Raw genomic sequence first — 260,249 nt, 5'->3', positions numbered from 1 at the left:
ACAGTTAACATTACGCAAAAAACAGCGTTACTTTTAGCATATGAGATACTCCCTATACTTGTAAACGTTACAATGCATTACTGTGTAAGAGAGTAGCTGGAGATACTAACGAAGTTACAGGCAGTGAAAACGAACTTGGAGTTCCTAAGAGACTTTGAAAAAATAACGAGCTAATCGAAATTTCACTTGCTAGCTAACATAACCTTTCTTGGACTTGACCTCTCAAGAATTAATTGAGGTCTTCATCTCACAACTTGCGGTGCAACACGTTCTACGCAAATAGTCTTATTTATACGAAAGCTACGGTATTTGATGTGATCAAAGAAGTGTACTTTTACATGCTTCCATGCATTTGATGATTTTGATGCCGGAATAAGATTCTTCAACGGTGCACAAGCAACCATTCAAAGCTCAGGTACCATCAGTTGTATTCTAGACAGAATATGTTTAATGAACGTATGAGATAAACATAACGTGATTAAGAACGCGCAGGGGCAAGGACGACACACCTCGTCCCTCCACGTTCTTTATCATGTTCATTCGCAACCACCACGCTATACACCTGCTCGCGCTGGACATAAACATAAACAGTACGATGCGATAAGTTGTCTTCTACGCACATAGAACAGCGTCAAGTTTTCGTCTTGGCACACAGTGCTCTCTGTGGTTACCAAACACACAAACCAAAACACAGCTCGTCGACATGATAAACGTCATCTTAGTCTCCTAATGTACGACCAAAACTGACTTTTATTATTTATACATGCTGCAGCCTTGTTAAGGCTATGGCAGGAGCAGGCTTCCATGGCACAGAAAATCCATATGAATAGTTCTGTCTGCACCAGGAATCGAATTCCAACAAGAACAGCTTTATTTACTGACGTTTATTGGGGAGCTTCATCGCCACGGGCGATACTTTACCCCATCGATGATGGCAATATGGTGAAATGAAATAATGAATTCCATAAACATATTGTGCATAGGAAAAATAATATTGAAGTATATCTATGAAGCGGGCTGAAGGGCACAGTGTTCAGAGAATGCACACTTTGCAGTGGAGAAGGCCCGCCAAATTAGAGTATAACGAGGAGTTTAAAGTGATCTGTTTGTTGAGAATTAAATGAAGGCACTTCAGCCTTTGAAAAGCTCGCTGCTTACTAAGCACCGTTAGATTTGTAACGTGCAACTACAAGGAAGCGGGGTCAAACGCGCCGTGCATGTACGATGACGCCGGGTACGTGGCTGTCATCTCAGTGAGTGGGAGGGCGCAGCTTGCGATATTTGTATACCAAAATCAAACAAGAAGTTCCTTTGAGAAACTTACGGAAAAGAATGACACACACAACCTTGCACTGTATTTGTTTTTCGTAAATGTCATGAAACAGGACTAGTCCGAAGGTATAGCGAGTTCCGCGCACTGTTATTACATAATATACATGCTTTGAATGGAACTTTGATACGATTGCTTTTCAGTGGTCGTTCGCTTTCATTTTTCGTTTTGTTTATAAATTATAAACCCAGGGTGAGGGAAAAAATCCACATGTTGTGACTTGAGTCCTATCCCTAGGACAGGCTACTACAACAGGACAGCGCTGCTACAACGCATACATATAGATGACGTATTGATACACAACAGGTCATTGAAACTTAGAAAGAGCAAGGCATGGATATATGTTCACCAATCTGGTCCACATGAAAATAAAAGTAAAATAAAACAAAGAGCATAGCCATCATGATGATATCAGTTACCATCACCACAAGAAAGAACTAAATTTAGGAACTATTTACATTTAAGAAATTGCCATGTGCATATGTTTTGAATAATGTAGGAAATTAATATACTGTTAGCTGTGCCCCATATTCAATTTTTGCAAGCTGAACGAGCCAAAGTCAGAAGAGAGCGCAAGTATGTACATATTCATTTTCCACTAGGTTGATCAGATTATAGAAATTATGTTCTTTTATAATGCATACGTATATGAGTTATAATTAGCCGATATTTATACAATTATCTCGCCTTGATTATAGGTAAGTTGAAGGTATGCTTTGTGGTCGATTTGTATTCTAGGTTTGCAACTGCTTGTATTGCTTTCTTTTGCTGTACGAAACGAGAATCAATGTTCTTGTGGCTTGAGAGCTCCCATAGAACATGACAGTATTGTATGTAGGAGAGGAATAAAGCATTATCTATTATTAATTTAATTTTATGTGGCCGATAGGAGTATCTGTAAGGTTTCCTAGGAGCTGCAGAGGTGTATGGCAGCTGTGGAGCATCCAGATTCTGTTATGCTCTTTCAAGTTCGAGACTAATATTGACGGTTATTTTGGGGTAAGAAAATTACGGTTTTGGCTTCGCTAGAAACGACAGGAATTTCATTTTTCTGTGCATTGTCTGTGCAGTGCCTGTGGTGTATGCATTGTCAAGTACCTTGTTAGTTTTTTTATTTAATTCTTCTGTACAAGACCCTGGTAGTAAAATACTGACATCATCAGCGTACATGACATGTAAAACCACATTAGTTACCTGTATAGTTAATGTATAATTTAAAAAGGAGGGGACCCAGAATACTTCCCCTGAGGCACTCCCGTATTACGTATTATTACGTATACCGCAGTATTACGTATAATAATATACTGGACAGCCTCGGCTATACTGGGTGTCCACCCAGAACTGATCGCGCGTGTGAGCTTACATAAGCCCCTTACAAAGTAAAGAGCCATCCTCCCACATGCTGCTCAGAATGGAAAGAACATATACCATACTGGTCTTCTGTATCTATTTGAAATAAAAGCGGTAAATACAACCACAATAACATTGTATTCAAGAATGGCCAATGGGTCGAAAATGGGTCGAAGTCTGTGTTTGCACTTGCTCTTGCCTGTGCTCTGTCTTTGTTCCACGAACACTTCGCTCTAAAGGCGACATTCCTGCCGATATTCTGCGAACAACCCCGTGGGTAAGTTAACTACCCGACATGAGCTACGTGCTGGGGCAGTAAACCCAAACCTGTAATTCATGGTTATGCTCCTGTCGTAACCACTAGCAATGTTGTCTTCCATATCGCGCAAAATCTTTCAAAATCTTGAGCTGCCGTGGCGCCTTCCTGTCCACTTCTAGCACTGTACAATGCAAACAGAAGTGTGCTTCCTTCCCAACCGTGGCTCCTGAACCGGTTCGTGAACCGAACCGTTTAAAATACGGGTCAAACCATTGTAGCTGTCCTCTGGAGCTGAACCGGAACTGAACCGATAAACGTCTCGGTTCGACCCTCTGGTGCAGACACACCTGCCGAGATCCATAGTCCTGTCTAAAATGGGCAGCACATATTCAAAGTTTATATATCCCGAAATGAAGCTAACTTAGCTTCCCAGTGCAAGCGGCTGAATAAGCACATTATTGAAGCCCTGGATAGCTAAGTGGAAAAGTGTCCAGCTTTACTGCTGGATGCCGGAACGCATACAATGGAACTAAATTCATCACTTCCGCGAAAAATAACTTCTTGTCAGCTCGCCAAGTGCAAAAATGGTCATACCAATGCGTGACGCAAAACACATGACTGACGCTAACCGATGAACAGAAATTGAGTGCAACCATTATTTGTGTGTGTGCACGTTTGAAACATCTCACTGTTAATGTCTCATATGTCAAAGTTTCCTGGGCCAGCTAAAGACGAGCACAAAGCACAACCACGTCTCCACTGAGGCAGATGCCACGAGTGCGGCTTCCGTGAACAGCATGCCAGAGGCATCTCATTGCTGCTCTTAACTTTTATGCACTGGTGATGGTGATGTTTGATATGTTTAACGATTTTGTAGAACTCAAAACAGAATAACATTACTGATGGTGTGCTAGACGTAAAAAGAGAAATATATTCTACTCTGTGGGGAATCTTCAAAGCAAAAAAAAAAAAAATCAACATCCGAGCAGTCATGAAACACATTGGTTTTCACTTTGCAACTTTTTCCAGACAATCCCTCTCTTACATGTAAAAAAAAATTGCGTTCACAATTCAGAGAACAAATTGGAAGCTCATCTTCTGCAGACAACGTTGTTGATCTCCCATAGGGTACACGAAATCTGCCATGACGAATAAACCGCATAAGAATAACTCGATATAACGTTCGACCCTCGTTATATCGAGGGTCGAAATGTATACAGCCACAAACTTGACGTTATGCTGGATTATAGCTGCTGTTTGAATCAAGAAGGTTGCACTGTGCGGTTTTTTTCATCGTGATCTTTTATGTTTTTGTTTGTCTTTTATGTGAGACGTGCCGACCGTTGTGACATTTTCGGACAGCCATCGAGGGTCGAAATGTTCTATCGTTGTATAGAACATTTCATTGCACTGAATTGCAAACGAATCGCGACCTACGCGCGTGCTGTACACAAGCGCCCACAACTCCCGTTACGATGCGGAGAAGCCTTTCCGTGAAAAATTACAACTACAAATACAGCGCCAAAGGTCACCGGCACCCTTCTTGCGTGAAACTGACTATTATTCGCGTCTGCGTCGTGCCAAGTAGACGCGGTGTGACCCATTGTCCGAACGCCGCCAAAGCCTCCGCAGCTTTCTCCATATCGTGTTGCGATCCCGCTAACCTTCTAAGTACGTCTGTGGTAGTGCGTCTTCCATAAGGCTCTCCGTTGCTATGAGATGTTTGTCCCGGTCAGGAAAATCAGCTAGGCTGATTTCTCCACGTACGCCGCCGTGCGAACGAAGGGTTTCCCACGCGCGCGCGCAATGGCGCCATGCCTCTCGAGCTCTCTGCTGCTGTCTTGACATGTACTTGGCTGCAACCGGAGTTCAAAACCAGCGTGGAAAGAAGAAGCATCAGAAGGAAAATCTCTAACCTTTAATGACCCAGACTTTCTTTTGTAGGCACCATGTTGCATCATAACTACGCTCTGTATACGAAAACAAAGAACGGTCCGAGCTAGCAAACAGTTATACCTTTCCTGAACCATTGGCTTTAACAACAGGCATAGACGAGCGGCGCAATGTCAGTACCAAGAAACCAGAGTTCGAGGTAACTCGTTACTGTAACTAAGTTCCTTTTTTTTGGTAACTTCTAACCTAACTCGGTACTTTTGCGCCGTGGTAACTTTCAGAGGAACTCGTTCTTTTTCAGGTAACTTTGCCAATGTAGCTTAAGTTACGTTCCAAGTTACTTTGAGCTCATTTTTCACTCACGTCCACATATTTACTTGCTTTCTCTCCGGTTCCTTCATGGCATTTTTTGCCATAAACCGTGATGATCAATCAATGACAGTATTTTATTCAGGAAGTAAGAACGGCTGCCATTGAAATGAAGCTGAACCATTGTGCGCCCACAGGGAGTAAGATGCAATGCGTTCGAAAAGACCTCTACCAGAGAAACGTCATTATGACATTGGTAAACAGACCAAAACCAAAACAAATCGGAAGGAGAGGGCTGGGTTCCACGTACGCGCACTTGAAAGAAAAGACCGTGGCTTTCGGGCGCGACCTTGTTCACCTCTAGCTTCGAGCGTAGTTCAATTCTACCAAATTTTGGTGCTGTCGAACACTATGACGTCATTTGTTTACTAACAGGGAGAGGTCTATTGTTGGGTATGAACGAAAACGATCTAAGCCTGTTGCACTCCTCCGCAGGCAACTCAAGGTCTAACTCAACTGCTCGCGCGCGCTGCACCTGCGTAATGCTATTTTGTGTCCGAAGTAACTTGGAAGTAACTCGTTCTTTTTTGTAAGTAACTCAGTAACTACGGGTTACATTTCAGACTGGAGAACTTCGTTATTAACTTCGTTACATTTTGCACACGGTAACTTAAGTATTCATGAGTCTTGCTACCTACCTGTTAACTCATTCATTGACCTCATGTTGACACCACCTGGAGATGGCTGTCACACTTCTCTCTACAGTTTTCAATACATTGGACGACGAAGGCGGTTATTCCATCTTCTGCTGGATGATCTAAAATAGATGTTCATCTTCTGAAATTAGAAGCAAATCCAGGAATTAGCAATTGGAAACAGGCAATGACCCTTCAATCTTTCTTTTCTCTCATTTTATCTTTGATTGTTCTATCAACTGAAGCTGGGAACAAATTAGTAAGGGCAGGTGCTGTTTTAGAACCTATGCATATTCCCCAAATTAGGACTAGATTTACATTTAAGGTGAGTCAGCCCATATGCCTTGCGATGTGCTACACGTGCGACAGGTGCTAGCGTATTCCTGTTTTTTACACTTCTTCAGGTTTCGCAGACGTAGTACGTAAATACTCTCTAAGGAGCCACAATCTCGATCTTGAAAATATCGACAGATCTTCTCCCACGCCTACGGTATTGGGAAATCCTACCCTGTTCAAAAGATCAGAGGGCCGACTGTATGAGCAATCACATACAGCTCATATATATGTGTCACATATGCTTATTGTATGAGCAATCACATGAGCTTTTATGAGCATGAATGAGCTATATGAACACTCATACAGCATATGAGCTACACAAGCATGCACGTACAATCCCAAGAACGCACTGCTACCCCAGGGCTATCCTAAGGTTGTCAGATGGGGACAGGGATGGCATCCTTGGGATGTCAAAATCTGATTCCCAGGGTATCATAATACTGTGACTTTGACATATGAGATTACGTCTCCGAGGCTGTCCCTCGCACATGCTCATGGAACAATTTAGAACATTTTAAGTACACATGGAGTAGAAAGCTTTCCCTCACTTCCCGGCTTTGATTCGCTTTGCTTTGCTATTTCTGGCACGCACACCCGCCAAGTTCTTACAGAAGTTACATCAAATTGCAATGACACCAGAGTCATCGCAGCATTTTTATTGTTCCGGAGATAAATAAAATCTTGTCAGGGGCACTAAGCTCGGTAGTTCGTGCATTCTTGTATCAGTACCGCGTGCCCGTGCATTGTAATGCGGAGTTCGCACACTTTTTGGATTAAACAGGAATCGACGTTCACATCAGTAGTAATGAATGACCACGACTATCCGGAAACGCTACAAGGCTTCTGGACACGTTTAATTAGCTATTAGATCTAATTGGGACCCCCACATTATTCAGCATCATCCAATGAGTCATCACACTAATTGGGGAGCATCTAACTCGTGTCCAGACCACCCTGTGCATTTCCGGATAATCGTGGTCATAAAAAAGAAGAAAATAGATAGAGATAGAGTGGAGAGAAGGAGTTTAGTTGGAGATCAACGACGCCATCTTGAAGAAAGCGGTACGGAACGGGCGCTGACCATCGCTGGGCGACGGAGCACAGAGGCAGGTTGCAAAGCATTGCAGCTATGGCCACAAGTTCCGGACATCCTGTGACGTCATCATGACATGTCTGCGCAAGTTAGAACAGCTCTGGAAATGCGAGGAGAAAAACACTTGTAATACAGAGGCTGGGAAAGCAAGAGTAAATATGTTAACCATCAATTGCTAATAACAAAAATAATTAGTTACACAACAAATGAGCCCACCACAACAGCAGTGACGGGGAGCACAGAACGATGTGACTGCTCTATCCGACAGCCAGGCAGAGAACTGACTCGTAATGTTTTTTTCTCCTGTATAAAGCCCCGCAGCTGCACCCCCAAGCGGTTACTTTCTCAACTAATCTCATGACAAAAGTATTAAGAATCACGCCAGCCCTACTCCCGTTCCCAAGGCAAAAGACGACAGAAAATGGCGGGGATGCCCGAACAACAGCAACCAGCACCCGACGTGCACCGGCATGAAAATCGCAAACAAAGCGGGGCAAAGTTGGCGAAATAATTAGTTACACAACAAATCAACCCACCACAACAGGAGTGCAGACCGATGCGACTGCTCCATCCGAGAGGCAGGCAGAAACTGAGCGAGCGCGGGGACTGCGGAGCAACCGGGCGCACATCTGCTCTCCGCGACAGCCAGCGAGAAACTGACACCACTCCGCGGCCGCTACGTATGCGTGCGCGCTCTTAGCGCCCTCTGCGGCGACCGCCTGCGAGAGGCTAAGAGAGCAGAGCATTCCTACACCCCCTTCTGGCCGTTCTCATTGGTCGTGCCGTTATCCCATTTTCCCAAGGTACACCGTTTTTTTTTCACGAGGTCCACACAAGTGGACAAGGTCAATCTGCAATGAAGCCGCGGTATGACGTCATCATGCACCTGCGTGTCTCAAGGACGCGTACGCTCTAGACAGGGGACCTATTATTTATGGAATCACTATCCCAAGATTATTTCCTTTATTCTTCTATAACGATTGCATAAGAAACTATTGCAAATTCCAAAGTCTTACTAAATGGGACTTGCAAAAGAACAAAATATCCTAACACGTTACTCCATCAATGGCTAATAAGAGGACTAGGCACTCAACAAATCAATACAGAGTACGGGTAACAAGGAGCGCAGAACGATGCGTCTACTCCATCCGACAGCCAGGCACGGAACTGAATCTTAATGCTTTTTCTCCTCTATAAAGTCACGCATGTGTCCCTCTTGTGGTTGATTTCTGAACTAATTTAATCGCAAAATTATTAAGAATTGTTCTAGCACTATTCCCATTCAGGGCAGCACTATCGACATCATGAAGACAAGAATGTTCCTTGTCAAAAAACAAAAAATACTAAGCGTCAACAAAGGAAAGCATGCATGTTGGGGCATGTCAGGACACGTCAGGACAAATCGTACAACTGCTGGGCAACAGAGGAAAACAAACACAGAGACACTCGAACAGAGTGAAAAAGACACTCACCATCATTTTTCACGTTCACCGCATTCCCTCATTGTAAATCCGTTCGTCACAAAATCCACCACAGTCGTCACACACCATTCACCACTGACGAACCACACATCCACAACCCATCAGAGCAAGACGGAACTCCACCGGAGCTACACTCTTCCACTGACGGCCAACGCAATTCCTAGGAGCAGAATTAACGTGCCCACACCCACCAGTGTCCAAGAAAGAAGTGAATCCTTGCGCCCCCTGCAGGCTGTGCTCATTGGTCGTGACGTCAACCTATTGTCTCAGGGCTACACTGGTTTTTCCACTAATGCTCCTCTGGACAATGTCCACCTGAAACAATAGTGTCGCGGTATGACGTCATCATGCAGCTGCGTGGCTCAAGGACGCGTACGCTCTAGACAGGGGACCTGTTATTTATTGAATCACTATCCCAAGATTATTTCTTTTATTCTACTATAACGATTGCATAGGAAACTATTGCAGAAAAACACCATACATGAGAGGTGATTGTAGGATTTAAGCATTTCATTCCCAAAGTCTTACTAAATTAGACTTGCAAAAGAACAAAATATCCTAACACCTTTAATGCCTACATACAACAAGCTAATCGAGACATGTCCATCCCTTCCGAGAGCCAGGCAAAAAACTGAATAATGTCGCTTTTCCTCGACTGGATAAATCCATGCACCTGCCCCCTTGCGGTTACTCTCTGAAATACATGAATCGTAAAATTATTAAGAATAGCACTACTCCCATTCAAGGCAGCACTATCGACATCGTCAAGAATGTTCCTTGTCAAAAAGAAAAAACTACATGTAGAAGGAAAACATGACAGAACAGGTCAGGACATGTCAGCACATGTTTGTCAGACAACAAGGGGGAAAAAAGCAAAGAGAAACACCAGAAAACCAACATCAAACTATTTCTAAGCACACGCATTCCTCTTATTCAAAAACAGTGCTCATCATAAATCCGTCCAGAACAATACACACCATTTTTTTCTATTGCTACACTTTTTTCCAGTAACAGTCAATGCATTGCTACAGACTGTGTGACGTCATCACATCCTGTCTGAAGAAAACAGCGGCAAAGACAAAGACTCCTATTATTTATTGAATCGCAAGATTATTTCCTTTGTCCGATTCTTAATGACGTTCACTTTTACAATAAAATTCAACAAAAAAGCACCGTCCATACCCCAAAGGCTCATCATGGTCATTAGAATCACAGTAAACTACCACTGCTCTTTTAAAATAATAAGTGAGTCCACTCAACATCACCTCCAGGCTTATGTAATACATGACCCTTTCTATGCTCACACATTCGTTGTCTGAGGCCACACCTGCGAGCAAAAAGGCGTGAAAGTCTAGGGGCAAAGTTCCATTCGCGTGCGAGCAAAAAGGCGCGAAAGCCGGCGAGCAAAGTTCCATTCGCGCACGCCAAAGCACAAGAGAGAACGCCTTTACTGGAACATGATGGCATTCCCACCATATTAATGATTTTCTACCTTGCATTGCAGTTTAGAAAAACAACTACAAAACTATAATTTTAGGAGCCTATTAAAATTCTACTTTCTATGGAAACTATAATTGCCCTATTACTTGGATCGCTATTAATGAAGCGCTCCAGTTTTTTCTCTCTTCCCATTTCAGCCTTGTCATGCAGTGAAGCAGACACACATCCAAAATATTTAGTTTCGGCGCTGTGCTTCAGGAACACCTATCCTGCGCTCAGATGCAAGCATTTCTTCACGGATACCTTTAACAGCCGACTTCTTCAACATACCAAGCTCCTAACAACATCTAACAAACAATCAGAGGAACCCTCTTCTCAGCTGTGTCATGCGACTTTCTTATGCGTAAAATCGGTGATTTGAGGAAGAGAGCAGCAAAAAATTGCGCGCACTTGTGCTTGACTAAAAAATCCTGAAGCATATGCTAATAAACTAAGAAAAAGACACTATAGTCTGGTATCTGATAGTGCCACATACACAGACGCATTGCCCTTGCGTAAAGAAAGCACAGGACAGGGATACACAAATCTCCTTAGGTGAGCAGGAAAAAGGCTTAGGACCTCAGGTCACCACACATCGCCACGCGGCTACACAACATGACACCAACAAGATACTAACAGCGGGAAGAACTGCAACACTGCTAAACAAGTCCAGACATGCCATGATGACGTTACAAATCAGGAAAAAAGCACGCGCACGCACGCACAGAAGACAACGCATCAAACACACGGAGCGCTCAGGAACAATCGTAGCGTTACCGCACATTGCTACGAAGCTCAACGTCTAACACAAGACGACAGCAACAAGATATTAGCGAAGGGTAAAAATTGCAACACTACTGAACAAGTCCAGACATGCGACATCGCATACAAAACACTGCTCATTGGGGAAAAGGCCTAAGCCTCCAGCGGATCATCATAGAGCATACACAACTTCATTTTTCTATTTCGCGTAAACTAAACGCGGTCTGCTTGGAAAACGACGTACAAATTTTCTTAGGGAGCAGAGAAATATAGAAATTTCTACTCTGTGCTCAGATACCAGCATTTCTGCTCAAAAACCTGCAAAATTAAACACTGCTTACTTCGTCAAGATAGCGAACACCCAACAAAATCGAACAAACAACCCCACTTCCACTGATAGAACACTACTCAGCTTTTACGCAGGAGGCTTTCTTCTACATAAAAGTAGAGAAAATAAGAAAAGAGCAGCGAAAAATTACACGCACTTTTGCTCGCATAGCTATAAGAGAAAAAAAAATAACGACGCACTCGCTAATAAACTGTGACAAAGACACCCATTTCTGCTATCAGATAATTATTGCATAATTTTAAATACTCATTTGCATTGTCCCTGCGTGAAGAGAGCACAGGACAGGGATACACAATTTATCTTAAGCGAGCAGGGAAAGTCACTTCTACTCGAACAGCTTAACACCATAAAGTCTGAATTTTTGCAAAGAAAATAAAGCTTGAACAGCGCTACGAACGTGGCAGACACATACTAACAAACAAACAAACACTTCTATTGATTTCTATTCATAAAGGCGTAAACCACACTACAAGAACAAGGCACACTGCTTCAGGAAAGCGTATCAAATGCAACGCAACAGGACCGGCTCTCATAAAATAGCCTGCCCAAAAACAGACTTCACCAGGTCCCTCGAGGCAATTCCATTAAAAACGCTCTCGGTCTATCCTACAGATAGCAATGCAAACGCGACTACCCTTATTTTTTAAACCACGATTTCGCTCAATAGTACATAAATGTATCACTCGTGTCACATGAAAAGGCACACACAAAGAACTTACTTGTCAAGTGGAATCTCTGGTTCAGAAAAGCGCGCGCGCCCGCGCGCACACCCAGACACACACTCACATTTTCATACTCACAAACACAAAGTCTATTCTCACAACCACATAAATCCATATTATTCCTCAGGTCAATAATTATCCTACCATCCTCAAAAGATGACCCACTCTTGTATGCGATCGCAAAGCGACAGGTCCTCGTTCCGGATGTAATAGGATATCGCCACTCGACCGACGCGAACCAAAAAAGAAAGAAATGAATGTACGTTCGCTATACCTCCACGAAGAAAACGGTGCCGTGCTTCTACGCAGCGATCATCATACAGGAGTGAATTCTCTTCTTCATTTTCCTTTTATTTTCTTGCACCCATATATTTTGCAAGAATACTATAGAGACCCAACTTGGGCTGGCCTTACACACCCGAAGCCTTTTCTGAATACATTCTGCTGGCGCTGGAATAAAAAGATTTATCGCCAGGGTACTACAATGTCAACTCTGCTTCTGTTTAAGTGATAAAACAGTGCGCCCGAACCGCGCCCCACGCGAGCCGCACGCGGGCCCGTTCTCGCGGCTTGGACACGCGACGCGCGCGATTCCCCGTGCGAGCGCAACGCGGGCCCCGCGGTTTGGACGCGCGCGATCCGTTACCCCGGGTAGGCGCACTGTTTTATCACTTAAACGGAAGCAGAGCTGACATTGTAGTACCCTGGCGATAAATCTTTTGATGCCAGCGCCAGCAGAATGTATTCAGAAAAGGCTTCGCGTGTGTAAGGTCAGCCCAAGGCGTGTTGATAGGAGCGCACTGCTCTGTTGTGTCTCTATAGTATTCTTGCAAAATATATGGGTGCAAGAAAATAAAAGGAAAACGAAGAAGAGAACTCATTCCTGTATGATGATCGCTGCGTAGAAGCACGGCACCGTTTTCTTCGTGGAGGCATAGCGAACGTGCATTCCTTTCTTTCTTTTTTGGTTCGCGTCGGTCGACTGGCGATATCCTCTTTCATCCGGAACGAGGACCTATCGCTTTGCGATCGCATACAAGAATGAGCCATCTTTTCACGGTGGTACGATAATTATTGACCTGAGGAATAATATGGATTTATGTGGTTGTGAGAATAGACTGTGTTTGTGAGTGTGAAATGTGAGTGTGCGTCTGTGTGTGCTGTTTCTGAACCAGGGATCCCACTTGACAAGTAAGTTCTTTGTGTGTGCCTTTTCATGTGACACGAGTAATACATTTATGTACTATTGAGTGAAATAGTGGTTTAAAAAATAAGGGTAGTCGCGTTTGCATTGCTATCTGTAGGAGAGACCGAGAGCGTTTTTAATGGAATTGCCTCTCGAACCTGGTGAAGTCTTTGTTTTTGGGCAGGCTATTTCATGAGAGCCGGTCCTGTTGTGTTGCATTTGATACGCTTTCCTGAAGCAGTGTCCTTTCTTCTTGTAGTGTGGTTTACGCCTTTATCAATAGAAATGAATAGAACAGTTTTTTGTTTGTTAGTATGTGTCTGTACGTTCGTAGCGCTGTTCAAGCTTTATTTTCTTTGCAAAAATTCAGACTTTATGGTATTAAGTTGTTCGAGTAGAAGTGACTTTCCCTGCTCGCTTAAGATAAATTGTGTATCCCTGTCCTGAGGGTGTGCAATGCAAATGAGTATTTAAAATTATGCAATAATTATCTGATAGCAGAAATGGGTGTCTTTGTCACAGTTTATTAGCGAGTGCGTCGTTATTTTTTTTTCTCTTATAGCTATGCGAGCAAAAGTGCGTGTAATTTTTCGCTGCTCTTTTCTCATTTTCTCTACTTTTATGTAGAAGAAAGCCTCCTGCGTAAAAGCTGAGTAGTGTTCTATCAGTGGAAGTGGGGTTGTTTGTTCGATTTTGTTGGGTGTTCGCTATCTTGACGAAGTAAGCAGTGTTTAATTTTGCAGGTTTTTGAGCAGAAATGCTGGTATCTGAGCACAGAGTAGAAATTTCTATATTTCTCTGCTCCCTAAGAAAATTTGTACGTCGTTTTCCAAGCAGACCGCGTTTAGTTTACGCGAAATAGAAAAATGAAGTTGTGTATGCTCTATGATGATCCGCTGGAGGCTTAGGCCTTTTCCCCGATGAGCAGTGTTTTGTATGCGATGTCGCATGTCTGGACTTGTTCAGTAGTGTTGCAATTTTTACCCTTCGCTAATATCTTGTTGCTGTCGTCTCGTGTTAGACGTTGAGCTTCGTAGCAATGTGCGGTAACGCTACGATTGTTCCTGAGCGCTCCGTGTGTTTGATGCGTTGTCTTCTGTGCGTGCGTGCGCGTGCTTTTTTCCTGATTTGTAACGTCATCATGGCATGTCTGGACTTGTTTAGCAGTGTTGCAGTTCTTCCCGCTGCTAGTATCTTGTTGGTGTCATGTTGTGCTAGCCGCGTGGCGATGTGTGGTGACCTGAGGTCTTAAGCCTTTTCCCTGCTCACCTAAGGAAATTTGTGTATCCCTGTCCTGTGCTTTCTTTACGCAAGGGCAATGCGTCTGTGTATGTGGCACTATCAGATACCAGACTAGAGTGTCTTTTTCTTAGTTTATTAGCATATGCTTCAGGTTTTTTTAGTCAAGCACAAGTGTGCGCAATTTTTCGCTGCTCTCTTCCTCAAATCACCGATTTTACGCGTAAGAAAGTCGTATCGTACAGCTGAGAAGAGGGTTTCTCTGATTGTTTGTTAGATGGTGTTAGGAGCTCGGTATGTTGAAGAAGTCAGCTGTTAAAGGTATCCGTGAAGAAATGCTTGCAGCTGAGCGCAGGATAGGAATTCTTGAAGCATGGCACCCTCAGTGTAAATTAATTATTTTGGATGTGAGTCTGCTTCACTGCATGACAAGGCTGAAATGGGAAGAGAGAAAAAAAATGGAGCGCTTCATTAATAGCGATCCAAGTAATAGGGCAATTATAGTTTCCATAGCAAGTAGAATTTTAATAGGCTCCTAAAATTATAGTTTTGTAGTAGTTTTTCTAAACTGCAATGCAAGGTAGAAAATCATTAATATGGTGGGAATGCCATCATGTTCCCGTAAAGGCGTTCTGTCTTGTGCTTTGGCGTGCGCGAATGGAACTTTGCTCCCCGGCTTTCGCGCCTTTTTGCTCGCAGGTGTAGCCTCAGACAACGAATGTATGAGCATAGAAAGGGTCATGTATTACATAAGCCTGGAGGTGATGTTGAGTGGACTCACTTATTATTTTAAAAGAGCAGTGGTAGTTTACTGTGATTCTAATAACCATGATGAGCCTTTGGGGCATGGACGGTGCTTTTTTGTTGAATTTTATTGTAAAAGTGAACGTCATTAAGAATCGGACAAAGGAAATAACCTTGCGATTCAATAAATAATAGGAGTCTTTGTCTTGGCCGCTGTCTGCTTCAGACAGGATGTGATGACGTCACACAGTCTGTAGCAATGCATTGACCGTTACTGGAAAAAAAGTGTAGCAATAGAACAAAATGGTGTGTATTGTTCTGGACGGATTTATGATGAGCACTGTTTTTGAATAAGAGGAGTGCGTGTGCTTAGAAATAGTTTGATGTTGGTTTTCTGGTGTTTCTCTTTGCTTTTTTCCCCTTGTTGTCTGACAAACATGTGCAGACATGTCCTGACCTGTTCTGTCATGTGCTGACCTGTTCTACATGTAGTTTTTGTCTTTTTGACAAGGAACATTCTTGACGATGTCGATAGTGCTGCCCTGAATGGGAGTAGTGCTATTCTTAATAATTTTGCGATTCATGTAGTTCAGAGAGTAACCGCAAGGGGGACAGGTGCACGGCTTTATCCAGCCGAGGAATAAAGCGACATTATTCAGTTTGCTGCCTGGCTGTCGGAAGGGATGGACATGTCTCAATTAGCTCGTTGTATGTAGGCATTAGAGGTGTTAGGATATTTAGTTCTTTTGCAAGTCTAATTTAGTATGAGTTTGGGAATGAAATGCTTAAATCCTACAAACTCCTGTCATGTATGGTGTTTTTCTGCAATAGTTTCCTATGCAATCGTTATAGTAGAATAAAGGAAATAATCTTGGGGTGGTGATTCAATAAATAACAGGTCCCCTGTCTAGACCGTACACGTCCTTGAGCCACGCAGCTGCATGATGACGTCATACCGCGACAGTATTGTTTCAGGTGGACATTGTCCAGAGGAGCATTCGTGGAAAAAACAGTGTAGCCCTGAGACAATAGGATGACGTCACGACCAATGAGCGCGGGCTGCAGGGGGCGCAAGGATTCACTTCTTTCTTGGACACTGGCGGGTGTGGGCACGTTAATTCTGCTCCTAGCAATTGCATTGGCCGTCAGTGGAAGAGCGTAGCTTCGGTGGGGTTCCGCTACCTCTGATGGGGTGCGGATGTGTGGTTCGTCACTGGTGAATGGTGTGTGACAATTGTGGCGGATTTTGTGATGAACGGATTTACAATGAGGGAATGCAGTGAACATGAAAAATGATGGTGAGTATCTTTTTCACTCTGTTCAAGTGTCTCTGTGTTTGTTTTCCTCTGTTGCCCAGCAGTCGTACGATTTGTCCTGACGTGTCTTGTCATGCCCCGGCATGCATGCTTTCCTTTGTTGATGCTTAGTATTTTTTTTCTTTTTTGACAAGGAACATTCTTGGCTTCACGATGTCGATAGTGCTGCCCTGAATGGGAATAGTGCTAGAACAATTCTTAATAATTTTGTGATTAAATTAGTTCAGAAATCAACCGCAAGAGGGACACATGCATGACTTTATAGAGGAGAAAAAGCATTAAGATTCAGTTCCATGCCTTGCTGTCAGATGGAGTAGACGCATCGTTCTCCGCTCCTTGTTACCCGTACTCTGTGTTGAATTGTTGAGTGCCTAATCCTCTAATTAGCCATTGATGAAGTTATGTGTTATGATATTTTGTTCTTTTGCAAGTCTGATTTAGTAAGACTTTGGAATTCGCAATAGTTTCCTATGCAATCGATATAGAAGAATAAAGGAAATAATCTTGGGATAGTGATTCAATAAATAATAGGTCCCCTGTCTAGAGTGTACGCGTCCTTGAGTCACGCAGGTGCATGATGACGTCATGCCATGGCTTCATTGCAGATTGACCTTGTCGAAAGGAGCATTTGTGGAAAAAAACAGTGTAGCCCTGAGACTAGGATGAGCCCTGACTACCCCTGAGAATAGGATAACGTCACGACCAATGAGAACGGCCAGAAGGGGGCACAGGAATGCTCTTCTCTCTTAGCCTCTCGCAAGTGGTCGCCGCAGAGGGCGCTAAGAGCGCGCGCGCATGCGTAGCAACCGCGGAGCGGCGTGCCAGTCAGTTTCTCGCTGGCTGTCGCGGAGAGCAGACGTGCGCTCAGTTACTCCGCAGTCCCCACACTCGCTCAGTTTCTACCTGCCTCTCGGATGGAGCAGTCGCATCGGTCTGCGCTCCTGTTGTGGTGGGTTGATTTGTTGTGTAACTAATTATTTCGCGAATTTTGCCCCCGCTTTGTTTGCGATTTTGATGCTGGCGCACGTCGGGTGCTGGTTGCTGTTGTCCGGGCATCCCCGCCGTTTTCTATCTTCTTTTGCCTTGGGAACGGGAGAAGCGCTGGCGTGATTCTTAATACTTTTGTCGTGATATTAGTTGAGAAAGTAACCGCTAGGGGGTGCAGCTGCGGGGCTTTATACAGGAGAAAAAAAACATTACGTGTCAGTTCTCTGCCTGGCTGTCGGATAGGTCAGTCGCATCGTTCTGTGCTCCCCATGACTGCTTTTGTGGTGGGCTCATTTGTTGTGTAACTAATTCTTTTTGTTGTTAGCTATTGATGATTAGCATATTTACCCTTGCTTTCCCAGCCTCTGTATTACGAGTGTTTTTGTCCTCGCATGTCCAGAGCTGTTCTAACCTGCCCAGACATGTCATGATGACGTCACAGGATGTCCGGAACTTGTGGTCATAGCTGCGATGCTTTGCAACCTGCCTCTGTGCTCCGTCGCCCAGCGATGGTCAGCGCCCGTTTCGTACCGCTTTCTTCAAGATGGCGATGTTGATCTCCAACTAAACTCCTTCTCTCCACTCTATCTATTTTTTTCTTTTTTATGACCACAATTATCCGGAAACGCACAGGGTGGTCTGGACACGAGTTAGATGCTCCCCAATTAGTGTGATGACTCATTGGATGATGCTGAATAATGTGGGGGTCCCAATTAGCTCTAATTGCTAATTAAACGTGTCCAGAAGCCTTGTAGCGTTTCCGGATAGTCTTGGTCATTAATTACCACTGACATCTCGAAGCTGAGACCAATATTAATACTGTGTGAACAGATGAGTGCTATGGTCCATGTTGCTGGCCCCCAGGAAAAAAAAAGTTTTCGTCATGGCATGACCGGTCATGACAGCGTGAGTGTCAGCAAATCAGCTGTGCACCAAGGATGCCAAGTTTTTTTGCAATGGACACATTATGACCACTCACAGAAGAAATACGAACGGCTAATCACTACGTGTACGTTTAGGTCTATGTGAGGAGTGGACATTAAGTGAAATTTCCTGTTTATTTGTGGTTATCACGTACCCTTCGTCAAACACTGTGATAACTTATGTATTTTGAACTGATACGTGTCATTAAACCTGATATGATTTATTTTTCTCTGTTCTCGTCTGGTATTGCTGGCCTGGGTGATTAGGTCGTTCGGTTAGGCTAGGTCAGGGAAAGGGGAAGGGAATACAACACAAAGGAAGTACGCAAATCCACACACGTGATGGCTAATTATGCACTTATTATTCATGCTGCTAACGTCATATCTGACGTAATTTATTTACAAAAGTAGTAGTCCACGCAACGGATGCATGGCGCTGACAGTCTCTATTGTGGCGTCATCTGAAGACGCAGGGCCCTATGGGAGTTTCGCTGCCTGTCTATATATACCTTGGTACTGCCCCGAAGACCTTTTTATGGGCTGAGCATTTAAAGACATGGCCCATCCGGGGGCGGACCGTGGTATCAAGGGGCCCTGACATGAAGAACTGGCTCCTCTTTGCCTCCCTTCACCGCTTATGCGGATTTGAAGAGAGACCAGAGCACTTCGAAAGGTACTAGATTTCTCTTCCAAAGCCAAAACTGATGCTATTTATTGCTTATAAAGGGACCCTCCATAAATTCGGTAATCCTGCTCGCCTGCGACACAAAACGAAGGGTGAGCTGTCCATACTTCTTTCGATTACGCAAAGAAAAAATACTTAAAGCGAGAAATTGCTTCAAGTATTGGCTCTGCATCATTTCAATGTCTGTGTTTCGCTGATTTGTGATATTCAGGTAGGACTTTTGAAAGTCAAAAGCAGTGCGAGGGAATCGCGTCTTTCTGTCCTTTCCACGAGAAATGCTGCATGTATCGTAGACGGTCATCCTTTTCGGAGGCAGAGAATTTTACGTTGGGCCACCCCTTATATCAGAGAAATGTCAATCAGGTCCCTGGATCAGCCCGATAAACAAAACAAATGTGTTTAGAGAGTCTGAGCAGGTAAATCAAAGTAATATTTATTTTCACAGTCCGCGAGTGTTATCCTCAGGACGTTCTGGGCATACATCTTGAAGGACGAGGACACGATGACACTATGGGGGCACCCTGAGGACCGTGTGTGTTATTGGGGAACCTATGAGCCATATGAGCGTTCTCATACAGCCTATCCGTGGGCATGAATGCACATAAACCGTCTGAGCAAACGCGCAACACACCAGCTCCCGTGGCATAGTGGTTAGAGTGATCGCTTTCCACGTCGAGACTGGGAGGTGACATGGGTTCGAATCCTGTCACCGGCTGTGCTGTCTGAGGTTTTCCCTGGGTTTTCCGAAGACTTTCTAGACGAATGTCGGCACAGTTCCCCTTGAAGTCGGCCCAGGACGCATACTAACACCCCTGTCCCCCACTCCTTCCTGCTGTCCTCTCTTCATCTGTCCACGTCTATACGCCGCTCATAGCCACAGTTGCTTCGCGGCGCTAACACGGAATTAAAAAAAACGCGCAACATGCGTGATTAAACTAAAATAACAACACGTGTTTACAAAATACGTTCCCGTTCAATCGTATACACCAGCTTGCTTGTTTCAGCATATTTGACGAAGGTATCTCTTGAAAAAGAAATAACAAAATTAGAACTGCGCAAAACATTTTTGCTCATAGAAGTACTCCTGTTCCTACAACTTATGCGACCGTATAGGTCCAAGCTGAAATGGACATGACTAGAGCCTATTTCTCATCCAACACGCATACAACACTTTCAAAGCATTACTTTCTATTTGGTCAATCAGAATAACGCACGAGGCCATTTTGCCGAATAAAATTGAACGGAACCTTCCTCCTATGCTGGTGACGTTCAATGAACGCGGTGCTGAAACATATCAGTATCTTTGTGCAGTGCGTCGAAAACTCTGCTTGTAACTTGCTTTTCTTTGTGGCATCCAAATACACACTTTCTTTTGCATAACGTGCGATTTCGGCGCGCCCTGGGAGCACGTAGCCCCATAACTTTTGTACAAAAACTCTGTGCGCGACTTTATTTTAAAAGGCACAAATGTAACGGCTATCAGCGTGCGCATTGCTCATCGAGTCACAAACCGTGCTCATATGACAGTTGCAGTCGGCTAACCCGGTAGACATCACGAACGATAACGGAAAACGGAACTGCAACGTATCTGTAATGCGCACGCGGCTCCGAGGGTTTCCTTCTGAAGGGAGAGGTTCCGAGGAACACACTCAAAGCGCCTTCAACAACAACAACATAGATGAATGGATGATGATGATGATGATGATGTGGGATGTTTAAAACGCCTTCAGTGGTCACTGAAGCGGCACAAAAACACTGTCCCAGCGCGGAGACGGCGACGAAAAAATGAGCCACGCAGAGCGGAGCAAAGTACGTCCGGACGGCTCCGAGAGACAGGGTAGAATGAGCAAGGAAGCGCAGAAGCACTGAGACGGCACTCGCAATCGCTTACATTAGAACCCAGGAGCCCATTAGGATGTTGTAGGCACGGAACGGGCAACGGGCACCTAAAAGTTGAACGGAATCGGACGAAGGGGAATGGAGTTACGGCATGGAGGAAGGAAACACAAGGAGCGGCCCCTCCGACAGTTTTCTATCGGGACGAGCGTAGGCGGCCTCGCATTGCATTCTGAGATGCTCCTGTCTACCACGTGACCGCTCACGTGACCCTCCAGGCAGCACGGCTCCAGCAAAGCAGACGACGCGAGCTGTAGTTCTGTCGCAGTTCAGATGGCAATATTACGTTGAGCGTGTGCTTGCACTTCATTTCTGTGTGTTCGAATGTTTACTCTTCTATTAGAAGACCAGTCACAGTGTGCGGAACGCAAAAGGGGTACGCGGGACCAGAAACATCACATGTGGCAACGGTTACTTCCAACGTATGTACTTTTCTTGACTAAGTGGTAAAGAATGCGGTTCCATTAATCAGATTGTACAACAACAGAAGATATGAAATGAATCTGCGGCAGAGTTTGAGGTCCCAAATGAACCATTCAAGATGACTCGGGGACACACGGGCGACTAAAGCAAGTTACCGTGTACTTACGAACAAAACGCGTTCCCGTAACAGACTGATTTCCGTTTAACGAGAGCCGCAGCCGGGACAGGAACACATTACCATACGTCGTTTCTAAGACGGTGCACACATTTTCACAATAAATTACTTTCAAAAGCCCAAATCATACGGAGAGCAGCGCGAGAAATAAAGCCTTGCAAAACCGAAACTTTAGACGGGATCACGTGGTGGACAGGAAGCAATGACGATTTTGACTCGAGCGACAGCTAGAGGGTGTCTACGCTTGTCTGGGGGGAAGAGCCACTCCTTGTGTTTCCTTCCTCCATGAGTTACGGCCTTTACGGCCCGCCGACAGTGACGAGCGTCTCCTGAAAGGGTATTACCAGACGCTGTGGCGCCTGCACTCCAAGGTGAATAATTGGTTAACTAAACGGTCCGAACTCGTACCTTCCTCATACCGCTCAAGATGTATCTCATACTGCCCATAACGTGCTTTTCTCATATTGCTTATATCTGCGCATGCTCAAATAGCGCGTCCTTGGCCTTGCCGTGCGGCTCATAACCTGAGGAGGCACAGTAAGCGGGTTTCGCCGCCGCGAAAATAGCGTCGCCGCTGGCATTTCTCGCCAAATACCCGCTACTTCCTTTTCATTGGCTCCGGTCCCCTACTTGACCATTCTCGATCATGATTGGCTGAGGCTCGTTTAACCGGTGGATTAAGTTAACGCGTTGGTTTCTCCTAGGCGGAGACCCGTCTGACCGTTGTGCAGCTGGCGTCTTTGTGGGCGACTGATTTCTTTTCGTGGATTTGCAAGATGTTCGAGCCATAGAAGAACGCCGGAATGAAAGGTAATCAGACAAACGTATGATGCATGTCAGTGATCATACGTTAAATACTGCCGCCTAGCAGTGTGCATAACTGAGGTACGCCATGTCCCGTATTACATCACTTTCTGCCGATCATCAGTCATGACCTGCTTGATGTGCTACTCTGTATTTACTATTTGCTTTTTGTTCTGCTATTTGAATGAGTTTGATGTGTAATGCACTGGTGTGCATACAAATCAAAACAGCATGTAGCGCGGACGCCTGGCTCCCCGAATTTTTTCATATTAGTCGACACTTCAGTGCGTAACGATAGCATATGTCTTACATAGCGTATTAAGTCCGTTAACATTGCTTATGCTGTGCTTTACCATATCGTTAACATGTTCTTTTTTTTACATTCAGAAATTGACAGCTGTTCGGTGGCCATGTGATGCCGAAGCCTGTTGCCACTGCCTCCTGAAAATTCTACAGTTGTGCTAGGCTGAAGCGAATGGCCCCTGCGCTTCATTAGGTGCTATGTATATGTACAATAATATCTACTTTCTTCAAAGCGAGTAGGTTCTCCTAAAGATTGTATAATATGTCAGTCACGCTTTTTGTGGTTCTGCAGTATTTATTCTTTATTTATTCATGCTGTAATAATCGTGCAGATTTACTTCCAATCACATGTTGGTTCTTGTCTATATGTTTACCGTGTCAATAAATTTGTACATGCGCATCCCTTCGTCTTCTGTATTTTCATTTTCTGCTCCCCGATAATATTAGCAGATGGCCCGACGAACCGTCGGGAACAGAGGGGGGAGGGAGCATCTAACTGAGAGGGTATAGGAGACGGCACGCGGCGCACATGCGCAGCTCGATCAAGCCAGCACGCGCTTCTTGGCGCTATTTTCCCACCACCTCTTCGCGATTCGCTACGGATGATCATGTGGCCAAGCGGGGCGGTGGTTTGCGTGGCGAAACCGTGCAAGCTATACAGCTGCACTCCACAGCTCACAACATTGGTCATACTGCCTATAACGGTGCTCATACCGCCCATAGTGTTGCTAATACTGGTCATTGCTTTTCTCATATTGCTCATTTATTTACACCTGGAAAGTTAAATGTTTTTTTTTTGTTTTTTTTTCAACAGGATACTATGCCATACTTATCAATCGACCTATTTACTTCCTCGCAAAACTTACCTATCGTCAGGGTATAGTACAGATCAATATTTCCCAGGGATAATATCAATCATGTTTGTATACCCGTTAACACTTTGCACACTTGATCCTACTTTCTGTGTTGTGCATTATGTGTTCGTATTTTTTGCGCTTTAATCGCCGATGAAGCAATTGCTATATACAAGCCTCTGAACCCAACTGCATTACGTTACGTATGCCCGTGATAAGGAAAAGACAGAAAGAAGGACACAATACATCGGTACTTTCTGACGCACATTTTTCTGATATGTGTGTTTGATTTCTTGGGATGCGCTATATGTAGGTCACATAGAATTCAGCTTAGCGCATTAACCGTAAACCTTCTGCACGTGCTCTTACACGACTGGCAGCGCGAAACGAGCGCTGTTTGCAATTAATTTTCTTTTTTTGAGTATGTTTTCCAGAGTTCCCATAGCGCTCGGTAGATCATTAAGTTTCCGGGTTACGTGTGCGGCTAGCCTCGTATTTGTGTTGTGTGGTGACGTATTCGTGCCTGTTTTCCTTGGGCTACACTTCACGAAACCTGGCCTCTCTTGTCTTACATTACAGTGTTCCCCTTGTATTTACATTTCCTCTTTTGACCAGGGTGCTCATATTTTACTTTGCAGATAATACTTTTCTTCGGTGAAAATGCGTTTCCTTGAAAAAGCGACAGATGCTTCGTGTACAGCGAGGAAACAATGGCTCCCGTCGCCGGGGAAAGGTCGTGTGTATAACAAGGATATACTGGTTCCTAAGAAACCGTATGCTGCCCAATCTATCAAAACAGACGTAGGTTCGCATGCAAAAGGTACGATCTATGAGGTGTTCTTCGTACAAACGATGAAATAAGAGCAGAATCTTTACGAAACAATCGGCTTTCGCCGTACTGTTCTGCTTACAACGACATCAAAAAAAGGGCAACATCGTGTCTTTCTAATTAGACTGATGCTAACATGTTGCATTTAAAAGTACCCATCCACGGAAAATTCTACTAGATAGTGCACTGAAAACATTCAAATACAGGTTACGGTAATGCAAGAAAAAAATCAACACTCATAAACAAAGTGCCTAATGCATCAAGCAAGACAATAACAGGTTTAGACGCGGTACATAGCGAGAAAATATCAATCCTACTATCATGTGAGGATGCTTATAGTTACGTTGAATAGAATGCAAAGGGCTAGAATTAAAATGCACAGAAGGGTAAAAAGTCGGACAAGAACAAGTGTGTTTACTTGGCGCATAAAACCAAACATTGTTAAGGAGACTGAGGGAATCAATCACGTTATGAATTAATTTATCTAAAAAGAAAAAGACTCGAAGTGTTCTCCTAGAAGACAAAGTAGACATGTTAATCATGTGAAGTACAGTGACATAATTATAAGAACAATCACGTTCAAATTATCTATCATATAAGATGCCAGTAAACTTCTTCTGTTCTCTCTCAATAGAAGAAGCCTGAGCCAAATTTAAAGAATTCCATATATCTGAAGCAAATTCCAACCTACTACGCACAAATGATGCATACAACCTAATGAAACAAATAGGGTCTCGGAAATCACGCGTTATCCCTGATATTAAACCATGGACACGCAGAGCAGCACTAGAAATAGATGACACATGCTGACGAAACCGTAGAGCGTTATCTAAGAGTACACTCTTAGAAATGGATCTTCTATCGTGTCTTCTACAGACACCCAAAAAATGGTAATTGGGGTTTCTACATAGAGACCTCCCCGCGTGCTCCTGCTTCCCCTCTCCCCCGGCGCAGGCTTGGAAGGCAGGCTTGGAGGGCAGGCTTGCAGTCAACAGAGTTTGTTTCAAAGCGGATTGAAGACTTTATTTCGGCAAAGTTGTGAAATTGTGGCAGTGACACAGTGAATATTGACTAGACTTGCAAACTATGCAAAATACTCTGTTCACAGAGAAATGACTCAGAAAAAATAAAAATGAATAAGAACCTCACATAATCAAAATATCACAGACTGCACAAAACGGCGCGGCTCGACGCCGCTGCTGCGAAACTATTTGCAAGCTTGAAACTCGCTACGAAACAAGTTTCGCTGAGAATCAGACCTGTTTGTCGCTCAGGGCATATGATCACCATATTTCTGCGGCTCTGCATCCCTTTGTGGGGGCTCTTGATATGGCCGTTATCACCGGCTGTGCAGCGTTTCCTCCATGCTTTTCATCCTGGCCTCGAATCGGAATTCTGCTTCAAGGCATAACTGTGACAAAGTAAACGACGACAAAGTGGGTAGGAACAACATTAAGTGTAATAAAAGTCACTATCGACAACAGTGAAAGGGTACGAATTATAGCTTATACTAAAACGATGATAGGTGAGGCAGCGAGGAGAGAAAAATGGTACATTGGTACCACAGCAGTGACAAGTATGTAGGAGGAGAGATCAAAGAGGTATCTTACTGAATGCGGCTGAGATCAACACGCCAGTCAGGCCGAGCTATCCATGACGAACGAATAACTACAATCAACTCGTCTCGCATGCAAGGCGAACGACGCAGCCACTTGTATTACCTTGCACATGGTCGACAGGTGAGTGTCAGCATTGGACGCATGTTCCGGGTACAGGGTCGGCTACACTTAAAAGTATCGCGGGAGCGCATGACCTGCAAGTATGCCAGCGCCACGTAACGGATGCTCCTGGGTTTGAGACCTCGCGCCTAGTGAACATTCGCCACATCTCGGTTGGGTCCGTCATTTCTTTCGTGGCGCCGGCGGGCGGGGAGACCTATCTGCTGTTGCTATTCAACCTCTGCTGACGATGTTTTGATCAGTGCGTAGCGCGACGTAATCTTCGTCTTATCGGAATCGAGAAGAAAAGTGAAGCAGGCGCATGTCGTGGCATACGTTGTGTTGTTCGCCGAAAATTGCATGATAACAGTACAATAAACAGACAGTAACACTGGATTACAAAATGGAAAGATTCAACAGCACCAAACGGCCATTGTTTCAGCGTGGCGAAGTGCTTTCTCTTTCATTAACAATTCGGGGTTTACGTAGCGAGACAGCTATGATCATGAGCGATGCCACGGTGGTCGGTTCGTGGATTAATTTTGCCCACCTGAGGGTTCTTTAACGTGCGTGAAGCTCATTCATTTACTTTACTTTATATATCCTTTATTATTTACGGGATACCCCGGGGGGCGTCTCTAAATCTACCCTCATTTACGTAAGCACGGACGATCATGCTCACAATTGCAGGACGGCAATGCATGCCAGATGCAATTTCGCGTTGGGACATCATGCCAGCCATTTCAATAATGGCTTGTCGCTGGGTTTCTGTTAACCGAAGGGGCATGATTGCAATTGAGGCCGCGGGATACTTCAATGAAGCTTTTATAGTTTCAATTTAACCTTCCTTTGTCTCCGCATATAATTCCCGGTTCTGATTTGTTCGTGCAGCTTATATCACCTAGAGCTGCTAGTCTGTGGAATGCGTAAGGAGCTGAGAAAAAGAGAAAATGCGAGCAACATTGAAGTATACTCAGTTGATATGTATGCACGTGTCTGTTTATTCTGATAAAGGATAATATGAACGGTTTTCCACATTGTCTCTAAAGCGAACGGGGATTCCTCGATGAAAGGTGGAAGATTGAGGCTTTGTATGTGTTGTTCCAGCCTCAGCACATCAGTTCTCTCATGGGGATTCCTCGTCGTCAAGCCTACGGTGAACTTTGTTGCGCACGGTTAGTTCGCCTTTCCGTAGGGATGGGGCCTATTGTTTTGGGCGGAAAGTGATCAGTTCAATGAGCCTGTACATGCGAGGTTACTGAAAGTCACGAATAAAGGCTAGCACCGACGTCGGAGTTTGGCGCAGAATGAGTGTTCGGTGCACTAATGGATGGAAGCAGCCCGACAGGTTGATCCACGAACATTTTCATTTAGAGGTGAATTCAGCTACAAGTTACTCAAGTTTTCTATTGCCGAACACAATTCAGAGCTGGGATGCCCTGAATCGCCAAATCCGCATCTCTTTTGTACACATGTCATCAATCCATCCTAAAAAATAATCACGAATAGATAAAATTAAAAGCAAGAAGGCACTCTCCGCGCGAAAACGGTGTTAAAACGGTGTTGTTAAATCTTCCGATTTTGTAACTGTAACTGTAGTAACTGTTTATTGTAATGTATAGTTATCTGTTCGTCTGCGAAGGATGCATCGTATGTCATCACATGCATCTGTTTCACTTTCCTTCTTGATCCCGATAAGACGTTGATGTCGTAAAAGATTACGCCGCGCCACGCACTCATCAAAACATCGTCAGCAGAGATTGAATAGCAGTAGCAGGTGGGTCTCCCGGCCCGCCGGCGCCACGAGAGCAATGACGAACCCAACCGAGAGGTGGCGAATGTTCGCTAGGCGCTAGGTCTCAATCCCAGGAGCATCCGTTACGCGGCGCTGGCATACTTGCAGTTCATGCGCTTCCGTGATACTTTTAAGTGTGGCCGACCCTGTAACACTTGTGCCGTGTACCGGCTAATATCGGTCAGTCATCGGTATGAATCGCACGCACATTGCCTCCAGGCGGCACGTTGAACACCAGTGACGTCTTCGTTGGTGACGTCCATACCCACTGCGGCCATCTGAGACAGAGAATGGTTACTCAGAGAATTGAGAATGAATTACTCAAACCAGAGTCGAAACGAGCCCCCGAAAGACAAAAACATGCTGCGCCACACACAAACGTTAGCGTTCGTGAAGTCCACGTTTAGACGCAATTCTAGAAGAGCTACAAACCGGATACAGCTGATAACACATTAGCGTCTCTCGAATACCTTCACTACTCAACTTCTCAAGCATCACCACATAACTTTCGTTGACGTTCTGTCACGACCGCCATGACACTTCCATTTGCACCTGCACCTTCCAAATGCTCGTTAGAAGCGTGGGGAAGTAACAGGTAGCCACTACAATAGTAGTGCTGCTAGCATAGTTATTGCAATAAAATTTATTAAACGGAGGTATCTTACCTGTCAAAGAATCCCAGAATCAGCAAAGCGAGGAAACGCTGGCGGCAAGGTGTGACCAGTGGCGCGCCACCAGCATGTCTCGCCCCGTCACATAGTTCACGTGACTCCGGTCCTATTGCACGCGACTTTCAGTACATTGTGCTCCTAAGGAGGGTGTCCCAGAAAACGTGTCATTGAATCATAATAAAAAAAAGCTACGCCACCTAGAATCATGCGGTGAACGGCATTTGTTATTATTAGATTTTTGCCACCTCCTGATGTTAATGTCATGTGTTGTAAGTTTAATTATGTAAATATCTGCGAACTGAACTCGAAAATTTGCCAAGTAATTAAAGATCACTTTTTACCTTACCAATATGAAGAGCGTGCCGAATCCACACACATTCATGATAACGCAATCGCTCTCAGTCCCACGAAAGACGGTTCCAAAGCCAGCCCACAGAGTGATAGTAGAAAAAGTAACAGTTCCTAGAATTAGAAGAGGGAAAGCATTATCCCAACGAAAGTCTGACGCGATAAGCCATGCCTGTGTTATCTCTTTCTACGATGCCTGGGTGGGCTGGGTTTGTTGTGGAACTTCCACACCGTGACTGTAATGACCGCGACTACTCCGATCTGTATAATCGAACCTCTTTATTCCGTGGACAAACGAAGACTAACTAGAACATTCCTAACAAAAGGAAAAAGAACCTAGAAACCTCGTGTTGGCAACTGTCCTCTTCCTCTTCGTTGCCCTAAACCATGACATCCTCCCGCGCCCAAAATGTGCAAACACAACACAAGTCATTCTTCAATCACTTCGAGAGGATACAATAGCTGTACGGGCCGACGAGTAACCGCACCACTGGGAAGCATCACTTGGCACGACCGCACGTTGCCGTTGCGCCCCTTGTACAGCTCAACCATCCTTACGAGTCTCCATATTTGTCTGGGGAGCTTCTCTTCGTGTAGAAGAACCACATCGCCTTCTCGAAGGGCCGTTGATTTGTTTGGGGTCTGGCACTCGTGAGTCAACCTCAACTGAAGTAAATATTCTCTTATCCGCCTTTTCCAGAAGCTGTCAAACATTCTCTGTCGGTGTCTCCACCTTTTAACTGTGCCGTCGGCTGTTGAAGTCGTTGCTTCCGTTGGTGGTTGTTCCGGTAACGCCGTTAAAGTTCTGCCCACTAGCAAGTGCGCCGGTGTCAGAGCAGTTGGTTCTTCAGGGGATGAATGTAGATAAGAAAGAGATCTGGAGTTCACCGTGGCTTCCACCTCGTGCAGGAGTGTTGCTTCGAACGTAAGGCTCTGTTTCCACAACGTGTGCCGTAGACAAATCTTAACTGTCCTCACCATGAGCTCCCATATGCCGCCCCACCAAGCCCCCCTTTCTACGATGAATTTTCAGCTGATTCGTCTCGTGGATAAGAAGCAGCTGATGAAAGTTCCCCTTAACTGTCACATTTAAATGTTGAACAATGCAGCAAAAATATTAACCACGAAAAGTCTAACAAAAACGTGGAAAAAAGTCATTTACATGGCAGTACTGGAAACGACGGAATCTCGTGGTGGTGGTTCGTCGTCCATGGTGTCCTAGGTTCCAGTGAGTCTCACAGCTATATAAAGCCTTGCACAATCCGCGTATGGAAGCGTATACCCGCGGATATCCGCTACAAACTTCTGGGTTCGGATGAAGTATATGGACGCTTGTCACCGGATCAGGAGCGGGTCAGACTCGGATATACCCCAAGATTGCGCCATAAGTTTGCTTCACACTAGGTACAGAACATAGAGTACAAGGTGTACGCACTGACAAACGCTGAAACACAACATCCTCATCTAGCTTACACTTTAAGTGCCAGCACCGCAAACACGCCAGAACACACGATGGCATCAAAGGGGACCACAACGACCAGTGCACCCACGCATACACACGCGGCAAACGAGAACACTCCAAATACAACCCGCACACACACAAAGTTCACGCAAACTGTGACACGGAAGACCACAAGCACGCAAACACAGACAGATGACATCGAGGAACACAGCGCGTCTCCACAGCCACTGACACCATGCACAGACACGACGCACGCGCACATTACGCAGCACCGTTGACTACCTAATCACCAGCCTACCATGCAGTCAACGAACTTTCTACGAATGCAAAAACTCATGGAGAAACGTAGCCGATACCTACATCATCTACGGATCTACACCCACCACCTGGCACACAACACAGTACCTAAAGGTCTCACCCCTAAAACAGTTCCTGCATTTGGAAAACTGACACCTGAACTAGAGCTAGAGTGGGCATCAGCCCTTAGCAACACAGCCAGTACGTTTCTAGAAATATTAAAGAAAGAGTGCCACGCGCAACTCGCTACGATCCAGGCCCATATGAACAATATCAGTCTCACCGACACGGAGGCAAACACTCTCGAACTACACATTCAACAACTCAACCGCGAGCTAGCTAACAAGGAACACTCAAAACTCGGGAAACCTAATTCGAACAACGACACGGATACCGGACCCACTACCGGACACACGCAGCAGCCGAACAAATCATTTCCAGCACCACAACCACAACTCTCCGCAACATCGCTGAGCCACACCGAGAAAACGCTGACGCAAGCACCGTAATAGATATATCACGCTCACTAACCAGCGACGAACTACAAGTCCTCTCTAGGGGGTTAACATTCTGCCCTACACTCAATGCTGTTAACGAAAACGAAATCCACAAAGACATATCAGACCTTGCGAGACGGCTACGCCTTAGAGAATTCTTCGCTGATACAACACAAGAAAACAAAAATGACCTCCAACTACCTTCAACCTGGACACCAAATCACGGCCGAGAACCCGCATTAGACCTCTACATTAAACAAGTAAGCAACGATATCATTCGCGGGATTTCCCAAAGCTCGCGTGGTCACAACCTCACTAAAACACAGCGTGACATCATCAAAGTGCTAGCTGTCAGAGATGATATCATCATCAAGCCCGCAGATAAGGGTGGGAGTATCGTCATCTGGCCCACAGATAAATATATTTCTGAAGCTCATAGGCAACTCAACAATACGCAACACTACCTCAAACTGGACCATGACCCAATAAAGGCGTACACGGCGCTAATAACCCATACCATACAGGACCTCCACGAACGAAAGCTCATCACACGTGATGACCTCAGATATCTCACCCCATTAAACACAGGCGCAGGTCGTTTCTATTTACTGCCCAAAATCCACAAGGTACACGCCAACGAGCTCTATACGGCTGACATCCCCGGCAGGCCAATTGTATCTAATAACAGCATACCAACAGAAAGACTCTCGAAATTCCTGGACCACTATTTAAACCATATTCCGACAACACTCCCGTCGCATGTACAAGACACACCCCACCTCCTCAGAATAATCAGAGATATAAACAACACTAGTACATTTGGTAGGGACACAATAGTAGCCACGCTGGATGTGACACCACTGTATACTAACATCCCACACAACGACGGAATCACAGCCCTCTGCAATACCCTTTCTACAACAAACACCAGAAAAGACACGGAAACCATACTCGCTCTAATGGACTTGGTCCTTAAACTGAACTACTTCCAGTTCAATGGCGAATACTACCTACAAACCTACACGTACCTACAAGTACACGGTACAAGTATGGGCACACCTGTTGCACCCACATACGCAAATATCTTCATGGGGTTCTTAGAAAACAAAGTTCTCAGCGCCCTCTCATTAAAACCCACTGCGTACCTTCGATACATCGATGATATACGGATAATATGGGAACACGGTGAACATGAATTTCAAAAGTTCGTAGATCTACTGAACACCGCGCATAGCAACATAAAGTTCACATCACAACAGTTAACTCACCTAATTAAGTTCCTCGACACCACAATATCACTAGACAACGGCAGCCTCATCACAACCCTGTACAAAAAGCCAACTGACAAACAACAATGCCTTCACTTCAAGAGTCACCACCCGCGTCACTGTAAGGTTGGAATTCCTAATGGGCAGAGAAGTAAGACTACGCAGAGTTTGTTCAAACGACACAGATTACGCTGAGAAGCTTGACGAACTCTGCAGTACACATGCCCAAAGGGACTATCCAGACTCCCTCCTAACCGAATTCCGTCGCAAGGCACTCACACTCGATCGAAACGAGGTTCTGGAAAACCGAAAAAATCCCGACGCGTGCCAAATAAGCTTCATCACAAGATATTCCAACGCACTTCCAAACATCAGAGCCATTCTACAGAATCACGAGCCCCTCCTCCAAATCAGTGACCGACTTAGCAATATATTCACCCATCCCATACAGGTGACATACCGACGCGCGCAAAAAACCTAGCAGACTCCTTGGTCAATGCCCAAATCAGCAAAACGAGCACCCCGTACACGGGAACACGACCCTGCAACCTTCCCTGCTGCAAAACATGCAAGCACATTCAACACGATAACTCCATCAAAAGCACTGCGAGCAATTACACCCACCCCGTTAACCACGCATTCACATGCACAAGCTCCAATGTCATATACTGCAGTGAATGCGGCAACTGCTCTATGCAATACATTGGTGAAACCGGCCAACAAATGAACAACCGCCTTACCGGACACAGAACCGACACGTCCAACAAACTCCCCAAAGCAGTCGCGAACACTTTAACGCTCCTGCTCACAATTTTGACAACATTAAACTATATACTCTAGAAATCGGGTTTAGATCCACACGTGACGGACGTGATAGGGAGTCTAACTTATATGCAAGTTCAACGCTTTGGACCCGTCCTGTATCAACAAATCACAAGGCACCCTAGAAACACTTCACAAATAAAATATGCTTTTCCCTTCTACCTCCATTATCATTTGTTATGTTCTGCATGGCCACTGCTTTCTTTATTGCATGCCACAACATTGTATTACAAAAAAAAAGAAAAAAATCTTTGCTCATTCTGGAATTTTCCCCACGTGACCACCAACCTCCTTATCTTTCGCTATGCTTGCCAATTCTTGCCTGTTGTCCCGTTTCGTCCACGTGTTCGTGAACCTTCCATTTCGTGAACCTTCCATTTTCGGTGTGTAGCCTAGATCACTACGTTCACATAATCCCCTCCACACTCTAACAAAGCAGCCATTCACTCCGGCCGTAGGAGCCCGTACGGACCCTTTCTTCCCTCCGGGCTGTTGACCCACAATAGGAGATATGCGAAATAGCGCCATCTGTCGAGTGCGCCGCTCCCGACCGCCATGGCTAAGGCAGATCTCTCACGAGCTGCAGCGCGGCTTGACGGGATTCCGCTAAAGAGGAATCCACGGCCGCGATTTTTGAAGCACGGCTTCTCGGTGGAGTACAGAACATTTCGGCGGAATGTACGAATGCCAAACTGTTCAGAACTCTAGTCTCAGCAGCAGAAATAGTCCTACAGTTTTGCGGTCGATTCCATTTTTAGCGAGATCTCACACGGCATTTATCATCGACGTTCGGCATTTGCATTTACTTTGTTTTCTGTAATACTTCACTTTTTAGTTTTAGCTGATATTGTGATGGTAAGATTAAATGAGATACTGGTCTTATAAAAGGGAATATTTTGATGCAGGAGTTTTTCATACCATTTGCCGCACTGTGCCGAACAATCTCTTCCTTAACGTTTTGAGATTCTGGTAACCACGCCACGGTTGTAGTGCTGCTGCATTTCGTAGTTGTGATATATAATTAGACTATATAGTGCTAGGTTTCAGATTTAGATGTTGGAAGGTATCTGGTTCTATCATTGCTGCTTGCTCTCTTTAAGCCACGACTTGACCTGTTTGTCGAGCATGTGACTTCATGACCAACATTTATTTGTTATTTAATAAAAAAAATTATCAATATAAATGCCATGATTCTGAACCTGTAATAAGAGTGGTTTTATCCTACGTAGTTCAACTACAAGAAGTGATCTTCTTTAACACACACACACAAACACAAATAAGATTGAAAAGCAACTATTCATAGATTATGTCCTATTCTCGCGTTCTGGCCTATTTAGTGGCTCGACTAATTTCTTTTCTTACTTTCCTTTGTGCACGAGAAACTGGAACACAGTAGAGAACACATGTAGAGACCGCAAATTATTGTGCACATGCTTATTTGGAGTTAGGATGTACGTCAAGAGAGCGCACTAGGTACATATGCAAAACAATATTCCAATCTCTCACATTTGACAATTCACCTGCGGGTTATGATATAATTCACCATAAGTTCAGTGATTTTACAAAAAGAGTCAAATCAGGATCACTCATATCAAATTATGGGTCTGCCTCTCAGGTTCTGCATCAGTGGTGCGTAAACGAGCGGTAAATGTCTGATTCTAAAGTGACTGCATACTCGTATTAATTCTGAATGATCGAGAATGTTAAGCTTTACTCGTTAAGCTTTAGTCTGGTCCGATAGTAGCCTCAACTACAGGATACTATTTCAGGTTTTTTCTTCATGTCATTTTCTTCCTAGTGCTCAGTTACAGCAATTCATGAATACGCACCCTTTTGTCGTTTTATTCCTCTCTGCTAGTACAGCAGTGCGGTGACACCTTCATCATTACTGAATAACATTGTGTTTTGTTCTTCAGAGTTTCGACATACGCTGTCCTTTTCACGACAAAATGTTGTGGTAATCAGACGATTCTTTACTACGCAGAACGAAAAGCTTGCAGTGTCTTTTACACTATGCTGCCGGCTGCTGCCTTGCTGCACAACAAACTTTTACTAAGGCAGTGGTACACGAGGCGCATACACATATGATGACAACAGAAGCCCTTTTCAGCTGTCACTGTTCAGTCAAACTTACTCAGGGGCAACGCAAACCGTGTACACGGAACAGCGGGGCCATGCTTTCCAAGCATCGCCTCGACGAAAATGGCGCGAGCGCATTTTCGCTAACGGGCAAGAGAGGGCGCTTCATTTCGCATATCTCCTATTCGCATGAACCTTTAAACACGTCACACTAAACCCTTTAAATACCATGCCAATGATGAGGACGGTGCCCAGAAGAAGAACAGTCTCTGTTCGAAATATCGGCGGCTTCTGTCTTGAGGCAACTCCCTTCCTACATCTCTACCGGTTCGCTGGATTTCTACCCATCTAAGATGTACGAAAGCCGCTCGCGCATCTGAGAGAGATCTCTGGCGTCTCGAGTCGAGGTGCGCGTTCGGCACCGATCTTGCATTTCACTTGCATTAAACTCTATTAATCCCGTTTGGTGCAAAATGTGTTGCTGTGCTTGGTGCCGTATAATCTTTCGTGGAAGCTAAATCTGTACTTGCTGTCGTCCTTTGGTTGCATCATGAACGCTCAGGACCTGTCCTAGCTACAAAAGCTATGCCGTTCCCGGGTTTTCACTGTCACAACGAAAGCGAGGAAGTTGCCTGTGTGGATGAAGTTTGGTGACAGCTTTTTTTTGTTGGCCTTTTTCTTTTTTTTTGCTGTTTTGTACTGACGGGAAATAACGTTTATTTCCTAGAAAATGGACCTGATATATCGAGCATGTGGGAGACGCGGATTTTTCAGATAGGATGCGGATGTCAAAAAGCTCATCCGCGCAGGGCTTTAGCTCACACGACAAAAAGTATTACTTAGACCTGCTAATCCCCAATCTCCGTTGCCGGCACCATGCACACCGGAAACAATGCCATAAACTTAACCACCCAGGATTGCAATACGCGTCTTATGACAGAAGCAAAGACTATGGTAACCTTGCGGAAGTCTGTGCCACAGCATATTGCTTGCTCATTAAAACCCAACCAGACCAGCGAAAAATTGAAAATAAAAAGAATTAAAACAGGAGCCCAAGAAACAAATATAGCACCCCACTGGATACATGCAACGTGGGTCACTGTGGTCGTAATACCCCCTACTACTGGAGATTTTTTAATATGTTGTAGAGGAAGGCTCGTTCTATAAAACTGCGTTGGTTTCAGACGTCTCTTCCGAACTCTTCATTGCGTGTTTTACGCTCGATTGGAGCGAATTTTGGAAAAATCGCACACTTCCTCTTTTTTTCCTGCAATGACTGTGAAAGTTACGTGTCTGGCGATTTTTCCTGTTGAAGTATTCCTTGGGGCCTTGGCAAGAAAAAAACATTGATTAAAATTTAATGGTTTGATTTTCCACAAAAAAATCGCGAAGTAGGAGGAAAATTGCGAAACTTCCGGCCTTTGTATACCTGCACCGATTACAGCACGACAACAGGGATTTGGTCGCTGTGTAGAGCATAGTTTCCTCTATATGCAAAAAAAAAAAACCGCACAGTTCTAGGTGCTTTCTATAAGCCGCACCTGCCGTTCACGCCAGGCACGGTTTTCGCCAGCCCTGCGAACTTTGCTCGTGTCTAGCACCCGCCAGATTGAGATTTGGAAAAAAATGTTTCGTGGTGTGTCGTTTTCCACTATTAGGGACTGCTAAAAAAGTTTCGTAAAAATTCGGGATCGTCTTGTGGGGGTCGAGCAGGTCAGCTGGGTCATTTTGCGTGGAATCGCCCAACTGCTTGATGAAAAACGCGAGACTGTGGAAACGAAAAACAGACGACGGACACAAACTCTTAATTTCAACGTCTGTTTTTCGTCTCTTCCCGGTCTCGGGTTGTTCGTCATAGATCTTTTTGATTGTTATTTGTTTGTTCTGCTTTGTCAGTTCCTTCCTTAGTACTTCCTTCATTATTGCTGTCGCACAGACTTTGGGGAGCCCGGTAAAGGCTGCTTTATATTTAGCTTTATGCTGCTAAGAACAAGAGACGTCAAAATAGAAAGAAAGCCTAGTTACATTCCCAGCAGCGGTAACATTTGTTTAAAAAGAAAATACAGAAATACCGCACAGGGCACCTTTTGCACGACACAGCACGCGTGTGTCCAGTTGCAATCATTCGAAATTATCGGGGGAAAGCAGCTGCACGCGATTTCGAAAATGCAGTAGGACCTCTCCAAACGACGCTGCTATTCCAGTAAAGAGACAGAAAAACGAATCCACAAGAGGTAGTGTGGCGCTCAAAACACGACTTAACGCCAACGAAACTGTGTTCCCTATTCTCGGGGTGGTATACCCTATGCAACAATATAACGTGACCGCCTGAGAGAGTCATGACTTATCCGTAAGGTCCCTCATGAAATAGTCGCATGCCCCATCTGTGAGCTTCTTCATGGTAGCCTTCATACAGGGTGGTTCACCAACCATCATAGAAATTCATAGCAAAAAACGTAGGCCCCGGAGAGACATGCGGTCAAGGAATTTTTTTCTGCCAAAGCTTTTTCACATATTTGTAATATTTTTATTTCATTTCAATTGACGGAAAGTTAATTTCTTGAATTAAACGCCGAAATTTCCCAAGGCCATCTAGCGTATTATTTGCGGAAATGGGTCCCCCGTCGTCATTTTACTCAGTATAGCACGTAACCCCACTCGTAATACAATGGCAATTGCCGAAATAAATTCGCCGAAAATCCGTGGAAATGAGAGCCCTTGCCTCCACCTATTTTTTGACGGCTCAAAGTGTGCGAGCAAAGCTGCGAAGGAAGGAGGTTGCATTGACACGCCACACGGGGGGAAAGGGTTCCAAACCCAACCCACAGAAGAGTGCAGCCGCCAGGTATCAGCTTTGCCCAGGTCAGTTTCAGGGTCGCGCTCTTTTTCCTTTATTCGTGTTTTGCTCAGTGTGTTCGTTTGCTTTTGGGTGCGTACGCCGCAGTTTTCACTAGGACCGCTGATAGCGGTCTCGCAGTTTTTCTGCGCCACCTTATTGTCATGAACCTGTGTATGTATGTGTGTGTGAGAGAGAGAGTTCCATGCACGAACGCCTGTCAGCTGTCTGCTTTTTTCAATTCGTTTGTTTCAACATGCTACGGACTTCTTCACATTCAACACACTTCCTGTGTACGTTTATTAGGTTATCATTAGCGACACTTTCAATACAGAACAGGATATGCTTCCCTGAACAACATAAGACAAACCAACCCAAAACAGAAAAAAAAAAGAAAAAAAAACGAAAGGCGTGAAAGCAAAATATATCACCATGCACGAAGTATGGGTAAAAGTGTTCGAACTGTTCGCCATCTGCTGCAATGCACAGGTGAGCTCTCCGAATTGTGTCTTTCACAGCCCTTTTTATTTCGTATCTGGAAAGCGACGAGCAGAAAGCATTTTCCCCTGCTCGTCAGCCGGCGATTGCGGTTCCCTTTTGTATACTTGACCCCAGATGTAAAAGTCCATCGGCGTTAAGTCAGGAGACCTGGCGGGCCATGGCACTGGACAAAATCGACCAGCCCACTTCTCCCGGAACATGTGACGGAGCAGCTGTACTACACGAACTGCACGCCACGCGCTGTGAGGTGGAGCCCCATCGTGCCGGAACCATACGCGACTCTGTTCAGCAAGAGGCAGGTCATCAAGAAAGCTGAACACGGCATCTAAAATTTCGCTAGAGTAGCGGCTGGGATTTAGGGATCCCGTGAAACAGATTGGCCCAATAATGGCTCCGTTATAAATCCGTGCCCATACATTGAATCGCCACTCGTACTGACGCTTGCAGTCCCGTAGCCAGTGTGGGTTTGTTCGGCTCCAATAATGCGCGTTGTGGCGATTCACTTGAGAGCTATGGCAGAAGTGGGGCTCATCAGCCCAAATGATCCTGTTCACAAAGGTTCTGCTTTCCTCGGTCTGACATAGGATCCAGTTACAGAAATCCAGCCAAACTTAGCTCTCGTTGTCGCCCGGCTGGAGTTTTCTGCTTGTGTAGTATCCTCAGCCACTTGACTTTGATGTCTGTACTCACTTTGTCAGGGTGCGCAGACTTTTCGTGGAGATCATCTCCTACTTCTTTCAGGGTCTTGCCTGTTTGTCTCGACCTACTGGCAGTGATTGGGTGTGACCGGCTCTGGGTGCCGGAATGGAAACTTCCTGTTGTGCACAGTCTCAAAAATGCACGTCTTATGGTGGAAGAGCTCACCACCCTAGTTCCTGGAAGCATTTCACTGTATTTGAGGACTGCTCTGTCATAGTCCATACCTGCAGCCCCTAGAGCAATGATCATTATTGTGTTTTCTTGGTTGGAATGCACGGTGCTTGTCATCGCTGCCGTTTACTTGTTCACAGCTTTCACTGAGACCGTGAGAGTGTAAAAGGCTCCAAAAATATATTTCCTTACCTACCTGTCACCACGTCGGGTGACCTCATTTTTGATAAAATAGCTCTGATTCCCGCACTCACCGCCCATGTTTGTACCGTGAGTAAGGCTTGCAACCCTTTACCCCTCGTGCAGCGTGTCAATCTAACCTCCTTTCTTCGCAGCTTTGCGCTCGAACTTAGAACCGTCAAAAAAGAGGCGGAGCCAAAGGCTCATCTCTACGGATTTTTGACAAATTTATTTCGGCAATTGCCATTACATTAAGAGTGGGATTATATGCTAAACTGAGTAAAATGACCACGGGGAACCCATTTCCGCAAAGAAAACATCAGGTTGCGTTGGGAAATTTCGGATTTCAATGCAAGATTTTAACTTTCCGTCAACTGAAATGAAATAAAAATGTTACCAATGTGTGGCAAAAGTTATTGGCGGAAAAAGATTCCTTGACCACATGTCTCTCCGGGGCCTACGTTTTTTACTATGAATTTCTATCATGGTTGGTGGACCACCCTGTATATGGAGGAATGAAACCTAAGAACGGAACATGGCAATCCTCGAAGATCTTCGAATTTCCATTGCCCCTCGCGCAGAGTGATGTCATTTGCCGCGCACATTCTTCAAGCGAGGGCATACGGTGGCCCCCCTTCATTCGTGAGGCTCTTTACGAATGGACCCATGAGCTCATCCGTGAGCTTCCTCACGAAAGGCCCCACGGCCTCATCTCTGAGCTTCCTCACATAGGACCTCACGGCCTCATCGCTGAAACTCCTCAAAAGGGCCTCACGGCTTCATCTCTGAGGCTCCTCACGGAATACGTTGTACCCTGACGTATTGATGGCCTCACGACGACTGACCTCAAGAGGGCCCTCACGGTGGGCCTCATAAGGGGCAATGCCTCACGACTGTCCTCATGAGGAACATTCAGCGTGGTTTGGCCTCACTCACTCTCACCTCATCGTCGTGAGTTGAGGGTAAGGCGTCCTTATGAGTGAGGCCGCCCAGCTATGGGAGAGGCAATTTGTTTCAAGCGGTAGCGCCACTGTGCTGTGAAAGTAACATCGAGGCGCATTCGATGAACTAATGCGGCATCTTGACGAGATATATGTTCAGGCATGCGGAAAGCGACCGCTGGATCAACTCTGCTCAACATGGCGGGTGGAAAATGTCAGCGGTGCGTTGGCGTGTAGCCAGAGGATGTTTTATTGCCGTAAATCCGATATTGTTAATAATTATCAGACATCCATTTCTACACATTTTATCCTTGCTGGGTACGCTTTAGGCACTGACCTCAAAATCGTTATCCTTGAATCGTTTACAACAGTGACTTCAAGCGTAAAAATCACGAATCCCTTTTAATCAGAAAATTCCAGTCTCTGAAGCCTCACGATTTGAACACCCGCGCAGGCCCACTACATTAATTTAACCAGTAAATATTCTCACAAATACCATTTTTTGTATATCATTTTTCGCATAAAATAAAATAATACAATGATACACACACACACAAACTGTAAAACACCTCTCCATTTTGCTTTCCATATTTTCTCAGTTTTGTCTCTTTCTTGAGACTAGCTTCGTCTTCACGTTCTCACGGTCCATTGGTCACCTTTGTACTCCGCACCTGTGCCCTCATTCCGTCGTCATAATTCCTCGAACGTCACCTACATGCGTTCTCGCTTCCTGTGTAATTCCTTGGGCTCGCGTTATGTTCCACTTCTGATGACCCTGCTTTTGTATTTATGTTCTTTTGATTTGTACCTGTATTTGCATCATTTCCATCACCCTGTTACCCTCTCATGGCACAACTCCACCGGTCAACTGTATATATGTGCCTGTACCATGTTCATATTTTTTTATTGATTGATTTATTTACATACCCTCAAGGCCTTCGGCAATGCATGTTGTAACCTGAATTAGTGCAGTCTCGTGCATGAAAGTATTGTTTACCATGTGGAAATAAATAAATTGCTCCTATATACCGTTTAATGTCGCTCTTTGAAAATAAGGTTTAATTTTAGGGCTTTATATCTGATAATGAGGTAACCAACTGGACACTGTTCAACAAAAATCATCTCTTGCCTCAGTTTTCCCTGTCAAAACCGCTCATAGTTTCTTAGAAATGATATTTTTAAAGATATCTTGTGCATAAGTGAGTAGATTGAAGAATAGTGCATAGTCAGACAACGCATACAGCAAAGAAGCATGTTTGAATATCTCTATGCATTCAACGCTAATCGTGTTGATTTTTTAAAACTTTTTCTCAATATCTTTTTTTAATTAAACATTTCAGGGGACGCGTAGAGACGACGTTGCGAAGTTTGAATATAAATTATAGTAATATGTTCAGGTATACTTGAATTTTAGAGGTTTGCATCTTGTAATGAGGTAACCAAATGCAAACTGTACACCAAAGATCATTTCTTGGTTAAGTTTTCACCGTCGAAACTGCAAAAAAATTGTTACAAATTTGAGATTTTTCACGATACTTCATGTACAAGTGGGTAGATTAACATGTTGTGCATAGTCAGACTACCTATACAGCAAAGAAGTTTTGGAAATTAAGCGTTTCAAGGAAGACAGAATAAATGAATGATAGGGTAGAATTTGAGAGAAACTATATTAAAAATGTTCTTTCGTAATCAGTGTAGTCAGTGACAACACAAGCCATACACTTCGTCCGCTCCCACACAAGAATCGCTCCACGCGCGCACGCGCGCGAACGTAGTACCTACCGGCCAAGTGCGTACTGGGGGGAGAGAGAGAGAGCCGGCACTAGGTCGCGAAGTGGGGGCGTCGTGTAAAGTCTGGTATCGCAGGATCCTCGACGGATGAGTGGCCGGTCCCAATTGTAAGACAAATTGTCACTGACTATAAGAATTATTATTTTGCGTTCGACGTATTACAGACATCTCGCAGACACGCACATTTATCGAAACAGTTCCAGGAGAAGTGTTTGGAAGCGGAGACTATCACACATAAAAAAATGTTTAATAACATTTGACCAGGTTCTGCAGTTTGCGAACGCAATACCTTTAACTAGTTGGTGTGATACTTGACGACACAGAAAGGTTTCGAGAAATCTTTCGCGATGACACAGTTTTTATTCGATTACTATCGATAGTGATCAGGGGTTTGATACAATTTTGGTCTATTCTATATACACTACAACACACTGTGAATTCTCATTGCCATGCAGTCTGATAATGACAAATATTTTTCAGGGGGGAATATATTTATTAGACGAAACAAAAAACAAAAAAAGAACAGGGAAAGGTCGGCCTAACGGGACGTCGGCTTGCTATTCCGCAACAAAAAGAAAATTAATGAAGATGAAGAATGAACAAAGAAGAAGAAGAAATTTTCAGGGGAAATTTACATAACCAGTTATTCAAACTTGAAGAAGGGTCATCTACATGACACGCGTGCGTGAAAGTGCCCAGCGACGAAGTCGTTTTCGGAAACAACCAACAGGCTCTCTTGCGGTTGAGGATATCGTGTCAACCACAGGGGTGACACAAACCCGCCATTGTTGTAACTACCCTCAAGCGGGTGCTATTGGCAAAACTGCCATCTTGTCCTGGTCTCACGTCATAGAAAATATCATTCTGAGGTCATGCGACTTTGTTTACATGTCGTTCTGCAGCCATCGACATATTTCCGTCGTCATAAAACAAAGAGATGAATGTATTTTGCCAGCGTAAACTATGCGGTGCTTCTTCTGCAACATGGTAACCCATTTTTCCTTAGTATATGTACATCGCATCGGCTTAGTGGGTTTTAACGCGCTGAATTCACATCTTTGGAAGTCGTTAACAGTACGAGGCCTTATGTGCAAAACTGCGCGTTTTACCGCGAGACTATCGGATACAAATAATTACAGTAATCGAAAGACATCGAAAACGTCGCGCAGAAACAACAACCACATTGTTTACAGACGGTTTGGCCGCCGATCACGGGCGCCGCCATCTTTAAGGTCACCTGTGCCTTGACGTTTCCTGTGACATGCGACTAGGACATGTACAGGATGCATTGCGTTTGCCTAGCACGCTTTCGTCTGCGGAGCAATGCATCGGATGCCACCCCAGTGGTGTCAACGCACATGGCGCGGAACGCGTTCGGTTGCGGGAGCGTCAGGAGCGTCCCGGCGTATTGCCAGAACGTTTTCGACGTCGGGCGCCTTCACCTACGCGCGTCTTGAGATGACCCTTCTTCGAGTTTGAATAACTTGTTAAGTAAATTTACTCTAAAAATATTCTTCATTAACAATCTTCATAAGATGGTCGGGTAAATGTATGCCCCAATGCGAGAAGTAAAGGCGCGCCCGCTCATATCTCTTCAAGGGGAGCTCCAAATATCCTCCTATATCGTGGGGTTCTTGCTCTATTGGGATGGCTCTTAGTATCCATATATGAGGGACTGACCTTTGGAATCATTGGGTCCGTACTGCTGCTATATATTTTTCTTTGTAGATCATATTTCTCCACGCAGAGAATGCGTCCTTCATGCAGAACAGATGTCCAGTGTACAGTGACGAAACAATGGCTCCCGTTGCCGTGGAAAAGTCATGTGTCTAATAGACAAATTTATTCCTGAGAAACCTTATCCCGGCCACGTCCAATTCCAGCCATCAGCCGGCACAAAATGTCAGCAAAAGGCGTATGTTGGCATGCAAAACACTTGATCTATGTAATCCTCTTTGGAGAAACGGCGGAATAACAATGGCTTCCCTCGTACTGCTCTAGTTACCACGCAGAAGGTCAACACGTGCCTTTATAATTAGAGTGATCTTAACATGTTGAACTCTTTGCACGGCAATACAGCAGACTGCTTTGTAAAGAGAGTTGCGCCATATCACTGGCTGCATGGGGCAGATCATCACCGAAATCAGTAATAACCAGCGGCTCCAATTTCGAGGTATCAGAACGGAAGACGAAATCGCACTCAAAATGAACTTAATCATTGTCACTCTGGTGGTTTTCCTTATGTCGGGACCTGCACAGTGAGTATGAATTATTTATTTGACAACATGTTCAGATATCTATGCAGGCGGACGCACACGGATATAATATGGCGGTTATAGCTTGGACACTAATGAGTGCTAGTGTTACAAATACTCTCGTTAAGTCAGCTTCGTCACTGCTCTACTTAAGGCTATGCTCTCCGCTCCTTGTTTGCGCGCTACCATCGAGGGATGGCAGCACCGCTGCGAAATTGTTTTCTTCATATTTTTTTCCCTCGGCGCTGGGGGCGGAGCATCCCGCTTGCGCATGTCCCATGTGTCGCTGTCGCAGATCGCAGTGGCAGTGGCTTTGGAGGAAATTGTCTTCTGTCTCTCGCGCGGCGGTCTTTCCGAAACCTTCGCTCGGAGGGAACGTGGCAACGAGGCTGCCCTGTCGAAAAAAACCATACAGCCATCTGTATGAGCAATCATATGAGGCTCGTATATGTGTTTATTGTATGAGCAATCATATGAGCTATATGAGCATGTATGAGCTATATGAGCATGTATGAGCTATATGAGCATGTATGAGCTATATGAGCATGTATGAACTATATGAGCACTCTCTCAAACAGCGTATGAGATATATGAGCACTCTCATACAGCGTGTTCATGTACATGAATGCACAACCGTCTGAACAAACGTGCAACGGCGTGATTAGGCCAAAATGACAACACGTGATTACAAAATACCGGTTTATTCAGGTACTGGCGCGACGTAGGTCCTTCAGAAAGCTTGCCAAATGCTTTTGATGAGCTTTTTTCGTTTCTGTACAGGCACCTTTGATGTCGATAGCTTACCGTTTTCTGCATATTTGACGAAGGTATCTGTTGAAAAGAACGAACAAAATTACAACTGCGCTAAATTTCTGCGCCTACAAGTATTCCAGTTCCCACAACTTATACAGCCGTATGGGTTTATGCTGAAATGAACATGACTAGGGCCTGTTTCTCATCCCAACGCGTAGATCACACCTTCAAAGCATTAAGTTGTATTTAGTCAGTCGGAATAACGCACGAGGTCATTTTGCCGATTAAAATTTAACGTAACCTTCCTCTAATGCTGGTGATGTCCAATGAACGCGGTTCTGAAACATCTGAGTATGTTTGCGTTGTGGTTGCAAAACTGAGTGCATGTACTTGTTCGCGCAGCAACGGGTTACTGACACAGAGTGTTCGTGGCTTGCTTCACTTTGGGGCATCCAAATACACATTTTTTTTCATGCTAACGTGCGATTTCGGTATGCCCTGGTGCACGACTTTATTTTAAACACTCTATACACACATGCAAAGGCTATCAGCGAACCGGCTTTCCACAAAAAGTAAAAAAAAAGCACGAATATGGTAGTTGCAGACAGCTAACCCGACAGACATAAAGGGCGATAACGGAAAAACGGGACTGCAACGTACCTGTATTGCGCACACACCTGCCACGGCTTCTGTAGTTTGATTCTAAGGTACACACACAAAACATCTTCAGTGATCACTGAAACGGTACAAAGACGCTGTCACAGCATGGAGACGGCGACGAAAATATGACTCCCACGCAGAGCGCAGCGAAATACGTCCAGACGGCTCCGAGAAGCAGGGTAGAATAAGCAAGTAAGCGTCCAAGCACTGAGATGGCACTCGCAACGGCTTGAATGAGAATCCGGGAGCCAAAGAGAATGTAGGACACGATCGGAACGGGAAATATGCACCTAAAATTTGAACAGAATCGGACGAAAGGAAATGGAGCTGCGACCGTTACGGCCCGCCGACTGTGACGAGCGTCTCTTGAAAGGCCATCACCAGACGCTGTGGCGCCAGCACTTCTAGGTGAATAATTGGTTAACTAAACGGTCAACCTTTCTCATACTGCTCATACTGCTCATATCTTTCTCATACTACTCGAAATGCAGCTCATACTGCGCATAACGTTGCTCATACTGCGCATAACGTTGCTCATACTGCGCATAACGTTGCTCATACTGCTCATTGCTTTTCTCGTATTGCTTATATCTGCGCACATAGCGCGTCGTTGGCCTTGCCGTGTGGTTCATACCATTGCTCATACTGCCCATAGCGCTGCTCATACTGCTCATTGCCTTTCACATATTGCTCATTGCCTTTCACATATTGCTCATTTCTTTACACATATTGCTCATTTCTTTACACATAGAAAGTTATATGAGTTTTTTCAACAGGGTGGTTTCACACAAGTTTTCATGGGCCGAGCACGAGCATATTTATGTGTATGGGACTGTTCACACAACTGCTGCTCTCAATTCCATATGTTTCAATGGGATCCGTGTTGCGTCTGTGAGGCGCACAGACGAGAAACTCTCCTGACGCCGCTATTGCGCCGAAACTTTTCTCGTTTCATTGGCGCCTTTTCGTTTTCTGCAATGTGCAGTCCAAGTTGGCGGACTTTGTTTTCGTCGGCCATGACGTCGTGCATGCGTCCAGCGTGTTACATCAACCCTGGGCTCGTAACTCAAGTTTCTGCTCTGCGCATCACATTCTCATTATGATCATCATTGCAGATCTCATAACCCCCCTGTGAGCCATGGGGTAGTGGTCCAATATTGTAGTGTGGAATTTCCTCAGTCATCATCATCCCGTATGTGTTGTTGTGGCTGTTTGCAGACTTGAAACTCTGGAGTTTGAATGATTCGGGAAATATTCTGATTTTTAGAGGGTGGAATGAAATGGTGACAGTATCAAGAGAGGGGGAATATACGCATACCGCTGCTTCAACAAAATGCAATAGCCTTGGTGGCCCTTTGAGAATCGTTCTTTCGAACACACGAGCAGTAAGTGGGATCCCCTAGGCTTGTGATGCAAGGCTGTAGATAAAAAAAAAAAATCGGTGTATAAAAAGCAATTTTTTTTATGCTTCGCTTTTTCTTTTTTTTTTCTTTTTTTTCACGCTCCTTGCTCTCCTTTATGGAAGTGACGGTTTCCTCCTAGTAAGCGCGGAGCCGTCGAGAGCAAGCGGGTTGCGGCCTGACCTTGAGGTATGATTCACGTATCGTTTGCTCCTACATTTGTCGATGCTTTTATTGTTTTTAGTGGCGGTGCGTGCGCGAGATGTGGCGTGTATGGCTCAACTGCTCCGATCGTCTCGGCTGGTTTGTCATCGCTTCGCAGTTTTGCTGACCGCTTCGGGAACGGCTTGAAGTGATAATACATTTGGACTTGCTTACAGAATGAGGGACGCTAATTGGGGAGACGGAACTGAGCAAAGCCGAGCGACCAACTTGTGTCTGATTTTTCGTTCTTCGCAATTTGGGTGATGATAACATTGTGCACAATTACAGCATGCGGATTAGGCGATACAAATCTATCAAGTAGCTATGCGTGGCGTATTACAGAGAAAGCACAGTATTCTGTACCTGTCTGCTGCAGTCCCAGTTGGAATCACACCTATATGGCTTTATGAGCAACGATAAAGGTAGGAATGGACATAGTCACTGGTCATGTCTCCTGTTTATATGTTGGTATCCGGCTTTCTCTTCTACTGCCCACGCGTTGGAGATAGCGAACTTGGGGAACCAAACAACCACTACATTCTGACTGTGGCTGGAGACACAGTACAGGCTGCACAGCGGCGCACAATCGCTATGATTTCACGTGCCATGCGCCTCACCTTATTTTGAGTGTGCGTGCCTGTTTAAGAATAGTGGAACACAAAACAAATAAATAAAAAATAAAATAATGAAACGAAGCGGTCTTCTTGCTTGACACATACTCTCACGCACACACGTAATAATGAAATGACGATGGAATGGGAAGTTCACGGAATGTGTGAACGTTTTCAAGTGCACTGGAAACACGAAGTAATCTTGTTCTTTCGTACTGTTTTTGCACTAATGAAACGCATCAATGACTGATATCAGGAGGTTGAAGAGGTTGAAAAAAATAAGCCCACTTCGCATATGTAATCATAAAGGTCAGAATGGAAAAACAACAGGCGCCTGCGACAGATTTGTATCTGTTCCCGCGGACAGCTTCTGCTTTCGACAATGCATTTTCGAACAAAGTACAGGGTGACCTCTTCTATTCCATACATATTTTTATATTATTAACTAATACTAATCGTTTGTTTTTCTTTCTTTCTTTTTTGCCTTGAACCACCAGCAAAACTGTCTATATTGTGGTGTGATATATACAGTTGTACAAAGAAGTCAGGGTTGGACTTATCTCCACTCTGGAGTATCGTTGTTCCAAGTTACCTCTGTGCAGTTTCACTCACTTCGTGTGGATGGAAAAAGTGACCGCCACAAACGACAGCATAAATTTTGATTTTGTTAGAGGATGCCTTTCCATCGGGATCGGGTACAGGCAGGCACAAGAACTAACAGCATCAGTCGGCCTCCCATTCCTGTCGCGTAAGCTCTACCAGAAATGTGGGAACACAGTTGTGGAAAACCTTCAGTCAGCGACATTAGACTCCCTGAAGAGAGCCGCGGCCGAAAAGGTTGAGCTTGCCAAACAACGGAAGGAGTGTCGCGATCCCGACGGCTTTTCGAATATCCCAGTCATTGTAGATGGATGGAGCAAGCGATCTTTCGGCCATGGGTGCAATGCGAATAGCGGGGTGGCTGTCATTGTCGGTCGTTACACGCGCAAGATTCTCTACATCGGAGTACGCAACAAGTCTGCACAACCTGTCGACGCGCTGAGTAGGAGCATAAGGAGCCTCTACCACACTCGTGTTCTTGCAACTGGTAATCGTCTTCAACGTCCATGGAGCGAGACATTATTGTACAGGGATTCAAAGAAAGTGAAGAAATGTACGGCCTTAGGTACACTACATTGATTGGAGATAGCAGTGTTTTCGTTGCAGTCCAGGAACAGGTTCCTTACGGCTGTTCAGTATCCACAGCGGCTGTCCAAGCGAGCACTGATCCGTCAAGGGGGGCGAGATGCCGTGGAACTTGAAAGCAGAACGGAAAAGGGCAATCTTCTTCTCAGATCCAACATGATGACTGAAATCAAGAAAGCAATAGACGTACTTGCAGACAGATCCGATATGCTGCTCCTCGACGCAACAAGTAATGCCGCTGAGACTTACATGAGCATGGTGGCGCGTACAGTCGGTGGCAAACGCGTTGACTAGGCAAAGGGTAAAAGTTACGGTAACAGATGTCGCGTCGCAGCACTTGCATACAACATGAGAGGTGAAAGATGGCACGACTTCTATCTGCGCAAGTTCGTCGCGAAAAGTCCATCATCCGCTCTGAAGAAACTAATAACATCAAGACAAACGCGCAAAGGTTCCAATGTCGAGAACAACCAAATTCGCAAGTACTGTTGAAGACAAGGGCTATGGAGGACAGTCTCAAAGACCCGATCTGGACAGGACAGTTTTTATTGAGAAAGCTAAAGACTCTGTGCGTGGCATACAGTTGACCAGCCAGGAAGCTCACAGTCTGCAGAAGTCTACACTAGAACAGAACAAGTCCGACCTATGGCACTCACAAAGAAAGATGAGGATATCACCAACCTGAATACATAGTATATGTCGCCCACATAGAAAAACATTCAAGCACTCTTCTTTAGTGAAGGTCATAATGTATCCCAAGTCGTTCCGCAGCAAAGATTGTCAGAGTGTCATCGACCACGAGGAAAACGCAGCATCATCATTCCAAGCGAGATGCCCGAACGTTGAAGTGAAAAAATGTGGCCTTTTCGTCGACCCTGATAGTATGCACCACTCCTGACAGCCTTATCAACAACGACGGAATCCTCGAAATAAGATGCCCTGTAACAGCAGAGAATTACATGACCATCGCAGAAACCGCTCGCAACCATTCCATCGGCGTAACAATATCGAAAGACGGCAGCTTATATCTTCCAGAATCACACAAGTACTTCTATCAAATACTAGCTCAGCTAAACATTGCGAAGAGGAGCTACTGCACACTCGCAGTGTGGTCGTCGACGGACCTGCAAGTTGTAACCATCAATAGGAACCTTGCGTTCTGGCAAAAAATATTGCCTGACATTAGGAACTTTTATGTAGTATATATGATTCCTGAGCTAGTTGATCCACGATTCACGAGACACATGGAACTACGGGATAAAGCAGTGGACATGAGCGAACTGGACGAACTTTTTAAATTCTGTGGCAACTTCATCATCCTGGCAAGCTGCATAAGAATGCTATTCGCGTGCAGTGAGTGTAGATATCGTGTGTGTATACGGTCAGTACAGACTAGTACGTATTTTGAGTACTGTATTTAAAATAATGTCTTTCAAATACCATTAGCGGTATTTTGGCACTCTACTTAATACGTTTTGTTTTGTGTATTTGTACGCTATTTAAAATGCATGTTATGGTATTTTCTACTCCATACCCTAATTACATATTTTGGATCTCCCTCTCAGACTTTCTGTGTCTCGTCTTTCTATTATCTTGCTTGTTCAGTGGAAATTTCCTGAGTGCCTCGGACTTGACCCGGAAATTGGCCCTTCTTGGAAGTCTCCATTTAGAGATCTTGCCCTGTGTGTACTAATCCTTGGCCAGTGAGGGTTCAATTATGTGTGCCCTGACGCGGTGACGCCGAATTCTGACCTCGTCGAGCAGGGACCTGCTAGAAGTTGGCTTTGTTTTGGGTCACATATACTTAGTGGAGTTATGTGGTACCTCTTTGTCATCTTTTTGGGACTTATGTTTAGATGACTTCTACCACACAGAGGCGGCTAGCGTAGTGCGCGGAGTTTAGGTGATTCATGTCACATAGCAGCAACTTGCCGCATTGACCAGTGACTTTTTTGCGTTCAAGGATGAATAGTACCTTAATTGTATTTCAAATACCATATGAAGTACTTTACCCTATCTTAAATACTTCGATTTTCATGTGCTTATACTCTATCTTAATTACAATCTAACGTTAGTATTTATTGTATTTTCTTAAATACATTTTCGAGTATCTTGTACACGTCTGACTCAGTCTGCATGCAATGCAATCCCGGGCTATGCACAACTGTATACAGGGTGTTTCAAAAAACGTGTCATTCGGACTTTATAAAAAAACGGGGCGACGGAAAAATACGGGGTAAACGGCATTTGTGTGGCAACTGAATTTGCCATCTTGCAAAAATATTTTCATTTGATTTTATTTAAAATAAATTGAATTTCTTTAATTGAACTCCAAAATTTCCCAAGTCAACCTAACGTTTTTTTACAGAATTAGAGAGCCTGTAGCGAACTTAGTCAGATCCACCAAGAAATCCGCTCGATATTGCAAATGGAACTGCCCAAAAAAAGTCCCGAAATTGAGGCTTCAAAGTTTCGGGTATTCAACGGCGCACGAAATCAGACGCAAAGATTTGTGGAGAGGAGGACTTGCTCCTGCCCACATGAAAGATAGAAGGTCAAAAAAAAAAGCAGGGCGGGAAAAAAGAGGCGGAATCATTTTTGTTTGCCGCTTATCAACGTATGGTGGAATGTCGCCCGCCTTGTTATCGGCGCGTCTTGTGCTGGACGCCGGTCCGGCGATAAACTGTTCTAGCTCCATGGGGGCAGGAACATGTCCTGCCCTTCGCGCATCTTTGCGACTGATTTGGTGCGCCGTTGAATACCCGAAACTCCGAAGCCTCAACTTCGGGACTTTTTTTGGGCAGTTCCATTTGCAATATCGAGCGGATTTCTTGGTGGATCTGACTAAGTTCGCTACGGACTCTCTAATTCTGTAAAAAAAAAAAAAAACGTTAGGTTGACTTGGGAAATTTTGGAGTTCAATTAAAGAAATTCAATTTCTTTTAATTAAAATCAAATGAAAATATTTTTACAAGGTGGCAAATTCAGTTACCACACAAATGCCGTTTACCCCGTATTTTTCCGTCGCCCCGTTTTTTTATAAAGTCCGAATGACACGTTTTTTGAAACACCCTGTATACGCTCCTGTTTGTGAGCGCACTGCGGGAGCAATCGGACTGTGCATGGCTGGCGCTTCCCTTTCATTCTTTATATATATATATATATATATATTCCTTTCAATATATCCGCCCTCCCCCCATCCCCCCATCGAAATGTTTGCAAATCACACCATGGGGATAGGGTGACGGCAGGAATATCCCCATGACTTGCCTGCGTCTGTTATTTCACGTATCATAATCGCATAATTCAACATAGGTACACGGCCGAAAATATGATGTGCTGAACCATCGGTGCAAGCACGCGAATAACTGTGGATGAAGCCGTGTGGTAGGTCTCACACAAATCCTGTAGCTAGACCCGGAAAAACTCAACGGACATCCATAACGATGAAAGACACTGAAAAGGTTAGCCAGCTGTAGGACTCGAACCCACATCTTCTGGATTGTATGTATTTGTCCCTTCTATGTTGTTCCAGCCTCAGAACATCAGTTCTTTCACATCCATAACGAGCAAGGCGCAGGCAAGATCAACCGTCGTCTTATATGCCCAGTGTCAATAACTTTAGCTGGATTTTTTTGTACCTCTTGTAGTCACGGTCACCCGCATACATGTTATTTGCGCTCACCTGTGTGTACGTGGTGCAACTAAGCAGAAATGAATAACACTTGTCTATGCAGATGAACAGTCCATTTGATTGCCTTTAATTTTGTCCTCTTGACAACTAGTACACATAGCTCCCACACTTAGGAATGACCCAGAGTACATAGAAGTGGCACTAAGGAACGAAGAGAAGCACATGCACGATAAAATTCCATAAACAGATGGTCTGATTTATGACGAACAGAACCTGCTGTTGTATATAAGGACAGCCGCACACGGCGTTCGAAAGGTCCTCATGAGTGGAATGCTACACAATAATAATGGTACACAATTCAAGCGTCTTTCCGACACACTTGTTCAAAATCAAGGCACGTCTTCTCGTTCTCAAGCCACATTTCACGGCGATCCTTCCCGTAGCGGCAGCTTAGTAACATCCTGGACACCTTATCACGCACACCTCATGTTATCGTGCACTTGTGTTGGTCGCATGAGATGTCAGCACATCTGACCATGGCACTTGACCATGCCAGATTCAGCTATGAATACTGTCCTTCGCTCCATATTTAGACTGAAGCATATACTGGGTCGTGAACCAGTGTAATAAAACAAGCGCATCCCCGAAAACATCACGCAACTGACACACAGAAAGTACAAGACGTACCTTCTCTTCAACACGTATTTGTATCGTGCATTACGCCACGATTACGCCAATTTATGTCCTACTGATTGCAGCCGAGGTCGCAGTAACAGGCCATGCGTGAGGAATATCGATGCACGACGCTGACGCCGGACAGAGCAGGCAAAGTCATTCACCATGATAAGACACGCGCCGTTCTGTCCCGTCGCCAAGGCAGGTTGAAACAACAACCTCACGCAGTGCACGTAGCCGTTTGCCTTCCCTCTCGCTCTCGCACCTCCCATCTCGATGTATCCCCTCTCCCGGAGCGGAAGCCCACTGGGGGCAGCACAATGCAGCCCATGCTAGCAGACGACAAATGTCCACACATTTGTCCCGTTCTTCTTGAATAATACGAAGGTTAAAGTTGCAACTTAGCTTGCACTGTCATCAGGGGACACAGATGCACATCCTGACATATTTTTCAGGCGTTTATTTCGTCGCTGAAAGATCTGAGGAAGTGATTTTTGCTGCTCCCATAGGACTCCATGTATTCGCATTCACAGAAACAAAAAATCGTTTAAATTCGCCTATTTGCTGTATTCAGATAAAAAAATATGTCAGGACGTGCAGAATTTGCCCATGTATTACCAGCTCGGCGTACTGCTCCATTACTGCGGTAGTTTTCGAGATGAACTTCCCAAAGCAATGCCCATAGAGAATACATTGGGTTGATTCCGCCTTAACGCCTTTTTTTCTTGAGTTAAAGTAACAGCTGTTATAAATTTTTAAACAGACTGTATAGTGCAATATAACCACCATGTTTTAAGGTACCTTCATGTAGAACTCGCCTTTGTGATGACACATACAAGCCCTCATCTCTCAGTCCTTCATGCTTTTCGCACTAATGAATTTTGAACACTGCTGGAAGCTGGACTGGGTGCCGACTAGAGCACTGCACGAGCCCGGGCCGGGCGGTGCTTTGCTCTTTGGTGCTTTGCTCTCGGTGCTTGTTTTTTTTAGGTGGGGCTGGACCAGGCTCGGGTTTCACCGATCGAGCCCGGGCCAGCTACGAGTTTGGCAACACCGGACATGGTCCGGCATGTACGCGAATATATTTCACGAGACGGGACAGCTGAATTTTCATGTTACTTGTTTTCCCATTGGGTATGAGATACTATGGTATCCTCACCTGAGAACTATCACTTTTTTATGTGATCATGCTTATTTCGTGTGATGGGCCTGGATTTCACACGGCACTCACACACATTTGGAGAGGATTGGTGCAGCGGGAGCGCTGCCTCACGAGTGTCAGTTAGGTTAGGTGTTGGGACATATTTCGTTCCTGTGAGGGTCCGGCACGAGGGTCAGCTAGGTTAGGTGTTCCGGCATATCTCGTTCGCGTGAGAGTTCGAGAAAGGGGAACTAACACCGGTGCATGCGCAATAGAGCGGAGACGAGTCTCTCTTGAACCGCAAGGTACATACATATTGCCCACGCGCCGCTGCATGCTGCCTTCTCAAGCAAGCCGAGCAAGCACCAAGCACAGGGCAGCTTGCCTGCAGAGGAACATAGCCGCGCCACTCGAGTGTACCTCCTCACTCTCCTCCAATTAGCTGCGTCCTTCTCCTCGATGCGCTGTGCTCTTTAGTACATCCAAATACGCCTTCGGGCCTCGAGAACACATAGAGCCAAGGCAGACCTGGGACCTGGCCTGAGCATGAAAAGAGTCGGGTACTGACTGGACCCTGGCTGGAAATGTATAGAAGACGTCTGGCCCGGGCCGGGTGCGGACCGTAGCAGCCGGGCCTGGGAAGGTGACACGCAACCACCATGGATGATTGGTGACTCCAAACTAAGGTTCAATGACGCGAATTTACAGACCTGTTTCTTTGTTCCTGTCTTCAAACGCGGCGAGCGTCAAGACCCTGGAAATTACCGCCCCATCTACTTAACGAGTACATCGTGTAAGAGTGGGCTAAGGCGTCCGCTCGTTGGTGGTAACCAAGGTCGTGCTGAAGACTGGGAGGTGGTGGGTTCGAATCCTACCACCGGCTGTGCTGTCTGAGGTTTTCCCTGGGTTTTCCGAAGACTTTCCAGACGAATGTCGGCACAGTTCCCCCTGAAGTCGGCCCAGGACGCATACTAACCCCCCTGTCCCCCACTCCTTCCTGCTATCCTCTCTCCGTCTGTTCACATCTGTACGTCGCTCATAGCCACAGTTGCTTCGCGGCGCTAACACCCAATCAAAAAAAAAAAAAAAAAAACATCGTGTAAGATCATGGAATAACATTATTCACTCGCTTATACAGGGTGTGTGCAGATAAACCCAACCGGCATTAGCGCACTTACCTTTTTGTCTACTTAACTGATGAAGTTCCGGTGGCGCACGGTGGCGCATTTATGCGTGCGAAATCTACAGAAAAATCCTGGAAGCCATACTCAGTTTAGAAAATAAACAGAGCGACGAATGCGACGGCTTCTATTTCCTCTTCACCACCTTCTTTGTCCCCTTTCTCTGATGTAGATTAGTATAAATATCTCTACCAAGTGTTCAATGTATCGCACCTGGTGAAGGACGGACACTGTCCGACAGCTTGTTTTTCATTAAAATAAATATTTCAATGTCGTTAAATACTTATCTTACCACTCTCTATACCTTTAATTTACTGAGTCGCTTTATTTTTCCCATCCAGGTCAACGACTGAGGCCAGTTCGAAAACTCTGCCCCATTGCTTTTGAACTTGAGTGTAACGCTGTATCGTGTGCCGCCAACACTCCTGTGCTATACAATTAACTCAACCCAAATTTCCTATAGATACCTCCTTTTGTTGCGGCGTTGGCATATTGTAGATTCATTTAACTAATCTGGTAATTTAAATTTAATAATACCCTCCACTACCCTGAACCTTCTACACTGCCACTGTTTCGCGAAGTTTTGTGCTCCTAATCTTAGCCACTCCCTCCCAAGCCATGTCCGTACGTAGTATAATGATTATAATGATTATATTTCTCATTCGTTCTTTGCTACAGCAGTCACCACTATGTACTACTCTACACCTGTTTACCCAAACCTGGTATGTCATTTCGACTGTAACTAACATGTAAAATTTCCGGGGGCAATTTCCGGGGGCAAGCAAACCCGAAAATAATGCAGCTACTACTTGAAATAAAAAGAAAGAAAAGACACTTTGACGACTGGCAAAAAGTCGGATGACAGTTGACCAACGACTCTTTCGGCGACCCAATGTTGGCGCAATGTTCCATAGTGATAGGCAGAGCGACGTTTGCAAGCCTCCGGCTAGGGGGCACATCTGTACCAAGAAACGAGCTCGGTGACCAAGCACTTGCCGTGCACGGCTGGGTTAGCGAGCCAAGCTCTTGCCAAGCTTGGTTCAATCTCGGTGTGTGACCTTGGGGAGAGGGAAACGCGGAATGGTGTAGCACTGCACAAGTTCTTTCGATTGCCTAGTAATTGTCTCAAACCAAAAGCAGTAAGAAACAGAGACCTTATCTTCATGGTGAGCTAATGCGACAAGCAATTCCTCATTTCAGTGTTGTTTGTGTACGCGTAAAATTAAACTTAGGCACCTCACCCTTCATTTTGACTCACACGCGAGCAGGACTCGCGAGCGAGCAGGACGAATTTGTGGAAGCTCGCGAGACAAACCTATGTATAGTATCTGTTGCTCTTCCTCAGGAAAGAAATGCTATTTCTTTTCTTTGTAGTGAGCTGTTTGATTCTAGTGATCTCGCGCATATTGCGAGCTTTTATGATTCTCATCCTTCTACGCCGTTACCCAACGCCGCGACAAAATTCAGTATGAATATGAGCGACGCCACAGGACTGCTTTAGACTAACTTGGCACAATGCAGGCTGGCCAGTGCTTGGTAAGTCATTGGACAGGGTAGAGATCCGTATCAAGAAACGAGCTTGTTGGCCGATGCACCATCCAAGGCCGAGTAGGCCAGCCTAGTTATTGCATAGCTTGGCCCAACCTTTTTTGCAAGGACGACCCAACGACTTTTAGGTCGCAAGCACACGTCGGCCCGGCATTTTGCCGACGTTGTTTTTCTCCTCGGGGGGCAGCCAAAACTGCATGGTGCGACGCGCTGCTTAATTGTTGGGTCATGCATTTTTGTGCAACGGGCCGTGGCTGGCCCATGCACAGGTGTTGTTCCATGGACCATTGTAGGGCCCACATTTACCCAGTCCGTACCCAAGCTTGGTTCCTTATTGGCCAGACATCGGCCCTACATCTGTCAGGTCGGCCATCTACATTGGCCCGAGCTTGTGCTGGCTAAGTCGGCCCGAGTAAGGCCATTGTCAATCCCCAACCTTGGTACAGGCTTTTTTTGCAAACTTGGCACGACAACTTATAGGTTGGAAGTAGACGTCGGCTCGGCATTTTGCCGGCGTTGTTTTTCCCTCTGGGTTTGGGTACATGGGGCATGTTTGGGGTATGCTGCACATAGCTTGTTGCCTACCTAACTAACGAACTTCCGGTGGCGCACGATGGCGCATTTATGCGTGCGAAATCTGTAGAAAAATTGTGGAAGCCATACCCAGCTTAAAAAATAAACGGAACAACGAAAACGTGGGCTTCCGTGCATCAGAATAGGGCAACATGGTGGACAACAGGGTGTATGTGAAAGGGCAACATGGTGCACGTAGGAGAGTTGTGTTCAAGTACCGCTAGGGGAGCTATCGGTGCATAAATCGAAACGATGTCCCACATGGATGCTCATCGGCAGTACCCCTAGCGGTACCTGCACATAATTCTCATGAGACGGAAATGCACTACAATGCACTGTCATGACCGCCCTATTCTAATGCACGGAAGCCCATGTTTTCGCGCTCTGTTTATTTTTTGACACTGAGCTTCCAGGATTTTTTTTAGCTTTCGCACGCATAAATACGCCGTCGTGCGCCACCGGAAGTTCCTCGGCTAAGTAGACAACGAGTTACATGTAAAAATTCGGGTCATGTTTTTCTGCACACACCCTGTATATGCACAACATTTAGAGCCTCGTGAATGTGCTGAGGCGTGAAGTACCTCACGGGATCGAATGCGCGGAACGGCATAATGCTCAGTAGCCGAGTATCAGAAAATACCATGAAGGGGTCCTTGTTTGCACCGTGCATGCATGAACGTACAGCATTCAGCCAACACTCTCGACCTTAACTCCGTTACTAAACCGTGCTTGCCTGCTTGCCTGCTTGCCACGTACTCATTAAGGTCAGCGACTCATCAAATCCTTCAACAATACAACACGATACCACAATGAAAGATGGCACCTTAGGTGGGTGGATTTTTGGACACTTGAGGCTTTGTATGTGTATTTGTCCTTTCGATGTGTTCCTGCCTCGGAACATCAGTTCTCTCAAGATATCACAGATTTGTTTCTACTGCAAAGGTGTCCCAGTTGTTAGCAGGCTGCTAATTCTTTGCATATAGTATACTGAATAATCGGGAATAGGAACTGACAAATACGTGTACAAAGCATTCTATATTATGGCTACCATTGATGATGCACATTTAGGAGAAGCACGCACACTGCAATATAGAAGTACAAGAAAGGTGCAATGTCATTTCTTCTGCATGTGTGAATGCATTACATGCGCTAGCTTTATACTTTAGAAGAGCATAGGCGACTGACTCTTCGGTCACATTCAAAGACGTCACACCAACGCCCAGTCGTCACATCTGCCCCGTATCCACCCCTTGCTTTTTCTCGACATCTATTTCTTCTCTTTCTGTCTCTTTTCTCGAACACAGGTGAGAAAGCAAACTACGACACATAACCCTATTGAAAAAAGCGACATCAGGTCTGATCTGATTTGGGTCACTGTCTTGATGCTAACACCAGCTGATGTTAACATCAGAGCCGCTCTGATGCTGATGTTAACATCAGCTGATGTTAGCATCAAGACAGTGTCCCAAATCACATCAGATCTGATGTTAACATCAAAGCTGCTCTGATGATGATGTTAACATCAGAGCTGCCCTGGCTGATGCAAACATCACATTTGCCTTGATGCTGATGTTGACATGAGAGCTGCATTGATGCTGGTTATGGCAATCTTGAAAATGCTGCAGTCTTTGTTTTCTGAAATGTTCTGTAAAGACAGCGCCTCATGTCTGCGGTAGATGAGTACCGACAAGAACCCTCACGAAACACAAGATAGCAGCAACAAAGCATTTTACTCACCACTCCGGAGTACGTACCTTTCAACGCATATCCATTTGTCATCAACGTACCTGAGCGTTGAACTCACGGGGGCACAAAACTGGTAATGATCGAACGGTAAACAACAACGAAAAAGAGCACATCTTGGTCCTCATTTCCGGTCCAACTTGTCCGTCTTCCGAAAAAGCACTTCGAAGCGTTGTCATGTTGAGCAAGAGTCCCCACCACAGTGATCCCCACCGCATGCGCGACACTGGTTGGTGGCATGGAGAACAAGCAAGGACACGCGAGCGCGGGCCTGCCTGCGTTGAAATGGGCATGGAGCCAATCGTACTACCTCTTGTGATTGTGGTCGTTCCAGGATGTTTCTGGAAATGCTCGTTTTCATAAGAACCACTGAATGTTGTGTTTGAAGCACAATTGCAACTTCAGATTGCCCACGGCTAAGGTATTAGTTAGTTATGATTGTCAACAGAGCGTCAGTGCAATCGGACAGCGAGAGATCGATAGAACAAAAAAAAGGGCACTCACTGTGTTGCAGACCGTTTCTCTATCGTTTTTTGTTATGATCAAAGTGAGCAAGGTCAAATGCTACACTTTTTCTTGACAGTGTGCGATCGTGTACATCGCATGTTCCTAACGTGTCATGAAACTGCTTAAAACCAGCTGATGGTGTGAGGGCATCACATCTTTCTGATGTGACATCAAGCGGGACGGTGTTCGCCTGATGCTGGCATCAAAGCATATCGAGACACCTGATGCTAGCACTAAGAGCATGAAGAAATCTTGATGTGACACGAGAAAGTTCTGATGTGTCTTGATGTCAAATCTGGGAGTCTTCATGTCACACGAGAAAGTTCTCATGCTTTGATGTCTTGATGAAAAAATCTTGATGTGACATCAAGAATCATCATGAAACATCAGAATTTTCTGATGTTCATTTTCAATAGGGAATGCAGAACTTCAGAAACACATATTTAAAGTTGTTCACATCTGTGCGCTGTTTTTATGTTGAAAACCAGGAGCAACCCAACATCAACCACCACGGCCAGCTCGTTGAATTCAAAACATACACTAATGCCGATGGCGCTGTCGCCGTCAAATGTGACAGTGAGAGCGTATTCTTCGTTTTCCAACTCCAGCGAAAGCCGCAAAAGCGTGTCTATTTCGACACTCAATGGAATTATTTGCGAAACAAAGTACGATTCTTTTGTAAAACAAGTTGTGCTGACGAACGCAAGATAATTTAAATTGCGGTTTTCACAGTAACAACGCGTAGTGCTCGTACTCTTGCACCTGTAGGTCTAATGTCTGGGAACCACACCAGACCGCTCTAACGGTCACATTCAAACACTACGTCTGTCTAGGGTACACACAAGGTATTCTAGAAGGAGGAGGATATTGAATAAATGAAAGCTGGGTGGGAGTCAGGGTGCCTGAAGATTATAAATGAATGAAAGGAAAGAGGGGAAAAGTAAGTGAAGAGGCCCCCGTGCCACACGAGGTATATCAGAGACGAAATCACTAAAAATTAAAATAATAGATAGGATAGTAAGGGGAGTGAGTATGGGAGGGAAAGGGAGAGAAAACTAGCGAAACCACATGGATCAAGCACAACAGGACCGGCGGGGACAGAAGACCCCATCAAGCCCGACGTCCATTGATCTGCAAAGGTAACCACTGTGTTGATTCAGGCCTGACAAACCCCCATAAGCGGGACAAGTCCCGCGGAGGCGGCCAGGCTACTGCAGTGGTTTTTGTTTCTTTTGCACGTGAATTCGCCCCACTGTCAAGATAGGGACAGTGGGAATCTAGCAGAATCATTATGGTGTCGTGGTAGGCCACTCTCGTGTTCACAGCAAGATAACTCGACATCAATAGAATCGGTCTCGTGTCACGGCAGACATTTTTGATGTGCACATTACAAACGCCAAAAGAGCCTACTCTTAACGCTACGAACACCAGGAAACACTAAAATAATTATCTTGTCTTTTTGCTTTTTAAATCTGGGTAATGTCCATCTTTGATCTCAGTAGATGGCGCTCAGGGTTGCCCCATCTTGGAGTCCTCAAAGTTTCTTTTGTTTGATTTTTACTGAATGCTAAAGATGCACAATGTACAGCAAAGCTATTACGTATCTGAAGCGTCCAAGACACAAACTTCCAGAAAAGCACGCAGTTTCTACCACTGATCTCTATCTGTAATGGCTGGCTCGCGCATAAGACAGGGGCTCTTGGGGGAGAGGCACGAATTCCGGCCGCCATGTTGGTGGGCCCTAAAGCGCTGTGTGTGCCCATAGAAAACAACGGGAACCAACCGAGATTGTGAGTATTTATTGCCCTGTAAGCGTTGATCGTTGTTTGTCATCGCACAAGTTCGAAAGGCACCAGTACACAGATGTATTCTAACTGTGTTTCAAGGGTGTCCTACCGTTCGATTCTTAATTACGTTATGTTTTCTATTCCGAAACTGAGACCGTCACTGCAATGCAGAGCTGTGGCTTGTGCTACCGCACGTTTCACATCCCATATTTCATTAAGAAGCGACGTGGGTTTCCCAACAACCATTTATGATCTCCCTTGCTGCGTTTTCGACAAAAACTGTTCAAGAAAGAACAGTCCCTGAAAAGATATGCTCGCATGGTAGAAAGAAATGGTCCCGTAGAATCACTATCGTTGTTTTAGACAGGTGCATCAGTTTAGTATGACTGATATCAGGCATCGCCATAGAAAGAGCCTTTTAGTGAATTACAGTGGTGTCTTCAACGTAATGCCTCGCAAAATGGACACACCGAAGCAGCCCAAATAATTACTTTAGGAAATTAGATCACGCCCGTTGGGCTACTTAATCTAAGTACTGATGTGAGCTTGATCAAGTTACATAGAAAGTGTTAAAGGGGCCGTAAACAGGTACAAAAGGTGCACATTTCTTTGTGTTATATTGTTGAAACTTAGGCAGTGGAAACTCCTTGCAATTACTAACGCTCAAAAACAAAAGGCGCTTGCATAAGGATGAAATATTCACTGCACTCTTTCGCATTTTATCTCCGCCCCGCGCTCTAACTTTACGTCAATTTGACGTACCGCTTTCCTCACCAATTACGATCGAGTGTTCCCCGTATGATTTTATTTCAAATGCGGAATTGGACTAGATGAACGTGAATCCTCTTCTACTCAAAATCTAAACAGTTACAGCCTCAAACTGGAAAGGAATGCGTTTAATTTAGGTATCATACGCGCACTACGTTTTCTGAGCAGTAGCACGCAGCACACCACGACCGCGCCATGTGACGTATGCGTGGTGGAGAGAGGCTCGCTGGTTACTCATCTTTGAAAGCAGTTATATGGGTCCATGAGCTGGCACGAGCCGAACGAAATGTATATTTAGGTATTATAATCTGCGTTCTCTCATGGGGTATCATTATTTGAGAAATGTTTGATGGCCTGTTTACGGCCCCTTTAACGACTCCTTGAGACACAAGACTTTCCTCATTTTATAGTACAACACTTCTTTTTCTTCATGTTTCTTTCTTCATTCTGTTCTGATTATTTGCAGGCGTGGTTGTGCCAAGTTGAATGTCCTTCTTGCTTACTCACACGTTTTTGCTGAATAGAACTGCAGCGTAAGAGCAAAGTAGCGTAGGGACGGGGGCTACCACCCACTGAAGACTGGTCATGTTTGTTATGTCGAGCACTTTCAGGGTTGTTCGGATTTAATCCACATGGATTTTATTCACAGAATTTTATCTGGATTTTTTAGAGATTTTCTCCAGATGTGACGTGAAAGACAATCTGAATTCAATGCCACACAGAAAACTCCCGGTATATTTTCTTGTAGTGTTGGCTGTTTGCAAAAGCCCAGGGACGCGCAAAATTAGCTGTTAACTTTTTTAACTTTGTTACTTTTCACTTAACTTTTTTTTAATATATAACTTTTGAGGTTTAACTTTTTCCCGTTTTCTTCTACTTTTGTCCATTCAGGGAGAGACTTTCTTCCGCTTACTGGAGGCACTGTAACTGAAGTGCGCCGAAACACGACAGCTAATCCAGGCGTGTAGGCAGGGCCGGTGCTAGGGGTGTGCGGGGGCTGTGTCAAAGGCACATCACGGGGCCTGTTTCACACGATTAAGTGCATACTTGATATTTTAAAAAAGTAATCCCTGGTTGAGGGCTTCGTGCGCGGGGCCTATGCAAGCGCGGGACCTAAGGCGGTCGCCTTACTCGCCCCCCCCCCCCACTCCCCTATCGCCGGCCCTGCGTGTAGGATCCACACCATTCAACCACGCATTCAACCACTTTTCGGAAAATAATAGAGGCTGATACAATGTTGCTGGGACAGGCAGTTCCGAAAACGAAAACTATGAGAGGTCACCCGAAATCAAGAACAGCAACTCTGTGTCACTCAATTCTAGCCTTGTATATATTCTCCAAAAATATCCAAAAATATCCGGGTTTTATCCAAAAAGCCCACTGGAGAGGATCTTTTTAAAAATAGCCGGATTTTTTTCAACCCTGAGCACCTTGCACCAAATGTAACTGCACATCTGAAACCCCAGTCATTATCATCTTCATCATCATCTAAAAGGGAGCGTCGTAGCACTGCCTTGAAACCAGACACGACTTCTGAAAATCTTCAATGGCACTTTCCGCTGTTTCCACGCCTTTCCTCAGCCTCGAAGTCTCTCAAAGAAGTTACTTTGCATCAACTCCCATCTTACATCTTAATGTGCGAGGGCTCTCTTGCACTACATATGTATGGTCCGCAACCTGCAACAGGATCATGTGGAGTTTGAGACAGCTGTGCTTATGACCCTGGTGTACCATGCCACTGAGTTGTTTGCGTCCTTGACAGGGATTGAACCACTCCCTTCGAGCAGGATACTTACTGTTCCATAGAAACGAATAGACAGCTGAAGTATTTGAATATTGGATACCCTTACACAAGCTTTGAAAATCCTTTTACCAACAACTGCTGTACAGAGAACTTGGATAGATTGCATTAATGTAGTTTTATTTGATTCTATAGAGCGGGGTGCAGCACGGATCCTTTACATGGATGCATAGACCATGGGGTAAGTAAGCGGTAACTCCTGATTTTTTTTTAACCAAAACTGAATGGAGAATGCCGAAGAAGCAAATCAACTGCTATGGATGAGATAACCGAGACTGACCTGGGTTCGAATGGTGGTGGATTTGAACAGTTTGAGGAATGGTGATAACCCAGCCTAGGCAGCACACCCCATTGGGTGATGTGCGGGAACGCAATCGGGCTGTCGGCTTCTCACCGGCCGGTATCGTCGCCCGATTGTTTCCCAGTCGTTTGGGAAAGCAGGAGGTAGAGCGCAAGAGCACACACGGTCGTTCCCCGACGGTGACGGGACGGTCTCTTGCTCTTACTTGACTGCCAGCAGAGGTGGGCAAATGCCCTACGATCTTTGCCCTCACCTCAATTTTCGTCCCAGATGTTTTTCCTCACCTCACCTCATTTTTGGTGGGGACTTCGTTCCTCACCTCAACCTCCTTTTAAAATAATTTTACTCACCTCATCTCAATTTGTTTCTGGAAAGTGTTCGTCAACTCATCTCAGCATTTTCCAGAACACTTTTTCCTCACCTCGCCTCTTTTTTTCTCAAAACTTTTCCTCACCTCACCCCACCTCAACCTTCTTTCTAAAACATATTAATCTACTTGTTGTAATTTTTTGCCTCGTCTTACCTTAACCTCTTTCTGTAAAACGTTCTAACTTCGCAATTGCACTTTCAATTAGGAGTGGCGTCGCCCATAGCCACAGTTGCTTCGCGCTTGCTTTGCGCTAACACGAAATCAAAAATAGTATTAGGAGCGGGTAGGACTTTACGTTGTAGTTGATTTTTACTGCTTTGTTGGTTTATTCCCGACAATTTACAAGCACCTACAACTAAGATTCATTACCTTACTGGGTTCGTCCTTCTTGTAAGAAATATTCACTACATGTACAGTCAGTAAAAATTGGGCGTAGGGTACATGGGTAGAGAAGTTGCACAAACCGAGCGATTTTGAGTTGCTTGTTTTTCATAATGGTACAGCAGGAATGGCTTTTATCGGGTATATCTCATGCGAGAATGATAATGGAGCTGCGGAAGTCGTTTTCGGGATGGTATGCAGCAATGTTTCGAATTACTTGTACATTTTGCATGTTTGTCTGTTATGACTTTATAGGTCAATATTATTTAATTAGCAGACGTATTTATATTTATTTGTTGACTGAATTTGGGGACCTTTTCTTCAAGGCCTTTGTTTTGAAGCAATCAGGTAGACGTTCTGTACGGATTGCTACAGTAACTTATGTGTTGACTTACTAGCTAAATTACTGTATGGAGACTCAGATCTCTTGTGTTCACCTAACTTCATTGCCGTACTAAAAGTCCCATTGTTCAACTTGTGGCAATACGGAATATATGCCAGTGTTTGCCCTTATTGCACTAAAAGCGCATGTTGCTGCCTCTATTTCTTATACCAGTCTCTGGCAACGTCATTGGTTGTCATGTACTATTAGGTACCATAATATGTGAAACACAACAGTAGTACTTAGTCTGGTCCTATTAGCGGGGTGGCGAAACTACAACCTGGACCCCTGACCCCAGCCCTGAGCCCTGCGCGTATTTTTCCCCGCGCGGCGCGTGTGCGGAGGGTTGTCCACGTGCTTATCGGCAGAGGGAGGGCTGCGTGCGCGCTTACCCTCTCACATTTTTCAACCTGGGCCGACTTCTTTCGACATTTTTGAGCCTTGGCCGACTCGGGTGGCGTATTTTTTCTCGCACCCGGCGGGCGGCGCTCGGGTGGAGGCGCTTACCGGTGGATGGCGCGTGGCCGGAGGGCTGCGTGCGCGCTTACCACTCACATTTTTCAGCCTGGGTCGACTTCTTTCATCATTTTTCAATCTGTGCCGAATTCAATCATAATTTTTTTCAGCTACAACAGGTGTGCAGTAGGCTGTTTCCATGCAAAGGATAGCCATACACAAAAGTACAAGTGAAAATATATTTATTAAAGTCATCAGAAATTATGTTATGGCTCTGCGTGAATGGGAAAAACTTGAAAAGTTGAAAATCTGAAGCAGAAGGAACACAATACACGTAACAAAGAATATACTTATTACAGGTACGATACAATAGCATTGAATAGGCATCACAAATCAAACACAATATTTTTTATTATCTGTAATCACGCGTTTTCAATGAATCAGAAGGGATAGCACATTTAATCAAAGAAGAGGTTCTTAATCATTACGATTACAATCAAAATTACAAGTTTTATTATAACAATTCTCAGACGTGAGAACATGGTAGATGTAAGTAATTTCGAGCACAATAGCTAAGTTTAATATTCCAATATGACATAAATTTAATTAATCAATTTCTATTCAAGCGAATAGCGCAGACATAAGGCAATAATTCGAATCAACACGATCAACACATAGCATTAATATAGAACCAATCATCCAACATGTAGGGAAATAATAGCTACACCATATCAAAACGAGAAACGATCACCACATTTAATCAGAGAAGATATTCTTAATCAATATGATTATAAACAAAATTATAAGTTGTGTTATAAAGTCTTGTTATACGTGAGAACCATCAGTGCAATAGCGGGAAGTTCTGATAGTTGTATGTAATTAACTTGAATAGCTGACACCCTGGAAGACTATGGGACACAAACACAAGAGGAAATAAAATCTATACCACAACAAAGAAGTCATTCTTAATCAAGACAACATAGTAATCTATCATTCAGAAAATCAGAAGAAAAAATCCAACACACAAAATAGATATGTTAAAAATGAACTTCACCACATAGCACGCTCCTAGCCAACAACCAGCTCTGATGACACCTGCACTGATTTGTTGAAGACGGGTGCCGATAGATGTATGTAATTAATTGTAAACAGTACAGACCCTGGAAGACCATGAGACAAGAACGACACGAACACAAGAGGAAATAAAATCTATACCACTACAAATAATTTATCATTTTAACTATCATAAAATCACCCTCGTGACATAATCTAATCGAACACTATACAATTTTCATTCTAAGAGACACTACAAACATTACTTTGTTTTATGAATCCAACACAGAAAATAGATTTGTTAAAAATGAACTTCACCACATAGCACGATAGCCTAGCCAACAACCAGCACTGATGATATATGACCTGATTTGTTGAAGATGGGTGCCGTTAGATGGATGGAACACGAACGACAAGAACGACACGAACACAAGAGGAAGTAAAATATACCGCTACAAAGAAGATATTCCTAATAAATATGATCACAATCAAATTACAAGTTGTATTATAAAAAGTCTAATATTCCTATACCTGAGAACCATCATTGCAATAGTGTGAATATCTGTCGTAACAGTTCAAGCGCAATAGGGAATCTAAGTTTCATATTCCATAACTCTAATTAATCAATTTCTTATTAAGTGAACAGCATAGACGTAAGAAAATAACGAGAAACAACACAATCAACAGCTACAAATAATAGAAAGCCAAACATGCACACCATCCAACACATTGAGAAATAATAGCTAATCAATCTATCAAAAGGAGAACTATTACAATATAGCACAGACTTAACGCTGAAGAACAAGGGAACACGCGGCGACATGTAAACAACAACAGAGGAAAATAATCTATAATCGAACCATCATAAAATCGACCAACATACAATTTTCATTCTAACAAACACTACAAACCTTGATGGAGGTATCCAAGGCATATAAAATATGCACTGATCGCTTTTCCTCAAAGCCGGGAGACTTTATGTCTCTATCTATATGACCAAGCTCCCATGCTTTATCACTCAAAGGGTTGGCGGCTATATTCCTTCGTCCAGCAAACAGGACGTTCTAGAGGTCAGATAAGATAGTTCAAAGGCGATATATTTTATTGTGCAGCGCAAATAGATGTCGATATTATTCGCGGGGATCACTATCTTTTCGTATCCTTTCCTTGAAACGAAAATTTTTCGTCCAAGTGGTTGACAAGTCGACTAAGTTTGTACAGATGCGATATTGTTATTGAACATGTAGAGAAAGTCCAAATTATTAAATGGTAGCAACAATACTCAATCAAAAACGAGAAACAAATTTAAGTACAACAATTTTTGTAATATCTTGCAATAGAAAGTTCTATATAGATGAACCACACAGAAAATTCAAATGTGAAACACAACTCAGAAATATAAGGCATTCCCAACTCAGAGATTATTTTTACTTATCTCAATCGAGTGAACAATTGAAACAAATGCGACACAATTATTACATCATGCATACATAATGTCCAACTCAGAGAATATCAGTCGAACCTGAAACAAAACAATAGTTAATTCAGACAAAATCATTTCTAAGCAAGCAGCGTGAATACACCGTAGAATCTGTACAGAAACTTGCCATTTTCAATGAATAAACATGATCAACTAGTGGATTCAAGCGATAAAGTGTGATGAAACCTGACGACCCCCAACACCAACATCAAATTAGGGAGGGACGGGCTCTAGTATGGCCTTGTACATAGAATCAGCGCTCTGCGCTCAAAGCTCTTCTGACATTTCTGGACACCATCGGACTTCGATCGTTATTGTGAAGGGGCTCGTTATTTTATTCCCCCCATTCCATCCAGCAATGGGGTAGAGTATCGCCTGTGGCGATGAAACTCCCCACTCTCCAAGGTCGAAAATAAAGTTGTTGTTGTTGTACATAGAATCATTGAAAGCGCACATTTTTGTTCTTACTCATCACATCTTTTTTGTAAATCAATTTCCATAACTCTCATGGCATGTGGATATTAATAACATTCTAAAAAAATAATCAATAAAATGAGCATAGATATGCTTTTAATGAAGTGTAGACACGCACTTGAAAACAGAAGAGACAATTGTTCTACATTGAAAAGATGGACAGATTTTGTACTCGCTACCATAAGTCATGGGAAGATGTGATAAAACACTGCTTCGAAAAGGAAGAGCCGCGAAACGATTCCATTATCGCTGCATTTCAATACGTCCTAGACATGGTCGTATTCGGAGATATGATACAAACTACAGAACTGAAGATGCAAGAATTTATATGCCGAATCTACAATACTTATAAAAATATCTGCACATCAACGTCGGAAGGGCCACTGGGATTGATGGCGGAGTTTTTGAGATTTGCTAACGAAGAATTGAAATACACTAGACCAGCCGTAATTATAATCATTGCAATGGGCATCACGTTCATCAAGAAAGCAGTCGGATCAAATTATCATATACAAGCGGTCTATATCGCACGATTCATTATGGATTTGTTGAAATTACACATATCTGAGATGGAAAGTACATACAATCTTATCATGTGATATGTTCCAATACCACGGCAACACATTTATTTTATTCTACCAGTCAGCGATGTCCAATGAGCAGAAGTTCAATATTGTCGTGCAAGGTCTGATGTAGTATCACCTGTTGAAACTCAACAAACATATCAATTGTGGTGGACCACCAGATGATTTTCATCTCATACTCTCCTGTACACCATTCAAGAGTGTTCATACAAAGAAAGGAAACATCAATAAAAGACTGTGCAAGTTCATCGCGACAAAGTGCAAGTTGTTGAAGCAATACAAACACGGCGACAACATAGCGCCTGCGTTAATCAACGCTGGATTCAAGCGCCCAATAATCTGAATAAACTACTTGTTGTCTTCGGAATTCATGAATCAAGACAACAAACGAAAACTTCAGAGTTTGGAATAGAATTGTAATTTATCGGAATAAACAAGCCTATAATTGAAATAATAATTGTATTCTTTGCCATCATTGTAATGTATTCTACACATCGCAACGAAAACAGCTTATAATTAGATTGAAGATTGCTAAGGAGACGAATATTCTACACTGTGTGTAAGAATTCTCATATGGAATGAGGCCTGACCATCAAATAGGTTTTACCCGACTACACCCTGTACAAATTCAACATCCGAAGGATATAATTGCCGGAGAAGGATCGGTCATTGAAATTTAGAGGCATGATACATCAGTCTATGATTTCAAAAAAGGATCACTAATCTCTTGTGAAAAGTTATCATATTTCATGAATTAAATTCCACAGTGCATGTATATTTCTCAATCAGTTGCACTAGCCCAGACGTAGTAAAAGAAGAAGAAAAGGCGTCTTTGACAAGCAACCCGATTGGAGTGCGGAATAAATAAATAAATATTTTCGTCAACACAGTTGTCCGTTTTATGACTGGATAGGACAAATGAGCCGTCCAAGATAGGGCAAAACGGGAAATAAGACAAGATAACTGATTGCGGCGGGATAAGTCAAAGCGTTCGCGACACAGTGTCATCGATTTTTACAATCGCATTCGGGTTCAGTGCTTGCGAGATAATACAAAGCCTTCGCGAAAAGCGAATTTATTATCAAATGCCGCGATGCAAATGGAGGATTTTACAAGCATGATGTGCAGGCGAAGTCTACATTTCTAATCACGTAATCTTCCTAACACACGGCACACAAAGGTATATGAAATAATTTCCAAGTGACAATCAGATTTTGGGAGAAACGGATCACACAACCGCCATCAGAAATGATTAACCAGTATACAATGAACTTGAGCGTTATGCATAAACACAATGGAAGATATGTTATATTAATTATAATAAGCAGATCAGCGCAGGTCACACATAAACGTAGATCCACTTCACAAAATATTCTCGAGATTTCACGTAGCCATACAGAAAAACTGTCACATTATTTTAGTGTCATAGCATCCGGGCACTACAAATGGAAAGGCCATACTTTAATTTTATAAGTCTTTAGCTCATAACGTTGTAAAACGCAAATTCCACACTAAAGATCATTTTATTCTATAAATTTTCGAAGTCAAAACTCCACGCTATTTCTTGCAAGATATATTAAAAAGTTGTGGATATACTCACACATACTATGCAAGATATTTGATTGTGACTTAAATGCTAAAATTTATCGATTCGCATTCAGGAGAAGTGGTCACTACCACACATCAGTAAGAGTTTAGAATTTGAACAGGTGTTGCGATTTACGATCAGTGTTGTAGAATGTGTAATTTCACAATAGGCAAGCTTTAGCTCGCTCACTTTGACGAGCGCTCTTTCACGATAACAGAGAATTTAATCGAATGGATTGATCTGTTCTATATACACTATAACACAATGTGAATTCTCTATGTCGTGGATATTAAAAGTTACGAATATTTTCCGAACGAAATTTACTTAAAACTCGAAGAAAGGGTCACCCGCGTCCTCGAAGACGTTTCGGCAACACGCCGGGCCGAGTTTCCCAAATGCCGTACCCGAAACCGAACGCCATTCTGCGCCCGACGCGTTAACGCGGTACCGCACGCGAGCGTGTTGCCTTTTGCGGAAACGTCTTCGAGGACGCGGCCTCCACAGGTAGTGCCGTCACCGTGGAGCATTGACGTCTCGCCGAAACGCATTCTTGCGCCGACTCAAGATTGTGTCACTTCCCTGCGCAAGGCTGACGAGCTCCAAGTGGAGCGAAACAGCTGTTCTTGGCTGGGACTGCACGATCAAAATTGTAAACACGTGCTCAACGAGCAGCTACCGAGCTTCGGCTCTTTTCACTTTGTATATGTACTTTCTGGTTCGCACTGCGGCCTCCACAGGTGGTGCCGTCACCGTGGAGCATTGACGTCTCGCCGAAACGCATTGCTGCGCCGACTCAAGATCGTGTCACTTCCCTGCGCAAGGCTGGCGAGCTCCAAGTGGAGCGAAACAGCTGTTCTTGGCTGGGAGTGCACCATCAAATTGTAAACACATGTTCAACAAGGAGCTACCGAGCTTCGGTCTCTTTTCACTTTGTATATGTACTTTCTGGTTCGCACTACGGCCTCCACAGGTGGCGCCGTCACCGTGGAACATTGACGTCTCGCCGAAACGCATTGTTGCGCCGACTCAAGATCGTGTTACTTCCCTGCGCAAGGCTGGCGAGCTCCAAGTGGAGCGAAACAGCTGTTCTTGGCTGGGAGTGCACCATCAAATTGTAAACACATGTTCAACGAGGAGCTACCGAGCTTCGGGCTCTTTTCACTTTGTATATGTACTTTCTGGTTCGCACTACGGCCTCCACAGGTGGCGCCGTCACCGTGGAGCATTGACGTCTCGCCGAAACGCATTGCTGCGCCGACTCAAGATCGTGTCACTTCCCTGCGCAAGGCTGGCGAGCTCCAAGTGGAGCGAAACAGCTGTTCTTGGCTGGGAGTGCACCATCAAATTGTAAACACATGTTCAACAAGGAGCTACCGAGCTTCGGTCTCTTTTCACTTTGTATATGTACTTTCTGGTTCGCACTACGGCCTCCACACGTGGCGCCGTCACCGTGGAGCATTGGCGTCTCGCCGAAACGCATTGTTGCGCCGACTCAAGATCGTGTCACTTCCCTGCGCAAGGCTGGCGAGCTCCAAGTGGAGCGAAAGAGCTGTCTTAGGTGGGAGTGCACCATCAAATTGTAAACACATGCTCAACGAGGAGGTACCGAGCTTCGGCTCTTTTCACTTTGTATATGTACTTTCTGGTTCGCACTACGGCCTCCACAGGTGGCGCCGTCACCGTGGAGCATTGACGTCTCGCCGAAACGCATTGCTGCGCCGACTCAAGATCGTGTCACTTCCCTGCGCAAGGCTGGCGAGCTCCAAGTGGAGCGAAACAGCTGTTCTTGGCTGGGAGTGCACCATCAAATTGTAAACACATGTTCAACAAGGAGCTACCGAGCTTCGGTCTCTTTTCACTTTGTATATGTACTTTCTGGTTCGCACTACGGCCTCCACAGGTGGCGCCGTCACCGTGGAACATTGACGTCTCGCCGAAACGCATTGCTGCGCCGACTCAAGATCGTGTCACTTCCCTGCGCAAGGCTGGCGAGCTCCAAGTGGAGCGAAACAGCTGTTCTTGGCTGGGAGTGCACCATCAAATTGTAAACACATGTTCAACAAGGAGCTACCGAGCTTCGGTCTCTTTTCACTTTGTATATGTACTTTCTGGTTCGCACTACGGCCTCCACAGGTGGCGCCGTCACCGTGGAGCATTGACGTCTCGCCGAAACGCATTGCTGCGCCGACTCAAGATCGTGTCACTTCCCTGCGCAAGGCTGGCGAGCTCCAAGTGGAGCGAAACAGCTGTTCTTGGCTGGGAGTGCACCATCAAATTGTAAACACATGTTCAACAAGGAGCTACCGAGCTTCGGTCTCTTTTCACTTTGTATATGTACTTTCTGGTTCGCACTACGGCCTCCACAGGTGGCGCCGTCACCGTGGAACATTGACGTCTCGCCGAAACGCATTGTTGCGCCGACTCAAGATCGTGTTACTTCCCTGCGCAAGGCTGGCGAGCTCCAAGTGGAGCGAAACAGCTGTTCTTGGCTGGGAGTGCACCATCAAATTGTAAACACATGTTCAACGAGGAGCTACCGAGCTTCGGGCTCTTTTCACTTTGTATATGTACTTTCTGGTTCGCACTACGGCCTCCACAGGTGGCGCCGTCACCGTGGAACATTGACGTCTCGCCGAAACGCATTGTTGCGCCGACTCAAGATCGTGTTACTTCCCTGCGCAAGGCTGGCGAGCTCCAAGTGGAGCGAAACAGCTGTTCTTGGCTGGGAGTGCACCATCAAATTGTAAACACATGCTCAACGAGGAGCTACCGAGCTTCGGCTCTTTTCACTTTGTGTATGTACTTTCTGGTTCGCACTACGGCCTCCACAGGTGGCGCCGTCATCGTGGAGCATTGACGTCTCGCCGAAACGCATTGTTGCGCCGACTCAAGATCGTGTCACTTCCCTGCGCAAGGCTGGCGAGCTCCAAGTGGAACGAAACAGCTGTCTTGACTGGGAGTGCACCATCAAATTGTAAACACATGCTCAACGAGGAGCTACCGAGCTTCGGCTCTTTTCACTTTGTATATGTACTTTCTGGTTCGCACTACGGCCTCCACAGGTGGTGCCCGTCACCGTGGATCATTGACGTCTTGCCGAAACGCATTGTTGCGCCGACTCAAGATCGTGTCACTTCCCTGCGCAAGGCTGGCGAGCTCCAAGTGGAGCGAAACAGCTGTTCTTGGCTGGGAGTGCATCATCAAATTGTAAACACATGTTCAACGAGCAGCTACCGAGCTTCAGCTCTTTTCACTTTGTATATGTACTTTCTGGTTCGCACTACGGCCTCCACAGGTGGTGCCGTCACCGTGGATCATTGAGGTCTCGCCGAAACGCATTGTTGCGCCGACTCAAGATCGTGTTACTTCCCTGCGCAAGGCTGGCGAGCTCCAAGTGGAGCGAAACAGCTGTTCTTGGCTGGGAGTGCACCATCAAATTGTAAACACATGCTCAACGAGGAGCTACCGAGCTTCGGCTCTTTTCACTTTGTATATGTACTTTCTGGTTCGCACTACGGCCTCCACAGGTGGCGCCGTCACCGTGGAGCATTGACGTCTCTGCTAAACGCATTGTTGCGCCGACTCAAGATCGTGTCACTTCCTTGCGCAAGGCTGACGAGCTCCAAGTAGAGCGAAACAGCTGTTCTTGGCTGGGAGTGCACGGTCAAATCGTAAACATATGCTCAAGTACCAGAGTGTACGACACTGAATTGAAAACACCCTTTGTGAAGGTTGTGTTTTTTCTTCTTGTAGGTTTACACCCTAAAGGGTGTTAGTTATGCTATCGCGTGATTACATCGTAAAGGGTGTTTAAAACTTGACAGTGTGGTATACTCCGGCTTAAGCGAAACTTATCGAACCTGTCTTTGCGCAGGCTGTGGTTTCGTAGAACAGTATGTCATGCGCTTGTATAGTTTTCTGAGCTCCCGCCCCTTCCCCTTCACAAAATTGTTTGGTCCCTGGCCACATCCAGCACACCAACGCTCTGCCCTCAAGGCCCTCTTCACCTTTCTGGACACCACAAGACTTCGATCCTTATTGTGAAGGGGCTCATTATTTCATTCCCCGCATCACCATCAGCAACGGGGTAGAGTATCGGCCCCAGCGATGAAACTCCCCAGCCATCATCCCGTAATAAAGTTGTTGTTTAGTTTTCTGCGTTTATGAGTGCCTCTTTTTATCCCGATTTTGCGTAAGGCCACAGTGTTACGTAGTTGTAATTGAGCTCACAATCTCCCTGTGTCCTGTCTTCATGTTTCGCATATACCTAATGTACATACGCCGTTGGAGCCTCTCAGGTACAGGCCTCGGCCGTACTTGAGTCATACAGAACTCGAATCGCCACCATCATCGCCTTAGGCAGTCCAAGACGACTCCGTTTTACTTGCCCTGTAATTTATGGTCCCGATGCTGTTTCACTATCACCGTGCATAATTACGGCCGATGGTAGCTGCGGGAGTATGCATTATGAGCCGTAGTTTTGTACGAGGCTTTTCCGCCTGCAGTTCCCCTATGTAATTCGCCTTCCACGTGCATTTCACAAGATGTCAGTAATGAAGATGTCTCATTTCTTTTTTCATTTTTTTTCAGTGTAGAAACGGAACACGGGAGTGCAGCGGGGGCTGTATGTGCACTAACTTCATATGCTGGTTTGGTGAGCATTACTATTGCCAAAAAAGCCACCATGGCTGAGAGGTGGTCAATAGAAGAATACGTAGTCCTGCCCTCCACACCGGGAAAATAAATGGTGCAGTGTATGTCTGTCACGTGTATCAATCACGATTCACACAGTTTTCACTCAACTGCTTCCGGAGCTATTTGGCGAGATGAAGCATTTCATTGAACATAATTTTTAAAAAAATTGTGTATTGGACGATGCTCTCATCGTGTCGCTCATCATATTACATATCAGCCCCGAAAGTTTAGAACGCTTTGCTGACTGATTGAATGATGCACGATTGGGATGCACAGACATGTGGAGGGTCGTCTAGTGCAGAACAGTTTTCCGCGTCAATGGCTGCCGCTGTGCGACAAAAAGCACCTTTATACCTGAACTAGAGTATGCATAATGCATTTAATACGATCGATATTCCAATGTTCTTGTCTTTCCACTGGGTTCCCTATGCCACATATTCCAACATAATCGCTTCCCAGACAACTATGGATATCCAGAGGATGAGCACAAATTGTGCAGATGTCCAACGTCATTCGAGATACCCATACAATCATCCTTTGAGGAACGTAATCTTCAAGATATTTATTTTTGTTTATTTAAGACGGATTGTCTTCGGAGGCACGGCTAAAGGACACTGAGTGCCTGACGAGGCCGTGACACCCTACGAAGTGCACATGACAGAGGCAAGCGCATACATGTAATCACAAGTGTCCTCTCAATTGCTTTGCAATAAATAAATACAGCAGCTTATGTAAATAGGGATACATACACGTCCTACACATATGGTAGGCAAAAGACATTATTTATTGAATTTAACCGTAACCCAACACTAGGTGATACCATGAGCATTAAAAAAGAAAAAAAAGAAGCACAGTGAGACACACAACATATGTGAGCATATTTGCGCGATGAATGCGATCTTAACTTGTTTGTGTAGCTATACAAGCTGCTCTTGTTTCATTAGTTTGATTATTTGTTGATTCGAGGCGTCGATGTGCAGAAATGCCACTATGACTGAATATTCATTTAGTCAATCCGGGATCTGACAAGTCAAGCTTTGGAATTCAATAATGTGTGCGGGAACGCGGTTTGGGAACAACACTTTGGCTAGTAATTTCTCTTGTACAGCTAAACACGCTGAATAGTGTCAAGTATATAGACGATTAATTCCCATAGTTAGTCTACATGGATACAGTTGTTTCACGTTAAGTATACTGTAGCTTGCAAAATACGGTGTACAGTTCGCAGACATCCTCAAGTTACGAATTGCGCTAACTGCTCGCTTCTGTACGATTAAAATACTTGCAATGTTTGTTTGTGTTGTGTTCGACCATCAGAGGCAGTACATTAAACGGGAGTGATAGAAAGATCTCACGGTTTGCTTGCGCTGAAAGATAAGCTGTCAGTTTAGTCATTACGCCAACTGATCAGCAGAGGTCAGTAGTGAGTTGTGCAGTATGGGGGACTAGAAAATATTTTCGTGAAATATGACTCCCGAAAAGTAAATTGTTTGTGCCTCTTCATTACGAAACGTCAAATGTGTTGGAATAGGTATTCAGTTACCTTGCGTGTTTAATTCGAGTCTATTTCGTTTTAGCCACGCGGTTAAAAGGCGCATCCAGTTATTTGCTTGTGGCATGACTTCACGCGCAAAAAAAAGCACGTTTTTATGAATGAGCGTCGCAGGAGCAGGCAAGCTCGCTGGTGTTGACTTGATGTTAACATAGGCTTGAGTTTGAGGGAAAACACGGGACGAACACAGGACGAGACGAACACATAGACGATCAATTAAGCTTTAATATACACAAGGTACAAGGGAGACAGGGCAAAAAGAAAGTGTACACTTCGGCGTCTCGGCGTAAGTGAATATGATGCGCGTACACTCTTAAACTCTTAAACCTTTTATTGCAACTTTTAGAAACCTGTAACGTCTATATAGACCTAGATTTCAAGATTTCTTATAGGTTACACAACTCTAACGTATATTTAGAGGTTAAAAGCGACCGAAGTCATGTCATTATACAACAGCAATAGAAGTTACAACTCCAAAAAAAAGAAGAAACCAGTTTGGTGGTCCTTATAAACGTACCCTTTACTCCGACATTGTAACTTCTAAGCAAAATCTCCGGTGGCTATTTTTTTGTTAGGTCTTTTCGTTTGGTTTTCTTCTGTTTTGCAGCATAATGCCAAGTTTCATCCTCTCATTCGGGACGACAGTTGCGAATAAATCAACGTGCACGCTATTATTTTGCATCTGTTTCAGCGTCATCTGCGTCGACTACATATTACGAATGATGTATCAACACGGATTGTAACTCTGCAGTCTGACATACTGTATGTTTCTTTCTGGAAGGTGGAAAACCGTTGCCAATACCGCAAACACCAAGATTTTCGCATTTTCGACAGTTTGGATTTCGCTGCGTAGTGGAGCTTGGTCTAGCCACACTGAGAGCGATTTCCTTGAAATGCCCAACGGTTAACGTGCGTCCGTTGGCAGGTGTAATCTGTTTGCATCGATGGTTTTGCTCGTCGATGTACCTCGCGTTTATCATAGCACCATTACGAACAACTGAAATGCGAGATGTCGCTAACAAATAAGGATATTTTCGGCGTTCTGAGGGGAAGGTGTAGTGAGTGCGATGACTGCAAATAATACATAACCGAAAACGAACGTGATCAACCACAGCTGAAGTGCCTATATTGTAGCCACAGCTAGCTACAAGCTACAAGCTAGACTGTAATGGTATAGCTCCTTTGTGCGCGACGTCGCCGATTGGGGTCTGCTTGGCCACTGGCTTGATATTTTAGACAATCGTGTCCCCAACAGTACATCTGCAGCCAAGACGTAGACATTTTTTAGACCAAACCTCTACGTTGAGACAGAAATTATATGGACTTCCAGTGAGCCACGACGTTGACATAAATTAGCCAAAATGCCCAAAATTAGACCAAGATTATACCTTAATTTAGCCGAAATATCTACAGTTAGACATTGTATACACATTAATATTCTCATCATTAAGTGTGATTTAGACTTACTCTAGACATTTATTTTCGTTCGCTTTCATGTGAGATGTGTCATACATCTATATGAACGCAAACAGGCAATGTAGATATTTGGTACAAATATATTTATTTCATGTATCGTATACATACAGCAAGAACTTAGTATGGGCTTATTTGCACAAACAAAATTCTAGTTCAAATTACACATCAGCTAAGGCTGTTGAAATGCAGATTTGCTTCGTTGTGGTGTTTGCAAGTTACAGATCCCGACAAAAGTTTGCGGAACACCAGAGCGACGTATTTCTTGATCTCAGCGGCACCCTAGCGGAGAACGGGAGGGAACACACTTACTGAGAGGTGCGTCGAGTACCCGGTCACCTGTTTGTAAGTCTATCTGCTCCTGTTTGCAGCAACCGTGTCGCTCAGATGACTATATACACCACTCCAGTGTTCCCTAAAAACTTTTGTCGGGACCTGTACTAGGGAGTGTTCGATTCATTTCATTGCATGCATGCAAATATTATGACATACATATGAATACATTACAAATAGTTCATTGCACGGAGTCCTTCCAGTGTCCTCTAATTAAATAAGCGTGTGTACATAAAGAGGTTGATTGCACATAGTAAAACAAATCATACTGGTCTTATGCAGTCACTTCCCTCCACCATGGAAGGTACAACTTGATGCAGAGTTGACTGTAACACAGCTTCGCCATTCTGAGCCAGAGCGGAACACCCTACCGGCGTGTAGCGAAACTAAAAGCAGATAATATTCGGGATATCCCGCTCGTGCTACAGAGATATTTGGACTAGTACCATGTATGTACGCATATCCCAGTTCTTGCATCATTACCAGCCTGATCTTGATTGAGGTGTAAAGCACTTCACATATGTGTGGGGTTGTCTATGACTGTGAGCGGAAACCGGAACTGTTCTCATATCCACCGTAAATAGAAATTCCTGCATTACTACCAAACGCCTCTATGTAAGGATGTTAGGTTAGGCCTTGTGGGGGCGCTGCAATACAGCCGATATGTTATACTGTGTGGGGGCGCTCTTGGTCATGTACGGGGGCGGTGCACGAAAGGAATATAAGGACATGCAGACACAGCATTTGAGAGTCTTCAGCCGGGGGCCTTGGCGGAGGAAGGTAAAATAAACCTTGAGTGAGTTGTAACATTGTGTTTGCCTCCGTGTCCCTCACCGGCAGGACGTGTTCGGCGGGGAGCTTACCTGAGTCGTGGGAATATTTCCCACAACTGTTGCCGTGACCAGGATTCTGCTCGTTCGGTCGTCCACGTGGAGGACACGGAAGGCTTATGTTTTTCTGTTTTGTTTATTTGTAGGTTTTAGCCGATCAGTTTTCTTTCCCTTTTTTGTCGGAATTTGATAGAGCGTTGTTTACCGCGCTGTTTGTTGGCCTTCCCACGAGCTTGTTTGATAGGCGTGGGCGTTTGAAGCCGCGTTAGTTTCTCACATATCTGTTTTACTTTCGTTGTTTTTTTTCTATTTTCGTGATTGGAAGACAGGGTGGTAGAAGACAGCGCGTGTTGCTTGTTTTCCGGCAAATATAGGTATTGTTAGGGTTCCTACTCCCCGTCGTTTTTTTGCTCCCGCATAGAGGCCGATTAATGATTAACCTAGCTGTGCCAGTATTACCAGGCGCTACGGTTAGGGCTAGGGAACATGCAGTACACCGCTCACAGAGTACTTTGGCACCGGAGTACTTTGGACAAGAACAGGACTCGCTTTTGCTCCTTTTGGTCTTCCGGTTCCGAATAATGCCCCTGTCGCACGGCGCTTTCAATGCGGATTCAACCCAATCCGAATCGAGTTTCTCAAGAGCGTTCGGTGCGCGATGCTGCTACACAGTTCAACTCTCTGCGTATCGAAAGGTTGACTTGTCGACAGGCGGTGCTAACAGTCCCGAGAGAGTACGCTGTGATTGACAAATATGTTCCTAAAAAGTCGAGAATAACCGCACCGCTTTCGCATTGTGCTGCTTACTTAGCTTTAGGAGGAGCGCGGTGTCGAGAGTGGAAGAGATTAAACAAATTAGCAAACGCAGTCGCCCCTCATACCTAGACTAAAACAGTAACCGTGAAATTCCATGGGCTTGTATAGGGCCATGGGCTTGCACATTTGCGAATTAATGTAATCTTTTGTTTACCACTACAAATTCGCTGACTTCGAGGATGCCAATGGCGGTCTTCAAGCTGTTTTGAGAATCTCAATCCCGTTTAACGAACTGGATCGGGTTACGCAGGATCGGAGTTCGATCCTGCTCGAATGTGTCCGTGTAGCAGCGCCAGATCCGCATTGAGCTGGATGAGCATTAGCTCAATGCGGATCGAAAGTGTCCGTGTGACGGCGGTATAACATGCAGCGGCGAGAACCAAACATCGCCCTTCATTACATCGCCCTTCATTACATCGCCCTTATCGAAATGGGGTGTACGCTCTCTCTTATCTGTGATTCTGTTTACGAGCACTGCCTAGCAAGCAACGCGTGGATCTGTAGTAGAGCCTGCCAGTAGTAGGTACTGGACTCTCACAGTGCACAACGCTACAAGGCTTCTGGACGCCATTAATTAGCAATTAGAGCTAATTGGGACCCCCCACATTAATCAGCACCCTCCAGGGAGCCACCACACTAATTGGTGAACGTCTAACTCGAGTCCAGACCACCCGAGCGTTGTGCACTATGAGAGTCCATAAAAAATATAAAAAATAGATGGAGAGAAGGAGTTTAGTTGAAGATCAACGAAGTCATCGTGAAGAAAGTGGCCCGGAACGGCCGCTGACCGTCGCTGGGCGACGGAGCACAGCGGCAGGTTGCAAAGCATCACAGCTATGACCACAAGTTCCGGACATCCTGTGACGTCAGCTGTGACGTCATCATGACATGTCTGGGCAGGTTAGGACAGCTCTGGACATGCAAGGAGAAAAACACTCGTAATACAGAGGCTGGGAAAGCAAGAGTATGCAAACCATCAATAGCTAACAAGAAAATAGAATTAGTTACAACAAATGATCCCACCACAACAGGAGCGCAGAACGATGCGACTGCTCCATCCGAGAGGCAGGCAGAGAACTGACTCGCAATGGTTTTTTTCTCCTGTATAAAGCCCCGCAGCTGCATCCCCTAGCGGGTACTTACTCAACTGATCTCACAACAAAATTATTAAGAATCACGCCAGCGCTACTCCCGTTCCCAAGGCAGAAGATGATAGAAAATGCCAGACAACAGCATTCAGCACCCGAGGTGCACTGGCACGAAAATCGCAAACAAAGCGGGAAGAAAGTTGGCGAAAGCATTAGTTACACAACAAATCACCTCACCACAGCAGGAGCGCAGACCGATGCGACTGGTCTCCGTGACAGCCAGCCAGAAACTGAGCGAGCGCGGGGAGCGCACGTCTGCTTTCCGCGACAGCCGGAGAGAAACTGACTGGGGCGCCGCCCCGCGGCCGCTACGCATACGCGCTCCTAGCGCCCTCTGGGGCGACCACCTCCGAGAGGCTAAGAGTGAAGAGCATTCCTGCGCCCCCTGCTGGCCGTTCTCATTGGTCGTGAGGCTAAGAGAGAAGAGTATTCCTGCGCCTCCTGCTGGCCATTCTCATTGGTCGTGACATCATCCTATTGTCTCAGGGCTACCCTGTTTTTTCCACTAATGCTTCTTTGGTCAATCTACAATGAAGCCACAAGTTGACGTCATCATGCACCTGCGTGGCTCAAGGACGCGTACGCTCTAGACAGGGGACCTATTATTTATTGAATCACTATCCCATGATTATTTCCTTTATTCTTCTATAACGATTGAATAGGAAACTATTGCAGAAGAGCACCATGCATGAAAGCTGATCGTAGGTATTCCAAAGTCTTACTAAATGAGACTTGCAAAAGAACAAAATATCCTAACACGGAACTCCATCAACGGCAAATAAGAGGACTAGGCACTCAAGAAATCAACACAGAGTACGGGTAACCAGGAGCGCAGAACTCAGGGCAGCACTATCGTCAAGACAACAATGTTCCTTGTCAAAAGAGAAAAATACAAAGCATCAACAAAGGAAAGCATGGATATCGGATCATGTCAGGACACGTCAGGACAAATCGTACGACTACTGGGTAACAGAGGAAAACAACCAAACACTTGAACAGAGTGAAAAAGACACTCACCATCATTTTTCCCGTTCACAGCATTCCCTCATTGTAAATCCACTCGTCACAAAATCCACCTGCATCATCGAACATCATTCACCAGTGACGAACCACACATCCGCACCCCATCAGAGGCAGACAGAACCCCACTGAAGCTACGCTCTTCCACTGACGGCCAACGCAATTACCAGGAGCAGAATTTGCGAGTCCAGACCCGTCAGTGTCCAAGAGAGAAGTGAATCCTTGCGCCCCCTGCAGGCCGTTGTCATTGGTCGTGACGTCATCCTATTGTTTCAGGGCTACCCTGTTTTTTTCCACTAATACTCCTCTAGACAAGGTCAACCTGAAACAATGGTCTCGCGGTATTACGTCATCATGCAGGTGCGTGGCTCAAGGACGCGTACGCTCTAGACATGGGACCTGTTATTTATTGAACCACTATCCCAAGATTATTTCCTGTATTCTACTATAATGATTGCATAGGGAACTATTGCAGAAGAGCACCATAGACAAGAGGAGATTGTAGCATTTCATTCCCAAAGTCTTACTGTACAGGGAAAAAGTAATAGTTCAGCAAGACATGTCCATCCCAGCCGAGAGCCATGCAGCTAAGTGAATAATGACGCTTTGTTCCTCCTGAATAAAGTCACACACCTGTCCCCCTCGCGGTTACTCTCTGAACTAAATGAATCGCAAAATTATTAAGAATAGCTCTACTCCCATTCAAGGCAGCACTATCGTCAAGAATATTTCTTGTACAAAAAGAAAAAAGCTACATGTAGAAGGAAAGCATGTCAGAACAAGCCCAGGCATGTCAGTGCATGTTTGTCAGACAACAAGTGGGAAAAAGCGAAAAGAAACAAAGATGGAAACCAGCATCAAACTATTTCTAAGCACACGCACTCCTCTTATTCAAAAACAGTGCTCATCATAAATCCGTCCAGGGCAATACACACCATTTTTCTATTGCTACACTTTTTTTCCAGTGACGGTCAATGCATTGCTACAGACTGCGTGACGTCATCACATCCTGTCTGAAGAAGAAGACAGCGACAAAGACTCCTATAATTTATTGAATCGCAAGATTATTTCCTTTGTCCTACTCTTAATGACATTGATTCTCTCATTAAAATTCAACAAAAAAGCACCCTACATATTAACGATTTTCACCCCAAAGGCTCATCATGGTCATTAGAATTACAGTAAACTACCACTGCTCTTTTAAAATAATAAGTGAGACCACTCGACATCACCTCCAGGCTTATGTAATACATGACCCTTTCTATGCTCATACATTCGTTGTCTGAGGCTACACCTGCGAGCAAAAAGGCGCGGAAGCCGGGGGGCAAAGTTCCATTCGCGCATTGCGAGCAAAAAGGCGCGAAAGCCGGGAGCAAAGTTCCATTCGCGCACGCCAACGCACAAGACAGAACGCCTTCACGGGAACACGATGGCATTCGTATACTATATTAATGATTATTGCATTGCAGTTTAGAAAAACTACTACAAAACTATAATTTTAGGAGCCCATTAAAATTCTACTTTCTATGGAAACTATAATTGCCCTATTACTTGGATCGCTATTAATGAAGCGCTCCAATTTTTTCTCTCTTCCCATTTCAGCCTTGTCATGCAGAGAAGCAGACTCACATCCAAAATAATTAATTTACACTGAGGGTGCCGTGCTTCAGGAATTCCTATCCTGCGCTCAGATGCAAGCATTTCTTTACGGATACCTTTAACAGCTGACGTCCTCAACATACCGAGCTCCTAACAACATCTAACAAACAATCAGAGAAACCCTCTTTTCAGCTGTACCATGCGACTGTCTTCTTCGTAAAATCGGTGATCTGAGCAGCGAAAAATTGCGCGCACTTGTGCTTGCCTTCAAAAAACTGAAGCATATGCCAATAAACCAAGAAAAAGACACTCATGTCTGGTATCTGATAGTGCCACATACACAGACGCATTGCCCTTGCGTAAAGAAAGCACAGGACAGGGATACACAAATTTCCTTAGGTGAGCAGGGAGAAGGCTTAAGACCTCAGGTCACCTCACATCGCCACGCGGCTAGCACAACATGACACCAACAACATACTAGCAGCGGGTAAAATTGCAACACTGCTAAACAAGTCCACACATGCCACGATGACGTCACAAATCAAGAAAAAAGCACACGCACGCACGCACAGAGGACAACGCATTAAACACACGGAGCGCTCAGGAATAATCGTAGCGTTACCGCACGTCGCTACGAAGCTCAACGTCTAACACAAGACGACAGCAACAAGATATTAGCGAAGAGTAAAAATTGCAACACTACTGAACAAGTCCAGACATGCGACATCGAATGCGAAAACACTGCTCATTGGGGAAAAGGGCCTAAGCCTGCGGCGCATCATCATAGAGCATACACAACTTCATTTTTCTATTTCGCGTAAACTAAACGCGGTCTGCTTGGAAAACGACGTACAAAGTTTCTTAGGGAGCAGAGAAATATAGAAATTTGTACTCCGTGCTCAGATACCAGCGTTTCTGCTCAAAAACCTTCCAAATTAAGCACTGCTTACTTCGTCAAGATATCGAACACCCAACAAAATCAAACAAACAACCCCACTTCCACTGGTAGAACACTATTCAGCTTTTACGCAGGAGGCTTTCTTCTACATAAAAAGTAGAGAAAATAAAAAAGAGCAGCGAAATATTACACGCACTTTTGCTCGCATAGCTATAAGAGAAAAAAATAAATAAAATAACGACGCACACGCTAATAAACTGTGACAAAGACACCCATTTCTGCTATCAGATAATTATTGCATAATGCTAAATACTCATTTGCATTGGCCCTGCGTGAAGAAAGCACAGCACAGGGATACACAATTTATCTTAAGCGAGCAGTGAAAGTCACTTCTACTCGAACAGCTTAATATCATAAAGTCTGAATTATTGCAAAGAAAATAAAGCTTGAACAGCGCTACGAAGGTGACAGACACATACTAACAAACAAACAAACACTTCTATTCATTTCTATTGATAAAGGCGTAAACCACACTACAAGGACAAAGCACAGCTGCTTCAGGAGAGCGCATCAAATGCAATGCAACAGGACCCGCTCGCATAGAATAGCCTACCCAAAACAAAGACTTCACCAGGTTCGATCTATCCTACAGATAGCAATGCAAGTGCTGCTACCCTTATTTTTTAAACCACTATTCCACGCAATAGTACATAAATGTATCTCTCGTGTCACATGAAAAGGCACACACAAAGAACTTACTTGTCAAGTGGGATCCCTGGTTCAGAAAAGCGTCCGCGCGCACACACACAGACGCACACTCACATTTTCACACTCACAAACACAAAGTCACAACCACATAAATCCACATTATTCCTCAGGTCAATAATTATCCTACCATCGTCAAAAGATGGCTCACTCTTGTATGCGATCGCAAAGCGATAGGTCCTCGTTCCGGATGTAATAGGATATCGCCACTCGTCCGACGCGAACCAAAAAAGAAAGAAAGAAAGGAATGCACGTTCGCTATACCTCCACGAAGAAAACGCTACCGTGCTTCAACGCAGCGATCATCATACAGGAGTGAATTGTCTTCTTCGTTTTCCTTTTATTTTCTTGCACCCATGTATTTTGCAAGAATACTATAGAGACCCAACAGAGCAGTGCGCGCTCCCATCAACCCACCTTGGGCTGACCTTACACACCCGAAGCCTTTTCTGAATACATTCTGCTGGCGCTGGAATAAAAAGATTTATCGCCAGGGTACAACAATGTCAGCTCTGCTTCGGTTTAAGTGATAAAACAGTGCGCCTGCTCGGGGAAACGGATCGCGCGCGACCAAACCGCGGGGCCCGCGTTGCGCTCGCACACGGAATCGCGCGCGTCGCGTCCCGGGAACGGGCCCGCGTGCGGCTCGCGTGGGGCGCTGTACGGGAGCACTGTTTTATCACTTAAACGGAAGCAGAGCTGACATTGTTGTACCCTGGCGATAAATCTTTTTATTCCAGCGCCAACAGAATGTATTCAGAAAAGGCTTCGGGTGTGTAAGGTCAGCCCAAGGTGTGTTGATGGGAGCGCGCACTGCTCTGTTGGGTCTCTATAGTATTCTTGCAAAATATATGGGTGCAAGAAAATAAAAGGAAAACGAAGAAGACAATTCATTCCTGTACGATGATCGCTGCGTAGAAGCACGGTAGCGTTTTCTTCGTGGTGGTATAGCGAACGTGCATTCCTTTCCTTCTTTCTTTTTTGGTTCGCGTCGGACGAGTGGCGATATCCTATTACATCCGGAACGAGGACCTATCGCTTTGCGATCGCATACAAGAGTGAGCCATCTTTTGACGATGGTAGGATAATTATTGACCTGAGGAATAATGTGGATTTATGTGGTTGTGACTTTGTGTTTGTGAGTGTGAAAATGTGAGTGTGCGTCTGTGTGTGCGCGCGAACGCTTTTCTGAACCAGGGATCCCACTTGACACGTAAGTTCTTTGTGTGTGCCTTTTCATGTGACACGAGAGATACATTTATGTACTATTGCGTGGAATAGTGGTTTAAAAAATAAGGGTAGCAGCGCTTGCATTGCTATCTGTAGGATAGATCGAACCTGGTGAAGTATTTGTTTTGGGTAGGCTATTTTATGTGAGGCGGTCCTGTTGCGTTGCATTTGATGCGCTCTCCTGAAGCAGTTGTGCTTTGTCCTTGTAGTGTGGTTTACGCCTTTATCAATAGAAATGAATAGAAGTGTTTGTTTGTTTGTTAGTATGTGTCTGTCACCTTCGTAGCGCTGTTCAAGCTTTATTTTCTTTGCAAAAATTCAGACTTTATGATATTAAGCTGTTCGAGAAGAAGTGACTTTCCCTGCTCGCTTAAGATAAATTGTGTATCCCTGTCCTGTGCTTTCTTCACGCAGGGCAATAATTATCTGATAGCAGAAATGGGTGTCTTTGTCACAGTTTATTAGCGTGTGCGTCGTTATTTTATTTATTTTTTTTTCTCTTATAGCTATGCGAGCAAAAGTGCGTGTAATATTTCGCTCCTCTTTTCTTATTTTCTCTACTTTTTATGTAGAAGAGAGCCTCCTGCGTAACAGCTGAATGGTGTTCTACCAGTGGAAGTGGGGTTGTTTGTTTGATTTTGTTGGGTGTTCGATATCTTGACGAAGTAAGCAGTGCTTAATTTGGAAGGTTTTTGAGCAGAAACGCTGGTATCTGAGCACGGAGTACAAATTTCTCTATTTCTCTGCTCCCTAAGAAACTTTGTACGTCGTTTTCCAAGCAGACCGCGTTTAGTTTACGCGAAATAGAAAAATGAAGTTGTGTATGCTCTATGATGATGCGCCGCAGGCTTAGGCCCTTTTCCCAATGAGCAGTGTTTTTGCATTAGATGTCGCATGTCTGGACTTGTTCAGTAGTGTTGCAATTTTTACTCTTCGCTAATATCTTGTTGCTGTCGTCTTGTGTTAGACGTTGAGCTTCGTAGCGACGTGCGGACACGCTACGATTATTCCTGAGCGCTCCGTGTGTTTAATGCGTTGTCCTCTGTGCGTGCGTGCGTGCGTGTGCTTTTTTCTTGATTTGTGACGTCATCGTGGCATGTCTGGACTTGTTTAGCAGTGTTGCAATTTTACCCGCTGCTAGTATGTTGTTGATGTCATGTTGTGCTAGCCGCGTGGCGATGTGAGGTGACCTGAGGTCTTAAGCCTTCTCCCCGCTCACCTAAGGAAATGTGTGTATCCCTGTCCTGTGCTTTCTTTACGCAAGGGCAATGCGTCTGTGTATGTGGCACTATCAGATACCAGACGTGAGTGTCTTTTTCTTGGTTTATTGGCATATGCTTCAGTTTTTTGAAGGCAAGCACAAGTGCGCGCAATTTTTCGCTGCTCAGATCACCGATTTTACGAAGAAGACAGTCGCATGGTACAGCTGAAAAGAGGGTTTCTCTGATTGTTTGTTAGATGTTGTTAGGAGCTCGGTATGTTGAGGAAGTCAGCTGTTAAAGGTATCCGTGAAGAAATTCTTGCATCTGAGCGCAGGATAGGAATTCCTGAAGCACGGCACCGTCAGTGTAAATTAATTATTTTGGATGTGAGTCTGCTTCCCTGCATGACAAGGCTGAAATGGGAAGAGAGAAAAAATTGGAGCGCTTCATTAATAGCGATCCAAGTAATAGGGCAATTATAGTTTCCATAGAAAGTAGAATTTTAATGGGCTCCTAAAATTATAGTTTTGTAGTAGTTTTTCTAAACTGCAATGCAATAATCATTAATATAGTATACGAATGCCATCGTGTTCCCGTAAAGGCGTTCTGTCTTGTGCGTTGGCGTGCGCGAATGGAACTTTGCTCCCGGCTTTCGCGCCTTTTTGCTCGCAATGCGCGAATGGAACTTTGCCCCCCGGCTTCCGCGCCTTTTTGCTCGCAGGTGTAGCCTCAGACAACGAATGTATGAGCATAGAAAGGGTCATGTATTACATAACCCTGGAGGTGATGTTGAGTGGTCTCACTTATTATTTTAAAAGAGCAGTGGTAGTTTACTGTAATTCTAATGACCATGATGAGCCTTTGGGGTGAAAATCGTTAATGTAGGGTGCTTTTTTGTTGAATTTTAATGAGAGAATCAATGTCATTAAGAGTAGGACAAAGGAAATAATCTTGCGATTCAATGAATTATAGGAGTCTTTGTCGCTGTCTTCTTCTTCAGACAGGATGTGATGACGTCACGCAGTCTGTAGCAATGCATTGACCGTCACTGGAAAAAAAGTGTAGCAATAGAAAAATGGTGTGTATTGCCCTGGACGGATTTATGATGAGCACTGTTTTTGAATAAGAAGAGTGCGTGTGCTTAGAAATAGTTTGATGCTGGTTTCCATCTTTGTTTCTTTTCGCTTTTTCCCACTTGTTGTCTGACAAACATGCACTGACATGCCTGGGCTTGTTCTGACATGCTTTCCTTCTACATGTAGCTTTTTTTCTTTTTGTACAAGAAATATTCTTGACGATAGTGCTGCCTTGAATGGGAGTAGAGCTATTCTTAATAATTTTGCGATTCATTTAGTTCAGAGAGTAACCGCGAGGGGGACAGGTGTGTGACTTTATTCAGGAGGAACAAAGCGTCATTATTCACTTAGCTGCATGGCTCTCGGCTGGGATGGACATGTCTTGCTGAACTATTACTTTGTCCCTGTACAGTAAGACTTTGGGAATGAAATGCTACAATCTCCTCTTGTCTATGGTGCTCTTCTGCAATAGTTCCCTATGCAATCATTATAGTAGAATAAAGGAAATAATCTTGGGATAGTGATTCAATAAATAACAGGTCCCATGTCTAGAGCGTACGCGTCCTTGAGCCACGCACCTGCATGATGACGTAATACCGCGAGACCATTGTTTCAGGTTGACCTTGTCTAGAGGAGTATTAGTGAAAAAAAACAGGGTAGCCCTGAAACAATAGGATGACGTCACGACCAATGACAACGGCCTGCAGGGGGCGCAAGGATTCAGTTCTCTCTTGGACACTGACGGGTCTGGACTCGCAAATTCTGCTCCTGGTAATTGCGTTGGCCGTCAGTGGAAGAGCGTAGCTTCGGTGGGGTTCTGTCTGCCTCTGATGGGGTGCGGATGTGTGGTTCGTCACTGGTGAATGATGTTCGACGATGCAGGTGGATTTTGTGACGAGTGGATTTACAATGAGGGAATGCTGTGAACGGGAAAAATGATGGTGAGTGTCTTTTTCACTCTGTTCAAGTGTTTGTTTTCCTCTGTTACCCAGTAGTCGTACGATTTGTCCTGACGTGTCCTGACATGATCCGATATCCATGCTTTCCTTTGTTGATGCTTTGTATTTTTTCTCTTTTGACAAGGAACATTGTTGTCTTGACGATAGTGCTGCCCTGAGTTCTGCGCTCCTGGTTACCCGTACTCTGTGTTGATTTCTTGAGTGCCTAGTCCTCTTATTTGCCGTTGATGGAGTTCCGTGTTAGGATATTTTGTTCTTTTGCAAGTCTCATTTAGTAAGACTTTGGAATTCCTACGATCAGCTTTCATGCATGGTGCTCTTCTGCAATAGTTTCCTATTCAATCGTTATAGAAGAATAAAGGAAATAATCATGGGATAGTGATTCAATAAATAATAGGTCCCCTGTCTAGAGCGTACGCGTCCTTGAGCCACGCAGGTGCATGATGACGTCAACTTGTGGCTTCATTGTAGATTGACCAAAGAAGCATTAGTGGAAAAAACAGGGTAGCCCTGAGACAATAGGATGATGTCACGACCAATGAGAATGGCCAGCAGGGGGCGCAGGAATACTCTTCTCTCTTAGCCTCACGACCAATGAGAACTGCCAGCAGGGGGCGCAGGAATGCTCTTCACTCTTAGCCTCTCGGAGGTGGTCGCCCCAGAGGGCGCTAGGAGCGCGTATGCGTAGCGGCCGCGGGGCGGCGCCCCAGTCAGTTTCTCTCCGGCTGTCGCGGAAAGCAGACGTGCGCTCCCCGCGCTCGCTCAGTTTCTGGCTGGCTGTCACGGAGACCAGTCGCATCGGTCTGCGCTCCTGCTGTGGTGAGGTGATTTGTTGTGTAACTAATGCTTTCGCCAACTTTCTTCCCGCTTTGTTTGCGATTTTCGTGCCAGTGCACCTCGGGTGCTGAATGCTGTTGTCCGGGCATCCCCGGCATTTTCTATCATCTTCTGCCTTGGGAACGGGAGTAGCGCTGGCGTGATTCTTAATAATTTTGTTGTGAGATTAGTTGAGTAAGTACCCGCTAGGGGATGCAGCTGCGGGGCTTTATACAGGAGAAAAAAACCATTACGAGTCAGTTCTCTGCCTGCCTCTCGGATGGAGCAGTCGCATCGTTCTGCGCTCCTGTTGTGGTGGGATCATTTGCTGTGTAACTAATTCTATTTTCGTGTTAGCTACTGATGGTTTGCATACTCTTGCTTTCCCAGCCTCTGTATTACGAGTGTTTTTCTCCTTGCATGTCCAGAGCTGTCCTAACCTGCCCAGACATGTCATGATGACGTCACAGCTGACGTCACAGGATGTCCGGAACTTGTGGTCATAGCTGTGATGCTTTGCAACCTGCCGCTGTGCTCCGTCGCCCAGCGACGGTCAACGGCCGTTCCGGGCCGCTTTCTTCACGATGACTTCGTTGATCTTCAACTAAACTCCTTCTCTCCATCTATCTATTTTGTATATTTTTATGGACTCTCATAGTGCACAACGCTCGGGTGGCCTGGACACGAGTTAGACGTTCCCCAATTAGTGTGGTGGCTCCCTGGAGGGTGCTGATTAATGTGGGGGGTCCCAATTAGCTCTAATTGCTAATTAATGGCGTCCAGAAGTCTTGTAGCGTTGTGCACTGTGAGAGTAAAGCACTTACTACTCCTGCCCGGGCCCCGACCCGGCCCGTGGGCCGAGCCGGGCTTCTTATTGGCTGTGTGCTTCGGGCCGGGCCGGGCCATTAAAATACGCCACCACCGCGGGCCGGGCCCGGGCCGACAAATATGTTTCCGAGAGTCAGGCCCGGCCGGGCCACGCAGCTAATTCCCCACAATGGAGATGCATTAGTTCATATCATCATGCGCTTGCGTCATTCCTGTGCATAGTTTGCAAAGACAAGCAAGGGATACTGCATTAGGCATATGATTCGACCCTCTAGAACATTCTGAAAACCATTTTACATTGCTCGTCACTCCTCACGTATTTCACAATCACTTGGCAAAGCTTGGTGAGAGGGGTATGGACTGGGAGAAGGAGTTTGTCGACAGCATCCTCTACCTCCGCAAAATCTTGACAGTGTAACGATAACGCCCATGCCCGCGTACGTTCTGGATTTAATTTGGTCTGGTGCGGTTATGGTGTTAAACCGCCATCACTTGTATGTTTGTCTTCTCTCCTTATAAATTTACTGATAAATTTGTTTGATAATCGCCAGAAACGCGTGCGTCGCGGCTGGAAATACTATGCCGGGATCTACTCGCCGGGTCACCGGGCCGGGCCGGGCTCTATTTGCTTAGATTCCGGGCTGGGCTGGGCCGCATAAAAATATGAAGGCCCGGGTCGGGCCGGGCCATTTTTCGATGCGCCCGGGCCGGGTCGGGCACGGAAAATTCGGCCCGTGCAGGGCTCTAATCTGTAGACCACGGAAGTGCCGATGACGTCCTTCTAGAGTCTACACAGACACATAGACTGCACAGACACAAACACAGACTGCAGTTGTGCTTTCGCTTCGTTTCGATGGGAGACGGTGAAAACAGCACTTCCTTCACCTTCCCGGCCTGGCAGTGCCCGCTAACCTGGGCAGGGATTCCGCCATCCCACAGAAGTTTGCGCTGGACCCGCCCAATGTAGGATACGACTCCCGCATACCTGGGATCATTTGATGTGCCAGAGGAGCAGCGCCGTCAGCTGGAGAAAGTACTACGGCAGTTTAACGGTATCTTCACAAAGAAACCCGGTAAGACGTCTGTGTTACAGTACAGCAGTGACACGGGTAACGCTAGGCCCTGGCGTTATAATCTGATACCACTGAGTGTTACATAAGCGTGTATTGCTGACGCTGCTTTCGACGAAATGCTCCAAACAGGTGTAGTTCTCGAAGGTTGCAAAAGCCCTGAGTGCTTCGTCGATATGACACAGACGAACAGACCGGCACGTTGAAGTCTCGAACTTGAAGGCTTCCCATCTCAGTCTCCGATAGAGAGGCGACCGACGCTCCCCACGCTCCTCTTCCAGCGCTGGACCAGGATTCAGAATTCCGGTTCCGGATTTGATACCAGTTGAGTGAGTGATTAAGGTTTTTCCTGCGCATGAGCAACTACGGCTATTATTGATACCAGTTGCTGCTGCCTGCGCCTGAGTACACGGCGCACGTAGCCGCCACTATTTCGGTCACTATCTTAGTGCTCTCGTTTTAGTAGGCTTTTAGTGCCATTTTCCGTTACGCACTCTTCCACTGGTGTCTTTAGGGGTGTACCTCAACTACTCGAGGTCGGGAATTTTCTTCCTGACTCTATTCCCCATCCTTTCTGGTCGCAGGTCTAATGACTCCTCGACAACGCAATACCACCAACGCTCGTTCACCGCGAGCTACGCAACGTTCAAGCCGCGCACCTGGATGGTCCCGTTCCCCGTCTTGGACGACTCCTTAAGCGACCACTCGCTCAGCTGCTACTTGGACGGTAGTTGCCTAGGGCCGTCCCGTAGGATGGGCCTCCCGGAACAAGTGGAGCAGTCCGCCCCGTCCACTTCGTGATGCGGACCCAAGCTCTCTCCCTGTCCCATTCCGCAGATTGACTCTCGCGGAGTGCCACCCCCAGGATCCACCTCTGCCGCTTCCTAAAGACGAGAAGAGGCAGCTCTGTCCCACATGCGCCGGAATTGCACCGGGCCACTCATCGACGTGGACAACTCCACAGGATCAAATCGGAGGCCGCCCGTGCACCAGGCGACGTGGATGTGTCAACGGCTCTGGAGACACTTAGCCGTCTTCGCCCAGACCTGCTGCGGCAGCCCCAGAGGGGCGGCATCTCCCCCTTCCAGGATGTTATCTTGGACATGTCCGACGAAGTATAAACATCTGCTCAGTGCACCCGCAGTCGGACTTCCCTAAAGAATTGTTGGAACTTTTTGGGACTTCTGGTGACCGTTGTCTTGTAGGTGGGGGGATGTGGGGGCGCTGTAAGACAGTCGATATGTTATGCTGTGTGGGGACGCTCTCGATCATGTACGGGGGTCGTGCACGAAAAGGATTTAAAGACATGCAGACATCGCATTTAACAGTCGTCGGCCGGGAGCCTTGGCGGTAAAAGGTAAAATAAACCTTGACTGAGTTGAAACACTGTGTTTGCCTCCGTGTTCCTTCACCGGCGGGACGTGTTGGGAGAGCAACTTTCCTGGGTCGTGGGAATATTTCCCACAATGCTTTTGTGTGCATATCCGTGAAAAAAAGGCTGGGTGTATTATGAGCCCGCAGCGTATGTACTACACGCTCAAGTCGAAATGATTCTGGGAACCGCTGTCAAACGTTCCGTTCTGTGCCACTTAGCGTCGCAACAACATTGGAAATCACTTTAAACCAGGAGTCGGTTTCAACCTGAAGCCTTAGAGTTTATTTGGCATGCATTGTTGCTTACGAGAGGGAATAGCATACACGTACAACTTTTTTCAGAAGCTTCAGTGTATGACCAAATTAATAATAGGCCAGTTTGCTGTGACCATATCATCTAACACAAAATGTGAAGCTGCAATATCAGCACCTACCTCTTGGGTCAGGAAGGTATCTAACGCACAAACATAGTTAAGAACGATGAGATGCATGCCACGATACGAGACACACTGCTGATCTCATGTCTTGCAGCCGAATCGCCTCGTGCGGAGCTTGGTCATGCAACTGATATCATCAAACATCGCATCCAAACAACACGTCTTATCAACCACCACCGTTGCAGCTGATGTCAAGGAAGAACTGCAGTTTAAGGACGAACAACATGTCATTAAACAAAAGAGGAGAGCACATCTAAACGAAGAACGAAATCAGGGACTTATGCACGTTTCCTGTTTCCTTTCTTTTTCTTTTTTTATTTGAAGGGCGGCACTCAAAGCCACACGTACACGCTTGCCTGTGGAAGCTCAGGAAATAAGAATTCCCAAGCACTAGAATGTACTGAAACGGGCAGGCCAAAGTTGTTTGTCTTCATGTGCAGCTCTGTGAAATGAAACACCGCACTGATCGGCGAGCAATCCCTATGGCGGCAACCGCATGGAGCCCTTTTGCCAACTGAATGGCAGGAGAACTTGATAGGAACAGTGACCTACTAAGCGAACAATAGACGACGGACCGATGAGCCGGTTTCTGCCAAGGATAGATATTTAGTCTCAGGAGAGAAAGTGACACCACCCGACGGAACTGTGTGCGCCAATGAAAACACTCTTCACAGGAACTGCCACAAGCACGTGACAAAGTCACCTGTGACCATTCCTGTGACCACTTCTTTTTTTTTTTCGGGCTTTGCCCTTTTCGCCTTTCGCCTTTTCGCTTTTCCCCTAGGAGAGGAGAACACGCAGATGGCCCGTTGCGCGAACTTCAGGGAGGCCACTCCTTTGGAACGTCAAACAAGAAGAACAGTCTCTGTTCGAAATGGCGGCGGCTTCTGTCCTGAGGCAACTCCCTTCCCACATCTTTACCGGTTCGCTGGATTTCTACTCATCTACCTTGTTCAGTATAAGGACGTCAACTTAAAATATATCCTTTGGCAGGAGGTGGCAAGGTGTGTGCAAGGCGAAGGTGACTAAATGAAACATCAAAATATTATTTGTGGCACATGGCAAATCGGAAATGTGTGACGAGATCACGATAACAAAAATGCAGTCTGATATTTCTTTTCTAGAAACACTCATAAGCCAACATTCTCTTCGTATCTCAAAATTTCTAGTAAACACCTGATTTCTAGATGTTATTTGCACCGTACTTTTTTCAAGAACCGCTAAAATATCATTTATGTTACTAAACAATGCGTACAGCAGTGTTTACTACAATAAGCGTTGACACACCGCGTGCAAAAAGCGGTGGTAAACGCGAGGCCGACGCTTTACCATGACAACCTCAACGTGGACATTCTGCTCCATGCGGTTGCATAGCTTCGATACCGTTCTGTTCACGCTGAGTTGGCGCTCCGTTGACCCGATTCAGTTGGCAAAAGTTGCAGTTGCCGCCTATGTACTGTTTGGGACACACCTGTCTAAAATCTCCAGCCCGTGGCCGAGCAATCCCCTTTCGTCGATGTCGCGTACGCATGAATTATACCAATACAGTGTCCGGGGGAAGGCCATGCACTGCCACCTGTCGGGAGAGAGAACCACCGCGTACACGGCGTCGTCTGTAGGGAGAGTAGTTGAGCGCAGCCTCCCCTCGGGCAGGGTATTGGTATAGTTCCGTCGTGCTCGACATCGCCGATGGGGGATCGCTAGGCCACGGGCTGGAGATTTTAGACAACCGTGTCCCAAACAGTACTTGAAGCTTCAGTACACTGTGTTGCCTGGAAATTGGTAGGAATGGGATATGGAAAGACAGGACGATTACAATGAACGTATACGAAAGGGTATAAATGGCTCTGCTCTTACTTGACGCGAAGTACGCACTATGCATGTACCCCTTCAAATCAGTGTTGGGGTAGCTCGTTACAAGTAGCCCGTTACTGCATATGTTACTTGTTCTGGTAATTTGTAACTTAACTCGATACTTTTTACTTCCAATACTTACTTAACCAAATCATCCCTGTTTTAGGTAGGCTTGTACCATGAGGTCTGTTCAAAAATCTCTCCTGTTGAAAAAATTATCCTGTACAAATAGGGCGAGCTGCGTTCTTCCTCTCTACTGGGACCATAGTCAACTGCGCGCTGATTGCACGTACACGGCGCATCCTTGTCTTCTTCGCGAAGTTCTTTTTCTCTCTGTGCAGTTACACTATATCGTAAATAGGGTTGCATGTTACCGATTGTAATAAAATATTATGATGCTGCGAATGTACTGCTGCAGAACATTTTGCTTAGCTTGGAACCGTGTAAATACGTAAATTGTCTAAAAAGCGTTCAGCAGCCGTATCCACATAGCCGTATTCAGTTTTTCAAAATTGTACACGCACATACACATACAATTTTAGATGTGATTATTAAAAACTTTCTATTTGGCCAGTTTAGAAATCTACGTACCGCGCAAATGTGAGCTGTAGGCCGCTGGATGTTATTCCGGCGAATTCTCTAGCTACCTATCTCATATACGCTATAAGGACACATCTGTTTGTTGTGCTGTTCATAGCCATCGAGAACGGCGCTCATAGACTGCACTATGTTGAATCCCTTATTTGTATCAAACGCAACATGAATCGTCGTTAAGATACAGGTTTCGAGACTAGAGCTTTTTATGCAAGCAGAAATAAACTCGAAACTGGCACGACTTGGAGCGAAGTCACTTTTGCGCCCATGTCTTCAAAACGGTGTTTGAACACACGGATACTTGCGGTGTTCTTTTTATTGTGCCGCTAACTACTTGTCGCGCGTCCTGTTTTCTGAAGTTCGTTCTGGGGGCGCTAGTTGAGGTAGCCGAATGAACTGATGACGTAGCACAAAGGAGCCTAAAAGTAACCTAATAGCTTAGATGTGAACACGGCGTACGCGCAAATGACCTCCCTTTTGAAATAACGTGACCAACGACAAACGTAAGAAATTATTCAACTGGCGTCGAAATGCGACACAATACAGAACCGTCATATTGTACGATGATAAGGAAGAAATAGGCTAAAACATGTAATTGTATGACACATTGTAGATTTATATCGCTGTGATTGGCGATGCGTGGAGAAACGTTAGGATATCCGTTCGAACGCATTCTGAAAATGTGCATTTTGCATGAACACCTGGGCCCTAGTTATAAACTATTACAAACCGTATTGCACCATCTATTGTGTCGTCAAGATGTGAACCATGTATAGGGTGAAGTGGGGCAAGATGAGACATTTTGGTTCCACGTCGTCTGTCGCAGAGACGCGTTGCTCCATGCGCTTGAAGCTTTACTGATAGCATTTACTCTGTATGTCCGCGTTATAGCGCATGAGTATTATCCGTATTGGTGTTTGCGTTGAAGAGAAAAACAAAATCAGTCACTTCTGCCTGAAATGTGAAGACACGCAAAAAATGCGCGATTTTCCGTAGTCCTTTTTCTTGTCATCTGTGCTGTACCGTCTCGCAGGAATATTCTGTCAATGTAAGTCGTCATTCTGTTTCTTTACTCATTCATCTTGATATATGAAAAATATGGGCTTTCTTGGTTACCCGGTGTTTAACAGAAAAATAATGAATCCGATTATATGCACGGGGCAAGACGCACATTTTGCATATTGCCTAGTATTTTACAGCAAATGTTCGTATTTTCTGGCGTATTTTCAGCAAAGCAAAGGCGCACTCAAAAGCCAGCGACCAGGGACACAACAGACTGGCGGTGCCTTGTTTGCAAAGGACAATGTAGGGTAATAGCACCGGGTTCTGTGTTGTTTTATTGCAGATTATTTGGGTGGTATGCTCAAGGGGGCTGTGAAGGTGTTTGAATTACAGAAAGTAATTTGTATATTTTACCACGGTGTGTCTCATCTTGCCCCACCTGATGTCTAGCCTTGCCCCCTGGGTTGATGCAAGATGAGATAATCTGCATTTTTGCATTTCTTGTTCTGTGTTTATTCAAATCAGCTACATCCGTTCTAGTTTACAGATCAGAAGCTGTAAACCTCTCGGAACGTGCCTACGGCTAGTTTTTTAAAAACACGAAAAATAACATTTCCATATTCAATCGCAAATTTATGTCTCATCTTGCCCCACCTTTCCCTACAAAGTTCATAAACTAACCAGTGCATCTAATAGTGCAGAAATACATATCGCAAGTCCTACTGTTCTTAGTTCTCTATGGTTCGCATATTATGACATCAGCATACGTTTCCCGGCACGAAGACCACGAGCATAGGTTTATGTAGCTGGTGCTCCTAGTTCCAGCTCGAAGTTACCAGTATCATCAATCACTTCGGACTTCTCAAGTTACTTTCCAGTTACTTCCAGCACAATATTTATTTATTTATTTATTTATTTATTTATTATCTATTCATATAGGAGACATTATAACGCGTTAGGAAGGCCATTTACAGAAGGGCGTGGGAGTCGAATCGTCCTATCCACGACAGATGCACCAATACAATAATGAGAAACGGACAATTTAAATGTGATACATGAGGCAGTTGAAGTACATAATGATGTAAGTACATAATACTTACACATAATGTAAGAGGTTACACATTAATATTAGCGAAATATACAAGTTATAATAAAATTGACAAGTCCGTGGATTGAGACAAGCGCGTAATGACAGCAGCGACAAACTGGTTTTGCAATCGGGAACGATTACAGTGTGACAATGAGATGCTATGCCATTCGGATAAGGTGATCTCAACAAGAAAAATAAATAAATAACAAATATAATGCAAGTTACAGTGGCATTAAATCAACTACAACGACAGATCTGTTATGGTAGTTCCATAGTATTTCCTCCAAATGTATATTTTTTCCTGCTTGATGACAATACAGAGACAGAGTTGCGCAGTGTTCGTCAAGATCAACTTTGTGGTTTCTAAAACAACTAAAACAGTGTAGGTAAGCCAAAGTAGATGTTAGAGAACGTATTATGCAACGAAACTTTATCTCGATACTGCCAGTTGGCCAGGTTCTCTGCTGATAAATCGTGGAACTTATGATGCCTTCGATTGGTTGCTTCCGATCGCTCTGGGGCGACGTTTCATCCAGTCCTCCTCAGGCAACCGGGGATGCGACTGTAGAGTATGTACCACTGCGCCAATCTACAGCGTTGCGAGCTCATTGGCCCAGATTGTGTGCGCGCTCCGATTGGTCGACAATGTTTTGAAATCACATTTTGTACGCGCGCATATGCGTGCAGCGTCCCGGCGGCCGTTTCAGCAGTTTCAGCACAGTTTCGAAATAGCTCGCATCGGTCGCGGCACGGCGTCCGTCCTCTTGTGTTCCCTGTTTCGGTGATGTCAATCGGCAGAACAGTTTGTGATTCTACGCGTGTTGTGCTGTTCCTGGACACGACTATTATCCCACGTACAGTCTATCAACTACGTAACTGGAATGCTTCGTGGGCTGGAGCGGTTGGAGAGTGAAGAACGCGTTCGGGCGCCGTCGAATTTTGAGGCCTGACAACAAAGACAGGATTACGATTACGTGCCACACAAGCGCCTTTTCCTTTTCCGCTCTGCAAGCAACGAAAGAAGATGCTCATCATAAAATCGGCCGACAAGGCGTCCTCTTGTGTTCCGTGTTTCGGTGATGTCAATCGGCAGAACAGTTTGCAGAAGTGTTCGCTGGTTTATTCATGCGTCGATCATTCAACGTGTGTTGTGCTGTCCCTGGACACGATTATTATCCCACGAACAGTCTATCAACTCCGGAACTGGAATGCTTCGTGAGTTGGAGTGGTTGGAGAGTGAAGAACACGCTCGGGCCCCGTCGGATTTCGGGGGCTCCCCAAGAACACACACAGTCCTCAGGACGTCCTCAAAGTGTCACCATGTCCTCATCCTTCTGTAGCTGTCCTCAGGACGTGCTCGAGACATCATCTGTGGATAGTCCGTGAAGAGTCATTTGATGACATCCTGTGCCCATCTTTTGGGTCACCTCATGGGACATAAAGTTGTTTTATAACTTTTATCACATTCATAATCGCAAAAAAATGAAATACTCAAAGTGAGCAAGCTCTGTGACACCTTTCTTTTTTTTATGTTCTTCAAGTGCACCCTTCTCTGCCATGCTGGTACATAAAGTATGATAATACATGACAATTATAAATAATAGGTAATAGGTTGTACTTGTCGTGCATGGCTGAGCAATACAGGGCCTAGTTCCTGCTCAGAAGTAAAGAACTGGGATCTGCATGTTATACACAAAGTACAGTAATCACCACAGCTAAAAATGTGTTTTTAATAGTGTGAGAGCCAAACTGTTCAATTCGACCTCACCGTCATCGTCATAAGCCAGCAGTGGCGCCGCTACATGCTTATAAGCGCGCGCCACGTGCTGTTCTGAGTTCTTTCATCGTACGACGATTATCACCATACGTCGTTAGTCAGTTGGATCCTCACCATTAGCTCATTCGGCCCTTCATCACCCAAATTGCTAGGTATATCTTTATTGTATTTCATTGTATGTATCATACCAAAGTGTTAGTAAACTGTCTGTGTGTTATCCAAATGCCGTATTCCTGAATCTTATTTTTGAGTTTGGCAGATAGCCAGGGACATCGGGTCCGTCACCAGCGTTAACACCTTTCTTCACCCCTTTCCCTTGGTCTATCTTGCCTCACATGGCGCAGCCGGCAGGATACGGCAAGTGATTCTTCAGACTTTTCACTTCTGGTTGATACTGTATTAATTTTTGCAAGTACTTCGACTTCGAAGTCTTACGCTTTTGACGTAGTTCGAAAGGCTTGTTCGATTTAGGCTTAGCCTCGTCATTCGAACGCATTGCATAGCATCTTTCGAACAGTTCTATCCCTTCGTAACTTCCAGTTCACTTTTTTTGTCACGCATTAATTGCGTCTTCAGTTTTTCGTTGCATTTGTGCATTTTTCAGTTGTTCGCAATTTCGAACGCGACGTTCGATGTTAGGTTCTGCTGGTAACACCTGTCTGGAGCTTGGTTCAGTATTTTTCCGTCTCTCGTTTTTCGTTGTGTCTTAACAAATATCGTCTTTTGAGTTTGTTCTTTCATGGACAGTCCAAAGGTGTTGAGACTTCTTTTGCGTCCAGCACAAGAGTTATTTGAAGAGTGCGTCTTACGTAATCTCACACTCCCAGAGAACGCTGATCCTCGTCAAGCAGCAATTCTCATCATGGAAGACGACGAAAGGAGGAAACATGCATCTACGAGTGCTATTCCCACCAAAGACAACGAGGAATACCAAACATCGGAAGAATGCGAATCATCCGAAGATGAACATCAGGGTGAACAAGCCTCACCAACAAACAAAACAAGTAAGAAGACACCTACCGCGAGTTCATCTGCTCCGATCACCATCGATCAGTTAGCTGAGATTTTCAAACAGGTGGTTTCCACACCACAGAGGATAGTAACCACCCCCGACCTAGACATTGAAGTTCTTTTATGGCCGGCCCAACGATGATTTTCGTGCATGGCTTTCATCAATTGAGGTGTTACGTATCCAGTACGGTTGGGACGATTATACCGCCTTAGCCATTGCAAAGAGTAAGCTTCGTGGTGCGGCCAAGGATTGGGACGATGGATCCGGAAGAAGTTGTGTCACATGGCAAGACTGGGTCAAAGGTTTGAAAGAGCAATTTGATTATGATCCAGATCTACCAGATTGGAATCGCGATTGTGAAGCTAGAGTACAGAAAAGTGAAGAATCCATTTCTGACTATATTCACGCAAAGATCAAAATACTCTGCAAGTGCCCTTATCAGCTCAGGGAACGTGACAAGATCCGTTACATCACCATGGGTCTACAGAGCGAGGCAACGAGGACAAGTCTCACTTCCTACTACATGTCTACTGGATGTGACTGTCTCACTCTGATCAAGCTGGCACGAGAGATCGAACCTTCTCAGAAACACCGTGATCAAAACTGGCGTCAACAAGGAGCCAAGCCAAAGGACTACACGAAGAAGGAACATCAACGTCAGCAAGGCTTTTCGTCCACATCACAGCCTAAGTATTCATCTCGGCAAAATGGTGAGAAACATTCTCCTACTTCCACCAAAACATCGGACAAATCAAGCCAAAAATACAAAGACCCAAAGGACTACACCAAACATCAAGACAAAGACAAGAAACACAGCTACACTGCTTCAATAAGACACGACTTACCATCTAGACACCCTGTGAGACCCGTCATTGAGATTCTTGTAAACAACACACCGGTCGACGCCTTGGTTGACACGGGTGCAGACATCTCAATTTTAAGAAAACAGGAAGCAGAGCTTTGGGGTATTAACATAAAACCATGGAGTGACTCAGCAATGATCGCCGTCGATAACGAATCCATGCCGTTCGGCGAAGCCGTCGTGGAAGTGAAGTTAGCGAACACAACTGTTTCTCTTCAAGTTGCTATCGTCACTAACATCATATATCCTTTCATACTTGGTAGCGACTGGCGCACATCTGCCAAGCTTGGAATCACTGTTTGGCCTAATGGACACGTCTCCATCCAGTCACCTCCAAAGTCCCACCAGGAGAACATCTTCAACAGCATGTTCTTAAAGAAAGACTTCCTCCAGGAACTTTCTCCATCTCACGCTGAAGAATTTCAACCCATACAGGAAAGGATCTTCTACAACACGACATCCAAGGATCAAGACACTTCGACAGACATCAAAACACATCACATCCTTCACGCTTCCAACAACGTGCAAGCAAACAACAACAAAGCCTCGACATCAACGTGTTCATCAACACAACGTAAATCTACACCAAGGAACTGTCCATTCCCACTTCTCCCTGGCACCAACATCGTGGCACCCCAGGACGGCCCCAACATCGTGGCATCCCAGGACAAGGTGAAGATACCATCTCGTCAAGCAACATCAGTCTCCGCAAGAACAAGTTCGTCAAACAGTTTTCCGGCGAACAGCAGTGTTTGTGAACGTGTTAGTGAATTCCGCAATGTTGTCGACCTTCATAGAACACAGCCATCACAGGTATGTGAAAATGTCATGTTGCATAACGACGAAAAGGATGAGTCATCTGACCTCTTGCTTGTGAATACCGTACAAGTCAATGACATCATTCCTTTGGATAGGGTTGTTGTACGAGAGTCGGATGCAAAAACCGAAGTACAGCATGCTGAAATCTTGAACTACTTGGACAAACTTAAAGACAAAGTAACCTCAGACATAAATGACACACAGCTTAAGAAACTCCATGACATCATTCTTAACCACGCGAACGTGTTTTCTAAGCAAAAGTATGACATCGGATTTTGTCCAAAGACCGAACATTGCATCGATCTCTCTGACAGCATTCCTGTTCGCGTAAAGTCTTACCGCTACTCATGGAATGACAGAAAATTCATCAAAGAAGAAATCGACAACTGGCTTAAATTAGGTCTTGTTCGAAAATCTGAGTCTCATTACGCTTCCCCAGTTTTCGTTGTTGATCAACCATTCCATCCGTCAACACCACGCAGACTTGTTGTTGACTACCGTAAGCTAAATGGGAAAACCGTCAAAAGAGTGTATAGTATGCCTCGAATTGATGATACTGTTGACAGAGTAGGGAAAGGCAAATACTATGGACATAAAGAAAGGTTACCTAAACATCAAAATAAGGGAATCTGACCAGCATAAGACAGCTTTCATTACACCTGACGGTCTTTACGAATTCGTTCGAATGCCTTTTGGTCCAACTGGTGCTCCCGCCACTTGGCAAGCAGTAATGGATGAAGCCTTCCATTCCCTCAAGTGGAAGGACGTTGTAATTGTCTATTTCGATGACATCTGTATCTACACTTCCACCATAGACGAACATCTCGATGTTCTTGACCAATCTATGTCCATACTGGAAAATTATGGTTTCAAAATCGAGATCAATAAGTGTCAGTTCATTCAGACCCATATAAAGTTTCTGGGTTACATTGTATCTCATGAGGGTAAACTGCCAGATCCGGAGAGGTCAGCTGCTGTTGACAAATACCCCGATACATTGAACACAATACAAGACGTAAAGAGATTTTTGGGCTTTGCTTCTTACTTTCGCAAATTCATCAAAGGTTTTGCTGAAATTGCGCGACCTCTATCACTCCTCTTGCGAAACAAGCAACAGTCCAAAAGCACTGGCAAAACCAACATTACGTCAGAGTGGACACCTACACACACTGAGGCTGTACGTAACCTCAAATCTCTCTTAAAATCACCACCTATTTTGGCTCATTTTGATCCAGACAAAGAAACTCATGTCTATGTTGACGCTTCAGCGAAACATCTAGGAGCGTTCATCTCACAGAAACACGATGGAAAAGAGTATGTTGTTGAGTATGCCAGCAGAGCAACCAACACAACAGAGGAAAAACTGCATTCAAACATGCTCGAATGCATTGCTCTTCATTGGGCACTTACAGACAAATTTCGTATTTATGTGTACGGGTTGCCTATCGTCCATGTTTGGACAGACAACTACAGTGTCTCCTTAATGACCAATGCACAGCAAATCAATAGAAAATTTGCTCGCATGGTTCTCGATCTTCAAGAACTTCCTCTGAAGATTCACCATCGTTCGGGAAAAACCAATGTTGTCGCTGATGCTCTATCACGCATCCCACAACCTTTGGTTGCGTCACTAATTCTCACTGCCGAGAATTCTCATCTCTCCAATCACCAACAGTCAGATCCGTCGTTATTAGAGATTTTTGAAGTCCTCAAAAATCCTAATATTTCTTCTCGCAAAGCTGAGAACATGCGGAATACATTCATGTTGTCAAATGGCATACTCTGCCACAAAACCACTCAACAAAACGGACTGACCAAAACAAGGATTGTCATACCAGAATCTCTTAGGAAAGAGATACTGCTTAAGTTTCACGATAAACGTGGTCACATGGACAAATTCAAGACCAAAAGCAGTATTCTGAGTAAATATTGGTGGTCGTCCATTAATAAGGACGTCAAAGAGTACGTCCAGGGTTGTAACATTTGTCAGCGCTTCAACAGACAAACATCGAAGCCCGTGGGATACTTACATCCTCGACCAATTCCCACACAACCTTTCACCACAATATCCCTCGATCACATTGGTCCACTTCCGGAAACAGGAAATGGAAACAAGTACATCATTGTATGTGTTGACCACACTACACGCTTTGTAGTAACACAGGCTGTGAAATCAACAGCATCGTCACATATCATACAGTTCATTAAGGAAAAGATCAACACAACTTTTGGTATTCCTATGACAATTGTTTCTGACCAAGGTTCAGGTTTCATGAGTCAGAACATGGAAAAATTCCTAACCACAACAGGAATTGAACACTTCTTGTCCTTATTTCCATCAGGCAAATGGTCTCGTGGAAAGATCTGTAGCCACCATAAAGAATATTCTCAAAAAATATTGCTTTGAGAATCCGTCAAAATGGGACCAATACATTGCAAACACCACTTCTTTCATAAACACTTCAAGACAAGGTTCTACTAGATTTTCACCACATTTCCTTCTCTTTGGATTTGAACCTCGTATTGAAAACGAGATACAGGTTGGTGTAATCGTTGACGACATGTCGCGACTTCAGAGCATTGAAATGCTACACGACATACGTGCAGAAGCACGGGAAAACCTAGGAAAAGCTCTATCCTCTCAGAAGAGACGTTACGACTACGGTCGAAACCCATCGCAGTTCTCTGCGGGTGACTTAGTTTGGATAGAATCCTTTTCAACTTCACCTTTTGATCCTAAGTACAAGGACAAGGTATTCAAAGTTATTTCCACTCATCCCCATGACATTTGTACTGTTCAAAGTCTGGATGAAGGAATAACAAAAACAGTTCATGTTTCACAAATGAAACTGTTCAAGGATCAGCCAGATTGGGATCCTAACATTACGTTTCATGATATAGACAGTGACGAGAATGTCTCTGTTCATCAAGACAGTTCTTCAGAATCCGAAGAAACACTTAGTCCACCTTACACGACAAGGTATGGACGCGTCACCAAACAAATGGTACCATTACATGCGTACGACCTCGTTTGACTTTGTTTCAAAGTACACACATTCCGTAGGGACGCCTTGGTGAATGTCGTTCATTCATGGACAGGGGACGCTCTGGTCCATAAATGACTTTGTACTGCATTGATTTAAATGTATCCAGTGTCTGCAATATGAATTTTTGCGGTCATTTTTGCTTTGTTTTTCGCTTTGGGTTACTTCCACATTTCTTAGTTACTCACGCACACAGCCACACTCAAACACACGCTTACATTGTTGCTGTTTAGCATTCCCCTTCTACTGACCTCTTCAGATCAACTTTCTGCATTTCGAATTTAGTGTTTCGAATTTAGTGTTTCGAATTTAGTCACTACTTCACACTAGTTCTCTTCATTTTCGTATCACTGCATGTACTGTGTATGTACTGCATGTCACAATGCTACTCATGCTATGCTGTGCTATATCATGTACTACTAACTTTGAACTACGAACTTTCTTCTTCAACGTTATCAAATTCACAATGTGTTTAGAATCAGGAGATTCTACTACTTCATTTGAGGGTGGATTATCAAACTCTCTTAAATCTAGGTTGTTCTGCATTTCAGGACAAAGGATGCTGCATGCTTCTGCCAAGGGCCCTGGCATGAATCATGTTCTCTTTTGTTTTTTTTATCCTGTTTCAGAACAGCTTCGATTTTAAACTGTTAACTTCTGCATTAACGCTATCGTAGAGTTTCCTCACTGTAATAACGAAATGAGGACATTTGTAGATTGTCGTACCACTATTGTAACGTTTCATTTTTCCTCAGTGTAATAACGAAATGAGGACATTTCATCTTTTTGTTAGAGGTGGGCGTGTGAGAGCCAAACTGTTCAATTCGACCTCACCGTCATCGTCATAAGCCAGCAGTGGCGCCGCTACATGCTTATAAGCGCGCGCCACGTGCTGTTCTGAGTTCTTTCATCGTACGACGATTATCACCATACGTCGTTAGTCAGTTGGATCCTCACCATTAGCTCATTCGGCCCTTCATCACCCAAATTGCTAGGTATATCTTTATTGTATTTCATTGTATGTATCATACCAAAGTGTTAGTAAACTGTCTGTGTGTTATCCAAATGCCGTATTCCTGAATCTTATTTTTGAGTTTGGCAGATAGCCAGGGACATCGGGTCCGTCACCAGCGTTAACACCTTTCTTCACCCCTTTCCCTTGGTCTATCTTGCCTCACAATAGTGACTAACAGGTAAATCTATGCCATAGTCATGAAAGACGACAGCTCTGCATTTATCTTATTAATGGCATAATCTTGTGCTGTCCACTTCATTTCCTCCTGCGTATATTCACACCCCTTGAGTGGCACGTGTTCTCTGAAGTATCCTAAATGCAGTCTAGAGAAGTGCCCCACTCTGTGCTAGCAGTTCTCAAGATGACAGTCTTCTAAATGGTAAACAAGCTGCTATCACAGTTTTCAGTAAGCGCAATTACACAATATTATGTGTGCTCTAGATATGGGAGCTGACATATAACACAAGCAGGCATTCGACAAGTTTTCTTTTTAGAGAATTGCATCTTTTTCTTCTCGAGTGGTACTCTGCAGGCTGTAAATGTCACTGTGAAAATAACCACATGTATTCCCTGTATTCAGATTCATTTCCTGCTTTCTTAAATATTTATGTAGTGTAGGTGCACCTTTGCATTTGCTACATATGCAGGCAGGCAGGCTAATTCAACTATTGTTAAATAAATTTTTGTGCAGGATCTCAATGTGAATTTGTGGAAAGCCTCTAAATGGCCATCATCAAAGCCCATCAGTACAAAATGGTGTACACACATGAAAATAAGTACAGCCAGCTCAGGATTTTCTACTCGTCTCGTATAAGTGAAGCACTTCAGTACACTTCATGAAATACATGCACACTTTGAAGAGAGACTCCACACCAAAAACGTGCTGAAGTAACAGTGTGGCATCAATCCATACTGTACGTTTCCGTGGACACAATCATCACATCCGTGGGTGGCACAGACAATTAGAAAAAGAATTTCCTTCAAGTCATGTGCCGCTTCTCCACGGACCGAGAAGAGCAGATGGAGAATACTGGTGAGGTGAAGCCCAATGTTGCTGGACTTGCCCTCCAGCAACACTAGACTTCGCGTCACCAGTGTTCCTCATGTACGCCTTTCTCTAGGTTCCCTTGGCGAGTACTTTACAACGAAATCGAGGAAGTAGATGACTTGCATCCAGGTCGCACGCGTAAGTTACCAAGCGCATGTCCGAAACACAGCCAAAGACCCGCACGCGAGTGGCTTTGACATCACACAGAAGGCTGGAGAGTGAGCCATCAGGAGTTTCCGCTTACATATAAGCTCTTTCGGAAACTAATGGGTGCCCGACTGCCAAACCAACCTTGCTTATTATTTCTGAAGAATGTACCAAAGTTATATTAATTTTGGATTGTCCCAGACTCTCCCTTTAATGCTGTCATGCTTTGTGGAACAAAGTCTGTGACAGACAGAAAAAATGTAACTCCATATTAGTAGAATTAGATTTCAGCATACATATTGGTCATGTAAAATGTAGCAAATATGTCATGTAACAAATGTAAAGGTGCACCTGCTACTGGGTTTTCACAGCCAAAGATGGAGCGTAAAACACGATGTCCGAGTATGACGGCCCTTGAATTTCAAGCATAAAGCAAGAGTGCCGGATTTAGGAGAGGGCAGACGGGGCACTTGCCTGGGGCCCCACTAGTTAAGGTCTTGTCCAAGGGAAAGCTGTTTCATATGTCTGAAACGCATCCCAGAAACGGAAACTTGGTAAAAATCTGTCCTCCGTCCACGCATATCGACCCTGAATAACACATTGGATAGACATAGAACACACGAGGGAGCCCTCACAGCACAGTGCCCCGGGGCCCCCACCACTCTAAATCCGACACTGAGCATAACAGATTACAAATGCTGTTGCTTTTTCTTATGTCATGGCACAGCTGCCTCCTTTGAGGGTGCACTATTAAGGTACACACATATGCTGCAGGGGGCTTCCACGACTGACTTCTGAGCCTGACTGCCAACAATTCAATGCGAGCGAAGTGTAGTGTCTTCAGATTCAACCGAAACTGCGCAAGTAACTGATGGAAATAAAGTCACCGGTGCAACAACAAACGTAAAATTAATGTCCCTTATGCTCAGACAACGTTGTTCATCGTAGTGTCACGAGGAGGTAGCGAAGCTGACAGCGGCGATACAGAACATTACTGCGCTCTGACCACCCGTAGCATCAGCAACACAGTACGACGAACGCCATCAAACACTCCTTTCACACACACATTCACGAGACGAAACTCTACATAACAAGGGCACTGAGGGTCATCACAGAGGCAACATCACAGAACGTAGCATACCCACAAAGAACACCACAAGACGTTGCGACCGGCCGATGAATGACGTGAAAGTGCCATTAGCATACTCTGCTCTGAATTTATATTGCAAATTGTATCATTGCTCTGAGTTGCTGGCAAACAGCCATGCGCTGTAGAAAGCTAAAACTGTGACATGAACATGCTGCAGCATATTCCTGCCACTTGAACCAGGGATCTACGGGTGCGTACAGTGCGTAGGCGTAGTGCAGATACGAGCACAGGCACCAAGCACCATGAGGCATGACACTACCAGCTAGTGACTTCGGTTCGGATTGGATTGTGCGTTTCATATCCACTTTCAATGCACCTTGCGGCCTTGTGTTTTCAACAAAAAAGAACAATATATATTTTATAATGAAATGCTACTAAACAAAAGAAACTAGAGAACAAGTATTGTGCCATACCCGCTCGTTAAACGTTAAGGTTTCTTGCGATTTTCTACCAGTCTACAGTTTCCGGATCCGGTAAGCATGTGCAATGCAAAGTCGTGCAGAGCGGGAATGTATGTGGCGGTTGGTTCGTTGGTTCGTGTTTGCTCGCTGTCGTTGTTCGCCGTTTCTGTGTAATCAAACGTCTGCCTTAATCGTGATTTTCAAGTGCCACCTCCGTGTTGGCTCGACCAGAATGTCTCACGCAAGTAAGGCTTGTGATATGTTTTCTACTTGCATGGTTTCGAAAGCGTCCCTGCGTCTGTGCATTTGACTGCGTCCCTGACAATTAAGAAGCATGCCGAAAGCACCCAAAAGAACATTTTATCGGCATGTTCAAAGGGAATTTGATCGAAGTTCGCAGCTGATATCTTCCGCTGTGTCTGAAAGCGTTCAGACAGAAGACTCTCAGCAGCGTGATCAAAGTAATGAAGTGAACGCTTCCCGACACGAACCCGAAAGATCAGTAAGTGTGTCCCAAACGGAGGGCGGGAATACTTCGCCATGTGACATCTCACCCCCAGTTTCGACGGCCTCGGAGGCGGCTTTGAGTCCAACCCCTGAGGTGCTGGCAAATCGCGCTGAAAGTGCTGAAGTTCCGGTAATGCTTGCACAGTTGAAGACATGGGCACTATCTGGAGTATCGCACAGACACATTACAACATTACTGAAATTACTAAAATCGCACCCCTGTCACGCGGATTTTCCGAGCAGTGCTCGCTCTTTGCTGCACACCCCAAGACAGAACAATATAGTGGACATGGGCGAAGGCAGATATTGCCACTTTGGGTTGAAGTCTGGACTTCAGTATGTACTTGGCGGAGTGGAAAATGTGCCAGATGTGATCTATTTGAATGTTAATGTAGATGGGCTCCCCTTGACAAAGAGTACCAAGGACCAGTTCTGGCCTATTTTATGCAAAGTCATGAACACTGATAGTAGGATGGCACCCTTTCCAGTTGGTGTATTCTATGGAAAGTCAAAGGCGTTGTGTGCAAGTACATTCCTTGGTCCATTTGTGGCAGAGTACTGCGAGCTGTACAGTACTGGATTGGAAATAGAAGGGAGGAAAATCAGAGTATTGATATCCGCATTCGTGTGTGATGCACCAGCAAAGTCATACATGCTTTCAGTGAAGGGCCATTCTGGATATTATAGTTGCACAAAGTGCACTATAGAAGGAGACTATGTCAGGGACAGGGTGTGCTTCCTGGGAACTGATGCACCACTGCGGTCTAATCAGAGCTTTCGCAGTCAGCTACAAGAGGAGCATCACACAGGGACATCTGTACTCGAGCAGCTTCCTATTGATATGGTACAACAGGTAACGTTGGACTACATGCATTTGGTGTGTCTTGGCGTCCAGAAAAAACTGCTTTCCATGTGGTTCAAAGGACGTAGAGAACACCGACTGAGCCCCACTCTACGAAAAACTGTATCTGCAAAACATGTGTCACTGGCTTCATTCGTACCAGTTGATCTCTCACGAAAGCCCAGGCCAATGTCAGAGCTCGATAGATGGAAAGCTACAGAGTTCCGAATGTTCCTTCTCTATACCGGCCCACTTTCATTAGCAACTTCCGTCCCTCGAGCACAGTACAAGAATTTCCTGGATCTTCATGTAGCGATTTCAATACTAGTCAGCCCTACTCTCTCCCAGGTTCATTTGGACTATGCTGAAAAGCTCCTGCATCACTTTGTGAAAAAGCATGCCCAGATATACGGGCTCGAAACAGTGTCACACAATGTCCATGGTCTTGCTCACTTGGCTGCAGATGTTAGAAACTACGGGCCTCTTGACCGTTTCAGTGCTTTTCCCTTTGAGAACTTTATGCAGGTCATAAAAAGGTATTTGCGTAAACCTGAACGGCCGCTCGAGCAACTGCACAACAGAATCATGGAGCAAAGGTGCACTGCCCCCGAAAGGCTTCCTGTTGCAAGTGATGTGAGCTTATCACTTGAGGTTAGAGGTGCAACAGTTCCTGTAGGTTGTATGCCTCCACTTTACAAACGTGTGACACTGCCAGGACGCTTCCAATTGCAGAATAATGCAAGTGACAGCACATGCCGTTTGTCTGATGGCAGCTTCATCAGAATCACTGGTGCAGCCCGCAGTGCGTCAACACAGGAGCCATATATAATAGGGAAGAAGTTTAGATCAACTCAGGACCTTTATGTTTTTCCGTGTGCTTCCTCTCTTGTCGGCATTCATGTTGTGTCACGCCCTTCACGTGTGCATTGCTGGCCGTTGTCGTTTGTTGAAATGAAGTGTATGCTTTTGCCCTATAGGTGTGACTGCTATGTCGCATTTCCACTGCCACACACTGTTGAAAATAATGCACTGTAAAAATTCATTAGTTCCACTTTTCTCTAAGAATGATGAATCATCTATTGAAAGGATCTGTGTTATTTATTGATAATTTTAGTGTTGCTTCCCTCCAGTAAGTTGTGTGCCTTAACGGGAATCAACTTAGCACTTTGCCCTCCGCATGTTTTGTCATCAACGCCTAGTGATCATGCAATTGTGAATTATATGTTACATAGCTTCTTTGTGGCATGAGGGTCATCTCATCTGTACATACCTCATCCATTAACCAAGTGCAAATTGCTCCAATAGTTCCAACATGTTATACGATTGTGAAGTTTCCGAATGAGGAGAATCAAGTGGCAGTCGTGCCATCCTCTTGGGTAGTTGGAACATCTTGCTACTGGCCTCCAGAAAAGGAAGAAAGGAAAATTGGCATTTATGTTCGAAAAAACAAGGTCCCCAGTTTGGACTGGCAGTTCCTCGATTGTAACTCAGTGGAGACTTATGGTATGTTGTTGGAGTGACTGCACCACCATCTGTCTAATATTGCTGATGTTGCCGTTTGACTCACCCAATAGAAACTTACGAAGAAGCGCGAGAAATGCTGCCGCTTGCAGCAAGCACTTCAGACTTGAATGCTGACAGAGAGTATGGACGAGGAAAAAGGAAAAGAGTAAGGAGGGTGTACTCTGACGAAGAAGATGATTGTTCTCCACCTGTTACCCCCCCCATATCGGACAGAACCGAAGTGTAAGAAACTCTTCAAGATGAAATTATTTTATTTTCATCGTTTTGTTCTTTTGCAACAGCCATTCTAAACACTGTTGCTGTGGAACCTGTGCAAACAAGGCCACGCCCTTTAATAATTCCTTCTGAGGATGAAGATTCGTTGCCACCCACTCCTCCTCTTCCTCCCCGGGTCAGGGAGAAATGTAAGCTAACCGTTTTGTTGTTTTGAGCAATTTTTGATCTGATCCATCTCAATATAGTAACAGAAAACTGCTGGGTGATAGCAGAGCTTGTACCACTTGTGCTTTTTATGAACCCGGCAACACATCATGAACAGAAAACAAATTCTTTAACGCAGCTGGACAGGATGTCAACCACAAAAAGGTATATCATTGCAGTATCGTCATTGCAGTTGTGAAACGCAAAGCGAACACTCAGCCTACGCTAAATCGGATAAATGGTCAGGTGACTGGTCTTCTAGTGGCTAGTCTGTCATTCAGTTGTACGTATATGAAAACATGCATGACCCGTAGTCTCCAAAAAAAAATTGCAATGCTTCAGTGTCCCCTTTCCCACCTGTCAGAAGCAGAGTGTCAGCTGACTTGGAAAACGGGGAATTATCATGGAATTTCGATGCGATTGGAAAGGCCAGGGGATTGTTTTAAAAGTTTCCAAAAACGCAACTAAAAGCAGGGAAAACCGCAGGCAAATACTATGATGATCTATAGCATATCGCCAGTACAGTTGAGCGACCAAGTCACAACAATGTTGCCACAACACAGTTTTCCAATAGGAGAGGCTCAGAGGCAGAAAATTACGGACACCTCATTAATAATTGATCTAGAAAACAAGAGACAATGGTCATAAATGAAGCACAGCACGAGGTATCCTCAGTACACAAAAAATTGATTCCTTTCAATAGTCTGCAGAAACCTATGTTTGTAGCAGTTTTTCAACTGCCACTATTCACCTGATGTGGTTTTATTCTGTTCGTTTGAACGCAATAAATTGTATGTTTGATGCGTGATGAGGAAAGCCAGAGCTTCGGCACACACAAAGACTGGTAACACAAGCTCCAGCTTTTCTCATAATGAATTTCATCCACCAGCTTGCTTGCGCGTATGTTGTTTTATCTGTCTTATAAGCAGACCGCGGATTTACATGTCCTGCATGTTTCTTTCCCGGGCTCGGAGAGCTTCAGACACAATATATCTGCATGTGTTGAGGCCATATGAATGCATTTGTGATGTTTGTAAAATGTATGAAAATGCATGTTTGGACGTTAGTGCACGTTTGTAATAATACTGCATGTTTGTGCATAAATGTGGTGTTTAGCAGCGCGCGTCAGGCTGCCACGACCTTCTCGGACGCCGGGAACGCGAAGACGCACAGGAGGCTGCGTTCGCTACAGACCATGCGAAATCAGCATTGGAGTTGACTCAGACTTGTACGTATCTTGAGTATGTACTCTACTCAATACTTTTTGCCACAGGTATTTTTAAAGTATTTAAAATACTTTTTTTGCAGTATTTGCTACTGAGTAATAAAAGTACATTTCTTCCTCGTCAAGCTGTATCAAGCACACTTCTCGTTGTGATCAGATTTTCAGCTCAGTGGAACTTAACCCCCTTTTTGCTTTATGTTTTGGGGAATTCTGCTTGGGGAATTGGGGAATTCATCTGGCTATCTGGTACAATAGGCTGGTCCCATTCTTAGCCTTGCTTGTCAATAGCTCAACCCCTTCATCAGAAAATGATTCCTATTCACATTGGCAGGTGAATCCCCAGGGGATTAGGTGCAAGAGAACCCAAGCATTTATTACTTTGGTCACCAAAGCAATGTTGTTGAGAGGACCTTTTCAGCATACAAACCTATGCTTACAGAGAGGTGTCAAAGCTTCAGGCTCGAAAACTTAGGGCTCTATAGAACTACAAGTGGTCCATCGTGGTGTAACATTTGACATTTTAGTCATTGTTGATGTTGTAAATGTGGAATGCAACCTGAAGTCCTGTACAACACGCATGAAAATAAACCATGCGCATGTTACATATTTCTTAATTTTTTGCCACATTTGCTGCATTCATAATGCTTGCTTTGTCACTTTACCTGCATGTTTTATGCATGTTTCATCATTTTTTGATGCATGTTTACTTGCATGTTTTTTCCATTTTTTTGCTGCATGATTGTATGCGTATTTAGTGGGTCTTGAGGGCATTTAATTCCGCGGTCTGCTTATGAGTGACCTTATCAAAATGTAGGAGCAGGCACTAAGTTCTCTTTTTGGTGAGGAAATGGGCTTTAAAGTAGCACAGAAGAATTTTTAACACACAGTTTTCTTCCTATAAAACTGTTAAGTAGACCAGTAAGATGCACCATGCGAAGTAATTTACACCACGGAGTCATAATTATCGCAGAAATTGAATCTGAAATACATACGCTGCAAAAAGCGACCGTGCGCTACGGTGGTGAAGAGCAGTACCAGCCTGTGATCTGCCTAGAACCGCTAGCTGATTGGCGTAGAGAAATGTTGTCTGCTACTCCGCTGTCGTCTGCTACTCGGCTGTTCGGGGTTCTGATAAAGCCTTTCTCCTTGCTCGGTAATGCTTCGGCCGCTCCTTCTCTCCCCAATTCTCCGGGAAAACTGGCAAAACAGGTTTACGGCGGCAAAGGGACAAGGCGCTGACCCCAACTGACCGGCAAACCAGAACGAGTCTCCTTATGCCGTCATCGGTGACGTGGCATCATACCTCCTCATCCTCGTTATAGCTGGAGTGGCGAGTTAAGGGTGAAGGCGCGGAGCTGTTTTATGTGAGTTTTTTTCTGGGAAACAAATTGCACACATCAAAACCTTTCGTGCTATTCGGTATAATGACACACACACTTTCATCAGATGTCTTAATCTGAATTTTTTTTGGATGGCCCTCTGTACTCCTTTAAATGGTTGGTGAAGACCTGGAAAAGTTGAGGAATCCAAATACTAGAATTTGGTAGACACACTACAGAAGATTATTGGTTCTGCGGATAGCTGTTCGGCTGTGTTACAGAGCACATCTGCTGTCAGCCCCAGATATATCATGTCAAATTCAGTGCTTGTCATGCTTACTAGTCAAATGGAAATTATTCGTCTGTCGTACTTGAGTGAAGATGGTTAGAGTATCTCAAAATATGTTCTGTTGTAGCTCGTGCACGTGATGTTTACAGCCAACAACCACTGCATTTCACCAGTCCTAAAGCTGGTCTCTCCTCCTCATTCCCATGTTGTAAGTATACACAAGTGTTAGTGTTAAATGCAAGCAAACTAGTTAAAGTGATACACGGTAACTAAGTTGCAGCGCCTCTCACTGAAGCACCTATGCGGTATGTATGTCTATCTCCCTGCTTGTGTTTATTTCTTTTTCTCGATTTCTTCTGTTTGAGAGCTCACAAAGGGGACACCAACCAAGCATGCGCAAAATTGCAACCCAGTTCTGTTTGTGTAGCAAATGGACCTTCTTCTGAGATAGACCTAGAGATATCTTGTGATACATATATTGAAAGCTGTGTGAGGTTTTGTGCAAGTTTATCCTTTCTAATACTGGATTCAATAGGTTGTTTTGCCACACTCGAAACACGTGCACAACAGCAATGGCGAGCGTCACTGACAATTGGTTGTCCATTATCTATATTGCATATCTGAGCCACAACACATCTGTAGCATACAGCTGCATGTTATACAAATGAAGGCTGGTACCATCCAACATTGCTAGTTGCTTGCGTGAAGTGATATATGTCAGGAAAGTTAGGAGAATGCCTGTGGTCTTGATAGCCTGTACTCGAAGAAGCCTTCACAAGTGTTTCTCACAGAACGATTGGAAATCATCTTGTTGTATTGTAAATAACAAGTCATGCAACTCAGCTATGACATTAGTACACACATTTGCAAGTAAAGTATCATTGTATATTCTTTCTCAATGTACAGTTAGATATGATACTGACATGCGTTATGCTTTATCTTGGCTGCTTCTGAATATGAAAGCTCAACAAAATCCTGTGATGATTTGTTTCCAGCCTCCAAGCACCAGGCATGTCACACGAATACAAGATCACTGCCAGCACTGGAAGAAAGCCTTAGTTTCCATTCTTAATAAACATATCCCCCCCCCCCTTAGTTTCCAAAGTTGGAGGAAACAACGTGTGTTCGTGCACCGTGTGTGTAGCATTATTATTCTTTCTTGTGTGAGTCGGAGACAAAAAGTTCCAAACGCTGTTCCGAAAAGACATAGTAAAAACAGATGAAGCCATTATCACAATAGGGTTTTTAGCTGCGACTGGGAAGCACATTTCGTCAAATTGAGTGTGTAAAAGTCAGGTGTTTGGCTTTGGTAGGAGTAGGTTACAGAGCAACATCTGCATCAGTTCTCATGAGTGGCAGGTTGTTTCTATTCAGTTGGAAATGGTGCACAGCATACCTATATTGATAACATTGCAGATTGGTTTGCCTGCAAGCGCTTGTATGTACTACACTGTCTGATGCTTAGATAATATGCGATAAATATGCTAGCAGATATAATTCAAAACTGAAGGTCTTGTTGAAAAGTTTTAAAATATGTGCTGCAAGGTGTAGACACATTGCAGTATGGGAGCAAGCATCAGTGCTTGTAAACAGGGCTACAAAATACCCTGCAGCCGGTGCAAATTCATTCATTTTCCTGCAAGTTTGAACGAATTAAGTGTAGCTTGAACTATGTAACGTTCAGTGAGGTTTTTGCAGTATTTTGACCACCCATCTGTCGTACTGCTTATGTACATGTACGCACGTTTTATGCAGGTGATGAAACTGAAGTGCTCCCTGAGTTGTCAGCACAGCAGTCTGTGTTACATGCACTTGAGCAACCAACACGTAGTAGAGGCTCTGCCCATTTCAGCAGTGACCGTGAGTGGATCTGGTTATTGCTGTTTTGCTGGCTTTGACATCAGCATAGCGATGGACAAACAGTGTATTGCATTTTAGGCAAGAATGCCAACTGTTTTTGACAAAAATGGGTGGTTTCTAAAAACTTGTGTGGTTTCTAATTTTTAATTAAGGAAACAGTAGTTATAATGTACAACATGACGTTTTCGGCCTTTTCCGAAATTTGCCCCCAATGGTCTTACTATAATTTGGGTGAAGCCCAATAAATATCCATCATTATTAGGCTGCTTTTGAAAGAAGCCACTTTGGTCGAAGTCATCAACATCTCATTTTTGTACAATTAATACGGTTTTGCGTTATTCTTGAAATTCCACCGCAGTGATACTGAAATCGCATGGACAGTGGTACTGGAAGAGCATAGGACATTGCCCCGAAAATATACCTGTCACATTACCAATGGCAATATTTGTAGACCCGATTTCGTACGAGTTTCTATTGGGACACAAGGTACCAACCAGAAAGGTACCGAATCTTACTCATCATTATTTTCGTTATTGCTTTGTGTCTGATGCCTACTCTCAGTGTTTGGTGGTGAAGTAAGAAGAAAATTTATTTAATACAATTTGGGTCTGTGTTGTTTTGGTGACACGGCGGTTTTGCTAAGAGCACTTACCAGGGTGTGGCAGTTGTATTTAGAAAAAAAAAACATGTTGTGAAAGCTGTAAACAACGAGATTTGACCGAGGCACACCAACAATTAACGACGAACAGACAAGTAAGCCTCAAACGCCCAGAAATTAACGAATGCAAACAACTCGGGGGGGGGGGGGGGGGAGAGGTGCTGACGCCGGGAATCGGAATCTCGTTGTTTACGTCCTTTACAAATCGCCCTGCCTCGTGTCTGAATGAGAGAGTGAGCGAGAAAGATGTAAGAGAGAATGGGAATAGCGTGGTTGGTTGTCCGTCCCCCCTCCGTATTTCAGGCACTCAATGGCTCAAGGGAAACGGCGTGCTGGTGTGGTGTAGCAGTTAGCATATCTGACCGGAGATCAGAAGACCCAGGTGCGATTCCTGACGTCAGCACCTCTTTTCCCTGAGTTTGTTTGCATTGCATTTATGAAAGCTGCAGGCATTGTTTACGTAGGTGGTGAAGATGAGAGGTCTCTGAGGTTCGAGCACATTGAATCAGCAACAGGAGCGCAGATCATCGACGGTGTGTACCCTACTTAATTGCTTATGTTTTTGAAATGTTGAATGTGCAGCAACGTTTGGTCTAAGAAATGTTGATGTCTGTGTGACGTGACTTCTACGCCATGAGTGAAGTGTTCGCTTAGCAAGGTTTCAGCGCCAGTTTTTGTGAGCATCGGTATGACACAGCTTGCACGTGTTGTGTGACTACATTGGTGTGGCTCCCATTTTGTGAACGTTTGCAGGTTCCTGTACATCATTGGTTCCTGAACGTTCGGGCCGTAGACCTTCTCACACAGCTGTCCGTGTGTCTCCAAAGAAATCTGCATGCGGGTCAGGTTAGTATATCGGAACCTTCCTTTAGCACATCAGCACACTAAAATGCCACTGACAGACTTGAAACTTGGAGTGCCGCTGCTGTGTCTGTGGTGCTAAAAGTAGCTGATACTGGATGTGAGACTTCTCCCAAGTATGAGAAGCAGGAAGGGTTGTGGCATTCGGCAATTTTTTGTTGCAGTGAAGTGCGCAGTGAAAAGTAGTAGAAAGCAAAAGTATGCATTGAGAGCTTGACGACACTTAGCAGCTCATAACTCAGGTTCTCTCTGTCTTGATTGCATTTATGTGGTGCCCCATTATTGTGTGTGTGTGCGCATGTACTGAGTCTGCAAAGTCACAAGGCACCATATAATTCCTTAAATACTTCATGCACTTTGGTTGATAGATTTTGTTTGACTTGGTTCACCCATGAAAATACATTTTGCCCCAACGGGGAGCTTAATGTTGGCAACAAGTTTTGTCTGTAGAATTCTTGTGTTATGTACCAATAAGTGACTGACTGTATACAGAGCATGGATAAATAGGAAGTGTGACAGGGCTAAGTATGTAGATACCTTTGTCGAAATGGCACGATGAGACAAACCAGTAGAAATTTTCTCCGCGCACAGCCTGAACAAATTGCATGTTGAAATGTCAACAAACAATGCATGTGGCATAATGCTTTGTTCCTGTTTTGTAACAACATTTGTAAGTTTACCACTCTTTTTGTAGAATTCGAGAAGAAGATCCTTCGTACGATTAACATCATGAGCCTTCGCCAACTGGAGCACTCTAATCAGCTTGACTTGATCGTTTCATGGCTGAAAACTTCGAATGGTACACAAGAAGACGAAATGGTTTTCCCTGGGCCGTTCACCGATATGGAAAGTTTTCTCCAATTTGATGAAGAAGTGCAGAAGTCAGATGCCAAAAAACGCCAGCTGGTACGTCCAGTCTTTTCTTATTCATCCTTGTTTAGGATGCCTAACAACTTTAACCATGGAAATTTATGAAACTTTCAACATTTGTGATGTGTTCAGCGTGCTACATTTAGTCCGTTGTTCAGTCTAGCAGAATCTTTCACGTCAGGCGGTGAAATGGCTCCGCTCTACAAACTGGGTTACAAATATTATCATGAGTACTTTGGGCTATGAATACGGCTGTAGTTATGGCTGGGCTATGGCTCCCCAAAGTTAAACTGAATCCTGCCAACTCAAAATTTGTGAGAAACCCAACAACCTTGTTCTGCTAAAAGCACTGTGCAGAATAAATACTTTTACCTGAATACTAATTTTTGCCATAGAATCTAATGATTAAATCAAAAATGGACCAATATGTTTGAGCTTAACATTGGGGAATGCTTATTCACGGCATACTCATGATTTTTGTAACACAATTTGTAGGTGGTCGTGAAGGGCCACTCGTAAGGCCCCCGGTTTTCCATGGTATTCGGCAAAAGGGTTGCAAGTCTTCTGATGTTAGCTGAGGGCTAGTAAATTGCTTCCCACAAGGTCTTCAATGCCATGTGTAAAGGGGATTATATTATTAAGCACATCAGCCCCCCTCCTCAAGCCTTTGACATAACAGACGAGCTCAGAAAATCCCATTCCTCCTTGTGCATGCGTTGCATCCTTGGAGATTACTGGAATGAGGAAGGAAGAACTGTCCTTCACATTTCGTTTTCGCTGGCCTTGACGCCTTGTGGACAATCGGCCGAAAGTGACGAACCGAAACGGTTTGGAGATCTTGTTCGTCTCCTCAAGTTCCCATTGCTCAAATTGGCGCTAAGCTCCCTGGGATTTTCTGAAATTGTGCATTTTGTTTTGGAGCAGAATGAGGGAGCTTGCTTCGAATTTAGCATCTATTGCGATCAAGTATTTGTCGATTCCTATAAAGTCTGTAGACGCGGAACAATCTTTTGGCAAGCATAAAATGATTGTCAGCTATGACACACAAGCAGCATTTTCTGTCAGAGGAGAACACAAAATATCATGTAATGCGAGCTGCAACGGTGTTTTGAATAATTAATTTTAAAAATATTTTCCCTTCCATCATTATCCAAGAAAAAAAAATAGTTTTCTGTTTCGATGGCTGCGAAAAATCGTGGAATTTACAAGTCAGTTGTGTTGAACTTTAAATTTGCTGCAGCAGAAAATCAGTGGCCTTAGCTATTCGTCATCTGGTGTGGAATTACCTGGCAACAACAAGTTGTACGAATACTGTTATCAGAGTGAAAGAGAAAAGACAAGGTTGCTTGCTTGTATCTGACTTTGTGTTGGAATTGGTCCTTTCTTTTTCTGTGACAGTATGAAGCACCTGCTCTGCATGTCTGCTTTGCTGAATAATCTGTGAGGTTTGGAATAGTAACATATTTGACATGCTCTGCATGCAGCAAAAGTACATGATGAAGCTTGGTGGCACCAACTGCGGGGACAGGGCAAGACGAGTCTTATATGCACTTCTCTCGGACGAAGTAGCCCAACAATTTAATTGGACTGGCATCGGTGGGAAGAAGAAGTTCTGTTCACTGGAATGCTGCAGTATCATGTGCAGTGAGTATGTTTTTAAACATCAGAAATGATTTCTTGTCTTAGAGCTGGTGCACTGCACCTCACCACATTTGTTGATGAGATAGTGTTATTAAATTCGTAAATATAGGTTTTACTTCAGAAAACTATTAGCTACTTGGAATACACTCATAACTGACTTTTGCCAGATTGAGGCTGTTTGCATTTGTGACATCTCCCGTTGGCGTTGTGACACCACAAATTTATTCTGAGATAACACCAGCATGCGAACCTGTAGAGGAGGGAGGGAGCTGATACATGATTTACAGTCAAAATTTTATTGGATGAAAGCAAAGCATCAAACAGAATTTTTGCCAGTTCGGGTTCGGATCCAGGCATAATGGTTCGGTTCACCTCCAGGAAGACACCTAAACCCAACTTAAAAGCATTTGTGCGTTCAGGAAGCTTTCTATAGGACCTACCACAATAGTGTATGTTCCCCCAAAAGTCAATGCCATCATTACTGGCAACATCTCACCACACCTGACCACTATACACTAATCCTCTCCGTGAGTTTCTATCCATTCTTTAAGGAGCTGGACCGTACAAGCTAGATCCCTTTTCGAGTTACCTGTGGGTGGTGTGGGACACATGTTTATTTGTCTTCTCATTAACACACATGACCAAACACCTATGACAAAGTAGGAGAGCCACCCACAAACAGTTTAAATAATATGTCGTGCAAGTAGGTCAGCCTTTCACGCAGCCCCTCAGCTTTTCTCTTTCCCTTCATGACATAGAATAGTCTCGTTGGGTCACTGTGGAATAAAGTACCACTGCATGTGATGTCCTTCATCCTGTGATGTTGCTTCATCTTTTTCACCACAGTGTTGTGGCCCATCTACAAATCCCCCTTATTGCCGCTTCAGACGCTTTGTCACGTGCGTTCTCCAACCTTTTCTTTCTCTCGTGCAGGGGGATGTACTGTCGTAGCGTATTCTGCCCCTACATTCATGCCACGGATTAATTTTTAATTGGACTGGCAAATTAGCTAAGCAAGGTGGCATCTTTCTCAATCAAATCAGAAAACAATCGGTACAGCTTACTAATCCAGTCAAGATCACTGGGTTCTTTAAAAGATTTCTACAAAAATTTGACCACCCCAAATCCATCACTGGCATTTACGTTCGTGGAATTCTTAGCTCCGTTCAGATGCCCTCCCTACTGTGCAAGAAGGTAACAAACCATGCCACAATTACACCTTTTGTCTTTATCAATGTGTCTGTCATCAGTCACCAGCTCATATAATGATGGGTTGCACAACAAGACCCTCGATTAGAATAAAAGTATGTTGCTCTATTAACTTCACTGCGATAAAGGCAGAACCAAGAGTAGTTATGGAAGTGCTGCACCATTTACGCCAAACTGCGCCAATCAGGGGGTTCTGTGCCATCCTGCGTCGTAGAGGGTGTTTCTGCTGCTTTTGCGCCAAAGCCTAGCCAAGCAGCCTCGCAACCCATATGCACTGTCGTGTGATGCCCCAACGATCGCGCTGATCCTTTTGTATTATCTTTTGTGTTCGGAGACGCGTGCCAACATTAAGTATACAACAACTAGCTTGCATTTTGCTATATTCATCTATATCCAAGCTGACATGTATGAGAGGATCTCCACATGATGACCACTTTTTGATTCCTAAGGGTAGCTTTGCACGTCCCTAAAGAGACTGTATACACCTGTTGTTCACGATCACTGCGCTAACTTTGAGGATCGCTAGGCTCTTCGACAACGAAAGACAATGCATATGGGGACACAGTTCATGCCCACTCTGCACTGGATTATTGGAAGTAGCTAGGCTCACAACGCTAGGCTCGCGGCTCTAAATTCAGTAGAAATTAACGTGGAAATAACTGAAGAAACTAAGATAACTGGTCAGAAAATAACTGAGATTAACATGGAAAGCGTACATTCCACGTCATCAATGCTGACCGAGGCACACAGACTTTTTTTTCCTGTGCCAGAATGCTTTCAGGCACTTCCATCACTGCAAGAGTTCTGCAAATGCAAATTTCACCAAGCATAGCCCAGTGGCAGATTTGATTTTTGGCTGTAAAATTTCTGTAGCAATGTTGTGTAAAACCCTGTGATCTTGATTAGAATGATGTGCTATGGCTAAGGTCCCGGGTTGTCCTTGGTTCCGCGAAATATCGCAGAATCCTTGGTTTGACACTGAATTTCACTGAAGCCCAAGTTTCAAGTACATACACCCTCTGAGGAAGGGGCGGCGTCCCTCCCGTGTGCAGTTTAACGGTAGCAGTGGAGGATTTTGATTCGATGTTTGGGAGTTTGCCCTTACAGACTCTTAAATAATGCCTTCTGCCCAGAAACAAAAAAGGTGTCCTAAAGATGTAACTTCCACGGGCGTGTATTGTGAGCTCCTTCCTATAATCTTCCTATAAAGTTCCTATAAACTCTGTAGATGCCGAAAGATCTTTCAGCAGGTATAAAATGATTGCGGGAGACAGACGGCACTCTTTCTCGGAGGAGAACACAAGATATCGTGTATGTAATATGCAACCACAACAGTGCTTTGAACCTGTAATTTTATAAAAATATATTTTTTGTTCCACATTATCCCAGAAAACATTTGAAGCAGCAGTTGCGTGCTTGGCGTGGAAAATAGCGGAATTTTGAATTTGCCGCAGCAGAAAACCAGGGGCCTTAGGTATGGCAATAGGCTTCCGTATTATGCAGAAAGATGCTACTTGTGCTTGGCTAATACGCAAGCTTAAAGAACAAAATTAGCTCAATTATGCATCATTGAAATGCAAAAAGGCTCAAATCTATGGCTAAAGTCTGTACAAGTATATTCAAAGTGTCATAATTTTCTGAAGTGAAACCTATTGTTAGGAATTCACTGACATCCAGTCATGGAACACCCTGCGTAGATACTGTAGAATAGGGTTGCAGTGGTCTGCGTGGCCCCCAAGGCCAAAGAAAAAAGTATTCTGTCCAAGCTTTATCAGTGGTCATGGCATTATCATTGGGCTTTGTACTCGTACAGTTTATCTTGTGTTATTTGGTGACAGAGAATTGTCCACCAACTTGTAAGAGCCGATAACTCCCTAAATAAAAGACGAGCGGGGCCAGTTGGTGCACATGACAACAGCGAATATGATGGAAGTAACAGAGATACCATTAAAGTCTGACGCTCTCTGCCTGTCTCTGTTGCTTTCGTCACCTTCACTGATGACTCTTGCCTTTGAATCTGATTTTCAGATGATTGATATTATAAGTACATTCGTGCCAAAACTTCTGAGCAAGCCCTACATGGCAGATTTGTTATATTGGTGCCTTCACAGCAGGCTGGTGATCTCGCAAGTGAATTCGAGCAAAAGTTCTTCGGGTTCAGGAGACTTGAAGCGAAGCTCTTTGGCTTGAAAGCGAATAACGTTTTGTGCATCTGTGGACAATGTTGCTTTTGACTTACCAGTACAACTGATAGAAAGTCTTAGTCATATGAGAAAGTGCTTACACGGACACAGCACTAATCTTTGAAATGTCAAAATGTTTGTTCACAATGGTGCATATAGTGCGGCTTTTCTGATTTTTCTGATGTTTGCACTTATCTATGCAGGTGCTATCAACAAAATGAGCGACACTGGCACCATCGCTGATACTGAAAAGGCAGTGCAGACATGGTTGCGACATGCTCGTGAAAGAATGATCAAGAAGGCAGCAAAGAAGAATGTTGTACCATAGTTCATGCTTGAGAGGAAACAGAGGAAAAAAAGCCCTGTGACGTGTTAGACTGTTTGAGTGCAGTGAAATATTGAGTACAAAAAGTGCGTGCCCCTGTATCACACTGCCACTTTGCAGTAGTGCCAACATACCTGCAACACATGATGCTGCATTGTAGATTTTTGTATGTTGTACAAATACTGAGTATTGTAATATCAGTAATTAACCCTGTAGAAGCTTGTAACCTTGCAGTGACTTCTCCACAGTGCGAGAAGCTTTATGCCCCACAAAAGCTCCAGTTGAGCTCCAGTTTAACACGTGATAGCAATCTATCGCTTAGCTGTCCGCTCTCAATTGCGTGATCATCAACTTGCGTCACACATGGGGCAGACCGAAGATAAGAAGCACTCGCAAGAGGTATTTCTTATTCATCCTCCCTCTCTACTTGACTCGGCACTACTCGTGGTGCATTCCATATCATCCCACTATCTGGCCTACTTAATGACAGCACCGGGAGTGCTGTGTACCCGACTGAAAGAGTAGGAGAAGAAATACCTGAGCGTTACTGTTACTGTACCCCGTAACCTGTTACCTCCCCTGTGTGTACCAAGCAGATGACCACGTGACTGAGAGCAAGGTAGCTGTGTGGAAAATGGGTTTAACGTGCCTCAAAGGAAGTAGCTGGCGTATAAACAGTAAGACGCTTGACACAGGGATACCACAAGGACCGGAAGGAATATTGCTGAAATAGCTGAAGAGAACTTAGATATATACTCTATATAGCATCCTGTCTAGGGGAGAGTATTTTGTGTACTGAGCGTGAAGCTGCGGACCGTAGAAGTGCACATTAATCCAGAAAATGATGGTGGTCGTTATTATGCTTTGCTTGCTCTGGGGTGCTGCAGTTGCAAAGGGGAACGGGAGTAAGTACGTCATTTTTCTTTCTTTTTTGTTTGGGAACTCCACCAAATAGCATCGTTGAAACGGATTTTGCTTAGTTAAATAATATGTGAGCCCAGTTTCCGTGGTGGTGGTAGCTGCGATATTCTAGTACTCAGCGATTTGTCTCTCCATTGCATCTGCCATCTCCATTGCATTGCATGCTGCCATCTCCATAGCAACATGTATCTTGAGCGAATCGTGCAACTTTAGAAGGTCTGAGGAGAATCCAGGGCAAACAGCCGATTCAAAATTGGGTACATTCCTGGTAAACTCGTTTGATACAATAACCGGTTCCGACCTTGCAGGTCTTTGAACCAGATTTCTTTGTATTTCTTTGAGCTTTCGTCCCACGAGTAAAACGGTTGGAAGTGCGATTGTCTCTGTGTATTGAATACGATGCGCCGTCCTAGCGAATCGAAGCGCTTGCATTAGCGCATACAATGCCACAACTCAATTGTCGCATTCATCTAAGCGCGGCTTACGATGCACTTTGTCCGCATAACATGAGAGGACAGCTTTGATACAAGCGGGTCATCTACGCCATTAGTTATAGCCTTTGCTTTCGCACTTTTGCAGATAGAACCACGGTAAACCTTCCAGACGAGATTGCATTTCAAGTTTACGTCGCCTTTGACAACGTCCTGCACACCGCTTTCAGCAACGAAAGAGAGGCACAGAAGTACGCCGTCGTGTTCTTCAATGCGGTAAGCTACGGATACGGATTTCCATCAACACTTCCGTTTTATATTTGGCGGAGAAGAGCCCCTTAAAGGTGTTGTGACACCAAGGTAACCGCGGTCGGTTTCACAGTGCAGGCACTGTTGTGTACGTAAGAGTATTGACGTAAAATTTACTTTTCTACATGTCGTTGATCGCGAGATACAATCACCTGAGGAAACTTCGGCTTCAAGCTCTGACGTCAGAGGAGCCAGCGCCTCATATATTCTTATTGGATCACGTAAGCACGTAAGCACCACTCCCGCGACCGCCTCATTGCTGTGATGCACGCCGTGATGTCATATCGGAATTAATTTTGGTATTCGCGACTTTTCTACATGTATCCTTGCGCTGTATTGCAGCAAAATTTGATCGCAGGCTCAGAACGTTTGTAATGAGCGTATTCTGCATCCCCGGCGTAACATGTTCATGTGTTACAGCGTGTTTTAGTGGGAAACGCATTGAACGCTTTCCTGACATCTTCGCGACGTGCACACACGCGGCGTTTGGGTCACCTCAAAAAAATAAACAAATAAAATAAAAAGAAACATTACTCAGTGCGCGCCAAATGTTTCTCGCGATGATTCCACTGCAAATATTCGCACGTGTCTCAGAACTGCCCTATTCCGCGAATGCGAGAGCAGAGAAGTTCGGTGTAAGACGTGCATGTAATAAGGATGCATGTGATTGAGTTCTGCAATATTATAAACGAATGAAGAACACAAAGCGTAGAAGATAAGGGCATCGGAACATGCTGTAACATGTAATAGTTGAGTAAATACGGGTGGAGGAACAGAGCGGAATTGGTGCTCGTCGTTCGCGTCGCCTTTATGGCAGACGTATGGCATACGTTTGGTCTCCCCGCTGGCAAGGTCAAATATTCACATGAAGGAGCATCTTCAACACGCATGAGACATGGACAAGAACACGCACAACAAGCAGATCTGCTTTACTAGCAACTAGGTAACAGATTACAACACAGGCATTTCTTTTATACTTGTAGAACATTTAGGAACACACGTGCGCATGATCAACGCCTTCTTCTGCAAAACTGTCACCGTAGAGTCAACTTTTCCGGAAGAGTTTCTTTTCTTTCCTTTCAACTTGTCCAGAGAAGAGAGACGATGATTGTAAGGTTGAACCCTATCGTTTTCATATGTCCGTTTTCAAAAACTCTTTTTTCCCCCTAAAACAGTTGAAGAATGGAATAGACTTCCACGTGACCTTGTTTCTTCTTCAAGTGCCATTTTTAGTGAAAAGTTATGCACGTGTGTGTCAGAATGATTGAATTCTTGTGATTGTGTCGTCATTGAGTTATCTCCTCTCCCCTACACAATGCCACTTAGGTGGAGCAGTAGGGTATTGTAAATAAATCAAATAAAAATAAATAAGAGTCTTGTTGTTCGTGTTATTGTCCCCGTCTCCTGCTGCTTGAAGATGGTCGCTGAGTAGCAACTACCCCACTTCGCAAGTGTGATCAGTTTCATTCGCATGAAGGGTGACGTCTTGCAAACACCTCGAAGGCGCTGTAGAGCTTTTCCATTGACATCTTGGCTATATAATGAAGATAGCACTTTCAAGGTTATCTATTTATTCGTGTACATACAATACGAAAATACCTTTCACTAGGATACACAGCTGCCAATAAGAGTAAGTTGGCTCCCTCTAAGTAGGTCATACCTTTTGTAATATTGGTACACATTAGCGGGGACAACCTACATAAGCACTATACGTATGTGCGGTTGAGATTTATCCGCAAAACCTTTATGGAAAGTGATCAGCGGGCAGAGTGCGGTCCAGAACACCATCCTCGCCGACCACCCGTTTTTTTTTTTTTTCAATCACTCCATCACTCCCGTCAAACCCCCTCCCCCACGCTGGACATCTCTTACTCCGACCCAACACCCTTCTCTCTGATCGCGCGATTACTTCCCCATGCAAAGAATACACAGATGTGCCTTGAAACTATTTGTATTTACACAATTCAATCAATTCAGCATATCAAATTAAACGCTTTCACTACACGTAGACAAGATACACACTATAACAACATTCCCCTAACCACAAACCAACCGACGACTCCCGTACGTCAGACACTTGCAACCCCAAGCAGCACACAATATTGGACCCATATTGGACTGCGCATCGGCGATACGGGTCCAATATGGGACCCGTTTTGCCAGGATTTTCCCATATTGGCTCAAACTTGGCAGTATGGTCCCCATATTGCTAAGTTTAGAGCAATATGGGGAAAATGTGGGCAATATGGGCTCCAAATTTGAACCAATACCCTGCTGGAAATTCAAAATAAAGCAGAAATCTCATTCGGTTTAAGTGGATATCACATTCACAATTCTCAGTGAAAGTGACCAAAATTCCTCATTCCGAATCGACAATTTTGGACAAATACTAAAAACAACAAGAAGTTAGTGGGTTTCAATGAGAAATCATTGTAAATGTCAATGGGAACGAAGTGGAACGGCGCTCAGTCGCACCCATTGGAGGTCAGCTTAGTTTCTCATTGGCCAAATGCAGCAAGGATTTTCTCATTAAAGTCACATTGAAAATTATCATTGCCAATGCACTTTTTGAATGTGCAGTGACTATTATGTTGCATCAGAAAGCATGTTTTCAGATTAAAAATGAATTACACAAAATACCGTTCATGCGTGAACATTTATTCTTACACATATAACAATACAGTAGATGTGAAAATATTGCGAGTGGCAGACACAAAGGTGAAAGTATTTGTGATGTCTTCTATAAGAGCGAATATTCACGAAGCGGTTGAAAATCGCTAGCAAGACATAGTAAACAACAAGAATAGAAACCTAAATGAGCACTTACATGTTGTGAAAGCACTCTCCATTATCAACACACGCAACATAAATCCACAATGAGTAAGTTCTTAGAAATGTATCCCCATGTCCGAACAGTGCCGACGAAAAAAAAAAGCTCGGTGGCGTAATGCTCTTCTGGGTTTTGTAGGAGATTTCTAATGCCCCGTCCAGCTTGCCTTTCTTGCGTGAAAATTAAGGCCGTCCAGCTTCGTTGAAATTCCGTTTTGACCACCTGCTGACAAATGCCGACGCCCCTATGCCAGCCATGCCGTACGAGGGTAACCTTCAAGTAATACCGTTTGGAAAGATAATGCCAAAGGTGCTGGAACAGCAGCATGTCAACGTAAGTGAGCGTGAAAATGGATTGCATACCGTTGCACACAGCGCGGGCGGCATCGCACTGACTGCACGATCCTCCTCCCATCGACGGCCATAGTTCCTGTGAGAGCAGGGGTAAAAACATGTTGAAAAAAACGGGAATCCTTGACAAATTGACTACTTACCTTAGAAACGGATAAAATCTTCCAAATCAAGCACGAATGACGCCAACTGCTTGCGAGCGACCTCGCGCACATCCGAACGCTCCAACATTTCGTGAGAAACTGATTAATCCGTTGGTGGTGTTCCCGGCGGTTCCGGAGAACGCGTCCACATACATCCACTGAATCAGAGGCGGATTTAAGGGTCTGTCATGGGGGGTCTTAAGGAAATTTAGTGCTTTGCGGCACAGTATCATCCAGGAGATTGGGTTTTTACATAGGGAACACAGCCGTATGGGGGCTCCGCCCCCGCACTGAATCTTGTACGGAATGCATTAACAATAGCTTACAGTAAGAGGTGTCATACCAAGATACCACGGCACATGTACTTTTGAGGATAATGTCCCTGTCAGAAAAAACCATAAAGCTTTTTATGTGAAAGCGTATGAGTAGTATGAGAAAGCAATGAGCAACATGAGAAACGATATGTGCGGTGTAACGAAAGCTATGAGCTTTATGTGCAACGATATGAGCTCCATATGCAATGATATGAGTAATATGAGCTAGGTTATGAGCAGTAGGTGGAGGCAGATCTTGTGGTTTATGTGCAGGAATGAGCTTCATGAGAAACATTATGAGAAGTATGGAAATAAGGTGTGCTGAATGTGCAAATCCATATGCAGCATGAGAAAAGAAATGAGCAGTAGTGGTATGCAAATATAACACACCAGCCATATGTGAACGGATTATGAGCACTCGAAGAAGTTGATTTCCTGTCATCCTGTGAGTGTGTCCGTCCACTGTGGTTGCTGTGAAAGCTCACGTGAGCTGAAATTATTTCAAAACCAGACAATGATAACAAATTGGAATTCTTTTCTGTCAGGTATACATATTAGCAGTACTCGGATTTTATGTGCCCAATGGATACCAAAAATTGCATAAGGCTTTATTCAGTGCATATATCATGTTCACATTAAGATGTTGTTCCCTAAGTAAAAACAGGAAAATTACCCTGCGATTGGAGACAACAAGGTGGAAGATAAATTAAAGTGTACAATAAATTAATTTGGTGTGTGAGATGACAAAGAGGAGAAAAGGAACACCAAGTAATGAATACATGTTAAAATAATGAAGAACTGCACAACTGCACAATACAGATCTCGTCGCAAATCAGTGGCCGAAGTGATGCACTTAGCACACATTATTGAATAATGAGAAGTTGAAAATCAGGTTCCTGCTGGGGTGAGAAGCAGTTCCAAACAACAGTCAGTCCCGTTCAATAAGGTTGGGCAGATCACAAATATAGCTCGTGCCTTCACCTTTAAAGTCGATGAAAAGACAGACTTGGGAAACATCACTGGGAAGCAAAGGCTTCAGCTCTGACAATGGTGACACAAAGCACTTTTTTATGTGCATAGGAAGCGCAACAGCAGACTCCTCTGGTACAAGTTCCCTACACAACAACACAGTTTTGTCACAACTTCCAGCTCTTACAGTCATGATCCTGTCTATCCTCATGTAATCCACTGATTTCGTTATGAGCACACTGCTGTCAGACTTTTCTACCCTTTTGTATGCCTTGCTGTTATGCACAGTCCCATGCAGTACGAATCGGAAGTATTCAAGGGCGGATGTAGGACAAGTGCCACACACAGACTGCAGGGCCACGGCTTCCTCGGTTGTGAATGAAGTTACAAGTTTTGGTTTGCCCAGGAAGCATGCTTCACCCAAATAAGCGTGATTGTTCAGCCTTTTCTGTGTGCTAAAAAAATTGCACACATCTCGCGTCCTGCTGGACAGCGGCAATGACATCAGAAGGGTATCTACCTCTTGCTGTAGGGCTACTCTTTCTAAGATTTGCAACGGAACACCAGTACCAGCCTTCACCAGTTTCACTATACGCCCATTCCCCGACTCAAATGCAAATGCAGAATGAGCCCACAAAGGGCCGAGGTCACGTGCACTGTCAGCCAGGTGTAAGAGCTGGTGCACATTAAATGTCATTGCCGCTGCACCATATAGCTGTTCTACCTTGGACACAAATTGGCGCAGCAGATCATCTAGAAAGGGAATGCATAGAAATGTTTTAGTAAGAAACACCTGTCATTTTGAGGGACACGAAATGATTATACTATAAACTGATATACTGAACTAAATTCCAGATAACATCTGTTGAGTCTAAAAACAATATATCCTGGTTCTACTATACAAATTTGGTACCTTAGACGCTTCACAGGAGGAGGGGGAGGATGTCCTCACCCTCTCCCCAGTTTGTCTTCACATACATAGTGGTTAACCAGGGTGTCTACTAAACTCCAACCTTCAAATTCCCTGACTTTTCCAGGTTTTCACTGATTATAGCAAGCAAATTCCCTCACCAAAACGAAAGGGAACTAGGTGACTGCTGCTATGCTTTGATACAGATCATTCATAAAACAGATAATTTATTGAGCAATTAGTAAGATTGGCCTACTCTTCTGCCTTTGAGCTTGTCGTATTGGCAAATGCTACTCGCAGCGACGCTTGCTGTGGCGTGGCCGCTCAACCACTCATCAGCATTCGCGATTCACTGCACTTCGTGATGGCACTTGTCCGCGATTTTCCCTGACTTCAGCTCCCTGACAATGCCCTGACTTTTCCAGTCACATAAAAATTCCCTGACAATTCCCTGTTTTCTAGGTTGGTAGACACCCTGTTAACGTACATGGATAGTGTATTGACCATGCTGTTAAACGCTGAACTCTCAGATAAATTCTGGATTCGACCCTTATCATATCTGACCTAGCCCAACATATCAGAGAAGTTAGTTTAAATTTTGGTCTTACCTGCAATGCTAACCATGGGCTCATTGAGTTTCGCAGAAAGAAGAATGGCAGAAGCCTCTGACAGCTTTTTTAGGTGTTTCCAATACGGTGGTGGCAGCAGCCCCAGCGTACATGGAAGTACGTAAAACAGTAGCCAGTGACGCCACTCACTGGCCTTCCAGTCAGCTCTGTCATGCACGGAGCGTGGAAGCCTTGTAAAAATATGGGGTGGGCAGATGCTCATTAACCGCTTGTTTAGTGTTGACACTGTTGCAGGATCGCCTAGAAGAAAGTACGTACAAGTGTGCACTATTAAACACAATAGAAATTTATGCTCTTAGGCTGGAACACAGACGAAAAGACAGCACTCAAAGCCTCAAGTGCCTACAAACAATGAAAAAAAGATGTCACTAAAGAGTTATAGAACTCAAAACTCATATCTTCTGGATTACCGGTCCAGGGTTGTACCAACTGAGCGCAACTAACATACCTCCCCAGTGACTTCCAAAGGTGCATCATCTGAAGGGACAAACCATATCCATTCATTCCACTTTTACTCTTGCACATTTTCTTGCTCACCACATCGCATGAATGTGTATGTGCGTGAGGAAACGTACAAGTGTGAAAGTGGAACGAGCGAGCGACTCTATGTGATTTGTCCCCATAGATGCCGCACCCTTGAAAGTCGCTGGGGAGGCAGGTTAGCTTAGCTCAAATGGTACTGCCTTGGATCGGTAATCCAGAAGCTGTTAGCTCTCACTTCTGTTGCTGGTTAACTTTTTGGTGACTTCTTTTTCGATTTCATGTTAGCAGCGTGAAGCAACTGTAGCTATGAGCGGTGTACAGATATAGCGATAATACGAAGGGAACCCAGAGACAGGGGAAAGGAAACACGAAACACACACGATCTCAGACACAGCAACCCTTTTACTGAACAAACATAGAAAGTCAAGTTCCCAACAGTTTCCGTATGGGTGGCAAAGGTGAAATGGATGCAACACTAACACAATTCCCTCTCGCCTTAATCTCCTTGTATTCCGCTAAAAGGCGGCCAACCGGGTCAAGCACTTTCCCAAGGACAGTCGTCTCTTCCAAGAGGGGCTCACAATTGTGACACAGCTTCAAATGGGCAACAAGTTCTGAGTTCCCGGAAAGTGAAAGCGCATTCCTTCTGTGTTCAAGCAGCCTTGTGTTTAAACAACGCCCGGTTTGCCCTACATAACAAAAACCGCAAGCGAGCGGGATACAGTATACCATGCGATTATTGCAATTGACAAACTGATCCCTATGGGAAACACTGCATACAGACTTTTTTGACAGAAACGGCGTTAGCGAGCTAAGACGTAGGACATTCGAGAAAACAACTTGAATCCCAAACCTTTTTGCTACGGCTAAAATATTGTGAGATACAGCATGGTGATATGGTATAGAAACACGCGTCTTGGCCGACTGAGGTTCTGTGGAAGCATCCCTGGCACCTTCATTCATAAACCCAAGCAGTTTACTGTAGAGGAAGGGAGGTCGGTAACCCGCTTTCCTCAGTCGGTCAAACTGATAAGCAATACTCTGTGATACATAATGGGTGCACGACTTCTTCTCCGCTGAGTGCAACAGGGAAGAAGCCAACCCAGACTTTATCAACTTTGAGTGCGAACTGTCCGCAGGGAGCAGAGGTTTCGCGTTGGGTTTTCCGTACGCCCAGCACAAAACCGGGGACACATACAACCGAAAATCAAGAAACATAAGCATACCCTCCGTGGGGTTCTCTAATGAGAAGGTCAACTCAGGGGACGAAGACACCATCACATCGGCCGTTTCCATAACAAGCGATGAATCGGTGCCAATGATCAAAATGTCGTCAACATATCTTCTCGCACATATGAGATCAGATGAAAAGGTCCCCGGTTTTGTGCTGGGCGTACGGGAAACCCAACGCGAAACCTCTGCTCCCTGCGGACAGTTCGCACTCAAAGATGATAAGGTCTGGGTTGGCTTCTTCCCTGTTGCACTCAGCGGAGAAGAAGTCGTGCGCCCATTATGTATCACAGAGTATTGCTTATCAGTTTGACCGACTGAGGAAAGCGGGTTACCGACCTCCCTTCCTCTACAGTAAACTGCTTGGATGACTTTCTATGTTTGTTCAGTAAAAGGGTTGCTGTGTCTGAGATCGTGTGTGTTTCGTGTTTCCTTTCCCCTGTCTCTGGGTTCCCTTCGTATTATCATGTACCAGCTCGCCTGCGTCCTTGCACTTCTTCCGTTACAGATATAGCGAGATTGAAAGAGGACAGCAGGACGGAGTGGGGGTCAGAGGTGTTACTATGCGTCCTGGGCGTCGGTTGATGTAGGCTCGTTCAGAAGGGATTTATGTGACGGTCAAGCCGAACTATTATTGCGTGTGCGCCCGGTGCACTGAATCTGGTTAAAAGTCGAGGTGTGTGTGTGATAGTGAGGGCAGAGTACTCAAAACTCGCAGAAATCATTTCACAGTCCATTTAAGACTGGTCAAAACAAGAGCCGCTACTAATTGTCAAAAATATAGGTAGCAAGATCTAGTAGTAGTAGACGTAGTCGTAGTAGTAGTAGTACATAAGCTAGATGGTGTGCCGGAGCATGATGGCTGCCCTCTGGGAAGCGTGCAGTGTACAGGCCCTAGTGGTCGGCGCAAATGCCTTGATGGCTTGATGGACCGCGAGACACGAGCAGGTGATTATTCGGAACTGGAGCTGTGCTCCGAACCTACACAGATCTACAGTCGGAATGAAGGATATTCGGTCATCCTATTACATTGGCATCAAGGATGGAATCTAACCTAGCTGTTATCTAAGGTTATAAATGTGTGTTTATATACAACAGGTTCTTATTTACTTTCGGAAGGTGACATAAACAGTGAAAAACATGTGTTACACGGCCGCCGAACTTTATCCCACTTGTCTAGCCACAGCGTCATCTATTTGGATAAAGTCGAGTAATGTGAGGTCATATGCTTACCTATGTAAAAGTCATTTCCTGAGCTTGAAGATGACAGTATCACGTCCGTGATCTGCTTTGTGACACCCAAGAGAAGACAATGCATGTATTCAACTGATTGCCCACGGACCATGTCGAAATGCGGTAAGTTGAGCAGTGCGGAAGGCCCCTTGACACCACTGACTTGAACCCCGAACTCACTGGCCCACTTCATGTCTCTGAGAAGCATCTCATGTGTTCGTTTTGTCTCTGGATGTGCAGAGTACGGAAACCTTGTGGCACCTACAACAAAATTCCAGGTCACACAATGCACACATCACAAGACGCCAGCATGACACAGCATTTCAATAACAGAGTATGTATGATATGGTAGTGTGAGGTTACTGGCTATCATCATAATTACACAGAGCTGACCAGAAACAAACATGCATTATCTCTAACCCCTACTTAAATTTTGGAACCTTATAATTTACTTGTAACTAAAACTTCTAAATTACTGTGGAGGGGTAACGGATTTCAATACAAAATGTTACAGTAAAACGGTAATTACTTACCACTTAGACGCTCCCCGCGGATGAGGCACCTTGAGCATGAGAAGTAGCCAGAGTAGAGGTTGTGGTTTTGAATAGCTGCTCTTGCGGGGGCATCAACCGATGCACATAGCACAACTACATTTGAACGTATTTTTTCACCGTCACAGCTCCACTGAAGGGTCCCTATGCTGGAAACTTCCGTAACGAACTTGTCCATGAAAAGCGCCATGTTTGGGTGAGTTTTCCCAAACCATAGCCCACCGAGCATGACGTTTTGAAAGCGCACCTTCGGAGGCATTTCATTAATGATGAACTGTATAGGCCATATAGACACTTTAGAGCTTTTGGAGATCGGACTACCATCTGTGTTTATAGTTAATGTCAGATCAGTTTGTTTAAGGGCACCTTTGTCTTGCAGCTGCTTATATAGCTGTCCATCAACTATGTCTACAGGTGTGTTGACATCTTCATATGAGACTTGCTTCTTCATGGTACTGTAAATTTGAGTGCTATTCTTGTGCAGCAGGAACAGCAATTGTTTACGAACGTCCATTGTGCAAAAGAAGGAACCATCTTTTCTTAGCTGAGGAAGAGAAGTGTTGGCACCACACACTGAACACTGAATTCCGGCACTGTTGGAATTAATGTCTAGCAAGGCACTGCACCCACTACAGTAGTAAAACTGCCTGGCAAGATTTTTCGTCCTCGTCGAGAAAAGTTTGCGAAAAAGGTATTTGCTTTGAGGAACTGCGTCGCCGAAGCCAAAAAGTGCGTTTATTAGGTGTAGAAGGTCCTCTACAGCCCTCCACGAAAGGTTGTGTGTCACTATGTACGACATCACCATCATCAATGCTTCACTTTTTGTTGTGGTGGAGTTCGGTAACGTCTCAGTCCCAAGCGCTCGAAAAACATCAGAAAGGTAATCCGCCGTGTCACATACGGGATCACCCTCGCAGTCATTATTCACATTTGCTAGGCTGTCTTCATCACATTCAAAAGCAGGCCGCTGGATATTTGTTTCGTGCTCCAACTCGTCATCACTCAAAATCAGCTCTTCATATGAATTACGGGCGTTGCCTTGTGGCTGAAAACTAGTAGAAGGGAGAGCTTCTTCGCTTTCATTTGTTTGCACATCATCACAAACTCGAACCCCAAAAGAACCAGATGTCCGAGAAGAGGAAGCTTCGATGTTCTCCTTAGAACTGCGTTCTCGGTACAGTCGTGTGGAAGGCGGAACATCAAATGGTGCATCTTTCGACAGGTATACTTTTCTGCGTTTCTTGCAGCGGGAATCCATTTCACCGCTCGCCCCTCAAACTACGCCGAACGAGTAACCGTAAACCGAGTAACTTCCACGGAAACAAAGGAAAGCAATCGCCAACACCGGAACCGGAACCCTGTGCCTCTGCGTTCTACGAAGTAGATCGCGTTCACGTTAGCATTGTGTGCTGATGCATTTTTACCTTATTGTTATTTCTCATTCAAAAAGTAATTACTAATTTCAGAAAGTAAAGAAATGTACTTTTTTAGAATTTAATGAAACTTTCCTGTCTGACCAAAACCGCCAAAACAGCCGGCTAAGCCAATCCGAGCCAGCCAGCACGTTGTGTGTTTGCGTGCCTTTTGTGTTGTGGCGTTCGTCATTGTTCTTGGGCTTCGCGTTCGCGCTTCGCTTCAAATCCTAGTTCAGTTCAATGTTGGCGTACGTACGGTATGCCGATGGCGCAAACGGCATCCTCCCAACCACCCTCATCAAAAACTTCGCGCCCAAACATGTTAAAGACTTCAAGAAAGGGGAAAACATGAAGGCGTTTTGGTTCCGAAAGTGCGACAACCAAATGCAAGGCTTCTACGACGCCGAGGTTAAGGTATTAGCAGGTAATGTGCGAGCTTCTTTTTCCTTCATCTTAGCGACTCCAGTGTTGTGTAGGATCAGTCTTTTCTCGAGTGTAACTTTCATCTTTTTTTTTTTGTACAGAAAACATGGGTTTGCTGCTGCAGGAGCTTCATTCCCAAAGGCTCGCGGTCCCTGACAACGATTTCATCTTCTCGGATGAGGATGTGAACATGGACTTGATACCCGTAAATATATATATTTCCTTGGTGATACTTAGACCCGGTTTTACCAACGCCGGTTAACGCTTGAACCGAGATCAGCGGTCCCGTATTCAATATAACGCTTAACTCGGCTTCACTAAAGTGAGTTACTGTGACTGAAACATCACGTCGTCAGCGGACGTTTCTAAAGCTTTTTTGTGGAGTTGACGTGTTAGTAGATCACTATATAGCTTAAAAGTTAACCAGCGTTCGTGAAGCCGCGTCTTACCGATGTTTATCTAAGACGCAAGACAAACGCGTCTAAAGCACGGAAAGGAAAATATTTCCGCTATCACGTTGCTGGTCAGTAACGTCGTAATATACAGACACAAACACGAAGTCTCAACGTGAGACGTTTGAGACTTCGTCTTTGTGTCAGTCTCTTCGTGTTCCCTAGTCTCGGGGTTTTTACATTATGCACGTAACATGAAAAACGGTTAGGAGCAACTAAGATGTATTTGAACAAGAACTTTTGAGACTGCACTTCTTCAGGTCACAAAACTAAGTGCAACACAAGTATATAGCCCAAGACAAGATACAATAAGACAGGTTTCCAGAACCAAGTAAACAGAAAAACAACCAGACAGATAGTAATACAATGCATCACGTGAGCAACCGTCACATAAGAATCCGACAGTGTACGGGTAAATGAGACATTGGGAGAATTGGGGTTCAAAAGATTTGGTGCTGAAAAAAGGGGGGCCCTCCGTTTTTTCAGCTCCGGGGGCCGTGGCCTCCGGGGCTGAAAAACGGCTTCAGGGCCACTGTCTGATTCGGAGAATTGGGGTTCAAAAGATTTGGTGCTGAAAAAACGGGGGCCCCCTTTTGAACCCCAATTCTCTGAATGTCTCATTTACCCGTACACTGTTTGTTTCTTATGTGAGGGCTGCTCACGTGATGCACTGTATTACTGTCTGGTTGTTTTTCTGTTTACTTGGTTCTGGAAACCTATTTTATTGTATCTTGTTTTGGGCTATATATACTTGTGTCGCACTCAGTTTTGTAACCTGAAGAAGTGCAGTCTCTTGCACGAAAGTTCTTGTTCAAATAAATCTTGGTTGCTCCTAACTGTTTTTCATGTTACGTGTGTGATTCCCTCTTTGCGGGCTCCTTGACAGTGTTTTTCTTTTTTTCCCCTTTCCGACGTATTTTTACATTACGCATCACCTTCACCAGCTCGCTTGCTTCCTAGCCATTTTTTTTCGTCGTAATATACTTCTCATGCTATGACAATCGTAACATTCGGCAACAACTGTAGTAGCAGCGCTCTTTGCTCATATGTATCTCCTGAGGCATTTTCATTTAAAAGTCGTAGCCGGCACCATATTTCCTTTTGTTTTGGTCAGGGCAGGGCAGGGGCGCCGTCAAATGGGGGCAAGGGGGGCAGTGCTTGGTGCAATGCGTAACGAACCTTCTGTTCCTCGTTAATTAGATGGCTGGCTTTTCATGTGAGCAGTAACAGGGGACTGGCATGGCCTGCTGTATAATTATGCTGACTAAGGATATGTGTTTTGTATTATATAATCACAGGATATGACTACCTTAAAAGTATGCCTTAGACAGCATCATTCACTACACCATAGGGATCTTGAGTCCCAGAGAGACAATTTGTCATATGTAGTGATTTTTGTTAGTGATTATTTGGTTTTCTGATACATATTTGACATGAATTTTTTCATACACTGCACACATTTTACATACATATTTTCATTACATGGTAACTACAAAAAAAAAAAATGTTTGAGATTCATGCCCATGCGATCCATGTCGCAAGTTTTTGTTCTTGCGCATTTTCACAACGTGGTGTTCTGATAGGAAAGTAACAGCCTCAAGACCCACTTCGCCATTCTTCTGTTCCTCTTTATTTCATTGATGCACAGCCCTCACCCTCATGCCGTCTAGTAGGCCCAATACCGTGAAGCTGTTACGTTTTCGATTAAAACACCTTGTAGTGAAACATGTGAAAGAACACATAATTCCAAAACGCGTAATGTTGTGATAAAGTTTCCTTTTGTGCTCCTACATGAGGAAAATTATGCAGTTTTGGTTCTTGTCTGTTATATCCATATTTACCCCTCGAATTAAACAAAATATTTGCTGTGAATCATTTTTAAGAACAGCATTTTATTCCTGTCACTATTTAGCGTGTTCAAAATCTCGAAGTTGTAAGAATCATTGGTCGAGCAGGGTGCTGAAAACGTGTTTTTATCAATTTCAATCAATACACCGCGAATAAAAATGCGTTCGCAGTAATTTTGCAGGAAATTGTCATCGTGATGCACATATTGATACATATTGTGGCTATTCAAACCCCTGTTTTCAGGTTGCGTCACAGGCAACCATTCCCACGAAGAAAAAAGCATTGCAGAAGAACATGAGGACTGCAAAAAATCTGCAGCTGAAAAGCATCCTCGGGAAAAGACACACAGTCAGCTCCTCTCCTGCAGAGGAAGATGCTGGACGCATCAGGTTGCTAGAGCTAGAGAATGAAGAATTGAAGGATAAGCTGCGTTGTGCTGAGGAAATGTTGCTCCAAGAACAAAAAGGAAAGCAGGAGCATGCAGAGCTGTCACGGGACCTGACGAGGGCTCTCTTGGAGAAGATTGGTAATGTTGTTCTCACGGCCGGCGAGAGGGTGGGGCAGCCGGGGATGGTGCCCTTGGGTCAGGGCCACATCAAGGGCCCAAGGGCTGTCATAACCATGTAAAGCAGAAATATTTGAATGTGTTACTGAGACATGAGGAGGCAGCCTGGGCATGACCTTTCCCTGGGGCCTGTGATTTCTCTCACCAGCCCTGGTTGTTCTGGCTACTGGGCTGTATTATTGTGAACTGAATGATGGAAGAAAGGTCCTCAGGAGTGGGATAATTGAAGGATGCAACTGGGTGGGACGGGGGGCATTGCAAGACTTATATTGTGTTTGCCTTTTGTGTTTAATTCCCTAATTTGCAACACCACTGAGTAACAGTGAAAACTTTGGATTAGTTAGCATACCTGCCAACTCTCCCGATTCATCAGGGAGACTCCCGGATTTAGACCGCTTTGTATGGTTGTACGACCGAGAAGCATATCTCCCGGAAAATGCAGTTTCGCCCTCAAAATGCAGTTTCACCTGCTTTTTGTTGTCAGTCTTCACAGACATAAACGTCAGTCCAATACCAGCCCTATTGCCATCGGCGTCGCTGCCGCTTCCTGGAGAGTTCTAAGTTCCAGTGTTTTGTAGTTCTAGCACTTCAAGTTTCCGGGCATTTCTTTCTTTCTTTCTTACTTTCTCCGATATAAAATAGCAAGTCCATTTTCCAACAAAGTACACCCCCTTTTTAAACCTCCCTAATTCGGATGTTCCTAAGTTGGCAGGTATGAGTTCGTGAAAGCACTCCGGTAACAGAACGCAAAATCAATGGCGACTACAGTAAGAGACTCAATGAGATAATCCCTCTCATTTCATGCTCATCTCATTCATATTTGCTGCTTTTCATATCGGGGAATGCTGCAGGTTAATCTGTTATCGTGATTCTGAACCAGATTTGCTCACTCATGTTTCTGCTGTCCCTTTTTAGATGTACTGTACTCATTGCACAAATGTGCAAGTATGCCTGTACCTGCTGCACACACAGGAACCATTCCAACCTCAGAAGTCACTATGCAGGTAGCCTCAGAATCACATGACCACATCACCTTGACCCCCCCACCCTACCACCATGACCCCCCCCATACCGCCATGGGGTCCACTTCGGGACAACAGTGCCAGGTAAACATCATTAAGGCATCATGATTACTGATGCTAATTTTGTATCTTATATATAGCCTTGTTGTCCATAACCTGTTCATGGCACTTGTAATAGTGTTATGCTTGTGGGTTCGCTTCTTTGCAGCAGGCTGAAGGACAGATTTCGCCGCTAAGTGACGACTGCGAAACCGTCCCCATATTTGCCACAATAGATAATGAGGCAAGTGAACTCTGTTTGAAGAACTTCCCTGCACAACTAATCACATGATTCGGGGTCGTTTCCAGCTTCCTTCGTTTCTTTCTTTCTTTCTTCTTTTTTTACAAATGAAGCCTTTGTTGTTTCAATATTAACTACGGCTGTATGAAATTCAATTCATTTAAACTTACTCAGGTAGACATGGTATGCCAGAGCTGGACACTGAGCTGGACTAAAATGAAGCGCAGAACGGTAGCAGATGGTGTGCACTCGGAGTGTGAAAATGGTTAGATAACTTACTTCAACAACTCTTCCTCTAGAGGACCCAATCTATCACAGCTTTTATATTTAGATAATTTTGTTACTTTGTGGTTTTGGTAAACTGCTAAAATTGCTTTTGGGGTTAAGACCACAATGAGCTGTCCAGCTAGAGCATGTAAAGAAATAACGTTCTGAGCAGCAAGTAATCTCATCAGGTTTTTGTGCATCTTATCATTCTGCATCACTCCATGCCAAACGTACCGAGGGCATTGCTCGATCCCCTCAGATCTTCATGAAAATTGTGTGGACTGTGTATAATATTTTCCTGCAATTTTGAAGTCCAATTACTAATTGTCTTGAGCTGACAGCCCTTCCAAGTTTTGCTAAATGGTGCAAACCTTATTGCACATAAGATTTTTTTTCTGTAGCTTCCACGAAACTCTGACACATTCTGTAAACTGTCAAATATGCTGGAAGAATGGGTTCGTGAAACCTATGTATACAAATTCACATTACGTATAATTACAGTAGTTTTTCTTAGCTGCAAATGTGGCGAAACGAATGTGATATTACTTTGGACTGCTGAGTGTCTGTCCTTAGCCTGAGCATCACGCGACAGCCAACACCATACCTGTCATCTCTCCAGATTCATCTGGGAGACTCCCGGACTTAGACCGTTTTGTATGATTGTACGACCGAGAACCAAGTGTCCCGGAAAATGCAGTTTCCACCTCTATATCTCATACACCTGGTTTATGTCTGTCCTCAGTCCTCACGGACATGAACGTTAATCCAATACCAGCCCTTTCGTTCTTTTGAGAAAGTGTCGTGGCCTTGTCACAGCCAGACACCCAGATAATCTCTTGGAGAGGGCATTGTGTGTTGCTGCAAGGCCTGTGCCTTATAACTCTGCAGCTGTGGTCTGGGGGTCGTAACTTGGGGTCAGGCGTGTTCCTGGAACCTGTAGAAATAAAAGCTTCCGAACGTCGGCTTTCTCCTAAGAATAGCAAGTCCATTTTCCAACAAAGTACCCCCCCCCTCCCAGTGCTTTTGAAGTCACCCTAATTCAGATGTTCCTAATTTGGCAGGTATGCAACACACGTACAAAATCACATGTAAAGAAATATGTCTCAGCTGTAACGGAGTAAAGAATTTCAGAATTTTACCGAAAATTCTTAGGTTCACCCCTAAAGCTTTCGTTGTGGGGGATGGGGAAGATAATTTGACAGTGCAGACAGTTAGTACAACAATTCTTCTCAAGCATGTCCAAAAATCTGCAATATTTTCTAAATGTGGGAAATTAATTTTTACATCTCACACATTGTGCATGCTCACGGCGCCCTTGCTGTGACTCTTGCGTTCATTCAAGAGAAGGAGCACAGTTACACTGCATTTTTCTTTTTCTTTTTTTTAATATTTTCATCTCTTGTGCCATATAAATAAGAGAAAATGCAAGTTTATGACATTACTACAGACTTGCTGCACATTCCGATCTGGCTAGAGCCAGTGCGCATTGGGTTTTATTACACCAATCCGGTGATGTTGCAGTCGAAAGAGCTTGATGTTAACATTACTTTTAGTTTGAGGGAGAACTGAGGACTGGATGAACGTAGGACAGACTCACGAATCAGTAGGGTTCCGAGTTTTCTGAGTTTTCATTTTGGAAAATTTGGAGGGTGCTTATCTGAGTTTTCAACTTTTTGGAAATTCAGGGTTTCTCGGAGGATTCAAAACTCTGAAAAATGAATGTTGCAGATTTCAGAGTATTGCGGAGCAGTCGTCGCACAGACAATGCAAGGAAAAGTGTGCAAAAGTGACTGGGACCACACGATATAACGCACGCAGTAACCCAGAGCTATTGAAGTACAAACAAGCGTATTTGCACAAATTGTGAATGGTGCCCAGACTCAAAATGAGTAGAAGCTGTGACGAACACGGAACTGTTCTGTTTCAGAACTGTTGTACTAACCGTGTGCACTGTTGCAATGTCGGAAATTTTCCACCCCGGCCTCCACTGCGCAAATGTTAGAGGTTAACTTTTAGCAAAATTTGCGTTTTCATTTTTTAATCTAAAACCGTTAACTAAGAAGTACATTTTTGTATGCGGCTTGGCACAGGTATTGGCTACTGTGTGATTTTTTTTTCATGACAATCGCATACCCTGCACTCACTCATTCATTTATTCCCATATATAACATATCTACAAATGACAGTGCGTCCAGTAGCAGAGCTATAGGGAGAGGGCCTTACTTTCTTTAGAGCTATACAACAAACATCACTAAAGCCACAGTATTAATTAACACATAGCAATTAATTAAAGTCTCAGGATGAATGATTAGCAGACTGAGTAAAAACATCAGCAATGATTACTCTAACGTAATCACTTTATTTGTATTTTTATGCCGTATTCATGTCTCAGAAAAAGGTGTAATTATACGCAGTGTGAATTTTCATGCATAGGTTGTATGAAACCATTGTTTGTACAAAGTTTACGACTTATAAAACACTTCTGAGTTTCGTGGAAGCTTCAGAAAAAAATCTTATGGAAAATAGGGTGTGCCACATTTAGTGAATGCTCACTATGTATAGAACTTACACAAAAAATAAGTGACTATGAGGCACTAGGGGCAGTACCTTGAACCTCATGGTTACAAAATGAGAATTTGGTAACAGAAATTCAAACAAATTAATATAGGCATCTAATAGCTATTAGCCGAACATATAGCACTATCCTTCTTCATGAGCAAGAAAAAACATAAATGCTTGCACTGCTTTATTTTGCACAATACTTCAATGTGGCATCCAAAGATTCAGAAACAGCTTTTACTTCAGACATCTTTCATTACTAATTACTAGTTCAAGTTTTTGGTGCTTTATTGTTGCCCGTCTATACATGTTTATACGTTTATAATTCTCAGGTTCACTCAACTTCTTGCAGATTCATCTGGGAAACAATGTTTTCCTACAGTCTGACAGATTCAAGTGGATTTTAAAAGCAAGAAGCGACGCTGCATTCTGCAAGGATATGGCGCGAGCTTTGTGGGATGTGGGTAACTTGGTGAACCGCAGCGTCACTGGGACAGCTTGTCGGCGATTTGCAAAAGAAGGAAGCAGCGCGAAGGAGGCTTTAAGTCCACAAAAGCTACAGGCTATATCAAGTAAGCACGCCTCACTGTGCTGTTCAGTTCCAAAGATTACAGTGTTGTTGCATTGACATGTAGATTTTGATCCCTTTGGCACAAAAGTGAATTTTCTGTGTAGTTGAAAGTTCATTGCTGACGCATCCTATCTGTGCTTTTACTCGCTCTTGTTCATGTTTTCTCGGCTGCCTAGCAAACATTATGGACTACAATATATTTTTCAGTGAATACGTGTAGCATTCAGCCAAAATAGTACTTTACTGCGAAACCCGCACACTTGTTGAAACACAGCTTTGACATGGGTCATTCCAGGCGAAATGATCCAATGGGTGCGCTCGACCCCCCACAATTTTGGTTAAAAAAATTACCACCCATTCCTTACGACAGGAAAAGGCATGTGTCCAAGATTTACTCGAAAATATTTGCCCGCTCAGAATTTACGCCGGGTCAAAGTTTCTAAGAATGACGTAAACCATACCGGGAAGTAAGTAGACTAGTGGGCAGAATATTGCAGCTGGACAGGTTTTTGTGGTGCAGAACGAGAGAGCAGGGTCCAAATAATGTGCCAAGGTTAAAATATTCCCGCTTGTTCCACATTTGACCAGTCAAACGGACCCCATTCGCGGGGCTATTTCGTCCTCTTTTGGGCCTCGCTAAGGACACTTTCCAGATTAGTGAAAAATCCAAGAAAAAATGAGCATATTAACCACTCCCAATACCATAAGTTAATTTATTTTGAAGATTCAATTCGCAGTAGTGTTTGCTACATTTAATCTCAAAGTTTGAACTTTGTTCAAAGTTCGGTGATTTTGATGCGAATTTTGAAAATGAAGCGGTCGACGGGGAGCAGTAAAAAAGTACGCAGATGATAGCTCGAAATGCAAAGCAAAACATATAGAAAAAGTAAAAAATTACTTTTCCATAAGCGCGAGAAAATATTTTTTATGTCAGACATGGTCCGTACGGATCGTGCGGGTATACTGACGGGCGGCTCTCGTAGCCGTGGTTTGCAGAAGACGCCTGCCGGCTGGGTGACAGCTGTACCGTAGTAGTTCTGGACCTTCCTTTTTAAAAACCTAAATTGTCTCTGTTGATATCATTTGTAATTCAATCTTCGGCGTTCAGTCGTCGCAGTAAGAGAAATGCACAACGGTCCGTGAAGTGGTAATGGCGGTGGCGCTGCGCTCACAGGGGGAATAGGCAGTTTTCGCCCGTTTCCACAGCATCAGCGGCAGGGGAAGACTGGCCATAGGACTCACCGCGAAATTTCCCGGTGGGCCGGTGGGGCTGGATACACATGGGCCGCTCAGAAGGCCGCTTAAGTGGGCCGCATAGTGCTAATCACTACCAGTGTCACGAGTAAATGCTTGCCTGCGCAGTACCACCTCGATGCGGTAATTTGTGCCGACGTTATCTGTGAATGCACGTTGATGCTGTGGAAGGGCGAAAACAGCCTATTCCCCCTCACAGCGCAAAGCCACCGCCCTCACGACTTCACAGACCGTTGTACCCATGTTTTACTGCCACTATTGGACGCTGAAGAAGTAATTACAAATGATATTGTAGAGGAGGTGGTATTCCTCTACATGAATCCTGACCGGCGATGATGGAATGTCCCAGCGGGCAGATGGACGTGGCCCCACGCTACACATACATTTGATCAAATTGATGTCTTCTTGCTAATGAAAGGGTTATGTTCTAAAAATTTGGAGTGTTTCTAGCAACATCTTTAAAATGCTAGTGTTTCCCTTCGAAACGCGTACACCATAGAGCTAGGAGAGGACCAAACATCCTGATGAGTCGCTGATAATGAACATTTGCATTTGCTGAGCATTTTACAGGGGTTAGATACTTGTGGGTACCACACTGCAAAGCCTTGAAGAAACAAATAAATGCAACGGTCTAAGTAATGAACATGCATATGGGGGAGGTGCCTGCTCATGAGAAGGTCTACAATTCCACGAAAAGCTATATACAGCTGCCATGCTTCATTGCCATGCACATCTGCCATGCCATACATGATTGTCTGTTTGTCGTCTGTGCATGTTTACACACATATTGAATCACCTTGATGTGCATACATATATGGACCTCAATGTGGTTATATGCAATATGCTGGTAATTGTGAATACACAGTTACCAGCATATTGCCATGAACCCAGCAGTTTTATTCAGCGTTACACCCTTTACACCCCAATTGCCATGAGGGTGTTAAAATACACCTTAAAAGGTGTGCACCATGAACATTTTGATTTACACCCTTTAAGGTGTAAAACGATTTACAGTGTAGGACGGTGCCGGTAGAACTGGCTGGCAGGCGCGGCAGCAGAGGCGTGTCGTCGTCGTCTTCCACGGGCCGCCACATCATCAACACAGACCATTTCGATTCTCAAAAAGAAAGGTTCAGAACCGGTAGAGCTGTCACCCTGCCGGCAGGCATCTTCTGCAAAGCACGGCCACGCGAGCTGCCCGTCAGTATACCCGCACGGTCCGCATGTACCATGTCCGACATGAAAAAATATTTTCTCGCGCATATGGAAAAGTAATTCTTTAGTATTTTTATATGTCTTGCTTTGCATTTCGAGCTATCATCTGCATACCTTTTTACTGTTGCCCACCGACCGCTTCATTTTCAAAACTGGCATCGAAGTCACCGAACTTTGAGTAAAGTTCGAACTTTGAGATTAAATGTAGCAAACACTACTGCGAATTTACTCTTCAAAATAAACGAACTTATTGTATTGGAAGTGGATAATATGCTCAATTTTTCTTGGATTTCTCACTCACCTGGAAAGTATCCTTAGCGAGGCCCAAAATAGGACGAAATAGCCCGGCGAATGAGGTCCGTTTGACTGGTCAAATGTGGAACAAGCGGGAATATTTTAACCTTGGCACATTATTTGAACCCTGCTCTCTCGTTCTGCACCACAAACACCTGTCCAGCTGCAATATTCTGCCCACTAATCTACTTACTTCCCGGTATGGTTTACGTCATTCTTGCAAACTTTGACCCGGCGTAAATTCTGAGCGGGCAAATATTTTCGAGTAAATCTCAGACACATGCGTTTTCTTGTCGTAAGGAACGGGTGGTAATTTTTTGAACCAAATTATGGGGGGTCGAGCGCACCCATTGGATCATTTCGCCTGGAATGACCCACATTGCAATTTTTCTTGGAATATGTGGTTGTGGTTTGTGTTGGCAGCAGGTGGAGAGTTTTACTTCATTTTAATATTAGCTGTATGTATGTAGAGGACAAAAAAAATGTTAAGTTTTCTCTAATTATACCTCGGTCTTATAGAAGTTTTCCAGTAACTGTCTCACACAGAGCACTTGAGAACAAAAATACCTGGCCTGCTGCAGCTGAAATACGAATTTGAAAAAAAAAATTGGCAAAAAAATTGTTTTATTGAAATTGGCCAGGATTGAATTGAGATAAGGGGGTAGGGGTTCACAGCCAAGAAATTTTAAAGGTGTATAACACCCAACATCCCTTTTCATAAAGGACTGGTAAGAACATACATTTTTCGGAAACTGCTTATTAACCTTGCCAAGGAGCCTGGAGGACCTCATTCCAGACGTCACTTCCTAATGCGTAGTGATCTCTACAATTATTATTGTTACGTTTAGTTCAGTCAAGAAGTGGGATCGATCATGACAGTTTGAAGCTGTGTTATGTTGCTCCCTTGCAAATTAAGCTGCTGCTTATTCTACTGCGTGACATGAGAGCTTCAATTAAAAACAAAAGGGGAGCATCTCAGAGTGGAGATCCAGGTGCATCTCGCCCATGCCATTGCCCCAGCTCTGTGGCACTCCTAAAATAAAACATCCTCAGTACGCTTGATGCTTGATCCTGGGTACAGATGAACTATACCTCAAGACCAAGGGTCTCATGAATGAGGTTGTATATGTGCCATTCTAGCTGTGTGTAAGTGGTATAGGCAGGGCAGGCAGCGTTGACTTGACAGTGTTACGATTTTCGTGACAGTCACTCTCAGTGTTTCCCTCGCCCTCAAACCCAAGGCACTGTTTATGTTGTTCTAACACAGTTTGTATGCTGTCTTACAGACGCCTTCTCAAAGTACGTGGAAAACAAGCCGACAGATGTGTCACCAGAGTTACGTTCCAAAAAAGTCAAGCAGCACCTTGCTGGGTTTTTGAGGGACCTACGCAGAAGCAAAAATAATCGAGCTTCGGCTGAGAATCCAAGTCAAGCTGTCATTAACTAAACTCAATTTGCAATTCAATTTGCAACTCAATTTGCAACTCAGTTTGCAATTTTTTTGTGGGACTTATGTGCAATAAAAAGTATTATTTATTTCAGAATGCCTTTTCCTGTTGTGCACCTCACCAGAAGTGTTTGGAATGCTCATAAGCAATATGTGCCTGTATGTGACCTTATGAGCACTACACATAAGGTAGGACCTTATGAGGTCACATACAGGCACATATTGCTTATGAGCATTCCTCATAAACTGCCTTTCTATGAGCAGTGCTCATAAGTTCACATATGAGCTCATATGCCTATGTGAATGCTCATTCAATAAACACATATAGAACTTTTATGAGCTTTCACATAAAGAATTCCTTATGGTTTTTTCTGACAGGGGTGTTCAGAAACGTTTGAAATGATGCTAACTATTTTCAGCTCGCACGAGCCACTATGTGGTGCGGCACGGAAATGTATTACAACGCGCTCTCCTGGCTATATCGCGGGCGATGGTGTGCTCGCCTCCTCAGCTGATTTGTTCGGAATAAATTTTAATTTCAAATCTTTATTCAAGTTTCACTCGCAATATTTTTGACACGATTCGCGTTCTGGGATTTCATTTGTTTGAATTGGTTAGAGTTAGTTCATCCTCAACACGAACGTACGAAGTTCTTCCTAATCATATATTATTACTTAATTCGAGAGTGATGATGTACCGTTGGTCACCATTACGCTCGTTCCTTCAGCAACTGACTTCTCAATTATAGTAGTGGCGGCAGTGCAACATATTGAATCCCATTTTTATCAATTGGAAATCCGTTTCTCATTGATACACATTAGGCCAGTTCGTCATTCCATCTATTGGCGCAGTCTGCGATAGACAACATGTCGGATCTCATTAAATCAATTCGAAATCAACATTTCTCATTGACGCCCATTAAGCCAATTCGTTGAATTGGTTTCCTACTTCGTTGAAGAGGTATTCGCCACACAACACGGCGGAGCCCGGTTTTGCGAAAGCAGCTCCCCTGCTTAACATCCAATTCAGTCAATGAGAAAGAGTCGGCTTTCACACGTTGAACGAATTTGAAGTCTGATTTCTCATTGAATCTCATTAAAATTTGGGGAAGAAATGAATGAGATCGTGCCTACTATTTCCAGCAGGGTATGGGGAAAATGTCGGCAATATGGGCCTCATATCGCCCATGTACACCCTGTATTGACTGAAAATGCAGGAAATGGTACGTACCCGTGTTGGTATACTTGTACCAAATGCCCAAGCAGAACGGCAAAATTGAACGTTGAAGCGTTTGAAATGCCCACCTCAATACACCGTTACATCCAACGACTTCACGCACATGATACACATTGTTCGAAACTGTCAACATATGTGGCAATCCCATTGTAACATGCACTGCAACTCAACCGCTCAACTTTCCACTTGCTGCAAACAGCCGCCATCTTGCTTCGCGATGCCAATCGGTCGAAGCGACTGAGAGCGTGGTCATTTGAGTGAAATCACGATCCTACAACTAATGCACATGCGCGACATTTGGACCGGACGTTTCATTCGGGCTCAAATGTCGCTGACAACGAAATTGTGGCAGGTCAAGTAAAAAACACAATGTTTGATAGGAAGGGATGTCTGTTCCGTAATGCTAGGTGCTTCAAAGTTGTTAAAGGTGTTTTGAAAGCGATCCAGTGTTGTTTTTGTAACGCGATCCAACAGGGATCAAAAGGAAGATCGCCAGAAATAAAAAAGGAAAAAGAAGAGAGAACTAATATCAGCATGGATATTATACCGGATAATGCTTTATTATTACGCGGACTCACCGTTGCATTATCACTGAAATATTGGCGCGATATGAGAAAAATGGGCTTGCCAATATAGGGGGCCTATATTGGTTCAATATGCAGCGTGGTTGAACTCCCCATATTGGTCCCATATTAACAACCCATATTGGACCAATATTTGCGTGCTGCGGCAATTACCCCGCGACGAAGACTATCGTTCTCCACATGTAATAAAAAACACAGCAGAGGTGCACACTAAATGCATTTCTACTAACCTTACACATTCAACTCAGGTTCTTTATGCGGAAGCAACTTTTCATTTGTTAAGGACAGAATTTTTTATAAGCCCCTAATAATCTACTAGTATGAAAAAATGCACACAGGCGAGGGGGCACACGCCAGGTGGGGCCTTAAGGTCACACAGGGACACGAAACAGGAACAATGTTGAGCATAAAAAGATACACAAGCGAGCTGCTCGAAAGGGGCTGTCGCATTCGTTCCAGTCGATTTCGAAACTATAGTGGCGCAACTTCACTGTTATTCGACGGAAAACATGACAACAGCAGACGCAGGATGTTGGGAGTGTGCCGGGATTCCCTGTTTGGAAAGTCGAAAATACGTCACTCCCAGGGCGCGACCTTGAGACCTTGCCGCGACCATGCGGACGTATCACAGAGTTACGGGGCATCTGAACGGTGTCTTTCCCCTCTGTCTTGCCTCTCTCGCTCCCCTGGTTAAGGAGCGACGTGACGCCGCCGCAGCCTGTACAGCTGCGGTAGCAGTACTAGTCTTTTTTTTTTGTTCTTAATTCTGACAACAATTCGACAACCAAAAAAATGTGACGTTTCGAAACTGATTCGAGTTTCATCATTAAATTAACGTACCACAAGCTGCAGGTCCCTTTTTATGTATCAAGGGTGTGTTGCATTCCGGTAGGGGGCCCGGATGCGTATTGATAGCCGCTGTAGTTACTTTATGTGTGGCAGTGATTGAGCATTAGTATGCAAACAGAGATCTGAGCGAGACATCACTGAGGTTGAGTGAGCGAACGAAAATATGAGCGAAGCTCACTTTGGATTATGAGTGAACAAACTAGAGCTGAGCATGAGTGAGCTCGGGTAACCACACGCACCATGAACTGAGCATTCTGATGCCACCCCCAGTGTGCCTTGTGCCCCCAACCGCACTTGCGGTTCCAGGTAATCCAGGGCCTTACATGGTACATCACAGCCTATATGACTTCATTTTTAGTTATCTTTACCTCGTTCTGCTCTCTAAGCCTCATATCACCCTCATGTAATCCCTTATCGCATCAGCTCATCTCTCTTCATATCATGTCCTTCACGTTCGTGACAACCTAGATATTTGTAGAGACAGCTCAGCCAGAGACGCGAAGTCGAGCCTAGGAAGAGCGTGAATGAGCAAACTCGGTGAGTGGCTGAGCACGAAAGAGCGAACGGAAACTTGAGCAGCAAGTGAGTGAGCATGAGTGCCGACCTCTGCTCGTTAAAAGAGGAGTTCGTCGTTATACTCTGTCTAGCAAATTGTAATATACGTTATTCGCATTCGTTTCAGATAAATCTAATCTTTCAAAACATGACGAATCCGAAAATCAAGTTCGAAGTCGTTCTGTTCCACGGTCAGGTAAGAACGGGTGATGATTATGATGATTGATGCGTACAAGTAGCCTTTTTTGCATTCAAACGTATTGTTTCGTTATGAGCTTGCAGGGAGGTCAGCAAGTACAATCCGGCTTGCTACTCCTTCTTTGATAAATATGTGGTGAAGCGTCGGAAGTAGCGCATGACAAACTGAAAGGTAGCCGGTGTAGTCGCCTGGCATGAAAGTGAGGGTAAACGTTTGAATAAACGTTCCACAAATTCGCAGTAATGCTGTGTGCGCGTTTGACCCTGAACATTTATTGACATCACAAAGAGATGGACGGGTACTGTTCAGATGATGTATCATGCCGCTCTCTTCCCATTTTCGGGCGTTTTCGGAATGAAAACCGGAGCGGAGAACAACGACGCGAATGTTATCAATAATGTGGCCGAGACTCGAGAAATGTTTTGAAACCAAGGTTATCTGGTGGTTGGTGATACCTTCAGAAATTTGTAAACGTACAGGCCGACGATGTGAACACTACCCATCCAACGAGGCTAAACGAAAGTCTGGTTTTAGGCTTCTAATCAACTGTCGACCAGCGTTACACATGCTGTCCTAGTTAATACGTTCACGTGCTGCCCCCTGCCGGGCTGGGCAGTATGTTTAACATCGTCAGACACTAGCTTTCTGTTTCCCATTTTTCCTGATGAAGAGCGTCCGCTCGAAACATCACGCATCCTAAGATCGTGCTCCCATTTATTTCCCCTTTTGTGTACACTAGTCCCGATTTTTGTTTTTTGATTTTCTCAGAAAATACCGACCTTTTTTCCCCAAAATGCAACTTTGAGTCGACCTATGTTTCTGTTCGACACATATTTCCGTTCATTCGTTGCTTTACTTTGAAGAGGTATTTCGCATTTATCCGATTTAACGATATCATGATATTTGTCGTTACAACATCAGGTTCGAATGGTTTCTCGTGATTTTTGAAACCAAACGAATCGTCAGTCGACAGTTTCTGTCTTGCCCTTAACCAGGTGCTGAAGTTTTTATCGATTTTAAGGCGGATGATCTGTATCTGCAGTTCTTAAACTTTACGGGGCCTGCTCTTACTTTGGAGTCCAACGAAGTGGACGCCCACAAAAGCCTCACTTCAATCGATAAGTTCATCATGGACAAAGCGCAGTTTCATCCGTCAGACATCCTGTTCGTCTTTTCCGGGTAACAATATTTTGCATCAATTTACTATCTACTCTTAATAAATACTATTCACTCGTTATCGCAGGCGGAAGGTATTCACAAGAGGATCGAACAACAGGAAAGAATATTCGCCTCAAGGTGCGATAGGGAATCTACATTGGTGTGTTAAGGGTGTACTACGTGTGTAATAAGGGTGTAATGGTTTAAGGATGTTCTGCCTTGTTCTAAAATGTTTAACATTCCACACGAAATCGTTTTACACCCTTTTTGGTGTCAATTGGGTGCGTCATATCGCACACCCTTTTCAGTGTCGCAGCTACATCCAAAATAGTGGGTGTAATGAAATGCACCTTAACCATAGGGTGTAATCAGTAAACTATCTGGTGAAAGGTAAGTGGCGTGTACACTGAGTCTTAATTTTCCTTCATATCAAAACCAGTAAGAAACACAAACATCTTAAATAGCGAGCTGATACACCACGCAATTCTTCGCTTCAGATTTTTGTGTGCATACAATCATGGTAAACTTCCTCACCCTTCGTTTTGTCTGGAAGGCGAGCAGGGCTATCGAATTTGCAGACGCTTGCAAGACAGGCAATGTATATAGTATCTGTTTTCGTTTAGAACAGGAGGTTTCTTTTAGGACATGCCTTTCTAAGTGACATTTTGCTTTGTCATCCCGTTTATGTAATCTTTCAAATTTATTTCTAAATTTAAGCGCGTATATACTTATCCGTATATCACATCGTCTATTGGTCCAACATGGCTCCAGTTCAGATTTGCTGTATTGGGAGAGCACAATGCATTACAGGTTCAAGTTTTTCATTTACCTTGCCTGATATCCATAATACACTCACTGTGGAAACACTATGGAAGCTGCACACTTTACCCCATTGCTTAAGGGTGCTTATTTAGACAAAAAATTCAATCATGGTATCGTCCAATTACCAGTGTAGACCATCAAGACTCACACCCACTATGTAGGCGTTAAATCCTTTTCAGAGGTAATGTGAGTAGCATATTACCAGATTCAACTGGCCCACAACTCACACAGTGGCCAGCACGCCATTAATGAGCAATTACAGCAATTTAGGACCCCCCACAGTAATTAGGATCATTCAGTGAGTCATTACACTAATTGGGGTGCATCTAAGACGTGTCCAGACCACTGTGTGAGTTGTGGGCCAGTTGAGCTGATAAAAAAATAAAGAAATAGAAAAGTAGGCAGAAAAGAAAAAAAAGAGATAGAAATAGAGTGGAGAGAAACAATTTATTCGAAAATCAACGACGTCGTGGCGAAGAAACTACTCGGGAGTGACCAGCGCTTGTTGGCGAGAGGTAGTTGCAGAAATCGACGACAGGTGGTCACCTAGTTCCAGGACGTCACATCAGATGGCGCTACCATCATAGCTCTATGCGAGAAAGACAGAGAACAAGATACTAGCGGCAGGTAAAAAAGGTAACACTGCTCAACAAGTCTAGGCATGCGAGAGAAAAGGCCTAACCGCTACTGCTAAACAGCACGGAGAAAACAGTACACATCGGGGAAAAGGCGACCGGTGAGGCCTAACCACAGCGTCACAACACTACGCAGCTAACACAAGACAGGAACCGCAAAACTGGCGTCAACACGAACAAAAGGCTTGCTCACTGCTAATCAAGTCTAAACATGCGAGAAAAGGCTTAACACGAGCGCGGTCAAACATCGGCAAATCACTCGTTGTTTATCGCTAAACAAGTCTAAACATGCGCGTACGGCAAACATGCAAGAAAAGGAGCGCGGTAAAACAACGCGGCAAACCACTCACCTTTTCCGCCACGATGACGGGTGCGACTGCTCCATCCGAGAGGCAGGCAGAAACTGAGCGGGCGCGGGAACTGCGGAGCAACCGAGTACACGTCTGCTCTCCGCGACAGCCAGCGAGCAACTGACTACGGCAACGCGCCGCGGCAGCTACGCATGCGCGCGCGCGCCCTTAGCGCCAGCCGCCGGCTCTAAAGCGAAACGCACCGCCTCGAAAATATTGTCGCCACCGGCGTGCGAGCTCGGAAGATCTCTGATTGGCCGCACATTATATGTATAAATATTTGGATGCTCATTGGTCTCCAAGAACTGGTGTCAGTTTCCTTCGCGCTGATTGGGCGAGAGTCATTTGAATGAGGAGCGCATATCCAAACGGTCGGGCGAACGGAGGAGAAAGAAAAACGACAGAGGAGACATTGCCTCGCGTCTGTCCGGTCACGCGTGTTCTCTCGGACTTCGGACTGCAACCGTTGTGCACGCAGGCGCTAGGGGTAGTTTGAGGGTTTTGAATGCTTTAGATTTAGATTGTGGCGAACTGCTCATGTGAGAACGGAATGGCACATCCACCTGATCATCACAACAGCGGGAAGACGAACATGACATGGAATCCCTGCACCTCCAAAGGACGCAGAAATCGTCAGAGAGGAAGTCTGCACTCTTTCCGACGTACTGCAGGTGAAGGGTAAGACAAGTTTGATTACTTTTTTGTGACCGAAGGAAGTAATGCAGGTTTATCACGTTAAGTGTATTACGTACAACATTTACGAGTCACTCGGTACGTTAGCGGCGTTTCATTGTGCAGTGCATTGCCGTAACTTGTACGTTTCTGATATGCCACTAATCAAATTATGTGTGGTTATGCTAGTTGCTCCTCATAAACGTCGCAGCTGTTCATTCACTGTGATCTACGAACATTCGTGACAAATGCGCTTTGGTGTTCAAGTACGAAATCAAGATCGATTATCAATGATAGCAGTGATTTTTGTGCAAAGTTACGGATCATCAATAGATTTTTTGTTTTGTTTTAGTTCTCCTGCAGCCATCGGCAACGACGACACACATAGCTCAGCATTGGCTTCTGAACTGCCCTTTGATGTCGAAGCAATTAAAGCTCCAGTGAAGCCTGTTACAAGACGTAAAAAGATATGTACTGTAGGTTTTCGAGGCAGTTCCCGAGGACAAATAAACTTGATTTGTCATACACCATCGGCTTTTTGATTGTATGCTTTGGGACAGCATGATCGTTGCTCTACAGCAAGACAGCAAACGCTGAAGACAATCGGACGAGGCAGGGGGGGTACGGGGGACGAGGGGAGAGACGAAAAACCCGAAGAGAGATGGGGAAGGAGGTTGGGAAAGGAGGCCGGTCTGCGCATGCGCACTGGGCCCCAGCTTTTTTCCCGCGCTGCAGCTCGGGGCCGCTGTGAGTGGCTCCTGGAGATCACGTGGTTTGGGCGCTCTCCTTAAACGGGAGCTTCCGGCGGATGCTTAGCGCCCTCTGCGCCGCCCACCCTCCCGACTGCGGGCTGTTTCGGTTGCGACCACTGATCTCTATAGTAATAGGCTGGATGGCGGATTGAGGGTGCAACTGTACGGTCACCGGCCGCCCCCCCCCCATCTTGCGAAGCTCAAAACATTGCCGTCCGCGACTCAGCTGCATATTCTGCATGCGTCTTTGCGTAGCATTTTTGTGGAGTCATGCCTGCCTGCTGTGGTTATGGGTGTACGGCCCGTACTGGCAAGATACCGGGGACGACATTTCACAAGTAAGTGACTTAGTTTTACTAATATATGTGATTTATTAGTCCACGAGCGGGGCGACAAAACGTTGCTGTTGAAGCATGTGCGCCGCACTTTGTGACTCGTATCACAAGATCTAAACGTTAAACTTTAAGCAGTACGTTATCTGGATAGAGTCATTGTGATAGTCCAGACTTCCTGCAGTTCACGGGTATGGTCTCGGCACGTAGCAGGCATTGAAGCGCGCTTGTCAGGTGTGGGATCTACGGCTCAGTTTGTTGGTCACGGTATCGATGATTGCTTGCTTGTGTCAGCCTTGTCATCTCCGCCGTAACTGATGGCATAAATTGTTCAATGCAGGTTCCCTCACAGCCACCCACAACATTTAAAAAAGTGTGTGGTGAATGTCAGGCGAAAGGACTGGACGCCGTCGAGGACATCACTGGTCTGCAGCGAACATTTTAAAGACAGGTGCTTCGACAGAACAGGGCAAACCGTTCGACTGAGGCTTGACGCTGTGCCCAACAAGTTCGACTGCCCAGAGCACCCAAAAGAAAGTAATAGTGCATACGTCATATGTAGAGGCCGGATTTATATGCACTAAAAGCTGGTTGAACACACATGCATGAAAAATTCATTAATCTTGCTCAAAATATGCACCTCTAGAAATTCACTTGCATGCATTTAAAACACGCAACAAATTCACTGGGGCAAAAGTATCTTACTTTATGCAGTGTACAAAAAGCATGCAGAGTTGAAAGCATAGATCGAGAAGTTACCAGTCAAAAGGAACTCCATACGAAGTTACCGTGTGAAAAATGTAACTAAGTTAATAACAAAGTTATTGAGCCCGAAACGTAACTCGCAGTTACTTAAAAAAAGAACGAGTTACTCCCAAGTTACTTCGGACACAAAATAGCACTACACAGGTGTAGCGCGTGTGAGCAGTTGAGTTCGACCCTGAGTTGCCTGCGTTGAGTTTTCGTTTATGTTCAACAATGCGAACGCTTTGCATCTTATTTTCTGTGGGCACACAGTGGTTCAGCTTCATTTCAATAGCAGCGGTTCTTACTTCCTGAACAGAATACTGTCATTGACTGAACATCACGTTTTATGACATAAATTGCCATGGAAGAACCGGAGAGAAGGCAAGAAAACAAGTGGACGTGAGTGAAAAGCTTGCAACTTAGCTTAAGTTACTTTGGCAAAGTTACCTGCAGAAGAAATGAGTTCCTCTGAAAGTTACCACTGCGCAAAAGTAGAGAATTAAGTTATAAGTTACCAAAAAAAGGAACTTAGTTACAGTAATGAGTTTCCTCGAACTCGGTTGAACTGGTTGAAAGTGTGTATTTGCATGAAAGTCTAGCCTCTATGAATCATGTTCCCTAGTTAAGAGTTTCAAGCGATGGTTGATGATTGGAATCAGTACTGCATGAAGGGCATCTTAAAGCTGGAACTAGTCCAATATATGAAAACACTCCTGAATTATTCATTCATATGCAGTTAAAAGGATTGCAGTATTGGATGGGACAGTACTAAAACAGGCAAAAGCATATAAAGAAAAAACTATTGCATGAAAATTTTGCCTAACATACGAACTCGTATTAGTGGGACATACAAACACAGCAGTCACATGCCTCTTTGCTGCGTTCCAGCATGTTTACTTTACTTAGGGACAATAAATAATTTTTCAACCTTGAATGTCTACTCTTTATTCTCCCTGCTTAAGTTTGCGACAATATATGTTTGAATGCAGCCCAAATGAAAACAATGTGACCTGTACAGATAAACGCGCGCAAAGAAATGAGAGCGAAACCGAAACGAAGAAGCCACCCGCTGCCGCTAGGAGCGCGCGCGCAGCGGGAGGAGCGGAGAGTCGAAACCGAAACAACCCGCGGTCGGCAGGGCGGGCGGCGCAGAGGGCGCTAGGAGCGCCGCACATACGCGCGCGCGCATGCGTAGTTGCCGTGGCGCGTCGCAGACGTGCGCTCGGTTGCTCCGCAGTACCCGCGCCCGCTCAGTTTCTGCCTGCCTCTCGGATGGAGCAGTCGCACCCGTCGTCGCGAGGGAAAAGGTGAGTGATTTGCCGCGTTGTTTTACCGCGCTCGTGTTAAACCCTTTCTCGCATGTTTAGACTTGTTTAGCAGTGAGCAAGCCTTTTGTTCGTGTTAACGCCAGTTTTGCGGTTCCCGTCTTGTGTTAGCTGCGTAGTGTTGTGACGCTGTGGTTAGGCCTCACCGGTCACCTTTTCCCCGATGTGTACTGTTTTCTCCATGCTGTTTAGCAGTAGCGGTTAGGCCTTTTCATTCGCATGCCTAGACTTGTTGAGCAGTGTTACCATTTTTATCTGCCGCTAGTATCTTGTTCTCTGTCTTTCTCACATAGAGCTATGATGGTAGTGCCATCTGGTGTGACGTCGTGGAACTAGGTGTCCACCTGTCGTCGATTTCTGCAACTACCTGACGCCAACAAGCGCTGGTCACTCCCGAACGGTTTCTTCGCCACAACGTCGTTAATTTTCGAATAAATTGTTTCTCTCCACTCTATTTCTATCTCTTTTTTTTCTTTTCTGCCTACTTCTTTATTTCTTTATTTTTTTATCAGCTCAACTGGCCCACAACTCACACAGTGGTCTGGACACGTCTTAGATGCTCCCCAATTAGTGTAATGACTCACTGAATGATCCTAATTACTGTGGGGAGTCCGAAATTGCTCTACTTGCTCATTATTGTCGTCCAGGCCACTGTGTGAGTTGTGGGCCAGTTGAGCTGGTAATATACTACTAATGTTTGCGTACCATAACTCACACCCTTTTAAGTGTAAAAGTTTGAAGGTGTTGTGAAATACACCTTGAGAGGTAGGTGTATTTCATTACACCTTCAAACTTTTACACACAAAGGGGTGTGAGTCATGATACACCCTCAAAAGGGTGCAAAAAAGCTCAGTGTGTAGTTTACTCCTTACACCCCATGGTTAAGGTGTATTTGATTCCACCCACTATGTGGGGTGTAGCTGCTACACTCAAAAGGATGCGCGATATGACGCACCCAGTAAGAACGACACCAAAAAGTGTGTAAAAAAATTTCGTATGTAATCAATCTCATGGTGAGATACTACATACCAGAACTACCCCAGGTCTAGATAACGAATCAGCGACTTCGTTACATTCAGACAAGTTGTCACAGATGTCCATTGTATACTGGCTGAACAATCGAGGTGCCGTATCTCACGTGGAGTGCAAGATGCGCGGCCGGTATCAATGGTGAAGATTCCGGGTTTATGGTTCATCTACACTGTGAAAGCTCTTCTCCTGAGGAAAGGCCGAAAAGTGTTTCATTGACAGGTAGACCGTCTGCCCGAGCCCGTAGGTATGATAGCGAGTTTCACCGGCCATGGACTTGCGAAGCAAGATTGTCAGCGGCTCGGATTGTCCAGAATCGTCTCGCTGTTGCGAAGCCGCAATTGGTAGGCGACGTATCAACGACACTGTACCGAGAACCACACCATGGTACTGCAGCCTTTCGGAAAATACACAGAAGTGCAGCTTATGCTACTCTTGCGAACTGTTGGAAGCCAAGGTACAGAGCTGAAAAAAAGTTCGCAGAACACGCTCCAAATTACTCCACAGACTCGATCACTGTGGCGTCGCTCATGATTGCAGTTGTCTCGCGGCGTAAATCGCGGAATTATTCGAATTGTTCATACGGAACACGCCCCGGCGCATTCCTCCTTCTGAGTGACACGCTAGGAGCGAATGGGACTGTACGGACTTGCAAACAGGTGACTGGGTTAGCTAGGCACATGACTGTAAGTCCGTACGGCTCCATTCGCTGCAAAGATGTCAATGTGAGAAAATAATGCGCCGGAAAGTGTTCTGTAAACATTTGTCCAGCATTGTACCTTCCATAGAGATCAAGCAGATTGGGAAATCCGAACCTTGGTGGATGAGGCGTTGAATCCTTTGGCCTGCACTCCATGGGTTAGAAGGCTTGCAGACATCCTCAAAAAGAGAAGAGGACGTCCTCGGACCCCGATCTCGAACTTTCAAATAACGATCGTTATCGTTATATTTAAAGTTCGCGCGCTCCACAGCCGCTTTGGTAGGATGGCGCAAGATCTCACGGCGAATCACGGGCCGAATCACGGGCCGAAGGGCTGTCTGAGGTTTTTTCCTGGGTATTCCTCGGACGCTTTCAGGCATATGTCGACACAGTTCCCTTAGAAGTTGGCCCAGGACGCACATTCCCCCAGGGCGTCAGTCGTGACGTTGCCCACCTCTGCGAGGCCGACAACGGCGAGCCGTTGCACCACCACCACCACGGGCCGAAGTGGTGCATTTAAAGCGCGTTATGGGATAACGACAAGTTGAAGATCGGGGCTCCTCATTTACTGACGCTTCTCGAAGATGCGTCGTGAAGCGCTGAATGTGCGGGAAAAGGTCGGGTATCGTTATGACGTTGACGGTCGCATAGCCACCGCACATCCCACATTGTCCAAAATCGTCCTGAAGGATCATGTGCTATGTCGAGGCCCATGGCTTCTGGGCAAAGAATACGACACCCTCATAAATTCGTTGACTGCTGTAACCAAGCAGACCCCATCGGCCGGACATGGACTAGCACACCTTTTGTAAGGGTATGGTCGGTGACAGAGGGATGCGCAAGCGCATTCTGGTTTTGCGCAGTATTCTGGTTTTGCATCGGGAAAAACAGGGATAGTTGTGATGTGTCGAAATGTTTAAAGGGACCGAAAAGTGAATATAAACCTATCGAAACTTTATGTTCAGTGAAAAGCTTGAACCTTCTAAAGTTCAAATGTCAAAGAACTCCGCTGAAATCGCTGTAGTTTTTTTTAAATCGAATTTTCGATGATTGCATGTCTAGGTACCTAGTAGGAAACCGGCAGTCTCTCAACAATGGCATAACACCGCGCCATCTGTCGAGGATGCATGTAATACGCGCGCTTCCACTCGCTAATCCGGTGAAAACGAAAGTGGCTGTGAGCGTCTGCAACCACTTTCTACGTCGAAAATGTCGAGTCTCCCGAACCTGAGTGCGCTAGAACTCCGCATTCTAGAACTATCGCGTGCACAGAACTTCTGTTCGTACGATAGCATGCCGGAAAGTGTGTACGTCGCAGCAGAAGATTCATCATCCTCAGATATATCGGAGTCACCGCCGTCCTCACCAGGATCTGATCGTGCCGGGAACGCGGACTGGTTAGTGAAATTTATATGTATTAGGGAGAAGCACTTGTTTAAGGTGAAACAAGCGCTGTTTTTTCGTTGTGCAGGTGTTCTTGCGGGAAGTGCAAACCGATGGATACCGCTGACGAGTGTTTGTGCTGCCGGGAGGTAGAGAACGTCTGTAAAAAGCAGACGGTCAACTGCATTACAGACAACGAATATTTCGAGATACTCTGCCTCGACACCGAAGTTCTGCGAGTGTCTTTTACGTACATCCGAGATACTGAAGAGTATGGCAACATACGTGACATCGCCGTGAACAAGTGAGTGTTTACGCGCTACTTGAACGGCAAACTGAATGGAAAAACCTTATTTCTGCAGGAAATTCCGTTATATCGCCTATCGGCAATTCACAAGGTGGATATGGGGTGGTCTGGGAAAGCACCATAGGAAGATTCTTCCTGCCTGCGTGGTGCATGCCATTAGGGATGCTTTTCCATCAGATGTGTATAAGGGCTTTGAACCTGCACACTTGTAAAAATGTATATTGATGCCTGCAAATTTCATTTCTAGCTTGCTGCGAATTTTTTCATTGCTTTTTCCTTTCAGATAGTCCCACAATGTTGTAATTATTATGTTTGTGCATGGATGCCCTGGGAGCATATCTATTTGTACATACTCATGTCTTGTATATATGGAGAGTAAATAAAATAATTTTTATCATTGTACTTCACCTGAACTGTGTTTATAATTTTTTATACACTAGAGATTGACCAGGTTTGCAAATGCTAATTAACGGTTGAAAACACTTAACTTGATTTCACTGAAAGGAGCACTTGTAACTGATCTATTATCATATGACCAACTAACATTTGTAACGAAAGTCCTTAGTGCTGACTTAAATGGTACAGCACCTCTTCATCTCAGTTCACAGTTAACCATGCGGCGTCGGTGTGGGCAAGAGTACTCCAAAATGGCTACATAATTTATTATGCAGTAACAGGCTCACACTACCTTTGCAATGCTATTTTTTTAAGATGAAATACACTGACACTTTTCTGCACACAGTATTCGATTCGCCACCATTCGACAACAAAACTACTGTGAACAGTCTCTGTGAATGAGAATGACTGTACCCACGTATTCTTTTTTTCATATAAGTTCTCGGTGACTGTGACCGAGATACTTTTGTAAAGAAATTTTGACAGTCCTCCAAATAGAAACTGGCTTCAGTGTACGCAACAGACTTCGCGGAACAATTAATTGAAATATAATACACAGCCGAAACAACATTTTTTCACAACTCTGTATTTTTCTTTTTTAATGTCCAGCAATTTAGGAGACAGAGTAGGACTTTCTGCTCTCTGATGTTTTCATGTACTTCATAGAGCTGTAAAACCTGGAAAAAAAATAGGTAAGATACAGAATGGAAGCCCTGCTAGAAAATCCAATATAATTTTCCAGTATGAGAATTCCAGTATCATTTCATATCGTATTCTGGGACCATGTATGTCATCTTCATAACTGCATACCAGCACATTTATACCTGCTCTTGGTAGTGTTGTACCGGATCTGTATACCTGTTCAGTATGTGTACCTCTTGCGACTGCATGTATGTGGAAGTCTCACTTATGTAATGTATGTTCAGTATGTAAGCTGCAAGAAGTGCATGCAAAGCAGCCATGTCTGTGCTCCTGAATCCTGATGGTTGTGTTGCGCTCATGGGTACCATCAGGATTCTTTCTAGGTGGAGGGAGGCAGGGTAGAATGTTTGGGGTGGTGGTGCATCAACTGTGCCCACAGCTACACTGGCTCAGAAACCCTAAGTTTCTGCAAGCCAGGAGGAAGCCTCCCCCCGCCCGACGGCGCGCCCATGCTTGTGTCACATACTGTACCAGGATATGCAAACAGTTTGTGTCTCCAGGCCGTTTTTTTATTTTTTTCTGTTGATGTCGGACAGCAGGTTACGAACATAACTAGGAAGCATCTTAAATCGTTCCTCCTTTGAGTCGCTTGGAGGCGTTCTTCTTTTCAGGTACTCCCAGCAGGCATCTGAAATGAACCAAAAATAAATGTTATACAAGGGTATCCTACATACCATGGCAACTGTTATACATGGTGGTTATATAATAAAAAAAAAAATAATAAATAAAAAAGTTCTAGCAATAACATACTTTACAGAAAGTTAGGTGGACGCACATTATTTGACTAGCAGATAACTTTTTGCTGGCTTTGTGAGATATTTGCAAATTTTCTACTGTACTCTAGCTTGGGAAGCTTATGTTGACATTTTTCCTGCTCAGATCAGTCAGACATGTTTTCAATTCACCACTTATTTCCGTTCCTAGAACAGAGGGTGTAACTAAAACGGAATAGACGAAAGCAAAGAAGACTCCAATTTGTCCCTCCCACTCCCTAGGGCTCCATTTGATTGAGCCACAAATGGAGCAATGAATCAGAAGGAGATAGGAGAAGAGAAGGAGCACGTGGAGATATTCCACCTGTCAGAACGGATATAGAGGTAATTAAAGTGCGATCATAGTATTTTATAATTTGCTATTGTGGATTTCACACCTCGGTTTACCCCTAAAAGTGGTGATGGCCAGATGGCAATTTCCATCATCATGCACTTGCCCAAAATGCGTTACCGTCTCATCACGCCAGTACCAAACTGTTTTCTGCTGCAAACGTGATATTAACGTTGAATATGTCAAAAGCAAAGCGAAAAACTTGTCGTAAGCAAAAAATTAAATTGCCTTTAGAAGGCCAGCGAAAATCTTCCCTAACCTGAATACTATTTTAGTTGTACCACTTTTTTATCAATCAAAAACATGGTATTTGTAAATAAAGATCCAGATCTAAGCTTAAAGGTTTATAAAACAAATGTGAAAGAAAATTGGAATGCAAAAACTCAGTCTTCTGATATGTTCACTGTTGTGTATCTCATCACCTCAGTAACCTGACTGACAATGTTGCTGAAATATTTAATATGTACATAAAAAGAGCAGCCATAAAGACGTGCATAGTTACCATTACTGTTCCTGTCAATGACAAAATTAAAAATTAATACGCAAGTCGTGTACAGGAGCGAATTACGAGACGATTATGAAACTCACTTCCAAGGGCATCCAATTTTTTGGGGGTGAGGCGTCGCTTTCCCTCTGCGCCTTGTTTTAGAAACCGACGGCAGGCTTCTCCTGTTAGACTTCTCTCTGCCAGCTGCTCTGCGCTCCATAGAGCTCTCACCATGTCGCGGCAGAACAGAGAGTCCTTAGGGGTGTCAAGCAGGTATTCAAAATGTTCCTTGTTGACATTTATGCCATCCTCAAGAGTCACCTGTTGCATGAAATAGAACAGATATATTGTCGACCACAGGGCAGGTAGTTTACTTTGCACAGAGCTCGAACCAACGTTGTCACACCAAGATGTCAAGGCTGCACAAGCACATTAAATTCCTCTCGCTACTGTTCAGCAATTGTGTCAGCTCTGATTCATTCTCAGTGCTGCAGGAACTCACGCGAGTGATTCATTTTGATGTAGCTCTCCAGTTCGGGTGATTCTAAGAACTTTTTCAACCATTCTTGGATCTACAATTTATTGGCTCATTTGAGGTGTTGTTAGTGTTTGTCCTATTCTGAGCGTTCTAGCCTAAAAGCATTTCTTCATGAGAGAAACTGATGTTCTGAGGCTGGAACAAACATAGAAGGGACAGATACAAACAAAGCAGGAGCATTTCTTCATGTTCCATGAATGATGTCGTAAGGGAGCATGTCCTACCTCATCTCCAGTCAATACCAAGTCAGGGCGTGTGGGGGCACGTTGAATGAGGGATCTTCCCAGGAATGGTCGCGATATCCTGTTCCTAGAGTTGGAACGTCCCGAGGTCTGTTGCAGATTGGACAATTGTAGCGTTAGGTCAAACCATGCCAGACATGCCAAGAATAACTTCCAAGATTTAAAACACAGAGTGAGTGTAAAGCACAAGAACATGCTCCCCAATATTCCCCTCTGAATTACATGTCCACACACCTGTTGCAAACAGAGAATGCTGCAAGGAAAGTAACAGTCTCAAAACACACTTGCCACGGACGGCTCGGAGGATGATAGCGTTTGAATTCTGTTCGCAAAATAAATGTTGTTCTAGTCCCCACCACAGGTGAGTCCGAGTTTTTCTCTCACTTGGGTACCTAAGCAGCACCCCCGCCGTAGAATCGAATGCATACGGTATAAACAGAATGCATGAAAGCAGAGGAGCTACCAAATAAACATAGTATGCACGGCGCATTTCCTGTCTTTTATCTCGCATATTTTTCAAGAATCCCCCCTCATATGCACACTTCTTAATCTCCTATAAACAGCATATCCTTGCTACCTCACTCAAATTTCTTTCCGAGCACGGTTGTTCACTTGAAACGTCATTACCTTGTTGACAAGGCTCAAGTTCATCGTGGTTGTGCAGCCCTGAACACTGGAGGCACTTGATGCGTTAGATGGACATGCTGCCATGGATTCACATGTTGGGCTAGTGGGAGCATCACATGGGGTCAGGGAGCCGTGAACACTGGGGCTCCTGGGTTTACTATTTGCCAGAGAGTTTTTTACTGGACTGGAAGGAGCATTACCATCCAACTACAAAGGAAATATAGACACAGTCAAAAAGGACATCCACTGAAGCATCAAAGGAAATGTCAATGCTGTGTGAACTCCTCAATGCTCACAGAGACCGGGTATGGATCTGGCAAGTTTGAGTCGGTCGACACAATGGTCACGCTGACGGATCCGCTGGAGCATGCAGACTGTGGTGGTTTCTCAACCTGATGATGTCCACAGTAATATTATTACCAGCACATAGGCATGTTATGTGCAAAAACAAGAGTGGACAAAGTAAATCATGGTTTGTGTAACACACCAATCGCTTACACAAAAAGAGTGCGCAATAATTATTACATTTGACATCTTGCTGTCCTGTCTCGAAGGCAACAAAACTGATGATTCTGGAGGGGTTATATTACGTGGAGGTGTGGTGGCCTCTTCAACCTGCAATGTTACAGACACCATATGAGCAGTTTGCCCTTGGGGGAACAGCCATACATACCATACATTCATGTTGGTCATGCAGCATTTCGTGCGTAAAGACTGGTGAGCTTAGTGCATTCCTCATCGCAGCTTTGAAAAAGAAAGCAAGGCAGTGCAGGAAAGGAAGAACATCATCCCAGAGGATACAATCACAAAGGATACAAATAAATTAACACTACCATACAAGCACACCCTAAAAACAGAATAGCATGGCATAGCACGCACGGAACCAACCGTTGCAAAAGATACCATTGTGTAGCTTGATTTGCTGAAAATAGTGGACATACACCTTTTTTTGTGACATGAACATAATTAATGTCTGCCACAATAAGGGAAGACCCTACCGTTCACAAGACATCAGGTCAGGAAGTGATATGATTCACAACGACAACGGTTGTGAGCGTGCTGTGCAAGGAAGTTCATTTTTGAGAATGCAGGCAGGCACGTTACGAAACGTGAAACAGCAAGCAACATGAAAAAACCAGGCACCTGTTACCCAGCATGCCATAGATTTTCCAGGGTTTTGCAAAGCATGCCTGCCACCAGAGCAGAAATAGAGCAAGCAGAAAAATTGGGAAGATATACCATGCTTTTCGAGCAGCGCCTCTTGTAGCTTCCTACAAAGCTGCCTTTCTGCGGTGAGCTCCTTTTTGAGGCTTTGGTTTTCCTCTTCCAATTTTTGCTTCATCTCCCTTTCAAGCAGAAACCTCTTTCTTGGCACTGTCTCACTGTCATGCACCTCCTTTCTGCTCTGTCTTCCTTGTTTCTCTGTTTGTCCCTTTCCTGCTTCCATTTTCTTGTCTGCGTCATTTTTGGGACCGCCTGACCTCACCTGGATTACAATAGTAAGAATGAAGTGCATTCAATGTGACACATGCAGTGTACATAAAGTGCTTGTTTCCCCCATTTCAAAACAAAATTACCAAAAGTGAGACCACCGTACACAGTCGACCCATTGGTAGCCCCCAAACATCCTGTTTGATATGCGAGTTGCTCAATTCCCGCCACTAGTCTGGTTTTGTTAGAAACTGAAACGTATGACATACGGCTGACGCAGCCTCATCATCTGTGGCAGCAACTGCAGGTTCAACTGTTTCAGGTAGAAACATATGCTTGCTTGCCATGCTGCCATGGACCTCCTTCCTGCTAAATGTGCGTGTTTCTGGTTGCTTCTTTCGTGCTTCCATTTTCTTGCCTTGACCGTTTTCACGACCTTTTGGCTTCACCTGAATTAGTAAAAAAAGAAGTGCACTTAATGAGCAAATTAGAATGTTGCGAGCGAGCTGGTGTACTGTAGAAAGAGGCAAGATTTCCTTGAGTTTGAGGAACACACAATACGAAGAGAGAAGTGTCCTCAAACTCAACGAGATGTTACTTCTTTCTATGGTGCACTTAGTTTGACAAAGCAATGTACACAACGTATCCTCACACGCATTGAGTAAGAAGCCCCTGCTTCCTTCACTTCAACACAAAATTAACAAAAGCGAGGCAAACACACACAGTTTATACCAACCGGTAGCCCCAAAACTATCTCATTTGCACATTAATATGACTGCTAGGTTACCGCCTCGACCCTCACCATTAATCTTGTCTTGTAGCCAATTTCAAAGAGAAACATAAAAACATAACGTACAACTGACGCAGCACCGTCACTCGTGTCCGTATCTGTGGGCTCAAATATTTCAGGTATAGCCATACGCCTGCTGACCATGTTCGTTATGAGGGCCTCTTTGGACTCTGTAACAAAGAAAGAGTGACCAAACATCAAGCACGTCATAAATAAGCAAGCAGCTTCAAGGAGGCAGCCACAGGGAGTGTAATAAACTACTGAGTGAAGTTACAACGTTCCTGAAAGTGACTAACGTGTTGAGCTATAAATGCCTTTATGCTCTAACTATCATTTAAACAGCTGTTCCAATTTCGGGATTGAACAATTACAGATGAGGTAATTGCTTAAGACTAGTCCAGGTGTTATCAGCTTGGGCAAAGTGCATGAGAGCTCAGAAAGAAGGCCAGTACTCTTCTAGAGCACTTAACTTAGCTGCATATGTTTGGTATATAGACTGTGTAGGAGTTCTAACTGTGGACGGGACCACCAACAAAAAATTAACAAATGAAAGATAGTCAGAGACAGCCCCTGTTCTTGTCCGTTTCTCCTGGCCCATCGCTAACGCAAAGCCAGCATTATTACCGCGATAATCAAGCAAAAAATCTCTTCGAATCCGTGATATCAAGGAGAAAAACAAAACGCGCATACTCTAAAATCACCGGCTACAAATGGTTTATAGTTTCGGAATGTGCCCGCCTTGGGAGATGCAAAATTTGACTCCCTTTGTGTTGCCTTAACCTATCCAAATTGAAAGTAACCCATAAACGAACATCCAACCGCGACTTGAGATCAACAAAGCAGGATTTTATAACTCTCATAGGGATTGCCGAACACTGCAACATGACCGGTATGTCGTATCGACTGCAGTTTTGATACGATGTATGAAAGCCGCCAGAACGATGCCTAACTCAAGAGCGAACTGAAGGATATCACCAAGAACTTCAAAATCGACGATAATTTGCACACCGTCGCTCACAGGAAAGCACAAGCTTGTTCTAACTGTGCCCTACTCGTGAGGTGATGGAGCCAGACGAATCTAGGTTTCCCGCCCAAACGAAGCACCAAACGAAACTACACTTTCACCGAAAATATCACTCGTCAAAAACTGTTTCGCATCACCGTAGTTTTTGTGTGTCAATGAGCGTACTTACCTCCAAGTAGCAAGACTTTTGCGTCGTAGAAGCCCTTAACAGCTCCAGACTGGGACTGCCAAAAAGCCTTCTTGATGTTTCGGTCAAAGACGTCACAACTTTGCGGGTTGAAGCTTTTGATCAGGGAAACAGGCATTATTCCCTTTACGTCGTCTTCGACGTACCGGACGTAAGCGTACATTGTTCCTTGTAAATGGTGTACGAAAAACAAAATAGCACAAACTACGGGACACAACACATGTGCACATTCAGACAAAGACGAACCTGCCATCCATCCATTACGGGCAATGAAAAAAAAAACACAATGCTATCAACGTTGCCAGAGAGTGATGCAGAATACTGCTAACGGAGGATGGTTTTTCCTGTCTCAGCTTTCTTTAATATTGTGTAATTGCTACCCCCCAAAAAAGTATAAAACGACTTATTATTCAAAAATAAAAAAAACGAAGTAATAATTCTAACTCCGTTGACCAATTATTTCGAAGAAAAAATTCACAAGGTAGCCGAGAGCCAACAGGCGCCAATCTCCAAGTCGTGCGAAGTCGGAACAATTTTGTCGAACTGTTGATGCTGTGATATGAGTAGTTCTCAGTTTCTCGTATTTAGCGACGTATTTTTTTCGTTCTCTTCAGTCGTATAGCGATATTACGTACCAAAAGGTATGCCTCCAAAGCGGAGGTTAAAGCAGTACCTCTACAAGGGGGCAGATTTTAAGGTTCCGAGGCAAACCAAGTGCAACCGTCGAAAGAGCAAGAACAAAGGCGATTGTAGCGGCTCTAGTGAACATGGAGGGCTGGAAGAGCCTTGCGAAGCTGCGAGAGGATCCAACGATGAGTGCGCCAGTACTAGTTTCGTGCCAACACAGGAATCGGCGAACATCGATCCACACAGTCAGGTGGATGACGGCAACACAGAAATCTCCCCCTCGTGTGATGAACCGGGTTCAGCCATCACGACCGGTACAGACTACCTGTGCTCCGACGTTTCCGGTGACATCACACATCGTAGTGAGCTTGTAGGTGACACATCACAACAGGTGAACCCAGCAAGTACATGCACATTTGTCGCTTCTGACATTGGCAGTCTCGACGAAGGAGACCCAAGGAGTCCGGCACAAGCTTCAGAACAAGAGACTGAAATATCAGGTGATGACACTGATGTCAACTCCGGCGCCGAAGACGAAGACGTTTGGTCGATGTCAAGCGACAGTGATGACAATGATGATATGGCCCCACCAAACAGCGCTCACGCTGGATCTGCGCAGTTCTTTGAAGCGACCGATGATAATCTGCATGAGGACCTCAATTCAGAACTTTCCAACTCTACTCTTCCAGGTTCGCAGACGACTGTGGCGGCTGCTATCGTAATGGTAATGGCATTTGTTGTTGGCCATGGTCTGTCCTGGATTGCTTTGCAAGACCTGTTGACCATGATTAACAGTATGTTTGGTTCTACGGTCTTGCCACCAACATTGTATCTCTTCAGGAAATTGTGGGCCAAAAAGAAACAGTGTCTTGTCACCTATCATTACTATTGTTCACGTTGTGAGACAGTCCTCAATGAAGAGCTCCACTGTAATGCCTGTATGGTGACATATACTATGAGACAACTCAGAGCGGCTGGTTGCTTTTTTGTTATCACGAAAATAGCGAAACAGATCAAGCATCACATTGAAGTGTCGAAGAGTGACTTACTCGGCAACTTACAAAAACTAGCAGCTCAAACTGAATCAAATGATGACATCTCGGACATCACAAGTGCAGCTGCCCACCGCAAACTGCGACAATATGGAACTTTGAATGAAAGTGACCTCACAATCACATTCAATACCGATGGCAGCCCTCTTTATGAATCGTCGAAAACATCTATCTGGCCAATCCAGTTCACTATTAACGAGCTCCCTCCACAGTCACGTTTCAAGAGTCCAATTCTTGCTGGGTTGTGGTTTGGCAAGTCTCATCCGAAAATGAGTATGTTTCTCAGCAAGTTTGTAGATGAGGTCAACTCGATGCAACCAGTTCAGTGGGTGTGTGGTGGTATCACGTACACGTCGAAAGTGTATGCACTCTGCTGCTGTGTGGATGCCCCAGCCCGTGCAGCTGTTCAGAACTACGTTCTTTTCAACGGGTATTTTGGTTGCCCATGGTGTCTCACAAAGGGGACTTATAGCCAAGGTAGGTGCTCTGTATATTACCGTAGACTGCACTGCGGCATGGTACCATTACATTTCCAAAATTGGCAATTACCAAAAGTAAATTTGGCAGAATTTCGATGAGAACTGTACGAACTCCATGGGAAATGGATCCACTGTACCTGCTGTGAAGTTTGCTACCTATTTCCTTTGATACAAGTGCATACACACATATTGTGTTCCTCTCTGTTGTGCTGTTAGTATAAATTTCGCTACAGTTTTTATCTATTTTACCCCTATGACAACACCGTCTAGGTCTTAGTAGAATATTTAAATAAACAAATAAATTCAATGTTTGCAGCTTAATATATGAATAATGGCTATATAAAATTACATAGAATTAAATACATATATAGATATATGTAACAATAAGTTCAATCAAATATAAATATATTTACGTAAAAAATTGTCGCTCAATATGTCATGTACATTTTTACAATAATCATTTTCCTCGCAGGAAGTATGAGGTACTTGTATGAGGATCAGGGACGAGAAAGGACACCAGGTGGTGTCATTAGGGATGCGAACCTTGCTGTTGAACTCAACACAGTCATTAACGGCATCAAGGGACCTTCACCTCTTCTTGGTTTGCATGGGTTTGACCCAGTGTGGGGATTCACAGTAGACTATATGCACTGTGTTCTCCAAGGAGTTGCCAGACAGTTCGCGGAACTCTGGTTTGGTTCTTGTCACTCAGAGGAACGATTTTATATCGGTGAGTATTGCAGTGGGTACTTCGATAGAATAGTGCAATCAATAACCTTATGGCGTTTGGAGAAGCACACTGGTTTTCTGGGCAGTTCTTCAAATTTCGAAGTCTAAATCATTCTGAGGGAGCTCTTGCGTACGGTACAATTTGGTTTTTCTCCCCAGTACATCAGACACTGTCAACTCATCCCGTTAATTCGATAACACCTTTAAAGGCAGACTTTAAGTTGTGGAATAAGCATCCCATGGCTTCAGTACACCTGTTGCACGGAAGAGGGCCTTCACCATCTACCTTCAACAAAAAACACATTGTCAATAATTGAGTTTGAGTTTGATTATAGAAAAAAAAACGGAATGTCAATAATTAGTTATTCTTTTTTCATCTAATTAACTTGTTTCAGTCACATGGCTCTTGTGCCGAGAAATACAAGGAAGGCGCCTTTAGCTTCAGTGTCACCAATGTACTGCAATATTCTGCTGTGGAATGTTTTAGAAACGCGGAGTTGATCTTGGATGAAAGCTTCCTTCTCTTCGCAGGCAGTCCTGTTGTTGTGAACAAGGTTAACCAGCGGCTTCTTCTTATAAGGCCACCTCACTGCTTCACACGCCTCCCGAGGATCATCACAGAGCGAAACTTTTGGAAAGCGAGTGAATGGCGCCTCTGGGTGCTATTTTATGCCTTGCCCTGCACCCTTGGTCTCCTACCAGAGAGGTATTGGAGGCATTTTTCCAAGCTCTCTGAGGCACTTCATCTCCTCCTCTCGGAAAGGATAACACCTCGAATGATGTGCAGAGCTGGTAAGGCTATTGTTAATTTAAGGATAGATTCATGGCCAGGTCGTGATTCTGCCAAACATGCTACTTGTATGGTAACCCGCTTCTTTGTCCCACTTTTCAGAGCAACTTCTCATGCAGTTTGTATCAAGCGCAGCTTCCCTGTATGGAGACAACTGCATGAAATTTAATATGCATCAACTCCTTCACCTCACTAAAGCAGCTCGGCAAATGGGACCTTTGTGGGCGCATTCTGCCTTTGTCTTCGAAGGTGGAAATGGTTCACTCGTGAAACTCGTGAAGGCATCAAAGGGAGTGCCTCAACAAATAGTAGAAAGAGTCGTCCTCTCCCAGGAGCTACACCACTTTCTCGCAGTATATACACTACCTACTCGTATTACAGCATTTTGTAAGAGCATGCTGGGGGAGAAGAGGCTGCAGAGTGTGGCTTATGTTGGAAGTATCTGTTTGTTGGGCAAGGCAAAAGCAACGACACTAACAATGGCAGAAAAACATGCAGTAACAAGTATGTATGGCGCTTGCCAAGATGTTGTAAATGAGTACACTAGGGCTGTTTATAAGGACCAGGTCTACCACAGTGAGGCATATTCACGTGCTGTGAAGAGCAACTCTGCTGTTGTCAGGACAGCCACGGCACAGTACTACGTTATTCGTCGAATAATTGTGGTGAGAGTGAACAGTGACCGCAAGTGCTTGCTGTTGTGCAAGGAAGTGTTGACGATGGATGGCAATTTCCCACCTCACATCAACGAGTGCTTTGTGGACCCTGTATCGTTGCCCTGTGTTGTGGACGTGCTGGATGTCAACAGTCCTAGTCTTTTTATTAATTTTGCCCCAGAAGAAAGGACGTTCATTTGTGACCTTCCAAATGTCATTGAAAGGGACTAGTGACTTCATTTGGTGTGACTGTAATGCCATTTCATGTCGGTTAGTTGTATACTTACACCGTTTTTTCTACGTTTACTTCCTTCAAAGAGTACAATTTTTTTATGTAACTATAGCACGAATAATTTAACTCTGTGGTATCAGTATTTTCTGTAGTTCTGCATTCCTGAAAACCTTTTATAGTTAGTGACAAGTTAGGTCCTACAGTTCGAGGCTGCCCACACTGCATCACTCCACGTACAAACAAAGTTACCACGAAACAAATTTTCACAGAATGAAGCAGTAAACCGAATTAAAAGAGCTAAAATCAGACACGAACAACACACACGGAAGGCGCACTAACAACAATTTATTTGACATGAGACGGACGTACTAAAAACGAGCTCAAACTCCCTCTCCTTTTCCGTTAAACCAAGGAACGGACAGCTGACACATCTCCATTGGTCCATTGGTTTAACGGAAAAGGAGATGGAGCTTCTGAGCTCGTTTTTAATACGTTCGTCTCATGTCAAATAAATTGTTGTTAGTTCGCCTTCCGTATGTGTTGTCCTCGTCTGATTTTAGTGCTTTTAATTCGGTATGCAGTACCAACAGGCCCAATTCCACGTTTTGAGAAGCAGTAAAACCTGTTTGGGCAAAATATTTCCAGGGTGTCTACTAAACGGTTGCGTTCAAATTCCCTAATTTTTCCAGAATTTCACCGTTTATTTCAAGCGAATTCCTTGTCGAAAACAAAAGGGAACTTTGTACCTGCTGTTATGTTTTGGTACAGATCCTTCATAAAACAGATCATTTATTGAGTAATTAGTAAGAATGCCCTATTTTTCTGCCTCTGAGCTTGTTGTGTTAGCAAACTGCTACTCACAGCAACATTGCTGCGGCGTGACTGCTTAACCACTTAAGAGTGCTGGCAATTCACTGTGCATCGTGACGGCGCTTGTCTGCGATTTTCTCTGACTTCATATGCCTCTTGGGCAAATTCCCTGGCAATCCGCTGACTGTTCCATTCACATCAAAATTTCCTGACAATTCCCTGTTTTCCAGGTTAGTTGACACCGTGGTTTCCTAGTTGATACAATTTAAGTTGTTATTCAGCTCACAGCGCCGCTAATATTGGAACTGTGTTTTGCACCATTGTAGCACAGCAGTGCAGAGACAGAGCCAACTGCAGGACGCAATGAGAATCAGTGGACTGTCCCAAACTGTAGGGGTTAAGTTGTCACTAACTATAGAAAATGTAGATGAAACCACGCCATTTATCATCCACAATGCAAGCTAGTACACGGTCCCTCACCCATCCACACCCTGCGAGCTGATCTGGATTTCTGACAGACTCGATTTTTGGTATCGGTTGAGTTACAAGAATATTTTGACATATGCAGGTCACTTTACGATACGGTTACATCACGCTGAACATCACTGTGTGTTTGGCTTGAACGAGAGTTCCTACTGATCAACTGTCGGACTTTAATGGATTTCACTGTATTGATGTTCGTACAAAAACTCCCTTGTTCTGAGCATATGTATCATACTTATCACATTGTATACCATCTTCCACAAGCGTGCATAAAACTACTGGTTCTGCAACTTCAGTTGTAATCAATTAGTAATATCCACAGACCGACCGCTGTGGGGTCGCTCATGATCTCAGTTGTCTTGCAACGATTAATTATAATATAATAATAAGTATTATAAATAGATAAAATCAGGCATCCTCGCTGCAGCAGAACACAAATGAAAATGCAGGAAACCCAGTCACGCGCGGCTGAGCCTGTTTGCAAAATGTAACATCGGAACATAAACCATACACTAGTTTCAAGGTACTGCGTATATATATCCCGTGTAAGGATATTCATGGAAAAAGTGAGCGTTCATTATCTTCATTATCTTGGCCTAGTGTGAAGTGCTGTCATGACACACGTGCTTCTCATAATTTTTAATTCATTCAGATGGTCTCAAGAGGGTTTGATATGCCTGATATGGGGTCTCGTATGAAGTATACTGGGTCCTCGTGTGCTGGTATCGAAAACCGATATGATTATACCAGCTAACTGCAGCATGTATATTTATAGCGGGATCTCGTATGTTTTATACCAGGATTGCATGCAGCATGTATGTTCATACTGTGATTTCATATCGGATTTTCTAGTAGGGAGTATAGACAGTTTTGCCTTTCACTTTTGAGCTTAACAAGAAAGTTACATTTTACCATATATGTGCTTTTGTATTCTCCTAAGGGTACAGGAATAATAATGGAGCACATAGATGAAGCTGAGAGCTGTTCTTCGAGAGTGTGCTAATTGTGACAAAAGAAATATACGATGAAAGTTGTACAGAAACAGCAAATGTCTGCTGACAAAAGTTTTAGAAATCTGGATATTACTACCTCATGTAGTTTCCGTCCAAAAGTAGGACTACTCGACATTCTTCAGTCGCAGCACGGTGCAGAGGTGGAAGTTGTGGCTAGAAAAAGATTTGGCATGTTCACAAGGTCATTAGTGCACACCAACATACATGACAACATAGACAACATGATGGCTGCAAACTCACAATTATTCAACAGCACAAGAAACGGAAAGCATGAGTAAAAAAAGATAGCGTCCATGCAGCACGTGTAGAACCACATAATCTCAGGGAAGGTAGAATCGGGAGAGCGATAAATGACTTGCGTCCGAAATTGGGTAACTTGGCATAGTTAGGACCAAGGATATGGGCTGCTCCAATACACACTCTGTTTCTATAGTACCCTTTCAATTGTCTCGCATGTATTTTTCTGCTGCATCGAGCGAAAGAGCATCAAGGTACCTAGATTCACTCTACATTCAGAATTGCAATAAATATTATGGGGCTCTACCCCATCTCTTGAGGTAATGTGCTGAAATGGAGTAATGGGTTGCCTCAGAGCGATGACGGAAATCCTATGGCGTCCAAAAGCATTAGAAGTGCTTTGACAATTTGTGTGGGGCCAGTGAATAGTACTGCAAGGCATATTTCCTTAAGCTTGACGTGCAGAAGCTGCATACGTGTATCAGTGCATAATTGATGTTAAGATACAGAAACTATAAAGCTACGACCTTAGGGTGTTTGTATGTCAAATGAAGTCCATTGGTAGCAGCCCAAAATTCACATATGAGGTCCTTACCAACAATACGCATAGTAGAAGTGTCCTTGTTTAAGAAAAAGGGTTCTGCTGCAATTGTCCCCCTCTGTGCCCTGGACTACGCCATTCTCTTCATGATCCGTGGTTAGGGTCCTGTTATGCACCTGTGCGAAGACTTGCAACTGAAACACAAGGAAAAAAAAGAGAAAAAATACTGGAATTACAATGTGAAAGCATGATATAAAGAAGAGTGCAGCTAGAGCCACATAGCGCGGACAATGACAGTGATATTGTAACATGCTGTGGTACGTAAGTGGTTGCAAAGTTTTCCATTAGTCTTGCCATGGTCACTTGACAGTTGGTTAAAAGTAGAAAAGCTTTTGATGCATGACACCAATCTCCTTTTTCATTCTCCCAAGGAACCTACCTCCCCTCACTGTACAAAGAGTTGCGTGGCATGATGATGCCACAGACGGACACTTACAAAACATATGAGCAAATCTGTCTGTGCAGACCTGTACTTCTCATACTATAGAGTACAACGAAGTCAAGACAATAAGTCACATTGCAGTATAGTTAACTTCAATGAACAAAAACCTCAGATAAGGAGTCGCAACACTTTATATGAGTAAAAAGTTCTGCTGGCCACCTTATCATCACTGGCGTCACGTAACAGTATTTACATATTCATGGATCAGGAAGCATTAGGTGCACCTTCATGCACTTTGTGAGTATGGAGATGGGACGTAGGTTGTGGAACACACTCTCATGGAGAAAGGATTAAGATTTCAAAGAAAAGCAAGTAAAACAATATCAAAGAAGTCTGACATTCTATAACAGGCAAATAAACAGAAAGCAAGAAAAAGCGCATGCACTGCAAATTCAGGGAACAATCAGGTTGAACCCTAACCTATCAGGCTCCAGTTATTGCGTGCACCTGGAGGATGACACCTACATTCTGGGCTACAGGCTCATATTCTGGGCTATAGGTTTTCAACATGCCACTTGATTATTATGCCACAAATTCAAAAAGAACTGTTACATAATCCGGTGAAGGCAGATCATGTCTATTTAAAGGGGCACTAAAATGCAAAAAGAACTCTTTACATGAAAGTACATGTTCGGATTATAGTATAATACAATCGAAATTAGCTCACAAAGCACCACCATTTGAAGAAAAACGCAATGTAAACAGTCTTTGGCAGCAATGAGCACGATTGAAGAGGGGCAGCAACGATTGGCAGCATCCAATGAGACAGTAGGAGAAGCCTTTCGTGTTTCTGTGGATTTGGAATGGGGCTGGCCGTAGTACGTACACCATATATGTGCGACATGATGTGTGTTGGTCACATCACTTTTTCAATACAGATTTACTGAATCGTTGCCCACAACAGTTATCACAAATGTTCCACTGACAACAATTATATTCACGTCCTTCGCACTATTGTTTTTCACTGTTACTGCTCTATAGCATAGCATGTGTGGCAGACATTCACTGCATTCGTGCCGAAGCAAGGAGCCTGTATAGTTCTGACTGCACCTTTGTAATGGAATCAATGTACATATTGAGTTACGATGTCATGTGGAAAGTTAGCATGTTAGCAGTCACGATGTCAAAGTCTGCCTGGGGCACGATAAAGCTGAAGACCCCCCCCCAGTACTTAACCCAGCGTGCCCTTCCGAGGTGAAGACCGGTGAAAAAGCAGTTGACAGAGACAAACCGTTTCCGGTGCCAATTTATCTGTGTGAATTGCAGTAGTTGGTCACATGACTCCAGTGTGCTACAAAGAGAACAAAGTGGTGCTTTTTTATAACACAGTCCTATCCTATTATTCTTTCAGTAGCTTATAGGAGCCACTGGAGCCAACTGACTTAGGTGCGGGTGCCAAATATGCCGGCTGTTGATTTATTGTGCACCGTGCTGTCCAGATGTACCATCCTGTGCCGCCTTAGGGAAGGTACCCAGGGCTGCTGCCCCTCTACCCCCCCCCCGCCCCCCCATGAAACGGCTCTGACTGCATGTAACGCAAAGTAAAGTTAACTTGTTTTTTGCATTTTAGTGCTCCTTTAACACCCTATCCAAAGTAATTGGTACTTCCCTTCATTCATCTTTGGAGGCTTTGACGGAGTTTTGGTAGAGCGGGCTATCCAAAGCAGCTCCCAGGTCAGGACTGCAGTTGCAGGTGGCCTCATGAGAGCTATAGTGCAAGGTGAAGGCAACAGTGCTCAACAGGAAGTTATGCAAGGAGGGTAAAGCAACATTACATCACTCTGTTGGAAAGCGAAGCATCCTTCTCGCAATCAGGACCTCTTTCGATTCACGTGGGTAAGCTGCAGTCATTGGCGCAGGCTCGGGACTATGGTGGGATGCTACCATGGCACTGTATGTTGTGCTTTCACACACTGTCACAGCCCCCTTTAGAAGATTTGCCACATAATCTGTAAAGAGATAAGCAGTACAAATGCCTGTATCATAAACGGAAAGAGATTTTCATACTGTAAGTGGCCTTTGTCTTCACTCTAGAAACTACTTCTGCCCCTTTCTTTGTTTTTAGGAGCTTCCTCCTGAACATCTGTTGTCCATCCTTTCCATAAGCATACTCCCGGTCAGCATTTTCGTTGAAGTGCAGGGCAGCTATTTGTGTCCTACAAGGAGTGATAGAAGAGATAAGACATTGTAAATGTGATACCTCACAAATAACCTTTTTGACAACCTATACAGTAAAAAAAAAAGGTCAAGCACTACGTCAACCCCTTGTCTTTCTTCCCACTTCAAAGCGTGGGTACGCACCTAGCACGCATAACTTTCGGTGTGTATGCTGTGGACTTAGGAGCGAACTTCAGTATGACGGAGTGGTATGACTCGAGCCCTGATGTCTGACCCACTCTTGATAGTTGTTGAACATCCTTCAGTAGCCTTGGGTTCAGTACAATCTTCAGATGTCTTGCATAAGCTACGGTACCTGTACATTCAGAGCATTTGTTGTCCTCGCCATGTACACTGTACATACATTATGTCTAGTACATGTGGAGTATGCTAGACTAACACACTAAGGAAAAATGCGCTTCTCCTTATTCAAATTACCAGGCTGCAGCCACGGCCTTTCTCCAACTGTGTCATGTAAGCAGCGATGGTATGGACCTTCATGACCGGTATGGACATTTGTAATGTGGCGTGTCATGCCTAATGAAGTAATGTTAGTGTCAGAGCTACATATCTGTTATTATCTGATTAAGTCTTACTTTTCCACATGCTCAGTAGCAGTTCTGAATTCCCCTCTGCTGTGGAATTGCACCAGTAGAGATGGTTGCAAATATGCTGCACCCATGGTTTTAAAGGAGCACCTGCACTGGTTTTGGCTGCTGTGTCCAATTTCTTCTTCAAGCCTGCATACAAAATTTAAATACATAAGCCCAACAATAAAAATTCATGACATAAATTCAACGGCAGACCACTGAAATGGTCATGATGTACAGCGTATCAGTAGCAGTGCAATCGACCCTACGGTGTGGGTTACATAATAAGCAAGTAAATATCACCTTTCACCACATGCCAGGTATCAAATCCATGCACTATGCTGGGTTCCATTTCACGCATGTGCTTTCTCACCGCAGGATGTCGATCAGTCGTAATGGATGCCACGATGATGTGATTTGATTTCAGTTCGTCCAGGCATCTCACAAATCCCACCTTTTCCATGTTTGTGCTGGAAGCAACATCTGGAGACTAGAGCAAGAAGAACACACAAAAAGAAAGAATCAAACTATGGCAGCTGGTAGGCCTTATACGAGTAATATATGTGCCAAACACTTACCTCACCAACCTGTACTTGAACGGAGCTGACGATTTTCTTTGAATGGGCTTCCATAAAAGTGTATGTCATGTACTTGGCACAGTGACCAGGAGAATCACATCTGCCATCTCCAAGGAGGTCAACAGGCTTGTCTTGAAGTGAAAGGAGCAGGTGGTTGTGTTCTGCATTCCAAACCTGTAAGATTTATGCAATATAACAGCCATTGTTGCAGAAAGCAAACTCAATACCTCCTTATACACTGAAGCACCGATGCTTGTCAGTTACTACTTATCACAATCATATGATGATAATTAATATTTTTAGATAGATTTTCAAGTATTGTGGAAGCGACTAGGAACTGGTACCTGTGATACAGCAGGCAGTAGGCAACCTTTCTGATATGTGTCGTATGCAACCTTTGAAATCATTTGTATGTTGATGGAGCTCAGCAGTCGAAGAACCTTTAGAAAGGGATGTAACGTTTTATTATGTATGCTCCCAAACATGCAAGTACACACCTTGGTGGGACTGGCTCCGTTGAACAGTATTGCACCGGAGAGCAGAACGTTTCCTGCAGCCATCCTGTTCAGTTCTGGCTGACTGCTCCAAGAGAATTTGTGGCCGCTTGCACATTCGGACACAACAGTGAGAAGCGTGCCCCGAACTGATGTGGTAACCTTGCATGACCCACTGCAACTGCGACATGCTTTGAACAATTCCAGTAGTGGGGCTTCAAAGACAATGAATTTTTGCTGTTCCACTGGACATTCAGGTGTAGTGGTGTCTCTAGAAAATTAATTGGCCATCTTTAATCATAAGTTTGCTTCAACAGAAAGTGTCCCTGTACCCTTCAAGGAAGCTATCCTCAGATGGGTAGTAGCTCTCATCAGTTTCTTCTCCCACTGTTGATGTCATACTGATGTTCTGCACCTGTCCAAAGACTCCAAAAATGTTACAAAGTCTGCAACACGTAACAAAGCTAGTGGTTCCACCTGTGGACTTGGCAGAATCTGCGAAGTGGGGGTCGATGTAATCATTGGCCCACGTGATGTCCTTTCTGGTGTCTTTGTGTCCGTATAAGGATTGCAAAAATATTATCAATTGGATACAGACTCACCCCTATCCTACCTCTTGAGCAATCACACAGATGTAACTGGTAGAAACAAGAGGGGGAGACGAAGCCACAGGTAGGAATGCTGTCACTCCTGGCAAATCCGGATCATCATTTTTAGCATACCAGCTTCCAGCTATTTCTGTCATGTTAACTTGAGTGCCTGGATCACACACACAGACACAAACAAAAAGAGTAATAAGAAATGCGGATCACATTGAGCACTAACCTTGTATACACTTCTTACATGCAGACTTCATAGTGATTGGAGAGACAGTGCTGCAGTATGCATGGTCGAACTCGACTACAGTTGTTTCCTGCAAAGTAGGAAAGTTCAAGTTTACTGAGTATATTTGGTTCTGAATTCTTGCAGTGCAGATCTAGACAAGACTTTTTTACTGCGTACTTCACAAACAGTGTCCGTCGACGTGGACAATGTGCTAGCAGCATCAGTAGTATCATCCGACACGGTGACTTCCATGCACAAGTCCATGAAATCATTGCAATCGACCTGAAACAGTTTTAAAACTATTTCAAAACAGAAATTTTCAAAAGATGACCAAATGGTGAGATCTCTACATACTACAAAGCAGTCCGGCGCCACTTCAACACCGGAATGTCCCTGAAATTAAATTTGGTCATGTTCACAATGCTCAGTGGGTAGGATAACACAAGTTAAATGGTATACGTCATCGCTATATTATAATTTATACATGTGTGACACCTGTACATACCTGAGACGTTGTGCTGAGCCCGTCACCAAAGCGAAGCAGAATAACAGGTGACGGAACGGCAGTTTGCTTCAGACGTTTTCGCACTTCGCCAACTGCGGCATCTTCGTAGTCATCGGCAGAAAAATGGAATGAGCACACACGACACGACAGCTGTATCTCATAGCCGAGTGCTTCGAACCACTTTCGTTTTCGCGCATTGTCCTGTGGAATCTTGTGGTAGAAAACGCCCGTCGTCGAAGATGAACGATTTCCGCATCCCCGAACTCCACAACGTACACCAGGCATTCGTAAATACGTGACACAACAGTGACAGACAAGTTATTTGATTACTTTCACAGACTTTCACTTCATGCTTCGCGCTGCCGGTATGACCACCCACGGCGTAGACAATAAGCGCGATAACACAGACGGCCTTGCAGACGGCCTTGCAAACGGCACGGCGCGTCGTAGCTGAATGTTTTATTAGTATAGAAACTATGTTCTTCAAATGCCTGGAAGTGAACGTCATTTTTAAAATGACGTTTAGTTATAACGATAATGTGTATCAACTTTGTTCTCTAGAAACTAATTGTCACGTGGTACAGGTTGACCAATCCCGGACGCCCTGGACCTGAAACCCAAGTTACTCTTTTTTGCCGTTTGTTGGCAGCACCGTCCATATTCCGGCAACCTTCAAAATATTTATACGTAAAAAATATTCCGATTTGTGAGGTAATGCTTTCTCTGTGTTATCAAACAATGATAATGTGCAGGATGGTGGGCCAAAATATGGGGGTTATTTTTCACTTTTCGGTCCCTTTAAGGATACACGAATGCTGCGTTAAAGGCAATTTTCGCAGGCACTTTGGAGACGTGAGTGAGAAAGCAACAATGCCAGGGCTTGATTAGGCATGTGATCACGTATCCTTACGCCATGTCTTCTCGTGTATTCGCTGCTTATGGGGTAAAGCTGTGCTCTCGTCGCAGAATATGTTGTCCTCCGCTGCATGCTTGTTTCATCTTCCAGTAGTGTCGCTCTGAGTACATTCCTTGGCTTTTTTTTACCAATCTTCTGTAACTTCTTCCCGCATCGTCGGCGTACTGGCATTGGCGATGGCATACTGCCACGATATTTTTTTACCCATGCTTTCCACGCCCCTCTGCTCCACCTTCATCTCGCCCGCTGACGCCAGTCTTGCGGTAGTGACGTGACAACAGCTTGACGGACTCCGGTGACAAATAAACTGCAGTATAGCGTGGCAGCAGCCTTCCTTTTTTATACTGTTGTGCAACACAAAGTGGAATCGTGGCGCGCGTGGGAGCCCTTGTGTAGCGAGCTATTATCTGCTACCTCGTGCACTACACAGTTATTTTACTGATATTTTTGTTTCCTGCAATACAATAGCAGTCTGCGTTCTTCTTTCAGGTCTGACATGGGAGGGAGGAATATGCAACGGGAGCAGAAAGATAGTCATAGTGAGCGACATAGGCAAGCACTTCCAAGCCTTACCGAATGCTGGGTTCCAGCTCGCGCGCCTGTAAGTAAACTACACTACAGTGGTCGGTAACACAGCATATCGTCAGAGAAATGCTTCCGCTTCATGCCGGTCACTTCCGGTAAGGGTCTGCAAACGCCATGTTATGCCTTTCCAATGGAACGTTTAATGATACCGGCTCAATCGTAGTGCACCGATCGATTTCGTGGTTGGTTCTATGCCGCTACGATGTCAGTCTTGAAAGTGGTTCTGGTTCGCCAGCGTACTATTAGTAGTGTCATATTTCATTCAAAGATACGTAGAGGAGCCGTTGTTCCTCTACATGAGTCCTGACCTGCGATGATGGAATGTCCCAGCGGGCAGTTGGACGTGGCCTCACGCTAGGACGGTGCAGGTAGAACTGGCTGGCAGGCGCAATGGCACGTCTTCGTCGTCGTCCTCGGGCTGCCACATCACTCCCCCGTCAGACGCGGAGCGGTGTAATGCTAGCGGTTGAGGTCCGCGTCGATACGTGAAAAGGAGAAAGAGGGGCGACACGTGGAATAGGGATGGCTGGACTTGCGTCTTGGGCTGAATGGGCAGAAGTAGCGGGATGCATGGTGCGCACAAGGGATGCGTCGCGGACAAAGGCTGACCGGGAGGGTTCCAGGGGCGGGCCGAAGCGAAGAGCAGGCAGGTAGGTGGAACGGTATGCAGGATGGGGCGACAGAACCGTGACCGGTTCGTGAGCAGAGAGCTAATGTTGTCGCCAAGGAGAGTGCCGGGGAGGACCATCGTTAAGCACGGAGAGAGCTGGAGTAGACCTAATTGTGGCCTACGTCCGTGTCCCCGGCGGAACATTTGTCCCGGGGCCTCTTGGCCGCATCTGGATGAGCTGCCAGTATCTTGTATGGAAGCCTGGTGGGAAGGCGAGGCGGGCAGAGTTCTTGGACCTCTAGCGTAGCAGATGCGGGTGGTGCGGTCGGCAGCGGCGTACGGCGACCGGTACGGGAGCGTGACGCTCGGGAACGTGGCGCTGGTGAACGCCCGAGGAGGACCGTCGTGAAGCGCGAGGCGGCGTGACGCAGTGAGATTGACCATGGCGTGTTGACAGTGGTGCGGTGCGGGAGCTGCGCCGTGATATGCCAGGTCGTTGAATGCTGAGTGAACAGCGTCACCGCCTAGCGAGTCCTCGGAGGAACTAGGCACCGTGCCTTCAATGCTGATATCTGGGGTGATCCGCTGGTCGTTGGAAAATTTGTGATGCAGAAGGACCGAATTACACCGAACGTGGTGTTCTGTGCTCGGGTCACCAAATGTAGAGGATATATTCTTCCTCTACATGAGCCCTGATCGGCGATGATAGAATGTCCCAACGGGTAGATGGACGTGGCCTCACGCTAGGAGGGTGCCGGTAGAACTGGCTGGCAGGCGCAGTGGCGCTCGCCAGCAGAGGCACGTCTTCATCGTCGTGCACATCGTCTTCACGACCCCCCCCCCCCCCAGGAAAAAAAAAACACTCTGAATTGCACCAGCCCTTTGCTATTCACTTTAGTGTTTCTTCGTTATTCTTATACCCACTGATCTCTGTAGCTGTGGCTATCGTCCCTGCTGCCTTCAGTACTGCATAATGGTTCATGGCGAAGCAAACCAAAAGTTGGCACCGTGCGAAGCGTACATGTCTCATGTAGGAGTTGTGCAGAATATACCGTATCATCCACCGTATTCGCCTTCAAGTTCCTAGGTGCATGGCTGGAACTCGATATTTCGAAATTGGTGGGAGGAAGAAACAGTACGAAAGCGCCAGTGAAATATGCTGCAGGCAAGCTGTAAGTGCAACCTTCGCGATAGCATGTGCTCGGGGTAGCTGTGCTGCCCGTGTTGTTCCTTTTAAACAAAGAAGTGTCTGCACAATTCAAAACTGGTGCACGCGTGAAAGTTGCGTAGTGCTGTGCAGCGTTATTCTCCACGGAGGTTTCTACACCAGCAAGCTTTTAGATATTCAACTTATTTACATAATTCTACTTCAACTTATGTTCAATATTTCAGGTTAGGTGCACCAACTGCGTGCACACCTAACTTTTACAAACTGGGAAACGGCCTTTTCCGTCTCTCAGAATGTGCTATGAAGAACATTACAAAAAATCTCGAGTAAGTATCACACGGTGTGCGTATGTTTTGCCTTGGAATATAATCTCTGTTAGAAATCGAAATGTCATGGATGCTGGAATACAGTCTTTGGTCGATTAAGGGATCAACTGCTGCATATCACGTATACGTACGGGGAATTTCAAAGAGTAATCCAGGTTATTCTAAACAGAATACCCTCTGCGCCTTTGCCACTTAGTGCTGGATAAACAAAACATATCTACACATATCTCACGTGATCAGATTCTTTAGGCCAGGTGCTTTGAACACAAAGCAAATTGTGGGCCGCATAGACCGTGGACCACACAATAGCAACCCTCAGGAAACAAAAACAAAACGGCGATATATAGGGTGGGTGCTTTAAAAGGTCAGTCACATTTTCGTGAAAGACGTGATACCTCCTTGACGCACAGACTTCCTCTGCTTCAGAGTAAAGAATTTATGACAGAGAAACCTACGAAAAAAGTGTGGTTACCAAGCACTGCGTAACAAAATAAATACGACCACGCATACTTTCGCCTCCGTCCATCGGTATAGCGCGTAGGAAATGCACGAAGACGAAAGTTTGCGTGGACGTATTTATTTTGTTACGCTGTGGCTGGTAACCACGATTTTTTCGTACGTTTCTCTGGCATAAATTACTCACCGTGTCTGTGTGTCTAGCAGGTATAGCGTCACACGCGAAAACGTGACTGAGATTTTATTACAACCACCCAGTATATCATAAAATAGGATAATGCGAAAATGTACACAAATAATAGGAATTCCTAGAAATTGCCACACAATGAGCTATGTACATAACAGCTTCCACTCCAGTTTGTGGAATTTCTTTTCTACCCCGATTCTCTACCCTCTTTATTTATTTCTAACTTCCCGCAGAGACTAAGGCTTCGATAGCTTGTAAATTTAGTGTGAAGATTAAGCTAAGTTCTTATCTTATTAGTAAGTAAGTAGTTAGCTAAGATCTTATTAGTTGCAGTGTGACTTACCAAGGTGTATGCGAAAATTAACTTGCTTCGACCGCAAATTCTTGTGGCAGTTCATGAGCCAGCTCAAGTGCTCTCACACGCGCACCTATGTGCTCCCTAATATTAAAAGGGACACGGGGTTCGAGATCATTTGGAGTGTAAAACTTCAGCAAGGAAGACGGGACCGGAGGGTTGAAACAGACACAACCTCCCCAATATGGACAGGGCAGCACACGCCAGGTAAACGGTAAAAGGAATGCATGAACAACAAAACAACAACAACTTAATGTTGAGATGATGAATGGGGAGTTTCATCGCCAATGCCTCACTCCAGGTTTCTCAACCCTGGAAGATTTGATTCCACCCCTAATTAGAGCACTGTCCAGTATCGACCACCACACACAGCAAAAAGAAATGCAAATCGGAAAAGTCACAGCACCTACAGAAACGCTACAAGTTCTGACACAATAACATCCTGACGCCTCTGTGTACAATTTCGTTGAAAGCGTGTCTTTTCCAGCGGTCGTACGTCCAGCGGCCAATTTGTACGATAAAACTGCAAAACAAATAGACGTACGTCGTAAGCGACTCACCACAAACACAATGTAAGGACCTGTAAAGGAACATGACCTCACCTGTGTTTCAATCACATTGCCACTCAAGCTGGTGTGCAACTTGAAAATGATATGGATGGAAGGATATGGACCTGATAATGAATTCGCTGAATTGACTCCATCAAACAAAAGTTATCAGTATGAAACGTTTTTTTTAAGCCTTACCGTATTCAAGAACATCTCTCACGGCCTTGGGTGGACGGCCGTGGGTGGACCTACTACCGAATGCATTCAGTCCAAAGAACCCTTCCCAAAAATATCAATTCCTTAATAACTCTGAGCTCCACACATACGATCTTCGACGTCTCAGCCACAGTGAAAACTTTGCGAACGACTGAACACAAACCTGCGTTCGCCACACTACAGGCCGGCGTGAAAGGTCGCGTAAGGGTACAAGAGTGCGGCAGAATCAAGCATGTCCACAAATAATTTGCTTGCGGTGGTGACGACTGACGACTGATGAGAGACAGGGTTCACCTATTTGATATATCACGGAAATGTGTATTTGAGATTTAATGAGTTTAAACGTTTAAAAATATTGGGAACTATGTGTCCTACATGCGCGGATGAAAGTGGGCGGCGGCGAAGCGGTCGAGCAAAGAAGGTGTGAGACGCACGTGTTGCCGCTTCTCCTCGAGGTTCGTACACCTCTTCTACGCCATCCTATCAAACGAAGGGGAAGATGACCATCTTTGCCCTTTTTGTAGGGAGTAAATCTGACGTGAAAAGAGTAGAAATGGAAAATCTACCCTTTCCACTCCATTAGAACACGTTTTCGAATAACAGTGTACCTAACGTATTAAAATCGTGGCACTCGCTATAGATTTTACGCTATGGTTATATCAATCGAAATCTGAAGGTATGAACCGAGACGGGCAATAATTATTCTACATGACGTATCATAATCGCCCCTTAGAGCTACCAGTATTCGTGGTATCACAACAAATTTTACACTACGTTAACATCTGAGGAACGGAGCCAAAGCGAACACTATCGAATATTCAGGTGGATAGAGGAGAATATTCAAAGCGATACCAATATGAACGAATCTGAGGAACAGAGTAACAGAATCAAAGCATATCATAATCGTTTCTTCAAGCTAGCATTAGCTTATAAAATGTTAAAATGAAACACACAGCACAACTTTTGCCCAATCCAACCTGAGGAACAGATGGATAGAGACACAGAACCGAAGCGAGCGTTGATTATCCGTGGAATAGACGCATCGTAATCGTATCTTAGACTCACCACACATGGTTGAATGATTAGAAGGCTCGTCTTGGTGAAGTCCGATGTTTTACAATGATGCAAGTGCATCAGAAACACGTCTGTATAATAATTGAAGATATCCCACTTCAATAGACCTTGTCGCGTTACTCTCAAACCACTAGTCTCTGCGCGCTCTTTAGCCTCGTTCCCAGCGACGACACAGCATGAGTGGGCTGCCAAAATCGCTCTTGCCATTGTGATGAATACTGGTGGCCGCCGTCTTTAATGACTATGACTGACGATAACGTAACATTCCATATAACTACTCATCCGGTAAACATCTGAGTAGCGTATCAGCGTTCGAAAGATCACGGAAACACATGATTGTTTGCTTCAGTTTTTCACGTGAGGACTGCTGGCCGATGCGTATGTGTTCTACATCGGTTCCCGAGCAGGAGAAAATGAACCGGCACGAAATGAACACGAACCGACGCAAAAATGAACGAAAACACACACGCGAAATTGAAGGAACTCGGCAAACGGCAGTCCACACGTGCACAGTTCCTGCGACTACCACGGGATGGAAGACCTAATGTCGGCGCCCATTCCGTGAATCGCGTTGTAGTGTATACTAGCCGCAAGATATGAGAACATATCACAGTTATCTTTGCTTCAAATACATGTGAGATGCTACTCGAAACGATCTCGAACGTTTCGGGAACGTGGTCCTTGACTTCAGTCCTTCCGGGAGCCCCGTCGTCAACGCGATGGACATCGTGCGCATCGTTGGACCCGAACGCGTCCGAAGCGGCGCATGTCTCGAAGTCGCTTTCATCGTTCGAGATATCGCGGCTTAACGAAAATACACCTCTTTAAGTTTAAATAAGCTAGGTTCTTGCGATATAGTTAACTAAATTTCTCAGTCTCTGCTTCGACATCGAAATGATCAATGATCGAATGATTGAATGCGGGGACTGCGACAAAACCTACGTCGGTGAGACAGGCACGAAGCGAGTAACATAAGCCGCGGTTATAAGAATGCGACAGAAGCGTATCGTATCGAGTTATCACACCTCTCACGTATCCCGATTGGTGGATTAGTTGACGTAGCCCTGTCGAAGAGGGTCTGTTGCGATAAGTCGATACGATATGCGTTTGCCGCATTCATGTAAACGGGGCTATAGAAGGGACGTTGCAGAGGCTATGAATGCCACACGAATTAAGACTGAATTGGTGAATCACTGTTGTACTAGCGGACCCGTGTTTGACCTTGATAACGCAAGACCATTGCACTCTAAAAACGAGCCTCACCGCATAGCACGCTCTGCGCCAACCATTGCCACGAATGATAGGGTTGCCGCTTCTAATTCGAAGACAGAGGGGAGCGTAGCCTTTTTGTGGCAATTTTTAAATATTATAATTGACATTAAAGGGCGTACGTCCACCTCTCTCTTGGAATGAGAAGCGATAACCCTATCGTTCGTGGCCATGGTTGGCGCACATCGTGCTATGCAGTGAAGTTCTGTTTTCAGAGTGTGGCACGGGAGGCACGATGGGGCCCTAGAAAGTTGTTAGAGTCCTGGTTTATTAGACGTGATGTGACAGCGTGTAACACAAACTGATGCCCCCTACCGGATGTGTACAACGGCCTCCTGCATAAACAGATAGATGTGGCCCCTTGTTTGACCATTTGTACTGATCATGCTTCCTGCATAGGTGGCGAAACGTCTACCGTTTTGTTTTATATTCTTATGTAAGCTGCAGTAGTAAAGGATTTTACATTATGCCTTCATCTTCCGGCTTTTGGAGTATATTTTCGTCGAAATGATTGGGCACTGTGCGTACTGATTCAAAATTTGCCGCATTTTTTTATACAGGGTGTTTCACCTGAGGTGATAAAAATTCTAAATGGGGACGTACTCGCCGGAGGATTGTGGGACTTTCAGCAACTACTTTCTGGAATCTTTTGCTGCCAATGAGGAATGTTTTGGACATTTTTTTTTTGCGGGAAATTAATGCTTTCCAATCGATCTTTGACAATTGCCACGAAGCCTCACCTTTTTACAGAAATATGAAGTCTTCCACGGATAACTGCAGATGAAAAAAAAAAAAAAAAAAAAACTATGCACAGCACCGCAACAGAAATAGTCGAAAAAAATTGTGAAAATTCCGCTCTATCTTTATTTGTCTTTTGTCAATCGCAGCCGTCACTCACTCAGCCTGTATAAGTAAGCATATTCACACAATGTAACATTTTACTTTTGTTTATCACTTTAATTATGCAGTTAATGATATGTGGTTTCAACAATGGTAATCTTTTAGGAGAACTCTTACTCAGTGCATAGTCTTCAATCTATCGTTTCTTTCAAAGACCGTGCCCGAAAAACTTTCACAGTGTTAGTGATATGTCTGTTTAGCAGTGATATTGCACAAACTAACTTATTTATTCAGTGAGGAATTTTTGATTCAATGTTGTCACTTTCGAAGGCTGTTTAACACATATTCCTCTTGGACTTTGTTTTACATGCTGCAAAAGCGTGAGTCCAGATTGTGTTTCTGCGTGCCATGTTTTCGCATGAGGTGCTGTGATATGTTTACTAGCGGCATGGCAGGACGGGTTAAGCCATTCCGCTCGTTGGTGGAAGCCAAGGTGATGCTCGACACTGGGAGGTGGTGAGTTCGAATCCTACCACCGGCTGTGCAGTCTGAGGTTTTCCCTTGGTTTTCCGAAGGCTTTCCAGACGAATGTCGGCCCAGTTGCTCCTAAAGTCGGCCCTAGACGCCTACTAACCCCCTGTCCCCCACTCCATCCTGCTGTCCTCTCTCCATCTGTCCACATCTCTAGGCCGCTCACAGTCACAGTTGATCCACTGCGCTAGCATGTAATAAAAAAAATCACATATGTTTTAGCTTATTGGAAATGTAGAAAACCTTTTGTGGAAGAAAACCAGTTCACGTGTGTAGAAATGTCAGCTTTCATGACCACATGCGGGAAAAGGTGAGTAACTTCGAGCATAAGCTTTGCACATACTTTTCTGAAAGCTTTTGCATAATGGAGGTGTTACACGCAGCAAAGGCACAGGGACAGAGAGAGAAGAAGAGACCAGCCAGAGAGAGAGAGCTGCGTTGTGATGTCTCGAGGCTAGTGGAGAAGTGGAAAATGTTCTGTTACTTTGCGTCTAGCCCCTACTGGTTGTCAGTTGTTCATGCACAAAAGATTGTTCTCAACCGCCTGCATACCGTGACGACCACATTCGAATTCGATGGTACAGGGGAAGGTTTCATAAGTTTGTTGATTTCACTGCATGCTCCGCTTTTCGCTCTATGCTGTTGCTGCATTCTACGTGAACAAATTTCTGATGATCTGTTGCTTGAACCCTACATTCTAGTGGTGCAGTAGTCACTGCTGGAGATATATTCTCGCCGCACTTGTGCCGCTGTAGAAGTTATTTCCCATGAGTGTGCCTTGACGAAGGACTATGGTAGGTCAGGTAGAATCCCACACAACCATGACTAATTCCGCGGACGTCGGCGGCACGTGCGACAAGGAGATAGGAAAGCTCTCCAGTGTGTCAGTCAAGAGCCATGCGCCGTGAAGAGGACATAACGACAACGAACGAAATGAAGCCAAAAATACGTGTTTTATCCCGGAATACGCGTTCACCACGTCCGCCAACGGATGCCCCCGTAGTGGAAGGGACGTCTCTTTAAGTGGTGTGTTTCTGTAGCTGCGCTACAATACAATGGGCTGCGTAGGACATGGACGAGGGGCTTGTGGTCGGTATGCAGTGTGAAAGATCGGCCTTCTAGGAAATGCCTGTAGTGTTTCACAGCGAGATACGCCGCCAGAAGCTCCCTCCCGGAGGTGCTATAGCGACGCTGAGTTGGGGAAAGCTTGTGCGAAAGAAACCTAGTGGGCACCATTCGCCGCTGCAGAGTTGTTCTAAGACGGCTCCAACTGCTTTGTTTGAAGCGTCGACCAATAAGGCCATCTCGGCGTTAGACTGCGGATGATGCAGGAGAGTTGCGTCTGCAAGTTTCCGTTTGACCGTTGCAAAGGCTAGTTGAGCTTCATCAGTCCAAGTCAGAGTTTTTTGCTGTTTGCGGCCGGTGTCGGCGAGCAGATGGTGCAAAGGCTCGATGATGTCTGCACAGCGCGGAATGAACCGTCGATAGAAATTGATGAGACCCAAAAATCTGCGGAGGCTGGTGTGGGAGGTAGGCAGTGGGTAGTCGAGGATGTGCTGGACTCTATCGCCCAGAGGTGAAATGCCTTGCGGAGTGATGGTGTGCCCGAGGAACTTGAGGGTGGAAACGCCAAACTCGCACTTAGATGCATTGATGACTATGCCGAATTCCTGTAGGCGAGTGAACAACTGGTGTAGGTGGTCTCGGTGTTCTTCCTCAGAAGTACTGGCAACGATAATATCGTTCAGGTATGCAAAGCAAAATGTTAAACTTCTGAGGACCTGGTCGATAAAACGTTGAAATGTGATAAAAACGTGGACTGCGTTTGGCAGACCAAAGGGCATCCGCACATACTCGAAGAGCCCGAATGGAGTCGTGATAGCGGTTTTTGGAATATCTGGTGGATGAACAGGAATCTGGTGATATGCCTTAATGAAGTCGATCTTCGAGAAATAAGAAGTTCCGTGCAGACGGGCGGTAAAGTCCTGTATGTGCGGCAGTTGGTAGCGGTCCGGCAACGTAACGAGGTTCAGGGCCCGATAATCGCCACAAGGGCGCCAGTCGCCGGTAGATTTTGGAACCATATGAAGAGGTGAGGACCATGGGCTGGAAGATGGTCTGATGATACCTAGGTTCAACATATGGTCTAATTCTTGCTTCGCAATACGCAAGCGCTCGGGCGCCAGCCGGCGGGGACGGGCGGCTATGGGTCGTCCTTTGGTGACTACGTAATGGACGGTGTCGTGCTTGGAAGGAGCGTCTGCTGCTGGAGGGCGTAAGATGGCAGGAAAGTCACTGACGATGCCTGCGAAAGGGCTGGGGTCGGGCAGGCGGAGCGTAGGACTGAGGGCGCGGATAGCAGACGGAAAACCGCGGACCTCAAGCAGTGTGGTGTTGTCCACCAGACGACTGCGACGAATATCCACCACTAGGTCGAAGTGGTTCAAGAAGTCGGCGCCGATGATCGCGTAGGGAAGGTCGGCGACGAGGAAGAGCCAGCGGAAAATGCGGCGAAGACCGATGTTTAAGGTGAGCGATCGGTGCCCATATGTGCCAATTTTCGACTGATTAACGGCTTGCAGCGTATACTCTGGGGAATGGCGCATCTTGTCGTGACGGGTCGGAGGAATAATACTAACGTCGGCGCCGGTGTCGACGAGGAACCGTCTGCCAGTCTCGCGATCCGTGATGTAGAACAAGTGGCTGTCGCGATCCCCAACCATTCGAGCCATTAATGGTTGGGACTTCCGTTTCCCTGCTATGAGCACGGCGGTTTGCAGTTGCGGGCAGCGACTCCAAAGGTGTCATGGTACCAGCAGTACCCATTGGCAGGAGAAGGAGAGCTGTGGTATCGGCGGGATGGAGAGCGGTGGCGGCGATACGAACGCCTAGGAGAATAAGCTCTGGGTGGATGGGAGATAGCAGCGACTTCGACGCGAAGCTCCTGAACTGCGGCTTGCAAATGCTGGACAGTGGAAGTCAAGGTCGCGATAGTGGGATCTGGTAGAGGGAAAGGGGCAGCATCGTATGGCAGCCGGGTGGGATAACTTGACTGGGAGGTCTGGCTCGACGCAGCAAGAACGGGAAGGCCCTGCAGGTCCATAATACGGTCGGCCGTTTTGGCTAGTTCATCGAGAGATGTGAGTTCGGCAGCAGCCAATATGAGCCTGGCATGGTGGGGTAGGCGCTGTAGGAAGAGCTCACGTAATATGACATCATCAGCGGAAGTATCTCCGAGGAGTTGGCGCATGCGGCGCAAGAGGTGGGTGGGCTTACGATCTCCTCGCTAGTGAGCAATTGCTGCAAGCGTCGTTGTTCCGAAGCGGCCGTGCGGCGGATTAGCTCGGTCTTTAAGGTGTTGTATGGAGTCTCAGAGGGTGGCTGAAGAATAAGGTCGCGCACTTCTGCAGCGGCCTCGGGTGGCAAGTGCGAGACGACATACGAAAATTTTGAAAGCTGGGAAGTTATTCGGCGTCCGGCGAAGGTAACCTCTACTTGAGCAAACCAGAGTTGAGGATCGGCCAAGGAATAGAGCGGTAGGCGAAGGTTGGTGACGGCGGCCTCTGCGGAGACGGGTATGTGATCGCCGTCCGGGATTGACATTACGTCCGGGAGAAATCACGTCCGGGTCACCAATTTGTAGCTGCGCTACAATCAACGAGGTCCGATACAAGTGATGGCCGAAGGAAGAATGATGTTTTAATGAACTGCGGGTGCGCTCGACACCTACGCTCGAGGTAAGAACTCGCGGGGCCACAAGCGATGTCAATGATAGTGAAGTTGGCCGCTACATTTCTTTATCTTTCTTTCCTGCCAGGGTAGCGTCCGTGCTCTTCGGGGCGGGTTTGCAGGTGCGTTCATCTCTACTGCGCATGCGTTTCGATCTTAGCTCCGTGGTTAAATGAGGTGGGTCTGTGCTTGTCTTGCAACGGTTGGATGGCACAGGGTTTGCGTGGCAGTCATTTCGCGACGCCTGTCATGGGAAAACCTGCGCTCTGCTACCACTGCCAGTGATAAGCAGATCCATCTCATTTGATCACGGTATCCAGGCCGAAATGTATTCCGCTGTGAAATTCTGTTTATCACACGCAGGCTTAGAAACAGTGAATCAAGAAGATATACCAACAGCATACTAGATACGCTGGTCAAATAAGGAATACGTTTGAAAATGAGAAGACAAGCTGTCATGGATAGGGACACTGGCACATGGAAGAAACTTGAAAAAATAACACGCCAACAACAACACCTTTATTGCGAGATGATGAATGGGATGTTTACCCCAATGCTGGAGGTGACGTGGGGAATGAAATAATGAGCTCCTTCACAATAAGGATCGAAGCCCTATGGTATCCAAAAATAACGTCTACCAATTCGGAACACCAAGAAAATGCTATATGAAGGGAAGTTAAAACTTGCGCATATTCCCGTACATATTAAGAGGCAACAGATCCCCCACCCCTCCCGCCGGGTGGTTGCTCATTAAACAACGACACACTATAACAAGACACACGCAAGCGCACACGCACTGCACGTATGTTTTTTTCGTATTGAACTCTGCTTCATGTATTCTTACGTTACATTGAATACACTTTTGTTTAACGCCAAGGAAGTTTCATTACAAATAGTTACTTACATCCCCTTACCTTCCCACCTATGTGATAGATGCCTCCATGATGATTTTTAGATGGGATGGTCATGCGCCCCGTAAGCATCTGGCAGAGAAGACTGTTGTTACAGCAACTGCTTTCGTAATATAGTCCTAGTGAACGTCAACTGTATATGCTGTGTCTTTGTCATCTTAATTTACTTTGATTCAGCTGGCATTGAAGGTTTTGCTCGCTTTAAAAGCAAAATGCTATGTGCAGGAAGCTCTGTATAACACCGCGCGCACAGGGTTTTCGTGCAGGAAAACAAAATAGTTTTGACAAGTCGGATTTCCATGGTGACGCCAGGACGTATCTTTGTGCAGTGGAGCAGGCTAGATCGTAATTATCATGCTGCTGAACGAGCACAATCTTGAAAATAATTGTCTGTACTGCCAGCAAAATATGACTGATTAGTATATTGCACATATTCTTTTTTTTTTTTTACGATTACAACGCTCAGCAGCACTGCTGACACGGTCACGCGAGGTAGGAAGAGCATGTTTTTCGAGTGGAAGTCGAAGTTCATTTCCGCATCGTAGCGAAATATAAGCTACACCATTTGTATGCGTGTGTAGAAATGGTATAGCACTGCACGGGCCCGGGCTTACCCGAAAGTCCGAGCACGACCCGGCCCATGGGCCGGGCGGACCGGGCTTGGCGGTTTTTAGGCGGGCCTGGGCCGGGCTCGGGCTTCAGCCGGTGGGCCTGGGCCGGGCTCGGGCTTCAGCCACCGGGCCCGGGCCGGGTACGGGCTTGACAACGCCGGACATGGTCGGGCATGTACGCGAACATATTTCACTTCACGAGACTGGACAGCTGAATTTTCACGTTGCTTTTTTTCCCCATTGGGTATGTGGTGTCAGGTATTCTCATCTGAGAACTATCACTTTTTTACATGTGATCATGCTAATTTCGTGAATGGGTCTGGATTTCACGCGTTCACTCACACACATTTGGGGACGATTGGTGTGGGGTCCTGTGCATGAGCGTCAGTTAGTTACGAGAGTCAGTCGTTCTCGTTGGCGTCTGGCACGAGGGTCCGTGAGGTTAGGCGTTCTGACATATTTCGTTTTCATGAGAGTCCGGCAAGAGGGTCGGTTAGGTTAGGTGTTCTGACATATATTTCGTTCTCGTGAGAGTTCAAGAAAGAGGAACTAACACAGGAGCATGTGCAATAGAGCGACAATGAGTCTCTCTTGAACCGCAATGTACATAGGCCCACGCGCCGCTGCGCCCTGCGTTCCGAAGCAAGCGACCACCAAGCACAGAGCGGCTTGCCGGCAGAGAAACACAGCCGCTGCTGCGTTCGAGTGTACCTCCTGACTCTCCACCAATTGGCTGCGTCCTTTTCCTTGCTGCGTTGTGCTCTTTTGTAAATCTAAATACGCCTCCGAACCTCGAGAACAAATAGAGCAGAGGCGGGCTTGGACCGGGCCTGAGCATGGAAACAGTCGGGCAGTCTTGGGTAGTAACTAAGTTACTTTTAACTTGTAACTGTAACTAGTTACTTTTGGTGGTAACTAGTTACATTTCCATAGAAGTAGCTTTTAACTGTAACTAGTTACTATTTTGTGAAAGTAACTGCAAGATGTAACTAGTTACTTGAATAAATGTCGTTCCTTTTTATTTCGTTAGTCTACCTTCCCCTACTTCCCCCTAACAGTGTCTTCCTTCCTTTTATCCGTAATCGGTATGTGCCCCCTGCTTTGAGATCCTGACGAAGCAGGGAATTCCAGCTTTGCGAACAGAAATTAGTTGAAGTTAGCGACCCTCAACGGTCGGAGTGAGTCATATGTGAGCAATAGTGTCACTGCCCTAGTACGGGATCCTGCCTTCTGTGGATATGGACAAGGGAATGATTATGCACAAAGAGAAACTTTCCGGTCAGCTAACTTGCGCTCCGACCAGTGCAATGGCTAATCCTGCTCCGGTTGCTGCTACCGTAAGCTTCCGTGGCCGCTCTATGAAGCAACCTTCCAGTTTTCATCATGGAAGGATGAGAATAATAAAGTGCAAGCTATGGAATAAGACGTACTCGGCAAACAGGACGTCAACTTCAAACCTGAAAAAGCACCATGAGGCGTGTTCCTTGTTCTAGTGTATGTCTCTCTCTCTACAAGCTACGAAATGCGTGCGTGTCACCGTGCTCTCCTTTTTCACCGCGATGGGCCAAGTCACATGCACATGTCGTATTTTTTCGTGTGGGATAACCGCGTATTAACTTATACTGCTTCTGGTTAAGTGCAAAACAACTTTTATTACACTTCAGTAAATATAAATAAATTTATGTTTTTAACAATTGTATCGCCCTCTCATGGACATTTTTATAGAAAGTAACTGTAATGTAACTAAGTTACTTTCTCTCAGTAACTGTAACTAGTTACTCGACCAAGAAAGTAACTATAACTGTAACTTAGTTACTATTTTTGGCAGATAAACTGTAACTGTAACTCAGTTACTTTTTAGAAGTAACTTACCCAAGACTGCAGTCGGGTACGGGCTGGGCCCGGGCAGGTGGAGTCGGGCTCGGGCCGGGCCCGGGCTGGAAATATATAGAAGACGTCGGACCCGGGCCGGGTACGGGCCGTAGTAGCCGGGCCTGGTCCAGGCACGGGCCTGAAAATTAGGCCCGTGCAGTCCTCTAAGAAACGGGGCATGAGCTGGCTGTTCATCACATTGACAAACATGCATTTCCCGTTCCCTCCAATAGATTGCAATATGGTCCCAAATTTTACATCCACAGGTACATACTGGTACGTAGATGTCATCGCAACAAAAATACTAAAAATGGCATAATTCGACTTATCCCCTTATTGCCCCCTTATTATCGTTATTCTCTTACTAGTGTTTTGCCTGGGACTACTACGAGTATTTTGCCTGGGATATGTCATGTAGAATAATTTAAAATAAGAATAAGAAGACTTTCTCTATTATCTGCGCGGGGGAAAGCAATAGCCCGTGGGGCGTCGATGCGTCTGCATCCAGGGTGGGTTGTAGCAGTGCGTGTGGTAGCTAGTGACCGGCGGTGGACGTCATCGCTATGACGCGGTATGTAGAGTCTTATGTTACGAAGGATATGAAATATATCTGTTGGTTTCTCCTTCAACTGAAGAAAGCTGCAACGAGACCATCCTGATATTGCTGGGGAATGCTTCGGACGACGGTACCAAAAAACACTGAGCTTCCACTACCTCGATCTTCCATACACAATGGTTGATGAGGACGACTTCTGCGTGGCAGTCCTAGGAAAACCGGGCTTGATGCAACGCGCTGGCTCCTGCAATGTGAGTTAACCACAACACGATCCAACCGAATTTTAATGTAGAGCGCACATGTTACGGCCCCCTATCCATATGCGATACAGAAGCGCGGAAACCGCATGCGGGCTGCCGTTGAGCGTCAAGAAAGAGTGCTTTCCGCCCAACAGCCCCTATTGCCTGCGGTTTCCGGTGCTCTCAATATATCGACGGTAACGACGCTGTCAACGCTCAGCAGACTGCGTGGGTAGGCGGAAGAAAATAAGAGTGGTGACGCAATCTGCATTGATCATGTGATTGGACGAAGATGCGCAACAATCGTGCATTGCGCGGTAAACAAAAAAGGCGGAACGCGGAGGCGGCAAGAATTTCCCGCTCCGCAAACCCGTTAACGCGCATTTTTGCTGCATGTGGGTACGCAGCCTTAGGCGTCCATACTCGCGTTGAGCGGCGTCGGCGTTGTATCCGGCAGGGCGAATCGGGGCCGAAGCGAAGGATGAAAGAAGCGGGGAGGCGTACGGCGTGAGTAGAGAGGGCGCGATGAGGAGGAGGGCGAAGAAGGAGGGCACGTTTGGGAAGCCGTAACGCATCTGGCTACAGTTCGGCGAGATTGGGTCAAAACTTGCGACGGGAACCGTGGCGGCCGCAAAATCGCGGAAGTTACTTCACAAACTAGGATTGGAGTGCTACATGAAGAAATTACCTTGTGTGGGAATAAAAACAGTCGTGTATAACTCAGCAAGGAGAGCTGTTCTCAGGCTATCCATTACCGACTGTCGTAGTCGTCCAGTGAATATTTTGTGTCTATGCCCACGCGTGTTCACATCTTCCTATTATTGACGTTGCAAATTAATATACATAGTGAAGAAGTGCAAAGCGTTGACGGGTTTTAACGGAGGATACGAAAGGGCGATTATTTGCAGCGATGCGAACCTGCGAAGGAGTTAACAGCCGCACAGCATCTTTTTTCCCCGCGAATACGTAACTTAACCGGCTCTCACGTCAGGGCAGCTTCCTCCACAAATGACACGGCCTCCGGAAAGCTCACGTGCTCCCGCAATGTAATAGGAATAGGCGAGACACTTGTCCCTCTTACATCAGAGCTCGACGGGATTCTACTGAAAATGGACACGAATCCGTATCGAGTATGTGGTTTGTACCCGGTATGAGGTTCACCTTTTTATTCTTGCGAAGTCTGCCTTTAAAGCTGTGCGTGTCGTAAACTGAAACACCTAGAAAAATATTATCTTTTCTTCAATACTTCGTGCGGTAGTATAAACGGCCCTTTGGGGTACCTGCGCTATTGCTAAAGAATAATCCCAAAACAGGGATTAGGTTATGTCAACGACGACAGTCAACCTGATTGGGGCCCAAGAGCACTAGGGTACCCTAATGGAAGCTATCTAATTAAAACCACACTCACCGCATAACATGCATAAGGTAGCGTTTTCTTTGACATCTCGCTTTTGCTGAGCCTCAAGTCATTTTGTTTTCGATCGAGCCGTTACAAAACACGAGGAGCTGATTCGGACAACTCAGGAAGCTGCGGATAATTATTCGCAAGATCATGGATCGGCCATTGCGGTTGGCAGGCCTCCGCGGATACTGAAAATGAGATGGCGGTTTCCAAACAAGCCGAGGAGGTCCACAGCTGGACAGCGTGGTACAAATTTCTTAGACATATTGTAATTCCTGAGAGATCCTAAATCGCGTGACCATGTGCCAAAGAATGCCAAATCATATTGACGGAAACCGAAATTAATTCTTGGACCAGCGGCGCAGCGTGCGTTCCTAGCACCCGAGGCGAAACCAGTTTCGCCCCCCCCCCCCCCCAAACAAGACACGTCGCAGGAATGCCACAGAATTCGTCACACCTCCCCCAATCCAGTAGAAAGCGCCATGCTCTTCGGTTGCTTCAGTTTGACAATATGCGCTGCTTTCTTCAGCACACAGTCTACTGCCGAAGCACGCGGGATGCAATTTTACACCTGTGTGCTATATCAATCCTCGCTTCAATCACCTCCGTCTTTGACGCGCCCAGAAGGTCGTTCCAAGAGCGCTCTAGGTTAATAAATTTAGATTTTATCGAGTGATAAAGAGTTTCACCGTTTTATTTCGGAGTTTTTTTCTCTCTCTGGTGATAATTTGCGGCCCAAAAAATCTTGTGCCGGTCGACGGCACCTACGGCACCCCTCGCGCTACGCCACTGCCGTGTACCGATCACCGTGACGCCCCTTATGGTCGGAGTTGTCTTAGGAGTCACGGGCTGCAAAATATCAACACTTGGTGCGCGCAGTACCTAAAGAATATTGAACACTCTCTCAGAATAAAATAAGATTGTGTAAGTATGGCCCTCTTGTGACAAACGGTATGCACCGAGGGGAGTTTGACGTCTTGTATGTTTTCCGTATAACATTCCCAACAATACACTCACGCCATATGGAAACGTAATGTATGTCCGGAACCACGAAATTCGGAAACGGTATTCTGGATATACATTACATTATACGTAGTACAAGGCAGTATTGGCGTCTACTTTTCGCCTGCGAGGGGCAAGTGGGAAATTTGTCCCCCCCCCTCCCCTCCCCGTATTTTTGCTTCCCGAAAGTCGTCTCTTTTGTGCCCCTTTATGCAGGATGGGCACAATTGGCACAGCTCAGCTAGTTTGTGCATGGTAACTACTGCGAGACGACGAATACTAGTAAGTGAGATCATTGCAAAACGCGTCGAACGCATAGTGTCCTCTTGGAGCGTGAACGAACCAATATTGGGGTGTTCTTGAAAATCCGTTTTAGCGATCCAAACAACTGATTCTGCCGATTCGAACTACAGAGCCTTATAACAAATCGGAAGAACCCTTCATCTGCAACTGTAGCAACTGGAGCGTGGTGGATCATTCGCATGCTTGCTTGTAGTAACTATGACATATTGCAGTGCACTTCCAGGCTTTCCCTTTGCGGAAAGCTGTAAATGACGGGAGCTACGTCGGTCACCTACCTGTTGTCAACACGCTGTCAAGGAGACGCCGGCAGTTGGGAAACTCGATCTCACGCTAATGAATCAGGATGATGTAGCTTGCAGTGTCGCTTTGAGAATGAATAAACACCCGTGTGCGAGCCTCTCTCCGTAGTTAGACCAAACAGGGAACGGCATAGGGGTGAGCACTTTGCGTAGCTTTAATGCGCGTGTAGGTGGCGTGCAGGTGTAGGTGCCAGTGTCGTTTGCGATGTTCTACGAGAGCTCCTTGTCCCTGATACCCCCACTATGTGGTAATAAATAAACAGACAAATAAAAGTAAATATACACACAAACTTTCTCACGCGCAGCAGGTGTTGTGATGTCACAACTGGACGCTGAGGCGTGTGAAATGCTCTGCTGAATACGTAGTTAAGTCCAACAGCGTACCGCGGATATACGTTGTCTGCAACAGCAAACATGGGACAGTCTCAGGGCCAGTTCTCACTTGGCGACGCCCGACGCGGCGTCGTGAGCGGACGGTGGAAGTACAGGCTCATTTCAGCGCGCACGATTTTCATGTTCCCACCACAGTGGCATTCCGTTGTCCAAAGCAGACTTCTAATCGATATCTAACTTCTTCCGATATCTAAGTTCCTCCCTTTACGACAATTTTGCTGGTCAATCATTCACACACCGCGTAAGTCATCCTCGTTTTTACTACAATTCGCTTGTCTGGCAGGTGCAGATTTATGGCGGCGAGAACCATGCACCCTGTCCTCAATTTCATGTCTTTAATACGACCTTCTCTCGCTCCTATTTATTTATTTGTCAACAGTTATCGCCACCTTGTTGTCGTAAATATAGCGCTCATGGCTATCCTAACAACAACAACAACAATACCGCAAATTTCTCTTCCGACCTGTCTTCCAAGCAGAACAAGATGTTCCATTCCGAGAGGTATTACAGTTTGCACTTTCAATCTCGTCCTGCATGCCGATGCTATCTACAACCCACTGATAGCTTTAACGATGTACAGCGTTAAAGCTATCAGTGGGTTGTACAAGGGTGGACGGGTAGGTGGAAGGCCTTGAACAGACTCTTGAAACTAAAGGACAAGACAATACCGTGACAATGACAAGACATATACCGTCCACCCCTATTGCACTCGACTTCCAGTACATTGTAGTACTTGGGGTACTACACATCAGAGCCAAATACCCTCTTGCAAGGTGCTATCAAATCACCCCTCAGTGAGAAAGAGTAATGTTTTGTGTACTGAACATGGCCTCAGGAATGCTTCAATTGTAATATCAGTTAATTATTTTTTTTAGCTTCGGTGAACCGGTTTGATCCCGTACATCTCTGCTCTAGACGGGAACCTGAACCGAACTTGATGACAATGCACGCAAAAGACTACGGGACGACTACGACAAAACAACACAAAAGAGTACTAAAGACAAAAGTACTACGACGAAACGACACAAGACTACTGTAGAAGTATACGACAGGAGCAGCAGCGCGATGTGGGCAGGCATTGCGCTTCTCCCCTCCTACAGTTTGCAACACAAACTACGCGTCCTTAAAAACCACAGCGCGTCCTTATAAATACTTTAACTGAGCAAGTGTTGTGGAGAGTTCCTGTTTGACTTTACACAGAACCGTTTGGCATCAACTGGGTTCATACTGAGTACTGCCATGCAATCTTTCAAAGGCCGCTTAAATCATCCTTTCTCTAACTTTTTTTTTTCCAGAGAACAGTACAGTTTTGTGCACCAATGGCAAAGGCATTCACTCGTGCAAATGAAAGATGACGTAACGGTTCGAATCAGTCATATATGTATGCTCAAAGATACATTCGTTTCACTTCGAAATCTAGATCGCAGTCACATTACCTGCCTCAGTGTCCGAAATGTCGGAAAATTCGTACATCCATTGAATTTCAAAATAGAACGTGTTCATTCTATGTTGTGTCTTTGTGAGTTCATGAATTGTAGAAAACAAAACCTAATTGGCTGATATATGTTTGGTTACAGCGAGACGACGTGCAGGAGTACTTCAAGAAAATATATGACACAGCTCACGTGCGAAATATGGTCACATCTAAAAACACTCAATGCGTCTTCGACTGCTGCATGCTTGACTTTTTCACGACGGAGTATAAGTTCCATAGCTATTATGCTTTTGATGGGAAGCCTTGCGGCGACATATACGTAAGTAATACATGTTTTGTACAGCAAGATCCTTTATTAAAAAAAAGAGCAACACGAAAGTTACCTCAAAAATATTTATTTTATTTCATTCCGTGTTAGGAACTCTAAAGTGAAACATAACCACAACTCTTCAAGGTACAATTATGTAGAACTTGGCTGCGTCATCACACAAACACACAAGTCATCACCTCTCAGTTCTTCACCCTCAACTTTCGCAAAGAACAAAGTTGGAGTCGTCACAGCATTGGCGGACAGACGTCACGTGATATTGAAGTACAGGGTAGGTGCTATAGAAGTAGAGTTACATTTTCGCTCGTTACGAGGTAACTATGTAACTGACAGACAGACTTCCGCTGCCACACAGTGAATAATTTGTGCACCGGAAACCTACCAACAATATTTTTGTCACTGTGTGGCAACGGACGTATGTACATCAAGTAGTTATCGCGTGCCCAGCGAAAATCTGACCTACCTTGTATAGCGCACACCCTGTACAAGATAACGGATATTATACAGGCTACTATTAACCATTACACTTTTTTTAAACAGCAACAGCATTTTTTTTAGATTATCGATTAAAAGTGTTAACTCTTTACTGCTTATTTAAACTGCCTGTGAGGTGATCCGCGCCATATGTTGCCCTTTCTCCCTCTCCGCGTCTCTGTGTCGTCTGCTCGCTGCATCGCTTCAGTTCGCAAAACATCGCGTCCAAGTGATTTAAGCCAATCTGTGGCTCGCGTTCTCGTGATGCAGCGTACATAAACCGTGCAACTTTGCAATGACATGCTTATTGCACTCGCGAGCAGCGCACTCGTCTAGTTGCTTTCGTTCCCAATAGATGACGCGCGATTCGCCTCAAAGTTGGGGCTGGACTGTACTAGCTTGCTTTGCGTACCAATCTTTGAAACGCGATTGCTGAAAAAAAAGTATCATGTACAGCAGAACTATTATGCATCTGAAACGTCGAAGTTGAAAGCTTTCAGAAAACGATGCGGTTTCTACAGATTTGTCTTTCACTTTACAGTTGCTTTAACAGCGACAAGTACGTGTAGCTATCATAGTACGAACACGCGTGGACAACTGGCGAGAGGATAGCAGGAAAGATGAGAAGCAGGAATGTTAGTGTACACCCTGCGACGAGTTCATGGGGAATCCTGCCAAGATGTCAGTAGAAGGCTCACAAAAATACATAGGAAACGAACAAGGAAAGCATAGATGATCTTAGCACGGCTTGTCGACACGTTTAAAGGGACGGTCTCGTACAGCCGGGGCGATTTCGAAACTTAGCCAAAACTATGTTCACGAGTACTGTACGCATACAACCGTCAAAGTTTCATTCGGAATAACCAAGTCGTTTTCGAGGAATTTGTCGAAACGTGCCATAATAGCAGACGACGAAACATGCGCCTCTCTCATGCAACGTCATGCATGACGTCGGCCTGCGGGTACGCCGCCGTTGTCGTGATAACTGTAACTTGCAGAAGCCTCTTGGATTGAGTCATCCCCTTTGATCTCGAAATGGGGACACTCAGGCATATATATCCGCGAGCGGAGAATGTAGTCCGTGCATTGACTGTGGGGTCTTCGACAATGTGGCGGATAACCGGATACGTGGAAGTTAAGTCACGTGTTTTCTTTCCGCGAGTATTTAATGCGGTTTTTAAATGAACACGCACTCCTTCTCCATGTACGTCGTCAGCGACACTTCATTTCGAAACATGGTCAGTGTGCAACGGGGAGTGTAATGGAAGCGCACGTAATATATTTTTGATCGGAGCTGTAATGCGACCGCGCGTGCCGGTGGCCGGTGACTTCAGATTTGTGATTGTGGGTGGGGTTGTCCTGCGACTTTTAACTTGTCTTTGAAGATTAACATAGTTGTTCTAAACCACCATGTGGGCCACTTCTTAGAATGTGCGTTTTTCGCCTAGAACTGAAAGAAAATGTACGATAGTTGCCGCGGTCCCCAGTAACTTCTGAAAGTCGTCTGCTCATGCCGGTGCACTAGAGCGCGCAAAAGCAGACGATTTCTGTATCCTATCACGGACTTTCCGCAGGGCGATGTGACCGTTCTTACGGTTGTCAGCATAGATCGCGGCATGCTCTGCAATCTTTATCCAATTAATTCAGTTATTTAACCGTGACGTGTTTTGTCGGGTAAATTCGCAGTATTCCATTTTCAACAAAGGGCAATCGAATGGTACACTTTATGAGAGGGGCAGGGGGTACGAGACAGTTCCTTTAAATATGGTAGCTCATGCCATCGTTAGCTGTGAAGATTTGGTGAAACCGCTTTGGCAACGCTATCATTATTGTTATTATTTTTGACGATGCCCTTTTAATGGTAGGAGTGTCGCGTCTTCTATTGCTACTATGGTGGTCGCACAGTTTCGCTTTGGTAACAGTGCTACCTGACAGGTCACGTGGCTGAATAGAGCTGTTACGGGGGACCTACGCTACTGTCGACATTGGTGGTCCCCGTAAAGTTTTTGCTTTAACAAAACAGACTCACAATGCATAAGTAACAAAATTAATAAAGCGAAGCACGTACAACATATCTGTGGTCCGTAGCAAGCATGTCCCCGATTTTGGTATCCAGCGAGTTGCGCCAGTGCCTTATTTTACATTAACTGATATTTTTATGCACATGTCTAGAACCATAACGTGTTAACCACAACCGCTCTTACTATATCGCATCAGATTTGTTTCAAGTATCTAACATGAGACTGGTGATCATGGATTTGGCAGCTTCGTTTAACTGAACAAGTAATACATATATGAAGCAGAACATATTAGCAATACTCAACGCAAAACATCGATACCCCCCCACCTCTCAAAATACCACCAACTTTCAGAACAAGCGGAATAGAAGAAACTGTGTCCTTGGCGCATGTGTGGCCCAGAACTACACTTTGCCTTTCTGACAGAGAACCAGATCGACGACAAGGTCGTGGAGTACGCGCCTTCCAGTTCCATGTGGAAACGACCTCTTGAAGGGTGAATGCATGAAAACACTGCTGCACTATGCACTATTTTCCTAATAAAAGTAACAAATGGAATGGGAACTCCACAGTGTCATCAGTTGAGCTCCTAGATACAGTGCGGGTATGTACGTCAGCGGCAGCGATACGTGCATCAAGGCAGGAGTGAACGTGCACCGATCCTGGGTAAGATATTACGGGGCAGACGAAAGCCATCTTGGACCAGAATTACCGCGGACATCCGACGTCCTTAGCATCACTTACTTGAGACGTTCTTCAGGCATATTTTCCAGGCCTCCTTTCAATCTCAGACCTCCACTGTGCCACTGTATCAGGTCATGGTATTTCAAGTTATCGTTTCAGGGCTGCCGTCGCCTCCACAATGGGTCCGTCTACATAAACAATTTCCACAACTCTCCCGTGTTAAACTCATTTATGATTGTTCCTGTGTCGCAGTTCTTGATCCTGTCAATCTAGTAGTTTATCGAAACGTTCAGCGGTTGTCGCTTTAAGCGGCCCACCTACACAATAACATCAAGTAGGCCCATATGGCAGGTACTGAAGATCCCGGATCCGGCAGAACACGGATCCTGCTAATAACCAAGACGAACGACAGGGAGCAGCGAGCTCTACCCAGTAGTGGCAATAGTATGCTGGTGCCTCCTGGAAAAACATATCGACGTCAACGCAATTAACAAGAAAATTAGTCAAACAATACCGCTTCAACAACCCTTCAGACAAAAATCAGAAGGTTTCAATCTTTTGGAAGAGCTTTTGAGAACCAAAGAGCTTTTGGAAGACAAGATTTCCGTCTCGCTCTGGCTAAGGAGATTAGTGACTGGGGGGGGGGGGGCATTTTTTATTCACTTCTGGTTGTGCATTTGGTGCCTAGAATATAGCAAGGCATGGTAACGCAAACGTAATGTTCCTTAAAGACATTGCGGCAGGTCATGCCAGGCTATCCCGGATAAACGCAAGAGCTCTGAACCTGCATTGAAAGTTTCACAGCGAAGAAGAGGGGCATTGAAACGGAGACAATGGGCACCGCGGACACCGAAACTCATGGGGCTCTGACATCACAGACTTCACGGATCAGTAATTGTGTAGCAAAGGTTTTACGTGAGCACAACCACATACTATTGAAACGACAGTTCTACACAGTTTAGAGAAAGCAGGGTTGAAGACGTAGGACATCGACCAGCGTCTCAAATCGTGCTTTTGACGCAGACGAAATGCTGTCTGTTTAGGGTGGTCTTTGATACAAAGTGTGCTGACGTCCAGTTTTCGGTGTACACAGCGAAGTTGGAAACGCCCAGTACATAATTGCTGAATCCACCTGCGAGTGCCCAATGCACCGCTAGTGACTAGTTCGTTAGAATGTCTTAGTGCGTCTTGTTGCGGTCACTGGATTGCTGGTGTATTCAGCGACATTTTCGGTTCTTCGGTGGACCGGCCAGAGCACCGCTCCAACTCCGTCTGAAGTACTTAGACACATGTTCGTTTCTTCGGATCGAAAACGGCTAGTAGAGGATGGTTCGTTGTGTGAGCCTTCAGTGCTTCAAAGGCAGTCTGACACTGCTATGACCGGATGAACTGTGTTTATTTATTTATTTGTTGTTAGATTGGCCTTGCCAATGAAGAGAAATTTCTGATGTATGGCCTATAATAGATCGCGCGCCCGAGGAAGGGTTTTACTTGTTTCTTGTTGCTCAAGGTTTTGTATTTTTCGATGTCCTTTGTTCGTGAAGGGTCCGGGCGTATTCCGTCAGTGGCTTCTATAAGACCTAAGAATGATATCTCAGTTGTTAGGAATTTGCACTCTCAGAGGTTTACTTTGAGTCCTGACTGATGTAGGCGTGTCAGGACCATAGGTCGGCGAATTCATTCATGATGGCCTTCACCGACTTCATTCACCATCACCTCATAGAGAATGATGTGATGTTGAATGAAGGGCATGATGTGATGTGAAGTTGAAGTTGAAGTTGAATGAGCGGCATGATGTGAAGTGAAGTTGAAGTTGAAGTTGAATGAAGGGCTATGATGTGATGTGAAGTTGATGTTGAAGTTGAATGAAGGGCTATGATGGGATTTGAAGTTGAAGTCCGCGTGATGGGTTTTGAAGTTGAAGTTGAAGTCCACGTGATGGGATTTGAAGTTGAAGTCCGCGTGATGGGTTTTGAAGTTGAAGTCACTGTGGTGGGATTTGAAGTTGAAGTCAGCGTGATTGGTTTTGAAGTTGAAGTCAGCGTGTGTGAGTTTGGAAGTCGAAGTCCGTGTGGTGGGTTTTGAAGTCAGCGCGATGGTTTTTAAGGGGAAGTCAGCGGGATAGGTTTTGAAGCTGAAGTCTGCGCGATAGATTTTGAAGATGACGGATAGGTTTCGAAGTCCTCATAATAGGTTTTGAAGCCGACAATGTTTAGTCGATGTCTGACCTTCACGTGTCGTGACTGTTACTTGTGCGAACGCGTGCGGAGTGAATGGCAAATGTATATTGGAGTGCACTGAGCGAACATAAACGCTTCGCGTTTCGTGTCTCGTGTGGGCGTATTGGCCTGACACTGTAGATGCCTGGCGGACTTCCTCCCCCCCCTTGTTGTGTACCGGCGGTCGCAGGGAGGGAAAGTGTTTGGAACGCGTTACTCTCTGGCGTAGTGGGGCGCGGAGGGCAATGCCATGTAGCCGGGGGCAACTGTATGTTGCGAATGTGAGCGGTAGATTAGATCGAGCTGTGATTTGGCGTTCTGCGGTCGCGCGGTCTGCACGTTGCGGTTGTTCTGTTTGACTCATTTGCTCGCCTACAGCTATAATGTGCGTATATATGTATATTGGATGGGTTTGGATTTGAGCCTCCGCCTTCGGTCGCGTACGCGCGTTTTACTAGGCGACAGTAGAGTGCTGTCGTGCTGACGAAGTGTGTTTTATTAGGCTTATTTTGTGTCTTCTTATTGCTTATTTTTCCTTTGTGTGATTGGGATCCAAATAGGACAAGATCGGGCTGGCATTGTTTTTGTGGACGTCTTTTGTTTTAAATGTAATACACAGAGGTCACTATAGGCCTCTTACTTATCAGAGGTGCATAGGTCATGTTTTGGGGAATTATGTGTTCGGCATGCATGTAGCATCCATCGGACACAAGTGTTCCATCAGAGCACGCAGCTGATATTTCTTAGATATTCATCGCCAATAAAGTACATTTCAGCAGAGGCGGGGAAGTTAATTACCACCCAAAAGTTGCTAGTTACGAGTTACGTCATTAAGCTAAATATGTAATGAAGTTACAACCTTCAAGTTATCAAAATGAAATTAAGTGAGAAATGAAAGTTATTGCTACTATGCCGAAATTAAGTTGGGAGCGGAGTTCCGAATATACCTTGTCAATTGGGCACAAAGTGAGAATTGCAATTCCAAGTCCTGCGAGTTCCCATTTTCCGCGCACATTTCATAGAACCTTGCCAGTGGCCTTATCACCTTCCCCGTAAAAAAATGCACTCCACGCACTCCAAACGAACGCTCTGCTGCGACCTAACTCAGAAGCACGTCGGAATTGCGTTTGCGTACATCCAGTACATCGCGCTGCAACAAGGCGGAGCAGACAGGCTGCTGGCGCCGCGCACGTGCAAGAGGCGGGGTCACTGTCGTCGGATTTTTCAGCAGCAAAATAAAAAGAAAGGAGCCCGCGTTGTGCGTTCTGTGGGCTTGGACGTCAAGCGAAATAGAAATTTCTAACTTTGCTCATGATACTTTTGCGAAGTTACCTCAAAAAGTGACTTACACTACACTCAAGTGATTATGATGAGAGGTTGTTTCAAATATCAAATAAAAACATGTAAGAGTGGGATTGTTGTAAACTGTGTCGACACATATTTATTTAGAGATTGTGAGAGAGGAAAAGAAACTTGTTTCACGGACTGTAAGTTGGTGGTCTTCCGAGCTCCTTGCAGTCTTTACTTCAATTTGCGCCTCACATTCTGTGTCCAAACGCCTCGGTCGTTAAGAATTCACTTAGTGTTCGTCCGTATATACCCTCCTCGGAGGAAAAAGAATACAATGGGTTACACTTCTCCGAGGAGAGATTCTCAGTTTTTGGTGTCAGTGATTTATCGAGACCATGATACATCCCTGTGACACCCCGCACCCCAAAGAAAAAAGTTTTGCGACACACCCTGCAAAAAAGGGGGCTTGTCGTTTCAGCTGTATGTTGGTAATTATACGTGTAAAGCTCTTATCACGTAGCTGTAATAATGACCACGCCCCCTGCTTGATATTCCGGATAAACCACTGCAGTGGTATATTGCATGAAAGAATTAGAGTAAAAACATATGTCCAGCGAAGGTGGTACAGGTCGCTGAATTCGTTCATGACGGCTATTTCCAGTGTCAGTAAGCATCATGTCACAAGAACTCGTGTAATACTGAGTGGCTGGACACGATGTATTCCGATGCCGAAGCTAATAGCCGGAAGATACCCCGCGTCACGAGTGAAAAATGGCACGGCGGAAAAGCCAGACGTACGAAGCCACATGATCGTGCAATGTACCGGCAGACACGGCGATCGTACGAAGTCCTATAAACGTTCAATGTTCCGGCAGGCAAAGATGTCGTACGAAGCCACATGAACCTGCAATGTGATATGCGCTCACTTAGCTGTCAACAACGGGCGCAACATTGTGCAACAACCCTACCGCGTAAGCAACATACCTCCCGCCGCCGTTCACATACGACAGCGGAGGTCAAACGTTGCACCCCTCCCTTTCCTCCTTTCTTGGTGCACCCTGCTTCCAAGCCCAACCCAGAGCAAGGCGACCGCACCCTCCAAACAGCATACCCCTCCTCCGCTTACGCTTTGCCGCCACTACCAGGAAATCCACGCTAACAGGGGCGAGGAAGACGCCAACGTCGTAATCCTCCAGCAGCGAGCACCCGGGCACACCAACGTAGGCCTTCGTTGGTATTCAACTTCAAAACCCCATCAGCGGTCACCCGAAGCCACATGAACGCGCAATGTGCTATGCGCTCACTTATCTGTCAACAACGGGCGCAATATTGTGCAACAACCCTACCGCGCAAGCAATACACCTTCCGCTGTTCGCATGCGAACGGAGGTCAAACGTGGCATCCCTCCCTTTCCTCCTTCATTGGTAAACCCTGCTTCCAAGTCCAACCGAGTGCAGGCTGACCGCGCCCTCCAAACAGCATACCCCTCCTTCGCTTACGCTTTTGCTGCCACTACCAGGAAATCCACGCAAACACAGGCGAGCAGGACGCTAGCGTCGTAATCCTGCAGCCGGGCACACCCCACGTAGGCCTTTGTTGGAGTTCAACTTCAAAAACCCCATCACCGACTTCAGCACCCATCATAGGAATTCAACTTCAAAACCCCATCACAAACTTCAATTTCAAAATCCATCACCGACTTCAGAACCCATCATAGGAATTCAACTTCAAAACCCCATCACAGACTTCAACTTCAAAATCCATCACTGACTTCAGAACCCATCATAGGAATTCAACTTCAGAGCCCCATCACAAACTTCAACTTCAAAATCCATCACCGACTTCAGAACCCATCATAGGAATTCAACTTCAAAACCACGATGGGATCTGAAGTTGAATTCTGATGATGGGTTCTGAAGTTGAATGATGGGTTATGATGTGATGAATTCTGAAGTTGAAGTTGAATGATGTGATGTGATGTGATGGGTTCTGAAGTTGAAGTTGAATGATGGGTTATGATGTGATGAATTCTGAAGTTGAAGTTGAATGATGGGTTATGAAGTGATGAATTCTGAGGTTGAAGTTGAGTTACGGGCTCGTGATGTGATGGTTTATGACGGTGATGTGATGTGATGGGCTTTGCGGAAAACTGACCATGATGTGATGTTGAATGAATTCTTAGCAAAATGCCGACCTATGGTCAGGACCCTGTCGAGAACTATGATGTGACGATGGATATCATCAGTGTGGGTACATATGACATTTATGTATACGACAACCTTCTTGTCCCATTTGAATTGCTCGAGGTACCTGTCCATAGCTGACTGCATGGTAGCAGGTGCGTTGCATAACCCAAAAACTCATTGGGTTGCATCCGAAATGTCCCTCCGGTGTTACGAATGCTGTTTTGTGTCGACCTTTTTTACGTAAGGGCACATTTAGGAACCTTTTTTTTTATGTCGAGCTTAGATATGAACCATAAGAACCTAGAATTCCTTAAGCGATACAATATGCCGTAAATCCTGGACATGGGGCAGGGATGTGTCATTGTATTCTTTTTTCATTTAACTTTCTGAAGTCTGCGCTTGCTTGCTGCGGTGATGCTTCTCGTTCACCACTATACATGGTGAGGGGTATTCAGATTGGAAACGGAATGTAGTTTCCTTGTCCATTCATGCAGATACCTCTTCATCGATGAACTCGCGAACTTCCCATGTGCATCGATGTGGTGGTGAGCGTACGGGAATGTCATCCTGAAAATGGATGGCATGTTCAACATCAGGCATAAGTAAAATGTGTTGGAAATTACAGAGTAAATCATTTTACACCTTTATTTGCTAAAAAAAAGATGTATTCGTATAAAAACACCATTTTCTATTCCGCAAAGGGTACAAGAAGAGCATTACTAAAGGTGTAATATCGCCATACACCACGTTTCATCCAATGTCCATCATTAAGGGTGTAAAATGGGGTGTTGAAACAGGTGTTTACCGTCTAATACACCTTTTTTACACCTCATTTGAATTTGGAATACGGTGTTAAAAATCGTGTTTTATTTCGTGAGAGAAAAAAATATGCTGGTTTCACAGCTCCACTCAGCAAGTAATGCCATTATAGACGATAACGTGAGTTAAAAACACAGTATTTGACAGGGAAGGATGTTAGGTATTTAGCTGATATCTTTGACTCGTTGCAAGCGTGGGTGTTAATTGCAAAAACGCATTCCCGTCACCGTTACAAACGTTTCCCGCCCCACAACATGTAACGAACGTGCCCCAACAAATTGTATTTCAGTATATGATCCATCCGATACGCCAATATAGGCTACTGAGGGTGCCCGAGGTCTCTTCAAGCCTCGCCACTCACGTTGGTCCCACAGTGTTACCAAGCTAACGAGGCGTCCCTGCGACGCATTGCGCGCCGGTTTAGCTCCTACGATGGAACCACGGCAGGAAGTCTGCCGTGTTCAGGGTGGTGCTTGCCGTAGAAGCAAGAACGTCGAGCCGTATGTCTCGGCCACTGGTCTCGGCATGCTGCCGCAGAAGCTTCTATTACAGTATTTGCGAGGGAATATTTGCCAGCAAACAATTCCATCATAAAAGGTGTTTTCAATAGAATACTCCCCTTTTAAGGGTGTTTTTGTTCTTAAACGCCCATTATAACAGTGTTTTATTATGAATACACTTAAGTAAAGAGTGTATTAGAAAACACCCATCATTTGAGTGTATAAGCAACACCATTTCATTCGAGGGAAAATGTCCGTGGAAATACTCCCTAATGGCAAGGGAAGCGGCAGCTCAAGTAAGAAACGCAATGTCCGATATAAAGGGATATGTGTTCTATAACTCTAGGTGCTTTGAAGTTACTGCAGATGCACTGCGAGTTGATGAGGCGTATGTCAGTCACCGTTACGAAAGTGTTTCGCTCCTTTGTACTCTAGGAGCGAGTTGTAAAATTTTGGGTCGTATAATACTGCAATCCCAACGACGGTTTCTAGGGGATGTTCCGCTTGGGTAGTTCTGTGTGACTACCGAGATTCTTGAGCAATACAAAGACTTAGGGCCACTGCAAGCTAACGCTTGTCCCATCCTACAGTTGGCGATACAAGGCCACTGCATCTGTTCGTGTTTTGTGGTGAGGGCAGTATTTTTTTCTTTTTTGTAATGTGGTGCAACGGAGATCAGTAGACAAAAAAAAGGCCAATGAAGTAACATCACTTAATGACAGTGGAAAACGGTGTGCTTAGTGTTCTCTGCAATGTGCTTGGATATAGGACAGTCAAGGGAACACCTGCAGGAAGGGGAGCCGAGGGAACACCCTTAGCAAGGGGAGTAGCGTAAACACCCCAAAGGGAGTTTCCCATACTCCCTTTTTTCTAAAAGTGTATCCCATCCTACAGTTGGCAATACGAAGTTCTGGCTTGTAGACTTGTAACGAGAAGTGAACTACCTTCATAGGTAGCTCTCCTGTTTGATGTCAACATACACAAGGTGTATTAATTACCGAAATAGACTTTCATATTTGTATCCGTCGTTGCCCGCTAGCTTTCCGTGGTACAGACTTCGGAGACGCAGCGATATTTCAGTATGTCAGAAGAGGGCTTCCTAGCCATATCGTCTGTGAGGAAGCACTGTAGGGCCTTGTGGAGTGCTCTCGCCGCTGGCTGACGTCTACACGACTCTTCCGATACGTTCAGGCTGAGTGGCAAATCACGTTCTAGCCAGGTCGCTATGACTATACTGCCCTGGGCAGCAACTTTCCCGTGTTTCTACTGTTCGCTTGGTATCACTGGAGTGGCATCCAATGTATTGCTCCGTAGACGAAAGCGTACTGGGCGGACGCAATGTATCCTGGACAGGTCCTGGTCGCACGTCACAGCAAACGTCAAGGCACACGTGACCCTAAAGATGGCCGCCACCGTGATAGGCAGCCACGACCATTTTAAATCAATGTTGTTGTTTCTGCGCGATGCTTTGTATATCTTTCGACCACAGTAATTATTTTTACCCAATAATCTCGCATTAAAACGCGCAGTTTTGCACATAGGGTCTCATACTTCTGACGACTTCCAAAGAACCGCGCGTTAAGATGTGACTTACGCCGATGAGCTGATGCGATGCACTTAAGCTAGGTAGAAATTAACTACCATTTTGCGGAAGAAGTGCCGCATAGTTTACGCTGGCAGAATACGTTCATGCCTTGGCTTTATGAAAAAGGAAAAATGTTGGAAAGCGTCAAAACGGCTTGTGAACAAAGTCACGTGACCTCAAAACGACGTTTTCTATGACGTGAAACCAGGGAAACGTGGTGGTTTTGCAAAAAGCACCCCCTTTAGGGTAGTTCCGAAAGTGGTGGATTTATATCTCCCCTGTGCTTGGTATGGTCAGTAAGAAAAGCAAACGCTCTTAGAGAGTGTTGCTATTTAGCGTGTAGGATTGTATCGTGAAGTTAGTGGCTGTTCAAAAGGGACTACCTCCAGTCCCGCCGGCATGGCGTGCCGGGGAAATCTCACGTGACTTCTGCAAGCTGGCCACCCACCTTGTCGTTGGGATCTGCCACATGATGTTATGACGTCACGGAAAGATGAACAAAAGAACGACTCTACTGAACGGTTCAGTGAACCAAACTAAACTGTATGAACGAGTTCACCAAAGTGAACTGGATAGTATATAGATAGTATACATACAGGGTGGTCCACCAACTATGATAGAAATTCATAGTAAAAAACGTAAGCCCCGGAGAGAGACGCCGTCAAGGGATTTTTTCTGCCAATAACTTTTGCCACATATTGGTAACATTTTTATTTCATTTCAATTGACGGAAAGTTAATGTCTTGAATTGAACTCCGAAATTTCCAAAGGCAACCTACCGTTTTCTTTGCGGAAATGGGTTCCCTGTGGTCACTTTACTCAGTATAGCACATAATCCCACTTGTAATGCAATGGCAATTGCCGAAATAAATTCGCCGAAAATCCGTGGAAATGAGCCCTTGGCTCCGCCTCTTTTTTGACGACTCGTAGTTTGAGCGCAAAGCTGCAAAGAAAGGAGGTTACATTGACACGCCACACGAGGGGGGAAATGGTTACAAGCCGTCGGGTCACCTCATTCTTGATAAGATAGCTCTGATTCCCGCACTCACCGCGCGTGTTTGTTCCGTGGGTAAGGCTTGTAACCCTTTCCCCCCCGCATGGCGTGTCAATGTAACCTCCTTTCTTCGGAGCTTTGCGCTCAAACTACGAGCCGTCAAAAAAGAGGCGAAGCCGTGGGCTCATTTCCACGGATTTTTAGCGAATTTATTTCGGCAATTGCCATTGCATTACGAGTGGGATTACGTGCTGTACTGAGTAAAATGACCACGGCGAACCCATTTCCGCAAAGAAAACGTTAGGTTGCCTTGGGAAATTTCGGAGTTCAATTCAAGAAATTAACTTTCCGTCAATTGAAATGAAATAAAAATGTTACCAATATGTGGCAAAAGTTATTGGCAGAAAAAATTCCTTGACCGCATGGGGCCGGGGCCTACGTTTTTTTCTATGAATTTCTATCATGGTTGGTGGACCACCCGGTATAGTATATACATCGGGGGACCCATTCATGGAGGAAACCAATGACCTTTCTGCGCAAAGACATTGCCAGAAAATTGAATATTGCTGCTGCAAGGGAAACGTATGTCACGATAGATATTTCCATCAAAGCGTCCTAAGGGAAGAAGCGTCGGTGCTTGGTTCAAAATGTGGTTTAAGTTTCAGTGATGAAGATGACAGCAATGTTACTGTTCGATTTAAGGAAACCCCGAAGAAAATTGCAGGAAGATATGTCGTCACATTAATAGGTAGGTTATCTATTAGATGTCAATAAACAAAATACTCTCTAGCCTCCCACTAAGTCTGCCTACCTTGTGCAGGGAGGCAAAGGCGAGCCTCGTCTTCCATTTACGACGAGATAGCTTTTGTTAAAGGTACCATAAAGAGGTCGAGGTCGAACCTATGCAATCAGCATGACGTGAGAGCGCTAGACTCAAAGGTTCAGCACAACAATGCGCACGAGTTTACGCTAAGTATTTTTAATTGGTAAACAAAAACGCAGTCAAGAATGTCGGGGCGACGCCTGGTGGGAAGAAGTCCTCAATTTGTCAAGCAACCCTGTATACAAGGAGACCGATAAACAGATGGCTTTCCTGTTGGGATTTGCAAATACTACCTTTTGAGAAAATGTAATTTGTGTGAAAGGAAATAAACACAAACCGAATATTGCACTCAGTAGCTAAACGTCTATACCTGGGCCTTGTTTCAGCATCGTGGCGCTGCTATCGTACGTCGCTCTGTTCGGCCCATAGTCGTGCGCATGAGACATTTTCGCCGCCGTACTTCGCGGAGTTGGCGTTTCGTCGGTCTGCTTCGCCACAGTGTTGCCAGCAGATTTAAATTTGCATTTTTTCGCGAGCTATAACGTCTATGTGATAAAATATTGCGGCATTTTACTCCTGAGGACGTACACCATTCAAGGCACAAGCAACATGAGGTTGCACCTCGACTGCTGTATGGTACCTTTAACTAGGTTTGCCTTGGTGGACCGTACGCAGACGTAATAGCGTACGAAACTTCTTCTTTTGCTTTTGTAATAATCTGTAACTAGAGCGTGTGTAAACATATTTTTGTGAACGTCAATGCACCGGTAAATAACCAGCTAAACAATCTACAGAAGTATGAATGATGGCCCATTCTCGAGCGTCATGCGGAACACGCATGTTTCACTGTCAGCTTACAGTCACATTAAACAAATAAAACCTAGGGATTAGAAGTTACCCTCAGAGAGCGGTACCGTAAATACGAAATGTAATTACCTTCGCAGTTCCTGCTACTCAACTTGTTTCTGTATACTGTTCCTGATATTTTTATTTGATAAAGATTGTTACTGTCTTTTTATATGTTAGTATGCATATTACTTTCGTCTCGACATTGCGTATCTAAAGATTGCTTGACCCCGGAATGTACATTATGGTCCCCAGATGCCTTCAAGCTGCAGATTGGTGGCTTTCTGTCCGGGGTTATCCCATTGTTGTAGATAGAAATAATGGACGAATAAATATGATGCGCTGTCTACACGGGAATGGCGTACATTGCCTATTTATACCGGCTATTCGGCCCCCATTCCTCCCTTATCCGATAACTAGAACTTCAAACTTAAACGGTTCCTTTTTCGCAAAAACATACCTCGCTAAACTGTGGATACCTGCTCGAAAACGAGGATGACTTAACCTTATCTTATGTGATCGTATCGTATCGTAACGACGTGACTTATCGTATGTGACGTATCGTATCTTATGATGAAACTCCCGATTGTTCTTTTGGGTGTATGTGTGTCCCTTGTGTTTTCATACGTGTGCACATATGCAGCCCACAGGTGCTTCCGAGAGCACTGGGCCATTTATTTCCTCCCATGCAAGCTGCGATCATTTCTACACGGATTATTCTTTCTGGGACCATTTCCTCCGTGACCGTTTTCTCCGGTTCGTCATGTCCATTGTGGTCCGAAGCAGGGGTTCTTCCATTCGGATATTTTATAGAACGCCCCATAATGCACCTGTATACACTCGCACACATACCCTATACCAGGGGAGCAAAACTCATTCGCGACCACGGGCCACATTCAGCCATGGAAGAACGACGCGGGTCGCTATCGCGGCTTTGCTGTATCCCGTTTCTTATTTATTATGAACGACATAAAACGTATACCTTTGTGTTCTTTAGCGTTGCCCAGTCAGAGGACGAGATATATCCTCTATATTTCTTGGAAACCTACATCGTGTGAAAGTGATTGCACTATTGCGACGTTGTGATGTTCACATTTTTTAGTTCTGAGCAGAGGAAACACATGCTCACTGAGGTATGTTGACACAGTCGTCTCGCGGCCAAGAATCAAAATATAACATTAGACGTGCCTATCTTGAAATACTTTTGTCTAACTTAAGAACAAAACGAAGCCGCACCAACTTCAGCGAACTTGTTCTTATCGGTGTGTCCCACTGCAGGTCTATCAGTTCCATTTCTTAGTCAGCTCATCAGGAACGCATTAACAACTGAGGGGAAAAAAACGAGCCAAAAAGCTCCGTTTCAAAGCATCTGCACTCCGAGGATCTTCGCTCGGATTTCCTGTGGAGATCACCAAGCCTGCGACTGAATTAGACCGTTGCTTTTGGCATTGAAGGCACCATATTACAAATCGGCCATGTAAGGTTCGGACAGAACTTTTCGTAGGAATGTACCAGCGCCAATAGCGCCACCTCGTGGCAATAACGCCACCTGTGTACGAATTATGCAGCCGAGAGTTATTCGAGAGATACCCTGTATGTTCAAAGTGAGAGCGGCATTTTGTAAGTCTCTTTTTCTCCCGATATCGACAACTAGAATACAACAATGTATTTGAAACGTTGACAATACAAAGTTGTATATATGTATTTTTCGGGCAATAGCTGCGGTTCAGAAGACCGATATGTAACAAGAATATGCTAAATTTCTGCACAGACTGCTCCTGATATGCCGTGCTTCCGTTAAATGCGACAACAGGTGAAGTTGACAATGGCGAGCTTCTTTCCGTAGTGGTCATTCTTGTAACCTACCTCTTAAACGATACTTATTGTCCGGTCCATTCGTTGAATTTTGTGAGTACTATCTTCATTCTGCCCAATGGCATGGTGCATATGCGTCTCAGTATTTTGTCAGAGTGTGTCAGGTTCTAGGGCATCAGCTGCCCTGGTGGTTTCGCCATTCTGCTCTATGTACATTTAGCCTGTGTCGACTCTCAAGCTGCTTAACTCAGAAGCTCTTTCAAAAATCATCGTATAAGTTTTTAAATGTACTTCCACGACGACGGTTCATAGTCTGGCGCTTTACAGATTGAACACCCCTCGTATTACTATGATCAGCAATGCAATGCTATTTTACGTTTCGAAACCCCAGCTTCGTCGTCACCACATGCCGCTAGGGGCCGGCAGAGGCGAAGCTTTAGTCCCTGTGTGAGAGTTGGTATTGAGAATGTGTTGAAGCAGGGCATGGAACAGAAACGTTTTTCAGTTTGTTCGGGTTCGGCCATAATTGTTCGGTTCCGGTTCAGCTCCGAAGTTCGCACATTGTGCTTCGGTTAACCGGTTCAGTGACTGTAAACCGGTTCGGAACCGGTTCTAGGTCCTAAAATGCTACAAACGTATAGGCATCCACTAAAATGGTGCAAATTGTCTTGGTTCGTTTTTTTTTCTGTTATTTCTGTTATTCGACAAAAAGAACCCACTTTCATCCCTTCCGCGACCAACGTGCCGCCAATCTAGGCAGGCAGACCGTTCGATTCCACACATCACCCCCCACCCTGCACATACACATAACAGGCTGAACCGAACCGGTATCCCCAGCCTGGAACTAAGTTCTGTTCTTATATCGGTTCGGTACAGGGTTCAGTTCCATGATGGCGCTAGTAATTACGGTTCGGTTCCGGTTGAGTTCCAGCTAAAAATTCGGTTCCGGTTCTGTTCGGTCCGACGCTCTGTTTGCAAGGATGATTGAGATGGCACAGGAAGCCTGCCCCTGAGGTTGGCCTTCCTTTCTTTTTTATGCAAATCCACATGTTTTCGATGTTTCCTTCTTGGATCTTCCTTGGATCTTTCCGAGGAGTCTTCTTATGAAAAATCGTTTCCTTAAAGATATGCTGACAATCGCCAGGTTTAAAATAGGCGCGTGATTATACCAAATTACTGTAATTGGTAACTTATGTTATTCGTATCTTATCTCACTAAGAGTTCGATTAACAGCTTTGGTGCAAAAGGAGTCTTTCTCGTTCGATACAGAATGGTGCCACCAGCATCAATTAACTCAAGCGTCGTCGTCATCGTATACCACTAAGTGAGCAGCAGTGACGAACGATTTTATTGTAAACGCATCCGCCACACCAGGAAAGTTGGATAACTGGCACTGATGATATGTAGCAGTCGCCACACTGGAATGTGATCGCCGCGATAACTGTTTATGTTGCGTAAAACGGTCGTCGGGGCAGCATCGCTTTGAGGTGTTGTTTCCGGGAAGATTTTTTCTAAAGATGTTGCGGTAACTGTTTTTAGGGCGAGGGCAGTACTATTTTTTAACCGGCTTGTCCCATCCTACAGTTTGCAATACAAAACTGTTTTGGGCTGAGATCAAAGTGATCTCATAGAATCAACAATACAAAGAGATCAAAGTGATCAATGCCCTGGTCTCCCTTCAAATCCGCCTAAGCGGTGGAGGGAGGCAAATGGGAGCCGGTCCCTCATCTACCGGTGAGGGGCCCCATGATAACGCAGTGCGCCCTCGTGTGGGCCGTGTCTTTGAACGCGTGGCCCATAATAAGGTCGTCGGCGTAGTACCGCTCGCGGTGCTGTTCTGGGAAGATTCCCTCCCCCAAAAAAGTAAGTCAGTCTTGTAAGTAGTCTAGTAGTAGTCTTGTCAGTAAGTCAGCCCCCAAAAGTATTCTTGCCCCGTGATAACGCGGACGGAGGCGGACCGTGTCTTTGAACGTGCGGCCTATCAGACGGTCGTCGGGGCAGTATCGATTGCGGTGCTGCTTCCGGGAAGATATTTTCCAAATAAGTAAGCTTAACGCTTGTCCCATCCTACACTTGGAATACGAAGACTGCGTGCCTAGTACTAGTTGATTCTGCTCTTCGTTTTTAGGGAGAAAGCAGTACTATATTATTGAAGTGTGATGTGGGCAAGTTTTCGCTCGTCCCATCCTACAGTTGGCAATACAAAGTCACAAGTTGTGGCTTGCAGGATTACAACGGGAAGTGAACTGCCTTCCTAGGTAGCTCTCCTGCTTGATGTCAATACACGCAAAGTGCATTAATTACCGAGACAAACTTTCAAATTTGGATCCGTTGTTGCCGGCTGGCTTTCGGTGGTGCAGTCAGGGCAGAGCTTCGTAGCCACATCGTCTGTGAAGAAGCACTGTATCGCCTTGTGGAAGCGCTCGCCGCTGGCTGACGTCTACACGACGCTTCCGATACGTTCAAGGTGAGTGGCAAATCATGTACTAGCTAGCTCGCTATGACTATACTGCCCTACGAAGCGACTCTCCCGTGTTTGTACTGTTCACTTGGTATCACAGGGGTGGCATCCAATGTATTATTACGTAGACGAAAGCGTGTTGGGCAGACGCCATGCATCCTGGACAGGCCCTGGTCCCACGTCACAGCAAACGTCAAGACACACGTGATCCTAAAGATGGCCGCGCCCGTGATAGGCAGCCAACACCATTGTAATCAATGTTGCTGTCCGCGACGGTTTGCATGTACTTAGACCACGGTAATTAATGTATCCGATAATATCGCACTAAACCGCGCAATTTTGCACATCAGGCCTCGTACTTTTGGCGACTTCCAAAGATGTGATGACGACCGCGCGTTCAGATGACTCACAGAGTCGATGCGATGAACTAAGAAGAAATGAACTACCTTAGCCGGATAGTTTACGCCGGAAGAATACGTTTATCCCTTGGCTTTATAACGAAGGAAATATGTCGACATGTAAACGAAGTCACGTGACCTCAAAATTACGTTTTTCTATGATGTGCGACCTGGGCAAGATGGCGAATTTGGAAAAAGCACCCTCCTGAGGGTGTAGTTACAAAGGTGGCGCATTTATGTCTCCCCTGTGGTTGGCTTGACCAGCAGGAAAAGCAAACCCTCTCATAGAGTGTTGTTATTTAGCTCGTAGAATTGTAACGTGAAGATTGTGTCTCTCCAAAGGCGACTACCTCCATAGGTAGTTCTCCAGCTTGATGTCAATACACTTGTCATCTTGGCGATCGCTGTTTCCAATCATGATGTCAATGTGTTATCTGCGCGTTGTACCGTACATTATCTGCCGGGGTCGTCGGAGCAGTACAGCTTGTGGTAGTGTTCCAGGAAATTTTTTATTAAAAATTTGTTTTCGCGGCCTGTATCTGGGAAAATTTCCTTCTTAAAATTGTGCCACCTTTTTTTTTATGGGCAGAAACTCGCCATCCCTTACGGAACTTCCTGAATAATCTGAATCCGGGCATTATTCGACTGATTTCGGCGGAATCTGGCACTGAATCACCGAATTATTAAATCACGTGTGGCGTATTCACGACCGTTATCGGTGGAATCCCGCAAAACATTTTTTCCCGATTATATCAGCAGCAGAAATGGAAATACATTCAAGCACTTGCCCGGTGGCATACCAGGGATCCCTCAAATTGGTGCAACCCGGGAACATTTTTCCGGAACCACGTGCTGTCTGTATTATTTCGAGGTACCTTGCATGACCAGTCGAAGCGGCAATGAGATGTAGTGATGGTAGGACGGTGAAATATGGCAGCGTGAGATTGAGTTAAGCTCAAGTTGGACTAAAGCAATTTCGCGGTTACCTGCGATATAAAACTACGAATCAATATTAATTCGCATTACTAAAGTAATTTTGGGGGCACGGATAAGGGACGCCAGTGAATGCCGAAAAGGCACAGTGAACAGTATGACTCGGTGCATGTATCCTGACAAGAAAATGATCAGTAAATATTTCTTTTTTTGGAGGGGGGAGGGGGGTAACATAACATAGTAATACGGATGTGTTGCGAAATTTTCCGTTTGGCTCATGAAACCGCACGAGCACGAAACATGTAGAGGGTGTGCGCAGATAAAGTAGCCTCACATTTTTGCACGTATGGCGTTTGCCTGCTTACCGCATGAACTTTCGGTGGCGCGGGATGACGCATTTTCCGTGTGAAAACGAACAATAAAATCGTAGTAACCAAACACTGCGCAACACACAAAAAAAGTTCTCCATGTAAACGTTGCTCTCCGTGCATCACGATTTTCCTATGCAGACGTCAATACATGACGGTCGCACCACAGGCGCGTCTAGCTCCCGCTCGGCGTACCAGGGCTCGTTTGGTGGCCACCAAAAATCGCGAGTCAAAAACCGCGACAGACAAGATCGCGAGTGAACAACCGCGATTTCCAAAAACCGTGAGTACCAAAAACCGCGACAGGTAGAAACCGCGAGAGTCAAAAACAGCGATAGGTAAAAACGGCGAAGCCCAAAGATTGCGACAGGCAAAACCGCGATAGGCAGAAACCGCGATGGGCAAAACCCGCGAGCAAACCTGCATAGAATTGAATAGTAGAGTACATTTTGAGCACGCCGGTGCTGGCTGGCAGTGTTTCAGAGCTTTGGCAAGACTTGAAATACATCTTCACTGGACGCCGACATTACTCGTTCAAATACAGACATGGAGGAGTTTGAGAACGGCACACACTCATTCCCTGCTCGCGTCAGCTATCACGTTCAGTTTAGGAACTGATCCACGAAGTCCCCCAAGGTGGATGCAAATAGATTGACCACTTCGAAAGCTGCAGTTTAAAGTAGCACAGAAGTCATTTTTAATACCCTGCTTTCTTCCTATAAAACTATTAATTAGTAAGATGCGCCATGAGAAGTAAATCACGCCACAGTGTAATACGTAATTATCGCAGAAATTGAATTAAAATACGCCGCAAACAGCGACCAGTGTGCGCAACGGTGGTGGAGAGCAGTACCAGCCTGTGATTTGTATTACGTACAATTAGCAGTACGTACCTGTGCACGACGTTGTAGCCGCGTTCGATACCCTCCTGGACTCCCAGTTCTTCCCTTGACAATGAGCCTCACCTTACTTCCGTAATCAACTACGTGGAGGACACATGAATAGGACGTGTCACCCGAGGGGGCGTAAAACGCTCTGGTCTGTTTCCGATCGAGCATCGGAATTGCTACGACGTCGTTGTACGTGATCTGCCTTGCACGAACAACGCTGTGGAAGGGTGGCACTCCGGGTTCAGCAACATCGTCGGATGTAGCCACCCTAAGATATGGAAAGTGTCTGAAAGATCAACAGACCCTCACTGAGGCTGAGACCTGCTTAGCCGGTACTAACCCTCCGCTCAGCAGGAAGGTATACAGGGACACGGCTCAGCGCATCAAAAGGATTGTTGAAGACTATCACAACCGCAACACTGATGACTTTCTGCGAGCAATAGCTCATAATTTCGAACTGGAAGCATAAGTTCGAAGTTGCTAAGGTTTCCCTGACACAGCAAATAGGGCGAGGACGAAAGACGGCGATCTCTGAGAGCTCAAACACCACAAAGTAAGAATACAATAAATAAACCGTGCTGTTCACAAACAAACCTAGCCCTGCACGGTGCTGGAAGCTATGTTTACCGCCCGCCGCTGTTTTTAGTTGTCGCGTTTTTAGTCGCGGTCTTCGGCTGTCGCGTTTTTTGCCTGTCGCTGTTTTCCCCTACTCGCAGTTTTGGTGTCGCGGTGTTTGTTTGGCGCTGATGCTGCCTATCGCAATTTTTGCCTATCGCGATTTTTGGATCTCGCGGTTTTTGCTGTCCCGGTTTTTGACTCGCGATTTTGACCCAGAACCGTCTCGTTTTGTTTCTGCGCGAGTGGCACCCCCAGTGGTAGGGCGATGCAAGTGTGCTCCACTGCCATGTCCTATTGGAAATACACGGAGCGAAGTTCGCGTTGCTAACGATTTTATTGCTCACCTCTATTTGTACCGCATAGATGCACCACGGTGCGCCGCCGGAAGTTCGTTCGGTATGCAGGGCGGTGCGAAAATGTGGGGCTACTTTCTGCACCCACCCTGTACATTGCACTCAGTCTGGACAAAGCTGTATGACGAGCTAAATTGGGTTCGAGTTTATAGGTCACCGGGAAATGTCATAACAAAATAGGAAGCATACACTGAGCATATATAAAACAAACATGTTGCGGGATGCCCATGGATATGTTTTCTCCATGGAGCTGCTAATTGTATGCCTTTCTACTATGTCAAATCAGTCATTATTTTTTTTCGTTCTTTCTGTGACACCATATATCACCATAAATCACATATTTAACACCTCAGTTGGAATGCTTGTAGTAGAACAGTCCTAACTGTCATTATCCTTAATTACTGAGCGTGAGTGTATGAGTGAATTTCCATGCCTGCAAAGAGATTCCGTACACACAGAATTTTGCAGTACGGACATCTGTACGGCCGTCACAGAAGTCCGCAGACTCGCTCTACGGACTTTAAACGGCTACCATAGAGTTCCGTACACACTCTATATGTCATCCGTACGGCCACCACAGAAGTCCGCACGTGGCATATGGATTCCATAGGTGCACCGTAGCAGTCCGTACACGTAGTGTTTGAAGACCATATGGTTGCCACAGCAATTCCCGGCAAAACCATATCATTCCGTAGCGTTCCGTAGCATTTCCACTGAAAGTCGTAAGAGCCCACACAAGTCCATACATAATCTATATGGACTTTTATGGTTCTTATTTATGTTTTTTTTTCAATCGGGTTGGTGCGCCCTCCGCTAGACCTCACAGTTGTTGATGGGCACTATTCAAAATAAATTATTATTGTTATTATTATAATCATCGTTCTAGCACAACAACTTAGTAAGCATTCTTGCTTCCCGGGCTTGCGATAACGGGATGGCTTTTCCGACCTTTCATACTTTCAAGCAATACTAGGCACTACGCTTTGTTCTTCTGTCTAATCAGAAACTTTAGCAGATCATTTCTGATGGCATTGTGGAGGTAGAATTACTTTCACCGGTCGAACAGCTTCGGCAGGAGTGATTAAATAACATGAACAAGCTCTACCAGGTTAGCGTCGCACTCTCGTCGGGAAATATTAAAATCGACCGAGACCATTTTGTACTTGGACGACAAAGACGACAAACAACTTGTTAATGCCTACGAATGATCAATGGGGTCGACTTCCTTGCAGTGACGGTTACTGGTGCATCGTGGAACCACAGTGTGCATATCGCGAGTAGGACGCTGCACCCAAATCATTGTTGTTTCTTTATTCTCGACAAATAATACAGTAAGAGTCTGAGATAATCTTCGACACACGCTGTTGCGGCAAACACCTTCTTTGCAAGTTGAGTTATGAATAACGCATAATTCAGCTACATTTCAGAGAACATCGAAGCCTGTTTTTCTATGCGCATGTAAAGTAACTCAGTTACCATCGCCTTGTATATAACTGTGCGTGGACTGCATTTTTACGTCGATGTGTAGTTGTCCTTCTTTTATGATAATGTGCAAAACTTTGTAGATGCTTCCACGTTGATTTGTTCTCTGTTCTCCTGTTGCTTGATGTCGACATATTTATCAGCGCTTATGTTAATGTGTAAGACAGTGTTATTGCCGTGCTACTCTTTTGTTCTCCATTAGACCGGTACTCTTAAGGATTTTATTTTTGTGGAAGGTGTTATAGAGATAACGGTTCCGATTGTCCCTTATGCTGTGCAACGTGCATGTTATAAAAAGACGGATTATTTGAATGGCTAATAAACATTTATTATGATTAGTGAAAGTCAAGGAGCAGAGGCGAGGAGATAATGGGAATCGGCTCGCCGTAGACATAGGCGTCGTTACGACTATAGCCAAGTGTGATAGCCAGAAGACAAGTGTGATACACTGACTGAACGAATTGCGGATGCGGATCGTTCGGAACTTTTTTTTTTATTGTGTAGCCTATATTACAGTTTTTAGACCGAGGACATGAACTACTATATTTCCATTGGATAATGAAAGTGGGTGAATGGTGTCGCTTTGTCATCTGTTGCGTTCAAAACGTGATTTCGATGTATTTTGACTTCCGAGAAATAAACCAAACGATATGGCGGGTGCGTTATTTTTTATTCAGGAGGGATTTTAAAAAAAAGTTATTACATAAACGTAAATTTTGGTTTTGCACTTAAGTTCTCGGCCAGGCTCGAAGGAAGTATGCATACTACAAGATGATTAATTACCTAAAATGTGTTAATTAATTCCCGAAATAGGCAATTTCAGGCAAAGGCGAGATTGCAGAACGTTTGACAGTCCTCGTTGAAGGCCATTCTAGCCTTTAAAAATTCATAGAAAAAAGCGAAATGCAGCAAAATATTCATCGCTAAATTTCGGTATGCAAATGAGCCGAAACTGAAAAGCACGCCTGAGAAGCACATCAACCTCGCCAACAGAGGCTCTATCTGGACAGAAAAGCGGCTTATTGAGTCAACAGATCGCCACCTACTACAATCATCTCCATCGCTCCAAATCGCGTGGCCCTCTGACGTCACATGAGCGCTGTATTCCCCGTGTTCCCGGCATGGTTCGCGATCCCGCAGTGTCGATTTCGGCTCATTGCTATATCAGAATTCGAGGATTAATGCTTTAACGCGCGTGCGTGCTTCGGGATTTTTTAAACATGGAATGGCTTTCAACAAAGATAGCCACTGAAATCTGCCATCTCTCTCTTCCCCGAAATTCTCTAATTAAAACGTGAATTATCGAGTTTTACGTAATTTGTCATCCTGTAGTTTCATACTTTCTTCGGGAGCATCTCAGCCTGGTCATACAACACAACTGCAAAACCAACCTTCGCAGTTCTCTAATAGCCTTTCTTATTTAAAAAAATCTGTCCCGCTGAAAAGAAACGCCCTGTGTATATGAAACGATGAAATGTCAGAATTCTCCGCAAAGAAGTCATCGTAAAAGAGCATCCACTATCGATGGGAAAGAGGTTTCGAATAAATAGGCAGAGCAACGTTTTTTTTCTATGCAGGCAGGGCGTGAAAGTACACTCTGTATCTATAGCATCCTCTAGTAACGGGCACGAGTGTCATTTCTTACCCTCTATTTCAGAAGTTAACCTGTAACCTATGGGGGCAATAACCTCTGTACACGTTACACAGATCACCTACAAAGAGAACTTACTGTTTCCTACCCGTCATGCAGACGTAAAAATTAGTTTGGCCAGGCATGGCTGCTCCTAAGACGCCTGTCTCTTCACAGACAGCTACACAATAAATGTTGCTGAAAATCAGCTGTCATCAGTGCAGAACGCAATTTTTTTGCAACATGTAGATATAGCAGATGCAATTCGTTTAGAGGTATCCAGCGCAGAAAAATCACTGATCTGATCTAAACATTTGATCACTACGTGCGCACACATATTCACACGCAGAACAATAGAAATGAAGTAATTGCAACTGAAAAATATTTATTATTTAAACAAAAAGTAACGAAAAGTATTGTGAAAACGTTCCTATTCCTTTCCGATGTGATATTAGCACTCTTCACAAGTTCATTCATTCATTCTTTTTCTTTTTTTGCCTTCGTATCTTCTTTCCAACGTCTGAGAATCTTAGGTCAGCGACACGACTATTGTAAATTAGAGGCACATTAAGAAGTAAAACACTAGGGTGACAATGAATTAAGCACAGAAGACACGTAACACACACACACACACACACGTAACAGACACTGTGGTGAAAAGCGTGGAACAGATCAGAACAGGCGCTGTGGTCAGTGTTGGTAGACTGACTTCCGACAGACATCCAGCCCAACAACACACGGCTGTCCTAGGGACATCCGATGTTACTTCTAAATCTGGATGTTGGGATATCCTGGATCCCAGCAAACACACATGATTCGCAGATCATCCCGTGTTCATCTCACGGCCTCATCGGGATGAGTTGATCCATGCGTCGTCCCCCAGATCTCCGGGAGCGAGCAATAGGAAATCGTCCCATATTCATCCCTGTGAGAGCTGCCTGCGAGAATGCAGACGCCGCGAACCCTTCGCGCCTCCAACTGCGCTTGCACGACACGCAACTGCGGCTGCATTTCGAAACGTTACTACGTGATCCTTAATATGGTCGTTACCGAACGCGATGTAAAATTTATCAATTTCATTCTTCATATTTACGCATGGCACATCCAGTATTTTGTGGTTTTAATAAGATACGCGACTTGCGCGGCTTCTAGTCGACCAGTGGGAGCGATATACAAACGTTCAAACCGTTAGCAAGCTCGTCCGGGTTGCAGGATGGAGGTGTTGTGGTGTGATGTAACAATTGTGAGCGAGTTGTGCGTTGTGTTGTGAGTTGCGTGAGCGAGTTGAATTGTGTTCATTTGTTTGGCTGCTTGTGAGTGTAGCTGGGAGAAAAGACACCACTCTGGAACCAGACTCTACGCTGAGGTGCCAAAAAAATGTAGATGCCATCACGCACATCTCGACGAAATGTCGGTGTCACCATGAGTGAGAGCCTGCAAGCAATACGTTCCGTAAGGTACAGCGGCGAAACTAACTATATGACGGCAACGAGGGTAGCCGGTACCCTCAGTCAGGGCACGATAATACGAGTAACAGCGGTCCAATGCTCTTGGAACACGGCGCGTTTCTATCCCGCAATTCTCAAACAAGTGGTTCGCATGTCACGGACATTTATGAAGACGCTTCCGATGAAGGTATAGAAGGAGAAGTACATGTGTTACACCAGCGAGGGTCACAGATGGCTCATTTGAGCAACGCTTGTACGGAACAGGCGTTACCGATGGCAAAGTGTCGATGACTAAAGTGCATGGACGCTTGTACAGATGTTCAGTCGGAGGTGCAATTCTGAAGGACACGCTCCACTAACATACATGGACTTGACGACGTTCAAGGTAAATTAATCTTTATTACCACAATTTAGAAAGCGTAGAGTCATTACATTTTTCTTTGTAGAAAATTCTGTCACGGCAACTTCTGCAGCATGACTGTTTTCCCGCACTGAAAGACCTCCCTTGTATGTCAAGTGAGTCGTTGTTACAGAACATGATCACTCTTTGTGGAAAATAGGAGAAATGCTGTCACGCTGTCTCTGCTGCAGCGTCAAAAATCGCAGACCAATCCAAGATGTGCCGTACGCCTGCACCTACTTGGCAACCTTATTCTCACCGTATGATTCATTCCAGTGTTTCATGGCCTTGCATTGAACGTGTTGTACTTTAACGCTGGTAAAATTAAGACATTCATCATGCAGTGAATGAAGCTGGGCATCCGGACCCTGAATTTCCCATCGGGGTACGCAGGATTATGTATTTCCAGCCATACAAAACGCTTTTGAACATACTTTCAGCATGGTTGGCAAACCAATCCAACCTAAATTTCAGAACCGCTGGATGACCTTGACACTTTATGCGCTTCATATCGCTTTCGACATTGTCACACAGAGTCCCACACAGTCCGCCAAGTATACAACGATGCAATGGCAGACGAGGGAAAGGAATGAGCGTCTACTTCAGCCAGTGGGGCAGTCAGCACAGCTGTCTCAGTCCAAGCGAATAAGGCAACCAGACGCACAAACTTCACAGTATGGTATTCCAATAGAGACTCTCCCAAACGATATTGTGATGCGTTGACTGTTGTATGGTGAACTAACTGCAAAGCAAACTGTTTCAGCTGTGCGTATCCCAAGCAGAAATCATTGTCATTAATTAATTTCCTTTCCTTTCTCCCAGATATTGTGCGTGAGCAGCTTTTTTCTTCTGTTTCTTCTTTTTCATTCCATTCATGTTGCACATATTTCCAAATTTGTAAACACATTTTTAACACTCTGTACTCATGGGTATAATTGGTACGTTCTGCACAATCGCACGCATACTCCACGCCCATTGTCTACATGTATTTGGGATAAGGCTGTGCGTAAACTTCTGTTTTCGTCAGTTGAGTATCTCATGGCTTTTCTTAATGATGCGCGAGCACGTTCTTCTGAGATGCGGGGGCAGTGACGAAAGGGACACCACTAGACTGATCCTGTGTGAACTGATGTCAGATGATGTGGCACAGAACTTCAGTTACAAGGGTCGTAAAGGGAAAAAAAGAACTTAAGCGCCCTCAATCTGGGGCAAGATTGTCATTCGTATGTACTTTACTCTGCATACTAAAGTGCTCATAACACTCAAATCATCCATTTGCAGCCTTCAAACTGTATTGTCAAGTTCTCATGCATGCTCAAACGACTAGAATGTAGCCCGCTCGAAGCTTCTGCTTGCCAAAAGTGCAGAGGGGAGTTATACTGTGATATTTTCTGGAGCATCGGTTATCTAATTGAAGTACTGTATACAATATTTCCTTGTGATCTGACTTAAAACGTTGTTCCTTAAAACTCTATTATACGAGGGAAACATCGAAGACTTTTGTCATGTACAGTATGTCTCAGCCACATATGAAGGAACGAGGAATGTAACAAGAAAAGGCTATAAGTGTTGTATATCAAGAACAGTTGTTGAATGTTTCGAAAAGGAGTATGTTTTGGTCACATGTATATTTTCCTTGAGACAAATTAAATAGCTGTGAGTAACTGCCTAATAATGCCTTACGTAGACGATGTTCGTAGCAAAAAGATCGCGGAATTACCACAATACGAAATAATACCAGAAGTGACAATCTGTCACGAGCTTTGCGCCTTTCGATAGAATAGCGTCCACGCTTATGTGAAAAAATGTCACCTTTTCTGTGGGTTTCCAAGTTGTAACGCGGTGCATTTTTCTTGAAAAAAGAAAAAAGTGTACTTTGACTGAGACACAGGGGTAGGTGTTTCTCAACCCAGTCTATACCTTCTGGTTGACACATAGACCCTATATAATAAGTGAAACACTTTGCTCTGTTATCTCTAAGTTATTTATTAGCTGCATCGGGGGGAAAACGGGTAGGCAGATTAACAAGGTTCATCAGCTGCTGTTCGCGTAGAACGCTTCGCCTGTTTTAATACCGTGGTTCACATTAGCTGGGGCACCCTGAATACAAACATTTCTCAGTTTACTGTTCAACCCACCCTTTTTCTATTTTCTCTTCTGAGAGAGATGAGAGAAGTTTGTGAATGTGTTTGTGAAGCGAGAATAGGTGTAACCTTGCACCTCCACTGAGTTTCAGAGGTTTTTCCAACAGTGTGTTTATGTACTCTCGTTTGTAGTACGTGTTGTATACAAGGCCATATGCGCTTAGGAAATAAATATATTTTACTGAAATTCCAAAGCAGTAGTTTCAGTGCTCTTCGCCATTCTGAGCCACGGCAGTGGGCGGGTAGCGGGAGGAGGAGCTACCGCGATCTCTGGGCTGCATGCATGCTTCACTGCAATACCTCAAAAAACGCACGCAGTATCATCCCAGCTTGATCGCTCGGGTGATCCCCGGGTAGCTTGCAGGAACGTTACTCGGGTGGCCAAGTTGTGCGTTTTTCGGAGTTTTCTCGGGGATTGGTATTCCTACCGGGAACGAACGCATCGCCCCAATGCGTGGTTCGGGGTTCATCGCAGGTATGGATTGTGGTTTGCTGGGGAGTTTCGTTCAGTATATGTACGCACACATGTTCAAGTCAGAGAAAGAAGAAGACACCTGAGACATCCGAAAGATATCGTTAGGGATGTTAAGCGAACGAGGGAGGGACATTTTATGGACATGCCTTTCAGCTAATGCTCCTAATACAGCGGGGATAATATCTACTTGATTTTAAAGCACATACGCTATAGTACTGATGTGAATAATTTAATTAATATAACGACATTATTGGGCTACATTAGATTAGGGCTACACAGTAAATGGTACTCCCAGAACCTGTCGGAATTCTCCAGTGGGAGAGTCGCTGAATTTCTCGGCTCTCATCATTCGTTGTTCGCTTTGTTTCCGTTCCCTGACATGTTGTGCTCACTTGGCAAGTCCGAATATTCCAAGAACCACCACAGTGCTGCTTCCTTGATGTTTCCGAAAAAGGACAGGCGCGTTTCTAGTGTACAATAGCTGTAGGGGAAGTGGATTATACTCTCACAGCTACGGTTACTTTTCTTGTCAGTTATGTTTCGAAAATGATGAAATGCCGCATCCCGGTTTCAGTCAATGCATCTTATCCCTTAATTATTTACGGTATATCCGCATTTACGGTGAAACAATTATAGTTTCAGTAAATATGTCACGTCAAACGCTTGAACCCCACAGACAAAAAAAAAAAGGACACGTATCAGGGGCAAGCAGCGCAGAACACTGGATGTCTGTCGGACCTCCCTGGGGACTCCTTTTTGCAGTTGGACCTGGGAGCGCACATATATGTCGCACGAAACTCGTTATCCCCAGGATACTCCAACATCTAGATTCCGATATATATCGGATATTCTTAACGCTGCCACGTGTTGGGTATAAATCACCGCGTATGTCCGTTTCTGAATATCACGAGGATATCATTCAAACGCTTCACTTTCTTCATCCACGCTGTATATCAGAAGGATATCATTAGACAGACAAATCTTACCACGGACATTAATCGTACATCCTAGTGGAATATTCGGTGTTGTTAGGGTGCTTTCTTCATAATCTTCAGAATACGCTCCGCAGTTCATACAGGAACACAGACACAGTTAGGTAAAGATTCTAGACCAGGGCAGGCCGGAGCCGCGGTTTGATGGTGGGCGGTTCCTTTCTGGGAGAGCGTAGTGAGGGAGGGGAGGGACTGAAATGAAATTTATAAACTGACGTTTTGGATCCCCCTTGGATCCGCCACTGTAAGAAACTCTCGCATTGAATGTGCGACCAGAACGCGAACACAGTAGCTTTTGAGCAGTAACTATTATAAAAGTTACTTTGCAAAGAGAGAAATAAAAACGAGGGAAATGCAAACGAAAAATTCGTTTAGAAGGTACAACATCCGTGTAAAGGGTACTTTAAGTTACGGTGATTGGAATCGAGTTGCACTCAGAAGTACCTTCTATTGCTCCTATAGTGTCGAATTATTACAACCTATAAATAGTGGAATCGGACGTGTAAAAACTACAACATTTCCACATCTACGCCCATATAGAGGTTACACGGCACTAAAAGGTACAATAAAAGGAAGTTAAGGCTCTCTTTGCTATCGTATTTTTTTCAAGTCCGGACTTGACTCTTGAAATTCAGCGGGTAAGTTAAGAAATTGAATCAACACCGGTGCGGTTTCAGCGGGCCACGAGTTTCTTTTGTCGGAAATTTTCACACGTTACTCCGCAGTCGTCTCCCCTCGAAAAACGAAGGAATTAGGAGCACCAGGTCGACATGCACCAATGTTGAACCGATGAATGCTAGGCTTGATTTCTACAAGGTTGTTAGGGTTACTAGACGCAAATGTCCGAGGTCTGAACCTGTGCTTATGCGCCACGATGTGCAGACGGAGCAGACAGCATACTGTTGTGCGGGCTGCTCAATGAGCTCTTTTTTCTCTCAAACACGCTTCTCTTTCAGCCTCCCCATTCTTCAGTGTCTATGGCCTTCACCAAATAAAATGGTCCTCCTCCCTGTCTAGGCCACAATCGCTCATCGCTCACTTGAAGGAGAAAGGTGGCAACCGTATTTTTCCACAGGGTCAGCCAACTACTAGACTACTGCGTAAAATACTTCTTGTAGATTTTCTTGTGCCATATCTGAAATGCTTCTTAGTATCTTTGTAACCTGAAGCGTCAAATTGACAGCACTGTAAAGGATCATTTTGGGCAGCAAAGGATGGCAACTTCAAAGCGCACGCCAAACGAAGCCGAAGCTTGTACGAGGTGACAAGTAATGTTATCTTTCTCATCAGAAAAGTAGGTGCGAGATATACTCTTCTTTGTTGTCATTTAAGCCAGAGTTTTTAAAGGTTCGCTTGACTCTAAATGAGCGAAATTTCGAACCGGAAGTTCGAAAACCCAGCACGGGTAGCGCCACTTCTCAACGTAAAACCAATCATTGTCGACAGACACTCACTAGGGGCGCCACTGTGCCGCCTGGTAGTGGGGATCCTCGTTTTGGTTTCGTTTCTGTTACAGTAAAAACTGTCATATTGGAGTGAAAATGCGACTTACTTGGAATACATATGTCGTTCTCATCGTGCATTATGAGGAAAGATAACGCTGAACGGACCCTTGCACATGCGATGCCTTGATACGCAATGCAATGTGCAAATGGTACACGAGAACATCCCCGCCGCACGGGTGGTTCAGTGGACTCCAGGAGGCGACTCCCAAACTTCTTGGTGTCAATGCGTATCGTTCTGCTATGCACTCTTTTCACAGGGATATGATTTTTGAAAGGTGTGCCTCTGTTCCAGAGGCTTTACGCATGCTCTGTACATCACCTGCGCTCATCGTTCTTTCGACTCAGTAACTGAACCCACAAACAACCTTAGGGCAATCGAAAAATGCGAGGTTTGAATTCAACTGAAGTTATCTTTTCTTTAGCTGCTGTTTACCAAATTTTAGTCGGCTTATTACGCAAAACGATCACCATTATTTTCAATAAATAGCTACTGGCATACTTGTGTGGCATGAGTATCAGGGTGATGAACCGAACCCGAACAGTTATTTTTGCCGGAACCCGAATCCCAGCCAAAATTTTCGCGACACTGTTGAACCAGAACACGTGCAGAACCGAAAAATATAATAGCCCTAGCCGGTTTGCAACAAAACGCTTCGGACATAAAAGAAGTCAGCATGCCTCTCAATCCACGAACGAGGACCGCCATTGGTCTCCATATCTTAGCTTTCAGCAATTTCACCTAGCGGTCAAACGAGCACGTATAGTAAGTGTACTTTCAGCGTCTTTTTAAACACGTTGAAGAGCAGATGTCCTTGTGAGCAGCATGTCCTTGTGAGAGCATGTCCTTGTGTGCTAGCGCCCCACGCACGCGCTGCGGCGTCTGCTCTTCAAGGAGGAGCCACGCGGACGAATGAAGCAGGAAGGGTTTAGGCCAGCTGTGTAGCTCTACAGGACGAATATGTCATTAAGTAACCGCCGAGCATTTCCCTTTATACCCTGACCTTTCCTGTTTATAATTCGTTTTTTTAACCAATTTCCCCCCTGTTTGGGAAATTGTTGGGGAGGAAAAAATGCCTCTCAGAAGACGATGTCGTCGCGCGCGGGTTTGAGTGTCCCTTGCAAGGGTACTTCTTGCGGCGTTGTAGTGATCTCTTACTGTGGATTTAATCGCCCTAGGGTACACTAGGCTCCTGCGTTGACAGCGCTGTGTCGGTTTCTGTACGTTTCGAAAAATTATCAAGGTTACCTAAAAGCATCATATTCACTCCAAGTTTCAGGAGAATGTGAAAATAGATAGGATTCAGGATTATGCCAATTAATTTGTTATTCGTGGGGTTATCGAATGGTATATAATTTGTTGCTCTGCTGTGTTGAGGAATGTGAGCCGTACGTTATTAAGTAGCACCCTACCTCCGAAAAAATGACGAATTTCTGAAGTATTTATCTAAAAAACGCCATCAAAATCTTGCATCGAAAATTTGATATTCTGCAACAGTCGCGAGCGAGGGATCGGTGGCATTCCGTCAGAGACCACGTGATAATCTCTTGAACGCATGGAAAGAGAAAAACAACCTTCTGTACACAATTCTAACTCAAAAGGTCACGACGAAGTCAAATAGGTGCAGCGATGGGCAAAGCTAATCTCAGCGGGAACGACTAGGAATTACGTGACGTACAGAGCATATACCATGATATTTACCTTTTCCACTTAAATTGATATATTGTATTAAATCTCAGCTGGTCACGGCCACTATGTGCGAAACTTATTCACCGAAAAGAATTCCAAGGACGCGTACGTGCGCACACAACTTCCATTCATTCACTACAAGCAGCGTGGGACGGAGTGTACAATGAAATCCAAGGAAACCAAGTAGATCAAAATGCTGTAGCGAAAATTTCGCACCCTTCTTGTAACGTGCCAAAACAGGAGAATCGTCGAGTGACATTTTCTTCGTGTACGTTGAGGCGCTACCTTTACCATACATTAAAAGCGAAAACATTACTGCCAACTGCTGAGTGGAATCCCCGTACTACTTCAAGCTCGCTGGTTGTTAGCAGACTATAAACATTATGATAAGTGCGCAGCGTGATGCACCAGCACGCGCACATCTTCCTTTCCTCGAATTTGCGGCGCACTGCTTCAATTTCGCAGGCTCCCGGGTTATCCGCAGTGTTTTTGCGCATGGGGCCACGAGGGCGCGCGCAGCGACAGCGAGCAGAGTCCTTCGTAGCCACCTGTCAGCAGGCCCGTCGGCGTGACCCATAGGATAACCTCTTTCATCGATCCACTCATTGATTTCAGTAAGTAGTCAAGCCTGTTCGGGATAATTGCCCGAGATACCGACACGCAAGGGCAGCGCGGCTGTCACACGAAGAGCACAGAAAATTTTCTACGCCCTTCATAGAATGTCTGCAAATGAATACCCTTTTTCAGGCGGAAAGCTGACAAACACTGCTGTGGAGCACACCCCTGAGATGTTGCATTTTGTGAAATACGCCATTTGACACGGCGCTTCTGTAGAATACACCATTAGAAACTATCGTTTGAAACTTGCGCCACAGAGGCTTGCGATACACACTAAATACAGAGTGAAGCAGCTAACACTTAACATTATAATATGTATATCACTTTTTCCGAGATCAAATCAATTGCAATATAGGATATGCTGAAGGGCGCTCCTTAGGAGGGCATTAGCAAACTCGCAAATCACAAGTTGTCTGAATGAGAGCATCTGGTCCATTCGGTCACCTGATACCGGGGCAGTTTTCAAAAAAAGAGAAGAAATAATCTGTTCGATAGATTGTCCGCAAAAAATTCGTGAAGGAACACGGTTTTTTCTTTATTTTGTTCATTGCGCATCTTCGGAGACGCGTCCTTCCGTCACCCCAGTGTCTGAGGGTAGATGAGCGTAGTGCTGTCTCATGCGTCGACGATGAGCTCAAACTTGCAGAAACAAAACAAAAACAAATGTACCCTGTGGCATCGGAACTGCCCTTATGTTGGGTTGCATTTTCTGTTTTCTGTTAATGTTCTTCCAGGACGCAAGAGGCGATTGTGTGGTCTTTCCCCCTCTCACACTGGGGGTGAAGGAAAGACGCGTCTCCAAGATGCGCAGTGAACAAAATCAAGAAAAAAAATGTGTTCCTTCACGAATTTTTTTGCGGACGATCTATCGAACGGATTTCTTTTTCTGAAAACAGCTCCGGCACAAGATGACCGAAAGGACCAGTTAAGCAGCGCTGGTGAAACCGGGCCATTGCCATTTTGCGAGTGACATTATTTCCATCGTACTATAGTGCCGATGCGAGAAGTCGACTGAAATCATTTCAGGTCACATGAAGTCACTTGAAATCACCTAAAGCCATCTGCTGTCACATGAAGTCGCCTTAAGTCGCCTAAAGCCACCTCAAGATATCAGGGGTCACCTAAAGTTACTTGAAGACACAGCTGGAGTTGCCTGAACGTGTCTGGAGTCACCTGAAACAGCCTGAAAACGTCTGGAGCTACCTGTAGTCACCTGATGACGTCTGTGTTGTCCTGAAGTCACTTGAAGTCACCTGAAAATGTGAAGAGTTACCTAAAGGTACTGAACTCACTGGAAGAGGTCAGGTGCCACCTCCAGGCGCCTGAAGACGTCTGATGTCACGTGAAGTCACCCAAAGACATCTGGAGCCATCTGAAGATGTCAGCAGTCACCTGAAGTCACCTGAAGACGTCTGTAGTCACATGTAGCCACATGAAGACGTCTCAAGTCTCTTGAAGTCACTGAAGACAACTGGAGTCATCTGAAGACGTTGGTAGACGCCTGAAGTTACCTGAAAATATCCAGAGACACCTAAAGTCACCCGAAGACGTCTGAAGCCTGTTGAAGTCATCTGAGGGCACCTGGAGCCACTGCAAGTGTTCGGAAGACGTCTCAGGTCACCCGAGGTCACTTGCGGTCACTTCAAGACACCTGGAGTCATCTGAAGAGTCTGCAGTCGTCAGCAGTCAATTGAAGTAACCTGAAGATGTCTGGATTGACTTGCAGCCACATGAAGACGTCTGAAGTCTCTTGAAGTCACCGAAGATATCCAGAGTCATCTAAAGTCACCCGAAGACGTCTGAAGCCTGTTGAAGTCATCTGAGGGTGTCTGGAGCCATCACAAGCGTTCAGAAGATGTCTGAGGTCACCTGAAGTCAGTGCGGTCACACCTGGAGTGCGGTCACACCTCCAAATGTCTTCAGGTGATCTCAGACGTTTACAGGCGACTGGAAGTGGCACCTGACCTCTTCCAGTGAGTTCTGTACCTTTAGGCGACTCATCACATTTTCAGGTGACTTCAAGTGACTTCAGGTCAACACAGGCATCCTCAGGTGACTACAGGTAGCTCCAGACATTTTCAGGCTGTTTCAGATGACTCCAGAGACGTTCAGGCAAACTCCAGCTGTGACTTCAAGTAACGTCAGGTGCCCCTGACATCTTCAGGTGGTTTTAGGAGACTTCAGGTGACAGCATATGCCTTCAGGTAATTTCAAGTGAGTTTAGGTGACCTGAGACGTTTTCAGTCGACTTCAAATAGCTCCAGACGTCTTCAGGTGACTTCAGATGACTGCCGACGTCTTCAGATGACTCCAGGTGTATTGAAGTAACCGCAAGTGACTTCAGGTGACCTCAGACGTCTTCCAAACACGTCTGATGGCTCCAGATGCTATTAGATTACTTCAACAGACTTCAGACGTCTTCGGGTGACTTTAGACGACTCTGGATGTCTTCAGGTAACTTCAGGTGACTACCGACTTCTTCAGATGACTTCAAGTGATTTCAGATGACTTCAGACGTCTTCATGCGACTCCAGTTCGCTCCAGGTGTCTTCAGGTGACTTCAAGAGACTTCAGACGCCTTCATGTGCCTGCAGATGACTACAGACGTCTTCAGGTGAGTGCTCACGTCTTCAGATGGCTCCAAATGGCTTCAGGTGACCTCAGGTGACCTCAGACATCTACAGGCGACTGGAAATGGCACCTCACCTCTCACGGTGAGTTCTGTAGCTTTAGGTGACTCTTCACATTTGCAGGTGACTTCAAGTGACTTCAGGTCAACACAGACGTCTTTAGGTGACCACAGGTAGCTCCAGACGTTCTCAGGCTGTTTCAGGTGACTCCAGACACGTTCAGGCGACTCCAACTCTGACTTCAAGTAACTTTAGGTGACCCCTGACATCTTCAGGCGACTTTAGGCTACTTCATGTGGCAGCAGATGCCTTCAGGTGGTTTCAAGTAACTTTAGGTGGCCTGAGACGTTTTCAGTCGACTTCAAATGATTCCAGACGTCTTCAGGTGATTTCAGATGACTCGCGACGTCTTTAGATGACTCCAGATGTCTTAAAGTGACCGCAAATAACTTCAGGTGACCTCAGACGTCTTCCGAATACTTGTCATGGCTCCAAATGCCCTCGGATAACTTCAACAGGCTTCAGACGTCTTTGGGTGACTTTAGAGGACTCTAGATGTCTTCCGCTAACTTCAGGTGACTACCGACTTCTTCAGATGACTCCAGATGTCTTCAGATGACTTCAAGTGATTTCAGATGACTTCAGACGTCTTCAGGTGACTCCAGTTCGCTCCAGGTGTCTTCAGGTGACTTCAAGAGACTTCAGACGCCTTCATGTGACTGCAGGTGACTCTAGACGTCTTCATGTGACTTCAGGTGACTGCTCATGTCTTCAGATGGCTCCAAATCTCTCCAGGTGACTTCAGGTGATCTCAGACGTCTACAGGCGACTGGAAGTGGCACCTGACCTCTTCTAGTGAGTTCAGTTCCTTTAGGTGACTCTTCACATTTTCAGGTTTCTTTAAGTGACTTCAGGTCAACACACACGTCCTCAGGTGACTCAGGTAGCTCCAGACGTTTTCAGGCTGTTTCACGTGACTCCAGACATGTTCAGGCGACTTCAGCTGTGACTTTAAGTAACTTTAGGTGACCCCTGACATCTTCAGGTGGCTTTAGGCGACTTCAGGTGACAGCAGATGTCTTCAGGTGATTTCAAGTAACTCTAGGTGAACTGAGACGTTTTCAGTCGACTTCAAATTATTCCAGACATCTTCAGGTGACTTCAGATGACTGCCGACGTCTTCAGATGACTCCAGGTGTCTTGAAGTGACCGGAAATCACTTCAGCTGACCTCGGACGTCTTCTAAACACTCGTGATGGCTCCAGATGTCCTCTGATGACCTCAACAGCCTTCAGACGTCTTCGGGTAACTTTTGATGACTTGTCTTCAGGTAACTTCAGGTGACTACTGACTTCTTCAGATGACTCCAGGTGTCTTCGGGTGACTTCAAGTGATTTTAGATAACTTCAGACGTCTTCAGGCGACTTCAGTTCACTGCAGATGTCTTCAGATGGCTCCAAATGTCTTCAGGTGACTTGAGGTGATCTCACACATCTCCAGGCGACTGGAAGTGACACCTGACCTGTTACGGTGAGTTCTGTACGTTTAGGTGACTCTTCACATTTGCAGGTGACTTCAAGTGACTTCAGGTCAACACAGACGTCTTCAGGTGACTACAGGTACCTCCAGACGTTTTCAGGCTGTTTCAGGTGACTCCAGACAGGTTCAGGCGACTCCAGCTGTGACTTCAAGTAACTTTAGGTGACCCCTGATATCTTCATGTGGCAGCAGATGCCTTCAGGTGATTTCAAGTAACTTCAGGTGACCTGAGATATTTTCAGTCGACTTGAAATGATTCCAGACGGCTTCAGGTGATTTCGGATTACTCGCGACGTCTTTAGATGACTCCAGACGTTTTGAAATGACCACAAATGACTTCAGGTGACCTCAGACGTCTTCCGAACACTTGTTATGGCTGCAGACACCCTCAGATAACTTCAAGAGGCTTTAGACGTCTTCGGGTGACTTTAGATGACTCTGGATGTCTTCAGGTAACTTCAGGTGACTACCGACTTCTTCAGAAGACTCCAGATGTCTTCGGGTGACTTCAAGTGATTTCAGATGAGTTCAGACGTCTTCAGTTGAAATGTCTTCAGGTGACTTCAGGTGTTCTCAGACGTCTACAGGCGACTGGAAGTGGCACCTGACCTTTTCCATAGAGTTCTGTACCTTTAGGTGACTCTTCACATTTTCAGGTGACTTCAAGTGACTTCTGGTCAACACAGACGTCCTAGGGGACTACAGGTAGCTCCAGACATTTTCAGGCTGTTTCAAGTGACTCCAGACACGTTCAGGCGACTCCAGCTGTGACTTCAAGTAACTTCAGGTGCCCCCTGACATTTTCAGGTGGTTTTGGGAGACCTCAGGCGACAGCAGATGCCTTCAGGTGATTTCAAGCGAGTTTAGGTGACCTGAGACGTTTTCAGTCGACTTCAAATAGCTCCAGAGGTCTTCAGGTGACAGTTACACTGAACTACATTCACAAAGTTCACTGCAACATGCAAGATTTGATGTTTCAACCTGCTGACCGGCATCAGCCCCATCTCATCATGATTTCTTTATGTGTGTGTGTGTTGATGAATAAATTTATTGTATATGTGCTGAAAGATGACTACAGATGACTAGAATGCTTGCTAGTTGCGCTTGTGGTAGATAAGTAAGAGAAGTCTTATATCAGGATCATTCCCTTGTGATTTGAAAGGAACACTGAACATCAGAGCCAGAAGGTTTTCAAGTACAGGGTGGGTGCTATAAAAGGTCAGTCATATTTTCGCGCGTGGCGCGATACCTACTTGACTGACAGACTTCCGCTACCACAGAGTGCATAAGTTGTGTGAGAGGAGCTTCCGAAAAAAAATCGTGGTTACCAGGCACTGCATAACAAAGTAAATACGACCACGCAAACTTTCGTCTTCATGCATTTCCTATAGGCTATACCGATGTGAACACGGCGCTCTGCAAATTGTTGTGTATAGCATCCGCCTAGGGGCGCTAGCCGACGCGAATTTGTTTCCGCCTTCGACGCCGCTAGCGCCCCTACGCGGAAGCTGCACTCAACGAGTGGCAAACCACCGTGTTTACATCGGCGCATAAGAAATGCATGAAGACGAAAGTTTGCGTGGTCGTATTTACTTTCTTATGCAGTGCCTGGTAACCACGATTTTTTCGGAGGCTCCACTGACACCAATTATGCGCTCTGTGGTAGGGGAAGTCTGTCCGCCAAGTAAGTATCGCGCCACGCGCGAAAATATGACTGACCTTTTATAGCAACCACCCTGTATGTTGAACACAGTGCTGATCACAGTGCACCTTATAATGCCCATTGGCTTTTAGGAGTAGGGCATTGTCAAAGTTCTGGTCTGTAAGGCTGCACATCTCTTTGTCATAACAAGACCACCAACCGAAAACAGTCGTTCCACCGATGCACTGCTGGGCAGCCCGACGTTGCACTTCATGAACACAAGCACACAAGGAAGATCGCTGTGGAAATGACTTCGCAGACAGGGTCCAAAGTAGTCCCGAAAGTAAGCCAAAATGCGTTACGCGTTACTTGCAAAATTAATTCAATTACAGTTACAATTACATCTGATTGAATATAATTCTGGAAGTAATTAATTACTAAGAATGAAATTAACTACTGTAATTGAACTACTTGTAATTAATTACTTTACAGGTCTGCTTACAAGTAACTACATTCCCCAGAACTTCCTCACAACATCATGAAGACTGTGTAAAAACGTAATGACACTAGCATAACATTTAAAAGGCAAAGTTGAACATGCTTGCATGATGTCCCACATACGTCCATATATATTCCCATGTCCATATGACGTTCCCAGGATATTCTAGTGGATCTACAAATGACTAAGAAGTGCTACTCCTCAGAACGTCTCCTGGACGTCAGGGGGCACTGTGGCAAATCCCAACTTCCAAAATGGGATATCCTGTAGACATTTTCTGGATATACAATGTGTTTGCTCTAATGTGTCCAGGAATTTTATTTAAAGCGAGCGATAAAAGAGAAACGAGCCCTACTTTTCAGCTACTTGACTAAGATACAGGTGCTACTAGTGAAGCAGTAACTGTAAGTAGCAGAAAAGTACCACTTGCTTTTCTTTTATCGCTGCTTTAAATATAATTTCTGGACACGTTAGAGCAAACACCCTGTATATGGTTTGCTGGGGTATATGTACTGTCCCTTATGTAGCTACGGGACAGTACAGTACGGACAGCTATGTGTTATTGGATAAAACGATTCAATTTTTTTCCGTCTATTTGAAGTCTAGCGCAAGCGTTACGCATTTGCACTACAAACTTGTGAGCCGAGGCCAAGAACGGCAAATATTCCTTTCGGTGATAACACGAAGAAAAATAACGAGTTGTGTTGTCCCTAAAGAAAGCTGGAACTGATCAGTAGCTCAAAGACCGCCATGTACGGGCCCACAAATTAGCGTAACTAATCACTAGCGATATTGACGGAAGGTAAGGATGCGGGTGTTGGTGCAGCACACTTGGGATCCATCACGGCTTGGTACTGTCGTTGAAATCACAAGTAAACAGAAAACGGTTGAGAGCATTAAATAGTTTAATCAGCGGAAAACGAGAGTTTCGTACAGTAGGCTGCACTTCTTAAGGTTTGAGGACCTGTTACAAATAGTGAAGACTATATTGCGACTTGCGTTAATATATTCTTGAATATTCTTGACTATTTGTAACAGGTCCTCAAACCTGAAGAAGTGCAGCCTACTGCACAAAAGTCTCGTTTTCTGCTAATTAAACTATTTAATGCTCTCAACCGTTTTCTGTTTACTTGTGAATCATTATCGCCGCAAACTTGCACATTGTTTTTTCACGTCTTACGATGTCCTTGAAATCCTTCATCATGTGCCCAGCGCCGTCAAGCGTGTAACATGTCAACTTATGAAGGAGCATTGGGTCCAGTGCTCCCTGAGAACGGACAATAGACCTTTCCCTGTGTGCATACAGTTGACGTCATAGTGTTCGACAGCGCCACCAATTTGGTAGAACTGCATTACGCTCGAAGCTCTGGGCGAAGAATGTCGCGCCCGGAAGCCACGGTCTTGAGGGGATTACGATGGTCCCTGAAAGGGACGCGACCTTCGGTTACTTCGGTCCTACTTTGCTTTCAATAGGAGGCAGCGAGCGAACAAGTACCCATTCGCGGAACCCAGCCCTCCCCATCCGATTCGTTTCGGCTTCAGTCTGTCTACCAACGTCATGATGACGTTTCTCGGGTAGAGGTCTATTCCTCACCGGACAATTGCTCACCAAAAAACTGCTGAGGACGGACAATCGCGCACCAGAGAACCGTTGAAGGCGGTCACTCACCGCCTCTTTCATCACACTTATATTGTGATTTTATTTCGCGTTTATGGCGCTCGAGTTTTTGTGTTAGCTCAACTTCTTTTTTAGCTTTCTAAGTTGCTCCAAATAGATCTAAAAAGTCCACCAGTGAAGAGGGTGAGGAGGGAGGTCGTCCACTTGCAGGCACGCCTGAAGCGTCTTTGTCAGGACCTGCATCTATGGGGCGTTCTTATAGGGTTTTTTTTTTTCAAAAGGGGGTGGAGCACCAATGTGCTTCCAGGTGGGGGGAGCATAGAGTGAGACTGCAACCACCTCAACCTCCTTCCCTGGAGACGGACGTTGGGAACTGTGGGGGTGTCCACAGGTTCATATTATTATTACATGTGAGAAAAAAATCATGACCTATGAATAAAGAGTGCAGAATTTTCACAAGTGACCTGGCCCCCCTCTCGGTACGCCCATGTCTGCGTCGCCAGGATCTTCCAAGACACAAGCCGGGAGAAATTTATAAAAACACATCACTATTTAACCACTAATTCACGAATTTTCGATGTCCGTCCAAGTCGGTCTAGCGAACGAAAGCCACATCTTAGCGCCCATTAGGCTTAGAAGGGCGGACACGACTGCACAGCACGTTGGTTAGTTTATTATTAGGTTAGTCCAAGTTCAGTGTTTGCATTTCTATGTCCAGCTTAATCTAAGTTTGGTGTTGGCAGTTTCCCGCGCGCGACTGTGCATTTTACTTACAGTAGTTTGTTTTGCAACGGGAATTTTGATCACTTTATTTTGAGGTACACCCCAGTTCAGCTAACAAATAAAAAGTCGAGTGTACGAGCGTCATGAACGAGAAATAAAATTACATCACGTAAAAACGCGAAATAAAATTATAAATAAGTGTGATGAAAGAGGTGGTGAGCAATTGTTCGGCTTCAAAGGTTCTGTGGTGAGCAATTGGCCTGGATCGAGTGCTCCCTTACAGTTTGACAAGTTACACACTTAGTGGCGCTACTCGCATTTTCAATGACAATTAGTTTAAATGTCCATTGAACTAGCCCTGTAACCATAGCAAGCAGGCCTCACTCCTTTCTCTAGTTGAACATCATTCCCCTCCTCCCCCCTTTCACCGAACACTGCCCGTGTGCCATAGGTATGGGTCACAGCTCTTCAAGTACACTTGTATTCATTCACAGGTCATCTGGCAGGTATTCGCAAATTAAATACAGTCTTCAACAACAACAACAGATATTTTCTGATGATGAAGTGGGGAGGTTTTCCACTCTGGGAGTGGGTATGAAGTACGGGCGCACAGTATTTAAACCACATTCGTGTTTCTCAGTGTTCTGGGAATAATTAATCTTCCATTTCTCTTTCGCCGAAAAGAAGACGGAAATTCCAGCGCACCGAAAGATCAGTGCTCCAAGATACCCGTGCACCGCAATGTCCGTAATAAAATGTCCCGTACCGAAATGTCCGGTTCCCGTGTCAAACGACGTCTTTCCTTCTCCGAGCTCTCCAGTGCTCGTCGTTCCACTCATAACACCCCGAGTCTCTGATCCACCATGACGACAAGTCCTCGACTGCAGACTTAGTTCTAAACTTTTACACTTTTTCGCACAGAGAACAGAATGTGTCATTCCAGCTGACGACATCGTACCTGTCCTTCCACTCGAGGTACCCTTGATACAATCGGAAATCACGTTTCACGTTTTCCATATAATCAGCTAACTCTTTCGGTCCCTCGAAGGCAGACGCGTCAATCACAGAATGCGGTGCTGCTACGGCACTGTAGTTAACAGCGCCCAGTGCAACAGGTACGATGACGCGCTGGAGAGCGTAAAACAATTTTTCCGTCACGTAGTCGCGGCACAGTGAGTTTTCTAAGGCGAGCCAGAAGTAGTGCTCAGACTCAAACATACGGAAGCAAGCATCGTCGGAATCTTTGGGGCATTTGTGAGTCCCACATCGTCCGTAGACGTCGATGTGAATGTAACGCTGCAGTTCTTTTATGAAAGCTGCTCGTCCGCTGTGCGCGGCACAATTACTGAGCACCCAAACTGCAGTCTTTTTCTTTTGTTCCCATATTCTCTGACTGCTCGATGCTATTTCTTTACCATTCTCTCTTCTCTCTAGCGATCCATATGCGACAGGAACATCCGAATCTGCTCGATAGGTCATAGTCCAGTTGAACACTGATTTCATGCTGTCGAGGTCGACGCCACCAGAATTGGGCGGTGCTTCCATACACCAAAACACCCACTTTTGGGCAGGCGAACGACGTGCGGGCACGTCCCATAGGCTCAAGTCTCTGACGTGAAACAATACGGCGTCGCTGGAAGAGAGAAGGTCTCTGTTGTAAGTGACGTGACAGCGGCGACTGCACTCGGGAATTTCAATCTCGTCCTGCGAAGAAAGCCCAAGCAGACGTGATCCGAAGTATGGTGTCCACAGCAAGATACGGGGGATGTCCGTTGTGGATGTCCGGGGGATGTTGCTGAAGCTGGTGGAAGACGCCCGGCTGTACCACGGCATGTGCCCGTAAATCGTTTGCGTGCGATGAAGTGGGACGCCTCCAGGATGGTGCACAGTCCAGTAGATGTACAGCGCGATTGCGGCCACTTCTACGAGTACGAGTATCCGCAGTGCCCATCGTGGACTTCGTGCCATGATCTGCGCAAAAGTGTTCCACGGAAGGGAGGCAATCCACAGAATAACGCGCGGGTGTTATCGTCCACTCCTGATCCCGTCAGTCACGGAGAGATATGAGACGAACAAGTGGCCGCTCGGCCGGCCTCCTACATTTCTGGTACTTCGGCCACTCGTGCCTTATCGTGCGCGCCAGGTGTTCTCGGCGCCGTGTTATCACGCTCTTATTAGAGGGCGGTTGTTTCTTTATTTATTCATGTATTTAATTTCTTGTTAGCGCCGCGAAGCAACTCTGGCTATGAGCGGCGTGCAAGGGGCAGTTGTAAAACGGTGGAGTAACAGCTGTTCGTTAACTACTCCACTAGAACAGATGAGTCGTTCCACACCAAGTGATCCAATGCTTCTGCTCGACACTCGGCTTTTGGGTTTCCAAATATTATCATTGATGCTCTGTGCTATCGGTAAGCATTCCTCAAAACCCTACTTAAAAATATTGAAGCGCTTTCGATCTACATCAAATTTGTGAATCGTTAGTAATCGCTAGTAACCCAGCCTGCGGATATCCCACATTCATCTCAATGAGGAATTGCCACACATAAAGGCATTAAATTATCTTCTCTATTTCCTTTTACATTTTACAAATCGCTCCAAGTGCCCACACAACCATAAACCTTCTGAGTATATCCAGAAATGGTCCGAATGTCTTTTGAGCATGCCCACAAGGTATCCAGAGGACCATACTTTCGTGAACGTCGTATTTTGAACATCGATAAGATAATTTTCTGAAAACATTGCACTGGTGATATCCATAGAAGCTACTTGGTATGAGGTTTTACATTGATGACCAGAATCATGCCCAGTTGGCACTCTGACATAAAGGGTGGGTGTGCTTCCCGTGATCTTTCAGAGTCAACACATTTGTATTCATTCACTGTAGTACGGGACTGCTTTTTGTAAAAGGTAGAATGCGCATAAGAAATTTTTATTTGTACTTTTCACGAAAATGGCTTGGGACTAGCGCATCCTGGGCCGACTTCGCAGACTACTGTTCCGACATTTAGGGCTGTCTGAGGAAAACAACAACAGCAACAACACCTAGACAGCATATTCGGCGCCCGGATTCGAACCCGAGTCACCACCTGGTCTTGTCCCTGACACAATCTCCTGTGGACATCGAGGTTTAGATGTCGTGAGGAGGTCCTATCACGGACAGAAAAGAGACCTGGAGAGGAGAAACGCGCAAATGTGTGGAACTGAGGAATCTTAACTTCCGATTATCTACTGAATGCCTCAATGCAAAGGCGGTAAGAAACACAGATGGTATATTGATGGTGAGGTATACTCCCAGTAATTCCTGGATTCAACGTTGTTTGTGTTCGTAATCGAATCAAACCTCCTTCCACACCCCCTTCATTTCGTTTCACAGACGAGCAGGGCTCTCTAATATGCAGAAGCTCGCAAGACAAGCAATATCATACACTATCTGCTTTCACTTTGGAAGGCAATGCCACTGTCTTTCTAAAGTTCTTAGTTGTCCCTAGCAGCTTTCATATAGTACTCTTTTTTAAACACAGCTCCTGTTATCCATTGTGGGAAATATTAGATACAAAAAAGGAGCGTACGGAAAATGAAACATGTGGTGGATATATGTTTATATCTACTGAAAACATTTGTGACAGCTTCATGCCATCACCTTTACCAAATACATAAAACATCTTATATTCCCTATTGAAAATTTATTCTGATGGACCATCAACCCTGATGTATTTTTTGACATTGATGGACCACCAGAGCTGATGGACCACCATGCCTGATGGTCCATCAATCCTCATGGTCCATCATGCCTGATTGCTGGCCACACATCAGGCCTGATGGTTGTCCGTGTTGACCTTGTTGCAAGCGACCCATATAAGCATGGGGAAAGCAACAGCGAATGGACGCACCACACATATTCATTAAAATTACATACCTTTATTTCCAGTTGTTACAAGTTGCTGTTTATTTGAAGTTTGCTTACAGGGCCGACGGAGATCACTCCTTTTCTCGCTCAGGTACTTGCGTACCAATGCAGACTTCTTCTTCAGCTCCTCTCGTGAAACGTTTTTCTCCTTGGTAAGGTAGGTCGCAAACGCTCCTGTAAAAGAGCAAATTTACGACCAATGTACTCTAAACTCTGTTGAATCCGTTGAACACCTCTATGCAAAAAGAGATACGACGGAAAACCCACACTTGCGAAAACTGTAAACGCTTAGTAGGGTGACTACAGCTGGTTTTTATTAGTTACGGCAATGAGAAGCAACTGACATAAACACAGGCCATCTAGGCTAACATGCTCCATGCACATAGTCATGCCTCGCTTATTGTGACACATCGGGAGTCATTACTTTTTGTCTGGATAATAGATTTCTGGATAAGCGAATCAAGCTCAGGTGAGATGTGACTCTTTCGGAACAGCACAAACACGGCTTATGCCAAGGATGGAGGCCGTTGACAGCGCTTCGGACAAACGAATCAGAACTACATAGCTTCTGGAACGCTGGTTTGCGTGTAACTAATTCCGGAAAAACAAGCCAAAAGCCAATGACAGGAGGTTCGTTCCCGGTAATGTCTTGGGATCATGGGATTTTCGGGTATCTGAATTCTGGATAAGCAAGACATGACTGTACTTCGAACAGAGACTGCCTTACTGGAACCTGGGGGTCAGTAGAAGCAACCAAGACAATGCAAAAGAGATAGGCATGGATTGGGTGGGACCGCGTTCTGGTCATGTATCTTTTTGTGGCACCTCTACACAGCCTTCTGATTCAAGGAAGTCTGCTGTCCTTCGAAAGTATGTATGTAATTGGCTAAGTGTAGATTTCATGAGGAGGATATGTGCGTAATCCAGGGTTCTGTGCACAGTTTCAATGGAATACAAATACATAATGCAAGGTACTCACCACGCACGGCTTCCACCTTCTCGGGTGTGAGTGCTGGAAACACCTCGGTTTTCCCTTCAGCCTTCGCGCGGTTACCCAAACACCCTGTAAGTGTCTTGCGCGAAAGCGTGGACGTTCCCCATATGACCACTGACAACTCCTTCACAAACCGGGACTCTTGGTGCTTGCACAGGTACGCCCATTTTTGTTTGGTATGGAGACACCATTGCCCAGGTCCGTCTACAGATAATCACCCACGTAAGCTAGATACAGTACAATGCAAACTACTGATGATGGACACATCAATATCCAGAAAGGTTTGACAGTGTAAATCAAATGTTTTATCGAAAGCAACTCAAACGGGACCAGAGAACACCTGGTTTACTTATTCGTGAGTTTTTAGCATACCAGTCAGATGAAAACAGTAAAGCTGATTTGTTTTCCCATGCAGATTAAAATCATTCGTGTGGTTAGGTTTCAAACCGTAACTGCAGTATCGTTACCCACATGTTCATTGAGGGCTTTCCTGTTGATTGGTGGCTCGTGCACATGCCACTGTCTTTAGCGCGGGTCTCTCGTACAGAACAAGTGCTACACCATTAGAAAAATGAATACAAGTGTGCAAGTGGCAACTGGAAACATGAATGGAGAAGTGCTGCAATTGCCTGAACCAGGTCAGCGAGTGCAGATAAATTGACCTATAATTGCTACATACACAACATAATTGACGTACAATTGCAAGGAAGTGATAATTTGTTGTTTTTCGAGTTATAAGTACAAAAAATGAAGTTAGGAGCTTTTTGTTTGAAATAGAGGTCATATTGGCTTATGTAGCTCAACTAATGCATATGTCAATGGTAATTTGACATGTGCATGGTATGTTTGAGTTTCTGTACCTACGCATGAATTTCTACTAAACTGTTTCAGACTTCAAGTTCACTGTCCTTATCTGCATGCACCAGCATAGATATGGAGCCAAAATAGAAGAACGCTACCATGTTGTCTGGACAGAAGCTTGTCTGCTGGACTAGCAGAGCTTGAGGCACATCCTGGGGCATTTGTTGCATATGCTGTGACACATCCACATGGACGTGCTCACTGGGTCTTTCTGAAATGTCGTTCGGTTCCGCAGGCAGGGTCGATGCTTCCGGTTGTACTGCTTCCACGGCAGGAACTGTACCAGTAAATGTGCAAGATTTAGGTGCTTTCATTACTACGTTTGGTACATTGCATGGAGTATGATGCAACCATTCTGCTCACTCATTGTCTGAGGAATACTGTTGCCCTGAAGCAGCTCTGTATCTGAGGAACTGCAGGAATACCGTTGCTGTTGCGTGCCAGATGGACCTACCACGGCTAAAGCGTAAGAAATAGAGCGTTATCAGGATCCCAGGTTTCGGTGGTCCGAAAAAAAAAGGCAGGGGGGAAATGCGGAAAGATTCAAGCCGGAAAAGGGCAGGACTTTTTATATACAAGGTGTTTCACGAAAATCGCCTGGCTGAATAATTCGTTAACAGGTGGCGCCATCGAAGAAATTTCTTTTTGGTAAAGATCCTTGGGACATCGGCTATGAACTGAGTAGTGAGCGGCTCATTTGCATACGATCAACTAATTAGGTAAACATCCTAACTTTTAAATTTACTTCACACGCTTACGGAACCTCTGTTTTACGCATCAGGACCTTAAGCGAAAATTATTGCAAAAAAAAAAAACGCGTTGACACTTAGTGATTTTTCCGAGTAATTAATTGGTTTCGGCTTACATATTTCTTGCACGGAACAGTGCACCAATGCGCTCTTTGGATCAGCTATCCGGCTGTCAATTTCGTGTTCATCCGCCTGGTTCACGCACGGGGGCGACGGGGGATTAACGGCCGCGGAGGCTAACGGAACAGCCGCAAGAGACGCTTTAATATTCCTTATCAAAGCGACTGGTAGATAGCGTTGGCGGTTCTGTCTTCCCGTAGGTGAGATAGCATGCTCTTATCAAGAATGATGACGAATGAGCTGCGAGCGCTGTGAACTAGTGGGGTACATTCTTAAAAATCGAATATACCAGGTAGCACCAGGGATTTTCCTACACCGCCCCTAGGGGGGGTGTACACCCTCCCTGCATTTTTGCAACACCCCCCACTGAAATTCATCAGGTGACCCCACCACCAACCACCAGCTCGGCCACCAACACGTTCTGGTAGTGAGACCGGCGCAGAGAATTACATCCTGTACTGTCAAACTTGGGCTGTAGGACCACAGTCATGCTGATGATCGAACCATGCATTTGTCCAAAATCATTTGAAAGTGACTGTTCAATGCATATATTCCGCGCATACACGAGCAAAAATGCGTGCGGGCACGCAAACTCAATGTGGATCATCAAGAACCACTGGCGCCCAACTCAATCAAGCGAGTATTCTGTTTTTTCGTCTAAGGTTTTCACTGTTGTTTGCTAGGTATTCATTGAGCTTCGTGAAACAAGGTGCTAGTCTTTTTTGTTTGTCACTCGTGTGATTATGCATCTTAATGTTGAAATGCTGTTCATAATGAATCTGTATTCTAATGTAGTGTGTTCTAACGTAATAACATGTACAAATAAAACGGGAAAGCTGTGCAGATATGTCACCATTGTGCCACGATTCTTTCCGTGTCTAAGAAAAATTCCGTAAGTGGAACCTTCACCAAGCATCCCCCCCCCCCCCAGCGATGAATTTCTGGGGAAATCACTGGGTAGCACGCTTCTCGCCTACAATCATCCCGAATGGCAACGTTCTTGCCCAATTTGTTGAAAACGAGAGGCGGAGCCTGTAGAGGGGAGAAGGAACACCAAGGCGTCTCCTGCGGTCTTGCGGCTGTTCCTAATCTTCCGTCACCCCCGTGCGTGA

The 260,249-nt window shown here is 44.9% G+C and overlaps 6 protein-coding genes and 3 long non-coding RNA genes across 12 annotated transcripts; 6 read left to right on the top strand and 3 right to left on the bottom strand.

Moving 5' to 3' along the window:
- Positions 1-44,481: 44,481 nt before the first annotated feature.
- On the top strand, positions 44,482-115,027 carry LOC135388295 (uncharacterized). The gene is made up of 5 exons (XM_064617757.1): positions 44,482-44,756; positions 65,060-65,105; positions 76,584-76,647; positions 114,583-114,780; positions 114,852-115,027. The coding sequence occupies exons 1-5, from the start codon at positions 44,620-44,622 to the stop codon at positions 115,025-115,027; spliced, it is 621 nt and encodes a 206-aa protein (XP_064473827.1). The 5' UTR covers positions 44,482-44,619.
- A 61-nt stretch (positions 115,028-115,088) lies between these two features.
- On the top strand, positions 115,089-119,113 carry LOC135371772 (uncharacterized). The gene is made up of 3 exons (XR_010415719.1): positions 115,089-115,205; positions 118,182-118,262; positions 119,050-119,113. It is a non-coding gene; the product is annotated as an uncharacterized LOC135371772 (long non-coding RNA).
- Positions 119,114-119,617: 504 nt separating this feature from the next.
- Positions 119,618-127,964, top strand: LOC135388292 (uncharacterized). The gene is made up of 7 exons (XM_064617742.1): positions 119,618-119,639; positions 119,810-119,914; positions 121,037-121,105; positions 121,326-121,418; positions 122,128-122,339; positions 123,788-123,947; positions 127,540-127,964. Exons 1-7 carry the CDS (start codon positions 119,618-119,620, stop codon positions 127,662-127,664), a joined length of 786 nt encoding a protein of 261 aa, XP_064473812.1. The 3' UTR covers positions 127,665-127,964.
- A 482-nt stretch (positions 127,965-128,446) lies between these two features.
- LOC135371742 (uncharacterized) lies at positions 128,447-212,250 on the top strand. Of its 4 annotated transcripts, none has more exons than XM_064605710.1 (10): positions 128,447-128,566; positions 129,162-129,289; positions 155,928-155,996; positions 157,042-157,178; positions 157,243-157,295; positions 188,445-188,556; positions 190,543-190,644; positions 203,879-204,050; positions 209,015-209,191; positions 212,047-212,223. In XM_064605710.1, exons 1-10 carry the CDS (start codon positions 128,503-128,505, stop codon positions 212,113-212,115), a joined length of 1,083 nt encoding a protein of 360 aa, XP_064461780.1. In that variant the 5' UTR covers positions 128,447-128,502; the 3' UTR covers positions 212,116-212,223. The 4 variants fall into 4 exon arrangements, with proteins under 4 accessions (XP_064461780.1, XP_064461787.1, XP_064461793.1 ...); XM_064605727.1 differs by having other exon boundaries at positions 128,486-128,570; XM_064605717.1 differs by lacking the exon at positions 190,543-190,644.
- Positions 165,536-166,437, top strand: LOC135371734 (P2X purinoceptor 7-like). Its single transcript, XM_064605703.1, has 3 exons — positions 165,536-165,918; positions 165,993-166,208; positions 166,267-166,437. The coding sequence occupies exons 1-3, from the start codon at positions 165,731-165,733 to the stop codon at positions 166,421-166,423; spliced, it is 561 nt and encodes a 186-aa protein (XP_064461773.1). The 5' UTR covers positions 165,536-165,730; the 3' UTR covers positions 166,424-166,437.
- Positions 167,812-175,900, bottom strand: LOC135378699 (uncharacterized). The gene is made up of 11 exons (XM_064611791.1): positions 173,722-175,900; positions 172,595-172,698; positions 172,008-172,187; positions 171,547-171,793; positions 170,981-171,051; positions 170,833-170,922; positions 170,604-170,699; positions 170,308-170,514; positions 169,663-169,770; positions 169,002-169,221; positions 167,812-167,937 (listed from the first exon to the last, which is right to left on the bottom strand). The coding sequence occupies exons 1-11, from the start codon at positions 173,990-173,992 to the stop codon at positions 167,819-167,821; spliced, it is 1,713 nt and encodes a 570-aa protein (XP_064467861.1). The 5' UTR covers positions 173,993-175,900; the 3' UTR covers positions 167,812-167,818.
- On the top strand, positions 173,511-178,620 carry LOC135378698 (uncharacterized). Its single transcript, XM_064611790.1, has 4 exons — positions 173,511-175,895; positions 176,370-176,627; positions 177,158-177,418; positions 177,519-178,620. The coding sequence occupies exons 1-4, from the start codon at positions 174,383-174,385 to the stop codon at positions 178,301-178,303; spliced, it is 2,817 nt and encodes a 938-aa protein (XP_064467860.1). The 5' UTR covers positions 173,511-174,382; the 3' UTR covers positions 178,304-178,620.
- LOC135371730 (uncharacterized) lies at positions 183,416-184,005 on the bottom strand. Its single transcript, XR_010415707.1, has 3 exons — positions 183,898-184,005; positions 183,666-183,839; positions 183,416-183,598 (listed from the first exon to the last, which is right to left on the bottom strand). It is a non-coding gene; the product is annotated as an uncharacterized LOC135371730 (long non-coding RNA).
- A 33,001-nt stretch (positions 212,251-245,251) lies between the features above and the next one.
- LOC135371729 (uncharacterized) lies at positions 245,252-257,649 on the bottom strand. Its single transcript, XR_010415706.1, has 3 exons — positions 257,393-257,649; positions 256,423-256,587; positions 245,252-245,366 (listed from the first exon to the last, which is right to left on the bottom strand). It is a non-coding gene; the product is annotated as an uncharacterized LOC135371729 (long non-coding RNA).
- Between the last annotated feature and the right edge of the window lie 2,600 nt (positions 257,650-260,249).

The sequence above is a fragment of the Ornithodoros turicata genome, chromosome 1 (assembly GCF_037126465.1).
Source record: "Ornithodoros turicata isolate Travis chromosome 1, ASM3712646v1, whole genome shotgun sequence".
In the NCBI taxonomy this organism is placed as follows: domain Eukaryota; kingdom Metazoa; phylum Arthropoda; class Arachnida; order Ixodida; family Argasidae; genus Ornithodoros; species Ornithodoros turicata.
The sequence above is the reverse complement of the archived record's forward strand: the minus strand, read 5'-3'. Positions and strand labels throughout refer to the sequence as shown.

Coding starts and splice junctions, on each gene's coding strand:
- LOC135371734 (XM_064605703.1), top strand. CDS start 165,731: ATGTCGAGTCTCCCGAACCTGAGTGCGCTAGAACTCCGCATTCTAGAA. Junction 165,919..165,992: donor CGTGCCGGGAACGCGGACTG/GTTAGTGAAATT, acceptor TTCGTTGTGCAG/GTGTTCTTGCGGGAAGTGCA. Junction 166,209..166,266: donor CGTGACATCGCCGTGAACAA/GTGAGTGTTTAC, acceptor TTATTTCTGCAG/GAAATTCCGTTATATCGCCT.
- LOC135388295 (XM_064617757.1), top strand. CDS start 44,620: ATGGGGCAGATCATCACCGAAATCAGTAATAACCAGCGGCTCCAATTT. Junction 44,757..65,059: donor CTTATGTCGGGACCTGCACA/GTGAGTATGAAT, acceptor TTGATTCTATAG/AGCGGGGTGCAGCACGGATC. Junction 65,106..76,583: donor ATGGATGCATAGACCATGGG/GTAAGTAAGCGG, acceptor ATTTTTTTTCAG/TGTAGAAACGGAACACGGGA.
- LOC135378698 (XM_064611790.1), top strand. CDS start 174,383: ATGCCTCCAAAGCGGAGGTTAAAGCAGTACCTCTACAAGGGGGCAGAT. Junction 175,896..176,369: donor AAAGGGGACTTATAGCCAAG/GTAGGTGCTCTG, acceptor TTTTCCTCGCAG/GAAGTATGAGGTACTTGTAT. Junction 177,419..177,518: donor TCGAATGATGTGCAGAGCTG/GTAAGGCTATTG, acceptor CCCACTTTTCAG/AGCAACTTCTCATGCAGTTT.
- LOC135388292 (XM_064617742.1), top strand. CDS start 119,618: ATGGGAGCAAGCATCAGTGCTT. Junction 121,419..122,127: donor GAAATCTGCATGCGGGTCAG/GTTAGTATATCG, acceptor CTCTTTTTGTAG/AATTCGAGAAGAAGATCCTT. Junction 123,948..127,539: donor ATGCTGCAGTATCATGTGCA/GTGAGTATGTTT, acceptor TTATCTATGCAG/GTGCTATCAACAAAATGAGC.
- LOC135371742 (XM_064605710.1), top strand. CDS start 128,503: ATGATGGTGGTCGTTATTATGCTTTGCTTGCTCTGGGGTGCTGCAGTT. Junction 128,567..129,161: donor AGTTGCAAAGGGGAACGGGA/GTAAGTACGTCA, acceptor GCACTTTTGCAG/ATAGAACCACGGTAAACCTT. Junction 157,179..157,242: donor ATCCTGTTCGTCTTTTCCGG/GTAACAATATTT, acceptor TCGTTATCGCAG/GCGGAAGGTATTCACAAGAG.
- LOC135378699 (XM_064611791.1), bottom strand. CDS start 173,992: ATGGCAGGTTCGTCTTTGTCTGAATGTGCACATGTGTTGTGTCCCGTA. Junction 169,222..169,662: donor TGGTATTGACTGGAGATGAG/GTAGGACATGCT, acceptor TTCATGCAACAG/GTGACTCTTGAGGATGGCAT. Junction 167,938..169,001: donor AAAATTGGATGCCCTTGGAA/GTGAGTTTCATA, acceptor GGTTCATTTCAG/ATGCCTGCTGGGAGTACCTG.